The sequence below is a fragment of the Syngnathus acus genome, chromosome 10 (genome assembly GCF_901709675.1).
Source record: "Syngnathus acus chromosome 10, fSynAcu1.2, whole genome shotgun sequence".
Taxonomy (NCBI): Eukaryota; Metazoa; Chordata; class Actinopteri; order Syngnathiformes; family Syngnathidae; genus Syngnathus; species Syngnathus acus.
In genome coordinates, this window is record NC_051095.1 from 17,053,141 (window position 1) to 17,281,630 (window position 228,490).

Here is a 228,490-nt window from a genome sequence, read left to right on the forward strand (position 1 = left end):
ATCACTGCTGCTCGCCGACGCCTCGTCAGCACAGAGCCGCAGTCATCCTACAGCCGATGAGGATGAGGAGGGCAAGGCGGTGTGTGAGTGGGCCTGTCCCAAGGGTTGAGTGAGGGTCAGAACACAGGCAAGTCGGGGCCAGATGCAAACCTGCAAAGGGTGAGTGTGTCTAAGTTCATTTCAGGAACCAAAAACTTCATAACAAACACCAGCCTGTCAAAACGCACATATATGTAGAGGATTATCGAACAGAAATAACCAAGTATAGTCTATTCATGTAGGGATAATCCAGGAGAGGGAGTGGGGGGAGGGGTGTGTCGGATGAACCGTTGGTTGGTGTCTCCGCAGTGCTGATGCTTCTGCAGCAAAACTCTCAAGCATGGACACACACATCCAACACCACAAACACACCCACCTGCACTTCTCCACGGAGGGACCTGGAAACTGGAAGACCCACCAGAAAAAAAATATCACTTATTTTTCGTTGGCTGATAACGTTCCCTGGATTCTTTGCTCTTCCAGGATGAGGAAAGCTTGCTGGTCCCTGCTGCAGTCTGCACTCTGGTATGCAAAAGGCAGAGTGAAAGGTAGAAAGCGAGGGAGGGAGGGAGGGAGGGAGAGAAAGTGACTGACATGGTGAGTGTGTGATGCATCAGATCAGGCCACGCCCACCTTGCAGCACAGCCAATCATAATAAAGATGGGATCTTGCCCGACCACTGAGCACAGGTTATTAAAGACTAGAAATAGGAGCGAGCCACGGAAGGGACAGGCTGTCTTTAAGGGGGAATTAACAAGAGATAAGGCAGATTAATGAGCGTCATAACACAGACTAATAGTCACCTGAAGACATAATATCACGGAGATGACATAGTTTAATATAGTACACATGAACTGCCATCTTCATAACTAAAACAAAAAATAGAAGTGAGAATGACTAAGAAGAACTCTCCCAAATGATTTACTCACTTAGGCGGAGGTAAAAACAGTTACAAACTAACGGCTCAATCGGAAATTGTGTCTAGTGTGTTGAGAGTGACGGGAATGTTTTACAAATGATGTCTCATTCAATTACCATTATCATTTTAGGTCTGATTTCAACTGTCAAGGGCTCTTCATACAAGTACATTTTGTATTCCTGAAAAATAGCATTAAATGCCACCTCAGAGTAGAATTGTGATCCATGTATTTCACATATGTTCAAATATCACTTGTGTATCCCGGACTTAATAGTGTAAATAGCTATATATAGATATATTTATATCAATACATATATTTGATAAATGAAACGTACATTTTTTAAAATGAAAAATTTCAAATTCCACAAAGTCCCCTCCCCCAGAAAAAAGCATGTGTTTTTGCTGTAGCATTAAGCTTTTTTTTTTTCTTGGCAAACACAGGTCTTTGAGATTATATTTTTCTGCCAAGAAAATAAAATATTCCTTTAACTGATTTCGCTGTGGGGCGGCTCAGTGGCGCACTGGCTAGCACGTCCGCCTCACAGTTAGAAGGGTGCGGGTTTGATTTTAATTTCTTGACGTCTCACTATGTAATGCCTTTACAAGGTCAAAATGACATTTCAACAGATCTTTGAAATGGAAATCAATCTACCTCAGAAGTCTACCATATTTTACCCAGCATATCAATTAGATGCCATCAGTTTAGCTTTGGCAATGCTTTGAAAATTTATTAAAAAGTCCGTCATTACTTTGATGAGTGTAGAGCAGAAGACCACTGAGACAGAAAACCCTCTGAATTAGCACAACACACACGCACACGCACGCACACACACACACGCACACACACACACACTCAATGAACTGAATTACTTTTTTATATATTTACTTCTCTATTTTTATTTTATCTATTTTTTTCATTGTACATGTGTGACAATGACAATAAAGATCTATCTATCTATCTATTACTTATCTATTTTATCTATTTACTTATCCAGTTTTATCTATTTACTTCTCTAATTTTATCTGTTTACTTATCTATTTTATCTATTTGTATCTATTTCCTCATCCATTTTATCTATTTTCTATTATATACTTATCTATTTTATCTATTTACGTAGCTATTTTTTATTTATTTACTAATCGGTTTTTATCTATTTACCTATCTATTTATTTATCTATTTACTTCAAGGCGCATCCAAGGCGGTCCCGGCGTTGTCCAGAAGCTTGCAAGGCAGTCCCGGCGTTGTCCAGGCGCATCCAAGGCAGTCCTGGCATCAGCCAGGCGCATCCAAGGCGGTCCCTGCTTCGTCCAGGCGCATCCAAGGCGCATCCAAGGCGCATTCAAGGCACATCCATGGCGGTCCAAGCGTTGTCCAGGCGCACCGAGGGCAGTACTGATGTTGTCCAGGTGCACCCAAGGCGATCCCGTGGTCATCCAGGCGCATCAGAGGCGGTCCCGGCATCATCTAGGCGAATCAAAGGCGGTCTCGGCGTCGACCAGGTGCATCAAAGTCGGTCCCGGCGTCGTCCAGGCGCATTCAAGGCAGTCCCGGCGTCGTCCAGGCGCTTCCAAGGCAGTCCAGGCGCAACCAAGGGGCATATAAGGCAGTCTCGGCGTTGTCCAGGCGCATCCAAGGTGATCCGGGGGTCGTCCAGGCGCATCCAAGGCGGTCCCGGCTTCGTCCAGGTGCATCAAAGGCGGTCCCGGCGTCGTCCAGGGCGCATCCAAAGTGCATCCAAGGCGCATCCAAGGCAGTCCCAGCGTCGTCCAGGCACATCCAAGGCGGTCCCGGCGAAGTCCAGGCGCATCCAAGGCGGTCCCATCGTCGGCCAGGCGCATCCAAGGCACATCCAAGGCACATTTAAGGCGGTCCCGGCGTCGTCCAGGCACATCCAAGACGGTCCTGGTGTCATCCAGGCGCATCCAAGGCGCATCCAAGGCGCATCCAAGGCACCTCTTAGACGGTCCCGGCGTCGTCCAGGCGCATGCAAGGCGGTCCCGGCATCGTCCAGGTGCATCCAAGGCAAACCCAGCGTCATCCAGGCTTATCCACGACGGTCCCGGCGTCAACCAGGCGCATCTAAGGTGGTCCCGCGACGTCCAGGCACCTCAGCGTCGTCCAGGCGCACCCAAGGCGGTCCCAGCGTCAACTAGGCGCATCCAAGGCGGTCCCGGCATCGTCCAGGCGCATCCAAGGTGGTCCCTGCGTCATCCAGGCGCATCCAAGGCGCATCCAAGGTGCATTCAAGTCGCGTCCAAGGCGGTCCAAGCGTCGTCCAGGCGCATCCAAGGCAGTACTGACGTCGTCCAGGTGCACCCAAGGCGGTCATATAAAGCAGCGTACCAAATTGCTCAGTGCAACAAAAAAAAACATACCATTGCAGAAGAGCTGATACTACCTGCAGCCATGGATATGGTCTCCGTCATGCTGCTTTATTTTGATTTAAAAACACAGCACAAATCGTTTTATTTAATTTTGTTTTGTAGGTTAAAATGTTTAATATATTGTGCTCCTGCGTTAATGTTGCTGATTACTTTAAATTGAACATTATTTTTTGCTGTTATTTAATTTAATATTATGTATGTATTATTATTTTATTGTATTTTTTTCAGCATAAAATGGCAGTTGGTCAAGAATGTTTAGAGTTTAAATAATCATAATTTATTTTTTAATTTCAGGCAAAGTGATGCACATTGAATCTGTTCTGTTACAGACTAAAAAACAATGTTAAAATAAAGTTATTCTTTATTGTATGTCAATCTTTCTTTTCAATGTATTTTTTTGGTTTGTTTAATCATAAAAAAACATTAAAGTTTAATGTTAATAAGGGTACAAACGTGTGGGGAGCAAAATGTTTTCTTCTCCCTAGGGGGGCATGTCAAGTCAAGTCAAGTCAAGTTTATTTGTATAGCCCTAAATCACAAGCAGTCTCAAAGGGCTTCACATAGACAAAAATTGACAATTATTCTCAAAGCATCCCCTGATCTTAAGCTCCCAAAAGGGCAAGGAAAAACTCAAAACCCCTGCCCGGGGAAAATGAGAAACCTTGAGAAGGGACCACAGATGGAAGGATCCCCCTTTCAGGATCACCAGGTTGTAATGGATGCAGAGAGGGCACAAATAATACATAATATGAAAATCAAAAGTGGATGTCCAAGTCAGAGCGAAGGGCCGCCGGAGGAGCCCTCTACTATCCTGGCTGTGGAGGTTGAGCTGCAGTTCCCCCAACCTGAATTAGCCCACAAGAATCCAGATAGCCGCTGTCAGCTTGGGTGCCACCTAACCACCTCCCCGGCCGGGGAGGGGGGGGGGAGAGAAAACAAAACAAACTCCGGCCGAATCGGCCACTCCAAGTTAGTTAAAGGCCATGTCATAGAAATGTGTCTTTAAACGTGTCTTAAATGTTTCTACTGAGGTAGCAGTCCTAATATCCATTGGGAGGGCATTCCAAAGCTCTGGAGCCCGGATAGAAAATGCTCTAGACCCTGCAGACACTTTCTTGGCCCTCGGTGTCGCTAAAAGGGTAGCGTCACAGAATCACAGAAAATGATTGAGAAGCACTGATCTAAGCGCTGGTGCAGGGCAGGGCAGGGGTGGTCAGTTTCAACCAGATGCAAGCACATGACATAGCCGCAAACAAAAGACTGATGCTAGTTGTGTTAGCATCAAGCTAACCAAGCTTAGCATTCATCACATTTTCTTCACATACTGTGTTGGGTGGTTCGCAGCCACCAAAATATTTGAGCCACTCAGCTTCAATCAATTTTTAGTATACATAACATAAGTAATGATATATTTTCTGCCTACAAATGTTGCTACAAAGTTTGTGATCAAATATTGGTGTTATATTGGAGTTATAACGACTGCAACATTGATCTAGGTTTGTTAGCATTGTTAGTTAGCATTAAGTTCAGACAAAACTAAAACATCCGGGAGATGCTAAATTACTTGTTGTAAAGTGTGACCTTTGTAAATGAGTGATAATGACTTACTTGTTTGCTGTTCTTAAGTATTCAGATCATATTGACTGACGTAATTTTCGGAACTCCAAATTAACACCCATGGAACTTGCAGTACACCATTGAAATGAAGGCAAATGCAATTTGCGCAGCCCCCTAAAAAAACGACAAAACGTAAATAGTTTAGTTTGTTTTTTACTTCATAAAAACCTACAGTAATAGCATAATTGAAAAGAATGTAAAGAATTACAGAAAAACTGCTAAACTACTTGTTGTAAAGTGTGACATTTATAAATGAGAGATAATGACTTACTTGTTTGCTGTTCTCCTCAAGTATTCAGATTATAATGGCTGAGGCAGACAGTCATGACTTCATCTTGATACAGGCCAGGCGGTCGTCTTCATGTAGGAGCATGCCAAGCAGGAAGGCGGGTAGGTGGTCGCGGTCTCATCCAGGAGTACGGCTTGCGGGCGGGCAGGCAGGCACATCCAAGGCAGGCAGGCAGGTAGGGAGGCAGGCAGGAGGGCAGGCAGACAGGCAGGCAGTCCTGGCGTCGTCCAAGCGCATCCAAGTCCTGGCGTCGTCCTGGCGTCGTCCTGGCGTCGTCCAGGCGCATCCGAGGCAGTTCTGGCGTCGTCCAGGCGCGTCCAAGGCGGTCCTGGCGTCTTCCAGGTGCCACCAAGGCGGTCCTGGCGTCGTCCAAGCGCATTCAAGGTGGTCCTGACATCGTCCAAGGCGTATCCAAGGCGCATCCAAGGCAGGCCCAGCGTCGTCCAGGCGCATCCAAGGCAGTCCCGGTGCATCCAAGGCAGTCCCGGCGTTGTCTAAGCTTACCCAAGGCGGTCCCGGCGTCGTCCAGGCGCACCAAACGCGTTCCCGGTGTCGTCCAAGCGCATTCAAGGCAGTCCTGGCGTTGTCCCCACGCATCCAAGGCACATCCAAGGTGCATCCAAGGCGGTCCCGGTGTCGTCCAGGCACATCCAGGGCACATTCACGGCGCATCCAAGGTGCATCCAAGGCGAATCCAAGGCGGTCCTGGCTTCGTCCAGGTGCACCAAAGGCGGTCCGGCGTCGTCCAGGCGCATCCAAGACGGTCCCGGTGTCTTCCAGGTGCAACCAAGGCGGTCCCGGCGTTGTCCAGGCGCATCCAAGGCGTCATCCAGGGCAGTCCCGGCGTCGTCCAGGTGCATCCAAGGCGGTCCCGGCGTCGTCCAGGCGCATCCAAGGCGGTCCCATTGTCGTCCAGGCGCACCCAAAGCGCTTCCAGCGTCGTCCAGGCGCATCCAAGGCGCATCCAAGGCGGTCCTGGCGTTTTCGAGGCGCACCCAAGGCGATCCCGGCGTCGTACAGGGGTATCCAAGGTGGTCCTGACGTTGTCCAGGCTTATCCAAGGTGGTCCTAGCACATGCAGGACAGTCCTAATCTCATCCAGGCGCATCCAAGGCAGTCCCGACGTCTTCGTCATCTTCTTCTGCTTATCCAGGGTCGGGTTGCGGGGGCAGCAGCTTTAGAAGGGACTCCCAGACTTCCCTCTCCCCAGCCACTTCATTCATTAATCCCGGGGGATCCCAAGGCGTTCCCAGACCAGCTGAGAGACACAGTCTCCCTAGCGCATCCTGGGTCGTCCACGGAGTCTCTTACCGGTGGGACGTTCCTGGAACACCTCCCCAGGGAGGTGTCCAGGAGGCATCCTGATGAGATGCCCGAGCCACCTCATCTGGCTCCTCTCAACGTGGAGGAGCAGCGGCTCTACTCAGAGTCCCTCCAGGTTTACTGAGCTTCTCACCCTATCTCTAAGGGAGAGCCCGGACACCCTGCGGAGGAAACTCATTTCGGCCACTTGTATCCGGGATCTTGTTCTTTCGGTCACGACCCATAGCTCGTGACCATAGGTGAGGGTAGCAGCGTAGATTGACTGGTAAAGTAAGAGCTTTGCCTTTTGGTTCAGCTATCTTCACCACGACAGCTACAGAGTCCGCATTACTGCCGATGCTGCTTTGATCCGCCTGTCGATCTCGCGCTCCATCCTGCCCTCACTCGTGAACAAGAACCCAAGATACTTCAACTCCTCCACTTGGGGCAGGATCTCATCCCTTATCCGGAGAGGGCGTTCCACCCTTTTCCTAACCGTGGACTCCAATTTGGAGGTGCTGACCCTCATCCCGACCGCTTCACACTTGGCTGCGAGCCGCTCCAGTGAGAGCTGGAGATCACTGCTTGAAGAAGCCAACAGCACCACGTCGTCTGCAAAAAGCAGAGAAGCAATGCTGAGGTCCCCAAACCGGACACCCTCAACGCCGCGGCTGCACCTAGAAATTCTGTCCATAAAAGTTATGAACAGAATCAGTGACAAAGGGCAGTCTTGGCGGAGTCCAACCCTCACTGGGAACGAATCAGACTTACTGCCGGCAAACTCTGGCATCAGTGATACAGGGACCGAACCGCCCTTATCAGTTGGCTCGGCACCTCGTACTCCCAAAGCACCCTCCAAGGAACTTCCTGAGGGACACGGTCGAACGCCTTCTCCAAGTCCACAAAACGCATGTGGACTGGTTGAGCAAACTCCCATGCCCCCTCGAGGATCCTGCCGAGGATGTGTAGCTGGTCCACTGTTCCACAGCCAGAACGAAAGCCACACTGCTCCTCCTGAATCCGAAGTTCGACCTTCCGACGGACCCTCCTCTCCAGCACCCCTGAATAGACCTTACCAGGGAGGCTGAGGAGTGTGATTCCCATGTAATTGGAACACACCCTCCTGTTCCCCTTCTTAAAGAAGAGAATCACCACCCCAGTCTGCTAATCCAGAGGCACCGTCCCTGATGTCCACACAATGTTGCAGAAGCGTGTCAGCCATGACAGCCCCACAACATCCAGAGCCTTTAAAAACTCTGGGCAGATCTCATCCACCCCTGGGGCTTTGCCCCCAAGGAGTTTTTCAACTACCTCAGTGACTTCGACCTCAGAGATTGGAGAGTCCGCCTCAAAGTCTCCAGGCCCTGCTTTCACAATGGAAGGCGTGTCGGTGGATTGAAGAGGTCTTCAAAGTATTCTCCCCACCGACTCACTACGTCCCGAGTCGAGGGCAGCATCACGCCATCTCCACTGTAAACAGTGTTGACGGCGCACTGCTTCCCCTTCCTGAGACGCGTGATGGTGGACCAGAATTTCCTCAAAGCCGTCTGGAAGTCGTTCTTTATGGCCTAGCCAAACTCCTCCCACGGCCGGGTTTTTTCCTCATCAACCGCCGAAGCCGCATTGCGCTTGGCAATCCAGTACCTGACGGCTGCCTCCGGAGTCCCGCAGGCCAAAACGGCCCGATAGGATTCCTTCTTCAGCTTGACAGGGGATTCTGCCAGACGTTCCCTGCAGACCCTCACAGTACATTTGGGCCTGCCAGGTCAGACGGGCATCTTTACCCACCATCGGAGCCAAACCCACCACTAGGTGGTGATCAGTTGACAGCTCCGCCCCCTCTTCACCCGAGTGTCCAAAACATGTGGCCGCAAATCCGATGACACGACTACAAAGTCGATCATCGATCTGCGGCCTAGGGTGTCCTGGTGCCAAGTGCACGTATGGACAACCTTGTTTGAACATTGGTGTTCATAATTGACAATCCGTGTCAAGCACAGAAGTCCAATAATAGAACACCACTCGGGTTCAAATCGGGGGGGGGGCGTTCCTCCCAATCACGCCCTTCCAGGTCTCACCGTCATTGCCCACGTGAGCATTGAAGTCACCCAGTAGAACGATAGAGTCCCCAGAAGGAGCGCTCTCCAGCACTTCTTCCAAGGAATTCAAAAAAGGGTGGGTACTCTGAGCTGCTGTTTGGTGCATAGACACAAACACCAGTCAGGACCCGTTCCCCCACCCGAAGGCGGAGGGAGGCTACCCTCTCATTCACCGGGGTGAACCCCATGTGCAGGCGCCCAGCGGGGGGGCAATAAGTCTACCCACCCCTGCTCGACGCCTCTCACTGTGGGCAAATCCAGAGTGGAAGAGAGTCAGGCCCCTCTATAGAGGGCTTGCACCGGAACCCAAACTGTGTGTGGAGGCAAGTCCGACTATGTGTAGTCGGAACATTTCTGCCTCGCACACCAGCTCGGGCTCCTTTCCAGCTAGAGAGGTGACATTCCATGTCCCAAGAGCCAGGTTCTGCAGCCGGGGATCAGACCGCCAAGGTCCCTGCCTTAGGCCGCCGCCCAGCTTACATTGCATCTGACCCCTTTGGCCCTTCCCACAGGTGGTGAGCCAATGGGAAGGGGGACCCAAGTTTCCCTTTCGGGCTGTGCCAGGCCCCATGGACGAAGGCCCGGACACCTTTGAGCCCCACCTCAAGGCCTGGCTCCAGGAGGAGGCCCGGTGACCCGCGTCCCGGCAAGGGAAATCTGAGTCCATATGTTTTTCAACATAAGGGTTTTGTTGAACCGTGCTTTGTGCGGCTCCTCATATAGGACCCTTTAGCCATGGGTGACCCTACCAGGGGCATGAAGCCCCAGACAACATGGTTCCTAGGATCATTGGGACACACAAACCCCTCCATCACGGTAAGGTGACGACTCACGGAGGTCCCAACATTGTCCAGGCGCAACTCAGGCAGTCGCGGCGGCGTCCAGGCGTACGCAAGGCGGTCCCGGTGTCGTCCAGGCACATCCAAGGCGCATTAAAGGCGCATCCAAGGCGCCACCAAGGCACATCCAAGGCGCATCCAAGGAAGTCCAGGCATAGTCCAGAAGCCCAAGGCGGTCCCGGCGTCGTCCAGGCATATCCAAGGTGATCCCAGCATTGTCCAGGAAAATCCAAGGCACATTGAAGGCGGTCCCGCCGTCCTCCAGGTGCATCCGAGGCGCATCCAAGCCACATCCAAGGCGCATCCAAGGCGGTCCCGGCGTCGCCCAGGCACATCCAAGGCGGTCCCGGAGCATCCAAGGAAGTCCTGGCGTCATCCGAGCCCATCCAAGGCGGTCCTGGCGTCATCCAGGCGCATCCAAGGATCATCAAAGGCAGTCCCGGTATTGTCCAGATGCATTTAAGGCGCATCCAAGGCGGTCCCAGCGCTATCCACGCGCACCCAAGGCGGTCGTGGCGTTGTCCAGGCGCATTGAAGGTGGTTCAGCGTGGTCCAAGCGCATCCAAGGTAGTCCCGGCGTCGTCCAAGCACATCCAAAGCACATCTAAGGCACATCCAAGGCGCATCCAAGGCACTCCCGGCGTCATCCAGGCGCACCCAAGGCTGTCAGGGTGTCGTCCAGGCGCATCCAAGGTGCATACAAGACGCATTCAAGACGCATTCAAGACGCATCCAAGGCGCCACCGGGGCACATCTAAAGCGCATCCAAGGAAGTCCCGGCATCGTCCAGAGGCCCAAGGCGGTCCCGGCGTCGTCCAGGTGCATCTAAGGCGGTCCCAGCATCGTCCAGGCAAATCCAAGGCGCATTGAAGGCGATCCCGCCGTCATCCAGGGACATTCAAGGCACATCCAAGGCAGTCCCGGCGTCGTCCAGGCGCCCAAGGCGGTCCCTGGCGCATCCAAGGCAGTCCTGAGGTCATCCGAGCGCACCCAAGGTGGTTCCGGCGTCATCCAGGAGCATCCAAGGCGCAACAAAGGCGGTCCCGGCGGCGTCCAGACGCATTTAAGGCGCATTCAAGGCGGTCCCGGCGTCGTCCAGGTGGTCCCGGCGTCATCCAGGCGCATCCAAAGCGGTCCCAGCGTCGTCCAGGTGCATCCAAAGCGGTCCCAGCGTCGTCCAGGCGCATCCAAGACGCATCCAAAGCACATCCAAGGCGCATCCAAGGCGGTCCCCGCGTCGTCCAGGTGCATCCAAGGTGGTCCTGACATCGTCCAGGCACATCCAAGGCGGTTCCGGCCCATCCAAGGCAGTCCTGAAGTCATCCAAGCGCATCCAAAACGGTTCGGGCGTCATCCAGGTGCATCCAAGGCGCAACCAAGGCGCATCAAAGGCGGTCCCGGCATCATCCAGACGCATTTAAGGCGCATCCAAGGCGGTCCTGGCGTTGTCCAGGCGGTCACGGCATCGTCCAGGCACATCCAAAGCGGTCCCAGCGTCGTCCAGGCGCATCCAAGGCGCATCCAAGGCACATCCAAGGCACATCCAAGGTGCATCCAAGAAGGTCCCCGCATCATCCTACATTTAAGGCGCATCCAAGGCGGTGCCAGCTTCGTCCAGGTGCATCCAGGGCAGTCCGGGCGTTCTCCAGGCGCCCAAGGCGGTCCAGGCGTCGTCCAGACGCATCCAAGGCAGTACTGACGTCATCCAGGCGCATCCAAGGCGGTCCCGGCTTCGTCCAGGCACATCCAGGGACATCCAGGGCGATCGCGCCATCGTCCAGGCGCATCCAAGGCAGTCCCGGCTTCATTCAGGCACATCCAAGGCACATTTAAGGTGGTCCAGGCTTCGTCCAGGCGCATAGAAGGCGGTCCAGGCGTCGTCCAGGCGCATCAGAGGCAAATCCAGGGCGGATCCAAGGTGGTCCCGGTGTCGTCCAGGCGCATCAGAGGCGGTCCCGGCATCGCCCAGGCGCATCCTAGGCGCATCCAAGGCGGCTTCAGAGTCCTTCTGGCGCATCCAACATGGTCCCGTCGACGGCCAGGGCGGTCCCGGTATCGTCCAGGTGCTTACAATGTGGTCCCGACGTCGTCCAAGCGCATCCAAGGCAGTCCCGGCATCGTCCAGGCGCATCCAAGGCGCATGCAAGGAACACCCAAGGGGCATCCAAGGCGTCGTCCAGGCGCATCCAATGCCGTCCCGGCGTCGTCGAGGCGCATCCAAGGCTGTCCCGGTGTCGTCCAGGCGCATCCAAGGCGTCGTCCAGGGCAGTCCCGGCGTCGTCCAGGTGCATCCAAGGCGGTGCCGGCGTCGTCCAGGCGCATCCAAGGCGTCATCCAGGGCAGTCCCGGCATTGTCCAGGTGCATCCAAGGCAGTCCCGGTGTCATCCAGGGCGGTCCCGGCGTTGTCCAGGTGCATCCAAGGTGGTCCCAGCGTCGTCCAGGCACATTCAAGGCGGTCCCGACGTCGTCTAAGAACATCAAAGGCGGTCCCGGCGTCGTCCAACCTCAACCAAGGCGGTCCCGGCTTCATCCAAGCGCATCCAACACAGTCCCAGTGTCGTCCAGGCACATTTAAGGCGGTCCGGGCTTTGTCCAGGCGCATAGAAGGCGGTTCGGGCGTCATCCAGGTGCATCCAAGGCGCAACCAAGGCGCATCAAAGGCGGTCCCGGCATCATCCAGACGCATTTAAGGCGCATCCAAGGCGGTCCTGGCTTCGTCCAGGCGCGTCTGCGGCGGTCCCGGTGTCGACCAAGTGCCCCGGAGGTGGTCCCGGCGTCATCCAGGCGCATCCGAGGAGGTCCTGGCATCGTCCAGGCAAATTCGAGGCAATCCCGGCGTCGTCCAGGCGCATCTGAGGCGGTCGCGGCAATGTCCAGGCGCATCCAAGGCAGTCCTGGCTTTGTCCAGGCGCATTCAAGTCGGTCCTGGCTTCATCCAGGCGTAACCAAGGCTGTCCCGAATTTGTCCAGGCGCATCCAAGGCTGTCCCGAATTTGTCCAGGCGCATCCAAGGCGCATCCAAGGCGCATCCAAGGCGCATCCAAGGCGCATCCAAGGCTGTCCCGGCATCATCCAGGCACATCCAAGGCGGTCCTGGCATCGTCTAGGCGCATCCAAGGCACATCCAAGGTGGTCCTGGAGTCATCTAGGCGCATCCAAGGCTTATCCAAAGCACATCCAAGCCAGTCCCGGCATCATCCAGGCACATCTTAGGCAGTTCTGTCGTCGTCCAGGCGCAGCCAAAGCGGTCCCGGTGTTGTCCAGGCACATCCAAAGCAGTCCCGCCGTCGTCCAGGCGCATCCGAGGCCGTTCTGGCTTCATCCAGACGCATCCAAGACGGTCCTGGCTTCATCCAGGCGCATCCAAGTCGGTCCTGGCGTTGTCCAGGCGCATCCGAGGCAGTCCCGGCGTCGTACTGGCGCATCCAAGGCGCATCCAAGGCGCATCCAAGGCAGTCCCGGCGTTGTCCAGACGCGTCCAAGGCGGTCCTGGCTTCGGCCAGGCACATCCAAGGCAGTCCTGGCTTCGCCCGGGCGCTTCTAAGGCGGTCCTGGCTTCATCCAGGCAGTCCTGGCTTCGTCCAGGGATATTAAAGGCGGTCCTGGCTTCGTCCAAGCGTATCCAAGGCGGTCCCGGCTTCATCCAGGCGCATCCAATGCGGTCCCGGCGTCGTCCAGGCGCATCCGAGGCGGTCCAGGCGCATCCAAGGCGGTCCCGGCGTCGTCCAGACGCATCCAAGGCAGTCCATGCTTGAGGTTTTGCAGCGAAAACGGGCTAAATATTGCCAACAATCATCCCACTTTGTGAATGCTACTTCAGTCAACCAGCAAGCACCGTAAGCATCATATAAAGCAGCGTACCAAATTGCTCAGTGCAAAACAAACACCATTGCAGAAGAGCTGATACTACCTGCAGTCGTGGATATGGTGTCAGTCATGCTGCCTCATTTTGATTAAAAAAAACCCATAACAAATTGTTTTATTTATGTTTGTTTTGTAGGTTAAAATGTTTTATATGTTGTGCTCCTGAGTTAATGTTGCTGATTACTTTGAATTGAATATTATTTATGGCTGTTTATGGCTGATTATTATTTTATTGTATTTTTTCTGCATAAAATGGCAGTTGGTCAAGAATGTTTAGTTTAAACAATCATAAATTATTTTTTAATTTCAGGCAAAGTGATGCACATTGAATCTGTTCTGTTACAAACTAAAAAAATTTTTATAATAAAGTTATTCTTTCTTGTATGTTGATCTTTATTATTTATTTTTTGTTTTCTTTAATCATTTAAGAAACATTAAAGTTTAATGTTAATAAGGGTACAAGCTTGGGGGGCGCAAAATGTTTTCTTCTCCCTGGGGGGCATCACAGAAAATGATTGAGAAGCACTGATCTAAGCGCTGGCGCAGGGCAGGGAAGGGCAGGGGTGGGCAGGGCAGGGGTGGGCAGTTCCAACCAGATGTAGGCACATGACGTAGCCACAAACAAAAGACTGATGCTAGTTGTGTTAGTCTGTCGATGGTGTTTTCCATAATGCATTAGCATCAAGCTAACCAAGCTTAGCATTCATCACATTTTCTTCACATACTGTGTTGGGTGGTTCGCAGCCACCAAAATATTTGAGCCACTAAGCTTCAATCAATTTTTAGTGTACATAACATATGCCCGTAAGTAATGATATATTTTCTGCCTACAAATGTTTGTGTTCAAATATTGGTGTTATATTGGAGTTATAACGACTGCAACATTGATCTAGGTTTGTTAGCATTGTTAGTTTGCATTAAGTTCAGACAAAACTAAAACATCCGGGAGATGCTAAAATACTTGTTGTAAAGTGTGACCTTTGTAAATGAGTGATAATGACTTACTTGCTTGCTGTTCTCCTCAAGTATTCGGATCATAATGGCTGATGTAATTTTCGGAACTCATAATGAACACACATAGAACTTACAGTACACCATTGAAATTAAGGCAAATGCAATTTGCACAGCCCCCTAAAAAAACAAAAACAAAAGACAAGCAGTTTATTTTGTTTGTTTTTTTACTTAATAAAATCCTACAGTAATAGCATAATTGAAAAGAATGTCAAGGATTGCAGAAAAACAGTTTGTATATCATGATTTCATGCTTCACTAAGATACAAAGATTTGAGGCACTAAGCTTCAATCAGTTTTTAGTATACGTAATATATGCCCGTGAGTATTGTTATATTTTCTGCCTACAAGTGTTACTGCAAAGTTTGTTTAAATATTGGTGTTATATTGGAGTTATAAGGTCTGCAACATTGATCTAGGTTTGTTAGCATTGTATGTTAGCATTAAGCTCAGACAAAACTAAAACATCCGGGAGATTATTGTAAAGTGTGAACTTTGTAAATGAGAGATAATGACTTACTTGTTTGCTGTTCTTAAGTATTCAGATCATAGACTGACGTAATTTTCGGAACTTCAAATTAACACTCATGGAACTTGCAGTACACCACTGAAATGAAGGCAAATGCAATTTGCGCAGGCCCCCAAAAAAAAAGACAAAACATAAATAGTTTAGTTTGTTTTTTACTTCATAAAAACCTACAGTAATAGCATAATTGAAAAGAATGTAAAGAATTACAGAAAAACTGCTAAACTACTTGTTGTAAAGTGTGACATTTATAAATGAGAGATAATGACTTACTTGTTTGCTGTTCTCCTCAAGTATTCAGATTATAATGGCTGAGGCAGACAGTCATGACTTCATCTTGATACAGGCCAGGCGGTCGTCTTCATGTAGGAGCATGCCAAGCAGGAAGGCGGGTAGGTGGTCGCGGTCTCATCCAGGAGTACGGCTTGCGGGCGGGCAGGCAGGCACATCCAAGGCAGGCAGGCAGGTAGGGAGGCAGGCAGGAGGGCAGGCAGACAGGCAGGCAGTCCTGGCGTCGTCCAAGCGCATCCAAGTCCTGGCGTCGTCCTGGCGTCGTCCTGGCGTCGTCCAGGCGCATCCGAGGCAGTTCTGGCGTCGTCCAGGCGCGTCCAAGGCGGTCCTGGCGTCTTCCAGGTGCCACCAAGGCGGTCCTGGCGTCGTCCAAGCGCATTCAAGGTGGTCCTGACATCGTCCAAGGCGTATCCAAGGCGCATCCAAGGCAGGCCCAGCGTCGTCCAGGCGCATCCAAGGCAGTCCCGGTGCATCCAAGGCAGTCCCGGCGTTGTCTAAGCTTACCCAAGGCGGTCCCGGCGTCGTCCAGGCGCACCAAACGCGTTCCCGGTGTCGTCCAAGCGCATTCAAGGCAGTCCTGGCATTGTCCCCACGCATCCAAGGCACATCCAAGGTGCATCCAAGGCGGTCCCGGTGTCGTCCAGGCACATCCAGGGCACATTCACGGCGCATCCAAGGTGCATCCAAGGCGAATCCAAGGCGGTCCTGGCTTCGTCCAGGTGCACCAAAGGCGGTCCGGCGTCGTCCAGGCGCATCCAAGACGGTCCCGGTGTCTTCCAGGTGCAACCAAGGCGGTCCCGGCGTTGTCCAGGCGCATCCAAGGCGTCATCCAGGGCAGTCCCGGCGTCGTCCAGGTGCATCCAAGGCGGTCCCGGCGTCGTCCAGGCGCATCCAAGGCGGTCCCATTGTCGTCCAGGCGCACCCAAAGCGCTTCCAGCGTCGTCCAGGCGCATCCAAGGCGCATCCAAGGCGGTCCTGGCGTTATCGAGGCGCACCCAAGGCGATCCCGGCGTCGTACAGGGGTATCCAAGGTGGTCCTGACGTTGTCCAGGCTTATCCAAGGTGGTCCTAGCACATGCAGGACAGTCCTAATCTCATCCAGGCGCATCCAAGGCAGTCCCGATGTCTTCGTCATCTTCTTCTGCTTATCCAGGGTCGGGTTGCGGGGGCAGCAGCTTTAGAAGGGACTCCCAGACTTCCCTCTCCCCAGCCACTTCATTCATTAATCTCGGGGGATCCCAAGGCGTTCCCAGACCAGCTGAGAGACACAGTCTCCCTAGCGCATCCTGGGTCGTCCACGGAGTCTCTTACCGGTGGGACGTTCCTGGAACACCTCCCCAGGGAGGTGTCCAGGAGGCATCCTGATGAGATGCCCGAGCCACCTCATCTGGCTCCTCTCAACGTGGAGGAGCAGCGGCTCTACTCCGAGTCCCTCCAGGTTTACTGAGCTTCTCACCCTATCTCTAAGGGAGAGCCCGGACACCCTGCGGAGGAAACTCATTTCGGCCACTTGTATCCGGGATCTTGTTCTTTCGGTCACGACCCATAGCTCGTGACCATAGGTGAGGGTAGCAGCGTAGATTGACTGGTAAAGTAAGAGCTTTGCCTTTTGGTTCAGCTATCTTCACCACGACAGCTACAGAGTCCGCATTACTGCCGATGCTGCTTTGATCCGCCTGTCTATCTCGCGCTCCATCCTGCCCTCACTCGTGAACAAGAACCCAAGATACTTCAACTCCTCCACTTGGGGCAGGATCTCATCCCTGATCCGGAGAGGACGTTCCACCCTTTTCCTAACCTTGGACTCCAATTTGGAGGTGCTGACCCTCATCCCGACCGCTTCACACTTGGCTGCGAGCCGCTCCAGTGAGAGCTGGAGATCACTGCTTGAAGAAGCCAACAGCACCACGTCGTCTGCAAAAAGCAGAGAAGCAATGCTGAGGTCCCCAAACCGGACACCCTCAACGCCTCGGCTGCGCCTAGAAATTCTGTCCATAAAAGTTATGAACAGAATCAGTGACAAAGGGCAGTCTTGGCGGAGTCCAACCCTCACTGGGAACGAATCCGACTTACTGCCGGCAAACTCTGGCATCGGTGATACAGGGACCGAACCGCCCTTATCAGTTGGCTCGGCACCTCGCACTCCCGAAGCACCCTCCAAGGAACTTCCTGAGGGACACGGTCAAACGCCTTCTCCAAGTCCACAAAACACATGTGGACTGGTTGAGCAAACTCCCATGCCCCCTCGAAGCTGGTCCACAGCCAGAACGAAAGCCACACTGCTCCTCCTGAATCCAAAGTTCGACCTCCCGATGGACCCTCCTCTCCAGCACCCCTGAATAGACCTTACCAGGGAGGCTGAGGAGTGTGATTCCCATGTAATTGGAACACACCCTTCTGTTCCCCTTCTTAAAGAAGAGAATCACCACCCCAGTCTGCCGATCCAGAGGCACCGTCCCCGATGTCCACACAATGTTTCAGAAGCGTGTCAGCCATGACAGCCCCACAACATCCAGAGCCTTTAAAAACTCTGGGCAGATCTCATCCACCCCTGGGGCCTTGCCCCCGAGGAGTTTTTCAACTACCTCAGTGACTTCGACCTCAGAGATTGGAGAGTCCGCCTCAAAGTCTCCAGGCCCTGCTTTCACAATGGAAGGCGTGTCGGTGGATTGAAGAGATCTTCAAAGTATTCTCCCCACCGACTCACTACGTCCCGAGTCGAGGGCAGCAGCACGCCATCTCCACTGTAAACAGTGTTGACGGTGCACTGCTTCCCCTTCCTGAGACGCTGGATGGTGGACCAGAATTTCCTCAAAGCCGTCTGGAAGTCGTTCTCCATGGCCTAGCCAAACTCCTCCCAGGGCCGGGTTTTTTCCTAATCAACCGCCGAAGCCGCATTGCGCTTGGCAATCCAGTACCTGACGGCTGCCTCCGGAGTCCCGCAGGCCAAAACGGCCCGATAGGACTCCTTCTTCAGCTTGACAGGGGATTCTGCCAGACGTTCCCTGCAGACCCTCACAGTACATTTGGGCCTGCCAGGTCAGACGGGCATCTTTACCCACCATCGGAGCCAACCCACCACTAGGTGGTGATCAGTTGACAGCTCCGCCCCCTCTTCACCCGAGTGTCCAGAACATGTGGCCGCAAATCCGATGACACGACTACAAAGTCGATCATCGATCTGCGGCCTAGGGTGTCCTGGTGCCAAGTGCACATATGGACACCCTTATGTTTGAACATGGTGTTCATAATTGACAATCCGTGTCGAGCACAGAAGTCCAATAATAGAACACCACTCGGGTTCAAATCGGGGGGGTCCAATGTGCAGGCGCCCAGCGGGGGGGCAATAAGTCTACCCACCGCTGCTCGACGCCTCTCACCGTGGGCAACTCCAGATTGGAAGAGAGTCCAGCCCCTCACGAGAGGGCTTGCACCGGAACCCAAACTGTGTGGAGGCAAGTCCGACTATGTGTAGTCAGAACTTTTCTGCCTCGCACACCAGCCCGGGCTCCTTTCCAGCTAGAGAGGTGACATTCCATGTCCCAAGAGCCAGCTTCTGCAGCCGGGGATCAGACCGCCGAGGTCTCTGCCTTAGGCCGCCGCCCAGCTTACATTGCATCTGACCCCTTTGGCCCCTCCCACAGGTGGTGAGCCAATGGGAAGGGAGACCCAAGTTTCCCTTTCGGGCTGTGGCCCCATGGACGAAGGCCCGGCCACCAGACGCTCGCCTTCGAGCCCCACCTCAAGGCCTGGCTCCAGGAGGGGGCCCGGTGACCCGCGTCCCGGCAAGGGAAATCGGAGTCCATATATGTTTTTCATCATAAGGGTTTTTTTGAGCCGTGCTTTGTGCGGCTCCTCACCTAGGACCCTTTAGCCATGGGTGACCCTACCAGGGGCATGAAGCCCCAGACAACATGGTTCCTAGGATCATTGGGACACACAAACCCCTCCACCACGGTAAGGTGACGACTCACGGAGGTTCCAACGTTGTCCAGGCGCAACTAAGGCGGTCGAGGCGTCGTCCAGGCGTACCCAAGGCGGTCCCTGCGTCGTCCAGGCACATCCAAGGAACATTAAAGGAGCATCCAAGGCGCCACCAAGGCACATCCAAGGAAGTCCAGGCATAGTCCAGAAGCCCAAGGCGGTCCTTGCGTCGTCCAGGCACATCCAAGGCGGTCCCAGCATCGTCCAGGAAAATGCAAGGCGCATTGAAGGCGGTCCCACCGTCGTCCAGGTGCATCCGAGGTGCATCCGAGGTGCATCCGAGGTGCATCCGAGGCGCATCCGAGGCGCATCCGAGGCGCATCCAAGGCGCATCCAAGGCGCATCCAAGGCGGTCCCGGTGTCGTCCAGGCGCCCAAGGCGGTCCCGGCATCGTCCAGGCGCATCCAAGGTGGTCCTGACGTCGTCCAGTCACATCCAAGGCGGTCCCGGAGCATCCAAGGAAGTCCTGGCGTCATCCAGGCGCATCCAAGGAGCATCAAAGGCAGTCCCGGCGTCGTCCAGGGGCATTTAAGGCGCATCTAAGGCAGTCCCGGCGCTATCCACGCGCACCCAAGGCGGTCGTGGTGTTGTCCAGGCGCATTGAAGGTGGTTCAGCGTGGTCCAAGTCCATCCAAGGTAGTCCCGGCGTCGTCCAAGCGCATCCAAGCGCATCTAAGGCGCATCCAAGGCACATCCAAGGCGCATCCAAGGCACTCCCGGCGTCGTCCAGGCGCACCCAAGGCGGTCAGGGCGTTGTCCAGGGGCATCCAAGGTGCATACAAGACGCATTCAAGAAGCATCCAAGGCGCCACCAGGGCACATCTAAAGCGCATCCAAGGAAGTCACGGCATCGTCCAGAAGCCCAAGGCGGTTTCGCCGTCGTCCAGGCGCATCCAAGGCTGTCCCAGCATCGTCCAGGCAAATCCAAGGCGCATTGAAGGCAATCCCGCCGTCATCCAGGGGCATTTAAGGCGCATCTAAGGCAGTCCCGCCGTCGTCCCGGCGCCCAAGGCGGTCCTGGCGTTGTCCAGGCGCATCCAAGGTGGTCCTGACGTCGTCAAGGCACATCCAAGGCAATCCCGGCGCATCCAAGGCAGTCCTGAGGTCATCCGAGCGCATCCAAGGTGGTTCCGGCGTCATCCAGGAGCATCCAAGGCGCAATTAAGGCGCATCCAAGGCGGTCCCGGCGTCGTCCAGGCGCCCAAGGCGGTCCCAACGTCGTCCAGGCGCATCCAAGGTGGTCCTGACATCGTCCAGGCACATCCAAGGCGGTTCCGGCCCATCCAAGGCAGTCCTGAAGTCATCCAAGCGCATCCAAAACGGTTCCGGCATCATCCAGGTGCATCCGAGGGGCAACCATGGCGCATCAAAGGCGTTCCCGGCATCATCCAGACGCATTTAAGGCGCATCTAAGGCAGTCCTGGTGTTGTCGAGGCGGTCACGGCATCGTCCAGGCACATCCAAAGCGGTCCCAGCGTCGTTCAGGCGCATCCAAGGCGCATCCAAGGCACATCCAAGACACATCCAAGGTGCATCCAAGAAGGTCCCCGCGTCATCCTACATTCAAGGCGCATCCAAGGCGGTGCCAGTTTCGTCCAGGCGCATCCAAGGCGCATTCAAGGCTGTCCCACCGTTGTCCAGGTGCATCCAGGGCAGTCCAGGCGTTCTCCAGGCGCCCAAGGCAGTCCAGGCATCGTCCAGACTCATCCAAGGCAGTCCTGGCGTCGTCCAGGCGCATCCAAGGCGGTCCCGGCTTCGTTCAGGCACGTCCAGGGACATCCAGGGCGGTCGCGCCATCGTCCAGGCGCATCTAAGGCAGTCCCGGCTTCATTCAGGCACATCCAAGGCACATCTAAGGTTGTCCGGGCTTCGTCCAGGCGCATAGAAGGCGGTCCAGGCGTCGTCCAGGCACATCAGAGGCGAATCCAAGGCAGATCCAAGGTGGTCCCGGCGTCGTCCAGGCGCATCAGAGGCGGTCCGGGCATCGTCCAGGCGCATCCTAGGCGCATCCAAGGCGGCTTCAGCGTCCTCCAGGCACATACAGGTCCCGTCGACGTCCAGGGCGGTCCCGGTATCGTCCAGGTGCTTCCAATGCGGTCCCGGCGTCGTCCAAGCGCATCCAAGGCAGTCCAGGCGCATTCAAGGCGGTCCCTGCGTCGTCCAGTTGCATCCAAGGTGCTGTCAAGTCACATCCAAGGCGGTCCAAGCGTCGTCCAGGCGCATCCAATGCCGTCCCGGCGTTGTCCAGGCGGTCCCGGCATCGTCCAGACGCATCCAAAGCGGTCCCAGCGTCGTCCAGGCACATTCAAGGCGATCCCGACGTCGTCCAACAACGTCCAAGGCGGTCCCGGCGTCGTCCAAGCTCAACCAAGGTGGTCCCAGCTTCATCCAAGCGCATCCAACGCAGTCCCAGCGTCGTCCAGGCACATTTAAGGCGGTCCGGGCTTTGTCCAGGTGCATAGAAGGCGGTCCAGGCGTCGTCCAGGCGCATCTGAGGCGCATCAAAGGCGCAGGCAAGGTGGTCCCGGCGTCATCCAAGGCGCATCCAAGGCGGTCCTATTGTCGTCCAGGCACATCCAAAGCGGTCCTATTGTCGTCCAGGCACATCCAAGGTGGTCCCAACGTCATTCAAGCACATCTAAAGCGGTCCCAACTTTGTCCAGGCGCATCCGAGGCGGTCGCGGCATCGTCCAGGCGCATCCAAGGCGGTCCCGGCGCCGTCCATGCGCATCCAAGGTGCATCCAAGGCGCATCCAAGGAAGTCCCGGCATCGCCCAGAAGCCCAAGGTGGTCCCGGCGTCATCCAGGCGCATCCAAGGCGGTCCAAGCATCGTCCAGTCAAATCCAAGGCGCATTTAAGGTGGTCTCGCTGTCATCCAGGTGCATCCATGGCGCATCTAAGCCAGTCCCGGCGTCGTCCAGGCACCCAAAGTGGTCCCAGCGTCGTCCAGGTGCATCCAAGGTGGTCCTGACGTCGTCCAGTCACATCCAAGGCGGTCGAAACACATCCAAGGCAGTCCTGGCATCATCCAAGCGCATCCAAGGCGGTCCTGGCGTCACCCAGGCGCATCCAAGGCGCATCCAAGGCGCATCCAAGGCGCATCAAAGGCGGTCCCGGCGTCGTCCAGGCGGATCCGAGGTGCATCCAAGGCAGTCCAGGCGTCCTCCAGGCGTCCTCCAGGCGTCCTCCAGGTGCCCAAGGCGGTCCAGGCGTCATCCAGGCGCGTCCAGGCGCATCTAAAGCGGTCCCGGCTTCGTCCAGGCACATCCGATGCTGTTGCGGCATTGTCCAGGCGCATCCAAGGCAGTCCCGGCGTCATCCAGGCGCATCCAAGGCGCATCCAAGGCGCATCCAAGGCGCATCCAAGGCGCATCCAAGGCGCATCCAAGGCGCATCCAAGGCGCATCCAAGGTGGTCTCGGCATCGTGCAGGCTTATCCAAGGCGGTCCCAGCGTCGTCCAGGCGCATCCAAGGCGGTCCCGGCATCGTCCAGGCGCATCCAAAGCCCATCCAAGGCAGTCCCAGCCTCATCCAGGTTTTGTCCAGGCGCATCCAAGGCGGTCCTGGCTAGGTCCGGGCGCCTCCAAGGTGGTGCTGGCGTCGTCCAGGCACATCCAAGACGGTCCAGGCGCTGTCCGGGTGCATCCAAGGCGGTCCCGCCGTAGTCCAGGCGCATCCACGGCACATCCAAGGCGGATCCGGTGTCGTCCAGGCGCATCCATAGCGCATCCAAGAAGCATCAAAGGCGGTCTCGCCGTTGTCCAGGCGCATCCAAGGTGATCCAGGCGTCGTCCAGGCACATACAAGGCGGTCCCGGATTCGCCCAGGCGCATACTAGCCGGTCCTTGTATCGTCCAAGCCGCATCCAAGGCGGTCCCGGCGTCGTCCAGGTGCATCCAAGGCGCATCTCAGGCACATCCAATGCGCATCCAAGGCAGTCCCGGCGTCGTCTAGGCGCATCCAAGGCGCATCCAAGGCGCATTCAAGGCGGTCCTGGCGTCGAACAGGCACAACCAAGGCGGCCCCGGCGTCCAGGCGCATGCAAAGCGGTCCCGGAGTTGTCCAGGCGCATCCAAAGCGGTCCTGGCGTTGTCCAGGCGCATTCAAGCTGGTCTCGGTGTCGTCCAGGCGCATCCAAGGCAATCCCAGCAGCATCCAAAGCGCATTTAAGGTGGTCCCGGCGTCGTCCAGGCTCATCCAAGGCGGTCCCAGCTTCATCCAGGAGCATCCAATGCGAATCCAAAGCGGTCCCGGCATCGACCAGGCGCATCCAAGGCGGTCGTGGCGTCGTCCAGAAGCATACAAGGCGGTTGTGGCTTCGTCCAGGCGCATCTAAGGCGGTCCTGGCTTCGTCCAGGCACATCCAAGGCGGCCCCGGCGTCGTCCAGGCGAATCCAAGGCGATCCCGGCTTCGTCCAGGTGAATCCAAGGCGGTCCTGGCTTCGTCCAGGCGCATCCAAGGCAGTCCTGGCTTCGTCCAGGCAATCCTAGCTTTGTCCAGGCGGATTCAAGGCGGTCCTGACTTCGTCCAGGCGCATCCAATGCGAAATCCGGCATCATTCAGGCGCATCCAAGACAGTCCTGGCTTTGTCCAGGCACATCCAAGGCAGACCTGGCTTCGTCAAGGCGCATCCAAGGCAGTCCTGGCTTCGTCCAGGCGCATCCGCGGCAGTCCCGGTATCGACCAAGCACACCGGAGGCAGTCCCGGCATCATCCAGGCGCATCCGAGGAGGTCCCGGCATCGTCCAGGCAAATTCGAGGCAATCCCGGCGTTGTCCAGGCGCATCTGAGGGGGTCGCGTCATCGTCCAGGCGCATCCAAGGCAGTCCTAGCTTCGTCCAGGCGCATCCAAGGCAGTCCTAGCTTCGTCCAGGCGCATCCAAGGCGGTCCTGGCTTCATCCAGGCGCAACCAAGGCTGTCCCGAATTTATCCAAGGCGCATCCAAGGCGCATCCAAGGCGCATCCAAGGCGCATCCAAGGCGCATCCAAGGCGTCGTCCAGGCGCAACCAAGGCAGTCCCAGCATCCAGGCGCATGCAAGGCGGTCCCGGCGTCGTCCAGGCGCATCCAAGGCGCATCCAAGGCGGTCCCCGGTGTCAACCAGGCGCATCCAAGGCGCATCCAAGGCGCATCCAAGGCGCATCCAAGGCGCATTCAAGGCGCATTCAAGGCGGTCCCCGGTGTCCAAGCGCATCCAAGGCGGTCCTGGCATCGTCTCGGCGCATCCAAGGCACATCCAAGGTGGTCCTGGAGTCATCTAGGTGCATCCAAGGCTTATCCAAGGCACATCCAAGCCAGTCCCGGCATCATCCAGGCGCATCCTAGGCAGTCCTATCGTCGTCCATGCGCAGCCAAAGCGGTCCTAGTGTTGTCCAGGCACATCCAAAGCGGTCCCAGCATCATCTAGGCGCATCCAAGGCGATCCCGGCATCGTCCAAGGCGCATTCAAGGCGGTGCCGGCGTCGTCCAGGCGCATCCAAGGCGGTCCCGGCTTCATCCATGCGCATCCACGGTGAATCCAAAGCAGTCCCGGCGTCGACCAGGCGCATCCGAGGCGATCCTGGCTTCATCCAAGTGCATCTGAGGCGGTCCAGGCTTCGTCCAGACGCATCAGAGTTGGTCCTGGCTTTGTCCAGGAACATCCAAGGCGGTCCTGGTGTTGTCCAGGCGCATCCGAGGCAGTCCCGGCATCGTCCAGGCGCATCCAAGGCGGTTCCAGCGTCGTCCAGACGCATCCGAGGCAGTCCTGGCTTCGTCCGGGCGCATCCAAGGCGGTCCTGGCTTCGTCCAGGCAGTCCTGGCTTCGTCCAGGCGCATCCAAGGCAGTCCTGGCTTTGTCCAGGTGTATCCAAGTCGGTCCCGGCTTCATCCAGGCGCGTCCAATGCGGTCCCAGCGTCGTCCTGGCGCATCCGAGGCGGTCCAGGCGCATCAAAGGCGGTCCTGGCATCGTCCAGACCCACCCAAGGCGGTCCCGGCTTCGTCCAGGCACATCCAAGGCAGTCCATGCTTGAGGTTTTTCAGCGAAAACGGGCTGAATATTGCCAACGATCATCCCACTTTGTGAATGCTACTTCAGTCAACCAGCAAGCACCGTAAGCATCATATAAAGCAGCGTACCAAATTGCTCAGTGCAAAAAAAAAAAAAACACACCATTGCAGAAGAGCAGATACTACCTGCAGGCGTGGATATGGTCTCCGTCATGCTGCCTCATTTTGATTAAAAAAAACAGCACAAATCGTTTTATTTATTTTTGTTTTGTAGGTTAAAATGTTTTATCTATTGTGCTCCTGAGTTAATTTTGCTGATTACCTTGAATTGAATATTATTTATTGTTGTTTTATTTTATATTATGTATGTTTATTATTATTTTATTGTATTTTATTCAGCATAAAATGGCAGTTGGTCAAGAATGTTTAGAGTTTAAATAATCATAATTTATTTTTTAATTTCAGGCAAAGTGATGCACATTGAATCTGTTCTTTTACAGACTAAATAACAATGTTATAATAAAGTTATTCTTTATTGTATGTTGATCTTTTTTAATTTTTGTTTTCTTTAATCATGAAAGAAACATTAAAGTTTAATGTTAATAAGGGTACACGCGTGGGGGGCGCAAAATGTTTTCTTCTCCCTGGGGGGCCTCACAGAAAATGATTGAGAAGCACTGATCTAAGCGCTGGCGCAGGGCAGGGAAGGGCAGGGGTGGGCAGGGCGGGGCAGGGCAGGGCAGGGGTGGGCAGTTTCAACCAGATGCAGGCACATGACATAGCCGCAAACAAAAGACTGATGCTAGTTGTGTTAGTCTGTCGATGGTGTTTTCCATAATGCGTTAGCATCAAGCTAACCAAACTTAGCATTCATCACATTTTCTTCACATACTGTGTCAAATCTCTATTGGGTGGTTCGCAGCCACCAATATATCTGAGCCACTAAGCTTCAATCAATTTTTAGTATACATAATATATGCCCGTGAGTATTGTTATATTTTCTGCCTACAAGTGTTGCTGCAAAGTTTGTGTTCAAATATCAGTGTTATATTGGAGTTATAACGACTGCAACATTAATCTAGAATTGTTAGCATTGTATGTTAGCATTAAGCTCAGACAAAACTAAAACATCCGGGAGATGCTAAAATACCTGTCGTACAGTGTGACTTTTGTAAATGACAAATAATGACTTACTTCTTTGCTGTTCTCCTCAAGTATTCAGATCATAATGGCTGACGTAATTTTTGGAACTCCAAATGAACACACATGGAACTTACAGTACACCATTGAAATGCAGGCAAATGCAACTCGTGCAGTCCCCTAAAAAAAACAAAAAAAACAATGACAATTGTTTGTTTTTTACTTTATAAAAACCCACAGTAATAGCATAATTGAAAAGAATGTAAAGAATTACAGAAAACCAGTTTGTGCATAATGATTTCATGCTTCAGTAAAATACAAAGAGTTGAGCCACTAAGTTTCACTCAGTTATTCGTATACATAATATATCCCGTAAGTATTGTTATATTTTCTGCCTACAAGTGTTACTGCAAAGTTTGTGTTCAAATATAGGTGTTATAATGGAGCTATAACGACTTCAACATTGATCTAGGTTAGTTAGCATTATTTAAATGTAAAAGTTAAAAGAAAAGATTTTATGTTAGTATATATTCGTAGTTAAAACATGATCTGTAGTATTAAAGCAGAAGTATACAACAACATAATAATATGAAATTAGATTAACATTACTTCTCTAAAACGCTTAAACCCTCAAACTCGGCCACAATATGGTAATAAGAATATTCCAGCTGGTTATTAACACTTTTGCAGAAGAGCTGATACTACCTACAGCCGTGGATATGGTCTCCGTCATGCTGCTTCTTTTTGATTAAAAAAAACAGCACATATAATTTCATTTATTTTTGTTTTGTAGGTTAAAATGTTTTATACGTTGTGCTCCTGAGTTAATGTTGCTGATTACTTTGAATTGAATATTATTTATTGCTGTTATTTAATGTAATATTATGTATGTTTATTATTATTTTATTGTATTTTTTTCAGCACAAAATGGCAGTTGGTCAAGAATGTTTAGAGTTTAAATAATCATAATTTATTTTTTAATTTCAGGCAAAGTGATGCACATTGAATCTGTTCTGTTACAGACTAAAAAACAATGTTATTAATAAAGTTATTCTTTATTGTAAGTTGATCTTTTTTATTCATTTTTTAGTTTTTCTTTAATCATTCAAGAAACATTAAAGTTTAATGTTAATAAGGGTACAAGGGGGGCGCAAAATGTTTTCTTCTCCCTGGGGGGCATCACAGAAAATGATTGAGAAGCACTGATCTAAGCGCAGGCGCAGGGCAGGGAAGGGCAGGGCAGGGCAGTGGTGGGTAGTTTCAACCAGATGCAGGCACATGACATAGCCGCAAACAAAAGACTAGTTGTGTCAGTCTGTCGATGGTGTTTTCCATAATGCGTTAGGATCAAGCTAACCAAACTTAGCATTCACCACATTTTCTTCACATACTGTGTCAAATCTCTATTGGGTGGTTCGCAGCCACCAATATATTTGAGCCACTAAGCTTCAATCAATTTTTAATACACATAATATATGCCCGTGAGTAATTTTATATTTTCTGCCTACAAATGTTGCTGCAAAGTTTGTGTTCAAATATCAGTGTTATATTGGAGTTATAATGACTGCAACATTAATCTAGAATTGTTAGCATTGTATGTTAGCATTAAGCTCAGACGAAACTAAAACATCCGGAAGATGCTAAAATACCTGCCGTACAATGTGACTTTTGTAAATGAGAAATAATGACTTACTTCTTTGCTGTTCTCCTCAAGTATTCAGATCATAATGGCTGACGTAATTTTTGGAACTCCAAATGAACACACATGGAACTTACAGTACACCATTGAAATGCAGGCAAATGCAACTCGTGCAGTCCCCTAAAAAAAAAAAAAAGAAAACAATGACAATTGTTTGTTTTTTACTTTATAAAAACCTACAGTAATAGCATAATTGAAAAGAATGTGAAGAATTACAGAAAGACATTTTGTGCATAATGATTACATCATGCTTCAGTAAAATACAAAGAGTTGAGTCACTAAGCTTCAATCAGTTATTCGTATACATAATATATCCCGTAAGTATTGTTATATTTTCTGCCTACAAGTGTTACTGCAAAGTTTGTGTTCAAATATTGGTGTTATATTGGAGTTATAACGACTTCAACATTGATCTAGGTTTGTTAGCATTAGTTAATTATAAAAGTAAAAAGAAAGGATTTAATGTTAGTATATATCCGTATTTAAAACATGATCTGTCGTATTAAAACAGAAGTATGCAACAACATAGTAATATGAAATTAGATTAACATTACTTCTCTAAAACGCTTAAACCCTCAAACTCGGCCACAACATGGCAATAATAATATTCCAGCTGGTTATCAACACTTTTAGGCAGTCAAAGACACCAAAATACGGTATTATGAATATCAAAAAATAAAAAAAATCGTTAAGTATGGTAGGCTAAGCTACAAGCTAAAGATACGTCGGGCTGGCCTGAATGCTAAGTTAGCGCCAAGCTGTGCCCGAACGAGAACATTTACTACAATGCTACCAATATTAGTACGACAATAGTTTATCGTATCATTTAAAAATATTGTTTAATATTACACGCTCCATATTATTACGATATTTGATAGTAGTTAACTTACAATACATCGTTCTTACCTCGTGCGTTTCAACGCCATTTAAAATGGAGACAACCGGCATTTTAATCACACACACCTGCGCAGCACGATAGAACCAACCTAGTATTCACAGTTAAACTAGGCCACAATAGGGCAATATTAATATCGCAGCTGGTTATCAACACTTTTGGGCAGCCATAGACACGAAAATACTGTATGAATATCAACCAATTGAAAACGAAGCAACACTGGACATCATATTTTCAAATAGACGAGATAACACATTTTTCACGAGACATACGTACCTTTCGGTTTTCCCATATTTAGGGGCAAGTCTATAAACCGTTCTAACAGTGGACACCATTTCCATACATTTATTTGTAAAGCGGTTTCGGAAAAAAAATCGTGAAGTATGGTAGGCTAAGCTACAAGCTCGTGCTGCCCCGTATGCTAAGTTCGCGCTAAACTACGCGCGAACGAGAACATTGACTACAACACTACCTTTATTAGTACGACAATAGTTTATCCTATCATTTCATAAAGTTGTTTATTATTACACTCTCCATATTATTACGATTGTTGGTAGTAGTTAACTCATAATATCGTATAACATCGTTCTTACCTCATACGTTTCTACGCTCTTTAAAATAGAGACACCCGGCATTTGATTACACACCTGCGCAGCACAATAGAACCAACCTAGTATTCACAGTTAATTACTGATTTAAATGAACTATATGAATAAAACGAACACAATGAAATTAAATAAAGTCGTCAAATAAAATACTAGATGAAAAAAGGCCAAAATAACTTACTTTGTCACGAATACGATGCGATGTGTTGAAGAAATGAACCACCGCTTCCTGTCGGGCTTCCGTAGCAACTTTCCTTTTTCCTAGTGCAAGGATATATTTATTTATTTATTTATTTATTTATTTATTTATTTTTGGCTCTGTGCAAGTGGTTTGTTTGCTTTGTGAATAAGTATATATATATATATATATATATATATATATATATATATATATATATATATATATATATATATATATATATATACACAAAGCAAACATACCACTTGCACAAAGCCCAATTTGACCTTGTTAGCCCCAAACAAAAATTTTGAGATCTCTCAGAAATCTTGAATGCAGCTCTTGACCACAAAACAATGGTGCTTTAAGTGCAATTGTATACTCTTTAGGTAGTTTCAGTGTTGCAAAACTAGTACAGAGTACTCATTCTTAGAATTTTGGATTGTGCAACATCATGTAACATGGGCATAGATATGTGTGTGGTTGTACACGACTCATATCTACGGCATACTGTACATATGTGCATCTCTGTGCATGTGTGTTTGTATCAGTGTTTGGCCCTTTAAAAGGTTCCTGCAGGGCCGAGGGGGAAGAGAAGATAACGGGAGCAGACATTATTTGCTTCTGTCATGTCGGCTTTGCACCAGGTCCCGCACACTGTGGTCTAGTCACACATGGATGCCAAGTGGGTGTACCTGAACACATCTCACGCACACACGCACACACACACACGCACACACACACACACACACTTCCGCCACTGTGGCAGCAGAGTGACGGCTGCCAGTAACAGTTGGTACCGTCTCTGGTGCTGGCTGACTGCCACTGTGCATTACCCCCCCCTCCCCCCTCACAGCTTCCCTTCTTTCTGCATGCACATTTCCCATTAACTCAAAACCCACCAACAGTTTCACACATGTAGAGCAATATTGTACGTTTTAATCGTTGTATCCACCAGCTCAGCTTCAACCACATGACAACAAATCCTCCTCTGGTTAAATCTAATATGCCATTTTTTGTTTTTCACATTTTTAGTTTCTTTAGCACATACAAGCTGACCAAGTAAAAGTGTCAGCATCCAAAGAGGAACAAAATTAATTCCATCATCACTCAAACAGCCCAACAGCTACATGCTCTCTCTACAAAGAAAATGATCAAGCCATCATAATCATCAGGACATGGAACAGGTTTGTAAGAGTGTATCAGGTCAGCTTGTTGACCCAGCGTACCTGACCTGGCCGGTCTCCTGTAGCGACCAAGCCATTAGGCTTTGGACTAGTGTTGTTACCTTGGCGACAAAGAACTATAAGTCTGCCAATGTCATCATCACTTGGACATGGATATGCCCTGGAGTGAACATTGTGTGCTCATATGATTTACAAGCACGTTTGCAGGACTCCAAATGTGGTGAGAGTTACTGTACAGGTTTTGGGGAGATAAAAATCATTCAAGTGGTTTTAGCTTAATGAAATAGTGATTCGCATCGACTCTGTTGAATCCTCAACAATTTATGTTTAGTGATTAAAGTGCTCGCTGACATTTTACAGTCAACACCTTTTCATTTATGTGCCGTAGTGCTGGAGAATGTCAAAATGAGTTTCTGACAAATATGGATAAGCGGAGGTATAAGAGAGGCTCTGCTCTGCCCCGCATCCAGTCTACATGATAACAATCGGCATCCTTGATCAGGAGCACCATTGTGTCCTGTAATGCTTGTGACCTTGTGCCCCACTGTTGACCAGGTGCTTGTTCCCTTTGGACAAACCCCCACTACACTAGTCGCTTAGCAACCAGTGACCCGCTGGGAGTGTGAATGCGTTCAATTGTCGAAACACTTTCCGAAAGGAAAGGTAAGATAATATACTTCCAATTAATACTTTCACAACGAGAGGTATCACCTAATACAGTTAGTGTTCTTGAAATCATGCTAATATCATCAACATCAAAATGTAGCTCTAACATTTGGGCTGATTTACAAATGATCAAAGATGAATATGTGTAGCAACTCCCAGTCTGATAATACTGGCACATTTAGTTGATAAGTTAAATACTAACTGCAGACATTGGATCAACCCTGAGCAGAGATGTTGTAATCCGTCAAGAGACGATACGCTACTATAATGGCAACCCACATGAAAGCGGAGATTACGATCAGAGGTCCCCGAGCACAAGCAAATGCTCACACCACATAAAATGCACCAGAGGGAGAAGCATGTTACATGTATCACATGACCTGCAATGAGCTGTTTCCTACTGCCTCCTGTAGCGCTCAGGCAAATATTACCTTACATTATACACCATCATGACAAATTTCTGAGATTGGTATCTGGGGGATCATTTTACTCCCAGGGGATTATAGGATGGTGATGGAATGACACTATGGCTCGAAGGCAAGAACTTGAGAGCATTTTTTTTCATACCCCTGGTGAATTAAATCAGCTGCCTGAGGGTGGGGGAAATAAACTGAAACATGGGCACATAAAAGGGAAACAGCACATTAGAGCCCAGCCAGACGTGGGGAATCGTGATTATGACATCTATTCTGAGCACTAACATTAAAAACTCATTTATACCACATCAACCTGTACTGCAGGAATGGTCTGCAAAGCCATTAAAACCATCATTTATATTGTCTGCTTTTACTTAATGTTCGAGAGCAGAAAGCAAACATACTACTGTATACTACCTGCATCATCATACATGGATTTGCTCTGCTCTATTTTTCCCACACATCTCAGTCCTCTGAGGTCAGCTGCTCATTTGTTGTTCCAGTTGGTGCAAAGCTTCTTAGAGCAGAAAGGAGATTACATATTAACAATTGTATAAACAGAAAACACTGCTAAATCACCATGACCCACTTTGAATACATACAATCAAATAAAGGTACTTTGAAACCCAAATCTGTGTGAGAAACTGGGTTTTGATCTGGATTTTACAACCATACACAGAATACGGTACGTTGCTGAGCATGAAATGGTCTAAAAATCTGGAGCTTAACTTCAGTTCAAATCCACGAGTACTTCTCAAACCTACTGAACAATACTGAACACATCCATTCATGTGTTTGTCTTTTCCCATTCCTCTGGACAGATGACCCTTTGGGAGAGATGAGGGTCCGTTGAGATTGCTGCCTGAGGGAGAAACATAGAGTATAATTACAAGCCATTCCCAAGTGAAACAAACATCCCACTGCTACCATTTAAATACATACCTAAAGGCTGATCGGGCTGGGATTTTTTTTTCTTCGAGTTAAAAATCTTGTCAATTCCATGCAGATCACATTGAGAACACAAGGACACAAATATTGGTTTGTTTCTTATGTGCTTGCTCCGAGACTGACTCAAGAGACATTTGATGTGCAATCGTGCAAATGTGTGCAAAGATCAGGGAAAAAATATCAGACTATAAAGAGCACAGTGTGAAATGTGCTGAGGGCCGAATCGAGAAAATATTGAGATTTACTTGTGTGTTAATGCTGCCACCCAGTGTAGGCCATCGGCTATATCTTCAAAAGTGCCTAGAAAATGACTTGCTCCAACGTAAGTAAATATATAAATACATATGTCACCATAGACATTAGAATTTCTCTCTCTCGCACTCTTTTGTGTGTGCGCATGTGTGTGTGTGCGTGCGTGCGTGTCCGTCCGTCCTTCTGTCGAAAACATGTAAAACACAAACTGCCTTTCATAAAAATGTATACATAATAAAATGTATTTTGCCCCCAGGAATTTTCTTGTGTACTTTATCTTGCACGTTGTAACAGGATGTGATACAATTCAGTTGAGATCAGTGAGAAAACATGATTCTACACTGTATGCTTTATTGTAGGGGAGAAACACCAGTGCAAAGCTACATGAAATAAACTTAGACGTGTTCTTGCTTCTTGGTCATTTTTAACTGTGACTCTTCAATACAGATCAAAAGAGTTTCTCTGAGGAACTGGCTCAATGATATTGATCAGCCAAACGTTGGGTTGTTCCAGATTAATATAAATGCTGAAATACACAAAAGTCAAAACGTGTTGATGATAATGGCCAGAGAGGGAAGAATAGTATATGTATTGATAGCATACAGATGCAGATGTGGTTGATAGGCACCACGTTACAACAGACTTTGGAGTCTCGAATACCATCGAGCCAACCGTCAAGAGGAGTTAAAAAGATGTTTACTTTCAAACAGGAATAGGCAGTAATTTTAATATGAATTTGAATCCTAACACGTTCATCATGCAAGGATACAAGTATGGTTACAAAAGTGTCTTGCATGAAATAATTTTTCAAAGATTGACAATGAAAAGTGCTCCTTCTCTCAATTCTTACTTGCTGTATTTGTTTGTCAGATTCTTGCCAACAGTAGTTAAATGTGAAGTTTGTGTTTTATCGTCTAATTATAAATTATGGGTGAAGAAAATAATAATGATGTCCAAGATGAGACTTAATTTATTGTTTTGTTCCATCATGGTGAATTACTTGCGATTTGTTGCTTTATGTAGCGTTTTTTTTTACACTTTATTCTGTGCTCTCAAACGCTTTCTCAAAAAGTCTGTAAAATTGTTTATGTCGGGTTGCTCGATAGTTTTTCTCACAAAATGCCACACACAACTAAGACTTAAGAGATCTTCCTTTGAGTGTAAAACAGTTTTCACACAGCAAATGTATGAGAAATCTTCACCTATCATGACGTTTCGACACATTTAATGTCTATATATACATATAAAGACGCAATACGAAAGGCGAGACAATTAGAAGACACATTTTTGTGCAACCAGATGTACTTTAATGTAGAGAGAAAAGATAAATGAAAAGCTCTACTGACTAAACAAATGCTATAAGATCAATCATCAGGCTCTTCTTTGAGTGTTAATTTGGCTTCTTGGGAAATTTTAACTACGACAACTCGAACGATATTTTCGTTGAGAAGCTCAACCTCCATCTCAGCCAAAGGTAGAGTTGTTTGTGGCCACATTGCTCGCATCCATGTCCACAAAATTGATATAAATCCTGAAATAGACAAAAAGAGAGATAGTGGACGGACTGTAAATGGTGAGAACAATTGTGTTAAAATGTTAGTGACCATCTTATCTCATGATAATAGATGGATAGCATACTGTACCTGTCAGGAGATACACCCAGGTGTTTGTTGAGAAGTCCACACAGTAGCTTAGAGTACTGCTTGTTATAAGCAGAGCCGATCTTCCCAATGCTGTGGAGGGAGCAGAGTGCACACGGGTCTCCCTTCCCACCAAACATCATCATTTGCCCCGGGTTGATATGCACAGCAATATACTGATGCATACAAAAAAAAAAAAAAGACAAAATAAATGGGTGGATCATTCAATTAATATCACACACAAGGTTATCTATTAGTACCCCCCCTCCCAAAAAATGCATTTTGTTTTAGTTCAGGGGCCACTTTCACAAAGATTTTGTATCAAACAGGCCAGTTCACTACAGCCGTTGCTGAATAAGCTACAAATAACAACTATTCGAAATGATGGCTTTTGCTTTAGTGAAAATATTTACAAGTAAATTCTGAATATATTCATTTTGAAATTTTCAGTGTCTTAAAACAAATTATTTCTACAGTATGGAATTATCTTCACATAAACATTATGTTTGTGACATCCAGTGGACAAAAATGGTAACAGGCACTTCAAAATAATACATTAAAAATGCAGTTAACGTGTTCCCTTATGTTATTATTTGCAAAAATCATCCCAACCGGCTGGATTGAATCCTTAACGTGCAGTGTATGGGCCGTGGGCCGTAGGTTTGACACCACTGGGAAAAAGCGAACGACACAACTCAGCATAAATGACATCAAGTAAAATGCTCCGACCATGGGGATACTGCCAAATCATCTTGTCCGTCACATTTTTCTGTATTTTTAATGAAGAGATATATATAACCTTAAGCCACGGTATTAAACAAGACATTGTGTAGTTTCTGAAAATGAAGATGAGCTGAATTCAACACACCACCGTCATTCAAAAGAATACACTAACACGGAAACTTCTACATGTTTATCCTTACATGTCCTGTATAATATATGATAGACATATCTGCAAATAACTCTGAAACAAGTCAGAAAGCCAGGTGACGCACAGTAACAGGACGAATGCGTGTCGCTGTCATACCTGTGCAGGCTTGCCCATAGCTTTAGCCAGCTCCTCGGTAACTTCTGACAGCAGGGCCTGCGGCACGCTGTCTTGAGCCACGTTGGTGTTAACTACAAACATCGGCATGGTTTCCACACGAACAGTCTTCGGTTCTTTCAAAAGACAAATTGCAACTCTCTGACTGGAAGAATACCCCGAGCTCCGGAAGCAGCGAGCGATGGAGTCATAGACCTATATACCAAGATGTTGCATCTTGTGGGTTGGCCCCTTGCTGCAATACGTCAGCGCATCTGCCATATTTAAGGTGACAGAACTGCCCGTAATCTTGTTATTAAATGCACTGAACCCATTCAATAAACAAACTCAATACATTGGGGAAATAGGTAGGCACATAAACAATGTCACTTTTCAATGAGTATACATGTTTACAATGAACTCCCAGCACATTCACAATTTTGCGAATACATCTAAACTATCGTGCATTATTGTCTGTTTTTGTGCTCAGACCAAAACCTTGTTAAATGTAAAAGTTTTGCTTTGTCACCATTTTGTGCCATTTTAGGGACAAGGACCTCTGTTGAAGTAAGGGGAGGAGCTATATTCAGTCAGGCCGTAGCCTTGTCAAATAGGAAAAAAGCGATTTGCCGCCATCTTATGGCAGCTATAGGCAACCACACCTTAGAGGTTTAGGGAACTGATCCGCAACTATAAATGTATATCACTCACTGCTGCTGGGATAATGAATATTTTAATGAGTAATGTACCAATAATAATTATATCGATCAACAGCAAATTTCAATCAGCGATGGCTTTATTTGTCCCTATATTTATTTTTGAGTAAAAAAAAGTTTACATTTTTGTAGCGCATCAGGTTTTTTAGGTTTTAGTTTTTTTCTTTAAAGCTAGTGCGGTATGGACTTTACCACCTGTACCCTTAAGTCATAATATCTCAATAAATATGGTACTATGTAACATAGATTATTTTTATGCTATTATGAAAACATGGGGACTAAGCGGTTCAGAAAATGGATGGATGGATGGATGGATGGATGGATGGATGGATGGATGGATGGATGGATGGATGGATGAAAACATTAGGCAGCACGGTGACGGACTGGTTAGCACGTCTGCCTCACAGTTCAGAGGGTGCAGGTTTGATTCCACCTCCTCTGTGTGGAGTTTGCATGTTCTCCCCGTGCCCGTGTGGATTTTCTCCGGGCGCTCCAGTTTCCTCCCACAACCCAAAAACATGCAGGGTGGGTTGATTGAGCACTCCAAATTGTTTTCGACAAAGTCAACAATTCTTGTTGCCAAAATGAGGCAAAGTGTACAAAGACAATAAAAAGTAATTGTTCAGTATGGCGGTTTTACTCTCATGATATATGGCTTTGCTGTCGATGTTTGGTACATCTAGCAGTGAATGAGTTAATCTTCTCTAATTGCTGCAGTTTGTCCCATCCAATAAGGCGTACAAATCGACGTTGACGATTCCCAGTCAAATGTTTCCGTGCTCATAGCGCGACTGCTCTTGTCTGCATGGCAATGACGTCACTGAGCACGCGCAGTGTGCCCACTCCCCAAGCATCATTAGACAGCGTTGAGGGAGTCGAGGGCGAAAACAGTCGCGGTGGGAAGCAGCGCTGAAGTTAGATGGCCCTTTCCTTTGTCGCCGTCTTCCTCTGCTTTCGAATTGGACTCGGCCTGTGTCGGAAACATTGAACCTAAGCGACCTCTTTGCGATTTACATGCATTCACCCAAAGCATCCAAACACACGGTGCGTATTTGAAGGCGAATTAGCCTGCTGGCTAATTGGACCCCCACGTAACGTTACGTGGTGGTTGCACCTCCTCTGTTTGTTTTTGCATGATCCCACTCGAACACATGATGCTAATTTGCGATTTATACATATTTTGGGACATCGTAATAATCGATACTTGTGGTAGTAACAGCATGTTGTGTTGTGTCGTGTGTATTATAAGGCGAGAGAAGGAAAACTGCTCCAGCGTAAAAACTGTTCAAATTTGCAGTACACAAAATCAGGTTTCATGGATTACAATTTGCAATTTGAAAAAAATGCTTAAAATTCCCGTACTCTGTATTGCCAAGATATCACAAGATAGCATCAAATAGCATCAAATATCGCAAGATAGCATCAAAACCCCAGATAAAAATAGGTTCAAGTTAGAGTGTGGTGTGTTTATATTTTAATCTAGTGATTCATAAACACAACCTTCCCACTACATTTTACATTTACGTGTTTGACTGTTTCTCCCATTGAGTAACTTGCTGAAAGGTGACGGACGATCACTCTCCTTATTTTCCCACCCATATTACAGAAACAGCGACATAACTGAAGTTTGCTTGTAATTAGGGCTGAACGATTTAGAGAAATAATGCGATCCCCGCTCAGGTACGAGTATGTTTTTTTGCAAGGTTCTCTTTCTATGAAATTTCCAACAACTTTTTAACTTATGAAACACTTCAGTCTTTTGAGAGTTCACTACTTAATGACATTTTAGACTCACAAAACAAACCAACGAAGCCACAGCACTCATGAATCAAGGTACCACTGTGTTTTTGTTTTAGGTTGTAGTGAAGTACTTTTATGTTTTTGCCAATGTCTACTGTATTAATGTTACCAAGGTAACACATCTATTTTCATGTCTAGCTTCTGTTCAGACCCTTCCCTGCGGCAATGGAGGAATCGGTGACCACGTTTGAGACGCATTTGACGGCGGTCATGGACGGCCTCATCCGGGCGTCCGTATGCGAGATCACCAAACTGTTCCAGGAGACGGTGGCAGACTACCTGGTGGAGCTTTCCCTCAACCGAAAGGAAAACGACGCTCTCAAGCTGCGCCTGAGGCTCACCGAGAACAAGTTGAGGACGGAACGCATGTACGGCGCCGGCTGGGCTGCGAGCCGCCGCAACGCCGGACCCGTGGTCGCGGAAGAAGGACGGCACAAACGGAAAGTTGAGAAGGAACGTAAGTGGAAGTGATGAGTTCCACGTGGGTGTCAGCTAAAGCTGAACGATTAATTGTATTTCCAATAGCGTTGTGAGTTGATCAAACACAATTTTCTCACTACAGGTGAGATGGCGGTTTGACTGGTCATACTGTATTGAGAGCGGAGCGGAGTTTGAGGGTTGGTGAGAGCGAGGGAGGGAGGGAGTTAGTGATAATAACGCTGAAGAAATCCATTTCTGTGTCAGCGACATATGCTGCTGAGCCTTAGAATACAGTATATACGGTACACGTATACTGTAGTGTGATTTACAACAAAACTTGATGTTGATGATTGTCAGTAATTTCCCATTTTTAAAAAAGAAACACAACCTTTCCTCATCTTTTGAATTGATATTTTGTTTTTACTGAACTTAAAGTAATATTGTTCGTTATTCCGATACCTGTAATTGTAGTACTGTAGATGTCACAGTGCTTTATTTTTCCTTGATTTTAGTATCGCATAATGCATAACAGATCAGATTGTTTGTTGAAACATACATTATAAAAAGACATTGAAAGAAAATCTCTAATTGAATTGCAATTTGGAGGGAAAGAAACAAATTGAATTGTTTTCCATAAATGTTCATCATTGTCATTCACGATTGTTAAAATTTGAGAAGCAGGGATCTTGCTGCATAAGAAGGCTTATACCGAGACACATCACTTGTTTTGTTGCAAACCATCTGGCTAGAGCTCATCCCTCCCTCCCAACCCCCTTCTCTTCATCTTGCTCCCTCTGCCTGCTCCTGTCCTCCCTTCACTCTGTGCTTTGCATTCTTCCTCTCTCCTTTTCCTCCTCCCTCCCTCCCTCCCCTCTTTTCTCTCCTGTGTGCTCTGACGCTCTTTTCTTCTCCTCCTCCCACTTTTCTCTCATTTTCTCTGTGGCTTGACAAACTATTCTTCACATCTTCCTCCTTCCCCGCCTCCGCCTCCCTCTGTTGTCTCCTGTGTGCATTGAGACACTAGTCTTCCCTCCTCCTCCTCTTCCTTCATCCTCCGCCTCCCTGTCCTCTGTGCTTTGACACTCTCTTCCACCCTCCTCCTCATGTTCCTTTGCCTCCTCCCTGTCCTCCACCTCCCCCCTTCTCTCTCCTCTGCTCTGACGCACTCTTCCTTTTTCCTTCCCTCCTCTGCCTCCTCCTCCATCTGTCCTCTACCTCCCCCTCCTCTCTCTTTGCTTTGAAGCTCTTCCTTCTTCCCTCCCGCCATGGCTCTTCTCCCTCCCCCACCTCCTTCACTTCCCTGGCCCCTCAGTCCTCCTCCCTTCCTGCCCGCCCCCGCCTCCTCCTGTGCGCTTTGCTTCTTTGTCACGTCTCTCACGCACTCCTCTTCCTCTCCTCATCCACCACAGCAATTAGGCGTACTCTCTCCGTCTCCTCCTCATGTACTTCCTGTCGTCCCCATCCCGTTTACTCGTCACTCCAATTCTCTCATTTGCCTTCTAAGTGCTACACCCCCACACACCTTGTTTTCTCCTTCGTCCATCGCTCCTGGCCGTCCAATCATTTCCTCCCACTCACTCACCCTCCTCATCCTCACATTTCTCCGTCTACCCTGTCTTCATGAGTTCTTTTCTCCTCAGCAGGCAAGTCAAAGAAGGGCCCTGCAGCAGCCTATCGTAGAGGCTGGTCTGGAGGCATGTGGGAGGAAGGCGGAGGAGGCGCTATCGCTGGAGGAGGTGCAGCAGCATCAGCGGTGGTGGCAGCAGGACAAGGAGAGAAAGATTCCAAGCAGATGTACCTGGTCCAGCTCCCCAGGGGTGACGAGGATGAGGAAGGCATGGTGCGGGATGAGGAAGGGGAAGGCAGTCTCGGCTGTGAGGGGGAGGAGATGACCAGCATAAAAGAGGAGGTGAGGGATGAGGAGAAGAAAGTAGAGCAGCAACACTTCTTTGCATCTTCACACAAAATAACAGGAGAGTTTTGTTTGTGGTTGGATCGCTGGAGCTGTGCTGACAAATGGAGGACCGGCGATTTGATTTCAGAATGTGAGCTCTCCATGTCACAGGAGCACGGAGCGTCTCTGTCCACTTAAAAGGCCCACGCAGTGAAGCACCTGTGCAGTCATTCAAAGCATAATAATTCTTCTGTCTTACAGAAGAGCATCAACCAACAAATTCTTCTCCTTTAGCTGTAGCCACACACCAAGTGATGCAATTGAATAATTCAGTACCTGCAGACCGTTTGGAACTTGATTGTCTGCGACTTGACACATAATCGAAATTCCAGTTTGCATTTCATGATCTTTTGCAACAGCATTTATTCCTGGTCTACAGGAATAGCTGCTATATTGTGGAACAATGCCGTGAGCACACTTATGTATATAGTAGCTTCTGCCGGCCAAAGCTCACACCAAGACACTCACGCAACCGCACACAATCGGCGTCTCCTTCACTACTTTACTGGAGTTCATGAAGTTTTAAATGGTCTCTATTGTGGATTTTTATCTACTGCGCACGGAATTTTACTCAAACCATAATTACACAACGATGTGTGTTGCTGAGCAAAAGCAACCTTAATGAAAGCAAATGCTTCTCTATTTAATTTTGCTTGGAAAATTGCTCACTATCCCCTGTGCTTCTCCATTCAGTTTACCCAGAACGAGGGATATCAGCCAGCTTCTCTCAGGATGATCAAGGAGGCTCTGAAGATGGATCGGCCAAACCACAACTTCCGGGATATTTCCAGAGCTCAAAGTGAAGGTAACAAGCCCCAGTGTATACTTATTACTGACTAATAGAAGACAAAATACATGGACCCACAACAACATTTGGTCTACTTGCTCAATAAACACTTGAACCTAGAATTTACATCCTTTGATTCCATTCGACTTTCTAACGCAGTTTGGTCATGGACCTCAATTGTTTTTGTTGTGAATACATTTTCAAGTAGTATTTTAAATGGATGCTATAAGGACCGTATGAAGCTAAATGACCCTAACCTTAGCGCTAGTGATTTGATGAATTTCCGTTTGATAATAAGAAGTCAGGCTGTTTCTCTACATTGCTGAACCTCTCCCATAATTCATAAATATTATCAAATATATTCCTATATTACACATTATTATTATTATTGTTGTTAAAAACCTGATGTACCAGCTGTAGTGGACAAAAACTAAGGCAGATTTGGCGAAATATTGAAAATTATACTTATATCTCTTATTAGAAATTTTAGGAAAAAAATAGTTCCGTGCATGAATTGTGGTACAAAAAGTGTATACACTACTGATGAAAAGTTAAGCATCATGGACTTTAGGGTGAAATTTCAGGAGGGACTTAAAATGCACTCTTTTGAACTTAACTGGCAAACTGGTTAATGCTTCACTACTTTTTCTAAAACTTGGTGTTCTCTCCCTAGGAGCTGAATGTCAAGATTCAAAACTGGTGTTGAGTATTATATATTGTGCAAATGGCCAGAGTGTTGTGGCTTGGTCACTGTATTTGGTGTTCACTCTTCACATGCATCTCCTTGGCAGATTATCCCTTGAGCCTCACATCTGCCAAGAAAGAGGACAATGACTGGGACATGGGCACGGTGGAGCCATCGGAGGGCGGTATGACTGTGGACGAGCTGAGGGGCCTGGAGTCTGCACTGAGGGCCGAGCGAGGTCGCGAGCAGGCCGCTATGACGGCCTCCCAGCCCGCAGGCCCCACGTCGGAGGTGGCGTTAGGGACCAAGCTCGGCTTGCCTGCCAAGTACATCGGACTGGACGGCATGGAGCAGGACGGAGATGCGGCGCCACAGCCGCCCACGCTGCAGCGAGAGGACCAGTTAGGCAGAGGCCGGGCGAAGGACCGCGTGAAGGGCCACATGAGGCCAGGGTCGCTCGGGTCAGGCAGAGTCAGGAAGATGCGAGAAAGCGATTTGGCACTGAACGGAGAGGATGGAGCGGAGCAAGGGGAATCTGAGCGCCTGCAGCCGTCTGCAGCAGGAAGCGCGGGCGAGAGCGGCGGCGAAGAGGACGCCGCCCCCGACCTGCTTCACTTCTGCCCTCAGTGTGGGGGCGGCTTCACTACAGAAGCTGAGATGGAGGAGCACCCCTGCCCGCTAGGCGGCGCCCATTTACAGAACAGTGTCGGTGAGGAGAACGTTTTCCCTTGTGCCCACTGTGGAAATACATTCAGCCACGCGTGGGCGCTCAAGAACCACGAGTGCGCCTGTGCTGCCGAGAGGCCTCACTGTTGCGAGATCTGCGGTAAGCGCTTCACGCACTCTCGTTCCCTAGAGCGACATCATCTGGTGCACACGGGTGAGAGGCCGCACCAGTGCCCGTTGTGCGGGCGAAGCTTCAGCCGCCTCGGGAACCTGGAGCGCCACCAGAGGATCCACACGGGCGAACGTCCTTACGGATGCGAGGCGTGCGGCAAGCGCTTCAGTCGAGTGGAGTACTTAAAGAGACACCAGCTGATTCACAACGGCGAGAAGGCTTCAATGCAGTGCTCTGCCTGTGGCGTGAACTTCTGTGATGTGGAGCAGCTGAAAAGCCATCAGTGTTTTTGAAAAAGAGTTATGTGGAAGAAGCAGCTTTTTAACTGAATGTGGTAGCATTTAGTTGACTAACGTGTGTTTCTCAGTGGTTTGCGGTTCTTCAAGTCTGACGAGAACTTAAGCAGCTATAAGCTAGTTAGCAAGCTATCATTTCAACCGAAGCTATTCGTATTTGTATAAAGCCTGTACGTATTTATTAAAACAAAATGTACATTTATATGTTTGTATTGACACTTGGAAGAGGTCAGTGTTTTTCTCCACTTTAGAGGAATGGCTGTATTTTGTACATTTGTCTATGGTCGGCATTGAGAAATAAACACTTCAGTCCGTCAGAACACACTTCTCATGTAAAAGTTTTTTTTTTTTTTTTATAGCTGGATTAACACCTTGGACTGGTCGCCTCTTAACACAGGGCAAATAGAGCCAACCATTCACACCCTCAGAGTGGGTACTGAACCTGAACTGCCTGCATGGAAGTCAGGCGAGTGAACTAACAGTCACCTTAAGTAAATGCTGTAAAACAGTATGAATGATTGAACATGTTAAGATTTGACATGAGAGGGTGCTTAACGTGGAGTTGCCATTGAAAATGATTGGGATAAAATAGGAATGTGGGGGAGGAACAGATGTTGTTTCTTTGCAGTTTAGATTTATTGTAAGATCAATAGCAGTCAGATATTACTTTCAGAATTACATTGCAATGATTGCAATTCAGAACAAAATGATTATGTTGATTAAAGACAGTGATCATAGACCTGGTCGTTTGCAGTATGCATAGCTACTGACATTGGCCCTCAAACAAATTGATGGGCATGTTCAGCCTTTGTGCCAGGATGCCCTCCAGGGTGTTCAGAGGCATCTTCCTCACATCGTAGCCCCGCAAGGCGGTTCTTGCTTTGGGGTTCACCGGCACAATCTCCTCACCACTGTTGCGGTCGTTTCTGCCTACAGCGGCGTACGTTGGAAACAGTGGCTGCACATCCCGAGGAAGTTTGGCCTTATAAGACGGGCAGCAGTAGGCGGACCACATGTACTCGGGAACAGACACCCTGTTTTTGATCCAACGAGCTCCATTCGCATAAGGCATGGCTCCTGTAATCACATACATGGGACCCTCACAGAAGGCCTTGAACTTCTTCAGCACTCCTTTTTCCCAGGAATTCCAGGGCCCCGAGTTGGAGCCCACCCGCTGAGGGACAATATTGGTCAGTGTGAACGTGGCCACACGGTCCTCTGTGGTGTTCTGGTGCATGCTGGGATTGAGATGACCCCGAGTGTAGTTGGAATTCATGTAATCCTGAAGCACTGCTTGACTTTCCATCACGTTCTGATCCACTGATATGTTGAATGGTTTCATTTCAGGGTTGGCGCGGAAAAAGGCTAGCTGAATGACAAAAAAACAGGGCACTTTATTTTAGTTGTTCAGAAAAATGAAACGTTTCTGCAGTTTAAGTTAATACATGCACTCACTTGCTTGGGTACATTGGGAATTAAAATAGGCTTTATCGTCATTATATGGAGCATGCATACGTTAGTATTTCAAGCAGGGCCGGTTCTAGGAATGCACATAAGAGGGGGCAGTCAGAAATGTGAAGGGGGCATGTTCTTTTTTTTTTTTTTTTTTTTTTACACATTTTTAACACTGTTAGTGTTTTCTTCACGGCAGTTGTTAGCTGTGTATCCAGATCTCAACCTGGAGAAGTGGATTGCACTCTGTCAGGCCTCTACACTAAGACCTGTCCAGTTTGGGTGTCCCACCTGAAGATTAAAGCTTCTGCTGGTATTGCTCTTAGGGTCACTGAGGCACGCAAACCCCCTGACCACAATAAGGTGGCACTCTCTCAGGGGGGGGGAACATATCATATGAATATTATATTAACTATTATTTGAGTTGTCGTGAATCATTAGTTATATCACGGGTCATTACGACGAGTTTGGTGGAGTTTTTACTGCTTCTTCCAACTCCTACCGCGCTGACTGTAACTTGACACTCTCTTGCTGCGTCTTGCCTCATTTGCATACTCACAGTGATTGGATGTTTACGGAGGGGCGCGGAGTCCTGACAGCAGGCTGTGTGAGGACACACACTGCACCGACATGAGAGAAGAGAGGGGGCTGATTAACGTGTGTTTCTATCAGCGGATTTTTCACTTCTAAAAGTTTGATTCGAGGGGGCAGGACATCTGTTTGAGGGGGCGTTGCCCCCTCTCGCCCCTGCGTAGAGCCGGCACTGATTTCAAGAATACAACCTAAAATAGAAGGTACGCCTTATACTGAAAAACGTCTCAAGTATGGGAGAAAAGATGTTTTGTAAAGCAAATAATGAAATTCTGCATGTCATCGATGCTCTCCTTTAAAGGTTTCTGAAGGCCTATCGATGCCAAAAAATATCAAAGCACAACTTGAGTCAAAATCAAGTGTCTAAACTCAGGATAGTGACAAACAACAATTTTTCCTCTAAATGAAGAGCCTCAATTCATCTAAACATAGTTTCTTGTCACAAATCTGACCCAAGATGGTGGCAAGACATTACTTCTGTCTAAATCAATATGACTACCTTCTTGGCAAAAATATGTGCCAGATTGCAGAAAAGTACTACCGTCTCTTTGTCGAAATGAAGCAGAATTCAGTGTTCGTCTTTCTTACCTGCGGCTCATACATCCAGGCGGAAGTGGGCCGTTTCCCATCTGCAGAGCTGATTACATATGCCGAGTACAAAGGCGTGCGATGCTGACGCTGGTACATGCTGGCAAAGCGGAACTGGTTCTTAAAGCGCTGGCATATGGGCTGGTATCCCAATGCATTTACACCCTTCGGTGGCGTTCCCTTATAGAAGAAATCGTGACATTTGGAGAAGTCCTGGTTGAGTTCTCCGAAGACCAGGTTATCAAAGCAGCTCAAGAGCAGAACTAGAGCTCCAATGGAGGAACGCATGTGGGTTGAATGAGACATTCCGCTCAATGTCTACTAGGGAGATACATTTGAAGATCATCAAGGTTTCCTTTATATGCAGACAGAAGGAACTCCCTGGGTGACCCAGCCCCCAAACTGGTTTGCAAATTTCCCCTCTTGACCAGCAGACTCTGTCTTCTGGGAACTATAGAATATCCTTACAGTGTCACTAACCTCAGAAAAGTTTAACAAGGCGCGTGACAAAAGTCAAGACATTGAGGTTGGTAAATTTGACAAAACTTTATTTTGATAACACTTTCACAACCGCTATAAAGACTCCCACCATTTAATCAGAGATGTCATGATGATATCACTAACATTTACTATAAGCTGGGTTTGAAAGTAAAGTTAAGGTGTAAAAAACAATTGGCTTGTCGCCATAATGCGGTGGAATAGCATGCATAACAATACAAAACACAAGACAGTGACAACATGGAAATAAGTAATAATGCAGTAAATACTAAGTGCTACATATAACTCTTCCCTCCATTTATTTAACATTACTTCCCAGGCAGCTGCCCGCAATTGTTTTGCTTATTTTATGATGGACGAACCTTGAATGTAGCATAATTAATTTTAACTGTCTGGGCCTTTGCTGAAGTTATGATTGACAGCAAGCGTCGTGATGTGTTATACATGTGCTATACATACCGAGCTGATCTTTTACGATGCTTTGGCTCATATACGTGTGCCGGATTTTGGAAGAAGCCTGATTCTGATCTGATTCCATGATTTGTTTTTACTTTGGCTGCCATGACACATATGTAAATTGTACTGTCTTGTTTCCTTTTTGTAACTCTCTATTACATTTAGTCATCAAAACTTCCCTTATCGTGGGAATCACACATCCATGACCTAAACACGTGAGAACTCTGTCTGATTCCCGTTCTGTTATTTGTGGGGAATTCCTCTGTTTCTGACACCTCTTCCAGACTTAATTCATAAATGTATGTATTGTTGAAAGAAGATGGGGCAACCATGTGGGAAATCTAGCAAAAGGCTGGCGTGCCCATGTTGTGCCACGTGAGTAGAATGTGACACGACCCAATGTGTTGGCATCAGCATACGTCTGAATTTAAGTCACATTTGATTTCTTTCACAGCACCCTTACAAATGGATTTACAATGGATGTATTGAATTCATTACAAAGCTATTGGTGTCAGTAGAATATAGTTTGTTTGTGTGTTTGTTTGTTTGTTTGTTTGTTTTATTAAAAATATAATTTTACACAATAGACAATAATGTGTCTTTTATAAGATTTTTGTGTAGCGTTTGACAGTTTATGTTCTGTATCTAAAAACATTCTGGACATGTAAACGAATCGTGAAGAAAAATACCCGTAGGACCTTTGATGATAATTTGGTATTTCCTGGTGATTATGTAAGATGGGAAGAACAGAGATTTGTCATTTGTTACAGTCCCAAATAAAACCTGCTGAGTAAGATGTTTTGACTGCCAAGTGTCATTCACCAAGCGTCATACGTCTGAGTCGGGATTTTTGTTTTTTATTCTTCTCCTTAACACTCGGTTTGTCGATGCTGCTCTCTGCAAAAGACAAAGACTTCCTGAAAAAATGTGGATTGCCTTCTTTGACGGTATAAAAAAACGTGACAATCACAGGGGTGCCTATAAGCAAACATATGTTGTTTTCCAGAAAGCCACATATAACCCTTTCTGGGATCTTCGTAAAAAAAAAAAAATCACTTTGAACATTAAATATCTTGACATTACGTGTATTTGACTGAATATAGATTGAAAATGATGCGCGAATGATATTTAGTTTTTAGTTTTTGCGTCTTTTGTAACTGGGGTTTGTATTCTAATTTAATATAACAAATGTTAAATTCATGTCCTAATTATTGTATTACTCTTACTATATGTCTATTGCACTATATTAGCCTGGAAATTCAGATTCAACGCATGGGTTTGTCTTGATGGGGTACAAATTATTATTGACTAATTGTTTCAGTTAATGGGAAAAAATTAAAATGTAGATGCTCAATAGTTTTTAAGAACGTCCATCATTTCCCCACCATTCACAAATATGGGCTTTTCTATTTTTGTTAGCTTGCATACTTCCTTGAAAGGACAACTTGTTCGACTGTAAATATCTCCCTCTAACGGTTGCTTGTGACTGTCATGAGGCATTTAGCAGCAACTGGAGCACTCGCCGAGCCTGTTGCTGCACGTCCTCAGTGGGGTTGGTTCAGGGGAAAAAAGAAAAAAACATACTTAGGCCACGCCTTTTCTGCCTCTCACCCTGGAGTCAACTTTTGCATTGACAAGTCCACAGAGACACTAAAGGACAAGTCGAGTGAGTTTCCTGTCTCCGAATGAGGACTATGTGCACACGGGAGGGCAATGGCAGAGGCCGGCGCACTTGAAGAACTCCAATCGGAACTCACCTGTCCAGTGTGTCTGGAGCTCTTCCGCGATCCTGTCATCCTCGAGTGCGGGCACCACTTCTGCCAAGTTTGCATCATTCAGTGCTGGGAGGCCAAGGCGGAAGAGCAGTCGACTTGCCCAAAGTGCCGCAAAACTTGCGCGAGGAAACTGCGGCCAAACTCGCTCCTGTGTAACGTGGTGGACAGCGTGCGTCGAGCCCGGGCCATGGACTCTGCCGCCGCCGCCTCCGCGGGTGGGGCAGGCGCGCCGCCGCTGCCTCCCGGCTGGGTCCCGGAAGATCTGCTGGAGGAGCGAGAACCCGGGTCCAGCATGAGCAGCATCGCCTCATCCGTCGGACACTGGCCGCGCCTGTTCGGAATGGATATGTGCGAGGAGCATGAGGAGAAACTCAAGCTCTACTGCGAGGATGACCAGCTGCCGATATGTTTAGTTTGTGGCATGTCCCGGGACCACAAGACGCACAATGTCATCCCCATCAACGAGGCCTTTGACAACTATAAGGTATACGGTATTGCTCTCTTTCTCGCAAATGTACTCCACTGGAAAATTAGAAAGTACCGTACATCATTAAAAATCATAATGTACTGGATCTAAATGGTTATAAACACACTGTATGCATAGTCACAAGCTTCATTCTGTTCGGTTAAAGATGTCGTTTTTAATTTTTGAAAGTCAGATTTATATGCATTTCATTTATAAATTCTTTTATATATGTGCCACGAGTTGTAATTGTACCACACTTTGAGAATCATTGAATTATACATAATTTGAGAAAAAGGTTGGTGTAACCCAAACAATTTAACATCTTCCATGAAAACAGTATTCACAATCATTCTAATGTGTAAGGGCCACATAAAGTACAGGTTACTTATTCATTTAAAATGGAAAAACACATTACAATGCGAGACCACTCTTTCAAACTCAGGGCCTGGGGGCCAGATTTGGCCTGACATTTCATTTTATGTGGACCGATGAAGCAAACCTTGTGCGTCAACTTCCACGATTCTTGCTAAAATCTCTACCCAAATTTCAAAATTTTGAAACAAAACAGATTTTGAAAGCAATTTTTGTTGATCCTGTTTTCACGGTAAATTGAATAATCGGTGAACAATCTATTTTCCTTGACATCAGATTTCTAAACAAGTTATCCATCAGTTCTTGTGTATATACAATAATATGAGGAGATTCAATATTTGCATGGTTTCACAGTCATCATGGCCCTCTGCAGAAAACCATAACTATAATGTTGTCCATGACACAGATGAGTGTGACACCCCTGGTCTGGACTAAATTCATTCCTAATTACTTTGATGTAATTTTCAATGTAATTAGGTCAATTTTAATTTGCTTTAATTTTATTTAAAGTCTGCCATGAGCCGCACCACCCAGTTCAAAAGTGCACGTTTTAAAAGAGTTGTGTGTAAGCTATTTTCAACACTGAGTTGATTATTAATGCGTACAAATAACAGATAACTTGGGGACAGACCAATAGGACTGCTTTGTTAAAAAATTCTGAAATTGACCATATTTGGCACCATATATGTGCACATACAGTACATGTTTTTTAATACACACATGCAGTGACACTAGAAAAACTAGCTTGTATATGTATCCCTGTTCTCAATAAGAAATAAATCAATTCTTCGCTACTTACAAATTGGGAAAGAAATAATGGGTGTGCTGATTGACAACCTGACCTACTTTGTAATTATATTCGCATGTCTCTTTTGGCATTGACAACCAGGGCTTTCATAAACCATTGGATGGTTTGAATGCTTTTCAAAAAGCAGATCAGCCAGTTTGCAGCCTCCAGTGTTTTACAGGAATTCAGCAAGCCAGTGTGAGGTCTGACAACTCCTCCTCTTGGACTCCTCTGATAAAAATGGACTTTTTGTTCTCTTTTCTTTTTTTAACTGGAGCTAAAATGGCAGTTTTGTCTTCGTTCCTGAGTTGGGCTTGTGTCATATGAGTGCCATTAAGGAAGAGTGTGTTTCAACGAGGAAAGGTGCGGGTGGGCGGAGCTTATCCGTAATCCAGTTTATTTCTGCAGTAGTTTGAATGTGTCTCTTCTTCCCTGCAGCATAAACTGTCTCTGGCTCTGGAGAGAGTTCAGCAGCAGTCGGAGGATGCCTCACTTTTCCAAAAAGAAACAAATGAAAAAATCCTTCTCATTAAGGTATGTGTTTTTGGATGATGACAACGAGCCTTGTCCACTCTCACGAGTCCTCCTTAGGCTGCCTTAATTATAAAAACACAAATGAACATCTCACTTAGACCATTTTCAGTCAACAGCACATGGCAAAACGTCCGCTTGGATAAAAACAGGTGGATATTGCCTGTTCAATTCATATTCCACAAATGAAACACTGAACACTGCGTTTCGGCGAGTTGGGATACACAGAACATATTAAAATTTTGGGGTTGACTTCGCCGTTAAAATCCTCACAATTACACCACGCAGTGATAGTTGAACAAGAACGGCCTTGCAAAATCATATGGAGACTCAGACATGATGCAATGGATGTGATACATAAACAAGTCAAATCATGTCTCTCTCTCTCTCTCTCTCTCTCTCTCTCTCTCTCTCTCTCTCTCTCTCTCTCTCTCTCGCTCTCTCTCTCACACACACACATACGCACACACACTAACACACACAGTAGCCGAATGGACATATTTAGAATTGCATGCCGCATTGACTTCATTTCGGCTGGACTGCTTATTTACTCATCACTTTGTACTCATCGTTATTCAAAGTAGAGTAATGTGTGTGTGTGCGCGCATGTGTTGAACAGAGATATGAGCGTAAGTAGCACGTTGACTGCTTGAAAAGTACCAGATAAGTCTACATACATACACTATCTTTGCTCAAAACTACACCTCTGAAAACATTTTCATATTTGCCCTTTAAAAACTTAACCCTCTGTTGTTTGACCCAGTTTTAATGCACATTCACTTATTTTCACTTCTATTTTTCTTTGCGTGAAAGGATGTCAGTAAACAACATAAAAGGGGAAGTTTGCCAACTCTCCTCTTCCTGTCTTTCTGTTTCTTTTTGGTGTTTTGTGTCTGATTTGGTGTCATGCTTGACCAACACAGTATATCCTCAGAAGTTCATCATTTTGTGTATGAAAGCACTGCTATAGCACTGGCAGTGATTCCTTACAACTTTGCCAATGATCCAATTTCACTTCAAGTGGTTGTGTAACTTCTTATCACTCAGGAGCGATCAGGGGATCTGGAGGACATGGTGACTGTGGAGTTTGGCCGTCTGAGGGAGTTCCTCCAGGAGGAAGAGGATCGCATCAAGCAAAAACTGCAGAAGCAAAAGGAGGAGAAGCTCATTGAGCTGGAGGAGGCGCTCACAGAGGCCGCACAGCAAAGCAGCCAGCTGGAAAGCGCCGCTGACCAGCTTCACCTCAAACTGATGGAGGAAGAAAACCCTGAGCAACTCAAGGTGGGAGAGCGGAGATGTTTAGTGATGTCAGTATGTACTGTATGTTGATGCGTTACACCATCATGCAAAAACAAAGGAAGTGATGTGTTACAAACCTGCATTTGTTTCCTTCTGTTTTAGGGAATTAAAGATTTTATTGGCGGGTGAGTACCATCACTGTAATTATGGATGATTTTTTTGTGTTCTATGACTTATCACATTTTTCCTAATATTTTTAATTCATCATTCATCCACCGTGTTGAGGTCAACTTGACTTGTACTGCAGCTGATTCGCCACTAGAGAGCAGACTGACCTAGGCCAAGGCATGGGCAAAGACCTTGTCTAAAATCATGTTAAATGAAATAATTATCAAAATTAAGAGGTTTCATTAGATAGATAGATACTTTATTGATCCCATGGGGTAAATTCAGTGTTCCACTATTAAGGCTCAACATTAAGTACAGCTGCAAGGTATAATAGTAGTCCATAGAAGACCTCAGCTTACGGAGTGTGGATCAGTCATTGAAGACTTTTAATTGAAGAGCAAAAGCAAACATCTAACTTTTTTGGGTGAAAAATGTTGTAAAATCGGTTATTTTTATTTCTGGATCAAGATTAAAGCAAATATTATTTATTAAGGAAATTCTAAGATAGTAGGAATTAAGCAATTAAGAGGTCTTGAATCACAAAGAATGAACTGTGGCCACTCATTTGCAGCTGCAATTTGCATCGCCGTAATGTCTTATTCACAAAGAATATTGCACGAATCATATACTGTACCAGCGCAAACACGCCCACAGCAGAGTGCCGTTTGCAGCTGATTTCCACCTGATCGTGGCAAAGTATAAAGCCTGGCATTGTGCCAATGGTAGTCAGGAAGTAAAAGATGACATTTTCATAACTGCAGCTCGGGGTCCTGAGCGAAGAGCTATGAATAAAGAAAGTCCAGCTGATTTGTTCATCATTGGCTTTATTAATAAACATTACCTTCATATTTTTTGGCTTCGGTTGTTGCTTTTGGAATTCTCTGTCATTCTGTCTGACTTTCCAGGGCTGAGAACTTGTTTGAGCGCCCCCCGGAGGTGAGTGTGGATCTGCAGTCTGGAGAGTTTGTGGGACCTTTGCAGTACAGGACCTGGAGGAAAATGATGGCAGTGTTTAAGCCTGGTACAAACCCACACACATGGCACGGCCTAGAGTTTTGATGTGAGTGTGAATGTATTTTCCCTTATATCCTTAGCTGTCACCACGGTGTCATTGGACCCGAACACAGCCTACCCCTGCCTGTGGGTTTCCTCATGTCGCACCAGGGTTCAGGTGGGTAAAATCCAGCCCAACCTGCCCAACAACCCGGAACGCTTTACTCGCTACAACATCGTGCTAGGCACGGAGGCCTTTTCCTCGGGCAGACACTACTGGGAGGTGGAAGTGGGCTCCAAGACGGCGTGGGGTCTCGGCGTGGCCCGAGCCTCCGTCAACAGGAAGGATGAGATCAACCTCTGCCCGGAGGACGGTTTCTGGACCATGGTGCTGAGGGACAACGGAGATGGCACCTGCGAGTATGAAGCATGCACGGACACGGAGGAGGATAGTTTGTTGTATCCGGCCAAACCTCCCAGGCGGGTGGGCGTCTATCTGGACTGCGGCCGCGGTGAGGTGGCCTTTTACGACGCCGGAGACATGAGCCACCTGTTCACCTTCTACGATGCCAAATTCAACGAACCAGTTTACCCATATTTTAATCCCTGGCCTATTATTAAAGGCTATAACTGGGAGCCGCTGACCATTGTCACGCCACACTGGGGATAGTTGAATCAGCACATTTAGATGCAAGATGTTGAAACAAGATTTCTGAGTCAATGTAATGTATTGCGAAAAGCTTCATGTTGACAGTGAACTCCCGCATATTTGCGTTTTGGTTTTTGCAAACTAACCTATTTGTTGATTTTTTTATTTCAAACTATACTCCGTTATTTTCTGAAAAACCACATGACAAATGACAGTATTCCTTTGCCGTTGGTGTCTTAGTATTGATGTGAGTTGAGAAGCATTATTTAGACCAAAAGTAGTCATTTGCCACCATTTAATGGCATCAGTATAGGGAATTATAGTACAGTCCCTATCCCTCATGAATAGCAGGGGTTCACTGTAATGTGCATAGGAAAAAAAACATTAAAAGGACAAAAGCAAACAAATAGCACAATAAAGGAAACAACACTCTTGCAATCAGTATTTATTCTTATTTTTGCCATTGGGGTACGTTAACATGCCCAAAAACATGATTATGCTGGTGAAAATGCATGAATGTATTTTAGATGTCCCATTTCAAACATGACCCCTAAGAACTCACAAAATGTGCTTCCTTGTAAATTGGAGGAGGAGGAAAAACTGCCTTTGACACCTGTTTGTTCAACATAAAATTGAGTGGCCATGTTTATTATAAGAGGATGCCCAAAAAAGCAAATTCTGGGGCTCATGTTTAGACAAACATCTACTCTGAAATTTGCCATACGAGGCGCAATGCAAAAGAGACTAAAAGGTGTTTTTTAGGACTGATTTTTGTGCAATATGCTAGTACACTGGGTTTTACGTTGTTATTCAAATTCTTAACTAACTAAGGCTTTTAATCCATGGTGTTTTTTTTCTTTTTTTCAAGTTGCGAATTTCAATTTGAGCCTTAATTCAAAATCCTTGATATTCAGTTTACGGTGAATATATTTAGACTTTTTTTTGCCCTTACAATTATGAAAATCCAACTCACTAATAGGACAACTTTCTCACTTGTATTTTTCCCCCCACTAAATGGACAAAAAGCTCATTGATCTCCAAATTGAGGTCCATGTACTAGTTAGTATGCTATTAGTCCTCACAAGTGGGACAACTCTTGCTCTTTAGTAGGACAACAACATTTTACTGCTATGTCCTAATTGACAGCAGTGTGGTGCCAGTACTACTCGTGACAGTCCACGAGTTAACATCTATTGATTCACAAGTAGTAATACTAGTCGTGTGTACATCTTTAAATGAGCCTTTAATTATCAGGCACAATGTTTTTTTGTGAGTTATTGTTATAATGTATTAACACAGACGAGGCAGAGTTGTAACAAAGAACCATTACGGTGGTAAACCTACTGTTTATAGTTTCACCCTACCGCTGTGAATATCTTATGTCCAAGTTAATCCACTGATTAGATGTCACCTCATATGGCATTCTACGTACAACGAGCTTCTTTTCCAGTGCCACCTTGATAAATAACTTTTGTGCTATTAGAGCCAATTGGATATCTGTCACCTGCAATGCAAACAAATAAATAATGAGAAGAAGAATGTGTCTATTATTCATGGCTGATTGTAGACTCCTTTTATTGGCCTCCAGTGTTAGTCAAGGTGTCTTGATGTCTAATTTGATATCACTGCAGGCCAGTTAACACGCAGTAACACAAGCCCTGGCTACTAAATTACAGCTAGGGTGATAGGGCTTGGAGAAGGCTCTTTTTTGATTCCGGTGTATGAAAAAAAGCTCCATAAAGACAATTTGTGGAAGAATTTGGTGTGGAAAAACAGCCCTGACCTTAACACCATCTCGTGTATCACACAGATGTAAAAAAAAGCCATAACTGTGACGCACAGATTGCTGTGCCATATACACCCAGTTCTTCTTTAATTGATGTCAACTTGTACTGTAACTCAAGCCACATTGTACATCCATCTATTTTCTAGACCACTGGTCCAGATCATTCTTTGGAAGACGCAATGTGCAACTTGGACTGGTCATCAGTCAATCACAGGGCACATGCATACTAACAGCCGTTCAGACTACATTCACACCTATGGACAATGTCAAAGAAAGCAAGAAACAAAAAGCTCTACTCTATTTTTGAATCGTGTAGACTCTTGTAGAGAAAATGTCACAAAAAATACAAGCTCTAATTTTAAACAGCCGTGTGCTTACTTCATTGTATTCAGTAAAAGTAGCTCTTATCTTTGCCTCGTCCCAGGATTTAAAAATATGTTTACATGCTTGGCTTTGTAATCTAAAAATAGAGATGAAACAGTTAATTGTGCTCATGTATGTGTGTGTGCTCACTGGTCCTTGTGGGATGAGATTATGCATGCAGGACCACTTTGAGGTGATGTGTTTGAGCCGAAGCAAACTATTTGATAGCAGCTGGGTTTGCATGCAAAACAAACGAACAAACAAACAGAAAAAAAAAACAGGAAATCTGTGTCGTGTAACTAAACGGATAGCTGACCTAGGAGAATGGGAAATAATCCAATTTGTGTCCCAACAAAGGCTTTGGATATGAAAAAGGGAATCTGAAGGCGGATAAATGTAGAGCGAAAGAAGAGAAAATAAAAATATTACTATGCGGTGAGAGTTTGGTTTGTAAAATTCCCAGATGTTAGAAACTTTCCATGGAAATAACTAGGACTTTTGGAAAATTTGTTGAAATGTATATACCAGGAATTTACTAAATTGAAGTTCTGGTGAAGTGAAGATTTGTGTTTGCAATGCTTCGGTATCCAATGCAAGGGAAAAAAAATCATTCAGCCAGGATGGCTATTGTGGCTGTAAAGTGACTGTTATCCTAGATGGCTATTTTGAAAAAGAGGAGGCAGTTAAGAAGCAACTTTGGTGTGCTGCAGGTAGAAACTGTGAGACCTAAAGCGCAGGAGGTATAGGGTGTCACCTAAAAGGAAGCGAGATACAGACTGAGGGCTGAGGTGCAGGAACTTAATCCTGCGGCCAAGACAAAAGCTGATGATAAAAAGCCACGAAGAGAGAAACTTATACAGAAGAAAGAGCAGCGGCGGAGGAAGCGCTCGACTCGGACCGGGTCCACAGGGTGAAGGATGGGAAAACATTTGGATTCGAGCTTCAGCACAACTATTGGAAGCAACTGTTGAGGAAAAGCCATAAAACTAATGACCTTTTTTTCAACCAACTTTGTACTGGATTTTTGCACTTTCAAAATAAAAACAGAGACGACATCATCTGAGAGACGAGAGAGGGAGGGGGAGGGCAGAAGAAAGAGAGAGAGAGGGAGATAGAGGCTGCGTGCGCCTGTGTCACATCGAGATGTTCATGATCATTCGCGAGTCGACGGCTGCGGGAGGCGGTGCTGCAGCCATGAGCGTGCCACAGGAGAGGACTGCCAAACAGGTGTGTGTTTACGCCATATCCTCCACACACACAATCACTAATTGTTAGGTATGTTGTACTAGGAAAAGAAATTGCACTAATATGGATTTCCATCCAAGTATTTTATTAGAAGTGTTTGGTTTTATTTTTATGGACCTTATTTCAAACCTGGGGAGTGGTGATAAGCAATGTTATGCAATAGTTGCAGACTACTACTAATCCTACTACTACTAATAATATAAATAATAGAAAATGGATGGGTGGGATAGTAATAATAATAATAATAATAATAAATGTGAATTTGAGTGTGAATGCTTGTCTATATTCATCTTGCAATTTTCTGTCCACGGGCGCATCTCGCATCTTGCCCATCTGGAATAGGCTTCGGCTCCACCTAAACCCTAATGAGGATAAGCGCAATACAAAATGAGAACTAAATGGATTATGTGTTATATTTAAGATAATAGACCAAAATACAACTTGAATTGTGTATGTAGACACCTAATGAGGATAAGCGCAATACAAAATGAGAACTAAATGGATTATGCGTTATATTTAAGATAATAGACCAAAATACAACTTGAATTGTGTATGTAGACATGCAATACATTATACAGAGTGGATTTTCTAGTATTTGGTACCTTTCATGTTGCTAAACAAGATTACCAAATTATGATGCCGTGCAGTTTCTGCATCCGTATCAAATCATTAATTGCCATTGTGTGTGTGAGCAGGGGTGTTTGAACACCATAAATCTTGTCTCATGTTGCACTGTGTAATGTGTAAGAAAAAGAACATTGATTTTGAAAGAAATTATATTATTACAATGAGGGTCATTTTAAGTTTCTCATTTTCACCCCTGATTAAAAGTGACATTTGTTTTAAGAGTAAACCAAGTCTGACCTGAGGTTCTCAATCTGCTTTTCTCACCAAAGGTGCAGGCTGCAATCAAAAAGAAGGTAGAGAAGCAGAGGAAGCGCACCGGTGAGCAGGGAGGAGTCATTACAGCAGACATCCAAGTGTCCACACCGTGTCACCTCCCGAAGACGCTCTCTGAGAACGGGCAGACGTTGGAAGAGAGGCTGGAGCAGATGATGGAAGGACCACAAAGGAAAGACAGCAGCAGAGAAGAGGTGGAGCAGTCGGAGCCTGTCGACTTGCTGCCTATCGTGGACTCTGTGTTTGGACAGGTAGCTCATTGTCAGCTGTGGTGTGTGTTTCCATTGCCCCCTTAACTAAATAAAACCAGGCTGCATACTACAAATAGTGCTATTAATATCAGTAAAATAGGGCATCTATCTAAGAGGGGGAAAAGACGTTGGAGAGGCCAGAATACGATGAAAGACAGGATATGGCAAGGGTGCGCAAAGTGAATAGAACAGAGTGCTCTTTGCCACTATGACATTCTTAAATCTATCAAATGCATATTAAATTTGTCAAAAAAAAAAAAAAGAGAAAGTATCCTTAAGTGTTTTAATATGGACTTTTCCCAATCCAATGACCTCTTGATATTTGACCATTTAGGACTTTGAAATCAACTTTTAATACCTTAAGCCAGGTCAGAAGGGTTATCTATGAAGTCAGACATTAGTCCTGTACAACACTCAACCCCTAAAACATCCATCCATCCATCCATTTTCTGAACCGCTTAGTCCCCACGGGGGTCGCGGGAGTGCTGGAGCCTATCCCAGCCATCATCGGGCAGTAGGCGGGGGACACCCTGAACCGGTCGCCAGCCAATCACAGGGCACACAGAGACAAACAACCATTTGCACTCGCACTCACACCTAGGGACAATTTGGAGTCTTCAATCGGCCTACCAAGCATGTCTTTGGGATGTGGGAGGAAACCGGAGTGCCCGGAGAAAACCCACGCGGGCCCGGGGAGAACATGCAAACTCCACACAGGGAGGGCCGGAGGTGGAATCGAACCCGCACCCTCCTAACTGTGAGGCGGACGTGCTACCCAGTGCGCCACCGAGCCGCCTACCCCTAAAACATATGTTTTCTTTTTTTAAATTAGAGCAACTGTTTCATAAACAGGCGGCTCGGTGGAGCGCTGGGTAGCACGTCCGCCTCACAGTTAGGAGGGTGCGGGTTCGATTCCACCTCCGGCCCTCCCTGTGTGGAGTTTGCATGAATAGGTGGACAGGGTCTAATGAATGGGTTAAGCACTGCACATTATACAGTGGTGTCTTAAATAAGGACTTTCATTTGTGACCATGCTCATCTCAAATTATCTTTCCATATTGAAATATATTCAGAAGGAAAATTCTAGATGAATACATACATACCTTTCTTTGGTTAATGTTTGATTGGACCATAGATGTCAAATCCCTAAAACATGACATTTTTCTCCTTTTGCAGAATTATTTACTAGCACACAAAACTGCTGCTGGTTTGCTACCATATAGGTTCGTATCGCAAATATCTGCTCGAACAGAATGACGGCTTGCATTTTGAAAAATCTGTCGCATTACTTGTAGTAAATTGAGGTACTCTACCACTGTGCAGTGAATGCTCTCTCACAGATATCTTATATGACTAGGTAAAACGCTGCATTTAATACAGCTACATCAAATATATTGCATCTCAGTGCATAGTGGGCGCTTCATCATTAAGGATGTGATAGCGTGTGTCGGTGAGGATTTAAGCTCCTTTACTTTAGGAAACATTAGGAAAGTGTAATCCGTCACAGATAGCGTCATGCTCAGCCAGAGTTATGATAATACAGCCATACCTTGGCAGCCATTGCACTCTGGCTTGCCAGTTGCCATCCCATTACATCTCATGTCACTCACAGGATGAGACAAGAGAAGGCAGCGACACAAGAGAGGGCTGTAACATATTTGTGTACCTACATGTTGCATCTGTCGGCTCAGGAATAACGGATCGTGGTGTTGAAAACATAAATAAAACGAGAGGGGATTAAGACGGCCTGTGAGTCATTCTGATTCCCTCTTAGACTGAAGAGGATGTAACATGCTCACGTCAGCAGGAAAAAAAACAGAAAAAGGAAAACAGCTGATGTCAGTTATGATGCCACAGGTCCAAAAATAAGCGCGAGAGAGTGTCAGCACAATCAGGAAGAAGTGGAAAGAAATGTGTTGCTTAATGAGGAGCTCATTTCCTGCTTGCACTGATAGACCGTCAGCCCACACAAAGTGAACGGAAATGCAAGCGTTTGACATTTCTCTAAGAATACTAACACACTCGTACTTTGATGTAATGTCAATTCATTTGAAGCAAAAAAGTAGAGAACCCTCCATCTCACTTCAAATCAGTCATCTTTGCTAGAGGCTAATAAACAGGTTGCCATTTTTTATTGACAATTCCAAACAGTTTCCTATTTTATTTCTAAAACATGAAGTAGAAGCCATCCAGCAAGCATCTTGGCCAGAAACTGACATATTAGCGAGAGGCTAATAAAAGAGATATTCCATGGGGTCAAAAAGCACTTGCACGAGAGAAGTGCCCCCACATAAAATAACTACATAAATGTCTTCAGACCAGCATCAATTGCTTGTGAATCCTCCTCTTTTTCTTTCATCAAAACTGCGCACCAAATTGTTTTGACCTTTGTAACTTTCATTTCCCACCTTTCCCCAAATCCCCCACCCTACATCTCTTCTACACTGTGCAAAAAATGTAAATTCCCCAAAACAACACCTGTCATGAAGTGAATGGAGCTGGGCGACCAAATGCAGCTTGGACCAGGGTTAATTGAACAAACTCAAAAGACAAACTATAGATGCTCGACTAGCGACGTGAATAACTGAACAGAAAGACAAAACAAGAGGAGAACAGACAAGCAACTAGAAGAAACAAGAAGACATAAGTCGCAAGCAATCCAAAAGGGGAGTGAGGGGCAGACAGGACTTAAATACAAGACAGGTAACGAGATGCAAGTGACGGCAATTACACTGATCAGAGCACAGGAGGGGAGGGGCGAGCACACAGCCACGCGAACCGAAACTATGACATTAAAACAAGGAAACGAACTGTGACAGATCTTGACAACACAAATAATTGACATGTTAATATTTTGTGCTGGGGATACACATTTGAAAATTCTCACTATTTGTTTAAATTTCAGTTATTCAAACCACAATAATGTAATAAAGCGCGCCAACAACATCTGATTAATCATGAAACTTTGAGAATTTTTTTTTAAAATATATCATTATCACTGAACAGACACAACAAACAGTTTCCTATTTTTTTCTAAAAATGTTTATGTAGTTTATTCAAATTTGAAGGGCCACTCTCTCCCTCCAATAATTAAAAGAATGCAGAAATAATCATTATTCATGCACATTAACATTGCAATTCAATGAAAAGCTTTGTATTAAATAAACAGATTGGACTGGTGGGACACCTTTCTCCTGCCCATCATCCGGAAAGCAATGCCTCACAAGTGTTTGCCCTGACAATGTTACCTGAGTCCAACCAATATATTTGTATTTTTTCTGTTCTTGCTCTTGCATATTGGGCTACGTCAAATGAGTAAGATCAGATAATGACGACATAGTTAGTATCAATTACCACTGAACCCATCCGGCCCTCATCCCTTACACTATACATCGTCAATCTCTGACTGACAGCTCTTGTTAGAGGACACCAGTTGCTGATCATCCGACACCAGATCTTTACTCAATGCACACGCACGCACGCACGCACGCACGCACGCACACACGCACGCACGCACGCACACACACACACACACACACACACACTCACACACACACAAACCTAATTTACATAATGAATTGAAATGTGATAAGAAGGAACTGAGCAGCTAATTAATCAGTTATAATGGTATGAGCTAGCTGCTGATCTCAGTACGTACGCATGTCTCCCACTCAACTCATCTGGGTGAGTCATTGATGAGTCCAGACCGGTTGTTGATTAACCAACATGAAATTACTGAAATTGCGAAACCGTGGCAGGAAATTAAGTAAGTGACTTAACTGACTAACTGATTTAACTGTCACACAATTTTGAAAGCATTGTAACTACCAAAAGTGATACTGGTACCAGTATTGCTAATTCACCTGTAGAACTAATGCTAATCTTTTCAGTGTAAGGGTTTAGTAAGATGCAATCATGAATAAAGTACTAAGTTGCATCATCGGGTGGCAGCCTGCGCTGAGTGAGAGTATAGGCAACATGAGGCCTACCAGTCTGGGGATGCCAATTGAATCCGGCCCATCTTGTAATGATTCAAATCATCGACAGCAGGAGTCACAACAGTTACTATTGCCATAGCCAGAAAATTGCTGGCCAGTAATACGCTCCCCTACGTTCATTTTCAACTCAACAGACCATGGCACACACTCATTCACTGACGTTATTGCCATAGTGTTAGATTTGTGGATGGCCGACCCGAGTGGTGAAAATTAATACATTCACCTCAAATGAATATATTTTTAGTGATGAAGTGTATGCATCCAATTTTTAAAAATCATTCTCTACTTAGCTTATTTAATTCATTGTGGGAGGGCTCGGCAACATAACCCCCAATTTAAGAGTTTAATTAATTCCACCATACTTGTAATTCAAACCATTCATATCTCAAAATCAACTTTTTCCAATGAAATGAATAGAAATAATATTAATCTGGTCCAGATCCCCCAAGAACGCATCACAATTTTTTAATGTCTTCATTCGGAAAAATGACACTGAATTCTAAAATATGAATACAGTATATTTAAAAAAGTATTAAGAAGATCATAAAGGCAGAAACAAAATGGTTTTAAGAAGTTTAAATTTGCAGTCAAGCACTCACTCACTCACGTACGCACGCACGCACGCACGCACGCACGCACACGCACACGCACACGCACACGCACGCACGCACACACACACACACACACACACACACACACACACACACACACACACACGAATGTCCCCTTTTTTCTCTGGCGCCTTCTAGTGGCATGATTTGCATACATCACCAGTCCAAAAAAGACATGCAGTACATGCAGTACTTATTTCAAAGTTAAAGCAGTTATCTTCTATTCCCGTGACCGGTTTTAACCATTATGTTCTCATTTTTATCCTTTTTCGCGCGTACATTCATCATCGTCAATGTTCACACAAAACTGCATCGGTGACACCACAATTATTCCCTTAATACAAGATAATTGCTGTTTTTTTTAATTTAGTTTTTTAGGGGTTTTTTTTGTGAAAAAACTTGCTGCACCAGCCCTCATATTACGAGAAAATTGTATTTCAATCATCGCTTTAAAATAGCAAATAGGTGCAGAGTTCTTGCTGTTTTCTGTTTTATTTTTCCTTGTACCCTTTCAGCTCTTCTTTTCATCATCACATCCACTCCTTCAATCTGATACAGCAACGATTAATCCCCTTCTGTTTTTACCCTCTTAATTCTCTCCCTAAAAGCGATCTTGCTGCAGATGAAGTCATTTGGGTGCTGATACAACATATGTGAGATTGATGGAGACGCTCGAGAGATTACAGTAGTTGAGAAGTGTAAAAAGAGAATTAGAGATGCATCACTCAAGTGAAGCATTCCGTTTAGTTGAGGGCGCTTATTTTGGGTCATGTATGCAATGACCCTGGGATGGGCAAAGGTGGGCGGAGTCAATCAGCCTTGTGATTACTGGCATAGATTAGAGGCGCTCTTCATCACTGAGTGGCATCACATCATCACACTATGGGGGAACACTTGGAGTTTTTCTCCACAATGGAGCAGCTGGAGTTTTGAAACGAGCAGCTAGTGAGGAGACAAAAGGGAAGAGTGTGAGGCAAGTGGTGCAGAAAAGAAGAGGACTATAGGTTGGGAGCTTGGGTGATGGGTAACTGCACCAAATCATCCATGAAAGAAAAAATGAGGAAGGTAAGACTTTAAGTATCATAACTGGCATAGAATATTTCCTTATTTTGAACTAACTGAGATGAGCATGCAGGGTTAGTTAGACCGCCATTTAACCAAGGGAACCGTATTCTCGTCAGAGCCCATTTGAGTTTGTATTTCAGGCTTGTTTTATATTACAAATGACTTCATGATAAAACGTGCATTCTAATATTTGTGGGTTAAAAGTAAAAGGATTGTATGATTGGACATGAAGAAATGCATCACGGAATGTAATCGCCCAGCGGTTGTATGTTTGTCATCCCTTGATCCTTCCCTAAGAAATTTGGCAGTTTGATCCTGGACATGTCATGGAGTACAAGTCTGACAAACATACAATATAATGCAATTCCATACAAACAATGACTTTGAATATTATTGTTAATCAGCTTTTAAAATAATATTTTCTTTTTAATAATATCATTGCATTAGTACTGTTATGGACATTATGTTTTTGTTGTAACTGCAATTTTAATGAATACCTTATGTATTATTATAATGCCCCTTTCCTCCATCGGTTGGCTCCAGGACCTCGCAATTTGATTTTGACATACTAAGAATTCTTTTTCTAATCAGTTTAAAAAAAAAAATCTGTATTCCAAACACGGTGCAACTTTTGACTGTAATTTAGACGCAAGATGACTCAAGAGAAAGTCAGTGTCAGGCTTGGCTCAAGGAGAGGACTCGAATGCAGAGTGACCAAAAAATGGGAATTTTCTGACAGGCTTGAGCCGGCAAAAACCAAAAACACCTCAAAGAGGGAAAACAAGGTGGCAAAACAAAACTGAAATTCTCTGAGCAAAGGCTTCTTCACAAAATTTTCTCAAAAGTATCTTTAGTTTACGTGATCGCTGGTACTCCTGACGAGACAAGACGCACTGGCACAAGACAAGGGGAAGACGCTGACTCAATACACACAGAAGGGGAAGGGCAAAGGTGCACACAATTAGGATCAGGGAAGACAATCAGACTGACGCACAGAGGAAGGAAGGGCCCACGAACTGAAACAAGAGGAGAGTTACTTATCAAAATATAACAGGAAGTGACAATACAACAAAAAGGACAAGACAATAACAACCCACAAATCGTAACGGTATGACAGTCAGATCCACAAAGAGCAGACATCATAAAAGTGAGGGCATGGGACCCAGTCGGCACAAAGGTTTCAATTGGGTCACGCTATTGATTAGCTAGCCGGCACACTATTGGTAGAGTCTAAACACAAGCTAATTTCACCGAAGCTAATGAAGACGGTATGTGCTTTAATTCTTGATCATCTGGGTCAACTTGAAAGTATGTCACAGGCGTGACAGAGACTTCAGTAAAATGCAAAGATGGTCACCCCAATTGGACAAAAACAACACATTTAGAAGACATGTTACTGTGTTCCGTAATGCAAAATGACTTTTATCCGATTACTCAATTAGTTGGTGAAATAATCAGTACAACGTAGCTTATAAAACTATCCGCTAGTTGCAGCCACAGTTGACACATCTTGTATCTCTTTTAAATTGGAGAAAAATTCGGAACTAAAAAGGTTAGAAACGAGTCAAATAGAAACATTTCCAACGCTTCCTTGAAATGAAAATTTCTCTGAAAGATGTTGTTTTTATGTGTCAGCAAACATGGCTGACTGAAGACAAGGCTAACAACCTGGTCTGCCTCTAAAGGGGGTGTCAGTGGGGGGTGAAGTGATGGGCTTCAGGGGCGTGCGACAGCAGGAAGAGCAAGACGAGGAAGTGGAAGAGGATGTGTTCAAAAATCCTTTCGGGACGTTGGTGAAGAACAGCAACATGCACAACATCGCGGGCCCCGCCTGCGTCTTTCTCAAGCAAGGCTTTTTGCTGACGCTCGTACGTAACAAGCTGTGACCCATCCCTGCTCATCTTCATCCCTCCATCATGGCCGAAATCTACCGCATCACCGCTTCGGGGTCGATCGTTCCGAACCATGGATAAATGATTGACTTTTGATTGTGTGGCACTCACCCCTCGTGTGTTGTGGTACAAAACTACTGACCCACTTCTCAGTTGATCTTCCATTCCATCCATCCATTGTGCTTGTGCTTGTTGGGGTCAGGGGTGACATGGGGCCAATCTGGCTAACTTTGTGCAAGAGGCGGGTTACAGCATAGAATGGTTGCAACTTGCAAGCAATCTAAGTAATCCTTAACGTTTTTGGTGTTATATGCGGATTTTTACAAACGCATCTGAAGGGCTGCAAATGTCTCTACATACATATTATTTAACTATCACTGAACTTTTTTTAATTACATGAAATTGCTCATCTATTATACAGATTTGTTTAAAAAAAACATTTGAAAATACTTTTGAGAAATCTATCCCTACCTAATTTCTATATTTGAAATAGTTGTATTGGTTCTTGTGCTATAGTAATTTATATTTCTTGAGATTGTGAATTTTGTGTTTTCCTTAGCTTTAAATTATTAGCATCCAAATGACAACAAATAAAATTCAATAAAATCTACAACTTTTTGTGCAATGAAGCTGAGTTTAATTTTTTAAAAACCGAATTACTGAAATAATTCAAGTTTTCCAAGAAATTATTACTGTAACTGTAACCCTCCATTCATGGTCAATGTCACCATTATCATGGCATTTAAAAAATGTCTTAAATATATTTGTTATAAACCTATTAATTAAATTGTTGAATGAGCAACAGAGGTTAAAAGCTTTCAAGTCGATGAAATTGATCATCATTGCTTCCAACAGGATCGAGAGCTGAGACCAGAAGAGATGGATGGTGAGTTTTTTTCTTTTTTTAAATACTACCTTTCCTCTTCTCCATCAAACTGAATAAAATACCTGACTTGCACTTTTAATCATGTGCATGTCTTCAGAGCTCCGTGAAGCCTTTTTAGAGTTTGATAAGAACAAGGATGGCTTCATCAGCCATAAAGACCTGGGGGAGTGCATGAGGACCATGGGATACATGCCCACCGAGATGGAGCTCATAGAATTGAGTCAGCAAATTTGTGAGTGGATCAGAAGCACACTCAGCAGAATATATTTTTGTTGTTTTGCTGATTTTTGATAAAATGTCCAATGCGTCTGTTCTACAGGTGGAGGCAAAGTGGACTTTGAGGATTTTGTGGAGCTGATGGGACCCAAAATGTTGGCAGAGACTGCAGACATGATTGGAGTCAAAGAACTACGTGATGCATTCAAAGAGGTCTGGATATTCGGCAATTTCTTATACATTGTGGTTCAGTTTTGATCAAATGCACAATGTCGTGAAACCCTGCATATTTGTGTTTTGGAATTCACATTTTTGCCTATTCATACAGTATGTGTATTTGTTGTTTAGGGGGGGGCTTTGCTTGATTATTTGCTTGAAAAAAATAACATATTTGTTGTTTTTGTGCTCCGGCTGAAACCATGTTTGATTTGAAAATTCTCTCCAAAAAATGATGGATTCTCTCTTTGGTCCCAGTTTGATTCCAATGGTGACGGTCAGATCAGTTTGTCTGAGCTACGCGAGGCCATGAAGAAGCTGATGGGAGAACAAGTGACCAACAGAGAGATAAATGAGATTCTCAGAGACGTGGACCTCAATGGAGACGGTTTGGTAGACTTTGAGGGTGAGCGCTGAATTCTATTTGCATTTTGTGACTGTGTCTCGAAACTCAACACATTTATTTTCTGCTCATTTGCTTCTTTCAGAGTTTGTGAGAATGATGTCCCGTTGATGTGCATCGCACGGGCGATGGCATTTAACACAAAAACCAGGGACGACTCTACACATCTTTGTCTGTAGTTCTAGCATTTTATGTTGCTATATAAAAATATATATGTATATAATTTAAAAAAAAAAGTAACAGAAATTGTATAACACAGAATATATGGACAAAAGTGTTGGAACAATTTTTTAAAATAACTTAGTGTTCCCGAAGGCATGCTTTGATGAGTTTGGTTTAAAAGAACTTGAGATGTGAGATCAACAGGAATCACACATAAAAAAACAAAAGTTTTATTTTTATTTCCAATGGCTTCCAATGGCCAGGTGTCCTAATACTCATGTCCATACACTTGTAGTCAAGATGAAATTGCTGACTTTCTGTTTGTTTTTTATACATCAAATATTTGCATGTAACATTCCGTTTGTAAATCTGTAATAAACAAGTTAAAAAAAAAAAAACAAGAGCATAGAAGCAGCCACTGTGATTTTACTCACTTTATTATCTTTTTACACCAATAGACCAACATTTGATGTTAAAAGGTATGATTTGGATCATGCATATTAAGCAAATATTTGATTCAAAAACAGATCATCCAACTGGCATCACACAGAGCTACAATGGTTTCTGAATTGTTTTGAAATCAACAGCGTTGCCCAGGATTGGCCATTTAAATTCATGACAAGCTGTTATATGGTTTTCAAGTAGTAAGTCACCTGACATCAACATCTTTGAAACAATTGTTGTTTTTATTGAAAACTTGGCCAGGATTCTGTACAGCAGAGTGTATGTGCAATACACAGGGGCCAGAGCAGGAGGTGCTAAAGACTCTTTTTCCCATAGTGCATTGTACCCTGAATCACGAATCTTGTGTAAAATTGCAATAGGTGTCTTGTTCCTTCTTCAGAGCTTTGTAGGAGAATGAAGATAGGGACTAAACATTAAAAAAAAAAAAAAAAAGGGGGGGGGGAGAGAAAGGGGAGAAACTAAGCTCAGCCCATAGGGGAGAAAGAGAAAAATGGACAGTGAGGAATGGATATCCTTTCCACGAGATGAGGTCCAGGTCAAGGAGAGCCTCACTGCTTTTCGGCCGTGATCAGGTAAGGCCTTAGACGTCTCTTCCCCTTCCCCTCTTCTTGCGCCCCTCTCCCTCACTTCCGCTCTTTCTCTTTCTCTCCTTTCCCGAGCCTCACTTGGTGGCCAGGGTGTAGCAGCCTTGTTGGTGCCACTGCATGTCGCGGATACGGCGCACAGACTGCAGCTGAGGGGTGCGGGCGCCGTACTCGTTAAAGTGCCTGAACTCGCCCTTCTCCAGCAGGTACTGACTACCACGGTAGCCGGGGAACTGGTAACCCACAAAGCTGTGAAGGGGGGAAAAAAAATCACACATATGTGAACAACGGAAAGACGACAGCTGGCGTTTGATTTGCGGCGTTCCACTGTGAGCTGCACTCACGTTCCGCAGCTGACGATGATGCTGCCCACTCTGTCGGTGAATCCGTAGGAGAACAGGCTGGGGACGTCATCGTCCATGATCTCCATCTTGCGGCCCTTGAACTCTCCCACTTCATGCAGGCAGATCTTGTGCTTATCAGGGTCCTGTAAGGAAAGACCCAGAGAAGCTCAACACTGGTGATTCATTGAGATGGAGAAGCAAAGAAGTGTTTTTAGAAGTGTGTGTGGGGGGGGGTACCATTCGAACAGGCCTGAAGGACAGTAGGTAGTCATTCTTCTGACAGTTGCTCCAGGAGTCCCAGCGAGGATACTCGCCCTTCTCCAGGATGTACATCTCACCGCAGAGATTTATCTGCTCAAAGCCCACGAATCTGCCAATCAAAATGGCATTATATCAGCTCACTGCAAAGACACAAGTTGACGGGGGGGAGGGGAGGGCACTCACGGGCCGGTTTCCACACGGAGAGAGCGCACGCGTTCCATGCCCAGCTCACAGATGTTCATCACCTCGCTGCTGATCTCAATCATGCGGCCCTGGAAGTTCTCCTGGTCGAACACCAACATCTACAACGAGAAGAGGCAACGCACAGTCATGTTTTTCACTGAAGAATTTCATGTCAGAGAGGCTCTCACCTTGTAAGAAGTCAGGCCGAACTCTGACTTCTTGCTCTGAGCAGCCTTCCCATCAGTCTGGGAAGAGGATTTGGATTTGTCACTAGACATGATTGCTGGGTCAGAAAAGAAAGGGACAAAGTTATATAGTGGCACGGAGTGTGTGTGTGTACTGTGCATATGTGCGCCTTACCTGATGCTTACGCCGAGCCTCACTCAAGAGTGTGAGCGGCCTGGAAGCACCCCTCCCTTTTATACGCTGGCGCCCGCAGGAGAGGAATTAAGGCAAGTGAAACAAATCTGCTGCGGTCAGAGGCGTGACACAAAAGAAAAGACCGCATCATCAGAGGGGGACGGACGCACGATGGGCGGAGCCAGTGTGGCAAGGTGGGCGGCATCCAATAACCAACACAACCGATACACTGTGCATACCTGGCTGAATCAAACTTACACGATCGACTTGACAACACACATTGGCACACAAATTGTATAGCTAAAATATGAAACATAATATGCTTTTTAATTATGTTGCAAATGTTTAATATTTATGTTTAACATGCTAAGACTGCTTCACACAAACTTGGTTTGCATTCAACTGCAATTTATCTATGTGGAACTCTTCTCATAAACTTCTGCTGAGTCCTGAAATGTGTGGAAAAAATTGTGGACCCTATTCAAGAATTAAAAAAACAAACGAATGAATTACTTACAAACCCTGCTGCATCCTATACTATGTGAATATTATAGCAACTGCTGTTTAATTTATATTGCGTTGTCGGATAAAATCGCACCTAATGGGCTAGACAAGAAAACATTGTTGTGCAGATCAGTAACAACGTCATCATCATCATCATCATCACGTTTCTCAAACCTTGACATGTTTAGAAGATTTTCAAGCTGATAAGTTTGACAATTTATGAATTGTGGATTGTGGTGAATAGCCTCCCAGCCTTTAGGTGCCCCCTTGTGCTCCACTCTTAATCCGCTCACTCTCTGCCCTTATCAGCGATCCTTTGTGCAGCCATACACGCTGGATTGCTGACCGGGGTCCGAACATACCGGACCCCCTTTGTCTTTTCTCTATGATATGTGCTGAGGTGGTCACAGCGGCCTGGGGGCGCGCCTCTCTGCGGACTGCCAATAGTGCAAGAGTGCGCATGGCCTGGCGTGAACTCGCCGCTGCAGGAGAGCCCCACCCATAGGCCATCCCTCCTCCACCACCCCACCCTGCATGACCTGCCTACCCATATAAAACTGAAGCGCCAGGTCCTCCCAAAACTCTACGCGAGGCTGGCGGCAGGTGCGTTCCACTCCAGAGCTCTTCCGGTAAGGTCCTGTCTCTGCTCCAACTGCAAGCACAATACATGTCAAAGAATGGCTGCACTGAATAAAGGACAAACTACTGAATATATTGATGTTTTTGTGCATAATAGAACTAAATCATTTTCTCATAAGTTCGTGTTTTTGTCGCATCAGGCGTAAAGATGTTCCGAACTACAAGGTCCCCGATGATGCAACCCCTGGCCAACTCAGGAATGGGCATGGCTCCCTTCTTCAAGGTAACACTGAGGAGTGAAGACGGGAATGTTATTTACATTTTGGCATTTATGACCTGATATTGCCTCGACAGGTGACTGTTTTTGAGCAGGAGCATTTCCAGGGCAAATGCCTGGAGTTGACCTCCGAGTGTGGTAATATCCAAGACTGTGGTCTGGACAACATCCGTTCCATCAGGGTAGAGAGCGGCGCGTAAGTCTCAGTGAAGTTTTGTCACCGAGGCCGAAATGTATCAACCCTGTTGGGATTAGCACCTTGAAATGTTCACATGGATAGTTGCTGGAACACTCACGTCAAGAGTTCTTTATCTGTTTGTGAAGCTGGGTCGGTTTTGAGCACCATGACTTCCAAGGCCAGCAGTTGATCCTGGAGAGAGGAGAATACCCCCACTGGGACTCCTACAGCGGCTCCCTCGCTTACCACGTCGAACGCCTCATGTCTCTGCGCCCCATCTACTGCGCTGTAAGTATTCATTAGACTCGGAATGGATCTCCCCACGCTTCCTCGTGATCCAAGACCGGCTACCGTCTTCCAGTCTCACCAGAGCAGCCGCATGATCATCTTTGAGAAGGAGAACTTCATGGGCCGCAGCGTGGAGATCTCTGATGACTACCCCTCCCTGCAGGCCATGGGCTGGCTGACACCTGAAGTGGGCTCCATGCACGTGCAGTGCGGCGCGTAAGTTTCCAGAGAGCTGTCTTTCCTATTCTGAATTTGGGAGAGAACATTTGGCCTTTTACATGGAAAGCGAGTTTCAAAATGCTTTGGCTTTCTTCACCTCACTTTGGCAAATTAAAATGAAATCAGTGCTGCCCAAGCTTTACTGAGCCAAGTCACCCATGTTAAATTAAAAAGCACTCGCACCAAACCGCCACATAGAAATGTTCGAAAGAGTACAATGATATGATGATCTTGTCTTAGTTTAGACCTTTCTGTGATGCAAAAGTTGCTCCATGTATGCCAACGTTTGACTTTGGAAGTGAAGTCCTACTATTTGTTTCCTCCCACAGCTTTGTGTGCTACCAGTTCTCTGGCTACAGGGGCCAGCAGTACATCATGGAGTCCGAGAGACACAGTGGTGACTACCAGCAATGCAAAACCTGGGGCTCCCACTGCCAAACTCCCCAGATCCAGTCCATCAGACGCATCCAGCACTGAGAGGAAGACAAGACTGACATAGCAGCTCCTTCCTACCTATGATCTCCTCCTTTCTGTCTGCTCCACATTCCTGCAACCCACTCCACACTGCTCCACAAATGAATGTGAGAGACAATATAGCACTGCTAAAGCACAGGGAACTCCGCAGTCCACACACACATGCCAACATACGTACAGTAGATGACACTCGGGTAACGTGTTTTTTTATTTGGTTCGAGGGCCCAACTCACAAACACATATACTGAGCTGAAATTAAAGGCCACTTGAAGGAGAACTTCCTAACTGTGGTGCAGCTGGTGTGTGATCGTTTTGTGTGGAGGAGGTCGACTCACAGGTTGATAGCAAATAAAGTCATTTTCGCCTCAAATATGTGTAGCCTTTTAGTTTTTTCTTGAAATATTGGCTCAGGTGCTACTTGGTGGAAAGAATTGGAGAACCATTGCAATAAGATATTATTGTCAAAAAGCGAACCTGCATTTGATTGAAAATGATTGACCATGAGGAATATAAGTGCTGATTAATGAACAGGTATGTTTTATCAGATGACAGAATGCCATTTTGTACTGAGCAGAAGGATGGAGTCCAGTGTTTGTTCCATTCCTGACATATTCTTCTTTTTCAAGTTAAGGCCGAGTCGACAGTACTTCTACGGGTTGCAGCCAGGTGGCGCACTCCACTCCGCTACAATTGCAATTAAAAAAAAAATAAAAAAAAAGAGAGGGTTCTTCTAACAGAAGATAAAACCAGGCCACAGTATCACTAGTGTTGTTTTCAACTCAACCGTCCCTTGTATGCGGCACAACGGACCGAACATGCCAGTAATAATCCAGGCGGTCAACTGAAGAGCAGATGCCTAACAAAGCAGTCTTTACAGTGAAAATTGAGGTGACTTACTAGGTGTAGGTCAAGTAAAACGCTTATCCTGATGCTACACGTTAAAATCTGGTCCTATTGAACTCCATTAGTGTCACTAATGCAACTCAAAGAGGAGAGCCAACTTGGAGGACTGGGACTAAGTCAACTAGCGTACCTCAACATGATAGATCCTGGACATACGTAGCATTGTTCACAGCAAAGTCCACTGACAAAGAAGTCAAGTCCGCCCCTCCTACGACGTCAATCTCTTTGTCAGTCTCCTCCTCTTCGTTCTCTGAAGACGGTGACCAGTTGATGGTGACCGGCTCGGGGATGGATCCCAAGGCTCCAATCACGTCGATGTCATCCCCCTCTGTACTTCCTGTTTCAAGGTTGACATCTGTTGATGAGAAAAAAAAGTGGTGAAACACATAGACAGTTCCGTCAGCTTTCTTTTTCTATGTGTTCCCCGGGGCTCGAGTCAGTACCTGCGTTCGTATCATCGAGCTCTTTGCCGTTATTATTTTCTGTGTTGGTTGACATGGTGGTCTCATCATATGACTTGACAGGAAGCGGAATATTTGGCTCTGAGTACGTCCTCTTGGCTTCACCGCCGATATCCGTTGTCTCCCCTTGTGGCCGGGCTCGCCTCTTTGCTGCCCTCTTCTCAATTGCTTTGTTTTCACATCTGTCTTGAACCTCAAGTGTGTCACTATCACTTTCACTGGGAAGCGGTCTCTTCTTCTTCGGTCGTCCTCGCTTACGACCTGGTTGGCCCATTCGTGGTGGTAGTTTTTTTGAGTGTGGCTGATCCTTTTGATAAGACAACGTCAGGGAGATCACTTATTTGAGTGGACCAAATATTACGCTGGTCAATGATTTTTCTTTTACGACATCTTTTTTTTGCAGTTACTCTGAATGTTCCCTAGTTTTATCTCTAGCACACCAGGTTTTTATCATCAACACATAATAAGAATATCATACATTCATTATTTGCAATAGCACAGGTAAAAGAAGGCCATGAGCCAACTCACTGCGATCTGGGTTAACTTGCATCGACTCCTGAGGGGATAAGCCTTTGCGATAACCGAGACTGGCTGATGCTTCGATGATGGCCTGGTCTTCGCTCGTGCAAGATTCTGTTGAGGAATCACACCTTGATCAATAAACAGATTCTTTTTTTGACATGAATATTTGCATGTATACACAGTGTGTCCCTAAAACAACTCTTTGACTGCTTTTTGCACATGTATTCCTGAGTTTTATTTCAAGTACCAAACATCCTAAACAATGAAAAACGTACGATTTGTGTTACCAGAAGTACAAAAACATCAAAGATGGAGCGAAGTGAAGTTTTGCTTGGATTGAGACCATGTTGAATTCCTTGCAGGTTCCCCACACCACGTGGCAAAGGATTATCATTATTTGGGTATATCTCGAGATTTTCATACTGCAAAACCAGCGTCAGTCAGAATAAGCAATTGGCTCAATAAAGGTTGGGAAACTGTGGTCTAAACTTCAATTGAGTGATATTTTCTTTAATGTAACTCATGAGACGTATCTGTTCGTGAAAGAAGTCACGTGCAGTCGAGAAGTGAGTTTTTGGGACAACCTGTATATACTGTAATTAGTTGAGCCCCTTGACTTCCTGATAGCTGACAGGATTCAGAGCGTTACACGTACTTAGTTGCATCACGGGCAAGCACCGTACCCTTTTATCTCCTCCAACATCACTTCTTTGAGTCATGTCCCTCACTGACTCATGGATCCGTTCCTTTGCTTTTGCAGGAAGCCGTTTCTTTTTTCTGCGTTTTCTTGCAGTTTTAACTCTCTTGGTGGCATTGAGAGTACTTGCTCTTCGCGTGTTGTAGTGTGAGGACCTTGTTACCGGTTGTTTATGCCGTGAGCTGGGACAGCGACTGCCACCTTGCTCTTCTTGTGCCTCCATTCCAACACAGTTGCTACCGTGTTGCTCCAAGGACTGCAGGAAGTCATCCAGCATAGTTACAAGATCAACGTCCACCTGCGGCTCCAGATGGACCACCTCGCCGTTTGCTCGTCCCGTAGCGACAACCTCTGTGAAGCCGTGACTACATGCTTGCGCATGACAGTGAGTGTTGCCACCACTGGTGCAACTGCAATTTTGGACTGCTGCAGGTGGCTGGCAGCATGGAGTGCTGCTGCACAATTTGCCATCCATTTCCCTCGTCACTTCCTCAAAGAGACAATCTAAGTGGTCTGGCGGGTCCACACGAGGTGGAGGTGCAGGACATAGGGCAGTGTGTGACACCTGGCAGAAGAAGGTTGTTAGAAATGCATTTTTGTTTTCAGCACATTTTTGTTTTCACACATTCAAAGGTTTAGAGAAGGTTAAATTATACTCACCTGTGAAGTTGATAAAGCATTTTAGATTTATTTGAAATTTGTTTACCTGGCCGGCTATCCCTTAGCTAACTTATAATGCAGGTGTGCCTAATTTTTTTGGCCAATGAGTAAATAGGGAAGATGTGACGGAGTATGTGTAAATATTACGCACAAAAGAATTGGGAGACCTTTCTGTAACATTTACAAGTGAAAATCGTAGAAAATCTAGTCTTGGGTTTGTCAAACCTTTGAGCTCAACATCCAGATTTAATTTTTAAAAGAAAACATTTTGTAGATGGGGTGTGTACCCTGCTAATTGCGGGTGAAACAGACCAAACCCTGCTGCAAATGAATGAATAATGGACAGCCCATTCTAATTGCCTATGGATGCAGCTAGATGCCACAAAGCGTTGCCAAGCAACACTTCGCTTCCTGTCGCATACATGGCGTGGCATTTCTCTGCATTTCACGACCCGTGTTTGGCATATAAAAACAAATGACTCGAAATCTGAACTCCACCAGCAAAATCCTCCGTTAGCTGGTATGACATCACCCAATCTGGTGTTTGTGCGTCTTTGTGTGTGTATGTCTTCATGTCACCTGTGTATCCTGCAGTGTTTTGTTCCTCCTGCCACGCGTCACGTCGTTTCCTCCTCCCTTCCAGCTTTGACTTTGTCCACTTAGGCAAAAGTCCCATTCCTTGGGCTGCCTTTGTCGTCTTTGGGGGTGGCTCCATGCTAAAAGGTGGCGAGTCTGTAGGTACAATTTGCTGCCTGTGGCTCCTCCCCCCTGGCCTGTCCTCATAGCGGTCGCCTTCCCGCACCTCTGCAGGAGCGACTTGTGCCTCTTGCTCACGCCCACTTCTTGCACATCCACCGTCTGCATCCACCCACCTCTCCCCCTCCCCCTCCCTCTTTTGCGAGCTTGCGGTCTCCGTGCTGGTCTCTCGGCTCCATCTCGCCGCCTGGGCCGGCCACGCGGCTTCCTACTAGCACGCCCCGTGTGCGAGGCCTCCTCGGACCCCGCATTTAAAAAGTGGCTGATGAATCCTGGGATGTCATCTTGATACTGCTCAAACTGATTGTCTTCAGCTCCTTCAGCCTCTAAAACTATGGATTCTGCCTGACGGTTGCTGAACAAGCTCAGCGACTCTGCAGTCCACGGGCTGTCCGGGTATTTGGTCTCAGAGAAAGTTTGAAGTTTTTCGGCTTCATTTAGCAAGTAGATGAGGGGAGTTGGAACACTTAGTTGGACATCATGATTGTCGACCAGTCCTAAACTCTCAAACTGAGCCACGTCAATGGTCTCATAGGTAGCCACGGACTGACAAGAGGGGATGGAGCTCGCTTGCATCTCTTCTGTCTCAGTCAGCGCGTTTTTTTTGCCACTTGGAAGCGTCTCTTCCCCCAGAATAGCGCTGCCGTCACTCACCTCCTGCCTCAAGCTGGAGACTTCCTTCTCATGGAGCTCCGCTGGATCAGTCTGTACACCCACCTCAATGCCCACGCCGCTTTGCCACTGTCTCCGTGTGACCTCCACCAGCCCCAGGATGCCCAACTTGGCTGCTGCCGACACTGCCTCCTGCTTCTCGCGCTCCCCCTCCCCAGCCATCTCCCCTGAGTACAGCAGGCTGACCACATGAAGGAGAGAGCTGGCGCAGACTGTCCCAAATTCCACCATATGCTCTTGTCCAGCTGGAGGCGCCGATGAGGAGGACAGAGCATTGGACAGCTGAGGGCTGATGGCCGAAAGGACACAGCTGTGGGCTGGCACTGAAACACCTGGGGGGGAGGAGATGCCATCAAGGATGGGCGATGTATGGTCATGCTTAGGCTAAGGGTGCCAAAATCATCAAACACGGGGTGGGCCACATCAAACTTATGATATCCATTAAAACAATCAGCTAAAACCACACAATTTCATATTTTTTCAGCTAAAACGGTCCCAGTCCATTGGTAGAAGACACACCTTCACCAAGGATGGACAATCCTAATGTGGATTTGTGCCAAATTGTACATATTTGATTGGTAACTGGGCCATTAACAAACAAAAGAACATAACTTTTTGTGAAGCAAAGAAAAATGATCATACAATATTTTGTAGGTATTAAGTACCATTTGCCCGCAGCAGAGTGTCACAGAACTGTCGCTGCTGTTGCTGTCTCTGCAACTCCGCCACGAGGAGGGCTTCAAATCCGGGCTTTCGGTAGCACCACATCTCCCCATCAACTGGAGAGGAGCAAACAAGAAGGTGTATTTTATTTTTAAAGTTTGAAATATATTTTCTGTTGATGTGTGTGTGTGTGTGTGTGTGTGTACATTTATATATACAGATTCAACACCCTGTGTCCGATGTAGCAAATCAGACCCAGAACAGAACCAAGGCTCCTCCAAAGTACATTTTCTACTTGTTACTCGTACTAAATTACATATGAGCATGAATTGGTTAAATGGCGTACTGGATAAATGTGCGTGTGTGTGCGTGCACGCGCGCTTTTTATAAATATTTATTCACTTTAACATACAAAATGAGTACAAATACTGATGGCGTGCGTATATTTGAAACTGTTGCAATTTTACATATCTTAGCAGTTAAGGAGAGCATAATTCCTTAAAAGTTTTAACTACAAAATTGTTCTGGTGTGATTAATCATATTTTATAAAACCGAAGCTAAAGTTGAGAGTAATCACAATACTACCCCATATTTACACTTTGTGCTTTAACCAGGACAAAAGTTGTCATGCTGAAGACTGACAATATAAAATTAGTAAAAATAAACAATATTCCAGTGCGGACATTAGTTCAAGAAAAAAAACTAAAAGTTTATGGAAAACCAATTAGCATTGCTGCTAATAACCTCGCAAGAAGCTCGTGGCTGTCACACTAAGCCGGTGTCACGTCGTGCCGTTACTGAAGTAACCAGTAATGAACTGCACATATACGACTTAAATATGATCTGGGCATGGAATGTGAAATATCTTATTTATGCGTTCTTGTGAGCTTCCCTTTGCACGAAGCAGTGAAGATGACAAACGTTTAAATTGCAAGTGCACTCACCGTTTGCTCAAAGTTCACCGAAAAGACACGCTATTTCAAATTAATCAAACAAAATGTTTTTTAAAACATACCAATAATGTACAGTAACACCAAACAGGACTTTTTGTGTTCGAGCGAGGTTTCTCACGTTCGTTTTGATGACGTCATCGTAGTTATCCGCGGTCGTTTTTGGTGTAGTTTTCATCTTGACCACTGGGTGATAGTATCGTACAAACGATAAGGCAAATCAAAGATGACAAAGTTTGTTGATCGTGCTAGAAACAAGACTGTTCAGGCTTCCTTTTCAAACCTTTCGCCTTAAGGTTGTCGAGGTGTCCATATTAATCACAAAACCTCATTTTTTATCAAACGGAATTGCTCAAAAATACGAAATAAGTCAAAAATAGACAACACTAAATTACACAGTCAAGTGTACAGTTCCTGTGTGAAACGGAAGTCTCCAACACAAACTTCACAAAAAAAAAAGGAAAACTCCACTTAATCTTTAGAGAAAAGTAGGAATATTCAACATAGTACATTCCAGGCAACATATTGTCACAATGAAAGGAACCTCTTTATTTTGCGATTTTCTTTAGTTTTCCATATTAAAAAAATCTCATTGGAAAGGAATGATATATTAAAAATATTCATGCCTGCAATAAAAGACTGTTAGATTATGGAATGCTCACAAAAATTACGCCAATTATGTGTGATTAATAACTACCGCATCAACCAGACAGTAATGCATGTAATGCATGAAATCAAATAGTTACCAGTTTTCAGTATCTAATGCCATCTTTGGTTGACCATTTTTTCAAATAAATCATTTAACATCTATGATAGTGTTATTGTAGAACAAGTTTTTGCAAACTACACATATGAGATGAAGATGTATGCGCTACCATGTTAGTGTTTCCATTTTTTGCAATATGTATCAAAACCAGAATGTCCCCAAACCTTTGAAATATACAGAGAAAACAAGCTTCTTCATTTTTCTTTCTTTTGTTTGACCACTAAGAAAAATTACTTAAAAAAAAAAAAAAAAAAAAAAAAAAAAAAAAAAAAAAAAAGCTGTAACAGCCCAAAGGTAATATTAAAGTGGAACTCTTTTGCACAGGGTGGTAACTACACCAAAAAATGTTAAGCATACTTTGCCTCCCTCATAGTATCATGCTAAAAATGACAGGAAAGACACAAGTGAATAAATAGCATAAACAACACAATGATGTAGTCTTCCCTGCTGATATTCAATTCATAATCCATCCATGCCAGTCCACTGTGAGGAGACGCTGCCAGCGAGAGCATACTAATTCGTGGAAAGTTTATCCGGTTGGCTTGGAGTCGGCCTGGGCCAGCGCTGGTTAAACTTGACAAAGAAATGTGGGTCTTTGAATGGGCCCCCGAAGATAATGGCCTGCATGAGGTAGACTAGGGCCACCACCAGGAAGCAAATGAGGAAGAATGGGATGAAGGGCCTCAGATGGTGCCATCCCACACTGAACACGTAGCACAAGCTGTCGATCCCACCCTGCTTTGTCCTGTGAGATGTGTACCGAAAGGAAGCCGGCGTCCCATCAAGTGTCTTGTCATCTGAGCAGGAAGGAGATGGACTTGAGGAATCAGGTGAAACCATTTTGCCGAGAACTCAACTTTTCAACCAAAAACAGTTGACCATCCGGCAAAGTCCCCACATAATTCCATCGGTTTTTCTCCAAGGAGTGGCTTGTGATCACTTGTGCTGGATGTCACAGTATTTGAGCTTTGGAGCGAGATGGTGATAATGTGAGACCCACCACAGGGAAGCTCTAAATAGATATGACGCGAGAAGTGTATGAGCTCAAATTTTGGGAAGGGAATGTTTTTAACCCAGCATAGGCTATAAACATCATAGAAACACAAACACACACACAAGGCATGCAAGATGGCTTCACAGCAATCTGCTGACCAAGTGACAGCTGACATACGACAGTGCAATAAAAGTCATGGACACAAGTGCTATAAATAATAAATGAAAACACAATACATTTATAGCAGTAGGATAGTGACCTTGAAAATGAACATTCTAAAGGAGTAGGCTATTTTACAACCACTGTACAGTGACTTGTCAGTGTGGAACAAGAGATCATTAAATTATCCAATTTCATTTCAGGGGTCCAAATTTATTATTTATTTCCTACAAATCATATATCTTACAAATGATCTAACTTTTTTCCCCATTCATTTAACGGAACACGTTACACTTTTGTTCAGCCTCGTTCACCCAAGAGGATTTCACACCAAGGGTAATTGTGGTAATTGTGAGTAATTTGAGATGAACTCATTCTTTCAGCGCATTTCAGCAGTCTCCGTGGTTTCACAGTATATTTACCAATTCCCCACTTGTTCTTTTTTTTTATAAATAGATGTGAATTAGCTCAAGTCCTGCCTCATTAACATATTCCTTTGCCGCCATTTTGCGACATCTTGGGGGCAGTTGAAGTGAGAAAAGGAGCTAAAAGGAAGCTAAAAGGAAAGTACTGCTTTTCCACCGGGGGCGAAAGGCAGAATAGACCCTGAACTGGTCACCAGCCAGTCGCAGGGCACATACACAGAGACAAACAACCATCCACACCACAGTTTTGAAAGCAACTTAGGTAGCTAAAAAATCCCATTTACCCCATAATGCTCCTTGCTATCACGAAGTAACTTGACAAAGTGTCACAGTGCAATCTGAATGGCTGACACATTGAACATCTACAGCAACTAAACATACGCAAGTGTTGTCTAAGAAAAGATCTTTATTTATCAAAACATCAGTCTAACCAGTTACATACGTTATTGAAGAAAAAAAAAAAAAAAGATCAACATGTCAGAGCCAACCAAGGCAGGTATGAATGGTATATAATAATTTTACATGAATAGGCAACATAACAAATATACTGTGTGTGGAGAAATGGATGAAAAGTGGGAGGGGAGGGAAGAGTGATCTCAAATAACGCTGTAAAATAAATTGCATAAGGATCTCATCAACCCACTGCAAAAAGAGTGAATGAATCGCAAATAGAGAAAAAAGTAGGAGTACAAAATAGAAACAAATGGATGACCTAAAGAAAATACACATCACACATTAAAATGCAACTCACAAACTGAACAGGCTTGAGTCTCCTCTAAGCAAATACATCTCGGATGTTTCCCTCTTTAAAAAAAAAAAAAAAAAAAAAAAAAAAAAAAACATGTGAGAGTAACTGCAGGGCAAGTACAAGCATTCAGTCAATGAAAGACAAAATTGAATCTTACATCGTATTAGTGGTTTAGCGGTGTTGGTGACCAGTTTCATATCCCACAATCATTAAGCCAAATCTTGGATTAAAAGCAGACAAGAACTGTTATTTTCTTCCAAAAAAGACAAAAATGTCTGGTAATGCAAAAGAAACTCAAGGGAAAGAAAAGAGCCACAAGAACAAATGTATTGTTCTGGATCAGGCCATACAAAAACACACTTGGGAAAAACAAAAAGCTCCATCAGCGTCTGTCCCCTCCCATACGCACAATCAGAAATGCACTTTTACTGTATGACAGATAAACGCACACCGTCTCTCTTGTCCACACGAGTGCCCACCGCACCGAGAGGAAGTCATTATAGACAAAAACAACTCGGTTACAAACGATGACATCCTGACCTCCAAGTGATCCCCATGAAAGGACCATTTAAATAAACCAGCCAACAGGAACGCTGTCATCTAATTTTCTCTTTCTATATACAGTATATTTTTCCTAAAACGAAGTCTACGCACAAGGCCCTCGTTAGGATGCAGGCATTGGCAGCAAAATAACTTGGACGACAACGTCGACAATAATAAAACATACAAAAGCAGGACAACAATGTAATCAAATGATTGTCAACAAAGATGATTGCCTTTACAAATGTATAACTTAACACAAAGTAAAATTCGGTTGCTACGGTAAATTGCCAATCATTAAAAGAGGTTTGTATATATTGATGCTGCAACATCTTTGCCTGCAAAACAAACCGTGTTCTTTGGATGCCAGACAGTCGTCTCCCAATCTGTATTGGTCCGGTGGGAGATGGGAGAGAAGACAACAGACAACCACATCCCTCCCTCCCGCTCTCCTCAGTAGCAGTGATCAGGCAGGGACGGCACAGTCTGGGTAATGCACACGATCAGTTTTTCTGCAACAACAATGAGAATTCAAATTAAATTGGAAAATAATTTGAGGGAACTTTTAAATGCCATATGGTTTCCCTCGTAACACATATTTGCAATTTGTTAATCATTGCTTCCGTTATTCACCCCCAAAGCTGCATGGACGCATGTGAACGAAGGTCCTGAGTGTGATTTTTTTTTTTTTCCCCTTTACATGTGTGGTTGTCTCTCACGTTGTGAAATTATAAGACGGGGGGGGGGGCCTAATTGGCCCCCTCCTATCTGTTTATGTATGTGGCCCTCGAAGAAAATTGGATACCCCTGCTCTATAGCAACAGCACCACACAAAACAGGTAGGGCGTTGAATTTGTGGGGTTAGCTGAGGTCATAAGTGTTAGCAACCCAACAACAGAGAACATTAGGTACATCTCAAGCAGGCTTCTGTTCTGCCAATAAACAATGCTAGACGTCAGAAGAGACCACAGGAACACTAATCAAGAGTTGCATGCAGGATAAGAAGTCAGGAAGACATACCATGCTGTTACATGCAGAGGGATTGGGTGGGATGAGGGGGCTAACCATCATAGGAGTCCAAGAGAGGCAGGGAGCCCTTTCTTCTCCCATATACCTCTCTCTGAGAGACAACCAGAGAAAGTGAAAGAGAGAGAAGGGAGGGAAACTAGTGTTAGAAAAAGAATAGTTAATTGTGAGGATGTAAAAAGTGAAAGTCAGGCATAGCCAGGGATTCGTGTTATTGAGTGAGCAGCCCAACAAGTGGATGGTTAGTGTTTCAAAAGTACCGGAAAAGTGTCTGTGGTGTCGTCGAGGGTGTGTCTCCTCTCCCTCTGGTCCAGTGTCGAGTAAGCCTCTGAGAGCCGAAGACAAGCACGACATTTCACTTTACACACACCTAATATGCATCTTAAAATAAAAACAAAGAAAAATTCTTACCGGAGCCGAGATCATTCAATGGAATCATATTTCGCTTTTCCCCTGCGGGTGGAGAAAACAACACAAACCTCAAATGTTGACACTGAGCAGTTACACACAATGCTCAAGACAAATACACACCTCTGTCCAGCAGTGGTGTGGTACTGTCCCCATAGGTGCCATTGGCCCTAGTGCTCGGGCCGTTGGTGGTGCCGGGGTTTGCGTTGACCTGGAAGTCGCTCTTCTTCCAGCCGTCTTTCTCCAGAGGCCGACGCAGCTCCTTGTGGGCCCACACGAGCTGCAGCACCTGGCCTGCCCCTCGAACCTCACGGTCGGACCGCTTGCTACATGAGAGACAATCGAATGTCTAAAACTAACTGCCTCGTACACTAGCCAAACAACTAGTCTGTAATCCAACAGTGCATTTCAGCTTCTGCCAGGTTTTCTGCCAGTACTTAATGTGAAACGAACCATGACTTTAAAAGCAAGTCATGCACCGTAAAAAAAAAAATCTTTACCATGATTTTTGGCATACAGTTACAACCTAGCAATTATGTCTGTGCTTTCAGTTATAACCAACCCCCTGAGAGCAATCACAGCTACAACATGGCCTGTGATGAAAACAAGTATTACACCCTTGCCATAAATCTAAAAAGTGTCTCTGCTTCTTCCTTACCCGTCTTTGTTTATGAGAACAAGCCTCTCGATGCCCTGCGAAGCTCGAAGGGTCTTAGCTGCCTCCAAACTGTTGCCGAGCACCTCTGTGAGCGTGCTCAGCACAGACACCACAGTCTCCTCCGACAAGGCACGCCCCGACTGGTTCTGGCCACCAGGCAGGTTCGCCACAAGATGGGGCACTGCATGCAAACCTGCAGGAAAAAAATGCAAGTCAGCTTGTCACACGCATGCATAGCAGATGGAAAATATCTAGTCAAGGAACATCCTGCAATCTTACCAAGAAGTTCACAGTTTCTGCTGTCAATGGCGAGGTTTCTTAGAGCACCAGACATCGCCCGCACAACGCGGTCGTTGCCGTGAGCCAGCAGCTCCGCCATCATGGGAAGACCCTTCTCCAGACGTACTGTGGCCCGGATGTAACGACCAAACTGATTGGAAGCACACGCACACACAAAAAAAGTTTGAAGTAACTGTGTTTCACTTAAGTTATTATACAAGAAAATTCAAAAGGGACAAGCAATTGATGTGTTTGTAGAATGACTTACAGTCCATCGACCTGCGCACAGGTTCTGGATGGCCCCGGCAGCGGCTTCCAGCACAGAAGGGTTCTTGCTCTCTCTAAGCAGCGACGTGTAAATTCGAACCACCTCTGGTTGGAACAATAGCTCGTAACCTGTCGCACATTTTTTTCCCCAGTTAACTTTATGCGTTAAAACACATTTAACTACCGACTGCCTTGAAACTTAGCAAAGACTGTTTTCTATTTTGTAGGACAATACTTATTAAACAGAAGCATATAATTCACAAGGCTTGAAGCAGGACTTGTGACGAAAAAAAGCTCTTTTTTTTCCCCCCCCCAAGGCTCGATTTTACTAATAAACACACACCTTTAGCAGGCACTGTTCTCTTTGGAATGTCAACTTGATCTGCACTTCCATCATCGCCATCTTTCTTTCCTGCAGTCGCAGAAAAACAAAAGGGTGAAGACAGAACAAGCGAGAAACAAACATGCTTCACAAAGAAAGAAAAGAAAAAAAAGGAGCATTTATGTTTCCTTCCTGTGGTGTGAATGTGATCGTGCAACCGGCGAGACAAGCACAGTGAGCATGCAGTGGGGTTTGCAAAGCAGTGTTGGAATTCGTTTCTTAGGCCGGACTTACACTGACATAATTCCCATTCTTATATTTTTTTGCTCTCAAGTGGCACAATTCGGGAGATATTCATCAGGGCAGCATTTAGACGGGAAAAAGGGAATTGTATTCCTTCAGGTCAGCAACATTTAATCAAATGAATGTGTTCCACATAAATATACCCAGTTTGGACGAGTGTCCCCTCAAATTTGAATACACTGCAATAAATTGGACACAAAAAAACTGAGAAATGCACATTTGAACCCACAGTGTAAAGCCAGCCTTGTATCGCCAATGAACAGCATTCTGTTAGTTATGATCATGTCATCATAACACCAAGGAAAATCTTACCTTTGGAAAACCACTCATCTATCAGGACAGGAGGAAAGCAAGGAGAGCAGAGAGGGAGGGAGGGATGGAGGGAGGGAGAGGACAGAGAGAAGAAAGAAGACAGGAGAGTAAAAAAGTGCAACAGGGTAACCGCCACCAACAAGCCGGACACACCTTTGAACTGGGACCATGGGGTGATTTCAGGCTTACCTTTGCCCTTTCGAGAGCCAAAGCAGCCACCCTTGTTGGAGCCATGTGCAGGGCCCTGGTTGATGGGTGTGGGGTCTGCATAGCGTTCACAGCTGGGGATCTCACGATGGACCTGATAGGACAGATTCCTCAAGAGGCACATGCAGTTCTCGACCAACTGCAGGAAAGATAAAAGTATTTCCATTAAAAGATTTTGTTTAATGGGTCAGTTCAAATGACGCAGCATATTTCTGAACTTGCTAATGACCTTGTTGTCCACATCTTTGCGGTTGATCTGCGACTGCACGACATACATCACCGAATCCACTAATCCTGTGCACTCTCTCAGCTTCCGCCGTGCCTCGCTGCGCTCTGAACTGACATTTCTGTCGTGCAGAGGAGACACATTATGAACATATAATTACGTTAGTCTAAATATGTCCCTCGGTCCCGCTTCTGCTTTCATACCGTAGGCAGCCAGCAGTGTTGGTCAAGGCGGTCTCCCACTCCAGATGTCGCGGTTTGCAGCTTTCCTCTCCGCCGTTGCTCACTCGCTCCCAACCCGAGTGGGGCACTACCACTTCGTCTGCCAGAGCGTGCAGGGCGTGGTCCACTATCTCCATCTTCACCGAATCGTGGGATGAGAGGTTCCACAGTGTGCCTGGGGTGAGAGAAACATTCCATTACTCAATGCAACCATTTAAACAAACTGTTATCCATGCTTATTCTTCAATGACCAATTACAACTACTATGGTAGAGTAGCTGTGTTTGAAAATAACCTTCATAAAACAGATTTATTTTGCTGTTTTTTTTTTTTTGTGAACCCACACCCATGTGTCATTATGCTAGTTTTCAAAGAACCAGTGAGTAGAATTCCAGGGCATCTGCATACCGCATTTGAGTCTGCAATGAAGTGGTGCCTGTACTTTTCTTTCAATGAAATGTGTGTGTCATTTGTGTGGATAGGCTGTTACTTAATGTAAATTCTAAAACAGGGGAACTATGCATCATGTTTTGTCAGTAAAGCCTATATCAAGCGCTCTCTGTTTTGGGGCTAGAAAAATGCCATCATATAAATACACTAAATATAACGGTTTCATTTCAAGAGGACTATACAGTCATGTTATATACCACTTGTATGGACATATACCCTCGTAAGGCATTTGAACCTACAGACAATAAAGTCTTGAGTTTGTAAAGCTATGTTCAGGGAAGTAGGAGCAAGTCAGAAGAATCGCAGCATGGCCAGAGCCTGGTATCAAACTCCCAACCTCAGAAGTGAGACACCGGTGTGCTAACCGGTAAACCAATATTCCACCATTATCATTATCATTCTCATTCTAACCACACCATAACCGTAAATATTTTCCAGCAGCTGGCCCAATAAACTGATGTAATCAATCTTGCCTATCATTATTATGGGAATGTTTCTACACATTAATCTACCGAGTACAGTTCCATCTATCGAGAATGGTTCCTTGGAAGAAAATAAAAAAGATAAATACCTGTGATGGTGTCAGTGAGGTCCTGATCGTGGGTCTTCCTCAATAATCGGATCAGTGCTGGCACTCCATCACAGTTCTTAATCGCAATCTTGTTGTCTGGGTCTCGTCCATATGAAATATTTTTGAGCGCGCCACAGGCTGAGTGGTGCACGTCTTTGCTGGGATGGTCCAGCAGTGACACTAAGGCCGGGATACCCTTCAGGCGCCGCACCTCCGACTTAACCTGCAAAAACCCAAATTAAATGAGCGAAACAAAACAAAAGATTCAGGATGAAATGGCTTCAACTCAGTTTTACCTTGTCATTTTTGAATGTGAGATGCTGGAGGAAGGCCGCTGCGTTGGTTTTGACAGGATCCAGGCGGTAGTTGAGCATGGCGATCACTTCTGGTAGCTCAGGTTGTCTCCATGAGGCGGGAGGACCTTTCCTCAGTGTGCTTTCTAATGAAGCCATGCTTCCTCGCTCCAGAGACATGGGAACACCCCAGGCATACGGATCAACTCCTCCCATATCGCCATCCAGAGTATCTTCACAACTCCTGCATGGTGCGCAAAAAGGTAAATGCTGTAATAAACGGTATGCGAGTCAAACTTGTGCATGTGTCTGTTCTGCTTTACCTGAGTCTTCGCCGGTCCATTCCACCAGGGCCTGGACCTAGCCGTGGCATGGTACCGTAACCTCCAGGGTGCATGGGTGGAGGCCCCATGCCGTACTCGTCATAGCCCACGCTCCGCTGGTCATCTTCCAGACCATAGTGTCCGTGTCCGTATCGCATGTCCATCGCTGAGCCCATGGCCCTCATTCCTCTGCCCACCTGCGGCTGTGCTGCATAGGGGTCCATCTGCTGGCGGCTTGGGGCCCGATAACCAGAATCCAAAGTTCTGTATCCATCAACTGGCCTGCAGAAAGAGACAATAACTTAAACATTTTGAAATCCAAGCGCTCGTTTGGACACATTTTTCCCCTCCTCTGTGTTGCAAGAAATTTTCAGTTACAAGAGCGCTTCAGATATCGGTGGTAAAAAAAAAACAACAGTAGAGCCACAGTCGCCGTTGCACTGTCAGCTGTTTACTAACTGGGACAAACAGCTAAACACCGCAATATAAAATTATCCGATGAAATGCTTCCAAAAACCAACAGTAAAATAAAACTCACACCGAGGCGCTCCCACGCAGACTGAACAGCCAAGGTGGGCTAACCTGTAGGCTACTGATGTCTCTTAATAGGCCACGCCCCTTAAAGGCACACATTCAACACTATAGTGATAACTTTCACAACATACAGTCACTTGGACCAAAATCTCTGCAAGCCAAGTTCGAATCGATTTGCATCCTGCCCTTTAGAAAAAACATGAGTTGATTTTAATTTAAAACAGTTCTATTTGTCTATTAAAAAGTAACGAGAGAGCATCAGAGTGACTATTGACTTGGATAGGTAGGGATATTATTTCTACTACACCCTTACCCTCTTACAAACAACATTTACTGTGATATCTCGACCCTTGGTAACTCAAGTTTCCATTAAAGTGGGGGTGAGGGAATATTGACTTCCCACATTTCGTGAGTGACAGATTAAATGTTACATTGACATTAGTGTGCGTCAATGTGACGCAATTGTGACACACATTGACAGAAAAGCAGAACAATGCCCCCCACACACACGCAAACAATACGCATCTAATAGAATTATTATTAGGGACAAGGACTGTGCACACGAGGGTCCTGTACCTGTAGCGATCATCCATGTGCGAGCCTCTGCTCAAACTTGTGTATGCCTCTGATGGCGGTCCTCCCCTGTAGTCATCATAAACCCCTACAGGCCCATAGTGGTAGTTTCTGGGCACTGTGGCAGTAGGGTAGTCCCCTCCGACCTGTCTGTACGGACGGTCCAGTGTGGCACTGTAGCCACTCATACCAGACACGGACATGCTGCCGTTGATGGACATGGAGTCATTCGGCAGGACTTGGCGTGACATGGGTTTCTTCATCTGTGACAGGGAGTTGAGACAATTTCGTTTGAAGATTCTTTCAGACTCAGAAATATTTTATTTATCCCCTTGGAGCAATGTATGCTGGCAAACGACCAAATTGGATCAACTGTCTTATCTATGTTACATTGCATAACTCACCCCATTGTCGAGCCGTCGTGTGGTTCCTTCTTCAGAAAAGACAGAGTGTGCTTCATGAGACTCATCCTCTGGTGTGTAGCTGTCATCTAGAGCGCCGTGTGCTGGGTCCACCATTCTGTACTGTAACAAACCAACTCTTAATTATAACCACTAAAAACTCTTAAACATGCACCCATAAACCAACCACATACTGTACCTGTGTGCCGTTTATGTAGGAGTCTGTTAATTTCAGTCGCTCAATGTCTGCATCCCCTAAACGCCCGTTCTGGAATGTGACACAAAGAGAATTAAAGATGTGCACAACCACTAACAATTCTACTGGGGCAGCAATAAATGTGAGGCAAAGGCATTTTCCTCCCAGTGTAGTCGCTTATGAAACGCACAACCGTGATAAGGTCCTTCAGTCATGCCGGTGTGTTTACGGTCTGTGAATCACTGCAAGACATGCAGGAGGACATTCTGGAATGCAGCCATTTATCCTTACACCCTACTTCCTCCTGTAATCAGTTACATAATCGATGTCTGTCATCTTGTATATATATATACATATATATATACACACCAGAGCCTTTACTAAGGCCAAGTGACCCTCGGTTTCACGCAACACAATCGTCTCCAATACTGTATGAGCAGATGAATCACCTTGAGATGACTACAACAGGGATTAAATAGATTCTGTGGCACTTCCTACAAATTATGATTATTTCAAGGCATTTTCTATAGAAATGCTTGCAGTTGCACTTTAAGTGACGGCAATGTCTTTTACTTAAAATGGGAAGTGGGATTTCATGAGAAGGGTTAATTTCCTTTAAATATAGTACTTCCCATAATGATCATCTGCTGTGCACTGAATTTAAAGTAAAACAGTTGTTATTCCCACAAGCAGTTAAATACAGTCAACATGAAGCTACATCCCCCATCGCCACCGTCTTGCCCTTTATCTTTGGGGCCCCCATCTAATCAAACATGTCCAAGGATTGGCAGAGTCAAAACAGTCTAATGAATATCAGCGAGTCCAAAGGAAGAATAATATTTACAGATAGAATTTGAACTTTTTGTCCCCACTGCCTCAGATGCCTGCGCTGTCTCTCAGAACACAGCACAACGTGACCCCAAAGTACAATGACACAAAGTTCAGCACTTGTTGATAACACAGCTCAACAGCACATTTTAATCAGACATGGCAGTATAAACGACACCAATTTAAAATATACCATATTTACTTTTTTTCAAGCACATCAGGTTTTTGCAATTTTCATCTTTTTTTGGTTATTGAGTGACCAGCAAAACTTGTGCAGTACAGATTTGACCACTTATAGTAATTTATAGTTTCAGAAGAACTTCAGCTGTTACTGAACTTAACTTAATTCATAAAGATTGGTAAATATGATACACATTTTTTGTTTACATTAGGAAAACATGATGTTTGAGAGAAAAAAAAATGAGGACAGTTTGAAGTTTACAGTTGTAAAACGTTGCCCAGTGTAATTCTAAAATATTTGGGCAAAAACTAAATAGGAGTATTTCTACAACAGCAGAGGCCTTTACAGACCAAGTTGGGCACATACAAGGGATTGCAGTAGCCAGCACATACAATGATTTCACAACAAAATCTGTTTGTAATATTCCATTATTGCCGTGGCAAATTTTGTTTTACCACCTTCATTAAAAAAGTTAAGAGATTAAAAAGATTACAAAAATGAAGGTCTGCGTGCATGCAACAGAGATGACAGATGGCTGCATTCCATGACATGCTGTGACAGGAGGAAGAAAATAACAGATTGACAAAAGGTATGAGTCTGGTGTGTGACAGCAAAGGCATGCTGCACGTGTGAAATGATAATGATGATGATAACATTAGGCCCTCCTCCTTTTTAAATTGGATGAGACGTGCGGAATGCATTGTAAATGCAGACTGACGTGACGGCACAATCACAGAGTACAGCACTGGTAAAGGGATGGGAGGATGTTTACTGGATGACTGAGATCAGTAGGAGAAACGGATGCATTAATTATGATTCTAGGAATGGGATGATACTGGTATTCAAATGAGGGTATTAACATGGAGATAAAAGGCATCCACAAGAGGCTCTAGACTTTTTTTTTTTTTTACCTGTGTGTGAGGGAGGGGGAGACCCAGTGCCGAAGGGCTGGTGGCAGAGAGGCCCACTCTCCTCCTCTCCTCTTCCAACGCCCTGGTCAGCTGTTCAAACTCCACCTCCTGCTCCCTGACCGACTCCAGCAGAGCTGCTGCGCTCTCACACTGCTCCATACACACTACACCACCCCGAAGGGAAAGAGGGGGCGTTACACGTTATATATAAAATCCCAAGGATCCAGGGAATTATTCAGGAGCTAAAATGGTGATTTTATTTATTTTCTTTTGTGGGTGTGATGGGGGGGGGGGGGGCCATCTTATCAACAGTTAATATAGGAAAGCAAACAGATCATATTTGTGTTGAATCAAAATAAAAACATTTGCATTTACTTTTGAAAAACAATGAGCAGCATTTTTGATTATTTTCCAAAAATATTACAGAATTATTTCAGATTGTTAGTACAGGAAAAATAAATTACTGTTTCGGGATAAAGGAATGAAAATTTAAATATTTTCTTTTCAGACTCATCAATGAATCAACAAATTAATCAACAGATTAATCAATTATTCAAAGAATCATGAGTAAAGTCCTAGAAAATGCTAAATTACGACTTCAATCATTTGTCGCTGGCATAGCTAGATAGAAATACTAGGGCTTCAGCCATTAAATATCATTGTCATTCAGTTATTCTACAAATGATCCCATTATCTACTTAATCAGAAAATTTAATTTTGTATTATTAAACAACAAAATGCGCATGCTGGGTATTATTTTTGTGCGTCGCTATCTTCACGTTCCACACCTTAATATATATGTGATTTTGAGTGTGTGTGGCTTTAAATTGTGGGGAATAACATGATGAGTGAAGCAGCAGTCAGCAAATGAGCTCACGTTAGCAGTTGGATGTTGACTGGCGAACTGGCTGTTGAGTAAGCAGTCTGTGTATCAAGTGACTCGGTTTCAGTTTTGACCACAGCAGCTCAATCCACATATTACATGTTTAAGTCATTACTGCATCCATCCTGACCAAACACAGGGGTTTTACAGTACACTTTAACTAGCGGTGGTAGCTATACGATATAAATAATACAAAAATAGCTAACATGGATACTTTGTGTTGGCTATTGCAGACATACTGTTGTGGTATGACTGCACTTTATCTTCTTGTTTTGATGTGTGAAATGATTCCAAAACTTGGTCCTTCTATTTTTTACAGACTCTTCCTGGCTCGCCACCATTGCGCCAAATCCACGTAGTGGTGCCTGAAGCTACAAAATTATTCTATTTATCGTTTCAGCCCTATAAGATACATTTGTAGCAAATAAAATCATTCAGACCAATTCACTCGAATTGGACAAATTCCCGCAGATGCTCTCTCATAGCATACTACTTTGGAATCACTAATGATGCTTCCATAAAAAGGTCAGGTTTTATCCTGAGAGTCAGCAAACCGAAATACACACCTTCACCTGTGAGCGTGGTTTGACAGAAGAGGTGAGAAATCACACCAAGGCCAGAGTTGAAGCTCTAGTTGGTCATTGGTAGTACTACAATGAAGGCCCGAGCCCAGAAACAGAGAACTGCTCACAGAGACAGAAAACAAAGAGAGAAGTGTTTCAGTGAAGGATGGCTCCATCAGAAAACGGCAACATAGTGAGAATGCCAAATTATGCGTCAGCGGGGATGCGTTTGCTCTCAAGCAAAGCGTCCTAGTGTTCAACATCCATCCACCTCGCCCCGCTGTTATCTTGGTTGAGCCCTCACAGAAACAGACACTTTGTTATACGAGCCCAACAAGTGGCCACTCACATTCTCTTATCAGGGAGGGGTACACCCTCAGGTGTCTGGTCAGCTGGCTCCCACAAGGTGAATAAACAACCAGTGCTTAGCAAACACCTGCATGACCGGTTCTCCAGGGTAGAAAGAGTGCATGTGTGTGGGATTCTTTTCAATAGGTCTGTGTGTAGCCAACGTGCACACAAACATGGGTACTGTAAATGCAAACCGTGCGGGCAACAAGACAATTACATTTAGGCTGCATATCTCGACGACAGTGTTCAAATTCTGAGGAGAGGTGACGAATTAGGTTACTGACGTAGGATTACGACAGCTTTTTATCTTTTAAGATGAAGCAAGCTGAGTGTCTGTTCCTGGATGTCTGTCTGATGGATGACTCAACACATCACACAGAGACAGCCATACTTGAAGGCTGTGCTCAGTGTACGGAAAGCCAGCTAGGTAGGACGGCCTGATGAGAAAACAAGGAGTGTCTAAGAGGGTATTTCACAACTCTACAAGGAAATTTGTCAGAACCAAAACCGCTATTTGCGTGTAAAGGTATCGCCGCGGAAAAGTCCTCCCACCTGTTGTGGGGGGAAGAGAAAAAGGGAAAAAAAAAAAAGAAAAAAAAAAAGACTACCCAGTGCCACACATGCCCATATATGGACACAACTAGGCCTGGGCTGTTTTCTACCCTGCAGACAGACAGAGCTCCAAATTAATCAAACGAGAAGCAAGACGGGATGTGGAAAAAGACATGAGAAAGAGCAAGGGCAAACAAGGAGGTGGGTGGGGTGCAAGATAAGTAAAGTTAAAGTGAATTAAAGATAAAAGCTAATCTTGCATTCCTAACATTGTCTTCTGTCAGGTCAGCCCAGCAGCCCACCCACTCGTCAACAGGCAAATGACCTTGGCGCGACCAATGTTAATCACACTCCACCTAACTGCTAGTTTACTAGCCCCGTTCTCACACACACAGAGACATCTACTCCTGTGGAGCTTGCGAATATGGACGCCAGCACCTTCCATATCTCAACTTGACACAGAGTGAATAATCATCATTTGCAATGCATGTTACACACTATCTCCCCTTCAGTAATGAGCATACCTGTCACTCATACAAGATGAATTATAAACTATGGTATTTCCTGGCAAGCCCAGTCAGAGTTGTTATTTTGTACGGGACTTGCAGCTGTCCGTCTGAGGAGGGGCCTGCAGAACAACAACAAGTTTGTGTGCAAATACGCCAAGATTGAGACGGGCTCAGAGCTGCGGCCATTCTCAACTGTATCCGAGTTGCGTCCGCCGCTCATCTCTCCCATTTGCAGCTGTTTCTTTTGGCCTTGGACGGTAGCGAGTGTAAGTGAACAATGAAAACAATTGCCTCTGTCCTACAGCCACTCCCCCGCCTTTCCCCTTCAACCCACTTCCTGACAAACAGGATGTTGTGGCTTCAACATCAGAGGTGAGCGCACAAGAGATGCGAGAGCTGCCGCGACAAGCCAAGAATCACTCTTCCGTTCCGCACAGATAGGAATTCCAAGCAGCAGATCGCATAGCGTGAACCCTTCAATGGGAAAGCTCACCCTGTCCATCTACAAGCAACGCTATTGTCCTCGTCAAATGCAACCAGTAGGGTGCAAATTTGTGTCAAAAAAATGATTCACACTACATTTTACAGAGTGAAAATAGCATAAGAAAGCGTGAAAATGTGAGAATGAAAACAAGTGGTGAAAATGTCAAGCAAATGGTTGACTTTAAAAAAAAAAAAGTCAAGCATGAGCTCTTGCTCCTCGAACATCTGATCACATCACGGGTATCGGGTTCACCTGACTCTGAACTATCAGTCAGCATGACTCAGTTGGCCCTGCCAGACATTTGCGACCATACGTACATAGGCAACAATGTGGCATTTGTCGACTTCATGAAACTCAGCAGCAACCGCAGTTGAAAAGGAAATATGCTGTCTCTCATTGGCATGTTGCTGAATTTCATCAAAGTGATGCTATTGGCACGAGTTGGAGGCGAGTGTGGCTTGTGATGGGATTGAAGCTTTAGTCCACTAATCCACTTAGCTCCTCACATACATACATATTTACAGACATGCACAGACATGAGGCCCCTTGAGATTAACCTGCACACCTCAAGAGACCACACAATACCAGGCATCAACAATCATAACAAGTGCATGTCAAACGTTTCGGCCATCTATTCAAATTTACCTGAAAAATAGTAATTACATTTTTACTGGTGGCCATATAAATGCATTTCCAAGTCAGTAATACATTGATCACCATGTTTTAATGCAAACAACTTATCTTTAGTTGGACCCTTACTGTACCTTGCATCGAGCAGATTAATTTAGCATCGGCTCTATTAACTTCTGCCGCTGCCAATAGCAATCCAGACCTTTCTCTGCATCATCTTGAGAAGTTCACCAACTTGCGTTCTCCACCATCAACGGCACAAGTTGCCTCGACTGCTCTGACTGTTGGACAGCTTCTGAAATTCTCCTTCACACTGCTGTTCATTGTCAAGATGGTCCGCTATATGCTAGTGGCCAATGGCAGTCAGAACCTGGTCACCACCTTGAGTTATTGTCAAGCGCCCTTGGGTCATTTAAATGGAGCTACAGAAGTTACCCAACATACGAACAATTGGTTCACAAGCATTTGGTTCACAATCATTTGATTCGCCTACATTCAGAGATAGATTAGCGTGTTCGTTAAAATTTTGTTTGCAATAGAGCAATGTCTTGAGATATGAAGAACCCAAACTTCAAGTTTGGTGCTTTCGCAGTTTGTAACATATCTTTGTGGGGTTTTATTTTGTGAGCAAAAAACATGCTTACACAAGAGGTGGCTGGAAGCCTTTTTTTCTTGAGGATGTAAAGGTGAAGGTTGGGGGAAATCATTTTTGAATAGACCTTTCCTGCATTTTATGTCTAGTTTCACTGGTTCAGCATACCAATTTGTACCATGTGTACGGACACATTGCAACAAGGCAGCAACTTCTGCCAAAAAAGCAAAATTAATAATAATAATAATAGTGATAATAATGATAATGGAAAAAAAGTCAAAATGAGTCAAAAGGATTGTTTTGTTAGTCTGGTTGACAGTTTCCCGCCCGTGTATCGCTGTGTAAACAAATTGGGGCAGGACCCGCCCAACAGGTTTATAAACTAACAGACCTACGCAAAGCAGCAAGACGACCACCACCAAAAATTGGACAAGGTTTTACTATTGAAGCCTTAATTTCCTATTCAGTAGTGATGACATAATGAAGCTTCAAATTTGCTTCATGCACCAGTTCATGTATTTTTTGACTCCTCTAGATGGCATTCTCTGTTCAACTGGGCTGAAGGTACACTGACTTGCTATTCTTAACCACCTTTAAACCATTGAGAGGTTGTTTTCCCATCACTACCATTTGGAAACTTGCATACTTGTGATGCTTTTCTGTATAAAAAAAAAAAAAACTACTTGATTTTATTTTTCTATTTTTGTGCTTCTTTGATAACATGAAAAATGTCACAAACACAGTATTGTGTGAAATTGATTCAATGACCAGACTTTTATTTTGTCACTGCACTAAGTGGCATTTCTAATGTTGATTAGATTTTAGTTTAAAACAGCATATTTACATGTAATTTGTTTGGAATGTCATTTTATGCTTCACCACTGGTATGCTATCAATGAGATTTTGCTTCCTGCTGTACTAGACTTAAAGGAGCAATGTGACTAATTTCATCACTGTCAAAACACAGTCTTGTGGTTGGTGCGAGGGAAAAAAACTATTCGTGTGATAGCACCAAAATAATTGCTTTTTAAATTCAGTTTAAGTAGGACTCAGAATTTTTAGTATTTCTCAACATATCCCCTCAACCCTTTTGTTTGTCTACTACTTGGGGAACCCCTTCTTGGATGGGCAATCAAGTTTTCGTTTAAAAAAAAAATCCCAAATATGCTCAGAAGGGGTCAAATTCCAAGGGGTTCTGTAAGTCGCGTCAAAACAAATGTCATTGATAAATACAATGACAACACATCCATGCTTTAATAAAGCGTTTTATAGTCACAATTTTGTGCTTGATCCACTAAAATTGAGCAAAAATATTTTTTCTTTTTTTACACATTTTTTGAGTGAAATACTTTAGAAATTAGAAATGGCTCGAATAATATATAGAGCCCAAAATAGGTATGATGTTAAATATTAAAAAAAATTTTTTTTTTATATTTTATACTACAAAAACAAACCATAACGCAAGTCGATAAATAGGAAATTATCCTCGTATTACGTCATGATTGGACAGTGCGGTTCTGGCAGGGCCTCGACATGTACGGCACCACCCGATCATGCGTTCCTGCCTTGCCAAGGTATGCGATCTGGACTGGGTATCGGAAGTTACTCAAAATCGAGTTAGACTCGTACACAAAAACACGGGTGCAAAATAAAATTATCAGGACATCCTCATGCACTTTTAAAAAGACGTTTATGCACGTGAAAAACTGAAACTAATACAAGTTATCCCCAACCAGTATTGCGACCAAAACAAGTTTGCTGAGGACCCACCCAACAGGTTCGCAAACTAAACAGCCCGAAGATGAAAGAGGCCCATCACCCCACAAAAAAAACGCGATGAAGAAAACTTTAGTTACCTCGCAATGCATCCAGGGTGCTCTTTAATTACCAACGTTGTCGTGGTGATTCGATCGTTTGCTTCCAACGCCGAGAAGTGCAAGCGAAGCAAACACACGAGATAAAATATCTAGGTCAATGCGCATAAACACACACCACTGTAAAAGGGAACAGAACCCAACTCAGTTGTTAAACAATCATGTGAGCACCGATTCGCCATTTAAAGAATCAAGGCTGTTCAGCAGTGCATAAAATACTGTTAACAGTTTGGCAAATGCATCAATCATGATCATGAAAATAAAAGACTATGAATTACAAACAAAAGGAGCGACAGAGATGCACGCAAAAACGCTACTGCGATGATAAGTGACAAGGTTGGACATCAAATCAGGCCCACTCGGCTCGTTGTAGCCGTGTGACCTGCTTCTGCTGTCGTGCACCGTTAGCATCACAATAACCCACGACGGGGACACGAGCTAACGTTAGCCTAAGCAAGCGCTCGATTCACTCACTCGCCGTTACGTTCACACGCGCAGTCGTCAATGAAGAAAGGCTGTCGTGTGGCTTTTATCCGGTTAAAACGTAGCGTGTGTCCGAAAGAAAAACGAAAAACAAGACGCTTGGACGTAAGGTTGCGCGAGGCGTATCGTATCGGTGGTCTCGAGATGGACGTGACCACTCCTTTTACAAACGCTGCAGCGCCTCCGTTATTTTGGCGACAAAAACGCCGCTACATGATTTATTTCACATCCTTTACACATGCGCTTACCTGATCGTCACAATGTGCTTGGATCCCTTCCAGATTACTCCGTGCAGTGTGTGTTTTGTCTGCTCTCCTTCTCCCCTCCTTTCCTGGCTTCTGGGTCAAGCTTGTTAACAACCAGGCGACATCAGAGAGGTTCTATCAAAGAGGGGGCGGGGTCAATGTGGCGCTTTTACCGTAATTGTAAAAAACAATGCACATGTGAAATTTGGAATTGCGCGCTGTTTGCTAATAACGGCAAGTCGTTTAAGCATTCACTGTATAATACAACTAGTGCGCTCTTTGTCCGTACTAGTACTAGTTTTCGTTGTACAAGGCCGTTGCAAATAAATGCTCCAACAGCTAGCCATGAAGCTGCGTTTATGTATTCAATATCAACGATATTCAGATAAAGGCCTGTGTAGTTTTTGTTGTACAAGGCCCTTGCAAATAAATGCTCCAACAAATGCTCCAAATACTTTTTTGATCTTACTAGTACAGAGTTGTCTATAGCTGGTCCTCGAGGGCTATTGTTCTGCATGATTCCGATATTTCCCTGCTTCAACACACTCGATTCAAATAATCAGGATCATTATCAGGCTCTTTCAGAGTTTACAGATGAGCTGCTCATTTGAATCAGCCGTTAGAAGAGGGGAAAGATCCAAACCATGCAGGATAGTGGCCCTCCAGAACCACAGCTACTTGTTACTAGTGGCACAACTGTGCACTTGACAAATGTGTGCTTCTTTCTTTCATCTTCCGAACCACTTCTCCTTTCCCAGCAGTTTACGGACAGCAGGCGGGCTACACCTTGAATTGGTCGTCAGCCAATCGCAGAGCTCACACGGATGAACAGCCCTTCACACTTACAATCACATCTAGGAAAATTTGGGGTGGTCAATTGGCCTATCATGCATGTTTTGAAATGTGGGAGGAAACCGGAGCACCCGAAAGGAAACCAATGCTGGCATGCGGAGAACATGCAAACTTCACAGAGGAAAGGTAAAGTCAGAATCAAACTCCAAACCTCCGAACTATGAGGTGAACATGCAAAACAGTCTGCAACCGTGCCGCTTATGTGCATGCTCGTGAGGACAAGGAGAAAGAGCGTACCAAATTGTGATCCTAAAACAAGGCCATGGAAAATATACTCAAGCGGCTTTCCGTAGTAGCCATGAACAGCATCGTTTTATTACTCGGATTTTGAATGAGTAATTTGGGATTTAAAGGCTGTCTCAGCAGGAAAAAAAGAGGGCCGCCTCCCTTCTCTCCTCCCACTTCTCGTCAACATGAACTCATACTGATGTCATTTCAGTGATTGCCCAAGAACAATAGCCTGGGAGGAAGCGCGACGCTTGTGGAAATACACACATGACATTCCACAGCCACACAAAAAAGTGCCACAAACTTAAACAATACAAGAGCCATCTGCTGTGGTACAATCAAGAGAACTAATCTGCTGCTCATCACTTTGAAAATATCATGCGTGGCATTTACAATGAAATTTAATTGGAGTTAATGGTTCGTGTTGGGATTTTTCAGGATTTAAGGGTTTTTTTTCTTCAAAGATAACACCCCCACTCCTAGAAAAAAAAAAATCACAGGGTGGAAAGAGGAACACCATGCAAGGAATTTCCCTGTTTCAGGAAGTACTGTACATTGCATCAGTGCAGGCAAACGTCTGGACTGAATGGCCACGTTTCAATTAAAGAAAGAAAAAAAAAAAAAGGGCAGATGGCCCAGGTCATTTGTAGATGGCAAAAGTTCAAATGTTTATGTAAAAAAACAAACTTTAAAGAAAACTCTTATTTTCAATATAAATTTATTTTGGCATGTTTGACATATTAAATTAAACAATTATAATGAAGAAAATAATTATTTTTTCTAATTAACTGAATCAGACTCAGTTAAAGACAGTTATTTGACAAAAATGTTAATTTTAAATTGTTTAGGTCATAAATATAATAATATAGTAAAAATATACATTTCATGAAGAAATATCTCAGTGGTCTCAGAGGAAATGCTCATTGGACCAAAACTGAAAAAAACAAACAAAAAACCCCCAGAAATGGAGCAGCACGTATGATGCCCTTGGCCATACTTTGCCCACCATAGAGTGCAAGCATGAGTCACAATATTCTAGATAAGGCTGAAAAGTGTTTTATGTTAAACCAAAAGAGCTACAATATTACTGGTCCAATAGGAACTACAGAAAAAAACAGTACAAAAGTACAAAAAGTTCAACAACAACAGCAGAGGTAGTTAAAACACACAAATAACTCCATTAAACAAACCCCCAATGCTCTTTGTCACCTGTGCCACAAACTGGTGAAGCAATTTAACTTTCTTGCTTAAAATTAAAGCATTTAGCATTTATACATTTTAAAACTGCAAAACCAGACTGGACAGAAAGCAAATGTTGCATTTAAATCTGAATTCAGTCTAACAAAATGTATGAAAATGCCATGCAAATGAAAACAAATTACAAAATAATCTACAACCTAAACACAGCGCAGAGGTAACAATGACGTCGGAGTGTCTCTGAATTGGACAATTGAGCAAATTTGTTAATAAACTGTTACACGTTTTCACTTGTGCACAATATTGTAGCAATACAAGATTCAATCATGGTAAGGTAAATACAGTAGCATCAAAAGGTTGATGCAATCATAAGAGATATTATTGGCTGTTTTTTGGTCATTTTTCAGCCTAAAAACCTGTTTCTCTGCAGTACATCAGGTTTGTGGTTTATTCGGTAATGCTGGTGTTATCATGTAATGTTTGATCTCAGTTCTAACCCACATTTGAAACAAAAGTTACGTTTACAAAACACGAAGAGGAACACAGTGCCGTATTAAAGTACAGTGCAATAAAAAAGCATTTGCGCCCGCTATTTTTTATTTTTTTTTTGCATAGATTCTCCATTGTGATGTTTAACCTCATTAAACAAAGGCATAGATCAGACAAAGATAACCTTTTAAATGCACTTTGCCAGGAGTGGCCGGCTAACTGAAAGTACCTGTAGAGCACAATGATGACTCATCTAGGGGTCATAAAGTTACCCAACCCCCCGTCACCCCCACCTCCCGTACTGCCAACCTCCGCTCCCGCCCCTCCTGCTCCTCCATCCATCTCCTTCGCACTGCTGACCGATGTCCTGTTATTAACTATATCCTATTGTCTCTCCCCCACCCAACGTCCCCACCCATTTTTATTCCCTGTAAAGCGTCTTTGGGTCATTGAAAAGCACTATATAAATTAAATGAATTATTATTATTAACGTCTAAGGAATTGCTGTACTGGTAACAGAAAACTGGTTAGGTTTTTTATTTTTTTCTTCCATTATAATTAACAAGCACTATTTAGAATCAAATTTTAATATAGGCGGGTTATCTTTGTGGAAATTAGGAAGGAAGCAAATCCTTTTTCACTGCGCTCTAAATAATAATTTTCCACAAATCAAGGTCAGAGCGGTCCGTTAGAGTTGTGTGTCATCATGTGCCTCCGGAGGTTGCTGGGATTGTTGAAGCTGGCCGTGCACTGCGAGCAGGTGTACGGCTTCTCCCCGGAGTGAGTCCTCAAGTGGATCTTCAGGCTGCCGTTCTGGGTGAAGCGCTTCCCGCAAAGCGTGCAGGCATACGGCTTCTCTCCAGTGTGTATCCGCATGTGGATGGTCAGCGTGGTCTTGTTGGCGAAGGACTTGCCGCACATGATGCAGGAAATGTGAGTGGCCCGGTGCGCCATCAGGTCTTCGCGAGCGGGGAAGGACATGCCACACAAGTTGCAATCAAAAGATTTGCTGACTGTGTGAGATGGGAAAACGGGATTCATCTGCTGGGGGAACTGGTCCATGTAACTGGGATGTCCTCCGTCACTGTCGGCTGTTCTTAATATGGTCGCCTGAGAGGAGAGGATTCTGTCCACCTGGCTATTTCTCAAAGGGGCTCTGTTGTCACTGGCACTTGGGACCTCATTCAGGAAACCATCATGGCTGACTGTAAGGTCCTGAGAATGAAAAGCTTGCTGATCGGTGGCAGCAAAGAGGCTTTCAATCTCGTCCTGGAGAGGTCCTTCTCCTCGTCCGTGAACGCTAATGATTCTCAGCTCCTTGTTCCTGACTGTCAGGGAAGATCCCGAGGGCTCTATGTTTTGTGCACCGGTGGCAACCTCATTCTGTGCAGAGGGATTTAAGAAGACGTCCTGACCTGAAAATGCAAAATACGTCACTAAACAAGCACAGCCATCCATCGTGGACAAACAAAATATAGGCATTCACTGATATTGTCGAAAACCTGCTAACCCATAAGCAGACACGGGAGAGGAGAAGCGCTTTGACAATAATGAGAATGTGACTAAAACGTTGCATGTAAGGTGACAGTACAAAACACTACAATGGCTACCAAGAAGTGTCTGAGTTCTCATGCACCATCACCCTCACCGACAATAAAATATCAGAGAGACGGACGGAAACAAGGACTTTCCTTAAGTTTCACTTAAGTGTCAACTTGACCCCAAATAACTGGTGAATTCAGGGTGTGAGCATTGATTAGAGAGGCCAAACGATGCCTTACCGCCATCTTGTGGCAGCTACAGGAAACTATAAACCACGGGTGGGGTTATTTGATTTGATGAATATTTATTTATTGACTCAAATGTTTTGTTTTTTGCAGCAGATGCAGGCTAAATTTCGACTGATAGAGGCAACATACTGTTTTCTCCTCTAACCATAATGTATTAGTCTTAAACACGCTTATGTCCTGCTACTAATGCACAGGCACAGCCCATCTTGCATAGGAGACTCAACCGTTCCATTAAGCTCCAATGCATTTCTTGCTCACTTGCCAAGCAGACTGAGTGAGATGTTCACTTTGTTTGCACTCTGCAACTGAATAGTGGCTGTGACTGCATTTACCCACTTTTTTTATGCCCGATTAAAAATGCAGTGCAGCGTGGCAGTATGGAACCTCTCACACAAGAAGGACTCTTGAGGATTATCAACATGCAATTTTGTAACTATTTATTAAAATCTGGCAACATATATCTTAATATGTGATTTTTTTCTTATCTGCATACAGTATATAAAGTGGAACTACAAAAAAGTCAGCATCCTTTGTAGATTGAGCTAAAATAGCAGAAACCCGCAAGGACACTTACACGTCTCCTGTCTAACTATGTGTGCCTATTATACCTACAGGGAGTGAAAATTAAACAGAGTTGAGAGTGAAAACTGGTACTGGAATTGACGATACTACCCTGTTGGTAAAACGTTGAAAGCCTAGATTCATGGTCTAGTCAATTATTGCTAATCAAGTATTATTAAGTGCCGTGTCGCAATACATATAATAAATATGGCTTTGAGCAACGTATGCTGCCAGAGAATATGACCACGCACATCCGACTTACTTTCACTTGACTCGCATCCTCCAGCGTCCTCTTCATCTTTAATCAGGATGACATCTGGGATCTCTTGAACTGCATGCTAGCAATAAAGCAAATGCATGTTCAAAACAAAACATTGCATTTGTTGCTGCAGGACATGCAAAGAAAATATACCTCTTTTGCATCTGGAGGGGACGTTTCAGTCGCCAGGGGCACAGAGATGGAAGAAGTTTGTTGGCTTGCTGGAGGCTTTAGGATAACTACAAATGCAATGCAAAATTGTGTATGAAATGTAACAGTATGATCAACGTGATGAAATGAGACTATGGAAATATAGACTAAGAAGATATAGCTCTGTTACAATAAATGGATTAGGGATATCGCAAACAAATCTCGTCAGAAACCATTAGCCTATCGTTTATTCCATTCCATTACTCGAGTAATCGAATGAAATAATTGAATCATACTGCTCGGTGCTTGGGCCCTAATGTCATTTACACAGCATATAAACTATCCATCCATTATATATAAAACACATTGACTCTAATATTAAATGTGTTACTTGAGAGATCAGTGAAGCAAATCATGTCGGCTATGTTTCCAGTTATTGCACTTACTCGAGTCAGTGAACCAAATCATCCGAGTAAGCCAATTTAAGTCAGTGAACCAAATCACGAGTCCACGGTGTTTTCGATGAGTCTGCTAACTTGAGTCCGTGAAGCACATCATCTGTGTCTGCTAACTCGCCTTGTGTCCTGTTAGTTAGCCAGAGGACTCACAGGGTCGGGGAAATCATTAACCTGGTTGACTCAGGCACCTAAAAGTTACAGCCAAACACCTTTAGGCAGCATGAACCAACCCAATAAAAAATATGCAGCAAAACAAGAGTTCAGAACATTGAGCTGAAATAGCACGCAATCCATAAGGACGGACAGAGAGACAGAAGGACAGACTGTCCCCCTGCTTAAGCCAGTACATGTCCAGGCCCGTCTGAAGTTTGACATTCTCCCAATCCTCTTTGGATCATTTAAATGCTCTCTAGCAAACTTCAGACAGGCCTGGTCATGTACTGGCTTAAGCAGGGGGACACGTCTGGCACTCTTTCGTCTCTCAGAGTTGAAGTGTACATATGATGAAAATTACAGCCATCTCTCATCTTGGAAGTGGGAGAACTTGCACAATTGGTGGCTGACTATATACTTTTTTGTCTCACTGTACATGCAATATATTATTTCACTGAAAATTTAATTTCTTTTATGAGCGATGTACAGTGGCAGTGAACTCAGTTCAACATACTCCAAACAACATTGGCATTTCCTAGGAAGGTTGTACAAGTGATAATTTGAAAATGAAAACGTTTGCTGAGATTTATGGCAATAAAGAGTTGCATACTAATATTTATGTTTCCTTAACCTTCTTAAACTCTGTCACAAAAAACGTTGATGAAAGATCTGTCTAATAATGTCGGTTTCATTAATTTTACAACATTAACATTAAATTGAACGAAATTTAACACACCTACATTATGAGAGTGAAACTTTTTGTGGCTCGGTTGGTTACCTGGTGTTTTGCATCGGGCTTTGGTCAGATTTGCTCTGAATGTTGAGAAGCGGCTGGACGGCCGATTGTTCCTGGTCTGCAAGCGGAGGGAGAAGATCTCGCTCCTCATCGCCTTCATCCTCATCCTCAGGCTCTCGTTGTCCCTCAAGTTCTGGTTGAGATAGAGCCGCAGGGACGCTGAGCTCTCCGAGAATAGCTGGCTTATTTCCAGCACTGCCGCTTTCACCAGCACGTCCATGATGGATAAAAGCTGCGACTCGAGATTCAAATTCTCCGTCGGCATGTTTGTTGACATGAGTCAGGTCGGTGCCGGTAGAAAAATCAGTCCGAAGGGGGGAAACGTAACGCTACAGCTGTTCGATTAGCCGTGCTAAATACAATAGCACTTCCGGTATACGACGCTCATTACCGTAATGCTTTGGCTACAGCCGCCACTTTTTCTTTCTCTGTCATTTAACGGCGAACGCGGACTATAGTGCATTACCGCCATCCTCTGGATGTGAATGATCTCTACATATCAGGGGCCGTTCGGGACATAATTCATAAGTGAAATCTTAATACAAAAGAAATAAATAAATATGCAAAATTATTTATTCATCGCTCATTTTATTTTATTTATTATTTATTATTTATTATTTATGGTTTGTGCCTTCTTGTTTTTGTTTTGTGTCGCCTACTTGTATGTCTCGTCACCGTGGGATGGAGGAAACGGAATTTCGGTTTCTTTGTGTCTTGACATATGAAGGGATTGACAATAAAGCTGACTTTGACTTTGACTTTGAAAATATACAAATACTTCGACCGCTAAATTATATTATTCCAATTACTAAATTTTAAAAATGCAAATATGTATTTTACGCCTCTGTGATGTGACGACATAACATATTTTTCAGGAAAAACCCTAGAATCAAATAGTACTATAAAATATCTTCAAAACTTCATTCACACAACTGTGATTATATTCATTCTTCCTTGTCCATCACAGTGTTGTTCATCCATTCCCTCAAGCTCCAACTCTTTGAGTCATTAGCATTAAAATATTGATTTTTGGATTTATTTTTTAGAATACACAATGATTATAATTTAAAGGCGGCTACTTCATGTGCACAGGGATAAAACATCAGCTCATACAAAAATACACACAAGATAGCTTGTATAAGTGTCAAACCAACAACAATCTAAGACTGGCAATTCCCTTGAAGAGAAATATTTTTGGTGTCATTTCTTTTCTAGGACTCTGCCTCCAAAAGCACCGCTCCATCTCCCTTTGTCTCACAGCTCTTTGGTGCCTCTTCTTCCTCTCCAGTTGTTTCTGAACTATTTCTACTTGACTCCTGGTCACTCCTCAGTGTCCCGTTCTCAGCATGCTTTTTAGCGTCATCCTCTCCCTTTCCATCCTTTCCTTCATCTGCATTGACTTTCTCCTCTTTCTCTTTCTCTTTCTCCTCTTTCTCTTTCTTCTCTTTCTCAATTTTGGAGAGGCTTTGGCACAGGGCCTGGACATAAGTGAACACACACATGGGGTCCGGGTGGTTGCCCATCATGAGCATATCAGACACTTCCAGCAGTGGCCAGCAGTCTGCCAGTGACCTGTGGGGAGGGGCATGCGGGGCACATGAAGAGAGAAGAACAAAGGCGTGAGAGAAATCAATCATGGATGGTTGGGTGGACAGATAGATACAGACAGACAGATGGATGGAGGGATGGATAGATGTATGATAGACTGACAGAAAACTAGACTGAAATTCTGCAGATGCATACTCTGCAGTCTTGAACGCCAGCGTGAAATTCTTTTCTCTTTCAGTGGGTTTCAAGGCATTGTAGTCGAACGCGTCGGGAAAGTAGCGATGGATCAACGCACAGAAAGCCATCCCGTCACACCAAGATGAGGAGAAGTTTTCTACGTTGACACCCTGAAACACAGACACAAAGCTTCCTGTCTTGACTTGACTGAATAATAAATATTGCAAACATGTCATTCGACCCGATAGTACCTGATAGTGTTGCGTTTTGCTGCGGCACCACTGCAACATTCTCTGTTTGATGGAACTCCCCGTGGCCGAAGCTGTGGATGACTTCTGAATTTTGAAGTTGCGTGGTATCGGCCTCCTAGACAATCCATAAACAGATGCGTGCTGAAGTACATCAAACGTAGCAAAGTGCATCTCTAGTGGATGGATGGATGGATGGATGGATGGATGGATGGATGGATGGATGGATGGATGGATGGATGGATGGATGGATGGATGGATGGATGGATGGATGGATGGATGGATGGATGGATGGACGGACGGACGGACGGACGGACGGACGGGTTAGACAGACGGCTGGACAGACAGACCGACAGATCTGGGTTTCATGACTCACTCAGGTGCGCCCTGTTGGAACTTAGCGATGATGTCATTCTTCTTGGACGCTCGACCAGAGCGACCCGTGGGTCTCGGGCGGGACAGAGCATGAGGTGTTTCTTTTTGGTTTCTTTTGGCCTTTGCTTGTTTTTCTGAATCTTTTAGCCCTTCTTTGGCTTTTGCTTGATCTTCCTTGACATGTTTTTTCGCCTCATCAGCCTTTACTGGCTTTTTAACAACGCGTTTGTCTTTACTTATATTTTCTTCAACTTTGTCTTTGCCCTCGACCTTCTCCTCCCCTGTATCTCTATTTTTTTCCTCCTCCCTATCTTTGCTCTTTTTTTTCTCTGCAGGGTCTTTCTGATCTTCTTGTCCAATGTCCTCAGCGTCACCTTCAACCGACTTTGAAGCAGTTGTCTGCAGTGAGTGTTTGTCCGCAGCCTCCTCAGCCACTTGTGTGGAATCCTCCCTCGCCGCTGCCATTAACCCTTGACCTTCCACCGTGCCCCGCTCCGGAGAGCCGCCTCCTGGGTCGTTGTTTGGCTCTGGTTCATCTGTCTGCAGGGCACACAGCACAGAAGTTGAGAGTGGTCAGGGCCTAAGATTCCTAAGATAAGTTGTTTAGAAGTCGTTAAGTACAGCACCGTTGATGTTAGTTTCCTTAGCATGTCTACGGTGTTTTTCCTTGTGAGCTCAAATTTAGCTAGCAGACGTTCACAAGGCAAAGTTATGTGGTTTGGTTGTATACACAAAGTGTGATTTTCATTTTTTTTCGTTTAGTTTCACAGTAAACCTCATCAGGAAGTGGCAATAATCAATGTGAAGCAAGCACGACCTTTTTTGGGGAATTATTGTTCCCTATCTGCCAAACTGTTGCTGCTCTGAGCTTTGCCGCTGCCATCTAGTACTCATTTCACAAATCTCTGCTCGTAAATCAAAGTGAAAAAGTCACTTGACTCACACAAAAAACATTTGTAAGTAAAGAAACAAATCTTCATTTGATGCCTAGATAATGTAAGGAAGATTAATTGAGATATTTGTTGCGTTGGCATTTGAGACTCAAGTTTGTCGTTTGAAGTAAGTGCAGCTAATATTAGTCAGGACTCTCCTCTGGAGATATGGCAACCCTCAGCGAGCAGTCGTGCAACGTGAGATAGGGAACACCACTCTGGGATTTGGGGAGCATCTCGATTTAGACATTTTACATGCATCAAGACAGTCAGCGCTTCTTCTGAAGGGGGCCTTGCCTCTGGAACATTCTGAAATTCAAATAAGCACACAAGAATGAGCTCTAAAATTGTAGATGAAGTATATACGTATGTACATCTGATTTATCTTCTTCTTTTTGTCAAACAGAAGCCAGTACATTTAAGGTTTAGTTTTTTTATTTTAATTTCAGATTTAAAAATATCATGTGTATGGATGCTTATTCGTTGGACAGCAAATGTTGAAAATCATCAATTGCCAATTTTTTTTTGCATTGCGTTGCTTTCTATTTTAGAGTCTCTATTGGCAATATTTGAACCTTATCATTCAAACTGACAATTGATTTTCTCTTCCGCATCTCGGACTGATGGAATATGAGCAATTGTAGTATATCCCAGTTTTAAAAACAGTTGAGCTTCCAAAATTAATTTTGAATGCCCTTTTAATGTATTATACCATATCTCACCTGTTCTTCTTCTTCTTTGTAACCTTTCAAACAACGCTTATATGATTTGATCAAACATAATGTCACAGTAGGAGTGGTAAATCATAAATTACTACAAAGAATCTAAAATTGAACATTGACATTTTGCCATACTACATACTACAGCTGTTGTACTTTATCTAATATAGAGCAAAGGTTCCCAAATGTTGAGTCCTGAGTCCTGTCTGAGTACCACTATCATGATCAACATAAAAAAATGAAATAAAAAACAAACAAACAAACAAACAAACAAACAAACAAACAAACAAACGCACAGAACACACAAATACAATAGGCCCAGTATTCACCATTCATTCCCAAAACAAATTTTCCTGCAACATTTTCCACATTCATTTAACTTGCAAGGTAAATACAACTGAATTTGTGTTGTGTAGTTTTTTCATGCACCACTAGGGGGCGTACCACGCTAACAAATCGAGAGCTCTTATTAGTAACTCATACTAAGGCTGGATAATTGAAATGAAATGTAGCATCTTCGTTTCTTGGTACATTATGAATTTTCATGCACTTTGAGCACATTGCAAAAAGTGATGCCAAAGTTATGCCAAAGTTATTTTCATGCAGTCTTGTCAGCAAGGATAAAGACCACAAGGCTTTTCAAATGTCCAATAGTCCAGAATCACCCATACCTGCTTGTTGTCACTTGAGTCAGTCGGACTTGTCCCCTCTGAAACCTCGGGCGTCTCCTTGTCGACTGCGTCTCCATCCATTACAACAGAAGTTGAATCAGATTTCCTGACAAAGTTGTTCAGTACACTTCTGCGCTCGCTTGCCCACTCTTGCCCACTGTTGTCTGTGAGCTCCATTCACCCGACACCCTCTCCCTCCACTTTGCATGGATGCCTTTGCTTCTTTATCTGACCTCTCTAACAACACATGTCCCAAAAATAGCATCTTAGTGACATAGGCGAGGTCCAACGTGGCCCGACAGCTGCATCTGCTGTGGAAACCGCGGCAATACACGCATGCACCTGTGCGTGTGTAAACAAACTTATATACACACACACGCACATGCACACACATCCCTTTTAACTGTAGGGACATGAAGTGTGAATTTGGTTGCTGAAAATAGATATTCAACCTGAAATATGTGTGATGTGTTTTGACAGCCTTGTCTCCAAAGATGAAAATTGAGTTGTTGGTACGTGAGAAAGATCAAAGTTTAAGGAACACAACAATCCATGATTCATGTAAACCTGATCATCATTGAGATGAAGATTATTTGAATTATACTCTAGTAACCCTACCTACATACATCTTCAAATGTTAAGTAATAAAGTAATATTAATAAAGACGTTCAAGTAAGCAAGAACAACTGCTTTAACCTTCTATTATGTACAGCCGGGAACAGAGCATAATGTAACATTAACAATTCACTTTTAATTGCTTTTCTCTCTGTGATAGCGTCCACCATAACTGATGTTGCAAGTCCACCCATGTTTGGGAAACAGATCACTGAACACCGTATGTAGTTTTAAATTCTGATTATTACTCATTTTCTACAGCATATTACAGTATTTATTATAAGAGTGATGTAAATAGATATTGGTATCTGCAAACACTAATGCAAATGTTAAAAACATGTTAAAAAATATCATTTTTAATTTTAATAACTTGAATATCTTATACTTGAATACATTTATTAAGAGTGTTTTGCCCACATTTTTACTTTTGTTGCAATTATGAGTTTACAGCGGCATTATCGTAAAGGTAAGGGATTGACGACGTATGTAGTCTTTAGAAACTACCCGCTTTACTGCAGTGGCTCCAGCGACTAAAGGCAATGGCTAGAAATGACCACACGAGGGGGCTATCACACGGAGCAAACGATTGCGCTCCAGCTTCATCCTCCGATGCTTGACGAATGAATGAAACCCATGGATGGCCAATTGGTCTCTTGTGGAACATGTCCACACAATCACATTTATTTTTGTATTTTTTGATTTGCTAATCAGTGCTCACGCACACTTTTAAATGTTCAGGTTTCAGCTAGATTGTCTTGTGTCCATTCAATCCGAGTTTTTCTTCATTGGTTTGGCCCAAACAAAAATGACACTCTCAAAATTACATGGACAAATTCTCAAACCATCTCGCAATTGTTCACCACAGAATGGCATATGTCATTGATTTCATAAACTTGCAAATAAGTCTTACCACGCCAAGTGTCTCAGTGCATCTTTGATGATGGTTATGAACAAGAAGCTACAGTTAGTACAATGAGCCCATATTTAGCATATTTTCCAGAGGCAGATCTTGCTTATGGTTATTTCTTCTTGTTTTTGCCTAAAGTGATATTTACCTTTTTTAGATAGATAGATAGATAGATAGATAGATAGATAGATAGATAGATAGATAGATAGACAGACAGACAGACAGACAGACAGACAGACAGACAGACAGACAGACAGACAGACAGACAGACAGACAGACAGATAGATAGATAGATAGATAGATAGATAGATAGATAGATAGATAGATAGATAGATAGATAGATAGATAGATAGATAGATAGATAGATAGATAGATAGATAGATAGATAGATAGATAGATAGACGGACAGACTTGAGCAACAAAATTACAATATTTTTTATCCACTGTCATCATTTTCTACACAACATTCTATGAAAAAGGAAGTAATGATTGTGAAAGAGAATCTCGTGTTTATCTCTATTTTGGCTCTTTTTTCCATGGTATCTTCAGTTCAATAAAATTAGATCAGAAGTTGCTGCAACCGTTTGCTGATGTCGACATTGTTCATGTTTGAGGTTCCTCAATTTCAGATTTGTGCGTGCCAACCCTTACTAAATTGCATTTGGTATGTTATGATAGGTGGTTGAACTGTGATCATTTGATAAAACATGATTTCAGAAATGTAAGTGTTGCATTGTTTTCATTGTGTTACATTGTTTTCATTGTTTTTCTAACCATAGCAGATGCCTGCAGACAAACTAGTGTGGGACAAATTCCTAGGCCTGCATAATTTGTTCCTATGAAGAAAATCTGAACCTGTCTTCCTACTTTGACTCACCACAGAGTTGGGCACTGCCAAATTTGATTCATAAGCATTGCCAAATTTCATTATGTAAAGAATTCACAAATTTAAAAAGAGGCTTTTAAAATCATTAACAAAATCAAACCATGCAGAGTGTTGGCGTGCCTTCTGAACGTGCTAAAATCACGCTTCACCCACCTGTCAACTGTCAATCAAATTCCACTTCTTCCACCTGGAAAAAAAATCAATCTTTCACACATTTTGGGCCAAATAACCGGTCATGCGAACAAAGATGCTCGTGTCCTTATTTAAAAATCAGGAAAACTGCAATTGTTAAAACACTTTAATGCTAACCCCCACAATTACTACATAATTTTCAGTCTTTTGGGTTTTTTAATAATAGTAGCGACCAAACTTTTTATTGTTACTTATCTGTTGTTATTGTTAGCAGTCAGACCTCTGCTTGATGTTGAATTTGCGTAAAGAGTTTTAATGTACGTAGATGTTATGGCTAACTTGCGGTAGAAGTTCTTTGACCAGAGAATAAAGCAATACAGTAATTGTTCTTGAAAAAAAGTTTGAAAAATATATAAAACTGGGAAGTCCCTCCATCCATTATCTGTACCCCTTGTCCCCACGGGGGTCGCTGGCATGCTGGAACCTATCCCAGCAGTCATCGGACAGTAGGCGGGGGACACCCTGAACTGGTTGCCAGCCAATCGCAGGCCACACAGAGACGAGGCACGGGGAGAACATGCAAACTCCACACAGGGAGGGCCGGAGGTAGAATCGAACCCGGACCCTCTGAACTGTGACGTGCTAACCAGTGCTCCACCGCCTATTAAGTATGCCAAAGGAACGATGCGCCACCGTGCCACCCTAAGCTGGCAAGTGAATGTCGTTAAATTGTGAAAAAGGAAAACAAATATGTTTTTTCAGGTCTGAACTGCAGCAGTGTTGAATGCTAAGAAGAATGCCTATGTGTCTGTTTCCAATCAGCCTTCAACTTTTGTTTTCAGTCGCTGCACTCACATGACCTTTAGACTGTTGCAACAAGCGTGAATTGCAGCACTTTCATCATCGCTGCAGGAGGACTGTGGACACTTTTCTCCTGCTTCTTTTTTTACAACTACCAAGGTGGCGAGGGTCTTTTAAGGCACCAAAAGGAGGGGTTGAGGAAGGAGGAAGGAGGAAACCTGAAGCCAAGAGGAAGGAGGAGCTGGCCTATTGAAAAAGGAGAGAATGAGTCAGAGTTGTGTTGTGAGATCCATCGAGGCACAAGAGAGAGCATAACAGGTCAGTATTTCTTCTTTTCTTTGTTTTTTATCGAAACAATGACTTTAAAGGTCACGTGGATAATTGAACCCTTTGTAGAAGACTCTTGGTGTTATATAGAAAACGTGTGTTTTGCTATGGTGTCTTCTTCAGCACTTTGAATTGAATTTACTCCCATGAGCAGTCATAAAACACAAAAGCAAGGCTCTACTCTATAGAGTGCAACATTTCTTGTGAAATATGGTCTTAAGGTACACGTTATATGTGCAGCAGAGCCCTGAATTTTTGAATGTTCAGAGAAGCAGCAATGGATGTTGGTGTTTATTGTGAGGTCAGTGCAGTGATGGAGGAAAAATCGGTTCCATCTGGTCCTGATGGACTGAGAGCTCCTGCAAAAGGGCAACGGGTCAAAGTGGTGTTGGACTGGGTGGGTGCTGTTCATCTGATTGCCAATCAGTTCTGACGTTCAAGTAGGGGAGGGGGAGCCCATGATGCTCTGCACCACTCTTTGGAACACCTCAGTGTAGCGGGTGACAAAAAATGACGAGGTCAATAAAGTGCAGATAACTGAAAAATCCACATGGGCGCATTATCAAATTTGTCCTTCATCACTTAATTGCCACCACTGATATGTTGTTATTTTGGGCAGGTGTGAACAAAAGCGTGTGTGCGAGTGGCAGAAGCTGGGACCATGCCGGACTGCTGGAGTCGCTTGAGGGTGCGACGAGGGCTCACCTTCATCACGGGCCTGGTGGAGTGTCTTTGTTTTGCCGGCATCATATTTGGGTGGGCCTCGCTTGTTTTCGTCCTCAAGAAGGATGGTTACTTCGACTATCTGTGCGTCAACAGCACAGGAATCAATGGCTCGCAGGCCTTAGGTCAGTTTGCGCTTCTCATTTCATTTGATCTGGGCGGACAAAATGTGCAACATCAGCTTTTTGTTTGACTTTTTCAGATTGCAGTGAACAGGATGAGCAGTTATCCCTGGTCTTCACCATTGCATCCTTCATGAATAATTTTGTCACCGTTGCAAGTGGTTTCATTTTCGACCACTTTGGCACTACGGTGGCTCGGCTCTTGGGAATGTGAGTGCATCTTGACATGAACCGTTCAGTGCCATGATGAAGTTCAGTCACTTTGAGTGTCCATAGATGCAACCTCTAATATGCCGTTCAATTTGGTAGGGAACAGCTGAATTGACTGAAAACACTCACCTGCAGAACAAAGCTTTGGGCTATTTTTTGGGATAAATGTTTCCAGCTCAAACAAAGACACATTTGTTGGCGTCTTGACAAAGCAACATCCATATTTTGGCTGAGCTCAGTGGACACGCCCACAGCTTTTGAGATCAGCGACAACAGATTCATTTTTCACAATTTTCCAGGCTCTTTTTTTTGTCATTCAAGTTTTCGAAGATTGTTAACAATCTTTGAAATCTTGAATGACAAAAAAAAGTCAGTAAAAAGAAAACACTTGACCTAAGAATGAAAACTATATTGAAAGGTTGAAAGGAGAAACATTTGGCTCACAGTGAGCGGGAACTATTTTGTTGTGTAAACACAGACCTGTGGCTCCAAACCAACGACAAAAATATGCTGGCACAAGGAACGTCCATGTGGTTCCACTAAAATAGGGTGGAAGGAATACACAGGGCCGAGGAACGCAAATAGCTTCTTCCAGCTCGACTCTTCTTGGGGTGGTACAAGAAATTAAAGGTCATGAGGCAGGTAATTAAATCCAGGTCCAAGTGTTTCGACAACAACATCTTTTTTGGGCGGGGTGACCTCTTTTATTAAAGGTGAAGGTACACTTAAATATTTTTATTTTGAATCTGTTGTGGTGTATAAAGGCCAAATCTTGAAATAGTCATTATTCAAATACTTCTGCACAAACGGAATGCGCGAATTATTTTCTCATTGTCTGCCACTCTACAGTGTATTATTTCTAATATGTTTATGTATTTTGGTGATACTAATCCAAAGTCTTTATTATGGTGTTGGATTGAAAAAAAAACATGCACTGAGCATGAATGTATTGTTCTTTTTCCAGAGCTTTTCACACTATGGGTACCTTGATGGTGGCCTTCTCAAATTCTGGTAAAACAAAACACTTTTGTGTCTTTACTTTGAATCCTGAAAGCATGAAAGTGAGGATTCTGGTTTATTTGTCTTTTTTTTCCCCCCATCAGCTCTTTCTGTCCTGCTTTTCCCAGCCCTCTCCTTCATAGCTGTTGGCGGCATCATCTTGCTCATGACTAACATGCAGGTCGGTAGTAAACATTTTCGGCAACCAGCAGGGTTTGATTAAAGCAACAGGCAAATATTTGACATAAGAAAACTGTCACATAAAGCCCACCTGAAAAAATGATAAATGATTTTCATTTTACCCTGGGTTGAGAATCATCTTTATTTGTCACAGGTAAACAAAATGCGACCTCTTCATTTGACCCCACATTTGTCCCATCACAGTAGTAGACACAGCAAAAACATACTGTCAATGGCAGGGGCGGAGCCAGAACTTACACGTGCTAGTGCATGCATAAATGTGTTCACATTCATGCAACTCAAATTGCTTCCAAATGACGCTACTTATTTTGTTTCCGGTTTAACTGCACAAACATGTCTTTTCCTTTGGGTTTTTCAACCAAGTTTGCTCCCACCCTATTTTCCCACAGCGAACTATAATTAACATCTGTCTGGAGCTTATGAGCCCATGGAGGAACACATGCCCCCATCCCCAAGAATAACATACTCCTACAGTTGTCTTGTGATTGAAAAATTAAAAAAATTAAAAACATTTCTAAGACACCCTCATATACATATGAAGGAGAATTGGGGCCCATGAAAAGAAAGAAAACCTATATAAATGTAACATGTTGCAAACGTAGCATTTTTCCATAATACCACGAGGTGTTGATGTCTGCTTATGTATCTGCTATGTATATGTTCAAAAATTAAGATAGTAAATTGTTCATTTGTAATTTCATGGTTATCAACATATATTTCAACTTCTAAAGGTGGGAAATCTTTTTGGCAACCGTCGTTCAACCATCATCACTCTCTACAACGGGGCCTTTGACTCTTCCTCAGCACTCTTCTTACTTATCAAGGTAAGTCTCAGTCTATGTTATTTACCGTAATTTTCGGACTATAAGTCGCGGTTTTTTTTCATAGTTTGGGTGGGGGGGCGACTTATACTCAGGAGCGACTTATATACATATATATGTTTTTTTTTCACTTTTTTGGGCATTTTATGGCTGGTGCGACTTATACTCCGGTGCGACTTATAGTCCGAAAATTACGGTATCTAACCAGACCTGGGCAAAATATGGATCGGGCCACATCCATTGTCCATCACAACCACCACGGAGGCAATGTACAACGTGCCAGACCTTTATTTTAAAAGGTGTGCTTTTTTATGAGCACATCTGTGGATGTTAGTACAAGCTTGGTAGCGACTTGCTTGAAGTGTTGCCAACTTAATGACGTTTTCTCGTGTACCGTAAAACTAATATGAAACAAAGATGGGGTTATAACCTGTTGACTTGGTCTTCGGCAGGCAAGTCTTCCAGTTTCTCATGTGGCCCCTTTGCAAAATGAATTGTCGAATGCAATACAAAACCGCTGTCACCTACAATAGAGTGCCATCCATGTTGTCTTTTTCCGGTACAGCTGGTATACGAGTCTGGCATCTCTCTCCGTGCCTGTTTCCTGTTCCTGTCCATCTGCAGCATTCTTCACGTGCTCAGAACTTTCTTCCTGTTTCCCAGAACATTCATTCCATATCCACTACCTGATAACTACACATACGGGTATGAACAGGAATGACTTGTCTGTGTATGCATAAGTGTATGCTTATTTATTCTTACGAGTGTAAATACTGAATATTCATACCTGTGAAGCATGACATACTATGAATAAGTAACCCAAAAAAATAATATTCTATCTCACGTTGTTTTGTGATCTCAGGCTATCCTGCAGCAACCTAAATATTGCCAAGCATTCTATTAATGTGAGCTCACGGCACACCACAAAGTCAGAGCAGGTTTCCAGCCAGGCAGCAGAAAAAACAGGTCAGAGCAAGTTTACACCCAGGTGACACACAGACATGCATGTGCAGGATGCAAATTTAACTTTAGCAAAAAAAGTTTGAGCATTATCATCTTGCCCAATGCAGTTATTCTTCAAGCAATATGACTTTCGTCCAGTCATCCACAGTCTACGATTGGTTTTCTTTAGCCCATTGTGGCCTTGTTTTTGGTGTTTATAGTTTAATGATGTATTTTGTTTGCTTAATGTAAATCCCATTCCCTTAAGGCATTGTTTTTTTCTTTAAAGAGTTTGGTTGCACACATTGACTCCTGTTTCCTCCTATTTGTTCCTCATTTGTTTTGCTGTAGATTTCCTCTTTTTCAAAACAGTGATTTCCGTTTTCTGTCTTGATACTTTCGTTGAATGATGCTCGTCATTAACAACCTACTCATGTTGTTTGTACTCGGTCCAGATATATTGTCATATCTGACTGTGAACAACCAACATCTTATGCAACACTTTTTGATGATTTACTTTCTTTAAGAATTCAATTGACATCTTTCGTGTCAGATTTAATCTGATACTGGTTCTAGTTTTGGTCATGAAAAATATACCGGATGATTACGTAATTAGTTTGTTAGAAGTGAGGGTTTTCACATGTTTTTCCTTCTGATTGGTCTAAAAATGGGACTCTTGCTACCACATTTTTTCCTTAATTTATTTTTGTGCCTCTTTAGTGTTTTCTTACAGCCAGAAAGTTGCCATTTAAAATGATTGCATTATTTTCGTCAGGCATTTTTGTCATTTTCAAAACATCTATTTCTAAGATGTTGTAAAAATCGTATTTCATTTGGCTCATGAGGGAATTATACCACTTAAGTAAATCCTATGATACATCGCCAACTACATACTATTTGTGAAGCATGTAAAATACGAAGGTATGTCAAGTTGCTTGTTACCCAGTGCACTTGTTGTAGCTAACATTAGCTACTTTACCAAATTGACAATTCTAACCACAATGGCTTTAAATAGCAGGAAAAAAAATAGCATCATTCCAGGAATCAAGCTACAGGCAAATTTCTTAGTGATAACTAATATTTGTGAATGGTGCTGCTTAGGGTATTGGTTTTTTTCTGTTTATCCTTACCAATTTTTCAATTAGTACATAAATCTAGCCGACATATTTGGTGATCAAGATCATGTCACTTGTTCCACTGAAATTGGATGAATGTTTCACCAATGAATTATGAAATACTGCCTAGTGAACGACCCGACCTGAATAAAATTAATGTTGCAGCTTTGAATAATTGTCCAGTTTAAATCTGGTGGTGAACTAATGATTTTCAATTCTCTCCAATTTCTTGTCTCTCCCAGAGAAAACTTTACGTGAATGTGTTCTGTCCAGATTATACATATGGCACGTAATCTGGTTGTCTGTGATCCAATTGAGACATTATCTGTTCATTGGCACTCTTAACCCAACACTGCAGAAGCTAACTGATGGAGAGCCTACGCTTGGTAAGATCACACTTCCTCGCATCACCTTCTTCATTGTGTCGCTTGCAAACACTGCAGTGAACTGCAATTCAAATATGCCGTACCATACCAACTTACAAATGTTTTAGTTCATTATCCCAGAAAGACACATATCCTATGCTGTGAAGGTGGCGATAATCATCATCCTAATTTAGCAACTTTCTTCTTTGTGTCGGTAGTCAGCCAGTTTATCAACGCATTTGCCTTCACCCAACTGTGCGGGGTCCTGTGTGCACCCTGGAACGGCCTCATCATGGACAGAAACAAACACAAACCCCGGGCGGAAGGTAATGAACCACAACCACAGTTGACTTTCTCAACAACAGGAAAAAGATTAACAGATGGAAGCCTCGGTAAACACCAGACACAGTGAGAAATTCATTGTGGGTACAAAGTAGAACCCAGTGAACAAACACACTGTCAGGCCAAAAAATAAGTGACATGAGTTGAACTTGGGATTGAATATTAGGAATGCGGTGATTCATTCATTGATTTGAGACAAATGACAAAACTGGATGAACTATTCTAGGAGATATCATCCAAGGTGTTTAAAAGTGTTGACCTGCATTAAACAAAGTCATAGTGCCGTAAGAGACCCCTGACAATAATTTCATCTACTCTATTCTGTTCAAAGCAATTGTCCGTCCACCATTATATCAGGTGCGAGTTGCAATGTTGTCATGACAGAAATTGATAACTGCAGATTGAAAAGATGGCAAAACCTTGCTTTGTTTGGGGTCACGCTGACAGATACACCATAGAAGGTTTAGCTTTTTTTTTTCCTCTTACTCGGTGACATATTAGTAGCGACACAGTAAAAAGGTTGGTCATATTTGACAGGAGTCAGTCCTATTTACCTTAAAGCAAAAACCCAGCCATACCCTTAATCTTACTGTATTGTCTGTATTGAAATAATTGCATTTTTAGGATGATACTGACCATCAGTCCAAATGCACTTCACATACAAACTGTTCAGAAAAGCTAAAACTATCTGCGCGTCTCTAGATATTCCAATGGAATTTTTTTTTGGTCAATGACACACCTGACAATTTAGTGACAGAAGTTAGACCGTCTAAAAGTAGGTCTAAATTGCGACGCAGTTCTTTAAATCGATTTGGGACAATCGCTCTCAATCATTGTAGAATGTATCAATTTATTGGACAAATTATCGTGATTATCATTTTAAAAATGTTTTTATAGCATTTCTCTGACCATGGCATGACAATGGGTTGGGAGGGGCGGCCTGGGATGATTGTGGAGTTGTCACACACGGATGCATGATTTGGGGTAGAAGGCTCTCTCAAAGTGCCCATCCAACTTGACATCATCCGCAAGAGATCAATACATGCAAAATACTGAACTTGATGTTCTTGTGACACTGCTTTCAATATTTATTTGGCACCCATCAAACCTTCCCTGGTGGTTTGTCAAAATGCAACCACAAAGTTTAATAATGCACATATTCCTCCATGGGCTTTTTGTCTACAAAATGAAAGAAGCAAACATACAACGTTTAGGTGGACAAAATAAGATATCCATTCCTGACAACAAAATTCCCTTTCTCGAAATCATCTATAAATCGGAGGTTCCAGGAATCAGGTGGATTGGTGTGGGCAGGAATTACGTACTTGTAAAAGCCTGACATTGAAGGAGCTGCTGAGGGACTGCTGATGTCAAAAACCTCAAATTGTACTCAAAACGCTAATTCTTATTTTGTGCGCGTGTGTAGGTATGAGTGAACAAGAGTCAGACCTGAATTCCTCAGTTCTATCTCTCTTTCTGACATCGTTGATGGCGTTGGTGTTCTCAATTTGTGCTGCCACACCACTCCTATCACTTCAGTACTTTACCTTCATCATCCAAGTGCTCAATCGCTCCTTCCTATATGGTGGGAACGCAGCATTCCTCAGTGTGGCGTGAGTAAAACTGCACACACAACCTTTACACTCTCCCTTAATACTTGCACTAAGCAAGTTTTGTTTTCATTGCTGTTTATATGTTGAGCAGACTTAGCAGACATGAAGTGATCTGTTTCTCTTTTTTTATCATAGGCTATACTTCCCCAATGCAGGTTCGATCTTACTCATTCGCAGTGTTGCAAAAGTTCCTTTTCTACACAAACTAGTTCAAAGTTCAGTTCACAAATTTTAAAATGAACTTTTAAAATTTGTTAAAATGTCATATTTGAAAGTTCATGGTTCCAAAAATGAAAAGTTGATCATTCTTTTCTTCCCCCAATCAAAAATGATGATAACTTATCGCTGCTCTTTGACCAGTGGGGTTGCTCGTTGCATAACGTATGAATCTAGGTAGACTGAAGTGTCATCGCACTTTCTTTGCTCGTCCGAGCACACGTCACATTTTGATGACATGCACCATGCCACAAATCCTTTTTCCCCCTCCTTGTTTACATTGTGTTTAGCAGGGTTTTATTTTGAAGTCTGAGATGAGAAAACCTGGTAGGAACGAAAATAAACTGTCCTTCAACACCGTTCATTGGCCCCAGAATGAACGCGTTCACAAAAACGTTCACGAAAGCAAAAATGCACTCTATTAACAGTCCTACCTCGCTGAGCTGCTTCATCTCTACGCTCCTGGCCGAGGCCTGTGGTCAGCTGACCAGCTGATCCTGGAAGTAGTTTTTTATCAGAGCGCACACCATTGATAACATTATCCACTGCTTGGCACAACGTGATCCATTTCAGAAACATAGAAAAATACGGCTTTTCACACTTGCACTTCTAGTATGTTCATTGTAGATGTCCCCCCTTGGTAGTCTTTCCATTGCTCATTGTAATGTTAACTTTTGTTTTGTGTTGTGATTTTTTTTGGTGCGTTCAGATTCCCATCATGCCACTTTGGGAAGCTGTATGGCCTCATCATGACTATTTCGGCCATCTTCTCTTTACTGCAGTATGCTTGCTTTGCTCTGGTGAAGTCGGTTCTGCACGGAGATCCTTTATATGTGAGTATAGAATCACTTGAAAATGGAAAATCCTCAATAAAAGGGCCAATTCCTTCTGACACTTTTATTTCTGTGTCTGCAGGTAAACATCGCTCTGACGCTGGTTATACTGCTGGCCTTCGTCCATCCTCTGTCTGTCTTTTTGCACTGTCGAAGTCTTGCATCACAGCGAGCCAATAGGCAGCTTACAAATTCGAGGCAAATTCTCTGACTCTGTGACTGGAATATCAATACTATACTGTTGGTGCTCATTTGATTTTGAAATTATTCACATAGTTATAATTGTGTTTTGGATCACTATGTCATGTTTTGTGTGCTGTCAGAAGCACCATAGTTGCTTCGTGTACTAACCTTTTTTTTATTTTTATGAATGCATATGTCACATAAAAAATAAATACATACGTATATCACATACTGGCCATGTCGTCTCACCTTATTTTAACCATTGTCCAGACACTGTAACTGAAAGAAATATAGAAGGCTTCCACCGAATTCTTGACATTTTATGGAGCTGCCAAAAATGATAACACCAATTTTTAAGCACAAGTCCAGTCGCGCTCAACAGAGCAATTTATGACTCAACTCTGCCCCCTACTGCTCACGGTAGTCAATCACGTCTACAGACCTCATGGTGGACAGAAATGACAGCCCATGGAGTTTTAGCTTTGTCTACTTCAAGAGCTTTGACACGATGAAGGATGAACATCAGGGTGACGTGGTGAAGTTCATGAGTGGTGAGGCAAAACTTCTCTGGAGTCCCAAACTGAAGATTATTTCAATTTGGAGCTTCATTGAAACGTGTTTCAAAAAAGATCAGTTTTTTTTCAGATCTTGCTTTTAGATAATTATTAAATCAAATATTTCGCCTTTTTTTCCACAAAAAAAATAATCTATTCTACTCTACTTTAGAGGGCACTGTAGCACCCACTACTGTCCAGCGTAGCATTTGTGTGGTTGTCAGATTCCCTTTCATTTACCGAGTTCTCTTATTTGGTGCTCTCTTGCACTGACACTTCTCATTCCATCGCTTCAAACCTCATTTGCAAAAAAAAAAAAAAAGGAAAAAAAAGGGACCCATATATAAGTCCAACTATGCTCAACATCGCCTCTACATTTCAGCGTCGCGTGCTGCACCCTGAGCTTGTAGCTTGTTATTGCGTTGCACAGCTAGGCAATCCTTCGCACTCACTTTCACAGCATCACTGAGAGGGTACGAAATTGTGTCTGCTTCCAGAAACAACACAGCCAACTCCACTCACCAAGTCTCTCACTGTGCCCCCGCTGTGCAACATGTCGATTCTGTCACTTGGAATGTAAGTGTGTGCATATCTCCCGGAGTAGCCGATTACAGATGGAAACTTGCACAATACAGATGACAGAAATAGAAACGAAGGTAGGCGGAAATGAGAATAAAAATGACAACCTAACACCTTGATGGTCTCCATATGGTTGCTGCTGGAAACACAAACCTACAAAAATGAATGGAACACTCAACATGTTGGCAGGTCCGTACCACACGTAGTACTCTAGGATGGTCATTCTTCAAATTTTGATACCAAGTGTGACATTCGAAAATATTCAGCCGGGCGGAAGTGCAATGGTACAACCACAACAAATTGACATGTATCAAATGTGAAGTTATACTAAAAAGTAACGAAGGATCCGGTTACTTTTCAAAATATATATTTTTTAACCCTCACTTAATAAATAAATAAATAAACCGGAAGTGCTTTAAGTTTTTTTTCTTTCATTTTAAAGCTTTCGCATTCAAAATTTCAAAGTCTGAATGGAGTTTGCAACCAAACCCATATTTGATCAGTTTCGTGTATTTCTGCACGACTTCACTTTGCTGCTAAAACCTTTATAATTGGCATTGTTTAAAAAAAAGACAAAAACAAGTCCCATACACAAGACCGGTCCTTTCAAGTTTCCAAAGAAAAGTCAAGTGCAACACTGGCCTGATTGATATACACTGTTGGCAGAAGTGCACACACTGACCACATACTGCAGAAGGTCTTCAACTGTGAGATGAGTTTGCACGTGTTAGATATAGCCATAGACAGAGTCAGCGACACATTAATAGAATCAAGACAGATCTTAAGAACATGCTGTGTTTACACCAGTTCAAATGCCAGTGTGCCTGTGAATCACATTGACACAAGCAGGCGAGTGAGAGAATGCATCATTATGGGAGGAGCGGCTGGTGTGGAGTGTGTAGATGCACGTTGCATCGACATGACATGCACATACGGTGAACTCACACACTTCCTCCTCCTCCATGGAATCTGCTCGCTTTACCCCGGGGCCAAGAATATTGTATAAAGTCATTTCACATTTACACTTTCAAAGCTGTTTCACAATCCCTACTTGGGTAACTATTTGCTAAAGTCTGTATGGTGAGATGTACAGTATGCATCCTCCAATCACCAAAGCCAAGAGACGTCCCCATTCTGAGCATCTTTCAACATGAAGTTTAAATTTACTAAATGTAATTGCTTGGGAACAGATGGAGTGTGTCATGGCAATGCTCACCTTGACCCATGTGGTGGATGAAGAATCGATTTATGAGTAAACGCCCCAGCCTTGTTATGGAAACCCACATCCAGACTGCCCTGTTTTTCTATCTTTTCTAGAAAAATGCAATTGTTAAAAGTGAAACACTATCGAATTAGTCAACTGCTAATTTTTTTTTTTTTTTACATTAACACTCATAAACACTAGTATTTTTTTTTAAACAAATTATGTTCTTAGGGCCTCCACTTGATCTTCATTTGCTGCTCCTTCTGCTTACTCATCCCCAAACTGTATTTAAAATAGAGAGTTGTTCCGTGACATCACACACATATGCACACACCCGTGTTCCATTGATGCTTATGTTTGAATCTGGGCCTTTGTCATTTTACGTTGTTTAACCATACAGGCAAATATTTTTGAACATATTTGTAAATACGAGTTTGCCAGTCAAAAATATTTACACCACATTGGCAGCTCCACGGTTCTGCACACAGCTGCAGTTACCGTTTTTTTCCGTGTATAATGCGCCCCCATGTATAATACGCACCCTAAAAATGGCATGTTGATGCTGGAAAAAAGCCTGTACCCATGTATAATACGCACCCAATTTTATTATTTTTTATTTTTTTTTGCTTTTTTTTTTTTTTTTTTTTTTAAGTCCCAATGATCGTCACACACGCAGGGAGGCAATGGGTCCCATTTTTATAGTCTTTGGTATGGTCTTAACTAGGCTGGATGTATTTTTTTTTTGTTGGCGTTGATTTCTCCGACTGCCCGTAAAGGCACCACCGCGATCAGATGAAAAGAGAGGAAAGTGACGTGCGGACATGTGAAAAAGGCGGCTCTGTATGGGAGAGACGTTGAAGAGGAATAAAAACACCCTTGGAAACCAAAACTTGCCCCTCGTCGTGACTCGGAGCCGCAACAAATGTTTCGGATTTGTGGAGGGTACATTGTGACAGCAAACGAGCAGGTGATCGAGCAAGCGTCTGATACGAGAGCATTGCGTTCGTATGGAGCGTGTTTGAAGTGAACAGCAGAGACGAAAGGAACATGGCAAAGTGTTGTGAAATAAAATATTACCTGTAATACGCATTTTGTTATTTGCTGATTGTATTAAACTATCACATTCATTGTCAGTCAAGAAGAGAAGAGGACTATTATCCCTTCTTTGACGAAATGACCAGAGCACAGTACAAACACACTATTGTCGGTCAGTCCTGTTGTTGGTTTTGTTGTACCATGATTTTCTTAAAAAAAAAAAAAAAATAAAAAAAAAAAAATTTAAAAAAAAAAATTAAAAAAAATTTGTACCCATGTATAATGCGCACCCCAGATTTTAGGACAATAAATTAGTTAAATTTTGCGCATTATACACGGAAAAAAACGGTACTTGATAAAATATATAATTGTTCTTTTGACGTAAAGCATACAGTATATGTGTGTAAAATGCAGCCAGAGAAAGTTGGGGGCATCTTTCTGAACAGTAAGGCATGTATGTCGCAACGACTCGCAGTGTCTCCTTGCATTCATTAGTCAATTTGCAACCTGCTGTTTAAATGCATTCCACCATTTCAATGAAATTGGGTTTCTCATCTGTTGATTTATTTATTTATTCGTTATCTATCTATCTATCTATCTATCTATCTATCTATCTATCTATCTATCTATCTATCTATCTATCTATCTATCTATCTATCTATCTATCTATTCATGCATTCATTCATTTGCTTCATTTATTTATTTATTTATTCGTTATCTATCTATCTATCTATCTATCTATCTATCTATCTATCTATCTATCTATCTATCTATCTATCTATCTATTCATGCATTCATTCATTTGCTTATTTGTTTATTTATTTATTTATGCATTTGTTTGTTTGTTTGTTTGTTTGTTTGCTTACAGTCTTATATGCCTACATTGATGATAAATTAATCTCCTTATTTCGGGTGTACTGAATACAAATCCTGTTGTGAATCTCCGTGGCAAGGAGTAAAAGTAAAAAAAAAAAAGTATTTAGAAAACTCACTTCCCACCACTTTTACGTCCTCAGTGACGCTCTATTGTTTTGTAACATAAGAAGAAGCCAAACATTGTCGGCGGCTGCTGCTCCCTTTCTTGGTTCTTCCTTCGGCGAGTGCCATCCATCCATGCATCCCTCCTCCCACCCACCTAGGAGGCCGACGTATGATCGCATCCATCACCCCGCCCACGCTACCTGGTGGGCAACGGAACCGCCGCCAAGTATAAAGAAGCAGCGGGGACTCCCAAGTCCCACTCCTCTGAGAAGGCACAGCGACTCAGTCCCCGGAGCCGAACGTCAGCAGAGATAGCAGCAAGCAGGCAGTTCCCCGCCGCGCAGGCTAACTCGCTTTCGGTTTTACTCGCCATGGAGACTCGCTGGACCGTGAGGAGCTCCAGAACAGCCCACAACTTCAAGGGTGAGTTGAACATTTTTGGAACCTTTATTTCACTGAAATTACTTCAGATCAAAAATGATAAGTGCTTTGATTTCCAATGATTTTTTTTTGTACTTGCTCATTTTAAAGATTGGAAACTTTCCATGATAAGTAACGAATTACCAAAACTGAAAGTTGATTCTCTGAGAACTCATACATAGTGGGAAAATACATTATAGCATAATTCTGACTAAATCAACCACATTTCATGATGTTTTTTAAAATTACATTTATTCTTTTTTTTTTATAATTATAATCATATATCTATCAGTCCAACAAGGGGGAATTAAGCAATGGTACATGCAATATAGAAAAATATTTAAAAAAATAAAAAAGCAGAACCCAGGCTAGAGAGGAGATGCTTCGTGGTGCATTTCAGGGTGCATTTTGTTCATTTTCTTTTTCTCACAAAATTATGTACTATATTAACATCTCAGGGAAATTTATAAGATTTGCCGTAGTATTTATATCATGTCGTCATACGCATTTGTTCTTACGTTCCTATCATGGTCATGTGGTGCGTTGACAGGTGGTGCGTTGGCAGAATTCAATGAGCTTTATTACAAGAGCTAATTAAAACAATGTACTGAAGAAATAAGGACATTTATATTAGCGAGTTTTTGTATTGGATCTCATTATGTTAGGCAAGTTATTGTCAGTGAGTTCTCTGCAAAATAGTCAATACCTCCTTACATACTGGTTGTTAATGCAATCGTGATACTGAGCTTAATTTGCCATGCAGTAAATAAGACTAACCAAGATTTCAAATCGGTGTCTTATTCCTCTTGAAATCCCAGTCTCGTGTTCTCCTGAAGGTCTAGCATAGATAACGGTTCAACTTGTTGAGAGGTCAAGGGGTGAGCCACTGGAAAATCTTGCGTACAACAGATGAAAGAGTTGTTCATCATTATTTAATGACTCTTTTTTTACCACTGTCGTCTTTTTTTGTGTGCGCTGTCATTCGAGCTGTGCCAAGACACAGGGAAGTAACTGAAGCCGGAGTGAAATTGATCTGGGTTCAGTTACTTCTTTTACGTGCGCGCTCTGCATGGCAAACTCCTCAACGGAAAGGTTCTTTTTTCTAGGACATCCGGATTGTAAGTCCCACTTTTCTAGGACATCCCGATCCATGAACATTTTTATGAATTCATACATATACGTTTATATTCTTTAAAAAAAAAAAAAGGATTGTTTAGTCTGCACATCTCACAGTTATGTAACTCTGACACTGTAGCCATGTACGTATGTTAAGTGATCTAGTTGATATGAACGGTTGAATGATTTCTCCCATATCAATTATGCACAAGGCTCAGAGGACAAATCACAAAAGAAGGCACACAAAAAAGAATCGGTGGCTACAAAAGGCTGCACAGAAAACAGTAGAATGAGGCCAAAAGTTGAAATCACGCTCAACGTCTCGTGTTTTTTTTTCAATTCTGTCATAGGTGGACTGACTCTGTGGCTGATCCTGTGGCTGGTGGTAGTGAAGCCCAGCAGTGTGGCTGCATGCCCCAGGCTTTGTGTGTGTTACCCAACGCCCATGACAGTCAGCTGCCAGTCTCAGAACCTCACCGCCGTTCCGGTCGGCGTGCCTTACGACTCACAACGGGTGTTCCTGCAAAACAATCGCATCACAGAGCTCCGTGCAGATTCTTTTGGCTTTGAAACACAGGTAAAAGTGCGTGCCCGGTGTGTAGTTTCATTGTGCTGGTTGAAGGATAAATTCCCAATTTTCTCTCTTCTTCATCCAACACAAGGTGCTTTGGCTCTATGGCAATAACATCACATGGATTGAGGCCGGGGCCTTTAGTAACCTCAGGGTGCTGGAGGAGCTGGACCTGGGCGACAACCCCACACTGAGGCGCCTAGAAGGCGGAGCTTTCAGAGGCTTGGAGAAGCTGCAGAGTCTGCACATGCACCGATGCAAGCTTGCCATGCTACCCCAAGACCTCTTTCACAAATTGTACAGTCTGCAGTTTCTCTACTTGCAGGTGAAGATTACAATCATACATATTGTAGCTATACATTTTAAACACGCAATGAAGGTGTGAAGCTAAGGCAACCCAACCCAAGCAAAATTTCTCAGTCTTCTCTGAATCAATGATCTAAATCTCAATGACTTATTTTCTCATTTGATGTTTTAACGTTGTTCCAGGAGAATCAACTCCACTTTCTGCAGGACGAGCTGTTCTCAGATCTGGTCAACCTCACCCACCTATTCCTCCATGGCAACCGCATCCGTGCCCTTTCTGAGAACGTGTTCCGAGGCATGGTCAATCTGGACCGCCTCCTTCTTCACGACAATCGAATCAGGCAGGTCAACCGTCGCGCTTTTCGCGACCTGGGCCGCCTCTCCATTCTTTACCTGTTCAACAACTCCCTTGCTGAGCTCCCAGGCCAAGCTATGAAAGACACCCTGGGCATTAACTTTCTCCGTCTCAATGGCAACCCTTGGTCCTGTGGTTGTGAGGCCCGTACCTTGTGGGAGTGGTTCCGCATGGTCCGCATTTCCTCTTCTGAACTGATTTGCTCGTCGCCATCGCATCGTCGCGGGCAAGATCTCCGATTCCTCCGGGAGCTGGACTTTGCCCTCTGCCCAATGCCTGACCCAGGCTCCTTGGCCGGAAGCACCACGACCACCTTTAGCACCAAAACCCGCTGGTGGTTCTCCAAGCACAAGCCCGTTTCCTCCTCCAAGTTTCACAGCCGTAAGACCACAGAAACAGTAAAGGCGTCCCCTGTAGGAAAGTCACATTATTTCCCCAAAACCCAACTCGAGTCGTTTCCTCCCAAGTATGAACTATCAGATGATGAAGTGGCTCTCCCTAAGCTCGACCCAGAAGAGTACTGGGACAACTATGGCAACGAGGATTCTGCCATCCGCTGCTTTGACTCCGATTGCCCAACAGGCTACGGCGATCCGTCTTTTTCATCCCCGTTCTCATCTTTTGCCACCAGTCCAGCTCTCCTCCATCCCCTCTCTTTCTGCATACTTGCTTTCTCCCTTCATTTGCTTTTTGGCTGAATCCTCCATTCCCTCAACCTTTCCTTCTTCTCTCATTCCTCCGTCCTGCTCTTTCCTACTCACAACAAAAAGCCTGGGATCTTGATCTCTACTAGCTGCTTGAGCTGAAAGTAGGTGGCGGTACACAATGGCAGGAAACAGGCGAGGGAGCGCAAATCTGTTTTCAAAGCAGATATCAGTGTAGGCAATATACGGCTAATCATTATTGTTGATTTGGCTGCTGCTTACTAACACATGAGGCCTTGACAATAACAGTGATCATATGTTGAAGACTGATAGGCGGCAAGCAGCAACCGTTAATAGACTACACAACACAGTAACTAGGAGTGGCAGGCGTTTGGTTTTGCTGATGCGGCAGCAATCGATGCAGGTGTCAATCGAGGTGTTTTCTACATGAACAACTGACGACATCAGTTCTGCTGCTTTTCTTTACCTCACAAATGGGGACCCAATGCCTTGAGCATATGCTCCTGACTTTTGCAAGAAATACATGAACAAGATGATTAGGTGGTTTACCAATAGTTTGCGATACGATGCTGGTATCTGGACACTTATAGAAACCGTCGACAAAAACCTAATGTAACAGAACACAGGTGTTCCACGAAGATCAACTTGATTGAATCAAAAATAACTATTTATCTAATAACATGACAAAATCGAAATGAAATACATCATCATACCAGAGATAGTGATTATTAAATGTATTTATGTTTCCACATCGCTCTAGATGTGTTCTCCTTGTTGAACTTGTCTTGCTCTGACCAACCAATCAGATGATAGAAACATGCTTACATCAAAAAGGTACATGGTCGTTGGTCAAGACTGATTCCGAAGGCCCCGGGCAGATTAAGATGTTAAGATTAAGCTGAAATGTGATTGGACAAAAATTTAAATAAAAAATGTATTCTGGAATAAATGCATAAAGAAAATAGACTGCTTGGAATAATTGGCAATTAAAAACAAAAAACATACAAGCAGATCTGCTGACAGAAAATGAGGGGCCAGGCACAGGATTTGGAACTAAGAGCGACTCTTTCCTCAAAGATCGCTAGTCTTGTGCCATCCCGGAGGTGCCAGCAGCACAGCCGCCCACGCTTGTACATGAAACTTCAAACACCTCGAGGAACTTGAAACACGCATCGCAGGACGTAGGCCACGTCAAATATCACACGATTCTCTGCACTGCTGTTGCCTAGTCTTACTTTTCCCTGTTCAGCATTCGGAAATGGACATGAAAACTAAATTCAAACAAATTAAATGAATTTCGTTTTTGCATTAGATGATTAGCGATGGCTTTGGTCATGACGAGGGTAATTATATTTCTATGTTTTTTTATGTATTTATTTGGTATCAATACAATTAGAGCTTTATTGAATTAGACAACTGTGAAGAACAATGCTCATCGAAGCCATTTGTTTACTCAATTTTTTGTCAAACTGCTTCTGCATTTGAGCTGATAATTAATCTCATTCTGTGTTTTCCAATGGCCAAGTCATTTTCTTTCTTTCTTTTATTTCAAATAAAGAAATTATCAGACATATGTGAGTGGGAGTTCCTTTGTTTCACTGACTCAAGTAGCTGAGACTGCTCCATAGGTGTACAATGAACTAAAAACAATATAACATCATCAACATGCACCAAAAACAGACATTAAAATTCATCCCACTGTTAAAGTCACTTGTGCGAGAGAAGTTTTGACACTGCAAGATTCCAGTCGTGGAATGAGTCACTGTCCATCGTGTTTGTTGTGCGAGAGTTCACGAATTACGAGCCATTTGTGTGACAGTGTGTTTGTACAAATAACAATGCTATTCTCTCTTCACACGTACAGATTGGAACCATATCATGTGATCCAAAATGTGTGTGTGTGGAAGGGGGGGAATAGTGTATAGTGTATAACATATATGTACTTGTAGATGAGATGAGAACTTGTCCTGGAGTTCACACACACCCTCAACACTATCCTAAGTGTTATATTGCGGATTCATTGCTGTGAAATGTTTCTGTGCTTTTTCCACAGCTGAGGGCCAAATTCTCAAGATGGAGCAAGACACTTTTGGCTAAAAAAAGAATTGGCATTTAAACGGTCCGAAACATTTCACAGCAAAGTCAAATACTTGGTGATTGTCACCATATGATGAACAGGAGCACAAGCATTGGTAAATAACCATGGAAATCTTCAATCAATTGTGTTTTTTTTTAGATCTGACAACTATGAATGTAAAGGCCATTAGCGAAGAGGAAGTCATCTCACTCTGATTATGTGCGTACACAGCGCCTACTCGTTGTCTTCCAAAATGTTTGTGTGCTACTTTCCCATCTTCCGATCTCGCTCCCTTGTGCCTGCGTTGTATGCTGTCAATCATTCTTTTGTCTGGACACCAATTTTCTCTTGCTGTCGCTGTCTCTCGCTTACGCACATGCAGATGCTTCAAACGTGCGTCGGCCCTTATGAGTTGGTGTGCCATTGACGTATTTTGGTGACGTTCACTTTTGCACATGTCATATTTGGATTAGACAAACTGACACATTTGCACATTGGTGTCTACGGCTCAGTAGAATAAAAAACAATAAAATAAAATAAAATAAAATAGAATAGAGCAGCCAGAGACCAACTTTTATAAGTGCTCAACTACAGCCTGTAATGACCAGTTCTTTTTGTCAGGCTCATGGTAACCTGAGTCTTTGAGTCAGTAACTGATGCTGGGTGTCAATCCACCAACAAAGAGTAAAATAATGAGGTCGTCCAATGAGACCCGATATCAGAGCTACTGTGTATCAGAAACAGTCAGTCATAACACAGTCAAATTAATTTACATACAAATATTGGTGTTAAATGAAGTATAATCTATAATTGCGGTCGGTCGGATGGACGGAGGGAGGGAGTGAGGGAGAAAGAGCGAGAGAGAGACTGAGAGAGAGCGAGCGCGAGAAAGAAAGCGAGGTAGACAGACAGACAGACAGACAGACAGATAGACAGACAGACAGACAGACAGACAGGCAGGTAGACAGGCAGGCAGGTAGACAGACAGACAGACACATTTACTTACTAATTAATACCAATTAATGGCCACAAGAGGACACCAGCGACTGCTATCGATGATTGGTATCGGCAGCCTTTGTGAGTCCTCAATACCTTGAAATACGTATCGGGAATACGTACCTGTATCTGCCCTATACCAAAACCTGGTATCAGGTTCCATTATCCAAAACCCTAATCACTGTTATAAATTGTGTCCCAACTTTGAAGCCCTAATCTTAGTCTAGACACCTAATTTGAAACAAATAGATAGACATATATAGATAACAAATGGCATAAGTAACAAGTGACATTTCTACACTGATGTCACTGGGTGACAGCTAGGAGCACCGTCACCTGGCTTGGACTTGGGAAAAAAGGAGAGCATGGTGAGATGAGGAAACATGACTACATAAACTCATAACAGCTGCAATGCAAAAAAACTTGACACTGAGCCAAGAGTGAAAGTGTGAATGTGGAATTGTTTGTCAAGAAAATATAAAAGATGAACATCATGAGCACGCATGAGTCATACATGGCCTCACACTAGATTTGACAGCCTTTGTTTTTTGGCACAGTCACGCCCTCTGATGTCGTCAAACATATACGTGCACACAGTTTCTATAAATGTCAATTGTGATTATTTTGGTCCCCCCCATATGGTAGTGGTTTTGGATTTGAAGAACAGCAACAGTAATTGAGCACATCCAATCTGGTACTTGGCAGATTTTCTCGCATATTCATCTGCCTTTTGGATATCATACTTCAGCTGTTAAACACAATAGAAGATTTAGGGATTACTAAAAGTAACAAAAGGACCTTGTGTTCATCTGTGCTACGGTTATTTTCATGCAAAGATTTTCAGTTGCAAGTGACAGAATGGTGACTTAGCAGAACGACACAACTTAAATCAGAGCTATTGTGATAACATATCAAAATGAGCACCAACATATTAAACGAAATGGTGAGCAAATAGAATGAGCTGCTAAATCTTGGGAGCTCGTCTAATTGCCAGCCTCAGGTTTTTTAGATGTTTGATTGGATTTAAGTCTGGGTTCTGACTGGGCCACTCAAGAACCATTCTTTCTTTCTTTCTTTCTTTCTTTCTTTCTTTCTTTCTTTCTTTCTTTTCTTTCTTTCTTTCTTTCTTTCTTGTGTGTAGAATGAATGTATTTGATATTGGGATTAGGCAGTAACAACAAATTGTCATATAGGTGAAACGTTGTGAATACTTTAAGGACGCACTCCCGTTCCAAAACTGCATTTCTGCTTTATGCAACAGCTGCAGTGAACAATAAAGTTTTCAGGCCAGATTTCAATGTGTGGCGATAAAAAGGGGTCCTTGGAAAATTGTATCCCCCAATTTCCCTTTTTTAACTGGACACCGGACCCACAAACGTTGACAATCCGTGGTATGAATTCAATAGAAGATTTTCTCTTCTTTCTCAGCTCGGGTGCTGCGTTCGTTCTCAAAAGCTTTAGTATTGGTTTCGTCCACACCCCCATCACCTTATATGTTCGTACAGTCCGCTTAACCCGCGAAAGTTTCATAACAACAATGGCGTCTGGAGCAGGTTGGTCATGTGTATTTTGTTTGTTTTAAACAATCCTACTCTAGCCTATGTCTTTACAAATACCTTTTTATTATTTGAGAATTTTCAAATACCAAACCACAAATCGCTGGTTTCAGCAGTACTGTCCACGTTTTGTTGTATGTTATTCAATTAAACACCTTGCTTATTATTGATGTAAACAAAGTGTTGGATAACGTCTCCAGGCCGCCGTGGGAGTAAGCGCAAAATTGAGGACGAGGAAAAGAAGGAAAAACCTGCCAAGACGGCGAAGGAAGAAGAGGTACCTGAGCTCCAAGACCAAAGAAGAGTGGTGATTGAACACTGGTAAGCATACAATAAAATACCACATCGGGTGGAGGGGCTCGATGGTGGGCTGATTGGAGGCGGCATGGCTCAGTGGTAGAGTAGTCCTCTCCCAGCCCAGAGGATGATGGTTCTCTATAATAAGAGCAATAGATGCTTTAATATGGTCACCATGGTAACTCTTAATCGTGTAACAGATAACTAATATAAAGTGCATGAGTGGTACAGGCAGCACTTACTCCAGAAATACGCCCACATTAGGCACCACAGAACAAAGTACTAGTTCATGAAAATGAACATAATATATTACTGCTCGCTTGACGAATGTTGTGAAGAGCTGGCCATGTGCATGGTCTGTGTTTTGCTCATTTATTGCTTGTGCATGGGTAACGGAGTTAATCGAATTGCTGTAGCATCTTGACATGTATCAAAAGTATATCGTACACGCATGTAATAGAGAGAAACCCTTTATGGCCCGGTGGTTCTAGACTGCTGGTTGAAGATATGTCAAAGTGCTCACAGGCCTGCGCAATGAAACTGCCAAATTGTGACTTGTGTTAAATTTGAATGAAATCTAATCTATGTTCAAGAATGGTTGTTGATTCTGAACATTTATTTGAAATAAAACAACATTTCATGATAAGTATGAGACATAATGGCATTATCACATACTTGGTATTGGCAAGTACTCAAATGTAAGTATTTGTACTCAAACTCTTACCAACTTGCTGAGCAGCACTAACATTTAATATCCTTGCGATGATCTGTTATTGTTTTGCAGTAAGAGCTGACGAGTGTATGGGCGTAATGCCGAGGGGATAAAAGCTGCCCTTTTGGCTGCACGCCCTGAACTGACTGTGGTCCTCAACCCTGAGAAGCCTCGCAGGAACAGCTTTGAGATCACGCTCATAGATGGAGACAAAGGTGAGCTGAAGGAATGGGCTTAATTGTGCTATATACTTTTATACTTTCATTAAAATATTGCTTGTTTTTTCAATTATTTATTTGGGATAGGAATTACTTCATCAACATTACGTTTCCTATTGTAAAGTTGGTTTGAGATTAGGACATCTTTCCTTTGTGTCTCATAGAAACATCTCTATGGACCGGAATAAAAAAGGGGCCACCTCGTAAGCTCAAATTTCCAGACCCTGATGTTGTAGTTTCTGCTTTACAGGAAGCTGCCGTTACTGACTAGATGCAAAGTGAAGGTTTGTCATTTTCATCTCATTACTGTCAATCTAAGCGTAAAACATACAATACAAAATACCGGGCTAACGAAAAGCATCTACCGGTCGGTACTACTGGAGCTTGGTCAAATAATAAGAAAGAAATAATGTTCAGCACTTCATTTGGTTTTGAATGTTGTTCATAGCCAGACACACCAATGAGCGCTCATGAGCTGGCTGCGCCCGGTCGAAAATGACCAGCCCATTGTTATGACACATGTGATGCAACAATATATAGAGAGATGTGGTATAACATTACTCAGTCAAAATTGGTCAGTCCCAAGGTACAGTGGTGCAAAAAAGTATTTAGTCACTCACCGATTGTGTGAGTTCTCCCACTTAAAATGACCGAATTCTGCAATTTTCATCACAGGTACTCTTTAACTGTAAGAGACGGAATGTGAAAAAGAAATTCCATGCAAGGATTTTTGAAGAATTTATTTTTAAATTACAGAGGAAAAATAAGTATTTGGTCAAGAACAAGTTCAATTCAATGCTTTGTAATATGCACTTTTTGGCAATGACAGAGGTCAATGGTTTCCTGTAGGTCTTGACCAGATTTGCTCAAATTGGAATTGGTGTTTTGGCCCATTCCGTCATGCAGCTCTCTTCTAGAGCAGTGGTGTTTTTAGGGCTGTTGCTGGGAAACACAGACTTTCAGTTCCCTATGATAATACTGTCATCCTAAAAGACCCCTCTTCTCTTTCGGGCAGGTAATTGTTCATGAATGTGTCTTGTGGAAACAGAATGACGGGGAGGTGACCAAACTGGATGCTCAGTCTCTCCTCTGATGAACCAATATTTTCCAATTCACATACATGTATATGAACACTTGGCGACATCTACTGGAGCTTTTTAGAGCAAATGCTTCCGTAACCAAACACTGTTGCGCAATTTGTCTGTTCAAGTTCAAAATTTGTGGTATTTAGATCTTTTCGAAATAAAAACTTACATTTTTTGTGGCGGTGTGTGTATTTTCATGGGATTATTTGTTTTCTGTACTTATTACGAGGCAATGTATGGGACGAACCCGAGGTAGTCACAAGACTATTTTATATATGACTGTAATTCTCCATACATCATTAAAATTGAATAAAAGCGCCGTGGTGTTTCGGGACACCGATTGTATCTATAAAATTCACACAAATGTGCAAAGCTTACAAAGCATTTAGCTCAACAGCAGAACAGAGTAGAAAGGTTATCCCTAAACCCCCACCACCGATATATTTTAAGAAAAAATGAAAAGTGAACAATAGATGTAGAAAAACTGAATAGAAATATTTTGAATGCAAAAATAGCAGTCAGGAGGAAACACGTCTACCCTCTCCTCCTATTGGTTGCTAGTAGTTACGTCATAAGGACGCGACTTTCACACGGCCACACTACCAGTGTTTGACGCCAGAAAACATTCTTAAATACACGTGTAAGTATGGTATCAATGTATATAAGTATGGTATCTATGTATATAAGTGGCTTGATTCTAATCTTTAAAATTTTGTTGACGTATAGGCTTGAAATAATGGGCAAACCCTTCTGTTAGCGTCCTCTATATTTGGGCTTTGTTTAGCACTTAACAATTGCTTGTTAACAACTGCTTAAGACTCAAATTTAATTACAAACTCCACACGAGAAGAAATACTACTGTAACTGAATTCAACGGAAATCATGCTAGGAAACTTATCAATGCTAAGGTTACTATTCCATATCTGTATTGTTCTTCAGTCAATATCGTTTGGTCAGCGTCGACATTTTCAATAATACATTTTTCAAGTCGAATTCATCATATCGAAACAATGTGTGTATCTAAGTAAATGATCTATATGGCGATGTTGACACGTTTTTTCCTTTTTATACAAGCATTATCATGGCAACAGAAGGGGTAGAAAAGCCAAGTGATGATCCATTGCAACCAGGTAAAGTTGGCACCAGATATGACCTGGAGAAGGAGACTGAACTTCGTTTTGAGGTGGAGGCCGGGGAGGCTGCAGAGCAGGTTGAGTTGGAACTCCTCACAGGAATGGCAGAAGTGTTTGGCTCGGAATTGAACCGAAACAAGAAGTACACTTTTGGAGCTGGTGCCAAGATTGCAGTATTCACGTGGCAAGGCTGCAGTGTGAACCTATACGGGAAGCCAGAGGTCAGTCACCACGATGCTTGTCCTGCTTGGCATTTAATGCTTGTGTGGCCTTTCATCATGCTCAGTAATCAGCTTCTTTCCGTCACTACCCCAGGTGGCTTATGTGTCCAAAGATACTCCAATGCTGCTCTACCTGAACACTCATGCTGCGCTGGAACAGATGAGAAAACAGGCAGAGCGGGACAATGAAAGAGGGCCAAGGGTACATTTGTTTTTGTTAAATACGTTATAATTTCAATATAGAGAGCTATTTACATATTAAATAACAAATGTACTTTTTTGAGGTGCCTTGGAGGGATTAATGTCATTTAAATGAATATCAATGGGGTAAATGATTGTTTCTTTTTTCATAGGTGATGGTGGTTGGACCTACAGACGTGGGCAAGTCGACGGTGTGTCGACTCTTACTGAGCTACGCTGTGAGAGTGGGCAGGAGGCCCACGCTGGTGGAACTGGATGTCGGCCAGAGCGGGGTATGAACCTTCCGCACACACCCGTCATGCATGAAAGGAAGAAGCACTATTTATTTTTAAATTTCAGATTCATTGGCTATGAAAAAACAATACAGTGGAACCTCCAAGTCAAACACATCTTGGTCTTGGATCGTTGTCAATATTTGTGATGCTAATTTTCTATTGAAAATAGCGTGAAATTGAAATAATTTGTTCGTTATGTAATAATTATATCATCTGCTGGATTTTTTGAGGAGGACTGGTGTAAATAGTGACATCCTTAGTGCGGGTTCAGAAAATGGATGGATTGAACATCTCCCCGGTGAAATATATTTGGTATTCATGAAATGTGTTTGATTTGAAGTACTTCACTTTTTCTCAAGGTGTCAGTCCCAGGGACAGTGTCGGCTCTGTGCATCGAACGTCCAGCAGATGTGGAGGAAGGCTTCTCAGTCCAGGCTCCCTTGGTCTACCACTTTGGATCCACTTCTCCAGGGACCAACATCAAACTTTACAATAAGGTGACAACCAGACCAAACATTGGAATGTTAAATGAAAGCAAAATTCACATTTACTGTAGCTAGCATGGTTATAAATAGTCTGCACACCTTTGTTCAAATGTCACTTTGCAGAATGACATCCAAAATGATAAATAATTTCTGAAATTTAGCCACCATGACTATAACCTGTACAACTCACTTAACTTTTTAAAATAATTTTGAGGGAAGTAAAAATAAATAACTCAGATAATGTGGTTGCACAAGTGTTCACACCCGCCTATAAGTGAGATGTGGCTGCGATCAGATTAACCACTTACGTTAAGACTCATATTAAATGTGAGCCAACGAACACCTATTACCACTTAAAGTGCCTCTGATTAACCATATCTGCATTTCGAATGTTTTAATAGGCTTTTCCTGCTTTTTATTTTTTGCTTCCCAGCGGAAGCCGGAATGTTTTGAGCCAACACAAGATTGTTACGGTCAGCTACATTTTACACAAACACATCGAATGTGATGGGTTAAAATCTTCAGACAGCCACATACCGGTTATGAGGGTGTACACGTTTATGGAACTGCATCAAAATTACTTTTATGTCCTCTCTCAAAAATATTTAAGACAATAAAATTTATCAAGCTGTACTGTTCGGAATGTTAGAAAACGTTTTTAAATATGTCATAGTCTCATTTTTCATATCATAAAAACGTGGACGAGGGAGGTGTCAACTTTTTTATTTCCAGTGTATTTGATTACCCCAATGACCTGAAATATTTTTGTGTCCCACAAGTTGACATCCTGTCTAGCTGAGGTCTTTTCGCAGCGCTGTGAAGTGAACAGGAAGGCGAGCGTGGGTGGCTGTATCATCAACACATGTGGCTGGGTGAAGGGTTCTGGATACCAGGCTTTGGTCCACTGTGCCTCCGCCTTCGAGGTAGACGTGGTGCTGGTGCTGGACCACGAGAGGCTGTACAACGAACTAAAACGAGATCTTCCTCATTTTGTCCGCGTCGTGCTCCTGCCCAAGTCGGGGGGAGTGGTGGAGCGCTCCAAAGAGTGCCGACGCGACGTTCGGGATGAGAAAATCCGGGAATACTTCTACGGCTTCCGCGGAGTGTCCTTCTACCCTTTCTCATACGAAGTGCGTTTCTCTGATGTCCGCATCTATAAAATTGGGGCACCTTCCATCCCGGACTCATGCCTGCCCTTGGGAATGTCTCAGGATGACACTCAACTGAAGCTGGTTCCCGTGACACCAGGAAGAGATCTCACCTATCACGTGCTAAGTGTTAGCAGTGCAGAGGATGGAGAGGAGGGGGCAAAAAAAGGAATTGTGGAGTGTCCTGTGTGCGGCTTTATTGTAGTGACCAATGTAGACACACAAGCACAGGTGATGAAAGTGTTGTCCCCGGCACCCAGACCACTGCCCAGGCACACACTGCTCATCATGGACATACGTTTCATGGACACCAAATAAGGTGACGTGGCCTTGTTTATTTTGCTTTGTTGGTCCTGATGACCCCAAATAATGGCATGCTTAAAGAACTGACTCTGTAGTGTCTGTTTTATAAGCCAGATTGTATTGTGCTATTTTTGATAAGTAATATTTTATAGACTGTCGTCAGTTATTTTTTATTGTCTCATTACAAATACAAACCTTATTTGTCTTATCACAAATTATTCGTTAAGAATAAAAATGTGTATCATGCATCAGTGTATTTTTTTTGCAAGAAGCGGGGTACACCCTGGATGAGTTGCCAGTCATGTTTCTGAAATGTGGGAGGAAGTCAAGATTACCTGAAGAAGACCCACATGAGCACAGACAAACTCCGCAGAGGCCGCTGTTACCTTTTTTCCCTTTGTCTTTTAGCTTTGATTTGCTTTGATGGCTTTTATCTTGAGCACTTTCTGACTTTCTTTGTGGCGCCGTTGTGTGGCAGCCTTTTGAGAGCTCATTGAGTTGCGCTCATGCCATCTGTGTGTCTTTTGTATACCCACTCTGTGGTATGGATACTGCTGGGGCCTGAATTTCCCCACCCCTGGGGATCAATAAATATTCAATCAATCAATCAATGCTGACAACCTCCAACTTCAAATGTGCAAGGGAGACTGATTCAGATTATTATGAGAATATTATTAAAAATAACTTCAGACTAAATAAAGGCACAATAAAATACAAATGGTATGCCTGATGATGTTTATATGTAAAAATGTTGGAAAGTATAGTCTGAACTCATTTGTTTGTTCAGTACTTGACACCTTACTTTGCAAGTCAAATTTAACATTCTTGACTTTTCCCCCTCATGTTTCACCCTGTAGATTAAAAATGGGTTTCCGAGTATTCTTTTCTATTGTATTTTTTTTGCTATAATAACCTAGGCTCTATAATGGCTATTTTTGTCCACCTCACTTCCTTTTTTTTTTTTTAACTCTAGCTGTGTTCAATGCAAATATAATTGAACTTCCTGAAGTTCTTCTGATTATTATTATATGTTCAACCCTGCTCTGTTTTATGTATACTTTCTTATGTACTGCATGCAATGAGGGCCAGAGTGGGGTTGGCATCGTCCTTTTTCTTGTTTGTTGCTTGTTTGTTTGTGTGTTTGTTTGCGTGTTTGTTTGTTTGGAACCACTACCTTTTTAGATACTGTTGTCTGTGTTGAATATCAATTTCTGTTTGCATTGTGGTGATGTAGAAGTCATAAAAATCGAAATAAAAAGCAGGTTAATTGTTTCGATCGTGTTAAAATTTCGATGCAAATAGAAAAGTGCACCGTGATGTTTCTGAACAATTTCGTAAGACCACGCCCCCGGCTTCTGGTTGGCTACTCGCCCCACCTGGAGGACCAGCATACAATGCTCCTTTTCCGGGATTCCGTTGTCGGCCTAGGCGAGCTAAGCGATATGCTATCGGCTAACTGAGGTTGGACCGAAACTACTCTCATCCGTGAGCAAGACCACTCACCATTTTTGTTGTTTAGGTACGTGTGGCTTTCTTTTCTCAATACCCGCGGTAAAGGCTGTTGAATATTTGATGAACGGTGGCAGCCAAAGAGGCGATGTCGAGAGTGTGAAGGTTTCATTGCTCGTCGGCTAACTCCGTTAGCGTTTGCCCTCGCCAAAACTTTCGAGGCAAGGTAAAGCGCAACGAATCATTGAGCGGAGACTGCGTGTAAAACCCGTTGTTTTTGTCATTTGAGATCACACATCGGCTCGTTGGTTATTGCGGTAATTTGATGTGGTTATTTGCGTTGCTTGATGATGATGATGATGATGCCGAACACTGCCCTGGCCTGTTCAAAGCCAGCTCTCTATTAGGACAGATCATTGAATCATGGCGCTAGTATGATCTATCAAACAGTGTATATTTATGTTGGACTGAACACAGTACAGGGTTGTTTGGGAATCTTTAAGCATGAAACTGATTGAAATCTTGCACGACTTGACGCCTGGTGACGTGACCGTTAGCTTCAGCTGTGAATTGTTGCGGTAACATGACGGGCGACGCGGAGATTTTAGGATTAACGTCCATTATAGTGCAGGGCTGGTGGGATTTGGTGTGGGGCAGATGAGATGATTAACAACAGACAGTGTCACCGTGTCAGTACGACAGCTCCGCGTTTGTCCCGACTCGGTTGTTTGGAAGAGGGGCGTGTCCAAACGATCCGATTACGCTTGCTCCTCCAGATCAGTTTTCATTGGGGTTTTCACACCGCACGAACGAGTTTTTCATCTTGCGACCGTGGCGACGCAAACGACGTCCACAAATACGACGACATTCCAAATGAGGGTAACATTTAAACCCAATTCCGAAAATGGATTGATGGAAGGACAAATGGTTTAGAAGCGATTCCATTCACTAACACTGATTTTTAACATTAAGGGATCGAAAAGTGAATGTAGCTTGCATGTCAGTAACTAGGGGGTCTTAATGCATAGTTTTGTGCGGGGTAAAAAATGGGTTAGTACTAGTGACAGGCTTATTTCTTTTACTGTGTCTGAACATTTTAATAACGACTCAATGTGGTAAGGAAGTGATGGTGAAATCAATAGTGACTCATCTTTCAGAAGTTAATCTTCCTGTGAAGTGCTTGTGAAAGTTTTGCTTCGTTAGGTGTCCCAAAGTGAACGAATATGTAATATGATCCGTAATTTGCCGTTGAGTACTGTAGAATGTGTTTGTACTGTGTATGACTTGTCAAGGAAGTTGTCTGCAGCGAAATGTTGGAGAACATCCAATGTCAAAAGTATTTGTGTTCCGTGAGGCTGGTTGACTTCCAAATTGTTCTCATTTCAAAGCAAAACTATCAAGAGGAGATGAATTCCCAGCTAAAACAATCATAAAACCAATCAACTTTATTGGCTGTGCTTCATGGAATATTAAATTGTTACTAAAACATCGTCGGCGTCATTTGCATGCAAAAGTAAAGCAAAACTACTCACCTGACAGGTACATAAAAGGTTTTATTGATTCAGCGAGAATGAATTACGTTAAGTGAAAGTGCACTTGTTAGCAACCGCTTGGTACAATTCATTTGTGTATGAATTGGTAATGCTTGTACTGTATCTGCCAGCCAGTTTGTTTTCCTGTCACAAAAAGGTCAATGTCTGGGTCTATCAGTATCATCACACTTAGCTTTGTCATTACTGTACTTTTGTTTGGTGGCATCATAAATAAAATAAAACACAACAAAGCCAAATAAGAAGCCACACAGTTACTCAGTCTGTCTTTCAGATCAGACCTGGGCAAAGTATGACCCCCCCCACCCCCAGTCTGCCCAACTCCCAATGTATGACGTTCCCTCACAGTGACCCTGAAGTCCAAGTAAAATGTAGTAATAGAAGCAGTGCTTTTATTTTGAAAGTTGTGCTTTTTTTACTTGCGCACATGTGAGTACAAGTGAGGTCACAAGTAAGGGCAATGACTTGTCTGAAATGTTGTGACCTTTTTCGCTACATTAAGCCACCTTTCAGACACCTCCAACAACAGTTTCCCCCCAAAAAGACAACATAATGTTAGCAACATTCTTATTTACTGCATGGCGAATGGAAGGGCGCCAAGAACATTCGGCCTGATAATACTCTAAAAGTGTAAATCTCCAATTTCATGTACTGTACTTTTTGGCTGTATTACAAGTAATCATTGTATCTGTCAATAATATGATACTCTATTTCCCACATGACTACAGTATTTTGGAGTCCTGACAGGGAACGGCTTATATGGGTTGGAGCTTGGTGCACAGAATCGTTAGATTTTTAAATTGTAAATATTTAACTTTAATGCCCGCTTATAATTTTATCTGAAATATGTATTTCCTGATTTATACCAGTGCTTACCATATCTACATGCATAGCAATTTATTGAAACAAGACTTTTCTAAACACTATGAAATTGGTCAGTAATACATGGAATGTAATTTGATTGACACTGACATCTAAAAACACCACCTTCACTGGACAATGATTGTTCACATGTGGAAACACAAGCACATGAGAACCATGACCACAGGTCATCTGCGCTATGGCGTTTCTCACATAGTCAAGATGAGTTTATATGATATAATAGGATGGGCTTATGGATTGGATCAAACCGGTTTTAATAAAAACAATTTCAATCCTTTTGGTCTTGATCAGACTTGATACCTGTATTTTAGAATTGGCACCAAGTTGTGAGCCCTGCAATATTAACAACTCGTTTGTGACTCACTTTTGGATCCAAACACACGAGTTGACAATTAGTTACCCAATGAGAAGAATCACAGTCTTCGCTGACATTATGAATGGTGATGATGGTTTGAACACCCAAATTTCCTTTGACTTGTGTCGTTTTTCCGGGAAATTGTATTAACTACATTCTAGTAAAAGCACAAGTCTTTAAAGGCCTCTTTTGTTTAACCGACATCATGTTACTGTGCAAGAGAAACATCGAGATAGATAACCATTCATATTTTTTTTTTTTTTTTTTTTAAACAGCGACTTCCTTCAATCTGCCATCACAAGGCGTGGAGGAATAACATCACGAGGACAATCTATAAGGACAAACATGCATTAGACTATGTAGCTGCCATGTTGCAGATGGCCGTGTTTCAAAGCTGCACAATGGGAGAGAAGGTCAACGTGCAGAGAACGTGGAGGTGGGAGAGGTTTCTACATCCACGCCTGGTTTCTACATCCAGTAACACTCCAGTGACGTGCTCAGGGGTTCTTTTTGGAAAGAGTTGATTTCTTTGTGGTTTTTTTTTTTTTTTTGGGGGGTGTGTTTCCTCTTCTTTTGCCACATTGACACACAAACCGACGGCAGTGCTCTCAAAGAATCCGGAATGGACTTGGCTGGAACTTAGACTACAATAGCATTTTAGCAACTTGCCAAAGTCACCTTTGGACTTGGGTTTTGACTTTTCTCCAGTTGTATATCGCTGCTGACAGTTCGACAGTGTGGAACTGTCCCGCCTGCAGCCCTCAGCCATCCTCAGCTTCCCCCTCCCAACCAGTGCCTAAATAAGCTCCCTCGGGACAATCACACAAGTCATCAGCCGCTACCGTGCTCAATACTTTGCCTGTTTTCCTCCATGTGCATCTGCTCTCCGCATGCTGGCCCTTCATCCGCTAAATCTTTCATTTTCTGCTCTCTTACTTTGAGATTTTCTTTTTCATATTTTTCCCCCCAAGCCAGATAATCGGAGTTTGAGCACAACGATTGCAATTTATTTGAAAACGTCTAAGTCTGCGCTTTTCTACGCACAAGCAGGGGTGTTACAGCTAAGACTTAATTACCTTCTTGCACCCAGCGCAGTACCATTAAAGCCATACAAAAATATTTATGAATTTCCTATACATATTTTTGTATCACATTGCTCCTGCTTTTTTATGCCTAAATTATAGTCCTGCATAGAAACATTTATATTTACATACTATCTACATGCAAGTGGAACTGTATATTGCTGTATGATTGAAAAGCATATATATTTGAGGGAGTGTTATAGTGCTGTGAAGTGTTGCTGACTGTTTTCCGTTCATATATGCTGCTTTGCTTCGGGTCAACCCATGGCCTCTCCCAAACAAACACCATATTTGTCATATTAACTAGTAGAGCAGCCTTTCAAATAGGTAGACTGTAGAAATCTACCTCTCACCTGGTCTTCCTCCCACTGCTCCATCTCTGATGCCGGGCTTCAGCAGTGGAGGTGTCGGGGGAGGAGTGGCTGGCCAGGTTTCCGCTCCTCCCCGCCCCTTTAGACCCAGCCGATATGTTCCGGTGTCTGCAGCCACCACCTTCCTGGTCGGATCCACCACGCTCTTCTTCTGCTTCACGTGAGTCTCTTGCTGTCCACATACTGTAAATTAAACTATACACGGTGCGATGTGTCCTAGGGCTGCTCGATTATGGGTCAAAATCATAATCACGATTATTCTGTTTAATATTAAAATTATGATTATTTACACAATCATGTTTCTGAAATTGGAAAAGCATTTATGGAACAGTATTTATTGAACATATTGAGTCGCGCAGGCACATCTCAGAACGGAAACCTCAAATAATCGTTTGTCCTCGATCATATGAATTTTGAGATTGTCTGGAGCCAAAATCGTGATTAAAATTCGATTAATTGAGCAGCCCTAGTATATCCTCTCTGCATGTGTGAAGTGTATTAATGGTAACGCTGAATACCTCTTGCGTTGTGTTTGTATTCTGTTTACAGCATGTTGTCTTTCATATTTGGACCCACAAATTGTTGGTAAAACTGTTGAACCTTTTATGGATTCAAGTCCCTTTCCCTGCAAGCTGTGTACAGACAGAAAGCAAAAACGGGTTTTGAGAGTGTTATCTCAGTCTGTCTGTCTGTCTGTCTCAAGAGGTTCCGCATTTTGAATCTCACTTCAGGCCCCTGTCCTCCTCTCAAGACTTTTCCCCTGGGAACCTGAGTGGGTTTTGTGTGGGTCGAGAAGTCTAGGAAGTCCACAAATCAAGAATTTGAATCCTTTCCAAATCCTTATGGACCTGTGCGGGGATAGATGACTGATACATTCTGCTATTTTGTTAAAGTGACAATGTATTTTTCCTGCTCTTGCCTCGTAGCTGTCCGTGGTTGTACGACTATTTCTCCGCCGTCATTCCTGTTTATATTGCCGTGATCTTCCTCTTCACGCTGGCCAACTTCTGCATGGCTACGTTCATGGATCCGGGAGTCTTCCCTCGAGGTGAACCCAAGTTAGATTTTTTTTTTTCTCAGATGTGCATAAGGAGTAGTTGTAAACATCTTAGCTTTTGTCATCACCCCCTCTATAGCGGAGGAAGATGAGGACAAAGAGGATGATTTCCGCGCTCCGCTCTACAAGACAGTGGAAATCAAAGGCATCCAAGTGCGCATGAAGTGGTGCTCCACCTGTCGCTTCTACCGACCCCCGCGATGCTCCCATTGTTCGGTCTGCGACAACTGTGTAGAGGTATGTGCACAAGACTCACATTGGATCACTTGCTTATCCTAAAAGTCCACGTAATTTGTATGTTGCTCATATTTGCTGTTTGGAGTGCATCAAAAACTGAGTGCTAGTGCCCACACTTGGCCGCGTTAACTCGGGACACGGTGCTTATAATTGTATTAAAATACATTATACATACAATTACATAGTACCGTAATTTTCGGACTATAAGTCGCTCCGGAGTATAAGTCGCATCAGCCATAAAATGCCCCAAAAAGTGAAAAAAAACATATATAAGTCGCTCCGGAGTATAAGTCGCATTTTGGGGGGCAATTTATTCGACAAAATCCAACACCAAGAACAGACATGAACGAGCAACAACAGGCTAAACGATACGGTATGCTAACGTGACAAACACAAACGAGGAGCTGAGAACGGGCCTGACGTAACATTCAGTTATTTAAAAAAAACTATCACATAAATAACACGTTTATAAAACCATCTGTGTCACTCCAATTCATTAAATCCATCGATCGTCCTTTGTCAACAATGCCGTGTGCTGCGCCGCAGTTCAAATTATTCCACAGGCCCGTACAACGATATATAAACTATATTTTGAATAACTATCACATAAACAACAATATTATCAAACCATTTGTGTCACTCCAAATCCTTAAATCCATCGATCAAATTTCTCGTCCTTTGTCATCCTGGTGACAGAGGACATGTCCAGAGGATATGGCGCTTTAAAGTGTTAATTACTTTATTTGATTTGATCTCTCTATTTTTCATGTCTTGAATATGTTCAAGATAAAGATATCAAAGCATGTGAAGTGATCAACTATACTAAAAATAACATGTGAAGTGGTCAACTATAATTGTAAGTGATGTGTTAATGATCAAGTAAATATTTGTGAAAAAAAACATATATAAGTCGCCCCCCCCCCCCCCACCCAAACTATGGAAAAAAACGCGACTTATAGTCCGAAAATTACGGTAGTTTTCAGTGCATGAGGGATTTTTCCTGACCATTTGGTGATATTGTGATAGTATTGATAATTTTGGTCATAATTGACCCTTTTGAGGATAAGCATTTCGGATGGATGGATGGGTGTGATAAGGCATTTTCATCTTTAATATGAACCATGTTTTGCCTGCATTCAATATACATTTAACTAAGGTTGACTTCTGGATGGACTATATCCTGGAGTCCTGGTTCTATTAAATTCTCCTCTGCTCCGTCAGGACTTTGACCACCACTGTCCATGGGTGAACAACTGTATTGGTCGGCGCAACTATCGCTACTTCTTCCTCTTCCTGCTGTCACTCACCGCCCACATTGTGGATGTTTTTGGCTTTGGCCTCGTTTATGTGCTGCACCACCGCCAGCAACTCGACACACCACATGCTGCAGTCACGTATCCTTAAGTTTGTGTCCGAAATGTAAATGACAGCACTCTTTCCGGATTTTTCTCTATTCTCGTGTTTGCTTTTGTTGGGGTTCGGTTTGATATGTCTCCTTAGCTTCTGCCCCACCAGTATGGCTGTGATGTGTGTTGCTGGTCTGTTTTTTGTCCCAGTTGCTGGCCTGACTGGGTTCCATATTGTGCTCGTGGCTAGAGGTCGGACCACAAATGAGCAGGTATGTACAAGTTGGCACAATTTGTCTGTGTCATTTTAAGAATTGTGGACATAACACCTAATGAATGTTACATTATTCTTCCTCCCATCTCCCGCGCTCTTTAGGTGACAGGAAAGTTTCGTGGAGGTGTTAACCCCTTCACCAACGGCTGCGTTAGGAATATTTCACATGTACTTTGCAGCTCACTGGCACCCAGGTTAGTCTTACTTCTGAAAGTCTCGGTTTTTTTTTTCCTCTGGATTGTCCCTCTTTTTCTTTCCCTCCTCTCTCATTTTTCTAGTCAAAATTGGAATAAATAACGAGTGTCATCTGGCATTGGTGTTTCCTTCGTTCAGATATACGGGTCGTTCCCGCAAGCCTCAGACAGTCGAACTACAGCCCCCTTTCCTCAGGCCGCCTCTCACGGAAGCACAGCTCGAAGCCAAGGTCCTGGATAATGGTATCCAGAATGATCGACACAGCACAAGAGTGAGTACGGTGAACACCCGCAGACTATTCTATACATCAAAAATACGGCCTGGTCTTAGGACTTAAGTTTTTCCAAGATACGAGCTGTCGCCTGGCAGATTTATTCTGCTGTGACTTGTGCACAAAAGTGATATGGCCAAACTTCTGTTTCACAATCAGTTTCCTTCTAGTCTTGATAAAGCAGCCAAATGGTTGCAGCCTGTTTGTTAAACACAATGCCACTATTCTGTTCTATCAATTGCAGAAGGTGGATACACAAATTAATTTTACCTTCTGTCATTTCGTGGAAGAGCATTGTTTGTCTCTCACTATACATCGCCAGCGTGATCAAATTTTGTAGTAAATGCAAAAGTTCGAGATGTCTGTTTTTGTTTTTACTTGGTTTATTTGATTGGGACCGATACAAAAGCAGGCAAATTGTATCTTATGTGTGAATTGTATTGTTGCTAATAGCAAAAGTTAATTGGCAGTGCTCGTTTTTTGTTGGCGCTCCTTGAATGAAATTCGTGTATCGTAAAAAAAATAAAAATAAATTAATAATTAATGTCACGAGGTAAGTTCTATAACTTCATACCATATGTGTAAGTGTGTGTGCCAGTATGTAAAGTCATGTGCTAGCGTGTTATTTAGGTCAGTTGCTAGCTAACGTTATTGGTGAGCCTTTTGTAAATGCAGTTTGTCTCTGTCAAATAATTGTCGTTCATGTAACATTGGTTCATGATTGTATACATGCTAGATGCGTAGTGATGATTTATGATCCTTTTATGATCCTCTTTATATGGTATTAAGTGATTTGCCACTCTGCTATGGCATCTATACTCAATTACAAACCCATTTGGAATGGTGGGCACAATCATTTTGCTATTTGCTGCAGGGCTTGGTCCCTATCACATGCCTAACAGCCGTGGTTCAATGTTTTTTTATGCACTCAGGAAACAAGTAAAATCCGGTTTTGAGTGAGTTCCTCCAGTTTAATTTCCAACATGGTTGTTGCCCCCCTGCGCTTGTCATTTCAGTCAAAGAGCAGTTTGGATCAAATGGAGAGCCAGTCGGCAGACACGGAGCCTCCACCTCCCCCGAAGCCAGAGCTTCGTTACCCTGGGCTGCCTCGTGGTGAAGCTGAGGGTAAGACACGCTTGCAGGCACACACATAGATATCGTAACCAAGTTGAGATAGTTTTTGTTCCTAATGACACACTCTCCATGTTTCTCAATTGCAGAAAGCAGCTTGTTGACAGAAGGTGTGCCCACACAGCCCATGTACAAGTATCGACCTGCGTACAACAGCCCAGGAAGGAACCACAGTGCCCACACACATACCGGCAAGGTACTCTTTTAAGAGTAAAATAGGGCTACTGTGAAGTTTTAAATACCAATATAAGCTCTAAAAGTGTTCAATTGGAACCTGTGATTTAGCTTAGACAAGAAGTTAAAACTGAACTGGAAAAAAACTCTCTTTAGGACTCGGCATTCCTTTGCATTTATCTTCTGCTTATGATGTATTCCCAAATGCTTTGGAAACTATTACTCCCTCGTCTCGCTGATGTCCTTTGTGGTTAACACCAAGCCCCTCTTTTTTGTTGTTGTTGTTTTGACTTGAAATTGATCATTCAGTGGCCATCGGTTGATCAGTAAGTCCTCAGCAAGTGTCATGTGTGTTTCCCTTTGCCAGTCTGTGTGTTGAAGTGGATCTTGCCCTTCCCCCTAAAGTGCATTGACTGGAATGTGTAGTCAACGTACTGTGTATTTCCATCGCTGTCTTTGACATGCAACGTCAGTGCCTGTTCGAACCAGTCAATGTTTCCAATGCAGTAGTGTGATGATGATGGAGTAGAGCACAGATTAAGCATCCAACCCCCCCACCCCCCTCCTTTGTCCACCACCACTCTTTTCTTCCTGTTGGAATCTGTCGGACGAACTGTGTTTCTATACTGCCTCTGCAAATTTTCCTGTGGTAACGTGGGGATTTGGTCTTTCTTCATCCTCTCCTCACTCATCATCCTCATCACGCTCCCTCCCCCACCCTCTCTCCTGTGTACACCTTCCCCTACTGTCTGTATATCTGTCTCTCTTCCTCTGCTCTCCTCAGGTGATCCGCGGGGAGAGTCTCGACTCTCCGTCTCCCTCTATCCTTCACTCCAGCCGCCACCCCAGTTATCGTTCGGAACCGAGCAGCCTGGACGGGACCACAGTGGTGGTGGGCGGTGCGGGAGCATTCAGAGGGGGAGGGGAGAGGGGTGAGGGCCCCGGAGGATTAGGCAGGACTGTCGTGTCGGGGGGTATGTCAGGTTATTCCCTGACCGGGCGCTCTCACACGTCATACCCATCCTCTCTGGTTCTGTCCACTGGGGGCTCCCACTCCTCCAGCCTGCGCTCAGCGCACATGGCACACAATCCTCTGGCCACCCTCCAGTCAGAAGGCACTACAGACACCAGCTACAAAAGTCTGGCTAACCAGACCCCTCGGAACGGCAGTCTGTCCTATGACAGCCTGCTCACACCCTCCGATAGCCCTGAGTTTGAGTCTGCCGCCCATGAGTTGTCGCTGCAGAAGCCTCGTGCTCCGTTCCCTTCCTCGACGGGGGCTGCGGTCAGAGGCCAGCCGGAAGCGCTGTCCCCAAGTTCTCAGCTGCAGGGCTATACGTCACCTTTCCTCTCAGCTCAGCTCAGCCAGCAGAGGGAGGGCCATCTGCTGCAGGGCTCCGCCACTTTCTCCTCCCCTCACAGAGCCTACCTGCGTGCCGTCAGCCCGCCCCCTCTCTCCGGGCCTCCCGAGACGCTGCAACTGCTACAGCATAACCACGACTCCTCTTCCAGAGTTCCCCGTAACAGTGTGTCCTCCTCGTCCTCCCCGGGGGCTCGCTCGCCAGAGCCTCCTGTCTCCCCGCCGCCTCGCGGCCTCTCCCTGGGCAAGTCCCAGTCTTACACTGGAGAGGCAGGGCCTCAGCACAAGCTTCGGGCCACCGTGGCGCTGGGAGGGGGAGGAGTCGGAGGAGGGCATCAGCCTCCACAGTGAGTAACGCTACGTCGTCTTCGCCACGCTTAGCCTGCTCCTCTTCCTTTTCCCTTTCTTCCTAATCTTCCTCTTCTTCCTCCTTACTTTGTGTCAGCCATCCTCTTCCTCCCTGATCTGTGTGAGTCTTCCTTAACCTCCTTTAGTTTTCAGACAGACAGTGTAAGGAGCATGCCGGCATGCGGACGTTTTCAACCAGTAGCTATTTTCTTTTGTCGTCCCATTCAAACCCTGTCGTTTTTTTCAGTTTAATAGGCGAGAAACCTTAAGCTGTGTTCGGAATCACTCTGTGTCTACTATATGTGGTTCTGCTAAAAGATTTTGCGCCACGTTCGACCTCCAAAAACACCAAATGCTTCAGGTACCACCAACCTGACCAACATTGAAATTCAGGCCAAAATCTAGATGACATGCCCAACCTAGTGTGAACAAAAAACAACGGTGGTGTTTTGTGAAGTTTAAATAGAACTGATCTGCATTGAGCAAATATATTGGAGTTGCCAAAAAACTGAAGCCGACTACTTCAATGCATAGTTTGAATGTTTAAGTCTGTCTTTCTTTGTGTATCATATTTAGAAAATTACTGCACAGTTTAGTGTTGTATAAATCAAGTCCACCATTTTGTAGTGCTATTCGAATGTGTGGTGACTGCAAAGTAAATCCATTGACAAATACTAAAAAAAACAATGGTAACCAGAAAAGTAAAATACAGTAGAAAAAACATCTGCCGCCAACGAACGAGGGCAGTTATGCAAATATTGTGTAAAGTGCGTCATTTGTATTAATTTTGTTGATTACACTCATCTTAAAACTAATGTTATTGTAATTTCTCAATTTGTTTAAAATTACTTATGGAAGGTCCACTAGTTATATTTATGTCACATATGTAATTATTCTTTATTTGGCTTTAACTATATTGTCCGTGATACAGAGACCCCCATATAGTGAGTAGGGAATGAGTGAATGATTCCGAACGCAGCCTTATTGTTTTTTTTTTTTTTTTTTTTATATACTTGATGCTAGCACCTCTCACCTTCATTTGTCTTCCTTTCCCAATTGCTTTCCAATCAGATCGTCCTCTCGCACAATCTTGGCCAATCACACCACATCTAAACCAGGGGGCGGAGTGAAGAAGGTGACCGGTGTCGGAGGGACCACTTACGAGATTTCGGTTTGAGTGACATGCACTCTTATTCCACTGAGGAGGAGAAAAAGATAAGTCACTGGACAACTTCCACTTGTCTCTTTTCTGAGCTGGATGTTATTCATGACTGCGGAGCCAAAAGCACCGTTGCGTGCGCAGCCGTCTGCCCGGTATCGACCGGCCTTTCCTTTTCAATCTGAACAAAGACTGCACGTGGCTCTTGCTTCACAGGCACAGAGCGTTTGGAGGCCGTTTCCTCAAGGACAGAAGTCGCACAGATACGGTTTGACGTGGTAACATTAGGACACAGTATTTTTGACCCCCGAGAGTGTCCTACTGAATTCTAAGATGGATTTATGAGTGTTGACCAATGAGGACTGTCTTGCTTATGGACCACACATCCTGTCGAGTAAAAAGCGTTGAGAGCATCCAACCTATAAAACACACAGTATCATTTTAGTTTTATAAGTCTTTGTTTTTAAATATGCTTTTATATAAACATGTAAGATCTTACAGATTATTAATGGGTCCCGTCATCAGGTGGTGAAGATGACTTATCGATAAGGGTGGCAAATGTATGTGTCTCATTGTTTATTTTTAATTACAAATGTGTTGCCTGTTTATAATTGACGGCTGCATCAGCCACTCGTGAGCTCTTGCCGGAATTGTCGTGATCCAAAGAGTCGACTTGGGGACGTGGCAAACAATTGAGCTTTATTTTCAAAAGCCACAGAAAAATGTGGAGTGCAACGCATCTTCGTTGAATGTACCTGTGTAATGGTTTTGTGCTTGAGGCGTTATGCAAAATCAGTTTTGTAGTTTTAAGATCCTCGTCTGTCTTGTTTCCGATGCTAGCCAAACTGTTTTAGTCTTATCCATGGATGACCAGCCAGTTAGGGGCAGTGAGGGGTGGGCTTATTTATTTCACCAAACAGGAAAAACAAAACTTGTAGTTGCAAGCAAAACATGTCAAACCAGTCGCTTTGAGTTGTTTTCAAGGCTTGGATACGTTTTAAAGAACGAAATGTACTAGGGATGCACCGAAAATGTGTTGAAAAGGGCCCAAAAATATACACTATTTTAGATTTTGGTCCCAAAAAAAACATTGCAGACATGGTATTGCTCCTAGTGTTCGTACAAGATTTGCTTTTGCGCTTACATTCTCTTGTTGCGTCTGAATGGTATTTTCTCTCAGTCCATTTTGGTTCAGCGTAATAAGTTGCCTGAGTTAATTTGACTTAGGAACAAGGTGATGTGGGGGTGGACAGACAAAGTTAGCAGTGCGACACATCGCCTTGGTCTGCCACCAAGGACTGCCCCTGGTGGCCACGTGTGCTTGGCTCGGAATTTCTGAATTCAGTTTTCAGTCGTGGGTTTCCTCATATTTAGTTTCGGCCACAAATTTACATTTCGGTGCATCACTAGAATATACAGTACAGGACTGGTTTGCAATATTTTTTTTTCTTCCTTTAGAACAATTATAGGGAAGCAAAGCACATTTTTATTTCCTTTTTTTTTTTTTTTTTTAAACCTTTTCCTGACATTGTGTATCGCCGGTCTGATTATTATTATTTTTTTAAATATATATATAATAATTCACACTCAGGCGTTGTCTACTAGGTACAAGTGACTTGAAAACCCACAGCTAGAGGTGTTGTATAATTTCAAATTGACCAATTCCTACTATTTAAGCCTCTGAACAGTCGCTATTCTGATTTCTGCAGTCTTTCACGAGAGCAGAGTGGTTATTCATTCATTCATTCATCCTCACAGGGTTTTGGTTAATCAAAATATGACATTAATTTTTAATTTGGAAAACACTGATCGAACCAGGAACTGAATCGGTTTTAAAAAAAAAAAAATCTGGTCAATACTTCAATCCCACTCGTTTGATATTGCTTAATTGTTTAGTTTTTACCAAACAATTCAAAATAAACAAATGGTAGGAAACCGGGGGGAAAAAAACATAAAAAAATTAAATTGTATCCAGTTAAATGATGGAATAATTGATTGAACAATTGATTAAAAAAATATTTGACTGTCACAGCTGACTGAGGTAAAAAGGTTTGCTCGAATTGGGCATTACAATTAATCCGTTTTTTTGTTTTACCCAATCAAGGACTTGGTTGAATTCAGCATGTGCACTTTTTTCAACCCAAGAGGAGACTGATACTTTGAGTTGTGGCAGGCTGTCTTTTCATCATGCACGTGATTCTTGTTCATGCCGATTGTTCTTTCGTAGCCCTCCCCAGTTCACAATTGAGTCGACATTAATGGCACAAGTTGCTTCAAAATAATTTAGCGAACCTAAATTACTTTCCTTCCGCTCTGGCCAAGGATGACGCCCGCTGAACAATTCAAATTTGTGCAAGTATGTTGACAAGACTTATTGTGAGAATAAATCGCTCATGTGGGGTTGGAACGAGCTTCTCAACTATCTAATACATTTAAGACTTTTCCAAAATGGCCTTATCCAGATTTTTTTGAAGATGTCTTCTGAGAATAAAAAGGACAAATTGATGAAACACAATGTGTGATGAAGCTTAACTATGAATATTTTTAATGTTTTTGAAAGATGGGACATTAGTAAACACAAGTTCCACAACTGTACACAGTAGCGAGATGTTACGCAGCCAACAAACATTAAATACAAAACAAAAAAGTTATTTAAATAAGTTGACAAAACTTCCCTTGATCATTTCATCACATCCTGCATGTTCACAATTAGGCTATCCACTTCAAAAACAGACCAGTGCACGGATGCACTCTTTTCACAATTTCTAAAGCAGTCTACATTGTATCTTATTAACGTTTTTTCTGTTTAAAAAAAATACTGGAAGGCAGGTCATCATTAGAAAAACAAAACGTACAGTAGATTGGTGAACCACACTTCTCAGTGTTCACTTGTCTTTCTTGCTCTCGGAGCTTTTCTCCTTTTCTCCAGTTACTAAATCAGGCTTCACCCCCTCTTGTTGGGCGTTAGGCTGGTCTTCTTCCTTCGAACCACGACTCTTGTTCATCTTCTTGGACTTCTGGAAGCGCTCATTGAGATCAAACTCTCTGATGATGTTCTCCTAACAATTGAGGGAAGAATATTAGTGGGGGCAGATTATGAGCTGCAATACTACCGTGGATCTCAAGGCACCCAAACCTCATTGAAAGTCCACGAAATAGCTCTGCCTTTACTGTCTACTGCTGGACGCCTCATAACTTCTTGGCCACCTTGGAATAGCACCAGTGAAGGTAACTGCTTGGACAGAGGGGATGTGCTCACTTTGTACCTGGTCAAGAGGTAGTTGTGTTATTAATGCATTTCAATGAAAGATCCATGGATTGGATGGTAAAAGCGTGCTTTACATTTGATGTGAACAAAATTATTAGGACATCAGGCCATTAGATCAAAAAGAGGTGAAAATATAGTAGCTAGAAATTACCTTTGTGAAACCTCTCCGTAACGTCCAATATCCACTTTTCCAAACCTCAGCCCAGCGCAGTTGTACCTGAAGATACAGCACACCACACAAACCCCTCAAAGCAGATTCAATTCAAGTCAACCGTGCATTACATTGTGCAGCGTGGAAGTCTAGCACCTCAGTTTTGTTTTCTAATTCGGATTAAAAGAGTGAAAAAGCATCTCTTACTTGAGCGAAAGGTCAGCATAGACCGGAGCAAAGGACTGGCAGTCAGAAGACCAGTTAGCATAGAATTCAACAATCCAGGTGACACGACTGTCTTTCTGTAGCTCGTCCTGGAAGTGGGTGGGGAGGACATTCAAACTCTCAACAGATTGAAGTGATCCATAACATTTCTAGAACTGACATATCCAAATGAACTCACATCAATGGTCTTGTCACTGAAGTACTTGATGTACTCGGGGCCCACGTATAGAGGCGGCTTGCATGTCATGACAAATGCTGGGAAGACAGGCAGAGACAGACTGACTTTTTTTTTCTCTCTCTCCCCCAATTAGGTTTATAGTTGTAGTAAATAAATTTTTCATTATCATGTGCTTCCTGATTGACAATGATAAATGGAGAATATTCACGAGATGATTGTGATGATGCTACTGACCGACACACAGCGCGAGGTAGAGGATGCCAAGGCGAACGTCCAGCCGGAAAAAGAGGATTGTGTTGGCCACTTTGCTGAACAGGAACAAGTTTCCAATGTGCTGCTCCAAGGTAACTACAAGATGGATGGGAGAAAACCCAGTTGAAACAAGGTCAAAAGAGAACCTTCAAGGGTAATGTTTACACAACAATGAGCTAGCTTGTTTGTAGTGGAGCATGTCCTGCATGTGGGAAGGTGACAACTGAAACGGTCACACATTAAATCACACACTGGTTAAAGAGTTACCAAAAATAGGACACAAGAGTCTACAGTTTAGCATGCAATTGTTCCATTCAGGTAAATTCCGGTGCAAATATGGGCTTTAAGAAATACATTAAAAATATATTACAATTTCAACATAGCACATTGTTATGAGTTAAAAAAAAAACGTTGATTTATTCTCTCTTTTTTTATTTATTTATCTGTGGTTGTTTAAGTGCCCAATAAATACAGTTGAGCTATAGCTTCCAAAATATTAGGTACTACTTTACTGTTTGAGCTAATTCCAGTATAAGAGCTCGAGCAATCCTGGATTCTCCCTTCACAAAGATTACAATGCTCAGTTGTTGCATTGTTTATAATACTTTGACTGGCATGTATAACCCACTATTTCCTCATGCATTCACTTTTATTTATTACATGTACTTAATGAATTGTCTGGTGGGGGTTGGCAAACTGTGTGTGTGGGGGGGGGGGGGGGGGGATACACTTACTTGCTCGTCTGTTTTTCATCATCACTATGGCACTGAGGAACATGAGAATCTCCACTTCTCTCTATTTGAAAAAAAATGGGACAAACGAGAAAGTACGCAAAGTCATTGGGCTGTACCAAGACTTCTCTATATTTATTCGCTGCTTGCCTGCGTTATACGACCCGGCCTTTCGGTGCTCACCCAGTCAAAGTCGCAGGAGTTGCCGTCCTCACGCTGCGTCGCCAGGTGCTCGCACAAACCAGGAGCCTTTCGGACAACCAAGAATGCGATCGTCATGAAGAAGGAGGTGATGTAATACGGTTTCAGCAGCCATTTGTAAATCTGGGGCAGGTGGTATAAGAAAGCGCAGACTCCAGTGATTAAACCCATTTCGGCCGAAGGGAGCTATCCAGCTGATCAAAGTCAGTCAACTGTAGGAAGTGACGCAGCATTGCTTCCGCACTGCCCCGCATGCGCACAGCCAAAGCAAACCCGAGTGTTCTGGGGCTCGTGGCGTCCCGTAGTTTGGGCGCGGAATGCAAAACGTAAACAGAAAAAAAACCAGAACATAAAATGGACAACGAGGAACCAGCGGAAAAACGTTCAAATAACAATTCTGCAACCGAACATCGCACGGATGAATCTACGGAGGTTTCATTACAGGCTGTAAACGCAGAAGCAGCTTGTGATCCATCCCAAAATGATGAACCTCAAGGCAACAGGCTGAAGTTGTACAACAAAGTCATTGAGAAAAGTCTCGAAAGATTCATGCACTTCGCTGGGTGAGCTACTATTATGTGATTTGGATTAATACAACGCTCTGCATTCGGATTTGCGTTATTGTTCAATTCGTGTGAATAAAGGTCGAGCGGGGCCGTTCTAGATGTGCTCGGAGGAAGCTTGATTTGGTCAACTCGAGGCCCAGAAACCATATACAGTACACAGCCTACCATGATATGTAATATTAGTAATAATACGTAGCTTGCAGGAATTCTAACAAGCAATGTACATCATCTTCGCCATAAAAATATTATTTTAACGCTTAAATCCTTTTTTACACAGCTCTGACCGGTTTTCCAGCATGTTCCAACAGTTCTATAAGATGAACCATCAGAAGATGGAAAACATTTATAAGCAGTTTGTTGATGAGTTGCAGAGAACTATAAAGGTAAGTGTAAATATGTCACATTCATTATACAGTCTTTATTTTTATTGCACTTTCACAATAGTTTTTGCTGCATCAAAGCGCTTTATGAAAACAAAATAACAACACATCACATAAAACATTGGCAATACAAACATAACCATCCCTCCATATGCCTTTATGCTGTTATATATGAGGAGAGGAGAAGAGAAATTCAGTTATTATCTATACAAATACAAACCCTCACTGTCACAAAAACAATGTTTGTGTGAAAAGTAGGACTTAATAATATTGTACTTTATAAGATCATGGAGCATTAGGATATTTATAAAGACTGCAAAGAATTAAAGTTTGTGCATCATCATTTAATGCGGCAATCTAATTCATTGTGCTTCTCTATCTGGAGTGCCTGTCTCGGCAATACTGCACAGCCATGCAGATGCAAACAAAGAAGAATAGACCTCTTCTACTAATACAACAATGACTGTGTTTTGGTCATGATGGTGGTATTTGAGCGCTAAGTATTTAAGGGGGTGGTACTTGGGGTTAAAACATTTTTTAGAACCACTGTTGTACAGAAAAATATCATACAGATGAATTTCCGAATGGCGATTTGCGAATCGGTGAGGGTTTATGGTCATCGAGGCAAACTCTGTGACACGATGTCTCGCGATATTCATGGTCTTCTACATTTTACTAATTATGGTGTATTGTTTGGACACATAATTACTTGAGTGTTTTTTTTCATCTGAAGGATGATATCAGCAGACTGAACAAAGAAGCGAGACTCGAATCCAAACTCAATGAGCTGGACAAACTGGAAAGTGCCGCTAAAACTAACCCAGACCCTGCATGGTTGGTACACAAATACAGAGACTCGCTTTCTCTTTTTTTTTTTTTTTGCGATTGTCTTGTGTTTTTTTTTTTTTAGGCAACATGTGTTGCCCACTTATTGCCTTTTCTTGGTACAATGTCATTTACCATAGACTGTTGTCTATTTCTTTAACAATGTTGTAAAAATTCAAATCATTCTGTACAACACTTTCCACCTATCCTCTTAGGCGCCCATCGGGGGTTCCGGAACAAGACTTCAGCAGCTTTATAATTCCCTTGTATCAGAAGCAGGAGGCTTATTTGCAACGGGAGCTCAAAAAGATCCAAGCTGAGAATGCTGCCCTTGCACAAAAGGTTCAGGCTGGCAGGGAGAGAATTGCTCAGACTGAACATCTGATTTCAACAGCTGTTGCAGAGTGGGAGGTGAGAATGAAAAGTGGCAAAATGTTTCTGCACTTTTCACACTTGCAGCTTGTCATAACATTTCACAAGTGGCCGAGTGTTCTAATATTTTTAGAGGTGTAAGTGGGCATAAGAGATGTCTATATACATTTTGCTGATGATTGATCGCAGTTTTCTGATATTAAGTGAAGTTGTGCTTTTTTTAATTGTTTACATTAAGCATTTCAGATTGTTTTATTCCCCAACCTTTCTGTGTATTTCTGTATTGACAGGCATCAGCCACTGAAATTGGAAGCGTGGCATCTTCATTACGCCCTGCAGATGTGTTTGATGTATGATCTTCATAATAATTGCTTGAGTTAACTGATATATATATATAGCTTTGCTCAATGAAATAAAATTGGTGAAATGCATGCGCTTTTGTGATTTCTGAATCTGGCATGCGCACACTGACCAGGTATTACGGTACCTTGCCACTTTACTCATGGCATTACGTGAGAACGTCACCAAGAAATAATATTCAATGGAGAAGCATCACATCACAGTTTTCTGTAAACACATACTTGCGTGACCCGTTTACGTCTAGATATTTACAATTGTAACAGTGGCAAGTATGACGGAAATGTTCTCAACTTTATTTGGACAAAATGAAACTCAGGGACCACCCGGTTCGTCTACCCTCGGATTCGGACCTGGGAAACCTCCGCCGCCTCTCCCGCAAAATCAAGTCTCTGTGGCAGGGCAGATGGCACCACAGCTCGGGGATGAGGGGCCTCCTCTGCGGAAGTCTGGAGCCATGAATGAACCCTTCTATTTATTACGAGAACTACCCGGTACTGTATCGTTGTACGAGCTTTGCTTGCTTTGAATGTGTTCTGCGTTTGGGGACGCAATGGAAATACTCGACACGTTATCGGAAGTAGTTTGTAAACAATGCTAACGCAGCTAACGTCAGTCATGCAGATTGCTTCTTGGGAGCAACTTTCACATTTACGCCACGACTTTCGCTGCGACACATTTAAAGCTCAATTTCTCATGTGGGCGTTTACTGTTTTAACATAGTTGCTTGTGTCGCCGAACGCTAAGAGGGATAGAATGCTAAATAAACTGTGTATGGTAATGTAGCCAACTTTATGTTTAGTTGGGAACGAGTTAACTGGGAACACCAACCTCATCACGCACTACAACCTGGAACACGCCTACAACAAGTTCTGCGGGAAGAAGGTGAAGGAGAAGCTCAGCAACTTTCTCCCAGAGTTACCAGGTGGGCCATGGACGTGTGATGCAAACACTCTTTCAAAGATTCAGCTTTCATCCCTTGTTCTTCTTCATAATAGGCTTAGGGTTTGTGCCACCGCGTCTATTTAGATCAAAAGTTGTTTGTGGCAACCCTGTTGAATGCTCGCTCACCCATCTGTCTTCCTGTTTGTCGCAGGTATGATCGACTGTCCCGGGAATCAAGATGGGAGCTCATTGAGATCCCTGATCGATAAGCCACCAGTGTCTGGAAACTCCTTCAGTCCGCTCACCGGCGCTTTGCTAACAGGCTTCAGACTACACACTGGGCCGGTAAAGACCTACCCTATCCATTTTCAATCCCTGTTTCTTCTGAGGTTTTCTCCAAAGACTCTGGCTTTTTCCTACATTCTTAAAAACATGCATGTTAGTTAGGTTCATTGAAAATTTGAAATCACCCATAGAATTGAATTGTGAGTATGAGAGATTGTTTGTCTATATGTGCCCTGCAACTGGCTAGCTATGTGTCTTAATGATTTGAAAATTACACTATATGTCAATGTGCGTGTGTGTTTTTCAGCTCCCAGAGCAGTACCGGCTGATGCACATACAGCCACCAAAGAAGAAGAGCAAGCACAAGCACAAACACCATCGCCCGCAAGACCCATTACCACAAGGTAGGGCGCCCACCTAACAGACAAACTCACACGCATCCGCGTTTGCAAGACGCCCTCTCATCCGCATCCTTTTCGACGCAGCGGAAACGCCGTCAGATACCGACCCCAAAAAGAAGAAGAAAAAGAGGGATGACGATCCAGATCGCAAGAAGAAGAAGAAAGATAAGAAAAAGAAGAAGGTAAGGGACATGATTGGAAACATATAGAAGACACTTGTAATACATATGCAAGATGACCCATGGACTGGTTTGTCATTGTCAAAGTCTGCTTTATTGTCAATCTCTTCACATGCCAAGACACACAAAGAAATTTGTGAATTTGAGTTACTTGAAATCCAACAAAGCTTTTATTATTTTTATTGCATTGTTTTGGTTTTATTATGACTTGGGCCAAATCATGCAAATGACTACAGTACTGACATTCTTTCTTTAGCTGTTTTTTTTGAAAACTTTTCATTCAAGTTTCTTATACAAAATAGGAAAAAAAAAAGCAAAGCAAAAGGCACATTCCAGATACTCACAGAGGGGAAAAATGGTTTAGCCATTAGCACTAGTTTGTGGGGTTGGGAGCAAGGTTGCATTTAATGAAATGTAAAAAAAAAAAAAAAAAAAAAAAAAAACATATATTTGTTTTTTGTTTTTTTTTGTTGACATATCAGTTATTTTTTTTTTTTTAAATTTTTTTTAACCTTATATTTCTCTAACGTTTGCTTCAAATAAAGTTCTTTGGCCATTAGACTCACTTAATTGATTACATGTAAAAAAACCAGGTAAGGTGCTATTTCATTCAAGCATAAGTTTATATGATAAAGCCCCCCCCAAATAAAAAAAAAAACACAATCATTTTTGTCTTAGTCATGTCACTTTAAGAAAATCCAATAACGTCAAACATAACCAAGCACACACATGAAAAACTGAAGTTGCTGCATCCCAGTCATTGTTTGATGGCATTCAATTTGCCTCTTCAAATCATATCTTTGTTGCTCGCACAAGCCTCGGGTGTTTTCAATGATATTAGCGATATTAATAGAGGTGGTTCTCCTTTCCCCTATTTCTGCAGAACCGCCATAGCCCTGATCATACTGGCCTGCCTGGCTCACAACCCAACAGCAACAGCCTCAGATAGGCCCTAGTCCGTGTGTGCGTGCGTGCGTGCGTATGTGTGTCACCCGTACTATTCAAAGTATGCGATTGTGAAAGAACAGATTGGCTGGAAACTGGAAATGTTTGTGTGATGCGTTCAGGAGCAGTGGGCACAACAACACTTTGGACTCTTTTTGACGGCAAGCTGTGAGCTGTGTCCCTTTTTGACTTTATTGTGATAATGTTTTACCCTATTTCCAACACAAACTTTTGTTACAATGATTAATGCTTGCTTCAGGATATGCCTCATAGCTTAGATTTCTCAACCGTACGGCCAGGCGCATAGTCAGGTCTGCAAGGATTCATAATCAAGATGAATAAGAATTCACCTGAATGCAGAATTTGGTCAGGGTATGAATGTTTTTGGGCATACCTGTGCATATGGTGACACCGAGCCACGTTGCTGTGAATTTCTAGGCTTAAATCCATTGTAAATAAATCCTCTTTTACACAAAGTCTTACTTCATCCATGTATTTATTTATCAAACTCACAAGCTGGTTAAAGTTATTGTTGTATCTAGTATTAATTACTTTAAGCATGATTACATTAGCTGCTGTACATGATTGATGATATACAGAGTAAAGAAAAAGATCAGAGGTGTTGATCAGATGTCATGTGCAAAAGCAGCCCTTCTTGACTTCGCAGATAATAACAAGCTTTGTTATCCTCTCAGTTATGCTGGTGATATCTATTTTGACTTTCTGAAAGTTCACAGGAATGATACATCAACACCACTGACACTTTAAATGTTACTCCACGCACATGTGTATTTTACTTCTAGGTGTCGTCCAGTTTTTCCACATACAGTTGCTGCAACTTTGACGATGCAGCTTACGGTCCCAAATACATTGGATTTAGTTTGGCACAGTTTTTGTTTTCAAGTCAGCGTTGCCATGGAGCCAAATGTCAGGGAAAGGCACCCAAGTTTAGACAAACTACACAATGCATGTATTGCATAAAGGAAAGAAAATGCGTACAGTAAATGCATCACATCTAAAAGCAGCCGTAAAACCAACATGTAAGGACAATGAAATGCATCGTCAAAACAAATCATCTTTTACAAAGTGATTGGACAAGCCCAAACTCTACTGTTGCATAGTACAATGACTTGCAGACTTGAGTGCTCCTCATCTATCTGAAAATTACACAAAATTAATTGAAGCACAGCAAGCATCTTCTGGTCAAGTCACTGCAACACATACTGGACACACATATGGTAAAGAAAGTAGAATATGTCATTTAGCAAAACACTCAAAACTATGTACAGAAAGTTAATTGTTTTGGCCGGATTGTTACTCGCGAATCAACACGTCATGACAAGAAAAGCAACATGGAGCAAAGCATATGCAGGCAATCATCTTGGCAGGCTACAAAACATTTGCTGGTCAAACAAATGCTTCCCTTTTGAATTCTACTGCATCTATAGTATGAAAACACACTGAATACGTATTTTATACACACACCATCTCATTTCTGTGCATAAAGCAGTACAAAGTGCCGAAACAAAACAACATTAACACACAATGTGTACTTGAATAATCACTCTAGGATTCCTATGGTTAAATCAGCTCCACTTGGAGTCATATGAAAGGAGACAAGTTCACTGATTAAATGATTCTGTTTTGGGGAATTCATATTAAGAAAAAAAAAGTAGGTAGACAAATCGGTCAGCTGCAGAGAGACAGTGAAACGGAGGAGGTAGATATGACGTCTCTACAAGCTTCGCTGCAGTCTTTCAATATTGATTACGTTTCCTACCTGTGGGACATTTATGGATTGAATCTCTGGAGAAAGCATGATCATTAATAAGAACAATAATAATAATTCACTAAAAGCTTAATTCAGCACATTCCTTGAACAATACTGACAAAATAACATTTCCAAGCTGCTCTTTGGTGTTAGTGAGGATTGCGATGATTTGTCTGAAAATTTGTGTTTCAAGTGTTTCAAGTACCAGAATGTCCGCAGTGCAACGCGGAGGCCACACCAGGGCGGACGTGTGCGTTGCTGAGTAGAACAGATGTATGGCTTTGGATTGCGCTCATTTGGCTCTGTGACAACATTAACCCCGATAAATAACACCAACAAATGTCGGTGGCGCAGTTCGCGCTCACATCGCGCCACAGCGTGGACGGGGCTTGCACTGTCGATGCGAAGCGGGGGCATGCGAGCCAAGGGAGCCGGCTGGGGGTGGGGCGGTGGTTTCCTATGTCAATCTATACGGTTTTCAGACCCAAAAAACATTGGACATATTGCTGCTTATTTTGAAGGCACATACAAAAATAAATCCTATAATTCCTCAAATCCTCGCTTCTGTTTTAAGCCTCGACAGCCGCTTGGCCGTTGCTCTGGTGCTTGTAACCGTTGGCCTCCGCCTGGTTGAGCGCTTGCATCTCCTGGCCGGTGGCCCTCTTGTCTCGGGCCTCTTTCTCCCTGATCAGGGATCTGCGGTGGAAAAACAGGTAACCAGGCAACAGGAAGCCGGCCAATGAGAGGATCAGGAGGCCCACGTTGATCTGATTGGATAACGGAAATGTTTCTGTGAGTGCACCGATTCGCAACCTTTATTGAGCCACCATTAGAAAAACAAATTCCCACAGCAGATGTAAAAAAATATAAAATAGATGTTCAGGTTTGTAATGAAACTTCTGCCACCTAGTGGAAGAGTATTTATTCTGCCTGTCACTATACATTGCTAGCATAGGTAGATTGAAGACAGATCAAAGTCAATTTCGAATAGCATATTGACTTTTTAACACCACAGGGAACTGCATTTTGTCAGTTCAACAGAAATAACTAACATGAATGTATGGGGCATTGTTTTTTTTTTTTACATCTTAATTCCAAAGGAAATCGCAACCAAACATACCTCCTTTTCATTTCATACCACTTGTCCTTATTAGCTTCCTTGGATGTGCTAAAAGATGCTATGAATGCTTATTGGTGTAAATGATGTGAAATGGTGGCTGTCCCATCCGTGTTTTACAACAAAGTCCTCACCCAGTGGGGGTTTCCTTGAAGGGGCCCAACCATGGCGATGAAGAGTGGCTGCTGGAGCAGGGCGACCACAGCGCTGATCATAGACTGGAGGCCAGTCAGTGTGCCGAAGTGGTTGGATGGGTAGCTATGATGGGAGAAACAGTGGATGGTTACCGAAAGCTGAAAACAAAAGGAAGTATGGTATGAGGCGGGTGATAAAGAAGACTTGGATTCGATCATTTCAAGTTCAAAGAAGAACAGCTGTGGCAACATTTCTGCCTTTACCAAGAGAAAAATGAATCACAGCTTTATCGTCACAATGCCGGATTTTTTTCAATTGACTGTTTTGACCCATTCATTTACCGTATTTTCCGCACTATAAAGCGCACCGGATTATAAGGCGCACCTTCAAGGAATGGCCCATTTTAAAACTTTGAATGAATGGCCCATTTTAAAACGTTGTCCACATATAAGGCGCACCGGATTATAAGGCGCACCTTCAATGAATGGCCCATTTTAAAACTTTGTCCATATATAAGATATATACATTTGGCCCGCGGGCCGGACTTTGGACACGCCTGCTGTAGTGGCTCAATATTGGTCCATATATAAGGCGCACCTGATTATAAGGCGCACTGTCGGCTTTTGAGAAAATTGGAGGTTTTTAGGTGCGCCTCATAGTGCGGAAAATACGGTACACAATCCCGGCTCTAGAAAGTACACTCACACTGCAGCATAGAGGCCTCCGCAGCAGGAATGGATGAAGCCTCGGACCATGGTGTGAAGGATGAAGGTCAGGATCTGGCAGACGGACGAACAAAGAAGTGAACATTGACGGCTGACTCCCTACATGCAACTTGCATTTGTTTCGCGCGTCTGCGCCACCTGTAGCGGCAGGCAGTTGATGAGGGAGCAGCAGCCGAAAACGATGAGCAGCAGGTTGGTGAGGATGAAGGCCCTCATGACGTTGGTCAGCTTCTGGATAGTGCGGTCTCGCTTGGGCCCACTGGGGGACATGGGCAGGCGTGTCAAAACCACCCACAACGCAGTCATTGTCATGACGGTCTAGCCATTTGGCACTTTTGTTTTCTTGTTTATACTCTCAGTTTTAATTCATTTGGGAGTGTAAGACTGCATTTTCTCTGGACGGAAAATTTCCCCAAGATCCACTACCTCTTTTCACTTCCCAGTGCAAGGGGTTTGTCCTCTTCACACTCCTTCATCTTCCAGTCCATGATGTAACCAATCAAAGGACACGTGACGAGGCACAGCAGCTGCAGGGTGCCGAAGATGGATGAGTAGAAGCTGACTGAAAGAGAGCGTAGAGTCAAAACGAGGTATTTATGTGGTGTGGCTGAAATCGAGCCACTGCTCACCTTTCTTTGCACTCTCAATCACCAACTCTTCGGATGCTGTAACGTGGGGGGGAAAAAAGCCAGTGGGTCATGTTAACTCGTCTTCTGGGACTGCGAGGAGGCACGGTGACACTCACGGTGTTCTTCGCCATGTGTCACCATGAACTCCAGCATCTTGTTCATGGCGCCCATGAAGAAGATGATTCTCAGCTGGGACATCCCCATTGTGACCAGACTCCACAGGAAGATGGGTGAGAAAACAGAGCGGCGGAAAGGAACAGTACCTTGAGAGAGGAGATGGACACTTTTTAATTGAAAGAGCAAATCAATTTCATTCTTACTGAACAATCAAATGAGATCCAAAAAAAGGTGTGGAATTTCTTCATGGCTAATTCGGAGACCACGCCAATAATGAACATCATTAAAAACTGTTACTTATTAGATTGCATCTGGGCGAAAGGTGATTCTGACTACTTGATTTGGATCACGTGTTTTTGACCTACTGGGCCCAACGTTGCCTCCATTGGGAAGTTTCTCCGCTGAGTGTTGGATTTCACCATTTTTTTCTCTCAGTCTCTCTTCAACAACCTTCTGGTCAGTTGACGGTGACACTTGCAGTGTGAGGATCTTACTGTGGCCCACAAAAACAATAGAAAATAATGTTGAGATCAAGTCATATTTGGAACTTGACACCACTCACTAACCTGTAATCTACTTCTTCGGGCGTCGGGAAACCTTCCGTGGGCCAGTTGAGGAAGCAGTTAACAAAGACAAACCCGGCGAGGCCTGCCCAGGACCACATGATCACCTTAAAGGACACACCTGCATCATAGATGAGCTGGAGGGCAGAGAAAAAATCGAAATCACATCTGGGATTTTCATCCAAATACATCCCTCAAAAAAAATTCTTGGATTCTCAAAACATTAACTTGACCTTAAATACTCTTTGATACTATTGCATTTAATGCCAACATCTGTTAGTCATTTAGAAAGTTACCTTGACTCCAGGGAAGGTGACGGCAGATGAGGCATACGAGCCAATCATTAGAGACATGATGGTGGAGCTCAGGGCACCAAACATATTTGGCAGCTGGAAACACAGAAAAAGGACAAATCAAACAAATGTTGGGTCATGTATATTACAACCCAATGTCGCGTATATTATAACCCAAAAACAGACCCCCCCCTCTCTTTTGCTATCGCTCTCTCTCTCATTTCGGCCAGCAGGGGGCAGGCATCTTCTGTCTTACTTTCTGTTTGGCCAACATCTTTGACTGGTGTCTGAGAGCCAGACCGCACAATCCCTTTCCATGTGCACTCAATTACACAGTGACGATGTCACTCATTTTCACACGAGTGCATTCGGTGTCATGAGGAATGAAAGCAGCAGACTTCTGACTTGACTGGATGTCGACCTCATACTCGTACAGACACAGACTAAGCTACACCTCCGCTCATTTTGCTTTTTCTAAAGGCTGGCACCAGGCACGAAGACATCACACATCAGGTTGACCTGTTTACAGTAATAAGCAGCTTAGCCCGCACGACAATGCCCCTATTGTGGCACTGGCACACTCAGTGTACTTTAATTACAAGTTTTCAGTGGGCCAATAACGATTATGAGATCACATGTGGCGGATTGAAAGTATGCTGCCCTACAAGTTCAATTTTCTCTCCAACTAATTACCTCTGTGAAAACCCAACTGGGTTTTCCCTATTCTTGATTTCATCAGAGAGTCCAGTCCCTCTTTTATTACACTGTCTTAGAAAACACAGTGTTAATTATGATTTAAAACAATTACTATTCTCCACAATCGTGCATCCAGTTGAAGCACGAGTACTCACGAGGATCATGGGTGAGCTCGAGCCTACACTATTCGTCATCTTCCCAGTTTTTTTGGGCATAGGTTTTATGAGCAGATGCCCTTCTTGACAGAATCCCAACTTTTGATTAATGCAATGTTAGTACTCTGATACAAAGTTCTGCTATTCTACCGGCTTGCTCCAACAAAGCAAGACGCATTTCCTGGCAGTCTCCCATTTAAGTACAAAACAAGCCTGACCCTAACTTAAAGGAAAAGTAAACTGAAAAGGTTTAATATGACAGTCAGGCCCTACTTAATACCAATCAGAGCAAAAGCAAGAGCATATACGGAGAGTCATACACCTTCCAGGAACTTAACGGTGCTAAAAAGCCTACAGACGTGAAAATGTCGACGTTTACCACGTGTGCGTGTTCTTGGCTGCTGTCCGACAATGACCTTTAGGGCAAGAGTGAGAGCTGACACAATGATGCTGATGGTGGTGGGTAAACAGGAAATTTAAAGCTTTCCTGAGGATGTCAGAAGGGCACAAAACACCCGTCCCAATTCATGGCTTCTAGGAATGGACTCAGTTGAAGGCCATACGCACTTTTGCACGACTAAGATTTATCGACGGTAGGCGAGAGGGTCCTCAGCACACAGGGGAGTTTGTGTCTTTTCCTGATGTTAAAGCAACGTTATTCCAGACATGTGAGCTTACTGATGTCTGCAGCGAGACAAAATGTCTCTTCACGCTTCCACTACATTCGTGTCCGGCATTGACGATGTTAAGTGACGCACTGAGGCCCTCGAGGGTCACCCGGGGAAGAGAAGTCAGACAAAGATGGAGCGGTGGCTGCTCATTTGTCACCAACAATCATTTCAGGCTCTGCTCCTGTTGGCTCAATCACCTGAGGCATGCACACCCCTTACTGTGACTTTAATCGCCACTAATCACTCCACAGAGTGGCCAAACTTCAGGTTTGATTATGCAACACTGGATTCTAAGGGGAAGTAGAGTTCAGTGGAAAGGAGGGTTCTTAAATTAGTAATAATGAAGGATGAAAGGAGTGTAATTGAGTCAGGACGGCAATAACCCCATACAGCAGAGGCTCCCCTTAAGGCTAAAGAATTGTCATTTGGATTAAAAATGATTGTAGATGTGGATCGAAAGCTTTTTGTTCCCGTTGAAGTTACTACGGTTTGGCATAGAGTAATCCTAGATTAAGAATTTGCCAGATTGTGCTGCCACCAGGAGACATGCTGTTGATTGATGCAAGACGTTAAGTGCAGCAGTGAGCTTCATTTTAAATTGTGCAATGTTTCGCTAACTTGGAACTAACTGACTGTTATTGTCTCTCCTTACATACCTCATGTCAAGTTTTCAGACACTTTTAATATAGTCTCCAATTTTCCACAGTCAGACTGGCGTATTTAATGTTTGTTACATATTTAGTTTCATTTATAACACTGCAGATTAATGATAAAAAAAAAATGCAAAGAACTGTTGTGATTATTTGTACTGCTCCCCCCTCCCTTCTCACCCGGTGTACTGTTTCATCTTCTACTGTACATGTGCAGACTTGAATCAGGATAACTGTACGGATAGGATAACGTGTTGGCACGGTTAGGAGGGAATTGTAGTATTAGTCCATTAATTCTGACATTTCGCATCGAAGTCAAAACACGGAAGAAGACCAAAGTGAATTAAAAACCTGCTTCAAAAATCTCCAAAATACTAGTTTACTCATTTTTAATACCAGGTTTCTAATTAAATGGCAGATGTGTATGCTACAGTGTTTGGTTCATAAATGTGTCAATTTGACCGCATGTCACTGCATCTTAATCGGTTTCTCGGATATGGGAATTGTTTTGATTTGATAGCTGCAGCCCTTCTCCCAGAGCTCCCGGGGGAACACCAAAGGACAGCTGAATAATTCTGACCATACAGGAAAACTATCACTGGTACCTCGCCCTCCTCCAGCTGCTCCACACGTGTCCAAAAAAGCTGAGGCGATTGTTGCTCGATCACAAGTTGCTTTCTAATAACAACATGAGACCTTTTAACTTCCTTTGGAGTTGACCTTGAGTGACTTTACAGAGGCTCCTCCATGCTTCCCTGCAGTGTTTTGTTCTTCATATTTGCTGAGCGCCATGCCGCGCCGCGCTGCGCTGAGAATAGTGACGGCTCTCGTAATACATTGAAAGAACGTGATTTTTTCTTTTTCTTTCCACTGCTGTGTGATCCAACAGGCCCCTGGAGGGAATTCCACGGCTATTAAGACTGCGCACAAGAGGCCTGCCTTCATTCCAGCCGTGCCGATGAGAAGCATAAAAGCCAAGTGTGATGATTGTTAAAGAAGGGGAGGCAGGCACACCTGAAAGGTATGCTCAAAGTTGTGCGCGTGTGTGTGTGTGCTTGGGGTAATGGTTTGGCGGGAAGGCGACGTTTCTCAGTGACGTGAGCCCTGACCTTGTTTGAACTTTTTCAAAGAAGTCTGTGGGCAGTTAACAAATATTTGATTTACTTCTTTAACTTATCAGACAGAAGTACAAGGTCATGTTTAAAATACTAGATATGAGAATGTTCCATTAACAAAATTGAAACAATGCCTCTTTTAGGCAATATTACCTATGCACCTAAGAAAGGATGATTTATTGATTTTATTGATTAATTCAAATGTTTTTGTCAGGATTCTTTTATTTTGAATATTTTTTTTGTTCCTCGTAAAGTTTGAAGTGCATTGCACTGCTTGAAAAAAAAAAAAATTTGCAAAGTCAGCGTTGCCAAGTTAGTGTCATTATTTTTAGCAACTTTTCCAACTGTTCTAGAGACTAATTTAATTTAATTATTGCTAAATTGATGGTGGAAAAAAAAAAATTCAAACAGGTTTTTGGTAGCAGGAGATTTGAAGCCAATATCAGAGGGGAAAATAACAAAGAGTAAAACTTGATTTCATTAACATTGACCTTTTCATTTTGTGATGGGGGGAAATTTTATTAAAATAAGAAATTAGTTTTTTGTAAAAAAACAATGGAGATGTTATTATGCACTTCATCACGTAATCTGTATTTTAGCACCACCAATATCAAACCGGTACAGTTACTATAATCATTAGTAATTCATTTCATTTTGTTGAAAATATGTCCAACAAAGGCAATACAATTAGAGAGCTTATATAGAGCAGGGCAATAGTATATTGAATGGGGGGGGTATCGGGGTGAACATTCGGGCATTTTAACTTCACTGCTAACATTAGTCGCTTATGATACCTGCAATCCAACTGTGTGCAACTTAAATGTGTTTTAGTGGTGGAAAATCATCTTTTATATTGACATTTTATACAGTGACACAATGAAGCTGATTTATTTCGCACTGTGGCAAAAGCGAACCAAAGAAACAGTTTGTTGACAGCAGTGAGAAGGAATTTCCCTGCCAACGGGAACTGAAAGGTCTCGTTCAAGTAAAGCAAACTGTTGCAAACATTTGCGCGAGATGCCTCCAATTAGGATGTGACGTGAGCCTCCAACTTCTCCAAACAACAATAACAGCACTGTAGATGTCATTCAGTTCCGGACAGTGGGGAGGGGAAGACTCAATCAAAGGTGGAACATGGACAACTCTCTACCGTACGTGTGTGTGGTCAAAATGAGAATCATTTCGACAGAAATCAAACCGCATGTCTTTAGTCTGAATTTCAGTCCAGCCTCCACGATAAAGATTGTAGTGAACCGTCTGGTATGCGTTCTCTGAGAAAGATTTTAGTAAAGCATGCAGAACATGCAGAATGTTTGTTGGGCCTTGTGAAGAGGATGAGCGTGTCTATTTTGTTGGGCATAGAGCATAGATTTGTAAGATGGAACAATGGACGTGGAGTTTATAAGCCTTCATTCATAAAGGACGCCGACTCGCTTCCTAATCCTCCAAAGCGTCTCGCATCCCCTCCAAATGCCATAAAGTGCTTCCTTCCGCTCTTCCGGTTAGTATCTCCAAAAATCTTTTGGGATTTGTAAAAGTTGGCAGAAAAAGGTCTAGAATAGACTCCCTAGTGGTTAGCAAGTCTTTCGTGCACAAAAGAGGTGTAGATGATAAAAATGATAACAAATACTAAACAGCATGTAACCAAGGCGATCAGTCGCCTTAGCGCCATCTTGGTCAGTGTGTAGTGTTATTAATTTTGGCTTTGGTTTTCACAAGAATTTGTTATAATTGAGAAAGGTTTTATTATTTCTTGACCTTGAAGTTTACAGCCAGGACACCTTACCTGTCATATCAACGTTGAAGTCCAATGTCATCTGCCAATATTCAGCTTTGAATCTCTTCATTTGTTTAGCGTCCATTTTATGTGTACCAAATCACGTGGACACATTAAACAGCCACATGTGTGAAGACAGAATTGATTTGCTGCAGAATGATGCACATAACAGAGAGAAAGGGGGAAGGGTAGGAGTCACGGGGCTAAGAGAGGAGAAAGTATGGCCTTGACTGTTTGAAATAGAGGTGAGTGGGCCGAGAGCTGGCGGGCAGAGGGTGTGTGGCTGAGCGAGGGCTGCTATTGGTGGAGCGGGGGGGGATGGAAACGTACGCTGCTGCGGGGACAGTACGAACCAAAATACTTGCCAGGCCATGGGAGGCGCAGCAGCAAAAAAATGTGCTTGAGGACTGTCCTTCGCAGCTGACACATCACACGCTAAAACACGTGTTTGATGTAAATGTAAACACAACACAGAGTGTTGCCTCAGCTGAGGCAAACAGAGGCTGTGGCCACGCTACCGACCAAAACTTATCTGATAAAAGAACACCAGGCCACTTTCCTCAGTGCAGCTCTTATGCAACGTAGACACTTGAGGATCTGGCGGATTTAACACAAGCAGCTGACAAAATTCGATTTTGGCCCCACTTCAGCCTCACGAGGAAAATTGGCATGCGCTTGACTCGGAACACGCGCCATTGAAAGCACAACATGATTCTTATTGCTATTATGTTTGCGGCCTTCCCCTTTTGGACACTTGTCTTGTACTGTGACACCTCTAAACATAACACTATTTAGAATGCAGTGTATGCGGGCCACTGAGCAAGCAGCAGTTAAAAAGGGCAAATATATTCTGTTGACAGGTGAAAGATTGTTTATCATTCACCAATGTGACCTCAAATCTGGGCAAGTTCATTGAAAGCTGCAGCGTGCCTAAAATACCAACTCGAGTGGAACCTCTACGCTAACTGTTGCCATCATAAAACTGCAATCAACTGTAAAGCCTTTGTGGTTAACTGGATGTTTTATTTGCCCGGTGACAAAGCTTGTAACTCAATTTATTTGTATATCAAATAAGTTTCCCACATTGAAATAAATTGAAAAGATATTAATCCGTTCCAGACCCTCAAAAATGGTTGTTTGCCTATTTGTTTTTTTTTTCTGTTGATTTGTGGGCACTGTGTCTTACCGTGAGTGAGGTGAAGGTCAAGCAGATGCCCCCAAAGCCGTTCATGGACAGAGCCAGAAAGATGAGTGCCGAAAGCGCTGCAAGTAAAGAGTTAAAGGCCAAAACTGTCATCGCGAATGTTACCAGATGCCGCTGGGATGGCCACTGAAGTCTCCCATTTCATTGTGTGTAGTATGTGTGTATTTATGTGCAACTCGAGTCGCACACTTTTATGCCAAAATAAATGTAACACCATGACTAGTCTCATAGTAAGCTGCTTTCCATACAGAGGGGGAATACTGCGCATTCAAACATCCCCCCCCCCCCCCCCCCCCACATAATGTAATAGCGGAGCTGTTTCAAAAAGATACCAAAATATGTGTGGTTTTAGTTCACACCGAGATGTTTTCCTATTATGGTGAGGCAAAATATTCCAAACAATACATAGGACACTAATTATTTATCTTTGTGATTACAGAGTTTCTGATACAACTCTTTTGGTAGGTCTCAATGGAATCGGCAGGGTTTTCTAATGAAGTGTCCGGTAAGTTTTGCTCTTGTTCCAAGGTGGGTATATTTAAAAGCAGCTGCGGCCGAGGTGGTGACAACTTTGGCTAGCTTGTGATGACATAGCGCACATCTTTTTGTTATGCTCTCGCCAGGCGTCACATTAGTGATCAGCATGTGATCACTTAATGTTCCGTTTGATACTTTTGCACCCATCACCTTTGAATCCCGACACATTTGTGACAGCAGCGTGCGACAGAGCTGAACGTTTCCACAGCTGATGTGTTCATATCTACTGTGTGTGTGTGTTTGTGTAGTTGTGTGTTGGTGTACTCACTCGGTGGGTCGTAGGCAGATATGGCCATCATGATGCAAGACAAACCGAAACACGAGCTGTAACCAGAGAAAGTACATTGAAACCTCCAACACGTGACATCATCTCATGACTGCACGGTCCTAACATTTCCAAATGTGTGCCAGAGACATCTTACTAGGCTATGTGTGACTGTACGCTGGCTCACACAAATTATGAAACTTGGGCAGCACACACGTGAATAATATGGGAACGTGGAACATAGTTGGAGTTGTTTTTGTTTGGGTTCATGCTTAATAATAGCATTTGCCAGTCTTTTTATTTGTCTAATTTCCCTTTTGTTTGAATTTCCTCATTCATTGGGCTCTCTTAAGCACTCTGTACTAAATACACACCCAAGTCTTGACACACTGCCCCACCTACTATATTCACTGACTCACAAAAGACTAAAGTCCCTCCTCCCACTTTGGGAATGCCATCGCTCTGCTTTTTACTACTGCAGTACGGTGTAAAGGAACAATACTCTTACTTGGTGTTTCATTCATCCCACATTCTGCTGATTCAGAGATGAAACATGCAGAAACATTTCAATGATTGTATCAATTATCCTTCCTAATGAAAAGAAATTGATTTGATAACTCCGCTCATGTTGTCTGATTCTTCGTGAAAATTAAACAAGCCGCTGTTTTGAAAAATAGTTTCCAGATCAGTCAGCGAAGTCATTAAAAATAACAACTAAATGGTTACGTTAGCAATACTTGTTTTGTAAACTAGCTTTTGCAATCATGTTGTTAGTGGAAGCAGTGCACTTCAGCTAGTAATGATGAATACATATTCATATTTAAGTTCCTTTCGATTAAATCACAACGCAGCTTCTATTTTTAGCCTGAGGAATATGTTTTTTTTTCAGCAACAAAAAACAAACAAAAATACAATTTATCAAAATGTTATGGGTATATCTGTGACCCAAGGTTTTGCAGAAATAGTTGGAGCAGTTTTTGGGCAATTCCACCTAAAGTGATGAATGCATTACCTGCCCGTCAGGCGAATGGGGCGCGGCCCAAACTTGTCCATCAGGATCCCGAGGGGCAATGTGGTGGCGCTGAGCAGGAAAGAGCCGATGGTGAAGCCCAGATTCAACATCTCTTCTTGGTCCACACAGCTGAGCCACTGTTCCACCTCGCTATCAGATGAGTTGCCCAAAGACACCACCACCGAATCGTTCTCTATGGGTGTCATAGAATTGAAACGCATGTTCATAAATGACAACAACAAAAGAAAAACCATGTAGGACCCCCACTGTACAGTATACATACGATGCCCACCTGAGCAAAGGTGTGAGTAGAAGCCCTCTCGCTTCAGCATAATGAGCAGTGAGCCCCAGCCCAATAACACGGCCGAGCACAGTAGATTCTCAATCACCGCTGTCACTGCCATCCACCAGCGCCTCCTGTAGGCCTGGAGGAGAGAAGGTGCCATTGCTGCTCTGCGAAAGAAGACAACAAAAAAAACATTTAAACTTGAACATTAAAAAATTTTCATGAGATTTGCTACAAAAGGCAGTCACATTAGTAATATTTCTTTTGTTTACATTTTCACAATGGCCAGGCCATGCTGCAACGACAGCCGCTAGCCAACAGTTAGCTTGCCTACTAACATACTTGGGCCTTGTAATAATAACTAAGTAACTTGCAATTTCAATTAATATTAATTTTAGAAACAAATCTCTGATAACAGGTTCTTTAAATGTTTTCCATATTAAGTAATTTAACTACAAGAGAGAAGAGCTTGAGGAGTGAAGAGGATCAATTTTCTTTTACTTTATTTCTAAAAATAAGTTATTCACATTCCAAAAGCAGAGAATTTCCAGATGCTTACTTAAAGCATGAGTCACTCATTCTCGTCTTCTAAGTGCTTATTAAACCTGCTGGTGTATGTGTTATTCACATATTTCTTTTTGTCATATTCATTTCGTTTTAAATTGACCTTTTGGAGTGCAAACTGGTGAAAAATCATGGCATTTACCTTTCACAGTATTGTGTATTTGATGTTAACAGTTTGACATCGCAATGCTTTTATATATGATGTCATGGATTTGTCATGAAATGTTCCATTACAAATGAAAAAGGCCATCATTTATTATTCCAAGCAGTACTTTATGGTAAATGACAACATTTTCTCTCTCTCCACGTGGTTCGTGACTCTTTTGTCCTAGTTTGAGACATTTGACACCCGCTATGTCTCTCTTACAATTCAGGGAAATCAAAGGTGTGGCGTTTGGATGTGAACGCGCCTCAGTGAGGACAAGTGACATCTATCTGGCATCACCTTACCGCACCACGAGGTAGGCCAGAATTGAGAGGTGTTGAACATGGACACACGTAAATATAAACACGCACCCTGTGACAGATGACGTCACGGAGCAAACAATATCAGGTGGCTGGAGAGAACACGCACATTTCTGCACAGTCAGGACAGGTCAATCCAACCTGGAACATGACTGAGCAATACAGTCATGACCACCCTGACATACACACAGACTTTCACTCTGTCATTGACACAAGGGTGGAAAACATCTCAAGAGGAAACACGAGTCCAAATATAACCGTCTGTTTAATTTGGTTTTGAAAACACAGAGAAGGAATTTTTTGACTGAAAGAGATGAGGACTGTGATTTTCTTGGGAATCCAGCACTCTCTGTTACGTCACAATTTTTAAAGCAATCATTGCTTATAAGTACACAGCATACAGTGATTCTTAAACTTGCAAGAGCCCTGATTTAAGATTTTAGGAACCGGATTGTGTCTCGGGTCGTTGGTTCCCTGGCAGGCGCTAATAGTACGGATTGGCCTGCGTGTGCCACCAATGACCAAATATGTGATCATGAGGCGAGTGTGTAATGTGATTACTCACAGTCCAGCAGGCTGTGATTGTCCTGAAAAGAGGGGGAGCTTTGGTCAATGTTTGGTCAATGACACCCCCATCCTCCTACTGTCCCCCCACCCACACACATTGCATCTGACATCAAGATCATGCAGGTGTGACTAAGAGGTCATTAAGGCAAATCCCAGATTAAGAATAGATTCATGGAGAATCACTCCTCTTTTCATCATTGTGTCTCCCACACTTTGTCACACTCGAACACTCCTTATTTAAGATGACCTTTAATGACAAGACAGTTAAGGTCATTGACAAATTATTGACTAATTGATGTGGTGTCCCTCTGATTCTTCTGATTGTGATTATCAATAATCACTGAAAATACAATAATACAAATACAAAATACCCTCTGGGAGGCGGTACAGGAGCCTGCGCTCCCGCACCTCCAGACTCTCCAACAGCTTCATACTCCAGGCTGTTAGGATCCTGAACTCGCTCCCCCTTTCAGCGTAGCGTCCTGTTCTTTGCGCTGTGCTTACTGTCTGCTGTATGCATGCTGGCTCAGTTTTGCTCCTCTTATTTATTGGGTTATTGGTTTATTATTTATTCATCGCTCATTATATTTATATTGTTATTTTTTGTGTATTATTTATTGTTTGTGCCTTCTTGCTTTTATTTTGTGTCGTCTACTTGTATGTCTCGTCACCGTGGGATAGAGAAAACGGAATTTCGGTTTCTTTGTGTGTCTCGACATATGAAGGGATTGACAATAAAGCTGACTTTGACTTTGAAATATACACTGTTTTGTTCATATTAGTGTCACAAGGTTCTAAGGTGTGTGTTGATGTGGGGGTGAGGTGGGCAATTTATCAAATTTTGCCGGTCTGTCATTTGTCCTGGGCACCCTTGCGTTATCGTCAGTTCGCTCTTATTTATAATACGTAGTATATAATGATAATAGGCCGTCATCGCTTCTGTCAGTCCATCAATCGTCACGCCGTCCAAAAAAAGCTCCTCATCGTTACTGTCAATAATTGTAGATTCCAGTTTTGCAGATCTTTATAAGGTGAACATCACAACAATTAGGTGTGGCATTCCGCCCGAGTCAAGAACCATACCCGAGGCTTGCACGTTGATAACACAGTGCACGAGCCAGAGGAGCAAACAAGGAAGGAGAACACCGAGTTAAATACCCTAGTAGTGCTGCAAGCCATAGTTATTTAAGGGGACTGCGAAATTCACGAGCAGCTGCGTGCATCTCGATGGTCCTGAAGTCGGCAGGACTTGAGAGATAACAAGAATAAAGCAGCTGCGGTTGCCATGTCGTCCATTGTTGCTTAGGAAATCAAGAAAGTGGTCTTTTTACCGTATTTAAAATAGTATTAAACTACCTCTTCTCTGGCACATGAGTGACACACACATAAGCAAGTGAACACCAGCGATCAATTTTGCATGTGGCACGCCACGCCACTCATTTTACGGCTCGGGTAAACGCAACTGGCTGGGCAAGTTTCGTCAGTGACAGACTGAGGATTCCGCCCGTCCTTTTTTTTTTTTACTTTCTCGTCTCTCGTCCTTTGTCCACAAAATGGGCGTCCGTCTATGACGGACATTGGGATGGGATGCACATCAAGATGCTGATTAGACAGCATGATTATTGCACGTGTGTGCCTTAGGCTTCACACAGATAAAAGCCCACTCTACAATGAGGAGGTTTACTGAAAAATTGTGAGCAGCTTTTGCAAAAAAATAATTGTTGCATTGTCTGAGGAAAATGGTGACCACATCAGATATTGACTAGTTTTCTGAGCCTCCCCCCACACCCCGCTACAGTAAGATTATCTCAGCAAAGAAATGCTCACTAACACAAATGTAAACAGATTTGTGAACAGCATTGCTAGAGCGCTTTCATTCAGTCTTAGTGCTTTAAGTTCAGCTCATTGAAAATAGCTGCAAAAACAAAAGTGTTGCATTTATATAACTTTGATTGTAATATGTTGTGTATCAGTTGGGCTGACATTATCCATGCATCTGGATTGGAGCTGTACTCCCCTCTACTTCCTGGGAAAAAGAACATGAACATGTGATGCGTTTAGGATCAACACAGCTCAAAACTGCAAAAGGTTGACAAACAGTTGACGCAGCACTGTGAAGTGAGCGCGAGCGGAGGGAACGCGCCATATTAGGAAACAGCTTCCTGAAATACATGCCCTCTCCCAACCAACTGAATGATGATGCAATGTTACATGGATACGTGCAACGCGCATCCTCTTCTGATAGGAAAACTAAATCACTTTTTAAAAATATTTTTATATTTTTAAATAACTTTTAGGTCATATTTTAAAAATATCAATTCATTAAGAATACGTTGAGCCTGCTTATGGATCAGTATGGAAAAAAATTATTGCTTTAATTAGGTCATAAAAATGTATTTTCTTTAGGTACACATTGATAGCGCATCAATATAACATTTAACACCCATAATTGCATAATCGCATGTTTTTCCAATATCGTGCAGCTTTAGCTTTTAGGCTGATCGTTTCGGTACATTTTTCAGATCAGTTTTCTGTTTGCAGTGTAATTTGTTGAACTCACATTGTGATACTGTAAGAAAAAGACAACAATGCATAGCGCAAAGAAAAAAAAATCATTTAAAAAGTAGAAATGTGAGCATAGGACCATCTCCTTAGGAAAAAGTGTACATCCAAGGCTTTAGGAATTACAGCGCAGTCTTCCTTCACCTTACATGACTGGCTTTGAGCCACCAATTATCACCTACATCGCAACGATTACCTTCACTTGCCGTGAGCAATTTCAGAAAACGGATTAATCGTTCTAATGCTTCACACAAAAAGTCAGAATTCCCTTGGGGGGAAAAGTCTAATGATAATGTAAACAAAATTGCTTGACATTAAGACAACTTGTTCAATCATTTTGCATTTAAAGACATCGAATGAACTAATAGCTGCTGTGGGGTAGAAACTCACAAATACACATTTGGATCAACTTTTTGGATGTGCACAAGTGCAGTCCCCTTGTGCCGTTGCCAGTAGTGTATCTGCGGCATATACGTATGTTGGCGATTGATAATAGAAGCATACACATGCAACTGATCGCAGTCGTCGTTAATCCTCCCGGGTTCATGGTCCGCCATTTTGCTGCTGTCGATAATTATTTTTCCATCCCATAAGACCAAGGGATCTGAATCAATCAAAGTCAGGTTATTGGTGTCCCTGCCACCCATTAAAAAAAAGTTTACAATTTCCCACAGATGCCACAAGATAATAGTGGCAACACTACATTTGTCTGAAAGCAGCCCTTCAACTCACTTCAACATAGTTCCCTACTAGCCTACATCATGATGTTGGTGCAAACTTTTTAAAGTGCTTCTTGGTGTAAAAAGTTTTATTTACTATTACTATTATTTACTATCATTAAGCAATGTATTTCTCGGGACCTTTGAAGTCCTTTCGTTGATGCTCCCATTCGGATTTCTCAACGGGGACGTTTCTGACCTCGACCACTTATGTTTGTGTACCACTGCGGGACACCCAAAACTGCAGAGATAACTCTTGATCCTCGCAGGTTTCCGAGAAAATAAACGCAGCCCGACGGGCGTTCAAAAATCTCGGACACGACGGATCCCCGATGCTGAACAGACAGCTGTTTCTCCTCGGGTCCGGTTACCGTGTGTTGCGAAGCAGCCTTAGGTCTGCTGCCACGTTCACGTGGCGGCCCCTGGCTCGTAATTTATGCAAAACAACCCTGGCGGTATCGATCGTGGTGAGTCACGTCAAGAAGAAAGTGTCAACTGCAAACAGTTCGGTACTTGACACGAATAAGGAATGAATGCGTCTGGCAAACTTACATTGATTTAAAGGAGATCAAGATTAGGTTTGTGGAGCATCATGGACATTTTCACGTTTCGCAGTTCCCCAATCTTCATTTCAGAATGCCACATTTACGCAGAGTCACTGAAGGCAACATTATCTTATCTCCGAGACAAACGCGTCTGCGACCACCTTTTGGTCATACGGTTGTTACTTAGAGATACTAATCAAGAAACCAGTATGCATGGAAGCTATAAAAAGTGTTTAGTGGTAATGTTTACAATTCGTTACCACAGCGAATGCAGATGTTTAAAAGACTAAATACAGTAAATCGAGTTTTCCAGTGATCTGCATCTCCCCCCTTCCCTCATGGTCACTTCCTAAACAAGCAACTTGATCCTTTTAGGGTTTTCTTTCCTTTTCTCAAACTCAAGTTATATTAGACCCCTCTCCCGGTATAATAAGTATGATGTATTTAACAGTTGAAAGATATAACAAAAGTGCTTGTATAAACGCCACGTGTAGTGAAATGCAGCCGGTTGGTCCAGTTGCGTTCATGGCGGCACTAAACATACTGTGTCACCTCAAAAGAGGAAAAAAAAAAAACTTACTGTAAGTTCGTGGATTGTCCCTCAGGAAAATGTTCGAGAAGTTGGGTTGTATAAAACTTGTATTACTTTGTTTAAATAATTAAATAATACACGTATTTATCAAGTATGCTGGACGTTTACAGCAAGTAATAAAAAAGAAGTTAAATAATAAAAAAAAATCCTCCTTCTCTGCCCCTTCCTTTTCTGTTTTAATTCCAGAGAGTCCACGCTTCTTTTGTCTCGTTGGTTTCATTTCAAGCGCCCCCTCTTTTGCCTAATTTGACTTGTATTCTCCTCCCTCTCTTCCAGGCTTCACGGCTTTACCGCCGTTGAAGGGGTGGAGAGAAGTCACCACCCTTCAGCCGTCATTCTACTTATTCCCTTTCCTTTTTTTTTTTTTTTTTTTTTTACAGTGAGCTGAAAAGCAGCCATTCATCTAACAAACCAGGCTGACTCTGTTCGGTCTAGTTGTGGATCGAACGCTTTATGACAACCATGATCAGTACACGCTCAAGTAATGTATACAGAACAGTGGACTGTTTCAGATTTAAAGACAGTTTCATGAAACTTCAAATGATCCATTTTTGGGTCACCTGGCCATGCCAAAATAAAGGTTTTTTGTTCCGAACTACTTTGAGTGCCTCAGTTTCCTGTTATTTTTTTAAGCCAACAAAAAAGTCAAAGGGAAATGCAAAACCAGGTGTCCATTTGAGGTGTGGTATTTATTCACTCAAATTTATAACACACCAAGCGACCAGGTGAGAATTATTTGAAAATGTTTGAGGAAAGATAGCAAATAAAAAAATGCCTTCCGGTCTATTACATGTTTTGGGTAGCTCCACTTTAATTAGAAATGCCTGCAGAATGATGAGATAAAAATCGATCCCTCTTCCTTCACCTCCTTTAATAATAATAATAATAATGGATTTTTTTATAACACATTTTATATTTAAAGGCAAAACCTATCTCCTTCAGTATAATGGGGTGTATTCATTTATTTTTGTTAATGATGTTTTTCATTGAACATTTTACATTACACAGATGCGTAACACATGAAATGTAACACAATTTCCATTGGAACTGCACCCTCTAGATTTCTCTTCACTACTGTATCAAACCGATGGATGCGTATCGTAACTCCAAATAAATAGTATGCATTTTCTCACTACACAGAGAACCTTGTTGAAATTCTCTTGTGGGGTCAAGTTAGCCAATTTAGATGGCAGTCCTAGTAAACACTGCCCAAGATCTTTACAACTTCATTTTATTACTCGGTTCTTTTACAACACAAGACCATTCAGTACAGACCTAGATTTTGAGAGTTCCAATTTAGAAGGTTATCAGAAAATTATGAAATCAGACCTTTCTTTTTAATCAAATGAATAATAGATTCCTACAAAGATCTGACAAGCAACCTATGTGTCATTGACGCACAACAAACGCCCGGTTGCAGCCTACCAAAGTCAACACCTTTAGTCACATATTCTGCAGAAGGCTCATTGCACACTTTTCATTGAATCAATGCTACTTTGCGCGTCACTGTGTTTTATTTTCAGCGCTTAACTTATTCAGTTCCTGAGTAATACTCACACAAACGTTTTTGGTGAACTTTACTCCATTGTCGTCACCAGCATGTGCACATTTATTTGCTGATTCAATAATTATGCAGATTTGTGAAGTCATAAATGATTCATGTTTCTCCGGTATCCCTGATATTTTAGGCCTTTTTATCTGGCACGAAACATCACCCAGGGTCAGAGAGGTTATGGCTTTGAAAGTGCGCTCCATCAGCTCCTCCATTCCTTTAATCACATGCTATTACTGTCCTGGACTCACCGCTGAGATGGAAGCCTAATTCTCCTGAAAAGGTCTTAGCAATTCCTGCTTTGAAACTCGGAACCTTGCTGGGCTCTGCTGGGAAGTGTCCACGTTGCAGTTTTTCAACGTATAGTAATTCGCCCAAGTTAGAGTCATGTCATCTTTTTTCTAGTTCTAGGGTCGACATAGGAACTCAGGGGCCCCAAATTTTTAATGAAATAATCCCGTTGGAATTTGTGTGAGCCCTCTCCAGCTGTGGACACCTGAAAATATCCCTTTTGACCCCACCTGCATTCTACAGCCTCCAATTGAGTCAGGACAAGTCGACACAGTTTACACTCAAGCTCTCTGTGTGCCGCTGTACTTTCCTCACCCTATGAAAGTAAATGGGTCAGTCACACACAAACTGAAAAAAAAGTTTTCAGTGGGTACTTGTAAAGCAACTAAGCAATTACTATTTGTAATGATCATGATTTTAGTGTTTACCAACCTTTTTGATACTGAGAGCTACTTCCTGAATCATATTTCTGAAATAACAAATTTGCACAAATGAACTTTTATTTTGGTTTTAATTTTTCATGATATGTGAACACATTGATAACCAGAATCAGAATCATTTTAAACTGACATTATATCATTCCATTATCTGATAAACGTTGCCCACTGGCCATCCATTTTATTTGTGCTCAAATAAAAATAGGGATTTTTCTTAGCACAATAAATATATCTAAGGAAGGAAAGTTGGAATGCAAACATACAATTCATGTATTCAATACTGCATACAAAAATATTGGCTAAACTAAATAGTACTTAAGTCCTCAAAAATGGTTGGGCCAGCACGAGTAAAAATGCAATGAAAATGTAAAAAAAGAAAAAAAGAAAGAAGAAACAAATAATCATAAAAGTTCAATAATAATATTATGTACATAGAAGTATCCATCTATCTATCTTGAACACTGTTCATCCTGTTCAGAGTGATGGCGGGTGCCTATTCCGAGCTGACATTAGGAGAAAGGCATTCACCCTGGACTGGTCGCCAGCCAGTCACAGGGCACATCAAGAGACAAACAACCAATCGATCCCACACTGCCCACACACAAGTCAGGCGTGTGTGCCCCTATACAATCCATCCATCCATCCATCCATCCATCCATCCATCCATCCATCCATCCATCCGTGTTATTTATTTGTTTATTTATTTATTTATTGCGTGTGATTTGTCATGCTGACAATCATTTGGGTGGAGTTTGCAGCACGTTCTAAGCTGCAAGCTGCCGTCCTGTGGCGCCGTCTGCTGTCAAAAAAGCTACAGTGCACCGTTGGGCACTTGGCTGAAATACAGCACTGTAGCTCTGGGGTTGTCAGCTTTTCCCAGAGAGAAACGTTTTCCACCTTTTTAACTGGAAAAACAAAAATATCACATGCAGTAGAAAGAAAAATAAAAGTAAGATTTTTTACATTCCTGCAGCACTGCTCAAGCTTACAACGGACGGACGGATGGATGGCATATTTAATACAAATAGTTGGAAAGAAAGAAGCAAAGTGACAGAAGAATCGCCAAATACAACACTAGTAATAAAAATTCAGTTCAGTACAATGGAATGAAAAACTTGAAAAATGCTGCAGTGGAGGCTTATACTGTTCTATGAAATCAGTGGTTTCCTTATTTCTCAGATCATCCAATCATCATGCGAGCCTCAGGGCCAGCCTGAGACCCCGAAAGATGCTGAGCATATCCAATGGGCGGGTTAAAGCCCCGGATTTATCCAATGACCATCCAGATTCTGTCACGCCCATGCCAGAGCACGCTCGGCCGTCAACTTCCCTCAACCACACCCTTTCGTTATCGTCATGTCTGTCACCTGCTTCCTCTTGTTACCTGATGTATTTAAGCCCAGCCCGTGTGTTTCTCGCTGTTGGTGTCTACTGTTGTCTTCCATGCCTGTCCGCGCCCGGTGTTCCTGTCGTCTGGTTTACCACCGGTCTGGTCTGGAGGCTCACGGTCAGAATTATATCCTTGTCCAAGTGGACTTCTGTCGGTCGGCCTGTCTGTCTGTCTGTCTGTCTGTTGGCTGGCCGTGAGTCTTTGTCCCGTATGTGTCTTCGGTTTCCCACCTGACTCCCTTCCAATTCCCTTTCCCTTCAATTAACCCTGCTCCAAGCTGCATTTGTTCGCCCTGCTCCATTCCGATCCTGACACGCTCAGCGGCTAATTCTGTAAAAATGGGTGCTCTGCTCTTAAGCAGAAATGCCCACCTCACTCAAAATCTCAGTTCCAGTTCACCCTCATGGTGTGGTGTGGGCTAGATCACTTTCACCCCAAACTCATCCAACCATTTTGATGGACTTTCCTTTTTACTTTCAGGCATGGCCACGCTGGAACAGAAAAGGGCATTTACCCAAAAAGCAGTTAGCAAATTTACAAATAACATTTGCAAGCGAATGGAGTTCATTTACTCACAGCATGTGTTCACTCTTCTCTGAGAACATGCAGTGAGTGATCTCAGTGGGTGTGCTTGGTCTATAACAACAGCTTGATTGTAAACACTTGGGCTGTATTTTATTGTGCAGAGTTGTTTCCTGTTTTGGTTGCTACCTATCATCACAAACACCCTGCGGCTAATAGAGTGAGCAGATGTTGTGACTGGCTTATGATGGAGTGCATTGTTCCATTAACGTATAGTACAGCCATGCTCCTGCCTATGATGCTTGGGAGAGGTATTTAATGTAACAATCATTGTGGTTGTAGTTAGCAGTGCTGTACAACTGCAATGCATCACACTATTGAAACAAAAACATACAAACAAGTATGTCACTGAGTATTATAGGTCAATTGGCATAGCGTTAGAAGGGTTGAGGACGGCAAGTGCGAGATTTTTTTCCACTACACTCTATATTAAGGCTTTAGATGATTTTTGGCATCCTCGGTGATGTTCATCTTTCTATTTGTTGAGCTGTCTTGGAATGGAGCCAAATCCTTCGTCTTCTCAATGGAGGCCTCACAATCTTGATTGAAACCTGCACAGGCATGGATGATGAAATAGTTGTTGGGATTTGTGGACTTTGCTCACGAAGCTCTTTGGCACGCCGTACGCTCAGTTGGAAGATTCAGAGCGGTCATGATTCAATTCTTTTGCATGTGAATGGACAGGCTTAAGCGAAACCTCTGCACTTTCCACATGACCTTGGCTGCGTGTCCAGACTGACAGGCGGCAACTCTGTCCCCCCGGAGGAAAGCGGGGATTGATCAGAACATGACGTATAGTCCATCTCTGTCAGATGTGTGAGGTCTGGTCCTAATTACATCATAAGGCTTCCAACTTCCTAATGCACCATGGTACGCTGTGCTTCTACACAGCCCACAGCAACTCACATTTCAAGTCACACATGTGACAAACAAATTGTCTCATAAATTCAGGGGGAATTTGAACCACACCCGAGTAGATCCAACAAATGTGATGAAAAAACACTTGTGACCTCTCCTTGTTTTGGATGATTTGTTTATTTTTAACACAAAGTAGTGCGTGTAAGCAAAAATTAAAGATTTAGCAATAGTACTGTACAGAAATTTCTCTTATTATTTGAAGTCAGATCATTTGCGGCACTGCATTTGAGTGACTGTGATGCTACCACCTCTCCCCGTCCCTTTAAACCCATGTGGCCCATGGCATAAACAATAAATAAATAAAACACACACACACACACAAGCGCGCGCGCATGTGTGTTTTCAATTGACCTGAATCCCCTTCAGCAGCAACTCTGCAATGCTGCTGTTTGACACAGTTCAAGAAATTCCATCTTAATAGATGCAATTATCATTCTTGAATCTGTTTCTACTTAAACGAGATCCAATCAGTACACACACGCGCACGCACGCACGCAAGAACAAAAAGCCAAAGCCAATGTGGTCTTAATTTTCCATTAATGTGAGTACGTTGTGCGGCGTGGCAGGGGACTGGGCGAGTCTCAGGGTACCTGAAACATCCAAACATAATATCTATTCACATGAGCAGAAGATAAACAAGCACATCATTCTTTCCATTGTGAAAACTACTTCGAGGTGTTTTAAAAGGTGGCCGTGAAAATCAGTTGCCACTTTTCACCACAGCAGGGCAGTAGAGGCCCTATAAAAGTTTCTCCTTTTCCCAGCAAAGTTTCTTCCTTAAGTAACAGATGTGTGAGGTGAAATAGAACAGCCTCCACTGGTGTGATTCAGCTCATGGAAAGATTTGGAGCGGATACCTAATGTCCCTGATGTGCAAAAGTCTGTCTCTTTTCACTGCGTCCCTTTCGTTCCAGTTTGTTGTTAAATGCAGTTGCGTCTCGCTCGCATTAGCTTTTACTTGGAACATACGCTACGACAAAGTCAGCCAAGAGAGAGGTTGCCAACGGCCCCCACTTTTTTTTTTTACAGGGCAAATAATAATACATTTTATAGGCTACTGAACCGGCATAATAATAATAATAATAATAAAGTGAACATGAGTCTAATAATATAACAAATATGAGCCCAGTAACAGCAGTATTTCTTTCCCAATGCGAGGGATTTTTTTTTCTCTCCCGTGGAGATTGTAAAAACTATGATTATGTGTGCACATTCTCTCCCTCTGTTGCAAAATCATTTACACAACAAGGACCAAGTGACACATGTGGTCGCCATTTTTCTTTATCGTTATAATTGTCCTACACCAGAGTGTTGACAAGCGGTCCAGGCCTCTCTGAGACTTTATTTTTAAGAAGCACTGAGTTCAGCCTTTGTTTGCCTCATCCATCAGTCTGTGTGGATTCTCATTTGCTGCTGGAATCTTTTGCATTTAACTTTGAGATTGACTTTTAATCAAATGCAGCTCAAGTACAAACCCCAGTGAAGGGTGCAGCGCACCATGTGATCTATGAACGGTATCCATCATTTCTGTCTCGTGCGTTTGTCTCTCTCATAGAAATCAGTCTGTAAACCAAAGCTTTTTGAAAGCTGTACTGTAATGGATTTCCACAGTAGCAAACAACACTTGCAGGAAGCTTCATTGGGCACACAGGCACAATCCAACAACAACAATACTTTCAGAAAGTTTTATATTTAGTCATCAGTTTATGAATGGGCTTGCAGTTTTCAATAGTGTTTATGAAAATGTTTTTTTTTTTTTTTTTTAAATGAATGCCTGATTGTTGTGATTAGAGGCAGACTTGTCCTGAGAAAACCACCTTCAATTGCCTAATTAACTATCACTGAAAGCCCAAAGTTCATTTTTCTTTTTGAAACAATTATTGTTGAAGTTCCATCTACAGTATATTGTACATTCAGACTTGATCAGGAACAAACTTGTTGGCTGATTGTGAGGAAAGCAAAATGGAGTCATCTGAAGCTTTTCACCGAATGCACGTAACGGACTACTGCAAGAGCCAGACGCTTTTGCCAATTGCAGCAGCAATGCGATCACTGTCAGCAGAGGACAACGCAATGGCTACGAAGTGATACGACAGATGCTTTTCACTGCACAAATGTGAGTCATAAAGTGGGCAAAATTGGTCGACAGTATAAAATAATCAATCATGTTGTTATCGATTTTCGTAAAAGAGTTTATTCACTTGTCAGATAATCCTCAAGAAGGAGGGACTTTTTAGTTTATGAAGGCCATTAATATTGAAAATCTTAACATGGATGACTGGGTTTGCTTTTGGGTCCCTAAATGACTAAATGAGACCAAGCTCTTGGCGAATTTCATCCGGTTGGACAGTTGTAGCTTGTTCAGTTGAAGCATACCGGGGATTTCCCCCTTTATTCTTATGCACATGATTCCAATAGGGGCCCAAACCACAAATCTTAAGTCACAGTTACAGGGGCACACCTAGATTTTATTGTGATCTCTAAGGCTCTTTAAAGTCACAACATGGCTTGGTGTGGTGTAATCCAACAACGGGCCGGAAAAAGATTGAGAATTATGTGTGTGTGTGTGTGTGTGTGTGTGTGTGTCAGCAGCAAAAAATCGCTACCATGTTCATCTATTTTCATAACCTGCATTGAAGCCATCTGTGGTCAGAGTTTCATTAAAGTATGCCTTTAACTTAATGCACGATCTTATCACGCATCTTCCTTTTCGTCTTTTGTTTTCCCTCCTAATCTTCTTTCCACTGTATCCCACAGTCTTTCACGCTCACCTTTTTGCCTCGCTCCACAATGTGACGCAACACCATAAAAGGCAGAAAAAAGGAGTGAAGGGGGGAGGTCAGAGCGCAATAAGCACCTGTTCAGGCCCCCATGGCCGCTAGGGGGCGGTAACAGTCACTAGACTCGAGCAAGGGTTACCAACGTGATGCCCTCAAACCTTTTCCAAAAATAGCTCATCTGTGATGAGTTTTTTCCAAGAAAGTTGCACAAGTGAACATTTAAAAATGGAATTCATGGAAGTGGCTTATAGAAACAAAATGTTGCATATTGGTATTTGTCTGTTTCTGAATTATTGTGCGAAATCATTCACATGATTGTTTTCACATAATGAATATTACTGATTATTAATAACTGGGGCTGCCACTAATGAAGGTAGCCATCCTATCGATTATTCCATCAATTACTCAGGTAGTCGCCTCACACCCCGTTTCGATGCAGAAATTTGTATCAACCAATTTTTTGTGGTCAATCAGCCAAGTTAGATGATTATCTTCCCAAAAGAATAGAAGGGAAAAAGGAAAGTAAAAAATGGAACCAAATGTTTAGATTAGGGTAGTTTAGTTTGAGAAGATACATAGTTTTAAATTGATACATAATTTGAGGACCTAATTATTAAAGTGTTTTAATCTGTGCAGTTACATCCTTATGCAAGTATTATTTATCTGTTTAGACTTACACAAGTATTTATTAAACAGGTTTTGTGTTTTATTTGCCTTACAGTACGCGACTTAAGATATTGAAATGCTTATGCATACTAATCCATGCTCCTTATGCTTCTTACCCAATTTCATTTTACATTCAGTCTCCGACGCAGACCTGGGCCTGCTCTGGGAAAGGTCCAATACCGGAGGCCTGAGACATGTCGTGTTCCCCCCACCGCCTACTTCCATTCATCTTTTGTTTGCCCTTCCACTCCCAAGCCTCCATCCACAGTTTGTGTTACAGCGGTATCTCGGTCCCTTTGTCTTTACCCGCCTCATCCATCATGTCCTGTCGCCGCCGGTTGTCACCCAGTCTTGTAATTATCCTCATATTTATCCAAATATGCTTTTCCTATTCTCAATGGATTCTGAGGCGAATCGTGAGCCTCAATGTCATAATTCAAGCCAGCGCGCCCACCCTCATTGTGGGATGTCATTGATTCTACTTAGTCAAAGTTATTGTCAAACTTCAGAATAGAATATGCTGATTACTCTTTATGCACCTCCTGCCCTACATATGGGATCTTTGCTCTCATGAACCGCAGTGCAAACATACAATTTCAGTTTGAAGGAGTCGCAGCGGGAGTCAAACTCGTGACCGCAACTCGGCTGGTGCCGTGCTCGACTCACTGCGCTGCAGAGCGGGAGCGTGCAGAGGAGCAGTAGGCATGCTAATCGCTCAGTGCCATGAAGGTCCAAATGGGCCTTGAAAGCATAACTCAGGCCACATTAAACTGCACTCTCACATCTTCTTTCAATTGTGACTGAAATACATCCCGGCACATCATCCCTGCTGGCATGCCTGCAGGCCACTGAGTCCAAAGCAAATAATGTGAAAGCAACTTTACTTGAAATTTGATTTGAAATTATTTGACCTTTAGCATAGCACTGAGGTACAGTCTGAATTTACAGAATGATGCGTCACCAGCCACAGCGATATGATTCGACATGTACACAACCAATTGTTTCATTCCTACTGCATCAAATTTGGCATGAAAGAGAATTGTCATTGGTTGGCTTGGTGTTGGGTTGGAAGGGATACAAGAAAGTGTCAAAAGGGGTTGTTCTAGGTGATATACTATTCATAAAAAAAAAATATTATTTTTTTTCTATACCTTGATATTTGTGTTATTTTCAATAGCTGATTCCAAATTTGTCTGACTCGATGGATGGAACAAATCATTGACCTGAGCTCCTGGATCCGTGGACTTGTCAACTATCATCTCATGTGGTTGCCGAAAAATAAATGATGACATTTTGCTATTTTATTTTACATCATTAAAGTCCCATTAGATTTCAAATGATATACTCGATGTCTTCTAAATTTAACACGTCACAGAGAAAAGTGTTGCTGCGAAATTAAAATTAAAAAAATATCATTCAATACACAAAATATGGCTTGAAAATAGTGAGAAATTGTGCGATCCCTCCACTTTAAAATGCTGTGGGCATATCCACTGAAATCACACCCTGCTCAAATGTCACTCAAACGGCACTTCAATAACCTGGAAAATTCCTTACATAAATACATGTTTGAGCAAATATATAAAGTCTCTGGTGGCTGAAATACATCCATTTAGGTCCTAGTGGGGATTTTCCACGACAATTAGGCGCTCTAAAGCGGCCAAACCAACCATAAGGCCCGGTCCACAAGGTGGCTGTCAAGTCAGATATAAAAAAAAAGATAAAAAACCAACAACAAAAAAACCACCCCCTCTTTATTTTCAATCTTTGTCTGCGCGACGTGTGCACATTCACAGGGGATGGGAAAAAAGTTTGAATTTTGAGGCCTAAAATAAAAAAATAGCCTTTCGTGGGTTTAGCTCTCAGATGATTAAAGTCGTGACATTAACACAATATACATGCACTCACTGAAAACAATCTGTTTTCTTTTAGCCCCTGTTTAGCTGTGTGCGCTGCTCATGTGTTCCAGTTTACAATCTTTCTGAGCAATCAACAAATGAAACAAATAAGCTTCAAATGAGGTCCTGCGGTGACATTGAAGAAAGCGTCTCCATCTCCCTGGAACTTCCCCATTCCTTCCTTCTGTGTGCCTAAACCACAATAGTTGTGGGAAATCACTGCCAGCTGTCTTTGCTTTGATTTGATTCGAGAATGTGTCAATCAAGTCGGGGCACGTAACAGCAAATCACATTCCCGTCAATTTTTATTATCTCGCCCTTCCGACTCTTTGATGAGGATTCATGTTGACTGTCATGCGCACACGAGCAGGGCGGCAAAGTGACCTGTGCATGTCATCTCTGCTCTGTCGACCAAACTACATGGAACATTGTGACATTTATTGAAAACAACTTGTGCTGGTACAGCTTCAACATTCCTGCTTGTTCCTTTGATAATAGACATAACGTATTTGAACAACTGTGCGTATATGCATGCGTGTGTGTGTGTGTGTGTGTGTGTGCGTGTGTGCACAACTTCAAGAGGAATAGGAATAAACCTTTTATTTGGGTGGTGAGGGGCTGCTTTTAGTTTAGGATTGAGCCCGCTACAGAATCTTGTCAACAGATTCATTTTTGTGGGAACCAAACTCAAGGAATATGTTCCCACGATAATTAAGAACAAATTTGACAAACATCGCAGCACTACACTAATGTTTGAATTGGACTATTTTCAGCAAAAGGAGCAGGAAGGGTATCATAATAATAATAATAATAATACCTGATGTATAAGGAAGGTCTTTAGAGTCAGAATTGAATGAGTTTATACTACCGTTCAAAAGTTTGGGGTCACTTAGAAATGTCCTTATTTTTAAAATAATATCACTATTTTGTAATCAGGATAACATCAAACTAATCAGGAATACACTCTATACATTGTTAAAATGGTAAATGACTATTCTAGCTACAAACGTCTGTTTTTTTTCATGCAATATTTACATACGACGTGTATAAATGCCCATTTCCAGCAACCATCCCTCCTGTGGTCCATTGTGTTTGCTAATTGTGTTAGAAGGCTAATGGAGGATTTGAAAACCCTTGAAAACCCTTGTGTTATTTTCATGGAAAACACAAAATTGTCTGGATGACCCCTAACTTTTGAACAGTAGTGTATGTCCAAGTGTGCTGGTTCAAATACAACAATTCAATTAGTGTTTCTAGAGGCCGACCAAACAAGTGTGTGTGGCCACGATAAATGTTGGTGTCTGCTTCGTCTATCTTCTCCAGTCTTTGTGTGTCACATAGACAGTTTAAAAGCTTTTTATTTACCTTTGGCACCATTCTTCCTGTGTGTATGCAGCGTGCAGGAGAGACCGCAATGTATGTCATGTTGGCGCAGCTCGACAGCTGGCCCGCAACAAGCTTTTTTTCAACACTGACAAAGCGTGACGCGTCAAACGTGTACCGTCGACCACGTATTAAACGCTCTATTGACTCAGTGGAAGCCTCGAGGGAAGACACCATTAATCATACACAAATAAGTGTGGTGGAGGAATAGGTATAATTGCAGTAAAACGATCAAAACAAATTCGAAGAGCAATTTATTACATGACAACTTCTATGATGCAAGGCTATTTTGGAAAAGGTGTTGAAGTGACTCCAAATTTGGGAGCATATCAGAATGTTTTTTTGTCTCCTTTAGTGGACGTCTCTCCTTTTTATATTTGCGTGTCATTCATCAGCGCAATCACATTTAATCGAACTCGTATGGCCATCTTCCAAGTGTCAGCTGGCCCAGTTCACTTGCAGTTTTCTGTTTTCAAAACAGTTTTTTCTTGTCTCTTTTCATCTTGTCTTCCACAAAAGCACACGCAGAGGCACACGAGCAAGAGGAAGGTGACAGCAAGGCACAAAAAAGTGCATTGAACACATCAAATAATATCTAAAAAGTAAAGGTACACGTGAAGGAGAGAGCATTATGAGGTCAGATTTACTGTAGTCTTTTGGAGCCACTAGAGTGAATTTAGAGCTGAAAGAGTTTTGAGGAATAATGTTTTTGTGGTAGATGTTAGAAATACTTAACAAGTATAACATCGATTTTGTAGCTGTCGCATCAGATCAGCTCCTGAACACATCAAAATTTTGGTTAAATTTGTGCTCCCCAACCTTAACCCTAAATGAACCCAAACTCCTCAACCCCAACAAAACCCATAACCCCAAGAACCACATTTACCTTATTATAGCCTTTTTTCCATCCATATGCAGAAATTTGAGTTGCAAGCACTAAATGATGGCAGAGAACTGCATTAGCATTCCCAGATGAATTGCACTTTGGGATTTCCCCAACTCACATAACTTGGGCATAAAGTTCACTAACTTAATTTTAACACACAATTCAAATTAAATAGAAAGTCTAACAAAATTGGCATCAACGTTATGCTAGTTATCACTCTTTTCGCAACAGGGGTCACTTTTCTCGGAATTCAACCTGCCAATGAGTAACTGGTAGAAATGACATAATTGTTGTCTTGTCAAGAAGTGAGGCTGGTGTCTCGCAATGTGATGCAAGATAAAGTGACCAAATACAGTAGGCAGGTGTGTGAAGTAGGTTAAAAGTTGAAGGTATTGTTGCTGCTTCTCAGCATCAGATAAGGCTTCTCTTGTCATGGCTTGAGAGTCCTTCGTCTTTCAGTTTCACACATAACGCCATTCAAGTGTCAGATGAAGCAATTCCCCCCTAATTGCCTTTGAAAACATGTTCAAAGAGCAACGAGGAGTAACGACAGGTTCTCTTCGTGTTTAGTGCACTGGAGGTCTCAGACTGTGACATGAAACGTTTTGCTTCCCCAACACCCAGCGAACAATGGATGGACGCGTAAATCAACTTGATCCCAGCCCCCCGAGCCCGGGAGCGGCAGGCACCCCTCCCTCTAAAATGCACCCCCTAAACCTCGGTGAGAAGCTCCAGCCCAACCCTGCGCCCTCCAGCGAAGAAAGCGTAGGCGGGATGTTCCAGCTCGTGGCAGCTGGAGGGAGAGGCCAGGTGGGGCAGGTACGGTGGCTCGGGTGAGGTCACCAAACTGACAGCTCGTAGGATTAGTGCGTGTCAAAATAAAGACCGAGACGGATGGAAGGAGGTGGGGAAAAAAAAAAAAAAGCTCAGATGGGGGATATAAATGCGCTAAAAAGACAAAGAAGATGTGCTGGATCACGAGCTGTGTAGCGCTGCCAAAGCCCGAGAAAAAGGGGGAGACAGACACACAGAGACAGCATGGAGGAATGCGGTAAATCCCCGAGCGACCCGACAATCCTCTGGAGAAGGAAAAGAGGAATTTTTATGTGCTGCAGGTGAGCAGAACAGATAGGGAGAGAAAGGAGAAGAAAGAAAGAAGGCGCCGGACAGATGGAAAAAGAGGGAGAAACACGGGGGTGGCCGAGGGAATTGAAAGGAAGCGTGAAAAGGTTTTTTGATTGTAGCAGACCATAAGGGGACACGTGGGGTGAAAACGGAGGGGGAGAAAAAAAAATGACACCAAATGAGACAAAATGGGAAATTATTCAGTTTGGTGGGATGCTACGGGACATGGGGGAAGGAAGACACACACATGGAAAAACATTTGCGAGCAGATCTTCAAAAGCGTATCGAAAGAAGCACTCTGCAGCGTTTTGCTGCTTTCTTATTCACCGTTTGCCTCCGTTCAACCACTTTTATTTGGATGTACATTGAGGGTTGCATCAGACAATTCCGATTAGTTGCTCCCATTTCGAACAGGATGAGATATCCTCCAACAGGAATTGGGCGACATTAAGGCAATATGAACTCGATGGCAATGCGGCGTAATTGAACTGATCAGAAAATGCCATGAAGTATTTTTGTCATCTCGAACTGGCACCTCAGTTAAATTGGAAAGAATTATGAACAGTTCCAAATACCAGTGTGTATTAGCCGAAACCTTCTGGCTTTTGCTAGAGAACAAAAACTGTGAGGGAAAGCTTGGTAACACATACGAACTGTATTCGGAGTTAACCAGAGGCACTTTAAATGGTGGCAGGTGTTTTTTTGTTTGTTTTTGTTTTCGTGTACGTGAGCGATTGTTCAAGGTTTATTTGTTGAGTGGGAGAGTTTTTTTTATGTCAGAGATGTTTTGCCTTTGAGATTTTGGGTGCATGTGAGAGGTAACATTTAGAGTGTGGGTAAATGTGTGAGGTTGCTGTTTGTGAGGTTTTTATTTCACGTGCATCTGAGCGATAATTGTATTTTGGTTATTATTGTTATTTAATGGGACTGCATACTCATGCATGCTCTACTGTCCTACTTATCAGTGCAAACGTGGTGAGGCAATTAAAAGCCAGTGGGCTTCGCATGAAGGAGCTCGGACGTATAACTAATGATTCACACACATGCTCACGCACACACAAAGCTGTCTTTGTAACTGGTGGCAGCAGCTCATTCATTGTTAACTAAATGTAAAAAACATGCAGCGTATGTCTCCAACGTGTTTTCATGTACATGTGTCATGTCCCAGTCAGCCTGCCCCCCCACATCCCCAACTTTCACTTGTGAGTAATGCGTGATAATGTGTCAGCGGTGACACCATGCATAGAAGTCACTTCCTGCTCAGCTAATGCTGCCTTGACACGTTTCCGTTGTCTTGTGGAAATGTTTCCTGAAACAGACATCTGGGTACCCTTTGTGTGAGTTCAGAATTTGACATTCATAAATGATGTGCTACCCTGAAAAAGATTTTTGTTGAATTTACTCAATTTTATTTCATCAAGTAGAAATTAAATCGTTTGGATTGAAATGCATTTTCAAAGTAGGCTACATGAATCTGGATCCAGATCATTTTATTATTTCAACACACCATTTGTGTATTTGCAGTAGTGGTTTGGTAAATGTGATTGTCACGCTCATAAACGGATAAACAATATTTATGTGTTCTACGTTCACTGCGTGTCACTGGCATAGATGAACTAAGATAGATATATTTGTAATTTGCAATTTATAATTTTTGTTCAAATGCACCCTATATTGCAATCACAGCTATGTCATTGTCATATTAAAGGATTCATGGCTAAAAATGACAATAAACTTCCTCTATCCAACCAATCAGAGGATGAAAAAATGCTGATACAAGTTATCTGATCGTGTAAGAAATTTGAATTCTGATTGATTACACAAACGGTCGCATTGGCAGCAGTCCTGACTCTGAAGGTCCTGGTCAGATTAGATTAAGAAGGGCTGAAAACTGATTGGACAAAAAAAAAAAAAAAAGCATCCAAAAGCATGTACTAGAAGCGGTACTGCCCAAAGAAACACCATTAAATATATTTTTTTACGCCAAGTAAAATCAGGACCCTCCTTCTTAGCGTGTCTCACTCTGACTGATATGTGTAATGCTCTATGATTTTCCCACGGGACACTTTCAAAGTAACAAGTGGAGGTGTTACTGTGCGATGGAAAAGCAGCACTGGAGTCCACGCACGCACATTTCATTTCAATCGTGTGTGTCGGGGATGGCGTGCAGTTGTTTTGCAGGTGTGAACCTTGGAGGTGATAGCTGGGATATCCTCATTGATCCCTTCATATCCAGCCTGGGGCAAAGGGGAAGGAGCCAGCGAGCACATGGGAAAAATGCTCAGGTAAGAGCAATAAAAGCAACAAAGAGCCAAAGGAGGAGGGGAAGCAAGGCAGGTGAGAAAGAAGTCTGAACAAAATTTGTGTGAGATGACAGTGGGATTATGAGGAGTGTGTTTGTACCTGCACTGATGTCAATCCCTGCTGTCACTGGTCAGGGAGATGTTTACCAGGAAGAGGAGCTTCGTGAGATTGTGTGGAGGGAGGAGCAATGATGTGGTGGGAGATGAAAGAGGAAAAGAAAGAGGAAAGAATTTTCACCTCAGTCGACAAATAAAAAAGTGTTGCCTTTCTCTGCCTTTTTTTGGGCAGGGGCGGGGTGGGAGAACCTGAAGATTTGTATTTTTCTTTCCACACAACAGCTGAACTCCCCATCACCTGAAAACGAATGTACAATTGGTTCCCCAATGACCAATAACAGCCCATTGTATACAAAAGCTAGTATTTATTCTTTCTTTCGAGTTTTCGATACAGTATTTTCCACACAGGATAAAAATAAATAAACATAATTTTTTTAATAAATACAATAATGTACTGTTAAAATGTCTTAGGCCACCACTAGTGTTATAATATGCAGCAGTGATTTTGACATACAACACAATAGTGGGAAATGCAACTTAGAGTCAACCCAATTAAGTTTATAGTCATTTGCATTTGCATTGCTTTTTTTAAATGAATTTTCTTATTCATGCTTATTTCATGAAAGAAAAGTCCTCATTGTCCATTACATTATTAGCAATGGCGTACACTTTACTTTTTTTTCAGTCATTTCTGATTGCAACCTAATAATAAGACTGAAAAATAATTGTTCTGATTATGATAGCATTAGTAAATCTAGCGATGGCCCAAGACTTTTATCTCAACCTTTAACCACATCTTAAAGGCCCATTGTAAAATTCATAAATTCTTTGGAGAGGGGAAAACGTGAAGACACTTTTTAAAAAGCCATAAATAATCCCTTTCACATGTGAGTTGCAAACATACACATAAGAGAGTGTTTCCATGCCAGCTCCTGAGGGCAAAGTCTATGGATGTCCGTTTTGGATCAAGCCATGCCTTCTGCCTTCTGTCTCCAAAACCCAACTTCTGTCCTTTTTATTTCCAGTAGATGAGAGTGCATCCTGCTCCTCTTGTAAACTGTCCTCTATGCAAGCACTGAGGAGGTCCAAAGCAACACACATGCACAACACTCTCTTGTGCAGATGCAGTCAGAGAGGATTTATGGCTGAGAAGAGGTTATCAAGAACCGCATCAAAGATACCTGCGGTAAAGATTTATGGTGGAGCATCGAGTTTCTCCTGCTCACATATTCGGTATAACCTCCATCAGGCTGCATCATGTTTTAGTGTTTCAGTTTTCTGGATCACTTGTGTTTGCTAAGCCCTAAATGTTACAGCCAATAAAAACTTCTCATTTGATAAGTGTAAAATGATCCAAGAAATAACTTGGTGGTATGTTTTTCACTGTGTTCGGTCCTTGGTAGAACCTGTTTTCTGAATATTTTTGTTGCATTTTGCACAAACACAGTGGAATTTGTAGGAAGCCGACATATTTGGAACATTAAGGAACATGGTAGTACAGTTTCGATAAAGGTGGCAGTTTCCGATATTTTGTCTGCGAAAATACCATTCTATGATGGATTGTGCTTGACCTTAGAGGTTTTGCTATGTGTGTGTGCATGTGTGCAACCACCACTGTCTGACTGAAGTGTAAAGCGCTCTTGTACAGTTACTGTAACTGACCAGCTGACTTGTGCTTACTCAGCATTACATTCTCCTCTGGCTATTCTTTCCAGCGCTTGTCCACTGACTCATCTCATTTTGCTCTCCTCTCGTGCCCCTTCGTCTGCGACTTGTTCACCCCTCCGGCGGTTTCCTCCTCCTCCTCCTCCTCCTCTTCCGCCAAACTCCTTTTGTCTACTCTCCATTCATAACATTTCTGATGAATGTTTGCTGATTCACACCAGTTGTGTCACTGAATCTGTTTTTGCTCAATGGCTGCACTGTCACTCAGCTGACTCTTAAGTGTATGTGTGTGTGTGTGCGTACATGCGTGAGTCCGTGTGTGCGTGTGTGTGTGTGTGTGGCACACCCTGGACTTTTTGCCAGTCAATTGCAAGGCACAGGGACAAGACAGCCATTCATACCTAAATAGGAGTCTTCAATAAACATATTGGAATGTGAGAAGAGGCAAAGGCAGACCGGAGCCGCTCAATCTCAGAACCGAGGCGAATGTGCTAACAACTTGAGCATTGCGCAGCCCACATTAATAAGAACAATAAAACAAAATTAACAAAATAAAATAAAGAATCTAGTCATTGATTGCTAATTTCACCGATAGTCGAAAATGGGGTCAATGCCCAGCCCCTAGTGCAAATACTGTCAAGGTTAACACTGCACATTGTGTGAGTTGGATGTGTCTTGCTGCATCTTCTCAGCCTCTCAGTCTCCTCTTAAGGCGGTTAAAGTCCTTCGCTGAACGCCACAACCAGCTCTGCAGCTCGCGCAGTATCCAAAAGCCTTCCACCTTCCTGGCAAAGTCGCTCATGGACGGCCGCACAGAGAGGAGCACAGCCGACGATGACGAGGAGGCAGAGAGGAGCGAGGGGCCTCCGTGTAAAGACAGCGTTGAGGGCGTGGGGACGAGCCCGTGCTCCTCGCCTGGCCCCAGCTGGTAGAGAAGGGAGAAGGTGGATGGAGGGGGATGCAGCGTGGGAGGGAGGAGGGAGCGAGGACGGCGTTGATGATGCGATGAGGAGAAGTCCACGATGAAGGTCTTCTCTCCATCCACAATGGCGCCGTCCTCCTTCCTGAGCGTGTCCGTGTGAAGGAAGTCCAGGTTGTAGCTGTATCCCTCGCCGGCCGGCTTGACGACGGCGGAACCGGACTCCCTCGCTGCCTCCTCGCCAACGCTCAACAAGCTCCTCCCCCATCTTCTTGTGTCTACCGCTGGATGCTCTTCTTCCCAGTCCCACTTCCAGACGGTCGGTTCTTCCCTCCTCCCTCTCCTCTTCTCTCCTCTTGCCTTCTGCCTCGATTCATCGCTCCTTCCTCCGTCGGCCGCCTCCTGCCGCCTCCTCGCTTTCCCCCGCTTCACATCCACACTGAGGCCGCCCTCTCTCTCCCCTCGGCCCCGTCTCCCTGTCCTCATCCTGGTTCTGGACCTGTATGAGCTGCTGCTGATCAGAGGTGCCGGGCGGTCTCCCCCTGTCCTCCTCTGAAGCTCACCAAACTTCTTTTCGGGAAGGGCATAGCCCAGAGTGTTCATCAGCGCCGATATGGAGCCCAACAGGCCGTCCAGGCCTGTGCAGAAGTGCAGCAGGGAAGTCTTGAGGGAGGGGCAGAGGGTGGAGCGGGCCAGCTCCCTCACAGCCGCCAACAGGACTGAGTAGGCCCTCTGGTTCTGAGCCAGACGGGCTTGGTTCTCCAGGCCTTGCCACAACTCCAGGCGGGTGGCGGCGCTGGGCAAGGAAAGAGCCGTGCTATTGGGCCTCGGCGGCGAAAAGTCTTTATCATTGAACGGGGGGCCGAGGTATGTCAACTATGGGGCGACACACAAACAAGTTGAATTTTAAGAATTTCCGACCTTGTCAAGCACATTAAGTAGAACCAAACAGATGTGCAGGCATGTTCTGATGAAGACCCACGGGAGGGTCGCCAAAAACAAAATGCTTCCATTGTCTGAGAAACACATATGTGCAGTAAATGTTTGAAATAACACTAACCCAACCTTGACATATCTGCCTAAACTATTAGAAATAATATAAACTGACACAGAAATGGCACAATGGTATTCTAGGTCAATAAATCTCTTTTCAACTCAAATAATTCCCACGAGTAATTCTCCAGAAGTAACATTGCTCTGCAGTACTCATGTGGTAAAAAGATTAAAGATGAAATGTGATTATCTGTGTTGCAGTTCTTCCTATGCGTGTTCCCAAAATAGACCCTGACCAAATCAACTTAAAAGGAGCTACATTTCCAGCTCAATCCAGAATTTCTTATGGATCCATGGGGTAAATTACAACTTCATTTGATCATATTTGACTGTGTGTGTACATGTTGACTGAGACTTTTCTTCTTAAATAGAACTGTGTATCCTGGATTACATCAAAATAAAACCTCATTTGATGTTAGGCTTCTACATGCCTATACTATATTACAAACTTTGTTGAAATTACAGTTGAAAGAGAGGCACTATGCTATTTCAACATCGACCATTAGCATAGAAATTGAGGAGGGGGATTTTTCATTTGAGCATTTATGAAGGAATACTGACACACACTGAAAATGACCAATGTAGAAATAACAGTTACAAAATGGGAATCTGACTTGTGTTGAGCTATTTAAATTATTATGCTTTTGTAATTTTACCTCCATAATGCTAAAAATGGGTAAATTAAAAGAATAGATTTACAAAGAGGGTTGAATCATTTTGAGTGCTTCTGTACCTCTGTCAATCAAAAACTGGAAGCAGGCAGCACACAACAAACAAACACGATGAAATAAAAAATAAATAAACAAAACTCACGTAGACATCTTTGATTTCCTTGAGCTGATATTCCAGAAATTTGGTGAGCTCGTACGTGCTCTCTATTGAACTTCTCTCACTGGCCAGGCTGTGGGAAGAACTCACGGTGGCGACTGTGGCAGCAGCCAATAAGAACACAAGGTGGATTTGATGAACTGCAAAGGTGACACACACAAATATTAGTCAAAGTGTTCCAGCTGTAATACTTTTAATCGCTTTAAGAGGTTTTCATAATCACAACATAGCCCGAGAAATGACACCCGGCGATGAGTTCCAAACTTAAGTTGCTGCTCCGTCATAGTTTTTTTTTTTTCTCTTACAATATTCCAGTGTACTTCTTTGTCTCTATGGCGATGGCCTTGTCTGTTTACACACTGCCAGCACACTCATCTAACACTGCCAATAAAGCTTTTTCCGTTTCCACTCTTATTTTGGGCTCTCTGGCGATCAGAGGTTTACACTGGCTTCAAATAAAACCTCACTTAATAGCGAGGGATGGTCAGATGAGTGACTTCCTTGTTCTCATACAAACGCACGCGCACTTGTATGTTTAAAAAAAAGGGTTTCAACCAAATGTTTTTGTATTAGTCATATTTTTTAGGTCATTTGTAGTCTGCAGCACATTTGTGGAGGTTAACATATGTTACAGTTAAGATATGCGAGGGCATGTTGGAAAGGAGAGCCACTGTTTTTTTTTTTATGGGACCACAATCAAAAACTGAGAACCCTCGCAACGAGCTGCTGCAGGCCACTACTTACTGCCAGACGCTCACACTGAACTCACCTGTCCAGTCACTGATGTCACTGACTAGGCCACGCTCTTAAAGGCATATATCCAATACACAAATACGATACTATCTACAGTAATTATGACACCCATTGATTTTATTATGTTTTGGAGCCTTTTTATATACTACAGTGCTATTTTTCTTTTTGGGTGGGGCACGATGGATGAAAGGCATTTAATAATTAATTTTAATGGGAAAACTATCTTTGATTACATCAGTAAAGGATGAGTAAATTGAGTTATGAGGTTGGTCTCAAGAACAAATTAAACTTGTCAGTCAAGGTACCGCTGTGTAATGTAATTCGTGTGTGTGTGTGTGTTCAGTGCTTTCAACTCGAGTTTCAAACAGAGAAGATTGGAGCTGAAAGGTGGTTTTCAGCAAGAAGGGACTGCATGTTCGACGGCCTCTCATTTTCTGGTTTCACTCACGCACACGCACACACGAACATATTCTCTTTTGCAAACTGCCTGTCTCACACCGCATGACATCCAGACAGCAGGCGGTGATTCATGTGTGTAATTATGGTCGAAACATGCCGCTGTTGAACAGGTGTGAATTATGGATTGCACAACAATTTTAGCGACTCTGCCAGTTTTTGTATGACTGACACACCTCGGGCCTCTCGTTTGCGTCACCCTACTCGTCCTTTTTTGTTTCGCCCAGTTACGGTTCCTTGCTTATGTCGTCAGTAGACAATTTTATCTGATTAGCCACCTATAGTCCCCATTTTGGCCCTTTTTTTTACCCTCCAAGCCTTCATGCCCCTGTCATGGAACAAGTCAACAATGAACAATTAGAGAGTAACTTGAAGTGACCTGAAAAATACTAAGGTGGGCATTCCGTCCCAGGGATGGAAAAATCCGTTCGTCCGTTCTGACCGAATTCCCATTTTGCGGGTGAAGGACGAAGAAAGTTCAAAAAAAGGACGGACTGAGCGTAGACGGAAGTGGGTGGATCAGTGACGACTAAATTCTCGGACCGTTTTGGCACAATAACATGGAAGTCTGTCAAAGATAGGGGTTTCTGTTCCCGCTTTGTCTTGCGTGTGTAATCCATACATTCAGACCGAATGTGAATGCTAAAAAGACAAAAAAGTTTGTTTCTTTGTGCATTAGTTGGGAAAAGAAGACTCAAGTAAAGTAAAGTGAGTATTCTAAAATCCTATTTATGAAAGATTGTATTGACAAAAATACAATTATGCCAGTTACGATTCTATCAACAAAAATGTTCTCTTGTGCCCGACAACAAAAACCATACAGTTTTTTTAAGAAACTCACATGAAAATTATACAACAGCCAAGTTCAGGCTTTTTTATTGCAGTTTTCTATTCTATTCTATTCTATTCTATTCTATTCTATTCTATTCTATTCTATTCTAATGTTCAGATTTCATTGACAGAAGGGTATTCATTTAACAATATTCACCGTGTCACTTAATTATACAGTATGGGGAGCCCATTTTCATGTCAAACAGTTTCCACCACATAATTGTTTTGTCATTAATTTGATCTATGATATATTTATGGTTAGCTGACAAAGTAATTGTGGGGAACAATCTGGCAAGAATATATGAATGAAAGTTAATGTCTAATTTTTTGGAGTGATGTTTCAAACATCCAATCCAATATATACAAGAGACACTAACATATAGTGTGTCTAACTTCATTTGTGAGTGAGCAAAATTGATATCTAAATAATTGGCTCAAAAAATTCTTTTTTTTTAAACTTTTACTCTTTTGAGACATCTTACTGATGAGAATCATATTCAATGCAACATTCAACAAATAGTCCCCCGTATGTGATTCTGTACAAAACTATATACATACAGTATATACAATTTTATATAAACCATATTTCATATATATTTTAATTCTGGTCATGAGCAGCAGCTCTGGTCTGCTTTAAACAAACTGAGTAATGGATGTCTTGTAATTTGTCTGACGAACAACTGCACGTGGGAACATTTCTAATTAGGGCTGATGACTTGTAACACGACTCGTCGAACCTCCGGTCGCCCACATCAAAGCGTTTCCATGAAGTATTTTTTAAGTATTTTGAAAAACTCTTCCGTAGTCCTGGGCCGCTCCCACACACATGCACACGCACACATGCACAAATGCATGCTTGCACACACACACGCGCACACGCACACACACACACAAACACACACACACCTTAAAATAAGACACTGAGAACAAACCCCATCAGCCGAAAGAACCCGTTCATCCCAAAGAAGCCTATTACCTGCCAGGACCAATAAGCATCTTTGTGCCACATGTGAACATTAGAAGACAATCAGGTCATGCAGCGCTTCCTCCTGTGGAACATCTAATGGCATCCCATCACGGGGGAACAAAATTGAACAAAAATTATTTTCACAGTGGAAAAACTGTTCCCACACAGAGAAAAGTACACAAAATGCCAAAAACGTTCCATGATGGTCATGGTGAATTGACATTCTGATATATTTTTATTTTAGGAGGCATCCTCCTCCATTGTGCCTAAACGGTTTTTGTAGGAGCAGCGTGACTAGCATATCGTAAAACCCACCTCCATGTTGTTGTTATGTAATGTTATAATGAGTTACTTCATTAGAGCTGGCACTAGGCCAGACTTCAAGGTGAGTGCCGCAGGCTTGAAGCTGCATGCATGTACCTGGTGCGGAGTAGAAGCACCTTCTTTTCAGCGTGTGGTTGGAACCTGAACATTCTCTGTGGGGCAACTGCATTACAGCAACACAAGCGCGTCCCCGCATTGTCCGAACATTACCTGCCTATCGTGGTGGTCTTTCATCATATAAAAAAAAAAAAAGTAGTCAACACTACGTTCGTCTCAAGTGATAAGCCTAATAGTGAGATTTCATCCCTAGAAAGTAAATTCAATTCATTTTTTAAGCCACTGCAACATTGGACTTGCACATTCTGAACCTTAAGAATGTGCTTAAATATCGCAAAATTGAAAATTATCATGAATGATAAAGTTTCATAAAAATTGTACGTAAATAAATGTTTTATTTTGTAAAACAAGTACTTCTGCAAAATGTACAATGGTGCCTTGAGGTACTAGTGACCCATCTCACAGTTTTTTCCGAAACAAAGGCCGTCGATCGTTCAGTAGATTTTGTCTTTGAATTTGATATACAAGCGCTCAGCTTAAACTCACTCAACAACAAACGCCAGTTTAGCGGATAGTAAATAATTCTTCATGAGGCCACAAGCAGTTTATTGCCACTCTCAGTTGAAATTTACTGCATGTCAATCTAAACATAAAAACAAAAAGAATTACAGTTTAATTGAGAGGAATGCTATCAAAGAATGCTAAAACGCCCAAACGGCTGCGGGTTTGCACGTCAGCGTTGTTGCTGAGTGGCATTTTCACACATTTTTTCGAGTTAAAGATTAAAAACTTCAGACTTTCCCCATTTTACGGAATGCAGGATGGGAGTTGGCAGGAACATAAAGTCAGGGAGACAAGGAAAAATACTAAAAGCCCTCTAAGGATTACGAGGCAGCTCATCCGTATTGAATCACCACTCTGTATTAAATATAAAGCACAAATAAACTAGCATGGTATGAGTTAAGCCGACTTTGTAGCTGGACAAAATGTGCAAAAACACACAAACAGAAACATAATGGGCTTTCAGCCTTTTCAAGATGATCTTATTTCACTGAGTTCTGTGTAAAAGGACAACATGGTAACCCGCTAGTTTTTGACCCAGCGTGAGTAAACATTGATTCCCTCACTGATGGCAGACATTAAATTATTTTTTCCAGATTTTTTTGTGTTCTATTATCCAAGTGAAAGAAACCATTAGTGAAAGAAGCCGCGTTTGAAGTCGCGATCGTGCAAATGCTGAGACAAACAATCAAACCGACTAATGTGAGCGTGCATCATCATGGATTATCTTTTGACTTTTATCATCTTTGCTCTCATTTGCAGCACCCCCATTGAAGCACACATGTTCAGATCCATTTCAAACTGAAATGTGTTGCTCCTTATTGAAAGCTGTGATTTTCTCTCATCTATTCTGAAAAAAGACTTTTTCTTTTCCACAATAGGACCAGATTATGTCAAGCCTCCACCGAAAGGTAATACAGTAAATAGCGTTGATATTGCTATTAAGTACTATTATAATTCCTCAGTTCATTTCTTTATTTTTACATTTACATGTACATATCTTCTGGCGGTATTTTAATATTTATTTTAAGTTCTCAAAGGCATATATCTTGTATCAGATTTTTTTTTGACAAAAGTCACATAAAATAATATAAAACCTTAAGGGAGCATTATTGAATGTAAAGGATTGTGTGTGAGTGTGTATTAGAATTTGGCACACGTGATTAGAATGCTTGAGCAATACCGATAACTTGCTGTGACCCTTCTCTTGCTTTCACTGGCCTTCCCTTCTCTATGACACTATTTGCACATGCATTTCATTTAAGACTGTAAGGTCACATTATCACACAGGCAAGGCAGAGTCGCCCCCTTGCAGGTGGACGGCCAAGAGGATAAGAGAAGGAAACCTGGAAGTCAGGGTTAGACCTTCTTCCGTAATCTTGCAGAGAAGGCTCCACAGCTGTGTCTCGATCTTTCTGGCATACATAAAATAGTTAAACTGAGACGGAAGCCTCCTGGTAATGACTATTAGCATAGCGAGTATTAAAAATAAAGAAGTGGGAAAATTTAACGTGTTTGTTTTTAACTTTTGCATCAAGTTGTGGATTCATCTTAAATATTTATTTTGTCTATTTTTATTGTTTGCTGTTTTAATTGTTACTTTGTATATTGTTATTATTTGTATGTGTTTAAAGGACGCCCGTGAAAATGGGATGATGCATCTCAAGGGACTATCCTGTAAAGCAATGAACAATCAAACAAAATACTTCAATGATCCCAAGAGAGGAAATTCAGGTGCTCCGATAGCACACAGTCAATTGTCCCAAAAAATATATATAAATTGATATAATCAAAATGCATAAGAAAAAATTATCTACATAACATTTTTATTGATAAAGTGGCATGTGATCTTTTTTTTCCAGCAGATAAAACCAGATTCAAAAAGATATTTTTTTAAATGTATTGCGGTTTGATTCAAACGCAGACAGGAGAACGATATCTCAAGTTCACGACACATGTGAGTTTGCTCTGTGTTTAACCTTGGCAGTCACACTTCATCTGAAACCGTAACATAAAAGCATACCTGTGAGAAAACAACCTCACTGCTTTGTCAGAGTTCGCACTATATTTGTATCTACAACGTCAAAACACAAAGTTGATTCCGACCAATCCCATGAGGACTTGCGGTCAAATTTGATATGGCATAGGTTAGTTGTCATGGTTGCAATAATACCCGAGCTTGTCTGAGGGCAAGCCGTGACACTTGTTGTTGTTGTTGTTGTTGTTGTTTTAAAGGCTAATTTAACATCACACGTGAAGCCATTGGAAGGGTTAGCGCGGGTGACAGTTGGGGGTCGGGGTCAGTGCGGTGTGTGTGTATGTGCATGTGTGTGTACAGTTAGAGGCCAGATTTATGAGCAGCCTGTAGCCAATCAAACGCGCATTCCTTCACTAACTCAACACACACAAACGAGCAGGCGTAGACACACACATATGCATCCAAGGCAGCGCACACGCAGGCTGAAGAATCCGTATAACCAAACCAGTGTGTTGTCACATACATTTCACAGGTCCACTCTCCCACACCGGATTCACTACCAGCCTGTCAAACATGAGCATCTGTGTTGTTTTCCACTTTTGACTACCCCGCCCCTAATCTACTTTGATAGTCACTTTTATTCACACAGCCTGTCAATTTCTGCCTTTCCCCGCTCCGGATTTTCTTCCCAAATCTCAGTGAAAAGTGAAACTTGGCTAAGGCTTCGGCCTAATTGCCTTCACTCTGTTTTCCTTTCACTAATTGGCTCCACTTGTTGCTTCCATCCTCATCTTTCATTGCTTGCTTCCTCTTTTTCAGAGCCCCCCATCAACTCCCCCCCTACTTTAGATCACGGGTGGGGAAACTTTTTTATACCATATTTTATAAAGCTTTATATTTTAGTGGGGGAAATGATGCAGCCGCCAAGTATATTTTATCAAGCGCATTTGTGGAATACATGTTTTTGGACTTGTCATAGCCCCTCCGAGGTTAATTCATATTTACAATAGTACAATAGTTCAACCCCCCCACCCCTTTGTTTGTGAAAATATGTAAAAACGACTTCGTAAGTAATTAAAGACATTTTAAATCTTCAAGTTTTAACTTTGGGATTCAAAGATAATTCTTTTTCATGTTGTTTTAATAATGTAACTACAATGTTTTGGAAGACACGCAACTGGGAAAAGTTAGTCGTTTTTTTCCTGTTTGTGCCCTTTTGATGCATTCTAGAGGAAACAATGAATCTATTAACTGAGAACATAATCTGCAAGAATGTTTTCCTTTGACGCTTTTATTACCAATTGCGTTAAAGGCAGTTTAATGTGTCATACGGCTATCAAATTGAGAATGTAGTTGAGCCCTTGTCAGCTAAAATTCTTCTGCAATAAATTCCTTAAATAGATCCAAATGATCCACTTGTGCATGTGACAGCTACTTAACATTTGTAGGATACTGTATGTTGACTTGCAGTAGTGTTGCAGGACAGACAGAGGGAGGAGGAGAGGAGGATCTGAAAGGGGGGCTGCGGTAAGTTTTTTTTCTACGCCGAGGGGCCATGTTAATTTGGCAAAAATGTAAACAGCATGTGTAACTGTTCAAAGCGTGACCGACTCATTTTATATGATCCCCCTTTCTTCCCGCTGCTCTCGCTTCCCCTGTGGGTGCTGTGGACTTGTTTCAGTGGGGAGTCTGCTTGGAATTAACCCTTCCGTTACTGCTTGATATCGTGCAGGCCAATCAAATAGCATCGTGTGTGTGTGTGTGTGTGTGTGTGTGTGTTTGTGGTGAGTGTGTGTGTGTGTGTGTGTGTGTGTGTGATTGCGAGTCTGTGTGAGTGTGTATGTGACTGTGTGTGTGTTCACTCACAGTCATCCACTCAACCATCACAATAATACATTTTGTGTTTATGCCTGTATTGTTTGTTTAATCGCCAGAGGACAGACTTCTTTGTAAAAGGGATTGAAAAAATGTGTGTGCGTGCGTGTTTGCGTTTGCGTGTGCGTGTGTATGTGTGAGTGGCGTGTGTGACTAACATGAATCATGAACTTTCACATATCAGTGACAGCTAACGAGACAAGCGCTTAAAGCCTGCTGTGACCCCTAAACCTTTGGGTTTGTTTAACTATGTATCATTTTAATGATTATTCACAAGCACTGGAAACACACGTTCTCCTTGTTCTGCGTAAAATAAAGACTATGGCTAAGAATCAGGCGTGTTGGTATTTTATTTCATTTCTTGAAATGTATCCATTTCAATATAGAATTTACTGTTTCAACACGTTGAGAATACGTTAATTAAATTTTGTTTTTTTCCTTTCTGTCTTTTGAATTTTGAGTCATTTCTGGTGAGTAGTTAAATTGGGATAATGGTCAGAAAAATGGGGGGGGGGGGAAATCACAGATGTCCATAACTATCATAATTTCTTTTGTCACTTTCACAATAATAAATATCAGTTATGTCAGTTATATTCTAAGTCATCCAGTTCATGTTAAACCCAAAAATTTGATGGAGGCAACTGTGTTAAATTTGTTGTTGGTTTAGTTGTTGATTTTTTTCTTGTTTTTGAAATTTGTTCAAAAACGACTTTGGCAATTATGGTAGAATGCAGCAAAATGAACACCTTTATACGTTTTAATATAAAATATGAGTTCTTAATGTAGAGAAGACAGGTGTAAAATAAGAAGAAAATCCAAATAACTAGCAGAATGGTTTCAGTTCCGTAGGCCTACTTACCTGTGCAATATGTCATTTTCCTTTCTCCAAATCCTTTATTTCCATGCAGTACTCAGAAGTTCATCAATCAGCTGAGGAGCCCTTGAAGATGTTCTCTAGCTTTGTTTTTTTCTCTGAAGCAAAGGTTGCGAACGGTGGAGGTCCAAAGCAGATCGTTAAATGCTCCGAAGTAGAGGCGCGTCAGGATGGAGCATATGCTCGGACTTCTGTGATCCGTGTGACACTCTCCGGGGCGACGAAGGCTTTTTGTATCCTCCTTCTCTTCCCTCCTCCTTGTTCTCCTCCTTTCCTCCCCCTTTTCATCCCCGAATCCCGATTTTTTCTTTCCCTTTCTTCTTTTCATCCCGACGGCTGATTCACCGGCTTGACGCATCACTGCTCGCCCCGGAACCACGGGACTTGTCTCAACTCATCTCGGTCTTCATGCACGCACGCGTCATCAACCTTCACGCACGCTGACTTGTGGTCGTTTGATGTCTCCGCGCTCTAGCATCCTTCACTTTTTCCCCCCCAATCTGTTTTCAAATATTTAGTAGTATTAATCCAATAAAATGGTTGCAAAGTGTTCGAGTTGCGAATTCAAGTTCATTCTTGTCTGGCTTTATCAATCTATCAATTTTCTTTTTCTGTCTGTATTGGCCATAATATAGCCTTAGCTTCTGAACTGGCAAAAAAATGAAATGACATGACATCAATCTATCATTAAAAGGCACATTTTTAAAAAACAACATAAGACATTATGAAATACATGCACAAACAGCAGAGAAAATAAATGACAATGCATAATTATTCTACCACAGTGTTTTCCCATCGATCCAAAGCACATATATCTTCTCAAAGAAAACCACTAAACAAAATGTGACAAAAAATAGACATTGACAGATGACCAAATTATTTGTATAAATAATACCTTTCACACCAGTTAAGTGGAATTAGATAATTGATGAGCAGCTCACAGCTCAAAAAACTGTTGAAATAAGTACATTAAATTTATTTTTAAAAGGCTGCAACACCACAATGCAGGAATAAATTGATTCGATTATTTTCTGAAAGTCGAAATGTCCTCATTTTGTCTGGTTTCTTTTTTCTTTATATATATAGAAGGAATAATTATATATATATATATATATATATATATATATATATATATATATATATATATATATATATATATATATATATATATATATAAAACAGTTATAATGATTTTAACAACTGTCATACAGGAGTGATTTCGATCGTATAGGTCTGATTCGTCTTGAATTCTCGATGAACTGCAAACTGTGTCCCCGACGAGGCCTCAAATACTCCCATCCCATGCAGTTAACTCAAGGATATATATTCCCAAAGAGTGCTCAAGCGCCGGTCGGTTTGTATTGCAGAACGTAGATGGACAAACTATGTGCACTGATTATAATCATGCTGGAAAACAAGCCAGCCCCCATGCAGACCTCCCAAAAAGCAACATACTAAATGTGTCAGAGAGTTTATGTAAATATGGGAAGGAAACAACTTGGGAAGATGCAGTTCTTTGACATAACGAGAATTAAATTATATAATAAGCACTATTGGAGCTGCATGGAAGTTGTTGAACGTGTCAATTCTGCCTTGGTTTTTCTAGGTTTCCGTTCGCATTTTTTTATGTGGTGTTTGAATTTCTTTCCTCTATTTAATTTATGAATGGCACAAATATTAGCAGTATATTTAGGGGAATCACTCACTAAAATATATTTTATTTCATCCCCCAAATTGTAATTGATTCTTGGATCTGCACATATCGTTATATCTCTCAAACGACTTCAAATCTTGATCATCATTATAATTTCATGATTTCCTTTAAATAAAACGTGCTTCCAATTTTATTTGGGGGAAAAAAACGTGAAGCGTCTTCCTTTACTTGAACGTGGCAGTCTATTTACATTAGATGGGTTCAGCGACATCTAAAGGTAGAAAGTAATCACTGCATCACTGGGCCATAGAGCACCTAAAAACAAAAAAATCATAATTTACGTTAACAAAGTAATTGGCCGAATTTGGAAATTCACTGTAAAAAAAAATGGCGTTTGCATCAGAATTTAATAGATATATTTAGATTTTAGAGAGTGCGTTTCAACGCAATACCGGAAGTAGTAGCGAACATCGTAAAGTGCTTCCTGTGACGTAGGGTTAGCCCCCGTGCTACACGCGGGAAACAGGCGGACCGCATCAGATTGACAGTAGGGCTTTAAAGTTTTCCCACTGTGTTAATGGTTAACTGTAGGCAAGCCTCTAATATCTGTAAGTAACGAGGCGTGTTTTATCTGTCCCTTTATTCCGTTTCCATTCGCAATTTAATTCAGCATGCCATCACTTTGTTTCCTTACACTGGCATTGCTCGCTCGCAGCGCTCGTTTTGAAGTGTGTGGTGTCTAAACGGGGCGGTGCTTGATCCCGTTTGCTTTAACTTCCATAATGGCTGCAGTCTTTCTGACTGCAACGCAATGCCATATCGTCAAAGAAGCGCACCTCGTGCAATTCAAGTTAGCTCAGACAGCGAGCGACATTACCAAACGTCGTAACGATAACTTCATCGTGTTCCGCGTACTTTATCCAATGGAACACTACATGATGTTTGGAAACAGTGCTGACGTGAAACTATTTATGAAGTAGGATGAAGCAGTGGTTGAGATTTGGATACTTGAGCAACATTTCAAGTTTACAGAATCATTCCTTCTGTGTGTGTGCACATAACGTGATTTGCCTCCTTACTACTTCCTGCTCTTATCTACATAACGTAATTAACCGTGCACATGAAAACAAGTTCATTTATATTCTATTTGTGTATCTGCAGAGCATCAGCCTGTAGTCGAGATGGGAGACACACTGGAGTTCAACGACATCTACCAGGAAGTCAAAGGCTCCTGGGTATGTGCCCTGTCAAAAATTCTCTTGCGAATGGACAATATTCTGTGTGACCATAAAAGATACCTGATTTGAAGTATGAGACATGCTGGCAATGTATATTGTTAAATGTTTACCTCACTAACATGTATGTATTGTATCATGATTTCTTATCCAAACATGTCTAAACTGTACATTTTCTGCACGCTTAAGTTTGAACAAGTCTTCCAAAACCAGGTAAACACTAGTTAATACTTTTTTACAATAGCCTGTGCTTTTTTTCTTTCTCTGCAGAATGACGGCCGGCTGCGCTTCAGCAAGCATAATGTGGTGTACAAGAGCAGCAAGACGGGAAGGGTGGACAGCATCCCGGCAGGTGAACTTAGCCTGGCGCAATGGCGACGCGTGTGTTTAGGTCACGGAATCAAGCTGAGCACCAGCGCAGGACACTCCTACAAATATGACGGCTTCAGGGACACGGTGAGTGTATTACACGTGCACATCAGTTCCATGAGCTCTGCGTCCACATTTCGAGGAGTGATCTGGCAGTTGTTTTTGTGTTCATGTTTGACGTAGTTTCCTCTCTCTGGAAGCCTATAGTGAAATGTTGGAATGAACATTACCTTACTTTGGCAAGAGACCCAGGCGTGCTTATCTCGTGGGGTGTTAATGAGATTAATGAGGTGTGTGAAGTAGGTGTGTTCCAATCAAGGTTTTAAGATACTGATACCAATCATTCATGAGTGTGATTGGTCAATACTAATGCCAATCATACAGATTCCGTGTCAAGTTACTTATTTTTCTTAAGATTAATCTTTTTTTTTTTTTTTAATCATTAGTTGATTCATTTGATTTTTTTTCCACAATCTTAAATTTTATTCCCTTGCTTATTCAAAAAAAACGACGTTGCATCAAATTGACAATGAAGAAAATGTAAAAACAAATTATTATGTAGTTACTTTTTGGTCTGTAAATAGGAGAAATGTGGCTCATTATATTACCCTAGTAAAGGTAGCTCTTTCCAATTGTCCTATACGGATCAGACACAAGGATAATCACTGATGATTGAGAATATTTCAGCATCCAAACTTGAATATCTGCTATAAATCCAGACAGCGCCCCTCTGCATAACTCTGTGATCAAAGGTTTTCAACTGATGAGCGGAGCGCAGCAAAGCTACATGCTAATGCTAGTCCAGTGCCTGCGGTGACCTTCCCATCGAAGTCAAATGCAAATAAGCATTGAAAATAAGCCATAGCTTGCTCAATTCTCAACTGATTTTCATGAGACAAAATTTTTTGGTCATCGGCAAACCTGTGTAATCAATTGCAAACGTAACAGGCTTGATACATATATATATATATATATTTTTTTTTTTTTGGAGACTCAGATTAACATACAACTCGCCAAGACTGTCATAGCTAACCACTCAAGGACTTCAATCCCAATGTGTGTTTGTGTTACTAGCAGTTGAATGTGTCATATTTAACAATCACATTTATGTCTGTTTTTTTTCTCATTTTTTTAAACAAACTGTGACATAAGGTTGAGTGTGAAATAGTGACATCTTATTTCAATCATTTGAGCATCGATGGGGAAAGTTAAATTAAAATAATCATTTACAAATTGCTTCACTGACTGTCATGTTATTGAAAAGAAACACAATTAGAATGTAAATTTCTCTATAAATACAATATGGCATCATAGGTCATTTAAAATGATTGATGATCACTGATCACGCGCTTCTATAAAAATCGGCCAATCGCAATCGGTGGCCAATCGTTTGGAGCACCCTTACTTAAAAGCTAATTATATTGCCGTTTGGGTATGATATATATTCTCTGAAAAGATCTTGGGTTAATGGCCATCTATTAATTTCATAGCTCCCTGAGGGTTTGAGGGTTCTGGGGAAGTCAGTCAGTCAATCACACATATGACACATACAAACAGGCAGGCAGACATTTACACCTATGTGCAACATAGAGTCCAGCGGTACCTTGACTCAAGAGTTGAATTCATCATAACTGATGTCACTTGAATAGCAAACTAGTTTCTTTCATTGAAATGAGTTGTAATCTTATTAATCTGTTCCTGCCTGCAGAAAACCACCCGCATTTTTTTGTTCGAATTTTAATGAAAAATAAACTATCGTGACTTATTCATATCAAGAGTTTTTTTTTTTTTTTTTTAAGCCATAAACTGGTTAAACAGTGTAATTACGCTGAAAGTCAGGCTCACATTGTAATACATTTGTCTAAATAGGTGTGGCCAAGTCAAGAGCCCGCAGGCAGGTTGGCTGTTTACCACACTGTTAGTTCAGTGATAGTGACTTCTCTGTGGTCTGTGAGAAAGCTTTCAATTTGTTTGTTTGTTTCGCTATTCCTCCCATTCGATAAAAAGATAAGTGCATTGGCAGCTGCTACTTTTCTTACCCCCCCCTTCCCTCAAGCGCCGGCATATCTGACGGTTGCTCGTAACGGGTTGCATAATATACCGATACAAAAGCCTCGCCTCATTTACAAAACTTGACTGTCTCCCTCACACAGTGTTCTTTCATGATTAGACTAATAGCAATGAATTTTGATGGTACATATTTGATTGATGAATGTGTGAAGCTGAAGTTGGATAAAAAAATAATAAAATTTAAAAAATGTGAATCAAAATTGCAATATCTGTCAGACAAATCAGAAAAATCGCCTTTGAATCTTTTCCTGAAATCATCCGGCCCTTTTACCAAGTACCAACTTAGTACCAGTGCTACTTCTACACATTTCTGCAGTTAGCGAATAGTTCTCCTCAGAAAGCCAAGGGTGCTTGCTTTAAGCTGTTTATTAGTCACTCCTGGAAAATACGGGCAGTATTTGTTGAAAATGTAACACCTTGGTAGACTGTAGCATACTTTATTCAGTCTGAAGCTACTCACACTAACAATTTCAACCGTTTTTTTTTTTTTTTTTGGGCATAGCATCAGTCATTTTGGTATCATGACGACAGAAATCAGGAGTGAAATTTTGACTGGCAGGACAATGTAAAAAAAAAAAAAAAAAAGCCATCAACAGCTCAATAATAATAAAAAAAGAAACCTAAGCAATGAGAATCCAACCTAGAATTCTAGTTACGAGGCAGCAGCGCTAACCAAAGCGCCACTGTGCTGCCCCCATGTGAACGAGTTGTTGAAAAGTCTGCGTCTCAGTGTGTGTGTGTGTGTGTGTCAGGCCCTAATAGGATTAATGAGCGAGCGCGGCATTCGCACATGTGCTGCATAAACAGTGTAATCATGGGCTCATGTAAGTCAGTGTTTATATCAGTTCACTGAAACAATTTGGCTAAGACTGCTGTGGAGGAAAAGTTTTTTTTTTTTTATCTTCCTGTGTGTTTTTCTTTTCCCTCTCGCTCGCTGCCGTGCGTGCACAGAGATTGTCAGGATGCCAGGAAATGAGTGGAAAGAAGGCTCTGGTATAACCCGAGGTGGTGTGAGCAGCGTCTCCTGGGGTTAATCAGACGACTTTTCGGAGATAAATCCTCACGTCGCCAAGCACCGGAGCGTGATGTCATTGTTTAGTATCCCTCAGACAGTGTCAGTAATTGGTCAGTGACTGCAGGTTTAGCCCCTCTGGCTGTGTAGACACGGTAACCTTGGCGAGATGTTGAACGTGTGCCTGTGAGCAGCTCTGTTGTGGACCAAGCTCGCCTTTAAATAATACATTTTTTCCAACATAACCTAACCAAGGCACTGCAATTACTTTCACTCTTACTGTATTGACATATTGCACGGTGTTGTAACATCATCGGAATGGTGCTTTATATACAAACCCAAGGATTCATATATAAATATAAGGAGTACACTTCTGGTAGAGGTTCCAAATTAATGGAGTCCTATCTAATCTTCTTACAATTATTAATTAACCTAACGAACCTGCACCAGTGAGTGAATGTAGTTTGTTTGTTTGAAGAGCAGAATAGAATCAGTTGACACCATGGCTACTCTGGACTGAGCTGTGTGGTGTTTGTTGGAAGACTTGCGTTTATTAGGACAACAACTACAGTGACGACATGGTGGCATACAATGGAAGAAAACGGTCCACATTGAGCTCAACGTGAAACACCCGCCACTAAAACATGTGCTCTTTTTTTTAAACAACGTCATAAAAGGACTGATGAGAAGCCTCACACACACACACACACACACACACACACACACACGTGTATATATACACACACACTGATTATGCGTGCTCTAATTAGCAGTATCAAGAACGCAGACAGGCAGATATCCAGGTGTGTAAACTCCCTTCCCCACAGAGTCTCATTCTGTTCTTCCGTGCGTGCCACAATCACTTCCACATGTGACGAGGACAGTGCCTGGATGTGTGTGTGTTGTGTGGTTGTAAGCGAGCCCGCAATCTAAATAAACTCTGTCTGTCAGCGGCAATGTTGAGAGGAGGAGGACAAAGTAGTGAGATGGATTATGTTCACCTCCTGTGGTCCTGGGAGGCCCGAACAATAGGCGTGGTTTTAACAGCGTCAATTTAATTAGGCCCCTGAGCCCTTGTGCACTTTTTTTCTCATTGGTGAAGAAATGTTTTGCTAAGCTTTGACCCATGCATCACGTCAGGGTTTTCCTAACTACAAATTCTTTGTGTTTGTCTCCCTGCATCAGGACTTTGAGAAGATCTCAGAGTTCTTCAAAGCAAACTACAACATGGAGCTAACAGAGAAGGACATGTCTGTGAAGGGGTGGAACTGGGGAACGGCCAAGTTTTCTGGTAAAAACACAACACGCCAATCAGCAATCATTATTCAATTCAGTACCTGTTGCTGTCAGGCACAGAATACGGGTCACAGTCTGAATTGAATCGGGTTCAATTTGCGTCTATGTGCATACCGAAAAATTCTTTTCTCAAGAAAATCAGTTCCATCAAATCTTCCACTGCAGGGCCGTTGTTATCGTTTGATGTGAATGACACGACAGCCTTCGAGGTCCCTCTAGCCAACGTGTCACAGTGCGCCACGGGCAAGAATGAAGTCACCCTGGAATTCCACCAGAACGACGACGCCGAGGTCTCGCTCATGGAGGTCCGCTTCTACGTCCCGCCCGGTCAGGCGGACGAGCGGCAGGACCCTGTGGAGGTGAGAGGGCGTTTCCCTTGCCGCTTCCTCGTTGAAGCTATTTCGCCCCTGCGCTGAAAGCGAATGTTTTCCTCTTTTCAGGCCTTTGCCCATAATGTCTTATCAAAGGCGGATGTGATCCAGGCCACGGGAGATGCTGTGTGTATTTTCAAAGAGCTGCAGTGTCTTACACCCAGAGGAAGGTAACATCACCCACAAGCCCAAAGCATCATTCAGATCAGTGGTGGGCAAAGTAAAGCCAGCTCTGTTCTTGAATCTACAAATGACATGATTCCTCCGTCTGTCAGTTTCAAAAATCAAATGTTTCCACCCTTGGCGCTTCTCAACTCTATGAAACACGGTATGTGTATGTGGCCAGATATGACATTCGCATCTACCCAACCTTCCTTCACCTCCATGGTAAGACGTTTGACTACAAGATTCCCTACACCACCGTCCTTCGTCTATTCCTGCTGCCACACAAGGACCAGAGGCAGATGTTCTTTGTGGTATGTGGACTTTTTTGCTTTCAAATTCTTTTAGAGGTGAGATGTTGTCTACTTTGTATTTTTACACAGCTTTTCTTTTTTGTGAACATGATGTATATTCCCTTCCCACCTCTTGGTGTAGATTAGTCTGGATCCTCCCATCAAGCAGGGCCAGACACGATACCACTTCCTGATTCTGCTATTCTCCAAAGAGGAAAACATCAGCCTCTCACTTACCATGAGCGAGTGAGTTTATGTGCTGCAAGTATACTCGAGAGACACTTGATGTACAGGAACTGCATTGTATCTCCGGAAACTGCAATTACCATAATGCACGATTAACACTGCAGGTCATTCAATTGTGCAGTTGTGTTTCCATTAAGTCAATAAAATGTGTCCTCATGATACCCTTTTTGACTTGCTGTTCACGCAGCCGTTCTAAATAGTTTTTCCCACTGGGGGGAAGCAAAGTTCTACTGGTTGACAGTATTTTTTTTCTCTTTTCATCAGGGATGACGTGGAGCGCCGCTTTGAGGGCAAACTGAGCAAGAACATGTCAGGGTCTCTCTATGAGCTGGTCAGCAGGGTGATGAAGGCCCTGGTCAACAGAAAGATCACAGTGCCCGGGAACTTTCAAGGGTACGCTTCGAATGCCTCATAATGCCAAATCATTTCTTTTTAATGGTTTTTTTTTTTTTTTTTTTTATGACCCCCACGTAAATAATCTTACCTCTGCCACTACCTGCCCAGCCACTCTGGTGCTCAGTGCATCACTTGCTCCTACAAGGCAACCTCGGGTCTCCTCTATCCCTTGGAAAGGGGCTTCATCTACGTTCACAAGCCCCCCGTACACCTGCGCTTCGAGGAGATCTCCTGCGTCAACTTCGCCCGAGGCACCACCACGACTCGTTCCTTTGATTTTGAGATTGAGACCAAGCAGGGAAACCAGTACACCTTCAGCAACATTGAGAGGTGACGCCATCGTGTTGTTCATACTGAGTAATTTCACCGGTTAAGACTAGACCACATCTTGAATAACACAACGTACTCACCAGAAGTCGGAGATACTGGGCTTTTGGTTGAAATTTCAGAATGACCCCAAAATCCACTCCATTATAATACTCAGACATTGAATGTGTCGACATGTACATCCAAAAGTTCAATTCAAGCACGCTTGTGAAAGTAAAGAGTGCATTTAAAAAAAAAAAAAAAAAAAGTCACCTTAAAATCAAATATCCTCAACATGGTGAGAGCACTGTCATTGAGAACCCTCATTTCCTGATATTCCTTACGTTTTTCTTTCATTCACCGTCCTCACATTGGCGAACATCTTCCATCTCCCCCTCCAGGGAAGAGTACGGCAAGCTGTTTGACTTTGTCAACGCCAAGAAGCTCAACATCAAGAACAGAGGTTTCAAAGAGGTAACACAGTCGCCCTATCTCATACAAGACACCCTTGTCAATCATAATCCCACTTAATGACACTTGTCGCCCTCCCTTCTCCTTGTACTCGTGCTCGTGTAGAAGAAGGTGCGTATGTTCGTCCCGTGGTTGGCGTGATATATGCTTGCATGGCGTGCTGCCCGAAAGCCAGCCCCGTGTTGTTAATTTACATTGTGATTGGGTGTGTTGCAAACATTTCTTTTGGATTGGGAGAAATTCAACGAGTGATTCTTGGCTAACATTGGACAGGTGCGGGCGCGTGGCATATAACTAACTGTGGGTTTGCATTGTGCAGATTTGTGGCCTGGGGTTGGTTGGGTTGGTGTGGCAATAACACAAATACAACTGTGGTTGGAGACAGCCCCAAAACACACACATTTAAAGTTTTTATGCACAAACAATGCTGGCTGGAAAATCAATCAGGGCTTTTTTTTTGCTGAAGAATGCTATCGTGACTGAATTGAACTCATTTAATGAAAACTCTGATCTCTCTTGAACTTCTACTGTCAGCGCTTCCATGGGGATGGTGGCTTGTGTAGGCAGGCTCTTTTAAAGCATTTGTTTTCTAACTAGGTACTTTATTTCCAGGGAATGAAGGGTAACATCGACGAGTACAGCGACTCGGACGAGGACAAGCACGACGCCTACTTGGAGCGCATGAAGGCTGAGGGCAAGATCAGAGAGGAGGGCAATGACAGCGATGATTCCGACAGCGGCAGCGGTGAGTTGACGAGTACATGTTTAGAGCAGGAGCAGCAAATTTGTTCACAGGCTTGGTGAGAGGCAGTTCTACTTGTTAACTCTTGCCTGATATGTTATTTTTGGGTACCTTAAGAGGCACTCTTACTGTCATTTCATTAATTAAATTGTAATGATTTATTTGTGTGTGCATTATAACATTTTATAGATTGTTTTGAGCAAAAGTCAATAAATATTCCCGCCGGCCACTTTATGACACGGACATTGACACTGTGTTTAGAATATTAAGTTCGACTTTTCTTTCCCTTTTCTTTCTTTAGATGAGTCTTTCAACCCTGGTGAGGAGGATGACGACATTGCAGAGGAGTAAGGAAAACGGCGACTCCTGGAAACACTTTTTGCTCTTTTCACCGTGAAGACATAACATTTTTCCCCTCTGCCGTCAGGTACGACAGCAAGGCGTCGGCTAGCGACAGCAGTGACGAAGGCGACGGGAGTGATGGTGACAGTCCAAAGAAGAAGCAAAAAGTTGAAAAGCCAAAAGTGGTGAGGGAGAAAAAGGAAAGGAAGCCACGCAAAGAGGTGAGAAGCAAGAAGTTGGAATCCCGCAAAATGTGATGGCGCTGACCCTTTTGAACAGCAGTTTCATGATTTTTTTCTTCTTTTTTTTTTTCTTCAAACCACCACAGAGGAAGCAGAAAGACAAAAGTGGCCCCAAGCGGCCAATGAGTGCCTACATGCTGTGGCTCAAATCCAGCCGTGAGAAAATCAAATCGGACAACCCCGGAATCTCTGTCACAGAGATCTCCAAGAAGGCTGGTGAATTGTGGAGGCAGCTGGGCAAAGACGAGAAAGAGGTGAGGGATGAGGAGGACCACGGATACGCTGACTGCGCTGTGATGTGGTTCAGCTTGTTAAAAGCATAAAACAAAATCATTTTCTCGCTCAGGCTTGAAAAGTCAAAGCTAAACTGAGCCTTACTCACAAAATAACCCCTTCAAATATAAAGCAAAACACCCTTGTGGGTACTGTATAATCCTGGTAGACACGATGTTTCTTGCACGTCACTCACCTCCTCAGGCACTTTTTAACGCCATTCGCGCTCAGTCACAGATATGATCGTAGAACGTGAGGATGCGTGCTCCTCATGTGTTTGGCAATGTGTTTAACAATGCAAAACCAATTCCTATCCATTATAGAATTGTTCCAAAATATTCAATAGCTGCCACCTTATTCTGCTTGACATCACATTCTGTCGTGGTCTGCGCCAATGTTATCCTTTCTTCAGGAGTGGGAAACCAAGGCAGGAGAAGCCAGGAGGCAATACGACATCGCAAAGAAGGAGTACAAGGAAAGCGGTGGAGGAGACTCTTCCATTTCGAAGAGGTAAGACTCATAACCTCATGACTTAATACGTACGGTCAGGCTACCCTCTCTAATGTTTCCTCATCTGACCCCCCGCCTCTCCCTTCAGGGAGGCCAAGAAGTCTGGAGGCAAAAGGGAGGATAAGAAGTCCAAGTCCTCTGGAGGAGACAAGGAGAGGGAGCGCAGTGGCGGCAACGAGAGCTTCAAGAGCAAAGAGTTCATTGAGACCAGTGAGAGCTCGTCCGACTCGGACCATAAGAGCAAGTCCAGGAAGAAGAAGAAGAAGAAGAAGGAGGTGCGTATGAGCGGCGATGACGACATGAATTATGTTATCCACTTCATCTGTGGCTTTCTTTCACTTCAGCCAATCTCTGTGGTCAAAAACAAATCAGTGCGCAACATCTTCATCGTCTCAAGTTCCAAATCGCTTCCGAGTAATCCGTCCATGAAGCCTAAACAAAATCCAGTAAACCAAACGTCAACTTGGCCAGTCACACTGTGCGGCGCTTCGGTTCACAAACTTAACTCGTTCCGCCACTCAATTAAGTACATTTGTGCTTCGATTTACCTGTTCAATTCATACGGTGACCAAGCTTGGAACTCCAAATGTCAAATCTTTTCCTTTTGCAATGAATCACAAAGCCAGTCAGACATTCCAGCCCTTCTGGTGTGCACACCTTAGCCACCATGGGAAAGTACAGTCACACAGACGAAAGCAAAAGAGGTTTACCAATACGTGACTCTCTTAGATGACAGTAATATTGTGGGGGGGTTTCCCCCACACAGGATTAAGAATAATTGCCTGGGAATATTTTTATATTGCTGTTGTGTATTGAATTTTGCAATGTGTGCTAACATTACGCTAGCAAACAGCAGTAAAGTAATGGTTTTAAATATGTAGTAATTCTTTTCTGTTAGTTTGAGGGCAAACTTTAACTGGGACTGGCAATGAGCAGCTTTTTGGAAGAATATTTTATTTTGTGCCAAACTACAAACTCATCTCATATTTTGATCACAAAAAATGGTCTGAGCAATGAAAACACCCGCAACCCTTGTAAGGATAAAGCGCTTTGGATGCAAGGACACTTCTTGGCCATTAATATAAAACAAATTTACTAACTTAACATTTGTTTTTGAACCAGGAATCAGAAGAGGAGGAAGAGGAGGCTGCATCCACACCTGCGAGCTCAGAGGAAGAGTCCGACTAAACACACACACACACACACTGACATACAATATATCTCACTCAAGGACCAGGCATTTACACTTTTCATGTTGAGTTCTCTCAATCGGACTGAAAACAAAACAAATCACCAAAATTGTAAGTTTTGCTTTAAATTTAGCACAATATCACCAACTCTCCATCACTGACATCTTTCCTCAAAGCTTAGTCTTGACATATTTTGTGTTGATTTTTTTTTTTTTCTCCTTTTGGTGTTCCATGTGTATACTTACTGTAGTTTTGTAGCGCTTAATAGTGCAGTTATTAGTTCAGATTTCATTGTCATGTTTCTAGGATTGAATAAAGCTAATTTTTAATAAAAAATCAAAAACTCATGTTCTTTAGATCCATATTTGCTTCCAGCATCAAATTTCTACAGATGAATTGTAGTTTTATGGTTGCTTGTAATTCAATTCAAATCAATGAAACACATGGCAGGGAATGACAGCTAATCTCTTTAATTTACCAATCAGTCACCAACACGCGTGTTCTGTGAGCCTAAATTGATCTCGGTAATATTGTGTGGGCTCGTACTATGAACACTATACAGTATTGCGTAATTGACGTCCTCTTTGATATCGATGTTACTTACAACATTCAAATGTAAACGTTGTCTCTTGAAGCATGAAGTCAACCCACGTTCCCTTTCAAATACAATTTGCCAGAGAGTGAGTGTTTAGTTTTTAATCTAATAGAGCTAGATACGACGAACAAAATATTCAAGCCAATTCTCATTATGATGCCTTCTACACCAACAAAAAAACAATGCAAGCAATGTCCTGGTTCTGGATAGAATAAAATCAACCGTCATTTGAGCTCAGAATCTTTATGCACTATATCATGTGGTCAGGTGGCACTTTTGAGGAGTTTGCATGTTTTCTCCTGTACTTCCTCAGGATAGGCTCCAGCCAGCCGTGACCCTGATAAAGACAAGTACAATGGATGCTTGGCAGTTGTTTTGCATTCTTTCCAAAGTGAACACCGTTCGGGCTTTTCTGCCACATTTGGGATTCCCGCTCGCCTTCCTCCATACACCGCACTAACAATGCATCTGGGTAATTGACATCTTGAGATGCTCTCTCTCTCTCCCCCATTACAAAAAGCTCTTACTGTAG

The 228,490-nt window shown here is 43.1% G+C and overlaps 23 protein-coding genes and 2 long non-coding RNA genes across 41 annotated transcripts in view; 14 read left to right on the forward strand and 11 right to left on the reverse strand.

Moving 5' to 3' along the window:
- Nucleotides 1-626, reverse strand: part of LOC119128851 (serine/threonine-protein phosphatase 2A 55 kDa regulatory subunit B gamma isoform) — a 15,832-nt gene extending 15,206 nt beyond the window's left edge. Inside the window, exons 1-2 of one of the 2 annotated variants that reach the window (XM_037261688.1) lie at nt 416-626; nt 1-150 (exon numbers count right to left, since the gene is read on the reverse strand). The exon at nt 1-150 is cut by the window's left edge and continues 186 nt beyond it. The gene's annotated coding sequence lies outside the window, so the exon portion shown is untranslated. The remainder of the gene's footprint in view (nt 151-415) is intronic. The other variant, XM_037261687.1, reaches the window with a different exon arrangement.
- Nucleotides 627-34,428: 33,802 nt separating this feature from the next.
- Nucleotides 34,429-36,050, reverse strand: mif (macrophage migration inhibitory factor). The gene is made up of 3 exons (XM_037262394.1): nt 35,812-36,050; nt 34,788-34,960; nt 34,429-34,675 (listed from the first exon to the last, which is right to left on the reverse strand). The coding sequence occupies exons 1-3, from the start codon at nt 35,917-35,919 to the stop codon at nt 34,609-34,611; spliced, it is 348 nt and encodes a 115-aa protein (XP_037118289.1). The 5' UTR covers nt 35,920-36,050; the 3' UTR covers nt 34,429-34,608.
- Nucleotides 36,051-37,368: 1,318 nt separating this feature from the next.
- si:dkeyp-121d2.7 (zinc finger protein 436) lies at nt 37,369-43,628 on the forward strand. Of its 2 annotated transcripts, none has more exons than XM_037261504.1 (5): nt 37,369-37,568; nt 38,463-38,781; nt 40,385-40,653; nt 41,392-41,503; nt 42,277-43,628. In XM_037261504.1, exons 1-5 carry the CDS (start codon nt 37,539-37,541, stop codon nt 43,299-43,301), a joined length of 1,755 nt encoding a protein of 584 aa, XP_037117399.1. In that variant the 5' UTR covers nt 37,369-37,538; the 3' UTR covers nt 43,302-43,628. The 2 variants fall into 2 exon arrangements, with proteins under 2 accessions (XP_037117399.1, XP_037117401.1); XM_037261506.1 differs by having other exon boundaries at nt 40,388-40,653.
- A 288-nt stretch (nt 43,629-43,916) lies between these two features.
- LOC119128765 (endonuclease domain-containing 1 protein-like) lies at nt 43,917-46,285 on the reverse strand. The gene is made up of 2 exons (XM_037261508.1): nt 45,936-46,285; nt 43,917-44,673 (listed from the first exon to the last, which is right to left on the reverse strand). Exons 1-2 carry the CDS (start codon nt 46,239-46,241, stop codon nt 44,068-44,070), a joined length of 912 nt encoding a protein of 303 aa, XP_037117403.1. The 5' UTR covers nt 46,242-46,285; the 3' UTR covers nt 43,917-44,067.
- A 2,146-nt stretch (nt 46,286-48,431) lies between these two features.
- Nucleotides 48,432-55,405, forward strand: LOC119128764 (nuclear factor 7, brain-like). The gene is made up of 6 exons (XM_037261507.1): nt 48,432-49,148; nt 50,728-50,823; nt 51,868-52,101; nt 52,222-52,244; nt 53,133-53,248; nt 53,322-55,405. Exons 1-6 carry the CDS (start codon nt 48,603-48,605, stop codon nt 53,888-53,890), a joined length of 1,584 nt encoding a protein of 527 aa, XP_037117402.1. The 5' UTR covers nt 48,432-48,602; the 3' UTR covers nt 53,891-55,405.
- A 1,477-nt stretch (nt 55,406-56,882) lies between these two features.
- Nucleotides 56,883-68,739, forward strand: cabp2b (calcium binding protein 2b). Of its 3 annotated transcripts, XM_037262303.1 has the most exons (7): nt 56,883-57,245; nt 58,160-58,414; nt 66,836-66,866; nt 66,964-67,098; nt 67,186-67,295; nt 67,557-67,704; nt 67,787-68,739. In XM_037262303.1, the coding sequence occupies exons 1-7, from the start codon at nt 57,162-57,164 to the stop codon at nt 67,810-67,812; spliced, it is 789 nt and encodes a 262-aa protein (XP_037118198.1). In that variant the 5' UTR covers nt 56,883-57,161; the 3' UTR covers nt 67,813-68,739. The 3 variants fall into 3 exon arrangements, with proteins under 3 accessions (XP_037118198.1, XP_037118200.1, XP_037118199.1); XM_037262305.1 differs by lacking the exons at nt 56,883-57,245; nt 58,160-58,414 and adding an exon at nt 63,121-64,088; XM_037262304.1 differs by lacking the exons at nt 56,883-57,245; nt 58,160-58,414 and adding an exon at nt 65,105-65,956.
- On the reverse strand, nt 68,529-70,114 carry crybb1l1 (crystallin, beta B1, like 1). The gene is made up of 6 exons (XM_037262306.1): nt 70,061-70,114; nt 69,889-69,983; nt 69,701-69,819; nt 69,494-69,626; nt 69,257-69,399; nt 68,529-69,161 (listed from the first exon to the last, which is right to left on the reverse strand). Exons 2-6 carry the CDS (start codon nt 69,976-69,978, stop codon nt 68,990-68,992), a joined length of 657 nt encoding a protein of 218 aa, XP_037118201.1. The 5' UTR covers nt 69,979-69,983; nt 70,061-70,114; the 3' UTR covers nt 68,529-68,989.
- A 972-nt stretch (nt 70,115-71,086) lies between these two features.
- On the forward strand, nt 71,087-72,949 carry cryba1l1 (crystallin, beta A1, like 1). Its single transcript, XM_037262488.1, has 6 exons — nt 71,087-71,193; nt 71,344-71,426; nt 71,498-71,616; nt 71,745-71,886; nt 71,960-72,102; nt 72,435-72,949. The coding sequence occupies exons 2-6, from the start codon at nt 71,352-71,354 to the stop codon at nt 72,580-72,582; spliced, it is 627 nt and encodes a 208-aa protein (XP_037118383.1). The 5' UTR covers nt 71,087-71,193; nt 71,344-71,351; the 3' UTR covers nt 72,583-72,949.
- A 2,115-nt stretch (nt 72,950-75,064) lies between these two features.
- On the reverse strand, nt 75,065-81,494 carry LOC119129757. Its single transcript, XM_037263165.1, has 4 exons — nt 78,986-81,494; nt 77,916-78,029; nt 76,402-77,582; nt 75,065-75,727 (listed from the first exon to the last, which is right to left on the reverse strand). The coding sequence occupies exons 2-4, from the start codon at nt 78,016-78,018 to the stop codon at nt 75,065-75,067; spliced, it is 1,947 nt and encodes a 648-aa protein (XP_037119060.1). The 5' UTR covers nt 78,019-78,029; nt 78,986-81,494.
- A 525-nt stretch (nt 81,495-82,019) lies between these two features.
- Nucleotides 82,020-99,299, reverse strand: LOC119128669 (catenin delta-1-like). 8 transcript variants are annotated; one of them, XM_037261268.1, is made up of 22 exons: nt 99,155-99,299; nt 93,441-93,551; nt 91,986-92,149; nt 90,069-90,137; nt 89,873-89,992; nt 89,472-89,731; nt 88,362-88,643; nt 88,042-88,282; nt 87,746-87,968; nt 86,708-86,900; nt 86,508-86,625; nt 86,261-86,417; nt 86,072-86,089; nt 85,478-85,546; nt 85,136-85,263; nt 84,868-85,018; nt 84,589-84,781; nt 84,054-84,256; nt 83,934-83,975; nt 83,783-83,850; nt 83,517-83,616; nt 82,020-83,008 (listed from the first exon to the last, which is right to left on the reverse strand). In XM_037261268.1, exons 3-21 carry the CDS (start codon nt 92,142-92,144, stop codon nt 83,557-83,559), a joined length of 2,754 nt encoding a protein of 917 aa, XP_037117163.1. In that variant the 5' UTR covers nt 92,145-92,149; nt 93,441-93,551; nt 99,155-99,299; the 3' UTR covers nt 82,020-83,008; nt 83,517-83,556. The 8 variants fall into 8 exon arrangements, with proteins under 8 accessions (XP_037117163.1, XP_037117162.1, XP_037117168.1 ...); XM_037261267.1 differs by having other exon boundaries at nt 93,435-93,551; XM_037261273.1 differs by lacking the exon at nt 91,986-92,149 and having other exon boundaries at nt 93,435-93,551.
- A 3,133-nt stretch (nt 99,300-102,432) lies between these two features.
- Nucleotides 102,433-106,470, reverse strand: LOC119129271 (zinc finger protein 544-like). Its single transcript, XM_037262412.1, has 4 exons — nt 106,067-106,470; nt 104,681-104,766; nt 104,531-104,606; nt 102,433-103,332 (listed from the first exon to the last, which is right to left on the reverse strand). Exons 1-4 carry the CDS (start codon nt 106,359-106,361, stop codon nt 102,593-102,595), a joined length of 1,197 nt encoding a protein of 398 aa, XP_037118307.1. The 5' UTR covers nt 106,362-106,470; the 3' UTR covers nt 102,433-102,592.
- Nucleotides 106,471-106,981: 511 nt separating this feature from the next.
- Nucleotides 106,982-111,028, reverse strand: smtnl1 (smoothelin-like 1). Of its 2 annotated transcripts, XM_037262371.1 has the most exons (6): nt 110,755-111,028; nt 109,620-109,673; nt 108,434-108,972; nt 108,061-108,175; nt 107,828-107,979; nt 106,982-107,656 (listed from the first exon to the last, which is right to left on the reverse strand). In XM_037262371.1, exons 1-6 carry the CDS (start codon nt 110,929-110,931, stop codon nt 107,296-107,298), a joined length of 1,398 nt encoding a protein of 465 aa, XP_037118266.1. In that variant the 5' UTR covers nt 110,932-111,028; the 3' UTR covers nt 106,982-107,295. The 2 variants fall into 2 exon arrangements, with proteins under 2 accessions (XP_037118266.1, XP_037118267.1); XM_037262372.1 differs by lacking the exon at nt 109,620-109,673 and having other exon boundaries at nt 110,755-111,024.
- Nucleotides 111,029-114,204: 3,176 nt separating this feature from the next.
- slc43a3b (solute carrier family 43 member 3b) lies at nt 114,205-123,335 on the forward strand. The gene is made up of 13 exons (XM_037262051.1): nt 114,205-114,413; nt 115,042-115,270; nt 115,348-115,477; nt 116,442-116,488; nt 116,581-116,657; nt 117,409-117,501; nt 118,064-118,203; nt 118,361-118,464; nt 119,798-119,941; nt 120,139-120,246; nt 121,689-121,875; nt 122,801-122,924; nt 123,007-123,335. The coding sequence occupies exons 2-13, from the start codon at nt 115,084-115,086 to the stop codon at nt 123,133-123,135; spliced, it is 1,470 nt and encodes a 489-aa protein (XP_037117946.1). The 5' UTR covers nt 114,205-114,413; nt 115,042-115,083; the 3' UTR covers nt 123,136-123,335.
- Nucleotides 115,484-116,107, forward strand: LOC119129052. Its single transcript, XR_005099121.1, has 2 exons — nt 115,484-115,797; nt 115,852-116,107. It is a non-coding gene; the product is annotated as an uncharacterized LOC119129052 (long non-coding RNA).
- A 4,188-nt stretch (nt 123,336-127,523) lies between the features above and the next one.
- On the forward strand, nt 127,524-131,726 carry rtn4rl2b (reticulon 4 receptor-like 2b). Its single transcript, XM_037262472.1, has 4 exons — nt 127,524-127,883; nt 129,347-129,573; nt 129,659-129,892; nt 130,057-131,726. Exons 1-4 carry the CDS (start codon nt 127,832-127,834, stop codon nt 130,924-130,926), a joined length of 1,383 nt encoding a protein of 460 aa, XP_037118367.1. The 5' UTR covers nt 127,524-127,831; the 3' UTR covers nt 130,927-131,726.
- A 3,688-nt stretch (nt 131,727-135,414) lies between these two features.
- selenoh (selenoprotein H) lies at nt 135,415-138,025 on the forward strand. Its single transcript, XM_037262212.1, has 5 exons — nt 135,415-135,519; nt 135,723-135,843; nt 136,604-136,746; nt 136,914-137,033; nt 137,765-138,025. The coding sequence occupies exons 1-4, from the start codon at nt 135,504-135,506 to the stop codon at nt 137,018-137,020; spliced, it is 387 nt and encodes a 128-aa protein (XP_037118107.1). The 5' UTR covers nt 135,415-135,503; the 3' UTR covers nt 137,021-137,033; nt 137,765-138,025.
- A 343-nt stretch (nt 138,026-138,368) lies between these two features.
- Nucleotides 138,369-141,848, forward strand: clp1 (cleavage factor polyribonucleotide kinase subunit 1). The gene is made up of 6 exons (XM_037262213.1): nt 138,369-138,474; nt 138,909-139,188; nt 139,283-139,390; nt 139,542-139,661; nt 140,024-140,161; nt 140,929-141,848. Exons 2-6 carry the CDS (start codon nt 138,916-138,918, stop codon nt 141,613-141,615), a joined length of 1,326 nt encoding a protein of 441 aa, XP_037118108.1. The 5' UTR covers nt 138,369-138,474; nt 138,909-138,915; the 3' UTR covers nt 141,616-141,848.
- A 1,134-nt stretch (nt 141,849-142,982) lies between these two features.
- On the forward strand, nt 142,983-156,850 carry zdhhc5b (zinc finger DHHC-type palmitoyltransferase 5b). 2 transcript variants are annotated; one of them, XM_037262478.1, is made up of 13 exons: nt 142,983-143,119; nt 146,112-147,449; nt 148,216-148,337; nt 148,426-148,583; nt 149,805-149,977; nt 150,099-150,201; nt 150,306-150,397; nt 150,537-150,669; nt 151,686-151,794; nt 151,890-151,996; nt 152,759-153,681; nt 153,780-153,803; nt 154,754-154,858. In XM_037262478.1, exons 2-12 carry the CDS (start codon nt 147,301-147,303, stop codon nt 153,796-153,798), a joined length of 2,088 nt encoding a protein of 695 aa, XP_037118373.1. In that variant the 5' UTR covers nt 142,983-143,119; nt 146,112-147,300; the 3' UTR covers nt 153,799-153,803; nt 154,754-154,858. The 2 variants fall into 2 exon arrangements, with proteins under 2 accessions (XP_037118373.1, XP_037118372.1); XM_037262477.1 differs by lacking the exon at nt 153,780-153,803 and having other exon boundaries at nt 154,754-156,850.
- A 513-nt stretch (nt 156,851-157,363) lies between these two features.
- Nucleotides 157,364-160,102, reverse strand: tmx2a (thioredoxin-related transmembrane protein 2a). The gene is made up of 8 exons (XM_037262482.1): nt 159,830-160,102; nt 159,650-159,710; nt 158,898-159,011; nt 158,664-158,740; nt 158,468-158,574; nt 158,261-158,326; nt 157,978-158,107; nt 157,364-157,900 (listed from the first exon to the last, which is right to left on the reverse strand). Exons 1-8 carry the CDS (start codon nt 160,016-160,018, stop codon nt 157,727-157,729), a joined length of 918 nt encoding a protein of 305 aa, XP_037118377.1. The 5' UTR covers nt 160,019-160,102; the 3' UTR covers nt 157,364-157,726.
- Nucleotides 160,103-160,107: 5 nt separating this feature from the next.
- Nucleotides 160,108-162,419, forward strand: si:dkey-6i22.5 (polyamine-modulated factor 1). Its single transcript, XM_037262484.1, has 5 exons — nt 160,108-160,410; nt 160,691-160,796; nt 161,527-161,627; nt 161,834-162,029; nt 162,281-162,419. The coding sequence occupies exons 1-5, from the start codon at nt 160,202-160,204 to the stop codon at nt 162,344-162,346; spliced, it is 678 nt and encodes a 225-aa protein (XP_037118379.1). The 5' UTR covers nt 160,108-160,201; the 3' UTR covers nt 162,347-162,419.
- Nucleotides 162,420-162,494: 75 nt separating this feature from the next.
- On the forward strand, nt 162,495-166,702 carry med19a (mediator complex subunit 19a). Its single transcript, XM_037262483.1, has 6 exons — nt 162,495-162,841; nt 163,150-163,272; nt 163,444-163,577; nt 163,825-163,921; nt 164,003-164,100; nt 164,981-166,702. Exons 1-6 carry the CDS (start codon nt 162,622-162,624, stop codon nt 165,044-165,046), a joined length of 738 nt encoding a protein of 245 aa, XP_037118378.1. The 5' UTR covers nt 162,495-162,621; the 3' UTR covers nt 165,047-166,702.
- slc43a1a (solute carrier family 43 member 1a) lies at nt 165,522-185,041 on the reverse strand. Of its 2 annotated transcripts, XM_037262480.1 has the most exons (15): nt 184,763-185,036; nt 178,767-178,927; nt 178,475-178,667; nt 177,466-177,521; nt 176,643-176,719; nt 170,396-170,488; nt 170,103-170,236; nt 169,902-170,029; nt 169,536-169,682; nt 169,420-169,455; nt 169,217-169,352; nt 168,929-169,049; nt 168,771-168,844; nt 168,065-168,188; nt 167,383-167,580 (listed from the first exon to the last, which is right to left on the reverse strand). In XM_037262480.1, exons 2-15 carry the CDS (start codon nt 178,918-178,920, stop codon nt 167,383-167,385), a joined length of 1,671 nt encoding a protein of 556 aa, XP_037118375.1. In that variant the 5' UTR covers nt 178,921-178,927; nt 184,763-185,036. The 2 variants fall into 2 exon arrangements, with proteins under 2 accessions (XP_037118374.1, XP_037118375.1); XM_037262479.1 differs by having other exon boundaries at nt 165,522-167,580; nt 178,475-178,927; nt 184,763-185,041.
- Nucleotides 173,338-177,533, forward strand: LOC119129324. The gene is made up of 3 exons (XR_005099167.1): nt 173,338-173,585; nt 177,100-177,165; nt 177,446-177,533. It is a non-coding gene; the product is annotated as an uncharacterized LOC119129324 (long non-coding RNA).
- Nucleotides 185,042-201,471: 16,430 nt separating the features above from the next.
- clcf1 (cardiotrophin-like cytokine factor 1) lies at nt 201,472-214,496 on the reverse strand. Its single transcript, XM_037261443.1, has 3 exons — nt 214,169-214,496; nt 205,493-205,647; nt 201,472-204,502 (listed from the first exon to the last, which is right to left on the reverse strand). The coding sequence occupies exons 1-3, from the start codon at nt 214,182-214,184 to the stop codon at nt 203,396-203,398; spliced, it is 1,278 nt and encodes a 425-aa protein (XP_037117338.1). The 5' UTR covers nt 214,185-214,496; the 3' UTR covers nt 201,472-203,395.
- A 1,823-nt stretch (nt 214,497-216,319) lies between these two features.
- ssrp1a (structure specific recognition protein 1a) lies at nt 216,320-227,711 on the forward strand. Of its 3 annotated transcripts, none has more exons than XM_037261422.1 (19): nt 216,320-216,445; nt 216,999-217,072; nt 217,343-217,528; nt 221,709-221,814; nt 221,985-222,178; nt 222,260-222,360; nt 222,537-222,666; nt 222,788-222,891; nt 223,156-223,284; nt 223,396-223,617; nt 223,995-224,067; nt 224,170-224,175; nt 224,677-224,809; nt 225,108-225,153; nt 225,234-225,369; nt 225,477-225,644; nt 226,076-226,173; nt 226,262-226,448; nt 227,296-227,711. In XM_037261422.1, exons 2-19 carry the CDS (start codon nt 217,019-217,021, stop codon nt 227,359-227,361), a joined length of 2,139 nt encoding a protein of 712 aa, XP_037117317.1. In that variant the 5' UTR covers nt 216,320-216,445; nt 216,999-217,018; the 3' UTR covers nt 227,362-227,711. The 3 variants fall into 3 exon arrangements, with proteins under 3 accessions (XP_037117317.1, XP_037117318.1, XP_037117319.1); XM_037261423.1 differs by having other exon boundaries at nt 216,320-216,384; XM_037261424.1 differs by lacking the exon at nt 224,170-224,175.
- Nucleotides 227,712-228,490: the final 779 nt, after the last annotated feature.

What these genes read in the sequence shown, in the direction of transcription:
- mif (XM_037262394.1), bottom strand. Translation starts at nt 35,919, where the DNA reads ATGCCGATGTTTGTAGTTAACACCAACGTGGCTCAAGACAGCGTGCCG. An exon ending in CTATGGGCAAGCCTGCACAG is followed by an intron (nt 34,961 to 35,811) that starts GTATGACAGCGA and finishes TGTATGCATCAG; the next exon opens with TATATTGCTGTGCATATCAA. An exon ending in CTGGGTGTATCTCCTGACAG is followed by an intron (nt 34,676 to 34,787) that starts GTACAGTATGCT and finishes TGTCTATTTCAG; the next exon opens with GATTTATATCAATTTTGTGG.
- si:dkeyp-121d2.7 (XM_037261504.1), top strand. Translation starts at nt 37,539, where the DNA reads ATGCATTCACCCAAAGCATCCAAACACACG. An exon ending in CCAAAGCATCCAAACACACG is followed by an intron (nt 37,569 to 38,462) that starts GTGCGTATTTGA and finishes TTTCATGTCTAG; the next exon opens with CTTCTGTTCAGACCCTTCCC. An exon ending in TTCCAGAGCTCAAAGTGAAG is followed by an intron (nt 41,504 to 42,276) that starts GTAACAAGCCCC and finishes TCTCCTTGGCAG; the next exon opens with ATTATCCCTTGAGCCTCACA.
- LOC119128765 (XM_037261508.1), bottom strand. Translation starts at nt 46,241, where the DNA reads ATGTCTCATTCAACCCACATGCGTTCCTCCATTGGAGCTCTAGTTCTG. An exon ending in CCTGGATGTATGAGCCGCAG is followed by an intron (nt 44,674 to 45,935) that starts GTAAGAAAGACG and finishes TTTGTCATTCAG; the next exon opens with CTAGCCTTTTTCCGCGCCAA.
- LOC119128764 (XM_037261507.1), top strand. Translation starts at nt 48,603, where the DNA reads ATGGCAGAGGCCGGCGCACTTGAAGAACTCCAATCGGAACTCACCTGT. An exon ending in AAAACCCTGAGCAACTCAAG is followed by an intron (nt 52,102 to 52,221) that starts GTGGGAGAGCGG and finishes CTTCTGTTTTAG; the next exon opens with GGAATTAAAGATTTTATTGG. An exon ending in GATGGCAGTGTTTAAGCCTG is followed by an intron (nt 53,249 to 53,321) that starts GTACAAACCCAC and finishes TTATATCCTTAG; the next exon opens with CTGTCACCACGGTGTCATTG.
- cabp2b (XM_037262303.1), top strand. Translation starts at nt 57,162, where the DNA reads ATGTTCATGATCATTCGCGAGTCGACGGCTGCGGGAGGCGGTGCTGCA. An exon ending in GAGACCAGAAGAGATGGATG is followed by an intron (nt 66,867 to 66,963) that starts GTGAGTTTTTTT and finishes GCATGTCTTCAG; the next exon opens with AGCTCCGTGAAGCCTTTTTA. An exon ending in AGAATTGAGTCAGCAAATTT is followed by an intron (nt 67,099 to 67,185) that starts GTGAGTGGATCA and finishes TCTGTTCTACAG; the next exon opens with GTGGAGGCAAAGTGGACTTT.
- crybb1l1 (XM_037262306.1), bottom strand. Translation starts at nt 69,978, where the DNA reads ATGTCTAGTGACAAATCCAAATCCTCTTCCCAGACTGATGGGAAGGCT. An exon ending in TCGGCCTGACTTCTTACAAG is followed by an intron (nt 69,820 to 69,888) that starts GTGAGAGCCTCT and finishes TTCTCGTTGTAG; the next exon opens with ATGTTGGTGTTCGACCAGGA. An exon ending in CCTTCAGGCCTGTTCGAATG is followed by an intron (nt 69,400 to 69,493) that starts GTACCCCCCCCC and finishes CTTTCCTTACAG; the next exon opens with GACCCTGATAAGCACAAGAT.
- cryba1l1 (XM_037262488.1), top strand. Translation starts at nt 71,352, where the DNA reads ATGTTCCGAACTACAAGGTCCCCGATGATGCAACCCCTGGCCAACTCA. An exon ending in GCATGGCTCCCTTCTTCAAG is followed by an intron (nt 71,427 to 71,497) that starts GTAACACTGAGG and finishes TTGCCTCGACAG; the next exon opens with GTGACTGTTTTTGAGCAGGA. An exon ending in TGCGCCCCATCTACTGCGCT is followed by an intron (nt 71,887 to 71,959) that starts GTAAGTATTCAT and finishes ACCGTCTTCCAG; the next exon opens with TCTCACCAGAGCAGCCGCAT.
- LOC119129757 (XM_037263165.1), bottom strand. Translation starts at nt 78,018, where the DNA reads ATGTGGTGCTACCGAAAGCCCGGATTTGAAGCCCTCCTCGTGGCGGAG. An exon ending in CACTCTGCTGCGGGCAAATG is followed by an intron (nt 77,583 to 77,915) that starts GTACTTAATACC and finishes CCTCCCCCCCAG; the next exon opens with GTGTTTCAGTGCCAGCCCAC. An exon ending in AAACACTGCAGGATACACAG is followed by an intron (nt 75,728 to 76,401) that starts GTGACATGAAGA and finishes TTCTTCTGCCAG; the next exon opens with GTGTCACACACTGCCCTATG.
- LOC119128669 (XM_037261268.1), bottom strand. Translation starts at nt 92,144, where the DNA reads ATGGAGCAGTGTGAGAGCGCAGCAGCTCTGCTGGAGTCGGTCAGGGAG. An exon ending in CACATGGATGATCGCTACAG is followed by an intron (nt 88,644 to 89,471) that starts GTACAGGACCCT and finishes CTCTTTCTGCAG; the next exon opens with GCCAGTTGATGGATACAGAA. An exon ending in GCAAAGATGTGGACAACAAG is followed by an intron (nt 86,418 to 86,507) that starts GTCATTAGCAAG and finishes TCTTTCCTGCAG; the next exon opens with TTGGTCGAGAACTGCATGTG.
- LOC119129271 (XM_037262412.1), bottom strand. Translation starts at nt 106,361, where the DNA reads ATGTCAACAAACATGCCGACGGAGAATTTGAATCTCGAGTCGCAGCTT. An exon ending in AGCCCGATGCAAAACACCAG is followed by an intron (nt 104,767 to 106,066) that starts GTAACCAACCGA and finishes TTGCATTTGTAG; the next exon opens with TTATCCTAAAGCCTCCAGCA. An exon ending in AGGATGCGAGTCAAGTGAAA is followed by an intron (nt 103,333 to 104,530) that starts GTAAGTCGGATG and finishes TTGCATTTTCAG; the next exon opens with GTCAGGACGTCTTCTTAAAT.
- smtnl1 (XM_037262371.1), bottom strand. Translation starts at nt 110,931, where the DNA reads ATGGAGCTCACAGACAACAGTGGGCAAGAGTGGGCAAGCGAGCGCAGA. An exon ending in TTCCAACAGGGCGCACCTGA is followed by an intron (nt 108,176 to 108,433) that starts GTGAGTCATGAA and finishes TGGATTGTCTAG; the next exon opens with GAGGCCGATACCACGCAACT. An exon ending in CTGGCGTTCAAGACTGCAGA is followed by an intron (nt 107,657 to 107,827) that starts GTATGCATCTGC and finishes CCCTCCCCACAG; the next exon opens with GTCACTGGCAGACTGCTGGC.
- slc43a3b (XM_037262051.1), top strand. Translation starts at nt 115,084, where the DNA reads ATGCCGGACTGCTGGAGTCGCTTGAGGGTGCGACGAGGGCTCACCTTC. An exon ending in CCAGGCAGCAGAAAAAACAG is followed by an intron (nt 118,465 to 119,797) that starts GTCAGAGCAAGT and finishes TGTCTCTCCCAG; the next exon opens with AGAAAACTTTACGTGAATGT. An exon ending in GCAGCATTCCTCAGTGTGGC is followed by an intron (nt 121,876 to 122,800) that starts GTGAGTAAAACT and finishes TGGTGCGTTCAG; the next exon opens with ATTCCCATCATGCCACTTTG.
- rtn4rl2b (XM_037262472.1), top strand. Translation starts at nt 127,832, where the DNA reads ATGGAGACTCGCTGGACCGTGAGGAGCTCCAGAACAGCCCACAACTTC. An exon ending in CTTTTGGCTTTGAAACACAG is followed by an intron (nt 129,574 to 129,658) that starts GTAAAAGTGCGT and finishes ATCCAACACAAG; the next exon opens with GTGCTTTGGCTCTATGGCAA. An exon ending in TGCAGTTTCTCTACTTGCAG is followed by an intron (nt 129,893 to 130,056) that starts GTGAAGATTACA and finishes ACGTTGTTCCAG; the next exon opens with GAGAATCAACTCCACTTTCT.
- clp1 (XM_037262213.1), top strand. Translation starts at nt 138,916, where the DNA reads ATGGCAACAGAAGGGGTAGAAAAGCCAAGTGATGATCCATTGCAACCA. An exon ending in ACAATGAAAGAGGGCCAAGG is followed by an intron (nt 139,391 to 139,541) that starts GTACATTTGTTT and finishes CTTTTTTCATAG; the next exon opens with GTGATGGTGGTTGGACCTAC. An exon ending in ACATCAAACTTTACAATAAG is followed by an intron (nt 140,162 to 140,928) that starts GTGACAACCAGA and finishes GTGTCCCACAAG; the next exon opens with TTGACATCCTGTCTAGCTGA.
- zdhhc5b (XM_037262477.1), top strand. Translation starts at nt 147,301, where the DNA reads ATGCCGGGCTTCAGCAGTGGAGGTGTCGGGGGAGGAGTGGCTGGCCAG. An exon ending in ACGCTCTTCTTCTGCTTCAC is followed by an intron (nt 147,450 to 148,215) that starts GTGAGTCTCTTG and finishes CTTGCCTCGTAG; the next exon opens with CTGTCCGTGGTTGTACGACT. An exon ending in TCCGGGAGTCTTCCCTCGAG is followed by an intron (nt 148,338 to 148,425) that starts GTGAACCCAAGT and finishes CCCCCTCTATAG; the next exon opens with CGGAGGAAGATGAGGACAAA.
- tmx2a (XM_037262482.1), bottom strand. Translation starts at nt 160,018, where the DNA reads ATGGGTTTAATCACTGGAGTCTGCGCTTTCTTATACCACCTGCCCCAG. An exon ending in TCAGTGACAAGACCATTGAT is followed by an intron (nt 158,575 to 158,663) that starts GTGAGTTCATTT and finishes ACCCACTTCCAG; the next exon opens with GACGAGCTACAGAAAGACAG. An exon ending in TATGCTGACCTTTCGCTCAA is followed by an intron (nt 158,327 to 158,467) that starts GTAAGAGATGCT and finishes CTGTATCTTCAG; the next exon opens with GTACAACTGCGCTGGGCTGA.
- si:dkey-6i22.5 (XM_037262484.1), top strand. Translation starts at nt 160,202, where the DNA reads ATGGACAACGAGGAACCAGCGGAAAAACGTTCAAATAACAATTCTGCA. An exon ending in AGTTGCAGAGAACTATAAAG is followed by an intron (nt 160,797 to 161,526) that starts GTAAGTGTAAAT and finishes TTTCATCTGAAG; the next exon opens with GATGATATCAGCAGACTGAA. An exon ending in CAGCTGTTGCAGAGTGGGAG is followed by an intron (nt 162,030 to 162,280) that starts GTGAGAATGAAA and finishes CTGTATTGACAG; the next exon opens with GCATCAGCCACTGAAATTGG.
- med19a (XM_037262483.1), top strand. Translation starts at nt 162,622, where the DNA reads ATGACGGAAATGTTCTCAACTTTATTTGGACAAAATGAAACTCAGGGA. An exon ending in CTTTCTCCCAGAGTTACCAG is followed by an intron (nt 163,273 to 163,443) that starts GTGGGCCATGGA and finishes TGTTTGTCGCAG; the next exon opens with GTATGATCGACTGTCCCGGG. An exon ending in GCAAGACCCATTACCACAAG is followed by an intron (nt 163,922 to 164,002) that starts GTAGGGCGCCCA and finishes TTTTCGACGCAG; the next exon opens with CGGAAACGCCGTCAGATACC.
- slc43a1a (XM_037262479.1), bottom strand. Translation starts at nt 178,920, where the DNA reads ATGGCACCTTCTCTCCTCCAGGCCTACAGGAGGCGCTGGTGGATGGCA. An exon ending in CCCATTCGCCTGACGGGCAG is followed by an intron (nt 177,522 to 178,474) that starts GTAATGCATTCA and finishes CTCTGGTTACAG; the next exon opens with CTCGTGTTTCGGTTTGTCTT. An exon ending in GACACATGGCGAAGAACACC is followed by an intron (nt 169,456 to 169,535) that starts GTGAGTGTCACC and finishes CCCACGTTACAG; the next exon opens with CATCCGAAGAGTTGGTGATT.
- clcf1 (XM_037261443.1), bottom strand. An exon ending in AGGAAATCAAAGATGTCTAC is followed by an intron (nt 204,503 to 205,492) that starts GTGAGTTTTGTT and finishes GTCGCCCCATAG; the next exon opens with TTGACATACCTCGGCCCCCC.
- ssrp1a (XM_037261422.1), top strand. Translation starts at nt 217,019, where the DNA reads ATGGGAGACACACTGGAGTTCAACGACATCTACCAGGAAGTCAAAGGC. An exon ending in ACCTTCAGCAACATTGAGAG is followed by an intron (nt 223,618 to 223,994) that starts GTGACGCCATCG and finishes CTCCCCCTCCAG; the next exon opens with GGAAGAGTACGGCAAGCTGT. An exon ending in GACTCTTCCATTTCGAAGAG is followed by an intron (nt 226,174 to 226,261) that starts GTAAGACTCATA and finishes CTCTCCCTTCAG; the next exon opens with GGAGGCCAAGAAGTCTGGAG.